The 288,358-nt window shown below is 45.3% G+C and overlaps 2 protein-coding genes across 4 annotated transcripts; one reads left to right on the top strand and one right to left on the bottom strand.

Annotated features, from left to right (window-relative positions):
* The first annotated feature begins 86,021 nt into the window (after window positions 1-86,021).
* On the top strand, window positions 86,022-149,051 carry TPP1 (tripeptidyl peptidase 1). Of its 3 annotated transcripts, XR_003941835.1 has the most exons (14): window positions 86,022-86,114; window positions 90,919-90,999; window positions 102,861-103,000; window positions 104,570-104,720; window positions 110,804-110,925; window positions 111,250-111,428; window positions 112,271-112,469; window positions 114,439-114,627; window positions 117,957-118,029; window positions 120,055-120,175; window positions 128,733-128,891; window positions 135,365-135,502; window positions 138,002-139,418; window positions 149,042-149,051. XR_003941835.1 is itself a non-coding variant. In XM_030199777.1 (13 exons), the coding sequence occupies exons 1-13, from the start codon at window positions 86,104-86,106 to the stop codon at window positions 138,140-138,142; spliced, it is 1,704 nt and encodes a 567-aa protein (XP_030055637.1). In that variant the 5' UTR covers window positions 86,022-86,103; the 3' UTR covers window positions 138,143-140,487. The 3 variants fall into 3 exon arrangements, 2 of the variants coding, with proteins under 2 accessions (XP_030055637.1, XP_030055638.1); XM_030199777.1 differs by lacking the exon at window positions 149,042-149,051 and having other exon boundaries at window positions 138,002-140,487; XM_030199778.1 differs by lacking the exons at window positions 114,439-114,627; window positions 149,042-149,051 and having other exon boundaries at window positions 138,002-140,487.
* A 1,394-nt stretch (window positions 149,052-150,445) lies between these two features.
* LOC115468241 (integrin-linked protein kinase) lies at window positions 150,446-285,199 on the bottom strand. Its single transcript, XM_030199781.1, has 13 exons — window positions 285,146-285,199; window positions 272,760-272,988; window positions 227,827-227,992; window positions 210,266-210,361; window positions 200,113-200,209; window positions 197,768-197,851; window positions 187,054-187,139; window positions 186,674-186,783; window positions 176,255-176,386; window positions 169,163-169,283; window positions 153,151-153,250; window positions 152,923-153,042; window positions 150,446-151,653 (listed from the first exon to the last, which is right to left on the bottom strand). The coding sequence occupies exons 2-13, from the start codon at window positions 272,846-272,848 to the stop codon at window positions 151,493-151,495; spliced, it is 1,362 nt and encodes a 453-aa protein (XP_030055641.1). The 5' UTR covers window positions 272,849-272,988; window positions 285,146-285,199; the 3' UTR covers window positions 150,446-151,492.
* Between the last annotated feature and the right edge of the window lie 3,159 nt (window positions 285,200-288,358).

The following is a 288,358-nucleotide window of genomic DNA, read 5'->3' as shown; positions in this document are numbered from 1 at the left end:
AAACGCCTTTCTTTTTTCCATTATCGGCCGAGCACGCACATCTCTGCCCAGCCGATAACCACGCCTCAGTCCCGCCTTCACCACGCCTCCGACACACCCCCATCAACTTTATTCGTTCCCGCAACGGAGTGCAGTTGGAAACGCCCAAAATCGGCTTTCGATTATACCGATTTGGGCACCCGCGTGAGAAAGACGTCCATGTCCCGATTTAGGTCGGAATATAGGCGTTTTTCTCTTTCGATTATAAGCAGGCTAGTGACTTTCAACCTTTTTCAACTCATGGCACACTGAGAAGGTGCAAAAAGTGTCAAGGCTCGCCATCCATTTTTTAAGGATTTATTTATTTATTTATTTGCACATTTATATCCCACTTTTTTCCCACAGGTAAGCAGATATATATTTTAGCATTTAGCAAAACAAGTTTTAAGATTGTGTTTAAAGTTCAATAATTACATTTTTAATCATTGTATTACCTTTATATTTGAATATTTTTGTTGAAGACACAAGTTGGCAAAAGGCCAACAATACGTTTCAAAGATAACAAAATTAGCCACAAATAACATGCATTCAAAAACAACAATTTTAAAAGCAAAACACACACACACACTGCATCTGATCTGTAGGTCTGTAGGCCTAAATCCCTTTATAGTAGACTCCCACCAGACATATGTTTATAGAACTACCCCCCATAGTGACAAAGTAATGAGATCGTTCCAAATGGACACAATCTGAATGTCATACAAATTTCACTGGTTAAAATTTGTGATGAGAACTAGCAAAAGGAACACACACGTCAAATCCAAGGACTCACTAGAACTGAGCCGGTTAACAATGTACGGCCAAGTTAAAGTAGATTTAGTATGAAGGTTCCATTAACTTCCTCATGGTATCTGGGTACACAAACTGGGGAATTTAGCCAGTTCTTTTCCTGTAGTGGTCAGCGGCTGCGGTTGGTAGCGGTGGCAGTATTGGGCAGCAATTCAGACAACCTGCTCACGCCAACCCAAGCCCTCTTTCTAATGCTTCCCACCTATGCGAAAGCTGGAAGTTATGTCAGAGAGAAGACTCAGGGGTTGGCGCTAGCAGGCAGTCCACTCTCTGCTCCCTCTGCGCCCTCAACCTGGCTATGCCTGACTCCCTCCTGCAGCTCTGTGCCTGAGATGATAGCCTGCCTTGCTCCAGTGCCTGAGATGCTGTCCTGTTCCTGAGATGATATCCTGCCTTGTTCTAGTGCCTGTTCCTGAGATGCTAACCTGCCTTGCTCCAGTGCCTGAGACACAGACCTGTTCCAGAAATGCTAGCCTGCTTTGCTCTAGTGCCTGAGAGTCGCCTACCATAGTTCTGGGTTCTTAGAACCAAGGGCTGACTACTCTGGTCAGAACACCATTCAATTTTTCACTTGAGGTCACACATTACAAGCTTTAAAGCAACGCACTTAACTTGGAATATACTCTGTTATCCACACATGTGATACTTTGAGAATGTCCACTATAATCTTTATTAATAGAATCCACTGTATAATTCCAAAATTCTTCACTATGCTGTTCTAGGCTAGGTGAGGTCACAGAACTTCAACAGCCAGCATAAGCCATTACAAAGTAAAAACTTCACTAGTAGACTCTCAGTTCTTGCAAGTCCTGATGTTTGAAGAAAACTTGGATATTGTTGCTATTATGGAGACATGGTTACATAAGTACATAAGTAGTAACATACTGGGAAAGACCAAAGGTCCATCTAGCCCAGCATCCTGTCACCGACAGTGGCCAATCCAGGTCAAGGGCACCTGGCACGCTCCCCAAACGTAAAAACATTCCAGACAAGTTATACCTAAAAATGCGGAATTTTTCCAAGTCCATTTAATAGCGGTCTATGGACTTGTCCTTTAGGAATCTATCTAACCCCTTTTTAAACTCCGTCAAGCTAACCGCCCGTACCACGTTCTCCGGCAATGAATTCCAGAGTCTAATTACACGTTGGGTGAAGAAAAATTTTCTCCGATTCGTTTTAAATTTACCACACTGTAGCTTCAACTCATGCCCTCTAGTCCTAGTATTAGTTCAACGATTCCCATGAATGGGATGTGACCGTACTGGGCTATAATCTTTTTAGGAAGGATAGAGAGGGCCAAAGAGGTGGAGGAGCGGCTCTGTATGTGAGAGACAATATCAGAGCGGCTGAAATGCGGGGAACCTGGGGAAAGGAAGAAGCTTTATGGATCATCCTGGAAAGAGAAGACAGAACCTATATCCACACTGGGGTTATCTACAGACCTCCTGCGCAAACGGAGAAGTTAGACAAGGATCTGATAGAAGATATTCAAAAGATTGGTATGAAAGGGGGGGTGCTACTGTTGGGAGATTTCAATTTGTCTGACGTGGATTGGAAAGTCCCGTCTGCGGAATCGGAAAGAAGTAGGGAGATTGTGGATGCCTGTCAAAGTGCCTCGCTCAGACAAATGGTGACGGAACCCACGAGGGAAGGGTCGATGCTGGATCTAGTGCTCACTAATGGAGGTAGTGTTTCCGATATCCGGGTGGGTGCCCACCTATGTAATAGTGATCATCACACCGTATGGTTTGATATAAGGAAGAAGGCAGAGTGCGGACGCACAAAACTCAAAGTACTGGATTTCAGACATACTGATTTTGATAAAATGGAAGAATATCTGAAGAAGGAGCTGTTGGGGTGGGAAGGTGTAGGAGATGTGGAAAAACAGTGGTCCAAGCTAAAGGCTGCTATAAATATGGCAACTGATCTTTTTGTGAGGAAAGTAAGCAAAAACAATAGAAGCAGGAAGTCCTTATGGTTCTCCAAACAAGTAGCTGAAAAAATAAGAGCAAAAGAGGCTTTGTTTAAGAAATACAAAAGAACACAATGAGAGGATCATGGAAAAGATTATTGGATTAAACTCAAAGAAGCGAAGAGGGAAATACGGCTAGTGAGAGTGCGAAGAAAAAACAGCTAAAGATGTAAAGAGAGGTGACATTTTGGAGATATTTTGGAGAAAGGAGAAGAGATAGGAATGTAATGGAATTGCGAGACTGAAAGAAGTGTGGTAGCCGTGTTAGTCCACTCTTAAGGTTATCAATAGAAATCAAACAAAATAAAACATGGAAAAGAAAATAAGATGATACCTTTTTTATTGGACATAACTTAATACATTTCTTGATTAGCTTTCGACAGTCGTCCTTCTAGATAATGAGAATGGATATATGGAGAGTGATGAAGCGAACATGCTAAACAATTATTTCTCTTCGGTGTTCATGGAGGGAAATCATGGAGAAGGACCGCAGTTGGCTGCCGAGGGAAAATCTGGGAATGGAATGGATACTGCGCCATTTACAGAAGAAAGAGTTTATAAACAGCTGGAGAATCTGAAGGAGGACAAAGTTATGGGGCCGGATGGGATACATCCCACGATACTGAAGGAGCTCAGAGAGGTCCTGGCGGGACCTCTTTAAGATTTATTTAATAGATCTTTAGCGACGGGAGATGAGCGGATGTGGTCCCTCTTCAAAAAAGTGGAGACAGGGGGGAAACTACAGACTGGTAAGTCTCAAGTCGGTGTTAAGAAAAATAATGGAGTCGCTGCTGAAAGAAAGGATAGTTAACTTTCTAGAAGCTGACGGGTTACAGGACCCGAGGCAACATGGCTTTACCAAAGGAAAATCCTGCCAAACGAATCTTATTGACTTTTTTGACTGGGTGACCATAGAGCTAGATGAGGGACGTGTGCTAGATGTAATCTACTTGGACTTCAACAAAGCCTTTGATATGGTCCCCCACAGAAGACTCATGAATAAGCTGAAAGGGTTGAACTTAGGACCGAAAGTAGTGAACTGGATAAGAAACTGGTTGACCGACAGGTGGCAGAGGGTGGTGGTAAATGGAATCCGCTCAGAGGAAAGGAAGGTGAGCAGTCGAGTTCCTCAGGGGTCGGTGCTGGGGCCTATTCTGTTTAATATATTTGTGGGAGATATTGCTGAAGGGTTAGAAGGAAAGGTGTGCCTTTTTGCGGATGACACGAAAATAGCCAATAGAGTGGATACCCTGGAGGGAGTAGAAACAATGAGAAGGGATCTCCGAACGTTAGAAGAATGGTCGAGGGTCTGGCAGTTACATTTTAATATACTAATTAAATCACTGGGTATTCTGCAAAATCAGTTTCCTTGTATGTCAATAGATACAAATTATCAGAAACCAAGGCAATGTTTGTCCATTGTGATAAGTATGAGGCTGTCCTAGCCGGGGTAGGCCACTAGAGGGCACTAGTACAATAGATGGAGGTCGCTAGGACCGAGGAGAGCCCTGGGATGTCCACAGGTGTAGGGGGTATGGGCTGGGTCCTGTGTAGCTAATTAACCACTTTATACCCCACCTGAGTTGTGAAAGGAAGAGAAGTGAGCTGGCAGCAGAAGAAGAGAGATTCCCCTGGAAGATACTGGCTAACCCTATGGACTTGTGGTGGACTGTGTGTCCAAAGGAGAGAAGCAGGCTGAAAATCCTGGGGTAAGAAGTCCCTAAAGCATTAGTGTTGGACTGTGTGTCAGTACTTATAGGAACTGTGTGTCCAAAGAAGGAAGGACTGTGTGTCCCAGTACTGAGAGAAGCAGACTGCAAAGCCTGGGGTTAAAAGTCCCCAAAGTATTGAAGTTAGTACTGAGCCCATGTATCTGTGTGGGGAGGCTCAGTGTGAAGACCTATGAAAGTATAAAGTATTAAGCTAGAAGAAGTGTGCCCAGGGGCTGGAATAAAGAGTTGCCTGAGAAATATGCAGTTGGTAAGACCTGTTTAATTTGCTTAGTGGGAACCAGGTCACCCTGAGCGAGAAGGGGTAGCACACTAATCTGCATATGATCTGCATATTGAGAACCAGGTCACCCTGAGTGAGAAGGGGGGTATCACACCATATAAATCAAAACAAAAAATTAAAAATTAAAAAATATTTAAATAATGACAATGTGTGCTCAGTTTTTTTGGTGTACATACAAAGACTCAAGGAATTGAGATGTAAATCAACACCTTTTTAGCATCATTGCACACCCTGCCTCCTCCTGATGATAACACTGTTCAAATAATTTTCTGAAGAAAATAAAGGAGTAAAACGTAACCGCTACTTAGCTTGAGCAGTGTGGAGTTCTGTCCATCTGCTTGACGTGCATATATAGGTCGTTGTAGATTCCTGGTCAGTGTAATACTTTTTCAGTGCAAAATCAGTGAATACCTCAGTTCAAATATCAAATATTATTAATTTTCGTTTGATATTTGAACTGAGATATTCACAGATTTTGCACTGAAAAAGTATTACACTGACCAGGAATCTACAACGACCTATATATGCACGTCAAGCAGATGGACAGAACTCCACACTGCTCAAGCTAAGTAGCGGTTACGTTTTACTCCTTTATTTTCTTAAGAAAATTATTGAAGCAGCTACCAGCACACCCAGCTATTAAAGTCTACCTCTATACTATCCTGCCTAACACCCTCCTTCTCGCTACCCTTTCTTAATCTTTGTACATTACGAATTGTATCTGACATCCTGTAATGACTATGTCATAACAAAACTCTGTAAGCCACATTGAGCCTGCAAATAGGTAGGAAAATGTGGGATACAAATGCAATAAATAAATAAGACTCAGGAGAGAGACCTTGGGGTGTTGGTGTCTGAGAATCTAAAGGTGAAAAAACAATGTGACAAGGCGATGGTCGTAGCCAGAAGGATGGTAGGCTGCGTAGAGAGGGGCATAACCAGCAGAAGAAAGGAGGTGTTGATGTCCCTCTACAAGTCGTTGGTGAGGCCCCACTTGAAGCATTGTGTTCAGTTTTGGAGGCCGTATCTTGATTAAAAGACTGGAAGCGGTTTCAAAGAAAAGCTACAAAAATGGTATGGGATTTGCGTTACAAGACGCATGAGGAGAGACTTGCTGACCTGAACATGTATACCCTGAAGGAAAGGAGAAACAGGGGTGACATGATACAGACGTTCAAATATTTGAAAGGTATTAATCCACAAATGAACCTTTTTTGGAGATGGGAAGGCGGTAGAACTAGAAGACATGAATTGAGGTTGAAGGGGGGCAGACTCAGGAGTAATGTCAGGAAGTATTTTTTCATGGAGAGGGTAGTGGATATGTGGAATGCCCTCCCACGGGAGGTGGTGATGAAAACAGTAATGGAATTCAAAAATGCGTGGGATAAACACAAAGAAATCCAGTTTAGAAGGAATGGTTCCGAATCTTAGCAGAGACTGGGTGGCGGCGCCAGTAATTGGGGAAACAAAAGGGGAGCTGAGCGGACTTCTTCGGTCTACGCCCTGATCGTGACTGAATAGATAGGGATGGACTAGAGTATAAATTTTAAGGGGCTTCGACGTTTGCTTCAGAACTTAGTACTGGGCAGACTTCTACGGTCTGTGCCCTGAGAAAGGCAAGGACAAATCAAACTCAGGTATACATATAAAGTAACACATACCATGCAAAATGAGTTTATCTTGTTGGGCAGACTGGATGGACTGTAGAGGTCTTTGCCATCATTCACTATTTTACTATTTTATTATGTTAACTCTTCTTTAATGTAGCATTCATAGCAAATAAAGAAAATCAACTTACAGTTCAGTTGCTTGGAAATAATTGTTGTCTTCTGCAACAAACAGAGTCTATATCCAGCCACCTCAGAAGCAAGGAGATGGCCAGAACCTCAGCCCAGCTGAGAAGAAAAGCTGTAATACTCAAAGGGGAAAGTGTGGGAATATTGACCTGGAAAAATGACTTGGGAAACTGGTGAAAATTTTGACAAAATCACAGTAGATTAAGGAGGGATCAGCCCCTAGAAAAGCTGCTGATCACAAAGGTATGCTAGGAAGCCTGGGACTCCCTCACACAGTCCAGGGGCAGAGAGGGAAGGCTGGCCCTAGTTCAGAGTTAAGAGCCAACAGGGAAAGCTGACAAGGAGTCAATCATAGGATACTTCAAAGTATAGGGATAGTAGCCTAGTATACAGTGTTATCGCTGGTCTCCCACTTAGCCATCTATCCCCCCTTCAGTTCGTTCAGAACTCTGCTGCACGTCTTATCTTCCGCCTGGACCGATATGCTCATATCACCCCTCTCCTCAAGTCACTTCACTGGCTTCCGATCAGGTACCACATACAGTTCAAGCTTCTCCTACTAACCTACAAATGCACTCGATCTGCAGCCCCTCCTTACCTCTCTACCCTCATCTCCCCTTACGCTCCTACCCGTAACCTCCGCTCTCAAGACAAATCCCTCCTCTCTGTACCCTTCTCCACCACCGCCAATTCCAGGCTCCGCCCTTTCTGCCTCACCTCACCCTATGCTTGGAATAAACTCCCTGAGCCCATACGCCAAGCCCCCTCCCTGCCCATCTTCAAATCCTTGCTCAAAGCCCACCTCTTCAATGTCGCCTTCGGCACCTAACCATTATACCTCTATTCAGGAAATCTAGAATTTGTTTGACTGCACATTTTGTCCATTAGATTGTAAGCTCCTTTGAGCAGGGACTGGCCTTCTTTGTTAAACTGTACAGCGCTGCGTAACCCTTGTAGTGCTTTAGAAGTGTTAAGTAGTAAGTAGTAGTTATCTATACACAGACAATGTAATTGAATACAAATAATACTCATACTAAATATATTTAACAATGCACTCTCTTACCATGAACATGGGGGCAGAACAACATAAATTAAGAGGCATTTGGACTCAAAACAGCTTACTAGGGAGGCATAGTTTTAAATAGCAGAGTGCTAACAAAATTCATTATCTTCATGGTTTCTATCCTACCACATAGATGGTGAATTACTGGTAATTCTACAGGAGTCTAGAGTTGCCAGTGGAAGAGACGGTTACAGTCAAGAGTAACCTACCTGAAGAACAAAGTTCCCGGGGAGGAGTGTAGGGAAGATAAGAGACGAGAGATACTGAGGATCTGCAGAATTTAAGTTAATACGAAGAGTTTGAACTGTACACAGAAACAGAGAGGAAGCCAGTGAAGTGACCTGAAGAGAGGGGTTATGCGAGTGTAGCAACATTGCAACAAGATAAGTCAAGCAGCAGAATTTGAACAGATTGAGGGTGAGAGAAATGGTTTTGTGGGAGACGTGTGATGAGCGAGTTACAGTAATCTGAGCAGAAGTAGATTTAGATTTTGGTTGTATCTTCAGAAAGGAAGGGATAAATTTTGGCGATGTTATAAAGAAAGAACAAACAGGGAATACCTCTACGCCAGAGAGTCCAAACAGGAAAAAGCAGAGGCTGATCAAGGGCGAATCCAACACTGGAGATGTTATGAAGAAATACTTTATTGGTTCAGATATTGAGGGACCTGACAATATAGTTTCGTTCCATATTCATTAGATGTTCATACATATGCAATGCATGTCCTTTAAATAGACAAGGCTTTTGTCACTTCCTCTTTTCTACACTTGAGCAGACCCCACAGAGTTTGTTTTAACAATATCATTTTTTGACAGCCCCTTTTTTATTATGGCAATCAATCATTTTTTATTTCTTAACTAGGCACAGCATCTTTTCTTTCCACCTAATGGAGGTCGGCATCTTTTTACATCATAGTTTGGTGCGTTTTTTTTCCGGATCTCAGTATTTGGTCATTATACTAATATTTTCCATATGTTTGTTGCTGTTTTTTTAAATATCTGAAGTACCATTTGATGCAATTCCCTCTTTAAAAAAGTATTTCTTAAAAAAAAAAAAAAAAGCATAGTTTATACATGCCGGACTCCTTTCTTTTCCTTTTTTAAGAAAAGGCAGAGTCATGGAATCGGAGGTAGGGTATTATTATGGATTAAGAACTGGTTGAAAGATAGGAAGCAGAGAGTAGGATTGCGTGGCCAGTATTCTCAGTGGAGGAGGGTAGTTAGTGGGGTCCCGCAGGGGTCTGTGCTGGGTCCGTTGCTTTTTAATGTATTTATAAATGACCTAGAGATGGGAATAACTAGTGAGGTAATTAAATTCGCCGATGACACAAAATTATTCAGGGTCGTCAAGTCGCAGGAGGAATGTGAACGATTACAGGAGGACCTTGCGAGACTGGGAGAATGGGCGTGCAAGTGGCAGATGAAGTTCAATGTTGACAAGTGCAAAGTGATGCATGTGGGTAAGAGGAACCCGAATTATAGCTACGTCTTGCAAGGTTCCGCGTTAGGAGTTACGGATCAAGAAAGGGATCTGGGTGTCGTCGTCGATGATACGCTGAAACCTTCTGCTCAGTGTGCTGCTGCGGCTAGGAAAGCAAATAGAATGTTGGGTGTTATTAGGAAGGGTATGGAGTCCAGGTGTGCGGATGTTATAATGCCGTTGTATCGCTCCATGGTGCGACCGCACCTGGAGTATTGTGTTCAGTACTGGTCTCCGTATCTCAAAAAAGATATAGTAGAATTGGAAAAGGTACAGCGAAGGGCGACGAAAATGATAGTGGGGATGGGACGACTTTCCTATGAAGAGAGGCTGAGAAGGCTAGGGCTTTTCAGCTTGGAGAAGAGACGGCTGAGGGGAGATATGATAGAAGTGTATAAAATAATGAGTGGAATGGATCGGGTGGATGTGAAGCGACTGTTCACGCTATCCAAAAATACTAGGACTAGAGGGCATGAGTTGAAGCTACAGTGTGGTAAATTTAAAACGAATCGGAGAAAATTTTCTTCACCCAACGTGTAATTAGACTCTGGAATTCGTTGCCGGAGAACGTGGTACGGGCGGTTAGCTTGACGGAGTTTAAAAAGGGGTTAGATAGATTCCTAAAGGACAAGTCCATAGACCGCTATTAAATGGACTTGGAAAAATTCCGCATTTTTAGGTATAACTTGTCTGGAATGTTTTTACGTTTGGGGAGCGTGCCAGGTGCCCTTGACCTGGATTGGCCACTGTCGGTGACAGGATGCTGGGCTAGATGGACCTTTGGTCTTTCCCAGTATGGCACTACTTATGTACTTATGTACTTATGTACTTATATATGCCGGACTCATAGGCGGTCGGTGGCCCAACTGTTTGGGGAGGCTAAAGGGGGTGGGGTTAGGGGGTGGAGCCAGGGGCGGAGCTTATATCCATAATTGTCTGATAACACACAGAAAAAATAAATAAATAAAAATAAAATAATCACAATTAATACCACCCGAAGTGGTGAACTGGATTAGGAACTGGTTGACGGGCAGACGCCAGAGGGTGGTAGTGAATGGAGTTTGCTCGGAGGAGGGAAAGGTGAGTAGTGGAGTGCCTCAGGGATCGGTGCTGGGGCCCATTCTGTTCAATATATTTGTGAGTGACATTGCCGAAGGGTTACAAGGTAAAGTTTGCCTTTTTGCGGATGACACCAAGATTTGCAACAGAGTGGACACCCCGGAGGGAGTGGAAACCATGAAAAAAGATCTGAAGAAGCTGGAAAAATGGTCTAACGTTTGGCAATTAAAATTCAATGCGAAGAAATGCAAAGTGATGCACTTAGGGAGTAGAAATCCAAGGGAGGCGTATGTGTTAGGTGGGGAGAGCCTGATAGACACGGACGGGGAGAGGGATCTTGGGGTGATAGTATCTGAGGACCTAAAGGCGATGAAACAGTGCGACAAGGCGGTGGCCGTAGCGAGAAGGTTGCTAGGCTGTATAGAGAGAGGTGTGACCAGCAGAAAAAAGGAGGTTTTAATGCCCCTGTATAAGACGTTGGTGAGGCCCCACCTGGAGTATTGTGTTCAGTTTTGGAGGCCGTACCTTGCGAAGAATGTTAAAAAAATGGAAGCGGTGCAAAGAAAAGCTACAAGGATGGTATGGGAGTTGCGTTCCAAGACGTATGAAGAGAGACTTGCTGACCTGAACATGTATACTCTGGAGGAAAGGAGGAACAGGGGTGATATGATACAGACGTTCAAATATTTGAAAGGTATTAATCCGCAAACAAATCTTTTCCGGAGATGGGAAGGAGGTAGAACGAGAGGACATGAAATGAGATTGAAGGGGGGCAGACTCAGGAAAGATGTCAGGAAGTATTTCTTCACGGAGAGGGTGGTGAACGCTTGGAATGCCCTCCCGCGGGAGGTGGTGGAGATGAAAACAGTAACGGAATTCAAGCATGCGTGGGACAGGCATAAAGGAATCCTGTGCAGAAGGAATGGATCCACAGAAGCTTAGCTGAAATTGGGTGGCGGGGGGAAGAGGGGTTGGTGGTTGAGAGGCTAGGATGGGGGAAGGCAGACTTATACGGGGTCTGTGCCAGAGCCGGTGATGGGAGGCGGGAAATACTGCTGTACAGACTTATACGGTCTGTGCCCTGAAAAAGACAGGTACAAATCAAGGTAAGGTATACACATATGAGTTTATCGTGGGCAGACTAGATGGACCGTGCAGGTCTTTTTCTGCCGTCATCTACTATGTTACTATGTTACTATGTTTTATTAAATTTAGATATTAGATATGTATCATATGTCAAGGAATAAAGTGGTTGCTCAAAGTATATTCATAGTAACATAGTAGATGACGGCAGAAAAAGACCTGCACGGTCCATCCAGTCTGCCCAAGAAGATAAATTCATATGTCCTACTTTTTTATTTGTACTGTCCTCTTCAGTGCACAGACCGTATAAGTCTGGCCAGCCCTATCCCTGCCACCCACCACCGGCTCTGGTTATTCTCTGTAATAATTGTGGAGCTTTAGTTTCAAGGCCAATCATCTGGAAACTTAAGGCTTGTCCTATCTGTAATCAGCTCGCTAGTTTAAAACAAGAGGTCAGTAAATTAAAGCAGGAATTAGATGCACTTAAAGCAACTTCTAAGACTGCACAAAATCAAACCAAATTCACACCACTGCCTCAAAGGATAAAACCTCCTAAGAATAGATAGTTCACAGTAGGCTCAGGCAGACTTCGTCATGTGACACAGAGGCATACACCTTCACAAGTGTTACCCCTACAGAATTCTTTTGCTCCATTAGAGCTCTGTGAGGTTCCTAAAAATAGAACTGAGCCAGAAGAAACAGCAAAAGCAAAAGAAATTAAGGTGGAACAAAAAGATATGGAGGGACCCAAAGATAGAAAACACACCAAAATATCAAATGTTAAAACACATACCAGGAAATGGAAAGTGATGACCACAAATGCTCACAGTCTTGGCAACAAAGTTCATGACCTTCAAGCCCTGATGTTAGAGGCAGACTTGGACGTTGTTGCAATCACAGAGACATGGCTGAATGGTTCCCATGAATGGGATGCAAACATACCAGGCTATAATCTATTTAGGAAGGATAGAGAGGGTCGTAAAGGTAGAGGAGTAGCTCTATATGTGAGAAATGATATTGTTGCAGGAATTGAGATAGGAATTTGTGATACTTCAGGAGTCAGACAGCACACACCAGTATGAGAGAGTAATCTTCTTTATTTGCCAGCAAACAAAGCAAGACATCAGTTCTAGCTCTCTTCTCTTTCTCTCAGCTCTTTTGTGTCATGTGGCTTCTGTCTCAGCTGCTTCTCTTCTGCTGTCTCTCCTGTTGTCTTCCAGCTTTCTTCCTTTCTTCTGACGTAAACTGCTTCTGCTCTTACTTAAATACAGTTTCTATCCCCCTCCTAGCCTAGCCCCCCCTTACTCTCCAATTGGTTAAGGAATAGATTGGTCACTTTGCCTCAACCAATCATTACTTTTGAAATATCAGTTACATAGGTTTGGTATTCCTCAAACTGACCTCTAACCTGGGGCCCCTCAAGCCAGACAATATGGCACTAGAACTCTTATATTCTCATCATGATTGATTTCTCAGCTATAGCTTAAATTGCTTACTGGACCAGGGGCGTATCTGAACTGCGGCGGTAGGGGGGGCCAGGGCCAGAGAGGGGGGGCACATTATAGCCCCCCCCCCCCCCCGCCGCCGCCGCCGCCGCCGCCATTGCCGATCCCCCTCCCCCCAGCCGCTGCCATTGCTAACCCTCCCCCTCCGTTGCTCGCCTACCTTCGCTGGCGGGGGACCCCAACCCCCGCCAGCCGAGGTCCGCGTCCTCCTGCCGCTGCCGGCTGCCTTTGGTCCTTTCATTCTTCCATTGAAGCTGGCGCCGACGAAAAAGTTTCTTTTGAATCTGACGTCGCTGCACGTTGCACGTTGTACGTGCAGGACGTCAGACTCAGAAACAATTTCTGAGTCTGACGTCCTGCACGTACAACGTGCAGCGACGTCAGACTCAAAAGAAACTTTCGTCGGCGCCAGCTTCAATGGAAGAATTAAAGGACCAAAGGCAGCCGGCAGCGGCAGGACTCAGGAGGACGCGGACCTCGGCTGGCGGGGGTTGGGGTCCCCCGCCAGCGAAGGTAGGCGAGCAACGGAGGGGGAGGGTTGGCAGCGGTAGGGGGGTCCAGGGCGAAATCTGCGGGGGCCCAGGCCCCTGAGGCCCCACGCAGATACGCCCCTGTACTGGACTCTGGCATTCATTAAAGAGGTCAAAAGTCAGTCTTACTTAATAGCATACAGATATACTTTCAGGACTATTCCTACAGTTACCTATAATTAATCAAGGAGAAGAGAGCTGACTAGTTCTGACCTCTTTCACCTATCAGCTTATACATTGAACCAGCCAGAACTGCAGATAACTTAAAACACATGTTGGCCTCTTCACTGCAGTCCTTGCTTAGAAAGTCAGACAAAGAATTGAACAAATATTCCACACAGAATTATTAATTTACACAGAACACAGCATATTCTAAAGTAAGCATCCTCATAAGACATATTCTAAATATCAAAAACTTGTAAATACTAATCTATTGCCTCTCTCTCTAAATAGTATTTTCTATCTTGTAAACTACAATATATCTGGCTCATGCCAGAGCTTACAAAGGCTGCTCAGCATGCCTAATAATATACAGATGTTGAGCTAGCTTTCATCATTCACCAGGGTGAAAGAAATTCCTGTCTCTGACCTTTCTAACCCAGCCCGGCAGCTAGAGTTCTAGTAATTAACTCCAGCCTGCATTCCTTCATCACTTTAATTGCAAGATAAAACGTTAGAATTTGACCAAGCTTTTAACAGAATTAACCCTTCATATGATTTCTCAGAATTAATCTTTGCCCATGGCTGCCTCATTCCCCCCTTTGAGACTAAAATCAGCTTATGCAGAGATAAGTCTCACAACTCAAACTCTGGAGATTATAGTGATCCTAACTGGGAATAGACTTATGAACCACCATTACCCTACTTGTTAAGGTTCGACGGCATACTGCCGAAGCACATGAGGCCAAGAAACAAAACAACAACCCTGCTAAAACTAAGACTATTAGGGAAATGAACAAGGGACGTATCCAGGAGGTCAATGACCACCACCAGGAGGTAAGGTCTAATCCTCCTCGGTAATCCTCCACATTAAGGCTAGCCAACTGTAGGACTTTATCCATGGCATGCCTAACTACATGCGTCCTATTTATGACAATAGTACAGCACTCTGAAGAATTTAGCACTGTGCAGAGACCACCCTGGGCTGCAAAGAGATAGTCGAGACCCATACGGTTATACCGAGAAACTATACTTAATTCATTAATTTGATCCTGCAATGCATTAACTACCACGTTCAACTCATGAACTAAAACATGGAGTAGGGATTGAAGTCTCCGGGTAGCCATACCTAGTTCAGTAATACCCGCTACCGGGCCCCCAATTGGAATCCAGGCCGTGGCAGAAAGGGCTACAAGTCTCTTTTTAGTCAGAGGATAAGTAGAATTAATATACTGGAGGGCTAATTCAATCGCCTCATCCTCTGTGGCAACGGAGGAGGGTAAGGACAAGGCCTCTCGCTTAGAGCGGTGCGGGGATAGTGGCTTAAGAGGAATAACTTTAGGAAAATAATTCAAGGTTACCAATACACAAAAATCATATGTGGGGGGAAGAATCATGTGGAGGACATTATCACAGAGCCAGTAATGACCAAGGAGAGGGTGAGGAAAGTTCCCAATAAATGTTGGCTCAGGCTGGACAGGGTACTTAGGGTGCCCATAATGCGAGCCCCTATCCCAGGGGGAACGAAGACGAAATGGAGACTTTGCACACCATAGGCGCCAATCCCCAATTGTGACAGGCTGCTCATTTGTTAGTAACTCTTCATACCCCGGGGACTTATGAAAGTAGAAAATAAGCTTGGACACTATAGTCTTCTCAGTGGTACGCTTAGGAGCCAGATAATCACCTGGGTCATAATCTACAGGTATGGTAGCAGGGCACATAGGAGTACCTGGAGAAACTACCCACACAGATTCTCCTTTTTCTGGGAGAACATTAGTATAGTTACAGGGAATGGGAAGAACAGTTGAGATGCTTCTTGTTAAACAAAACACTCCAGAAGCTGGATAGGGAGACGTAAAAACTGGCCTTAGAGAAGATTCAGAGGGGGAAGTAGCATTATAAAAGGACCACCAAGTATAATCCTGGCTCCAAGGACCTGAACTCGAAAAATAGGGAGGTATAAGAGCTGAGAGTTGCACAGGAACAGGAACAGCTGGGACATCTGTGGTATAAGGAGAAAATCGGGAACACACAATACAAGGGGAAGTAATCTTTGCCTGGCTAATTAGTTCCTGGACAGAGTGTAACCAAAGGTTGGAGCGAGTTGGGGTTTTAGGAACAAGGAGGCAAGGAGTAGAAAACAACAAAAGCATCCAAACTACTAACATTTTCTTTCTTCCTAATCTAAAACAAATACAGCAAACTAATTAAGCAATAATATTTCAACAGTCTGTGCTAATCACAGATTACTCTCATATAATGTTCTCAGTCTTTGAGTTCTTATACCAGTTGGGATAGACCCTCAACTGACAAGGATCAAGCTCTCAAATTCCAAGAAAGCCAGAATCTAGGCAAGAAAGAGTCTCAGTGTGAAGCCGAAGTTCAGCCGCTCCTGCAGTATGCAGTTGACCCTTCTTTTCAGCTAGTAGATTCTTTGGTTCGGGTCAGGCGCAACTTCAATGGCTCCGCTGGATCACTTTCTGCTCTCCACTGTCTAGGCTCCGTCTGATCCGTGCTGGGCTCAGTCTGATCAGCAGACTTAATTCGAGACCAATGGACCCATGGAGTAATCCCTGCGACCTTCACAGCTGCAGGGGTAGAAAGCAAAACAGTAAAAGGTCCTTTCCACCGGGGCCCCAAAGGCTGGAGCTTCCAGTCTTTCACCCAAACTCTATCCCCTGGCAGGAAGGAATGTACCTGAGCCTGGAAGGGGACAGGGTTTATTTCTCTCACATAAGACTGAAGCTCAGAAATTATCTTACCCAGGAGGGCTACCTGCTCCTGCACCTGGGCAGACCCTAAAGTCCCTATGTCTCCCTTAATTCCCTGTAAAATGGCTGGGGGCTTCCCATACACAATTTCAAAGGGAGAGAGGGCTGTTCCTTTAGTTGGGGTGCATCGGAGGCGGAAGAGGGCTAGTGGCAATGCCTGTGGCCATTTCAATTGGGTTTCCTGACAAATCTTTGCTAGGCTATTTTTCAAGGTTCTGTTTGCCCGCTCAACCTGCCCTGAACTCTGGGGACGATAGGCACAATGCAATTTCCAGGTAATGCGCAATGCGCGGGACAGGGCCTGAAGTGTAGCTTCAACAAAGGCGGGACCATTATCTGAACCTATGGCAAGGGGCAGTCCATACCTGGGGATGACATCCCTAAGGAGAGCTCGAGCTACTTCTGTGGCTTTCTCAGTGACTGTAGGATATGCTTCCACCCATCCAGAAAAGGTACAAACCATAACTAAGAGGTATCGGAGCCTACCGCTCCTGGGCATTTCTGTGAAGTCTATAACTAGGGACTCAAAGGGTGTTAGTCCTCTAGACTGAACTCCTGGTGGAATACGGGGTCCCTGACGAGCATTATTCTGGGCACAGAGAGTACATCGGGCAGAGGCAGTGGCAACCAGACTATCCAATCCTTCCAGCACCACTACTCGATTGAGTAGGCGGGCTAGTGCTGTTTTCCCTAAGTGTGATAGGTCATGAGCTTGAGACACTACAGGCCAAGCTAGATGGCGTGGCACCAGAACTCTGGTATCAGGGAGATGTAACCAGCCATCAGGTCTCCTTACTGCACCTTCTTCTTGAGCCCATTTCTCTTCCATTTGGGTATACATAGGTGTCCATTCTTGCAGTCGGATTTGGAACAGGGGAGTCACAGTACTTGCTGGGGGTCCTCGAGCAGCTTCTTTGGCCACCCGATCAGCATGGCGGTTCCCTCGGGCCACTGGAGTATCTACCCTTTGGTGTCCCCTGCAGTGAATAACAGCTACCTTCTTAGGGGCCCAAACAGCCTCTAGCAGCTGAAGTATTTTGGGTCCATACGTAACAGGTTGGCCTGCAGCATTTATGAGTCCCTTTTCCTTATACAAAGCTCCATGAGCATGTAGGGTTGTGAAGGCATACTTAGAATCAGTATAAATATTGGTTACCAGTCCTGCTGCTAGCTCCAGAGCTCGTATGAGGGCCACAAGTTCTGCTTTCTGGGCTGAAGTTCCTTGGGGCAGGGCTCTCGCTTCTATCACCTTGTCCTCTGTCACCACAGCATAGCCTGCCAATCGCTTGGAGTTCTCCACATAACTGCTTCCATCTGTAAAATAAATTACATCTGGGTCCCTCCACGGAACATCTTTAAGATCTGGTCGACTGGAGTACACTTCATCCATAGTTTGGATACAGTCATGATCCGGTGGTCCCTCAGATGCTGGCAAAAGAGTAGCAGGATTGAATGTAGCCACTTTTTCCAGGTGTATCCGTGGATTCTCACACAAGCTAGCTTGGTACTTAACCATGCGGTTATTTGTAAACCAGTGGTTGCCCTTATACTCCATGAGGGTGAGAACTGCATGGGGGACTTTAACAACCAGTTCTTGCCCCAAGGTCAACTTATCAGCTTCCTGGACCAGTAAGGCTGTTGCTGCAATGGCCCTCATGCAGGCTGGCCATCCTTTAGCCACTCCATCCAGCTGTTTAGACAGGTATGCAACAGGCCTCTGCCAGGATCCCATCATCTGGGTCAGCACACCCAGAGCAACCCCCTGTCGCTCATGGACATACAGTGAGAAAGGTTTCTCCACATCAGGAAGGCCTAACGCAGGGGCTTGGAGTAGGGCTTTCTTTATGGCAATGAAGGATTGTTGAGCAGTAGGTCCCCATTCAAATGGTTCCTTTTCACCCCCCTTTGTGGCCTGGTAAAGGGGTTTCGCCATCAGTGCAAAATTTGGAATCCAAATTCTGCAGAATCCAGCTGCTCCCAGGAATTCCCTAACTTCTCTTCTGGACTTGGGTTGGGGAATTGCAGCAACTGCTTGCTTCCTACAAGCATCCAGTCTCCGACTTCCCTGGGAAATACAAAAGCCCAGATACTTCACTTCTGACTGACAAAGTTGGGCCTTTGAGCGTGAGACCTTATAGCCTGCATCCAAGAGTAGCTCCAGCAATTCTCTGGTAGCCTCAAAACACTCTTCCTGGGTCACTGCTGCAATCAGGAGGTCATCTACATACTGGAGTAAAACTCGCCTGGAAGGCTCAGATTTAAAAGTCTTAAGGTCTTGCCCTAGGGCAGTCCCAAAAATGGTGGGGGAGTTCTTGAACCCCTGTGGCAGGCGAGTCCATGTATACTGAAGCTTCCTTCCTGTTACTGGGTTTTCCCATTGAAAGGCAAAAAGCAATTGACTGGCGGGGGCCACCCGAATACAAAAGAAGGCATCTTTTAAATCTAGTGTTGTGAAATGGGTAGCTCCAGAAGGTATCAATCCTAACAAGACATATGGATTAGGCACTACAGGGTGTAATGAGATAGTGGATTTGTTGACCACTCGTAAGTCTTGGACTGGCCGGTAGTCCTCAGTCCCTGGCTTCTGAACTGGCAATAGTGGCGTATTCCATGGAGACTGACAAGGACAAATAATTCCATGGGATAACAAACGATTCAGGTGTGCTTGGATCCCTTCCAGAGCCTTTCGGGGAATTGGGTATTGGCGAAGATGGATTGGCCGGGCATTTGGAAGTAAGTCTACATGGACAGGAGGAATATTTCGGGCCAACCCTGGGGGATTATCTTCTGCCCATACCCCACTAACCTGAAAGCTGTCTGCCAGGGGTAGGTCAACTTGGCCCTGCGACTGATGCAGCCGCCATTCTTCCTCAAGGGGGCAGCAGAAACTCAATATACCCTTAGGGCTGGATGCTGGGGGCCGAAAGGAGACTGAAGTCTGGCCATCAGAGTCAAAAGAAATTTGGGCCCTAAGCTTGGACAGCAGGTCTCGACCTAACAAAGGGATTGGACAGTCTGGCATATACAGGAATTCATGAGTGACTATGTGTGAGCCTAATTGGCATCTACGGGTTGTCAGGAAGGGCCTCCGGTTCTGCACCCCCGTGGCACCCACCACTCGGACTGTTTTTCCAGACACAGGCGCTAATCGCTCCGTCACAACAGAATGTTCAGCTCCTGTATCAATCATGAATGGAATTGAGCGGCTCCCTATAGTTAACTTGACCATAGGTTCCTGGGAGCCCAGTTTGTAGGAACCCGGTCTGTCCTATTCGTCCCATTCTGCCATCTCGGCTATCCCGATGATGTCAGATTCAGGAGGCTCATATCTTCCCTCTCGAACTCGGCCTCGGCTTCCTCGATCTCCTGGTCCCCTTCTCAGTCCCTGGCGCCTCTGGGGGCATTCATCTTTCCAGTGCCCTCTTTCCTTACAATAGGCACACTGATCCCTCTCCAATCTTGGTCTGGGATTCTCCCCCCTTGGCCGGGATTGATTGAAGGAATCTCGGGGCCTGGCTGGTGGTCCGGGGTCCCACTTTGGCTTCCCATTAGCTAGAGGTCAACCTCGATTAAGGGTGGAATTAGTAATGGCTGCCGCTAAAAGGTCGGCCTTCTTCTGCATCTTCCGGTCAGCCTCTCGGCGCACCTCCTGATCTCTATTAATGAAAACCTTGGTTGCGATCTCAATTAGCTGGGTGGCATTCATCCCTGCGAATCCCTCCTGACGCTGCAACTTCTTCCGGATATCTGGCATACTCTGGGCCACCAATGCACTATTCACCATTCTCTGGTTTTCTTGGGCTTCAGGGTCAAATGGGGTGTATGTTCTGTAGGCTTCAATTAGTCGCTCTAGAAAGGCCCCAGGGGATTCAGTTGCCCCTTGGAGAATTTCAGAGACCTTTGCCAGATTAATGGGCCTCTTTATGCCTTTCCTCATACCTTCCAGTAAGTCCCGGCGATAGCCAGACAACAGTTCATAGTGCTGCCCATCATTTGGATCCCAAACTGGAGCTGCGCGAGGAAACCGAGCTCTAACCCACCCCTCTGGGTCCTGTGTCCCCCCGGGGACACGCTCTCGCGTGATGGCCTCAGCATTTTGCAAAATCTTCCGCCTCTCCTCAGTTGTGAAGAGGGTCAGGAGAAGTTGTTGACAATCAGTCCAGGTTGGGTTATGGGTGGCCATAATGCTAGTCACTAGGTCCACCACTGCCTGAGGCTTTTCAGTATAAGAGGGGTAATGCGTCTTCCAATTCAGGAGATCGGTGGTTGTGAAGGGTACATACTGGTAGGCCTGTGCCTGTATAACTTGACCCTGATTATTAGGATCCGGTCGAGTGGTAGTTACCTGACGTAGTGGCAGAACTCTCGAGGAGGTGGGAATGGAACCTGAGGTAGAGCTAGGAGCTACCCTCCTATCATGCTCAAAAGTAATTGCAGCGGGTCTAACCCATTCAGTGGAGGTAGGTTGAAATCCTGAGGGATGGGGAGGGGTACTCATAGACTGAGAGGTAGTCACAGGTGATTCAGTCCATTGAAAGGGATGCCGGGCCCCTGATGAGTGGGTAGGGGTACTAGAGGGAGAGGCTGGGCTGTCAGGAGTTGAGGAGTCAGGGAGTGGAGCCCAAAGCGGGTCTTCAGAGGTTAACAGGGAAGGATGTGGCAGAGGAGGGTAGAGACTGGGTGAAAAGTCCAACCTAGGGTGTGGCAGGTTTTGCACAGGAGGGGAAGAACTATCCGGAGAAGCCTGTGCTGGAGAGGCTTGGGCTGGGCGGCGTGGATCTCTAGGGGTGGCACGGAACCCCAACAATGGGCCATAAGGTGGTGGCTCAAGGTCTGAGGGGTCATCAGAGAGTATGGGTTTCTCGGACAGGGTAGGGGCGGAAGCCACCGATTGGGTGGTAGGCTTCCTGGGGCTCTTTCCCTCTTCTAGTTTAGATTTTCTAATCTTTCTTTGAACTTGGCCTAACATGAATTTTACTGGGGATCCCATATAAGTTTTCAACCACGAGGGAGGGTCAGTCACAAGGCTGTCCCAGGAATCTATATAAGGGAGTTGTTCAGAATATTCTGGTTCTCCTACAACTATGCTGTAGACCTTCCGGATTACTTCAATATCTAAGCTGCCACTAGGGGGCCACCCCACTCCCATAGATGGCCACTCAACTTCACACAAGGTTCTTAGAGTACTTGAGCTTAAAGTCTGTCCATAGTCATTAATTAAAAATCCTTTTTTAAAATTCTTAAGCATACAATCTAGGGGGGTATCAATTTGTCTAGATGATGTCCCACCCATAATGCTTACAGTTACAACACACAAAAGGGAGGGAGTTTTTGGATTTGCGGTAAGGGGTCCGCAGATCCGGAAACAAAAGGGTAGAACAAACAACAATCGCTTCCTTCCGTTGCTGGCCAATTGAACTCGCGTTAATTGGAAACGCAGCTATAAGAAGTCCGCACTCAGTTAATCATTCACGCATCACACATTCATTCAGTACAAAAAATCCCACCCAACAATTTCAAATTTCTCAGATACAGATAAGCTCAAGCGTTTTCGCTTCTAGTCCCCACGACTAGAAGGTACTAGGGCCTTCGCTGAGAGTTGATCAGGCTCTCCTTCCTCAATTTGTTTGAGGGGCTGGTTTACAATTTCCTAGCTAGGATTACAATACAGAATACAGAATACATACCCGGCGAATGTTCTCCAGTCAGTTGGGTACTGGGATTAATGCAGGATTCATCCCACCGCTGCCACCAAGAATTGTTGCAGGAATTGAGATAGGAATTTGTGATACTTCAGGAGTCAGACAGCACACACCAGTATGAGAGAGTAATCTTCTTTATTTGCCAGCAAACAAAGCAGGACATCAGTTCTAGCTCTCTTCTCTTTCTCTCAGCTCTTTTGTGTCATGTGGCTTCTGTCTCAGCTGCTTCTCTTCTGCTGTCTCTCCTGTTGTCTTCCAGCTTTCTTCCTTTCTTCTGACGTAAACTGCTTCTGTTCTTACTTAAATACAGTTTCTATCCCCCTCCTAGCCTAGCCCCCCCTTACTCTCCAATTGGTTAAGGAATAGATTGGTCACTTTGCCTCAACCAATCATTACTTTTGAAATATCAGTTACATAGGTTTGGTATTCCTCAAACTGACCTCTAACCTGGGGCCCCTCAAGCCAGACAATATGGCACTAGAACTCTTATATTCTCATCATGATTGATTTCTCAGCTATAGCTTAAATTGCTTACTGGACTCTGGCATTCATTAAAGAGGTCAAAAGTCAGTCTTACTTAATAGCATACAGATATACTTTCAGGACTATTCCTACAGTTACCTATAATTAATCAAGGAGAAGAGAGCTGACTAGTTCTGACCTCTTTCACCTATCAGCTTATACATTGAACCAGCCAGAACTGCAGATAACTTAAAACACATGTTGGCCTCTTCACTGCAGTCCTTGCTTAGAAAGTCAGACAAAGAATTGAACAAATATTCCACACAGAATTATTAATTTACACAGAACACAGCATATTCTAAAGTAAGCATCCTCATAAGACATATTCTAAATATCAAAAACTTGTAAATACTAATCTATTGCCTCTCTCTCTAAATAGTATTTTCTATCTTGTAAACTACAATATATCTGGCTCATGCCAGAGCTTACAAAGGCTGCTCAGCATGCCTAATAATATACAGATGTTGAGCTAGCTTTCATCATTCACCAGGGTGAAAGAAATTCCTGTCTCTGACCTTTCTAACCCAGCCCGGCAGCTAGAGTTCTAGTAATTAACTCCAGCCTGCATTCCTTCATCACTTTAATTGCAAGGTAAAACGTTAGAATTTGACCAAGCTTTTAACAGAATTAACCCTTCATATGATTTCTCAGAATTAATCTTTGCCCATGGCTGCCTCAATATCACAGCAACCGAAATGACAGGGACCTGGGGTAAGGAAGAAGCAATATGGATCACCTTAAAAAGAGATGATAGAACCTCTGTCCACTTGGGTGTTGTCTACAGACCTCCAACACAATTGGAAGAATTAGATAAAGACCTGATCGCAGATATTCAAAAGTTGGGAAAGAAGAGAGAGGTGCTGTTGCTGGGAGATTTCAATCTGCCAGATGTAGATTGGAAGGTTCCGTCTGCGGAATCGGAAAGAAGTAGAGAGATTGTGGATGCTTTCCAAAGTGCTCTGCTCAGACAAATGGTCATGGAGCCCACGAGGGAGGGAGCGACGCTGGATCTGGTGCTCACAAATGCGGATAGCGTGTCAAATGTCCGAGTGGGTGCCCACCTGGGCGGCAGTGACCATCAAACGGTTTGATTTGATATGACGGTTGAAGAGGAGGGTTGCCACTCAAAACTCAAAGTCCTGGATTTCAAGCGTGCTGACTTTAGTAAAATGGGGGAATACCTAAGGAGGGAGCTGATGGGCTGGGAGGACATACGAGAAGTGGAAGGACAGTGGTCCAGGCTGAAAGAAGCTATAAATAGGGCCACAAACCTTTATGTAAGGAAAGTAAATAAAAGCAAGAGAAAAAGGAAACCGCTATGGTTCTCCAAGCAAGTGGCTGAGAAAATAAAGGCTAAAGAGTTCGCATTCCAGAAATACAAAAAAACTCAAGACGAGGAACACGGGGAGGAATACCGGAGGAAACTGAAAGAAGCCAAGAGAGAGGTACGTCTGGCGAAAGCGCAAGCGGAAGAACAAATGGCTAGAAAGGTAAGGAGGGGTGACAAAAATTTCTTCAGGTATATTAGTGAAAGGAGAGTGACTAAAAAGGGAATTGTGAGACTAAAAGATACTGCAAACCGCTATGTAGATAATGATGAAGAAAAGGCAAATTTGCTAAATAGATACTTTTGTTCTGTTTTTACTGAAGAAAATCCGGGAGAAGGACCACGATGGACTGGCAAAAGTTCATTTGAGAATGGAGTGGATATAGCACCGTTCACGGAAGAGAGTGTGTATCAACAACTAGAAAAACTAAAGGTGGACAAAGCCATGGGACCGGATGGGATCCACCCCAGGATATTGAGGGAGCTCAGAGAGGTTCTGGCGGGTCCTCTTAAAGATTTGTTTAATAAATCCTTAGAAATGGGAGAGGTTCCGAGGGATTGGAGAACGGCGGAGGTGGTCCCTCTTCACAAAAGTGGTGATAGGGAAGAAGCTGGAAACTACAGGCCGGTAAGCCTCACTTCGATTATTGGAAAAGTAATGGAAGCGATGCTGAAGGAAAGGATAGTGAATTTCCTGGAAGAAAATGAGTTGCAAGATCCGAGACAACATGGTTTTACCAAAGGGAAATCGTGCCAAACGATTCTAACCACAATTGCTCAACTGCAAAACACTATGCACAACTTTGTGCAAAAACACACTCAGAACCTTACTGTACCATAAATATTACACTGGGCAGAACCTAATACACCAATATACCACCCATATGGAAAATGCAGACTGTCAACAATATGAAACAAGGGATCATAATATCACAATTCTCATGTACAGCCACAAAACACCCTAATTCATGTTTAATGTGGGATAAAATGCCATAAATAAGTATATAAATATAAACTTTTAATGTTGAGCACCTGATTCTCAAAGTGAACATATTCCAAACACTATAATGAAAATAAAATGATCTTTTCTACCTTTGTTGTCTGGTGACTTCTGATCATGCTGGCCCAGTATGATTCTGCTGCTATCTGTCCTCAGTGCAGGTCAGGAAGTCATCCTCGTTAAATATCTCCCTGGCACCCCAGGACACCTCCAGCCAACCCCCCCTGCTTTCCCAGCAGTAAGGTAAACAAACCATAAACCAATTTCTACAACTGATTCACAAGGCTAGAGGGCTTTCACTGCAGCTCCTGCTGTGAGGATGGAGGTAAATCAACAATTTAAACTCCTCAGAGCACAGCAGGGGAGGCTTAGCCTGTCCAAGCCTCTTATACCGGGCGGCGCCTATGGCCGGATTGTGTGTCATTTGTCATATTACAATGCATGTCCTTTGATCATTTTGAATGAATCACAGCTCTTCGATTTGACTTATGCAGAGTTGAATATAAGTTCTTTTGGATGGTAAGTATATTCTTTGCCTGTTCTCATGAATTATAATGTATGACTTTGTTCTCTTATCTTAAGAGGCACCTGTTATGTATTTTCACATATTTTTATGGCTTACGTCTCCTAATGGCTTTTTAGGCTCTCATAGTTTAAACGATCGTGCCACATTTTGGAACCCTGTACATTGATATCTTTTTTTATTACTTTTGATACTGGAGCGTTTCCTTAAAAGCTTGATATTTTCAGCAAGCACTTTTTTACATACATTCCATAAAATCAGTCTTGTTTTGTTTGCTATGACAATCATCCATATATTATAGTCGGTCATAACAATAAAATCTCCTTTTGTGTTTTGGTTCATTTTATGATTTGATTGGTCTCTGCATTATTACCTATTGCATTTCAAATATGCAGGTGCTTGTTTTATAGTCATTTATCATTTTTAAACTCTCTGTTTGACCATTCTAAATGAAAATACCAGTGCCATATTACCAACATATTATTAATAATATTACTATTCATGTATTTTCATTGTGTGTGATCTCTGTCTATATTTTTATATATATATATATATTTATATTTTTCATATATATATAATTTTTAATGTATTCCAGTGGTTACCATTGATATTACTATGTACGTCTTTATGATATTTAAGTGTGTGTGGTTTTATGTATTTTTACAAACATCTATGTGATAATGTCAGTTTAAACCATCGTATACTTATGTATTTACGTGAATATGTTTATTATTCATATATATATATATATTTTTTTTAATTTTTATTTTTCTTATTTTCATTTGAATATTGTTTTTAAATATTTGTGTTTTTAGACCCCTGAGGAAGGCTTTTTGCCGAAACACGGACCGTGTTGGGTCCCAATAAACTTTGTTTGGGGCTCGCACCACTGTGTCCTGCTGGTCACTTGGATTTGTGTTTTTTCTTCCACTCTGTGTTGACTTCTGCTTGCAAGATTGTGGAAGGAGTGGACCCCCTTTTCTTGTACTTTCCTCTGTAGTAGTATTCTTTTTACTCCTTGCAACATCAGCATTTACCATATATTTATTCCTTTTGTTAAATCACCTAGCTATGATTATTATAACCACATGTCTTCAGGTATATTATTATTTTGTATTTGTTCATTATTTATTTGTTTAGTTGGTACTATTGGTATCATATGTATTGCAGATATTTTAGCTGTTCTATTTGTTTTGCTTTTAGAGTTATTTATTTGACCTCTGATGTAGGCGGTGTGATATGCCGAAACATAAAGAAAGAAACATCAGATTTTAGCAGTTTAGGTTAGGAACTGACAAGACAGGGAGGATGAGAGTATTTTCCACAGAGACAGAGAATGGGGGAAGAGGAGAGGTGGGTTTAGGGGGAAATGTAAGAAGCTCAGTCTTGGCTATTTTCAGTTTCAGATGGTGAACATTTTGTTATTGGCTCTAATTAAGGGTAAGGAATCTGGGATTTACTAAAGGTTTTTCACCTAGTTCGTCTATAGAATTAACCAGAGGTTGCAATAAAACCATTAGGCCACAGGGTGTCGTTGTCATTCCTGTATTGCTTTGACTCTTACAGTTTATTTCAATTTTTTTTTTTTTTTACTTTACTAATTTATACTGTAAATAATCAGGTTAAATGAATACCAAAATACTGCGGTAAGAATGATATTTTCAATTAGAAAGTTTGACCTAGTGACTCCATACCTCATTCACTTGCACTGGCTACCTTCGGAGGCCAGGATTTAATTTATGTATTTATTATATTTATATCCCACATTAACCCAAGTAATCTTGAGTTCAATGTGGCTTACGTTAGATAATCAAAATAACAATGGGAGGAATATGACAGTATTGGTGTAGTTGGTTAATTGTGGGTTGAAAAATTATAATGTAAGGATGGTATTTTTAAGTACAATATCATGAAAGTAATCGAAAGGTTTATTGATGTGCTCACTGTATCTTTTATGCTTTGTATGACGTTTGGAAAATAAATAATAAAACAAAATTATGCGTGATGGATTTAAGATTATCTATGGGGTGGCTCCGCAATAGATGATAGATCTGGTATGTCCTTTTTTTAGGGATACTACAAAGTCTTGATCTGCTTTTGGTTTATTGAACGAACTAATGTATGTTGTAATTTTCAGGACTGATTTAGCCCTAGTTCTTCTTAGGAGGTCTATTACCAAGGTGCGCTAATGTTTATAGCTCGCAGTAAAAATCAGCTGGTGCTAAACCCTGAGGTATCTGGAGGGGTATTTTTGAAAGAAACGTCCAAGTTGCGATTTGGACGTCTTTGCAAAATGTCGAAATCCAGGGTCGGGGAAACCCCTATTTTTGAAAAAAGCTGGATGTCCATCTTTCGTTTCGAAAATACCGTCAGAGACGTCCAAATCCTTAAATTTGGACATCCCTAGATTTGGATGTCCTTGGATCAGGACGTTTCTGACTTTCGGCGATTTTCGAAACCAAAGACGTCCATGTCAAAAACGTCCAAATGCAAGCTATTTGGACGTGGGAGGAGCCAGCATTTATTTATTTTATTTGTTGCATTTGTATCCCACATTTTCCCACCTATTTGCAGGCTCAATGTGGCTTACATAGTACCGGAGAGGCGTTTGCAGACTCCGGTGGTCATCTGGTCATTTCGGGCACCTTTTTGTGCCTTATTCGTAAAAAAATCACGTCCGGGTGAAAACGTCCAATTGTTCGTCAGGGACGTCCTTGCTTTTTCGATTATGGGTCAAAGACAACCAAGTGGTAGGCACGCCCAAGTCCCGCCTTCACTATACGTCTCCGACACGCCTCCTTGAAATTTGGACATCCTTGCTACGGACTGCAGTTGGAGACATCCAAAATCGGGTTTCGATTATACCGATTTGGATGTCTCTGTGAGAAGGGCGTCCATCTTCTGATTTACGTCGAAAGATGGATGACCTTCTCTTTCTAAAATGAGCCTGCTAGTATAGTCGTCTCAGCGTTTAGCACCAGCTGATTTTTAGCAGGAGCTAAAAACGCTAACGCACCTTAGTAAAAGACCTCCTTCGTTTATTATTTCTGATGAGCTGAATAGGTATTCTGTGGGGCTATAAGGACTAAGAAAGATAAGATATTTACTCTCTGTCCCCATTCTTCTCTGTTGTCCTATTTTTTCCCAGTCACATTCTTTCCTCAGTAACACCTCACCACATGGAATAAACTCCCTGAGCCCATACGCCAAGCCCCCTCCCTGCCCATCTTCAAATCCTTGCTCAAAGCCCACCTCTTCAATGTCGCTTTCGGCACCTAACCATTATTCATCTATTCAGGAAATCTAGACTGCCCCAATTTGATTGACTGCACTTTTTTGTCCTTTAGATTGTAAGCTCCTTGGAGCAGGGACTGTCCTCTGTGTTAAATTGTACAGCGCTGCGTAACCCTGGTAGCGCTTTATAAATGTTAAGTAGTAGTAGTATGCTGAGTTAGCTTCAGAGGGTTTGTTTGAAGCAGTTCCCTTAGAATCAAAACTATATAGAGAGGAAGGATCCCACTTAACTTTCTCTCTGAGAAGTTCTGAGAGGACATTTCTCTGGTAAGAGAACATTATTTTGCTCTGTGCTTGGTAACTTAAAAACTGGGGTTTAAAGGAGGAATTGTAGATAATTGATAGGCAGAATTAAAAAAAAAAAGAAAAGAAAAAGCTAACTTTGAGGCATATTTTCAAAGCACTTTGGGAGGCTAAGTTCCATATGTTTCTATGGAACTTTGGGAGGCTAAGTGCTTTGAAAATAAGCCTCTTTATCAACTAGTCTCTATACCCTTTTCCCCCTTGTTTTAAAACTTGAACTTTGTGCCACAGCATTAACATATAACCTCTAACAGGCACAGCAGGACTTAGTTCCATCTTCATTCCCACCCCCTTCTCCAGCTCCCACCCATCCCTAGCACAACTCTTCATTTATAGTCATTATTCTAATTAGGGCAACAAGAGGAGTATTTTCATTAGAGTTTTAATGGCATCTCTATTAGTTTTAATTACAATTAGTTTCAGGAACGCAAACACTAAATAAATTACACATTATGCCATATAATCTTAAGGCTCTTTATAGTCCTCTAAAATCCCTAGTACCTGAAGACGTTTTAATTAAACAACTTTATAATACTAAGATGGAGTCAGCAGTCCAGCAACAAGAGGGGTGCTATCCCTTTTGCACTGAGTGTCACATGTATGATTATCTCCCAGTTGGTGAGAGGTTATATGTGTGTGCTCGATGCAAAGAGCCCCTAGCTCTCAGAGAACAAGTCCGTTCTCTTGAGGCTAAAGTAGCAGACTTGGAGGAGCTGAGGGAGACAGAGAGGTACATAGAGGAGGCCTACAGGGATGTTGTAGAGAAGTCCCACCTACAGTCTGGCAGCCCCTGTGCTCCCTTGGAGAAGGCAGGACTCCTAAATGGAGAGCATCACCCTAGTAAAGTTGGAAATAATCCTGTAGTGAGCTTAAGCCCAGGAGGGAAAGGTTACAATGGCTGTTGTAGTTGGTGATTTGATTATTAGGCATGTAGATAGCTGCGTGGCTGGTAGACATGAGGATCGCCTGGTCACTTGCCTGCTTGGTGCAAAAGTGGTGGACCTCACGAGTCACCTAGATAGGATTTTAGATAGTGCTGGGCAGGAGCCGGCTGTCTTGGTACATGTAGGTACCAATGACTTAGGAAAATGTGGGAGGGAGGTTCTGGAAGCCAAATTTAGACTCCTAGGTAGAAAGTTGAAATTCAGATCCTCCAGGGTAGTATTTTCAGAAATGCACATGGAGGGGCATAATCGAACGGGGCGCCCAAGTTTTCATGAGGGCGTCCTCGCAGGACAGCCCCGCGAACGGTCGGGGAAACCTGTATTATCGAAACAAGATGCTGCTTCAGGAAATCGGGCGTCAGGCAGCAGGGCTGGGTGACCTGCTCTGGTATGCGCTGTCATCTGCTGTCATAAAAACTGCTGCTGCAATGATGGTAGCTCTAGCCTGCTCCGCTCTCACACCTCCATGATGAGACTGCAATTCTGGTCCCCGGATCTCAGAAAGAAGTATAGTGGGATAAACATAAAGGAATCCTGCTCAGAAGGAATGGATCCTAAAGAGCTTAGCCGAGATTGGGTGGCAGAGCCGGTGGCGGGAGACGGAGATGGTGCTGGGCAGACTTATACGGTCTGTGCCAGAGCCGGTGGTGGGAGGCGGGACTGGTGGTTTGGAGGCGGGGATAGTGCTGGGCAGACTTATACGGTCTGTGCCAGAGCCGGTGGCGGGAGACGGAGATGGTGCTGGGCAGACTTATACGGTCTGTGCCAGAGCCGGTGGTGGGAGGCGGGACTGGTGGTTTGGAGGCGGGGATAGTGCTGGGCAGACTTATACGGTCTGTGCCAGAGCCGGTGGCGGGAGACGGAGATGGTGCTGGGCAGACTTATACGGTCTGTGCCAGAGCCGGTGGTGGGAGGCGGGACTGGTGGTTTGGAGGCGGGGATAGTGCTGGGCAGACTTATACGGTCTGTGCCAGAGCCGGTGGTGGGAGGCGGGGATAGTGCTGGGCAGACTTATAAGGTCTGTGCCCTGAAGAAGACAGGTACAAATCAGGGTAAGGTATACACAAAAACTAGCACATATGAGTTTATCTTGTTGGGCAGACTGGATGGACCATGCAGGTCTTTTTCTGCCGTCATCTACTATGTTACTATGTTACAAAGATTGCAGCTTCCTCACTTACTTGTTGACCCATCTGCCACCACCATTATTCCAAAGCAAAAACATCTTTCGACATTGCTGTGACATTTATTAAGGGAAACTGCAATCTTGCCAAGGAATTGGGTGGTGTTAGTACACAATGTTCAAAAATACCAGTGGCTTCAGTTTGAATCTACTGACCTTATCCACAGAGCACAACACCCACATTAAACCTGCTCTTATTTAAATAGGTGGCCAATTATAATTAATTATCTGACTGTAACATATTTCTGATGTTTTTCTTGAACGTAAGCCACATGGATCAAATGTAGTAAATAAATAAAGACTGAGAACAGAGTGTAACAGTGGAGGAGTGGCCTAGTGGTTAGGGTGGTGGACTTTGGTCCTGGGGAACTGAGGAACTGAGTTGGATTCCCACTTCAGGCACAGGCAGCTCCTTGTGACTCTGGGCAAGTCACTTAATCCTCCATTGCCCCATATAAGCTGCATAGAGCCTTCCATGAGTGGGAAAGCGCGGGGTACAAATGTAACAAAAATAAAAGAGATACTATTGGAGATTCTACATGGAATGTTGCTACTATTGGAGATTCTACATGGAATGTTGCTACTATTGGAGATTCTACATGGAATGTTGCTATTCCACTAGCAACATTCCATGTAGAAGGCTGCGCAGGCTTCTGTTTCTGTGAGTCTGACGTCCTGCACGTACGTGCAAGACGTCAGACTCACAGAAGCAGAAGTCTGCGCGGCCACATTGGTGATCTGCAAGGGCCGACTTCTACATGGAATGTTGCTAGTGGAATAGCAACATTCTATATAGAATCTCAAATAGTAGCAACAGTGGAGGAGTGGCCTAGTGGTTAGGTTGGTGGACTTTGGTCCTGAGTTCGATTCCCACTTCAGGCACAGGCAGCTCCTTGTGACTCTGGGCGAGTCACTTAACCCTCCATTGCCCCATGTAAGCCGCATTGAGCCTGCCATGAGTGGGAAAGCGCAGGGTACAAATGTAACAAAAATAAAATAGATACTATTGGAGATTCTACATGGAATGTTGCTACTATTGGAGATTCTACATGGAATGTTGCATAGCAACATTCCATGTAGAAGGCTGCGCAGGCTTCTGTTTCTGTGAGTCTGACGTCCTGCACATACGTAACAAAAATAAAATAGATACTATTGGAGATTCTACATGAAATGTTGCTACTATTGGAGATTCTACATGGAATGTTGCTATTCCACTAGCAACATTCCATGTAGAAGGCTGCGCAGGCTTCTGTTTCTGTGAGTCTGACGTCCTGCACGTACGTGCAAGACGTCAGACTCACAGAAGCAGAAGTCTGCGCGGCCACATTGGTGATCTGCAAGGGCCGACTTCTACATGGAATGTTGCTAGTGGAATAGCAACATTCTATATAGAATCTCAAATAGTAGCAACAGTGGAGGAGTGGCCTAGTGGTTAGGTTGGTGGACTTTGGTCCTGAGTTCGATTCCCACTTCAGGCACAGGCAGCTCCTTGTGACTCTGGGCGAGTCACTTAACCCTCCATTGCCCCATGTAAGCCGCATTGAGCCTGCCATGAGTGGGAAAGCGCAGGGTACAAATGTAACAAAAATAAAATAGATACTATTGGAGATTCTACATGGAATGTTGCTACTATTGGAGATTCTACATGGAATGTTGCATAGCAACATTCCATGTAGAAGGCTGCGCAGGCTTCTGTTTCTGTGAGTCTGACGTCCTGCACGTACGTAACAAAAATAAAATAGATACTATTGGAGATTCTACATGAAATGTTGCTACTATTGGAGATTCTACATGGAATGTTGCTATTCCACTAGCAACATTCCATGTAGAAGGCTGCGCAGGCTTCTGTTTCTGTGAGTCTGACGTCCTGCACGTACGTGCAAGACGTCAGACTCACAGAAGCAGAAGTCTGCGCGGCCACATTGGTGATCTGCAAGGGCCGACTTCTACATGGAATGTTGCTAGTGGAATAGCAACATTCTATATAGAATCTCAAATAGTAGCAACAGTGGAGGAGTGGCCTAGTGGTTAGGTTGGTGGACTTTGGTCCTGAGTTCGATTCCCACTTCAGGCACAGGCAGCTCCTTGTGACTCTGGGCGAGTCACTTAACCCTCCATTGCCCCATGTAAGCCGCATTGAGCCTTCCATGAGTGGGAAAGCGCAGGGTACAAATGTAACAAAAATAAAATAGATACTATTGGAGATTCTACATGGAATGTTGCTACTATTGGAGATTCTACATGGAATGTTGCTATTCCACTAGCAACATTTCATGTAGAAGGCTGTGCAGGCTTCTGTTTCTGTGAGTCTGACGTCCTGCACGTACGTAACAAAAATAAAAGAGATACTATTGGAGATTCTACATGGAATGTTGCTACTATTGGAGATTCTACATGGAATGTTGCTACTATTGGAGATTCTACATGGAATGTTGCTATTCCACTAGCAACATTCCATGTAGAAGGCTGCGCAGGCTTCTGTTTCTGTGAGTCTGACGTCCTGCACGTACGTGCAAGACGTCAGACTCACAGAAGCAGAAGTCTGCGCGGCCACATTGGTGATCTGCAAGGGCCGACTTCTACATGGAATGTTGCTAGTGGAATAGCAACATTCTATATAGAATCTCAAATAGTAGCAACAGTGGAGGAGTGGCCTAGTGGTTAGGTTGGTGGACTTTGGTCCTGAGTTCGATTCCCACTTCAGGCACAGGCAGCTCCTTGTGACTCTGGGCGAGTCACTTAACCCTCCATTGCCCCATGTAAGCCGCATTGAGCCTGCCATGAGTGGGAAAGCGCAGGGTACAAATGTAACAAAAATAAAATAGATACTATTGGAGATTCTACATGGAATGTTGCTACTATTGGAGATTCTACATGGAATGTTGCTATTCTACTAGCAACATTTCATGTAGAAGGCTGTGCAGGCTTCTGTTTCTGTGAGTCTGACGTCCTGCACGTACGTAACAAAAATAAAATAGATACTATTGGAGATTCTACATGGAATGTTGCTACTATTGGAGATTCTACATGGAATGTTGCTATTCTACTAGCAACATTTCATGTAGAAGGCTGTGCAGGCTTCTGTTTCTGTGAGTCTGACGTCCTGCACGTACGTAACAAAAATAAAATAGATACTATTGGAGATTCTACATGGAATGTTGCTACTATTGGAGATTCTACATGAAATGTTGCTATTCCACTAGCAACATTCCATGTAGAAGGCTGCGCAGGCTTCTGTTTCTGTGAGTCTGACGTCCTGCACGTACGTAACAAAAATAAAATAGATACTATTGGAGATTCTACATGGAATGTTGCTACTATTGGAGATTCTACATGGAATGTTGCTATTCCACTAGCAACATTTCATGTAGAAGGCTGCGCAGGCTTCTGTTTCTGTGGAGACGTCAGACTCATATAAGCAGAAGCCTGTGCGGCCACATTGGTGATCTGCAAGGGCCGACTTCTACATGGAATGTTGCTAGTGGAATAGCAACATTCTATGTAGAATCTCAAATAGTAGCAACAGTGGAGGAGTGGCCTAGTAGTTAGGGTGGTGGACTTTGGTCCTGAGGAACTGAGTTTGATTCCCACTTCAGGCACAGGCAGCTCCTTGTGACTCTGGGCAAGTCACTTAACCCTCCATTGCCCCATGTAAGCCGCATTGAGCCTGCCATGAGTGGGAAAGCACAGGGTACAAATGTAACAAAAATAAAATAGATACTATTGGAGATTCTACATGGAATGTTGCATAGCAACATTCCATGTAGAAGGCTGCGCAGGCTTCTGTTTCTGTGAGTCTGACGTCCTGCACGTACGTAACAAAAATAAAATAGATACTATTGGAGATTCTACATGAAATGTTGCTACTATTGGAGATTCTACATGGAATGTTGCTATTCCACTAGCAACATTCCATGTAGAAGGCTGCGCAGGCTTCTGTTTCTGTGAGTCTGACGTCCTGCACGTACGTGCAAGACGTCAGACTCACAGAAGCAGAAGTCTGCGCGGCCACATTGGTGATCTGCAAGGGCCGACTTCTACATGGAATGTTGCTAGTGGAATAGCAACATTCCATGTAGAATCTCAAATAGTAGCAACAGTGGAGGAGTGGCCTAGTGGTTAGGGTGGTGGACTTTGGTCCTGAGGAACTGAGTTTGATTCCCACTTCAGGCACAGGCAGCTCCTTGTGACTCTGGGCAAGTCACTTAACCCTCCATTGCCCCATGTAAGCCGAATTGAGCCTGCCATGAGTGGGAAAGCGCAGGGTACAAATGTAACAAAAATAAAATAGATACTATTGGAGATTCTACATGAAATGTTGCTACTATTGGAGATTCTACATGGAATGTTGCTATTCCACTAGCAACATTCCATGTAGAAGGCTGTGCAGGCTTCTGTTTCTGCGCGGCCACATTGGTGATCTGCAAGGGCCGACTTCTACATGGAATGTTGCTAGTGGAATAGCAACATTCTATGTAGAATCTCAAATAGTAGCAACAGTGGAGGAGTGGCCTAGTGGTTAGGGTGGTGGACTTTGGTCCTGAGGAACTGAGTTTGATTCCCACTTCAGGCACAGGCAGCTCCTTGTGACTCTGGGCAAGTCACTTAACCCTCCATTGCCCCATGTAAGCCGAATTGAGCCTGCCATGAGTGGGAAAGCGCAGGGTACAAATGTAACAAAAATAAAATAGATACTATTGGAGATTCTACATGAAATGTTGCTACTATTGGAGATTCTACATGGAATGTTGCTATTCCACTAGCAACATTCCATGTAGAAGGCTGTGCAGGCTTCTGTTTCTGCGCGGCCACATTGGTGATCTGCAAGGGCCGACTTCTACATGGAATGTTGCTAGTGGAATAGCAACATTCTATGTAGAATCTCAAATAGTAGCAACAGTGGAGGAGTGGCCTAGTGGTTAGGTTGGTGGACTTTGGTCCTGAGGAACTGAGTTCGATTCCCACTTCAGGCACAGGCAGCTCCTTGTGACTCTGGGCAAGTCACTTAACCCTCCATTGCCCCATGTAAGCCGCATTGAGCCTGCCATGAGTGGGAAAGCACAGGGTACAAATGTAACAAAAATATGAGATTCTTTTCTTAGTATTTAAAGTGATATCTAACAAAATTTCTTCTGTGGTTGCAGCAAGTTTACTTGTACATCAGGCTTCCCCGGTCTAATATGTTCGATATTCCATCTTTTCAGACTGTTTATTTGGAGGAACATAGAAACCCGATCTTTCATATTGCAGGCCCAAAGCTGTGGAATTCTTTTGCCTAATCAGATTAGAATCTTAAGAAGTATGAATGCATTTAAAAAAGCTTTAAAGTTGGTTATGTTTCTGCGAGCATTTAATATCTCTTCCTAATGGCATTTTCTCTTGAACTGATTGTTATCAGTAATTGCTAGTTCTGTAATGCTTTAGTAGATAGTTGTATGGATTTTGTGATATGTGAATTTATGATTATGAGGGGGGGGGGTTTAATTATTTATTTTAAAGTTTTACAATAATTTCAAGATACATCTTGATTCAGAAAAGATGATTTCCAAAAATTGGGAAATGATTATGAGTTTTAAATTGCCCCCCCCCCCCCCCTCAGAATGGTAGATGTGCAGGCTGCAACTTTTTTAAATAAATAAGTAAAAACAAGAGGATGTGTCATCAGAAAATACAGCATCAGCAAAAAGTCTGTGAAAATAGAGAACGCAAGCGTTATGATCTTAATGCGCAGTTCGTCTCTCTGAAGGCTGATCTGGCAAAGTTTCTTGAGATGGTCCTTTTAAGAGGTGCATTACCTGCCTTGCACTGTATATTTTGGTGCTTCCACCTTTTTACAAGGGGACGTTCTTCCTTCCACATTTATTGCAGAATATCCAGCGATGAGCACTTGGTAAGATCCTTTTACACCTGGGCTCCAAACAGGTCTTTCGCTGGCTGCCTTCTTCTCACTGCTTGGGTGGACCTACAGCAGTTGCAGCTTTGAAGCAATAGGAGGCAAAAGAATCATTCATTAACTTACAGTACTACATTGTAGAGACTGACATGGGGATGGAGACCCTTGATAATCCATGCTAACAAAAATTGTTTTTACCGCATTTACCTCGGGTGTGGGAGCAAAACATTTTACTGCCCTGCAGAAGCGGTAAAAAAAATAAACTGTGATTACTGCAGGTCCGGTATCTCTGCTGTCTTCCTTCCTCCCTCCCCTTCCCTGCCGTGTCTCTCAATCTTATGCAGACGCAAGGAGGATCCTCACAGGCAGGGGTGTGCTGGTAAATTTTTAACAACGGGCTCTCCGGGCATAGCCAGCCCTGAATTTTTTTTTTTTTTTTTGGGGGGGGGGAATACATGCCTCTCTGTCCCCTCCCTTGTGCAGGCACGCTGGGCATACCTTTGCCAAGCCCCACCAGCCAATAAATGGACTGCCACCATTCTCTGCTGCTTGTTTCTGGCTCTGAGCAGCATGATGGAACCTTCTTGCGCTTGCATGAAAAGTCCCAGCCTGATGCTCAGAGTCAGAAACAAGGAGCAGGGAGCAGCAGCAGTCTATTTACTTGGCTGGTGGGGCCAGCATCACTGCCAGCAAAGTAAAAGAGAATTCAGGAGGGGGCCCAAGCCCACATTTTGGGAGTCAGTTGTTAAAGTAGCCATGGGGAGGCCTACTTTAACAACCAGCTCCCAAAATTCTTAAAACTTAACAAACGGCTCTCACAAGCCTGTGAGAGCCCGCTCCAGCACACCACTGCTCATAGGCCACTTCAGAATCTTCCCTCTACCGGCTCCCACCTTCTGATGTATCTTCCTCCTGATTTGTGAAACAGGAAGTTACATCAGAAGGCGGGAACTGACAGAGGGAAGACCCATGGAAGGAGGCAAGGGAAAGAGGTGTTGGACCCATGTTGGGGGAGAGGGGCTGCTACAGGGAAGGGAGAGAGGAGGGCAGAGAAGATAGTGGTCCATGAAATAATGAGTAGAGAGGAACAGGTAGACAAGAATCACTTGTTTACTCTTTCCAAAATACTAGGACTAGGGGGCAGGCAATGAAGCTACAAAGTAGTAAATGTAAAACAAATCAGAGAAAATATTTTGTCACTCAACATGTAATGAAATTCTGGAATTCTTTGCCAGAGAATGTAGTAAAAGCAGTTAGCTTAGCAGGGTTTTAAAAAAGGTTTGGCTAGCTTCCTAAAAGAAAAGTCTATAAGCCATTATTAATATGGACTTGAAAAGGTACAGAGAAGGACAATGAAAATGATAAAGGGGATGGAACGACTTCCCTATGAGGAAAGGCTAAAGCGGCTAGGGCTCTTCAGCTTGGAGAAGAGACGGCTGAGGGGAGACATGATAGAGGTATATAAAATAATGAGTGGAGTGGAACAGGTGGATGTGAAGCGTCTGTTCACGCTTTCCAAAAATACTAGGACTAGGGGGCATGCGATGAAACTAAAGTGTAGTAAATTTAAAACAAATCAGAGAAAATATTTCTTCACCCAACGCATAATTAAACTCTGGAATTCGTTGCCGGAGAACGTGGTGAAGGCGGTTAGATTGACAGAGTTTAAAAAGGGGTTAAACGGTTTCCTAAAGGACAAGTCCATAAACCACTACTAAATGGACTTGGGAAAAATCCACAATTCCAGGAATAACATGTATAGAATGTTTGTACGTTTGGGAAGCTTGCCAGGTGCCGCTGTCGTGGACAGGATGCTGGGCTCGATGGACCCTTGGTCTTTTCCCAGTGTGGCATTACTTATGTACTTATTATTATTATTATTATTATTTATTTATTGCATTTGTATCCCACATTTTCCCACCTATTTGCAGGCTCAATGTGGCTTACAGACTTTGTTATAACAAAGTCATTTCATGATATCAGATACACGTTAGTATTGTATAGAGAGTAAGTAAGGGAAGAGAGAAGGAAGGTGTTAGGCAGGATTGTGTGGAAGGTGGACTTTAATAATTGGAAGGATTGGTGAGTAGGTTTTGTGAGGCTATGGGTTCTCTTTGTAGGCCTTGTTGAAGAGATGTGTCTTCGAAGATTTGCGGAAGTTGGTTATTTCGTCAGTAGTTTTCAGGGCTGTAGGTAATGCATTCCACAAATGCGTGCTCATGTAATAGAAGGTGGTGCTGTGTATCAGCTTGTATTTTAGTCCTTTACAGCTGGGGAAGTGGAGATTGAGATATTTGCGGGATGATCTTATGGCGTTCCTTGGAGGCAAGTCCACGAGGTTTAGCATGTAGATTGGGGCGTCTGCGTGAATGATTTTGTGAACAATCATGCAGATCTTGAACGCAATGCATTCCTTGAGTTGGAGCCAGTGCAGTTTCTCTCTTAAGGGTTTTGCACTTTCGTATTTGGTTTTTCCAAATATGAGTCTGGCGGCAGTATTCTGGGCTGTTTGGAGTTTTTTGATAGTCTGTTCTTTGCAGCCAGCGTACAGTGCGTTGCAGTAGTCCAAATGACTTATTACCATTGACTGTATTAGGGTACGGAATATGTATCTCGGGAAGAAATGTTTTACTCTTTTGAGTACTTATTTCTAGGATACGCAGCATAAAATGCATTATACTGTTTTGGGATCTTGACAGAGTCACTAGCGGGAAGAAAATTGGTTGGCAATGGAAGTAGGTGAAGCCCAGCCCCAAGGGGAGTGTTTGTTGGAAAGTAAATGCTGAGGGAAATGTTCCTGGCTGTCAAATGACAATAGGGGAGGAGTTTAGAGCTAATAAATGTTGTGGCTGGGGAAAGCACAATGTCTTTGGTTGCTTCTACCCCCGCTGGGACCCTTGAGGAAAGGGGGAGTCCTGTCCCAGGTGGATTCAAGAAGCTAAGTCTCACCAGAGGAGAGATTTCTGCCAGACAAAGCAGTAACCGTGAGGAGCTGGAGGGCTCCAGGTGAGAAGCAGGGGATCTAGCCTAGGCGCAGGAGCAGAACAGAGTTGGTCAAAGCTCAAGGTAGTAGCCCAGAGAGCGACACCGTGGGGGAAGAAGTGGACGGACAAGGGAGTCTGGTCCATGGAGATCACGTGTTGCATCACTGCTGAAGGGCACAGCCTTAGATTGTTCCATCCAGAAGGGATGGGTAAAGGACAGGAGGAGGTGAATCTAGACTGCCCCAATTTGACTGCCCCTATCGGACCGACCGTTCACTTGTCTATTAGATTGTAAGCTCTTTGAGCAGGGACTGTCTCTCTTTGTTAAATTATACAGCACTGCGTAACCCTAGTAGCGCTCTAGAAATGTTAAGTAGTAGTAGTAGGAGTTGTAAATATGTACATACTGTAGAAATAACAAATTGAATAAGAGAATTTACACCAGATCCCTGAGTTTGGAATTATTGCTACAAGATATCAAGTTGCATTATAAAATAACTGGTCCAGTTGAAAGTTTGCATTGCCTTGCAAAAGTTCAGTAAAGTTTCTGTTGATTGCATAAGATCCACTAAACTCAAACTCTACGGCCTTCCGGGTTTTTATCCGGCCCCGGCCTGCACCCAACTCAGTACATGGAGTGATAGAACGAGCAGAAAGAAACATATAAGTACATAAGTATTGCCAAACTGGGAAAGACCAAAGGTCCATCAAGCCCAGCAGTGGCCAATCCAGGTCACAAATACCTGGCAAGATCCCCAAAAAAGTACAAAACACTTTATACTGCTTATCCCAGAAATAGTGGATTTTCCCCAAGTCCATTTAATAATGGTCTATGGACTTTTCCCTTAGGAAGCCGCCCAAACCTTTTTTAAACTCCGCTAAGCTAACCACCTTTACCACATTCTCTGGCAATGAATTCCAGAGTTTAGTTACACGTTGAGTGAAGAAAATTTTCTCTGCTTCATTTTAAATTTACTACATTGTAGATTCATCACATGCCCCCTAGTCCTAGTATTTTTGGAAAGCGTAAACAGACGCTTCACATTTACCCGTTCAACTCCATTCATTATTTTATAGACCTCTATCATATCTCCCCTCAGCCCCCTTTTCTCCAAGCTGAAGAGCCCTAACCACTTTAGCCTTTCCTCATAGGGAAGTCATCCCATCCCCTTTATCATTTTCGTCGCCCTTCTCTGCACCTTTTCTAATTCCACTATATCTTTTTTGAGATGCAGCGACCAAAATTGAACACAATATTCGAGATGCGGTTGCACCATGGAGCGATACAAAGGCATTATAACATCCTCATTTTTGTTTTCCTTTCCTAATAATACCTAACATTCTATTTGCTCTCTTAGCCACAGCAGCACACTGAGCAGAAGGTTTCATCGTATCATCAACGATGACACCTAGATCCCTTTCTTGATCCGTGACTCCTAAAGTGGAACCTTGCATGACGTAGCTATAATTCGGGTTCCTCTTTCCCACATGCATCACTTTGCACTTGCTCACATTAAACGTCATCTGCCATTTAGATGCCCAGTCTCGTAAGATCCTCTTGTAATTTTTCACAATCCTCCTGCGATGTAAGGGCTTTGAATAACTTTGTGTCATCAGCAAATTTAATTACCTCACTAATTACTCCCATCTCTAGGTCATTTATAAATATGTCCCAGCACATTGGTGCCAGTACAACACCTTCCTGATGACGAACCGGTACATTAATGTTAAGTTGTACATCTATTCAAGTCTCAAACTATTTACAAAACACCTCTAGAGTGTTTCATTTTATGGCTGCACCGATGCATCGTGTCAGCTGGCAGTGCTGAAATGAACCCTATTCTTTCAAATGGGCAGACAGGGAAATCCTCGAATGACTCAACAGTAAGACGGTCAACACCTGTACAGGCATCCGAATAAGGATTTCTCTGTGAGCCCGTTCATAATGCAGGTGATGCTGACAGGGTGGATGAAAGAGTGAACTAAGGGTGAACTGTTGTTTATGTATGGGTGCAACCTACATACGTGACCCTTCAGATCACAGCAAACATAGTAGCATACGTGGAGGGGCATAATTGAACGAAAACGTCTATCTCCATGGGCGTTTATCTCCGAGAACGGGTCCGTGAAGGGGCGGATCGAACCGTATTTTCGAAAAAAATAGACGTCCATGTTTTATTCGACAATTTGTGAGCTGGGCGTTTTTGTTTTTCAGTGATAATGGAAAATGAAAGCGCCCAGCTCAAAAACGAATAAATCCAAGGCATTTGTTCGTGGGAGGGGCCAGGAGTCATAGTGCACTGGTCCCCCTCACATGCCAGGACACCAACCGGGCACCCTAGGGGGCACTTTTACAAAAACAAAAAAAAAAAGGTAAAAGAGCTCCCAGGTGCATAGCACCCTTCCCTTGTGTGTTGAGCCCCCCAAATCCCCCTCAAAACTCACTACCCACAAGTCTACACCATTACTATAGCCCTAAGGGGTGAAGGGGGGCACATACATGTGGGTACAGTGGGTTTGGGGGGGTTGGATGACTAATAAGCATTAAGCAGCACAATTGTAACGGGTAGGGGGGGTGGGCCTGGGTCCACCTGCCTGAAGTCCACTGCACCCCCTAACAACTGCTCCAGGGACCTGCATACTGCTGCCAGGGAGGTGGGTATGACATTTGAGGGTGAAAATAAAAAGTTGTGAAACATCATTTTTTTTGTGGTGGGAGGGGGTTAGTGACCACTGGAGGAGTCAGGGGAGGTCATCCCCAATTCCCTCCGATGGTCATCTGGTCATTTAGAGCACTTTTTTGGGACCTGTTCGTGTGAAAAAAGGGTCCAACAAAAGTGTCCTAAATGTTCGCTAAAAACGCCTTTATTTTTTCGATTATCGCCCTAACACGTACATCTCTCCTCGGCCGATAACCACGCCCCAGTTCCACCTTCGCCACACCTCTGACACGCCCCATCAACTTTGTCCGCATCCGCAACGGAGTGCAGTTGAAAACGTCCAAAATCGGCTTTCGATTATACCGATTTATTCGTTTTTGTGAGATAAACGTCTCTATCCCGATTTGGGTCAAAATCTAGGCATTTTTCTCTTTCAATTATAAGGTGGATAGTAACATAGTAGATGACGGCAGAAAAAGACCTGCACGGTCTATCCAGTCTGCCCAACAAGATAAACTCATATGTGTATACCTTACCTTGATTTGTACCTGCCTTTTTCAGGGCACAGACCGTACAAGTCTGCCCAGCAGTATTTCCCGCCTCCCAACCACCAGTCCCGCCTCCCATCACCGGCTCTGGCACAGACTGTATAAGTCTGCCCTCCACTATCCTCGCCTCCCAACCACCAACCCCTCTTCCCCCACCTGCTCTGCCACCCAATCTCAGCTAAGCTTCTGAGGATCCATTCCTACTGCACAGGATTCCTTTATGCATATCCCACGCATGTTTGAATTCCATTACCGTTTTCATCTCCACCACCTCCCACGGGAGGGCATTCCAAGCATCCACCACCCTCTCCGTGAAAAAATACTTCCTGACATCTTTTTTGAGTCTGCCCCCCTTCAATCTCATTTCATGTCCTCTCGTTCTACCGCCTTCCCATCTCCGGAAAAGATTTTTTTTGCGGATTAATACCTTTCAAGTATTTGAACGTCTGTATCATATCACCCCTGTTCCTCCTTTCCTCCAGAGTATACATGTTCAGGTCAGCAAGTCTCTGCTCATACGTCTTGGAACGCAAATCCCATACCATTCTCGTAGCTTTTCTTTGCACCGCTTCCATTTTTTTAACATCCTTTCCAAGGTACGGCCTCCAAAACTGAACACAATACGGGGCCTCACCAACGACTTGTACAGGGTCATCAACACTTCCTTTCTTCTGCTGATCACACCTCTCTCTATACAGCCTACCAACCTTCTCGCTATGGCCACCGCCTTGTCACACTGTTTCATCGCCTTCAGATCCTCGGATACTATCACCCCAATATCCCTCTCCCCCTCAGTACCTATCAGACTCTCACCGCCTAACACATAAGTCTCTCGTAGGTTTCTACTCCCTAAGTGCATCACTTTGCATTTCTTCGCATTGAATTTTAATTGCCAAACCTTAGACCATTCTTCTAGCTTCCTCAGATCCTTTTTCATGCTTTCCACTCCCTCCCAGGTGTCCACTCTGTTGCAAATCTTAGTATCATCCGCAAATAGGCAAACTTTACCTTTTAACCCTTCGGCAATGTCACTCACAAATATATTGAACAGAATCGGCCCCAGCACAGATCCCTGAGGCACTCCACTACTCACCTTTCCCTCCTCCGAGCGAACTCCATTTACCACCACCCTCTGTCGTCTGTCCGTCAACCAGTTCCTAATCCAGTTCACCACTTCGGGACCTATCTTCAGCCCATCTAGTTTATTTAAGAGCCTTCTGTGGGGAACCGTGTCAAAAGTTTTGCTAAAATCTAAGTAGATTACGTCTATAGCATGTCGATGATTCAATTCTCCAGTTACCCAATCAAAGAATTCAATGAGATTCGTTTGGCACGATTTCCCTCTGGTAAAACCATGTTGTCTCGGATCTTGCAACTTATTGGCTTCCAGGAAATTCACTATCCTTTCCTTCAGCATCGCTTCCATTACTTTTCCAATAATCAAAGTGAGGCTTACCGGCCTGTAGTTTCCAGCTTCTTCCCTATCACCACTTTTGTGAAGAGGGACCACCTCCGCCGTTCTCCAGTCCCTCGGAACCTCTCCAGTCTCCAAGAATTTATTAAACAAATCTTTAAGAGGACCCGCCAGAACCTCTCTGAGCTCCCTCAATATTCTGGGGTGGATCCCGTCCGGTCCCATGGCTTTGTCCACCTTTAGCTTTCCAAGTTGTTGATACACACTCTCAGCAGCAGTGGCCCAGCTGAGCTACATGACTGAGCCTTGGAAGATTTTGTTTAGACCCAAGTGTCACATGCACTGCTTAACAACAACTAAGGTACAAGGGAAGCAACAGACAACACACTGCTTGTCTGACATTAAAAGGACAGAAATCTGAAAAGCCATTCAACAATGTGTTCCCATGTCTGGGCCCCCTGCACGTCTAACTCCTGTCCAGAGGAGAGATGTCCATAAAAGGTTACTAGGGATTTGCAAAAAGGAGGGGGGGGGGGGAACCCATGTGTTCTCTTTTATTAGAACCCAGCGCTGTGCATTTTCATAAAAATGGAATGCGAAGCATGAAAAGGAACATCAAAAATTCTGAAACATGTTGAAACCGATGTATACAATATGACAAACCTTTCTACTACTTAATGCTGACTATATATTTGTGACCTAACTAAACACAAGAAAGAAATCTTTTATTTAGGAAAAACTGTGTAAATATCATAAGTAAAAGCATGTATGTTTAATGAAAAAGAAAAACAGGCGTAAACGCGTTTATGTACCTGACTAAACCTGTTCTGATAATAGGTAGATATGAGAAGTGTAGAAAGGAAACGGGTACCTTGTGTTCTTCTTTGGTATGTACAAACAATATTTAGGATAACAAATCTGAAGTGCAAGCATATCTTCAAAATTGAATTTCATAGGTTGCATCATAGTCTGAAACATTCTATTATTGTGTTTGTAGAGGTTAAGGTATGAATCATAATGAGTCATGACTGCAGGCAAAAAATCATAAAATCGAAGGTGTGATGGCCAGAGACGAAAGCCAAAATTGAACCATGGTTTCTTTCTTTCCTATAGCATATTTTTTTTTTTTATTTTATTTATACAGGTTTTATTTTATACTTCCAAAGCAAAGCTTTGTCAAAAAGCTCCAATTATTAACAGGAAAATCAAATAATGGGATTACTCCCAGGAAATAAAATTCCATAATTACATAGTCCTCAATATAGGAGGAGACTGTGCATATAAACCTAATAAGAGGATAGGTATGTATAAACAACAAAATAAAGAAGAAAAAGGAGGCGTCTAGGTATTTAACATCAAACAATATGAGTCCGTAATAGAAACTCTCATGACGGCTTAGTATTCCTTGCATTTAAGAATGACCGAAGCTGTACCGGATCAAAAAAGTGATATGTTTCTGTGTCAAAAAAAATTACACATTTGCAAGGAAAACGTAACTGGAATTTTGCTCCCAATTGAACAGTCTCTTGTCTCATTGACAGAAATTTCTTTCGTCTTTCTTGTGTGGCCCTCGACACATCTGGAAAGATTTGTATCCTTTCACCGAAAAAGGTGATCATTGAGGTTTGTCTCAAATATAATCTCAAGAAGGATTCTTTATCAGCAAAAAACACAAATGATACCATAAGCGTAGACCTAAATTCTACCTCCTCTTGTGATTGCTCTAATAAAGCTGAAATATCAAGACCCACAGAGGGTTGACCCCTCTGCGGTATAATTTTCGCAGGAAGGAAATAAATCTTTTGCACAGGAGGAAGGTTATTTTCTGAGTATTTAAATACTTCTATCAGAAATTTATGAAACAAATCTCTTGGTGAGGTATATTTGAGAGAAGGAAAGTTTAACAGTCTCAAGTTTAAACACCTACTTCGATTTTCTAGATTCTCAATCTTTCTTTGCATTAAGTCCACATTTTGAAATATTTTAATCTCTTGGTCTTTTATCTCAGATATCGAAAGATCACATTGCTGTAGCTTCTTCTTTTGAGTAGTCAGTTCTGATTGAAGATTTTCAATTTTCAAAGAGTTAATATTCGTATTAGTTACAAAATTCAAGCATACCTTATGCAAGGATTCTATAGCGCACCATAGAGATTCTAGTGTAACACACGATGGTTTCTCCAAAGTTTGCAGAGTCACGGGTGGGTTAGGCTGGTCGGCAATACTTTGTTGATCAGCTGATATTTGCTCCATGGAGTTGTCTGTAATCCTGCTTCCCTTGGGAGTACTTTCAAGATTCGGTATTTCACGGGGAATCCCCGGTATTGGCAGCGCGATTTCTCCAGAGGAGTTCTCCCTCCCGAACTCTACAGCCACATTCTCAGGCCGAAGGGCGGGACTTCCTCCCGGAGCGCTTCCTGCCACTCGAATCTGCAACGGACTTCGAGGGCTTAGCGAAAGTTCGCTATCCAAGCCCGGACTCCTCTCAGTCTCGGGAAGCGGAGCGCCCGATGATGTTACAGGAACAGTGAAGGCTGTTATTGGAGGTTGCCTACTGGTCAGGTCAGTGGAGGGTAGGGAGATTCCCCCTCGCAGTTTCCCTTTCCGTTTAGGCATCGTAATGGAGGAAAAAAAACAGTTTAGGAAACAAAAAACTCTCCAGCTCAGACTTCAGCGTCCTACCCTGACGCCATCTTGAAACAGTCTCCCCCTTTCCTATAGCATATTAACACTGAATTCAGTTTCAAAACCAAAACAGACCTCATGCCAAAATAATTTACAACCCCATACGCCAGGCCCCTTCCCTGCCCATCTTCAAATCCCTGCTAAAAGCCCATCTCTTCAATGTCACCTTTGGAGTGGAGGAGTGGCCTAGTGGTTAGGGTGGTGGACTTTGGTCCTGAGGAACTGAGTTCAATTCCCACTTCAGGCACAGGCAGCTCCTTGTGACTCTGGGCAAGTCATTTAACCCTCCATTGCCCCATGTAAGCCGCATTGAGCCTGCCATGAGTGGGAAAGCGCAGGGTACAAATGTAACAAAAATAAAATAGATACTACTGGAGATTCCACATGGAATGTTGCTACTATTGGAGATTCTACATGGAATGTTGCTATTCTAGCAACATTCCATGTAGAATCTCAAATAGTAGCAACAGTGGAGGAGTGGCCTAGTGGTTAGGGTGGTGGATTTTAGTCCTGAGGAACTGAGTTCAATTCCCATTTCAGGCACAGGCAGCTCCTTGTGACTCTGGGCAAGTCATTTAACCCTCCATTGCCCCATGTAAGCCGCATTGAGCCTGCCACAAGTGGGAAAAGCGTGGGGTACAAATGTAACTAACCACTACTCAAGAAATCTAGACTACCCCAACTTGTCATTTTGTCCTTTAGATTGTAAGCTCCTTTGAGCAGGGACTGTCCCTTTTTTGTTAAATTGTACAGCGCTGCGTAACCCTAGTAGCGCTATAGAAATGTCAAGTAGTAGTAGTAGTGAGCTCAGGAATGCTGCCGTGGCAAAGGCAGATAACGATGCTTTTTACCAAGACAAAGGTGAAAACCAACAAGAATGTTCTGTGGCAGCTCTTCCTTCTGCCTCGGTTTTCACTTTATTAAAATAACTTAATTTGTCATTCATCAGCACAATTGGTTATATGTTAGTAACCAAGTACAACGGGGGGAGTAGGGAGAGTTGGCTCTTCTCAAATACCGAAGGAGACGTGTAGATGGATAAGAGTCTTTATTACAAATCATCAAAAGCGACTCGACACAGCTGCTGTGTTTCGGCACCTAAGCACCTGCCTCAGGAGTCTACAAAAATAAATATACAATTAAACTTATGAAAGTAAAAACTAAAATAACACAATCAAAACTATATTTGAACATATCACATATAAATGAGTTGTATATAAAAATGGTGGAAAACAGTTCATATAAAATGTAAATATATCCGGTAAGTAGCATAAACATGAGAACAGTAAAACATTGAAAATCGAGAAACAAAATTGACATAATGGAAAACTATATTCAAAATAATACATATAAATGAATTATATATAAAAAGTGTGAACATAAAAACAGAACATCTCCACCTTCGTTCAGTAACCAAGTAAAGACAAGGAATTGTTAAGCTTCTCTACATGGACAAAAACATGTGGATATGAGATATAACAAGGACAAAATGATGTTAAGAAAGCATCATGGGAGAACCCCCTCTTTCACCCAGGACTCGAGAAAGCGAACAAAAGGTACATCTTGTTAGTTTTCTTGTGCTGTTTGTTGGTCGGAACTCTCTTCTCTGTTTTTCTGTGAAAAGACAGTACAAGGTTTATTTATTTATTTATTTATTTTATTTTCAAGCATTTCTATCCCACATTTTCCCCACTGGTTGTAGGCTCAATGTGGCTTACATCAGCTATAACAGGACTACAGTACAATAGTATATTAAAACAGTACAAACAGTAACGTAAAGTTTGGCATTATATTAAACAGCAGAATAGTAAAGAAAATAAATGTGTTTCTGGATTATCTGAAACCAAAGAAATTGATCTGACTATGTTGTTTCTGGAGAGTAGACCTTTTTGAATAGGATGGATTTTAATAATTTTCTGAACTTTAGATAGTTCTGGGTTGATTTAACTAATTTAGGTAAGGCATTCCTTTATCTTTCAACTGGGCACTAATGAGATTGCAGAGGGCAGCTACAAAATTAGTAAGCGGTCTTGAACGCAAAAATTATAGGGACAGGCTTATGAACCTCAACATGTATGCGCTGGAAGAGAGGAGGGAGAGAGGAGACATGATAGAAACGTTTAAATATCTCAAGGGCATTTATGTACAGGAAGAGAGCCTTTTCCAAATGAAGGAGAGCTCTGGAATGAGGGGGCATATGACAAAGTTAAGAGGGAATAGGCTTAGGAGTAACCTAAGGACGTATTATTTCACAGAAAGGGTGGTGGAAGCGTGGAATGTCCTCCCGGTGGAGGTGGTGAAGTCGAGGTCTGTTCCAGAGTTTAAAAAGGCATGGGATAAGCATGTGGGATCGCTTAGGAACAGGAAGAATTAGGGGTTACAGAGGATGGGCCATATGGCCTTTATCTGCTGTCATGTTTCTCCTACACAGATGCAGAAATATTTGAACAGACGTTCCAATATTTGAAAGGTATTGCCCAGTCTCGCAAGGCCCTCCTATAATCTTTTACACTCCTCCTGCGACTTGACAACCCTGAATAACTTTGTGTCATCTGCGAATTTAATTACCTCACTAGTTACTCTCATCTCTAGGTCATTTATAAATATGTTAAAAAGCAGCGGTCCCAACACAGACCCCTGAGGGACCCCACTAACTACCCTTCTCCATTGAGAATACTGACCATTCAATCCTACTCTCTGCTTCCTATCCTTCAACCAGCTCTTAATCCATAGTAATACCCTTCCTCTGATCCCATGACTCTCCAGTTTCCTCTGGAGTCTTTCATGAGGCACTTTGTCAAACGCCTTCTGAAAATCCAGATACACAATATCCACCGGCTCCCCATTGTCCACATGTTTGTTCACCCCCTCAAAAAAATGCAGTAGATTGGCGAGGCAAGACTTCCCTTCACTAAATCCGTGCTGACTTTGTCTCATCAGCCCATGTTTTTGTATGTGCTCTGTAATTTTATTCTTAATAATAGCCTCTACCATTTTGCCCGGTACTGACGTCAGACTCACCGGTCTATAATTTCCCGGATCTCCTCTGGAACCCTTTTTAAAAATTGGCGCAACATAGGCTACCCTCCAGTCTTCCGGTACCACACCTGATTTTAGGGATAGATTGCATATTACTAACAGTAGCTCTACAAGTTCATTTTTCAGTTCTATTAATACTCTAGGATGAATACCATCTGGTCCTGGTGATTTACTACTCTTCAGTTTGCAGAACTGACCCATTACATCCTCCAAGGTTACAGAGAATTCGTTTAGTTTCTCCGACTTGTCTGCTTCAAATACCCTTTCCAGTGTAGTTTTTTGCGAAGGGGTTTTGCACTTTAAAATCGCGTTTTTCCGAAGATAAGCCTAGCTGCCGTGTTTTGAGTGGTCTAAAGTTTCTTTAAGGTTTGTTCTTTACATCCCGCAGGAGTAATGTCAGGAAGTATTTTTTCATGGAAAGGGTGGCAGGTACGTGGAATGCCCTCCTGCGGGTGGTGGTGGAGATGAAAATGGTAATGGAATTCAAATGCGTGGGATAAACACAAAGGAATCATGTTTAGAAGGAATGGATCTATGGAATCTTAGCGGAGATTGGGTGGCAACACCGGGGAAGCAAAACCAGATTTCTACGGTCTGTGCCTTGATCATAACTACATAGATATGGATGGGCTAGAGTGTAAATTTTAAGGGGCTTCAATGTTAGCTTCAGAACTTTTAGTACAAGAACAGTGCTGGACAGACTTCTATGGTCTGTGCCCTGAGAATGGCAAGGACAAATCAAACTTGGGTATAAAGTATCACTTACCATGTAAAATGAGTTTATCTTATTGGGCAGACTGGTTGGACCGTTCAGGTCTTTATCTACCATCATTTACTATGTTTCTATGTTGCTACTCATTGGGATTCCGGAATCTTGTAACTCTTTAGGATTCCAGAATCTTCAGAACTTTTAGTACAAGAACAGTGCTGGGCAGACATCTATGGTCTGTGCCCTGAGAATGGCAAGGACAAATCAAACTTGGGTATAAGTATCACATATGATGTAAAATGAGTTTATCTTGTTGGGCAGACTGGATGCACCGTACAGGTCTTTATCTGCCGTCATTTACTATGTTACTCTTTGGGGTTCTACATGGAATGTTGCTACTAATTGGGATTCCGGAATCTTGTAACTCTTTAGGATTCCAGAATCTTCAGAACTTTTAGTACAAGAACAGTGCTGGGCAGACTTCTACGGTCTGTGCCCTGAGAAAGGCAAGGACAAATCAAACTCGGGTATAAAGTATCACATACCATGTAAAATGAGTTTATCTTATTGGGCAGACTGGATGGATCGTTCAGGTCTTTATCTGCCGTCATCTACTATGTTACTATCCTGCTTATTTTTGAAAGAGAAAAACGCATATAGTGCGACCTAAATCGGGAGATAGACGTTTATCTCACAAAAACGATTAAATCAGTATAATGGAAACAAAACTTTCAGTGCGTCCGTTTCGCTCGTACGCTCAGATACAAACGCCCAAATAAGGGGCGTGTCGGGGGCGTGTTAAGGGCAGTGTTACAAGGTGGTCGTCTACAACTTATAACGGAAAGCGAAATGATTTAGGGTGGCCGCGAACATGGACGTCATTGCTTAGACCCGAAATAAAAGCGACCAGAGCAAGGGAGAAATCGTCTTTAGACCCATTAGCGATTGTGTGGAGTTGGAGAGTGGCGCGATCGGTGTTGGGAGAGCTGAATTGTTGGTTGCAGAGAAAGCTGAGTGTGTGGAATACCTGTTACGTTCGTCTGTCTGCCCTAGTCGGAACGTTGTCACCCTCATCTGCCTCTTTTGTGTCTTACCTTTTGACCTTTTCCTACTCCTCCTCCTTGCTCTATCGGTCCCTTCCCCCTATCCCTCTCCTTTCACTGTTCCCACATGTATATTGTATTGCCTGACCTCCGTTTGTCTCTGTGTTCCCTGTACTGTTTGGGGAGTGACTGGCCAGAGGGTGTGTTCGGAGTGAGATTCTGTGTGCTGCTGTTGTTTCAGTACTACTACTAATACTTGCACTGGTGGGGAAATGGATGCACTAAATTCACTGGTGGCTTCCATGTTAGAGGAACAGGCCACACACCGCAGGAGGTATTCACGGCCCCGAGTGTTCAGACCCCGCACCACCTTCCTACAACTCACTGACCAGCAGTGTCTGACAAGGTTCAGGTTTGATAAGGCGACCATTGTGCAGCTTTGTGAGCAGCTGAAACCCCTCCTTCAGCCCCAGACCCATAGGAATAACCCCATCCCTGTCCACCTCAAAATCACTGCCTCTCTCTCTGTCCTGGCCACTGGGAGTTTTCAATCTGTATTAGCTGCTAACACAGGGCTCACCCAGGCTTCTATTTCACACTGTCTCACCCAGTTCCTGGATGCCTTTCTAACTCACACCTCTGACTACATCACTTTCCCCACCCCCCACCCCCCCACCCCAGGCCCTGCACAACAACATGGATCATTGAGCGGACCTTTGGCTTCTTGAAAAACCGGTTCCGCTGTCTGGACCGGTCTGGAGGAGAGCTGCTGTACATTCCAGAAAAGGTGGCCAAGATCTTCGTGGCGTGCTGCATGCTGCACAATTTGGCCCAGCGCAGAGGACAGGCCCTCCCAGAGGAGTCACAACCACCAGAGGAGGCCCCAGATGAGCAGGAAGAGGAGCCCCCTCCACCCCCAGCCCACAGAGCACAGCTCACTGCTTACCAGCTTGGCATCAGAGCCAGACAAAGACTCATAGAAACAAGTTTTGTGTGAAAGTAAGTGCACTTTTATTTGTTATACTCACATAAGTGTTACCATCACATCACACCCACCACCACCACCACCACTCACCAACCCTCACCCTCCAGCACTGAATTTGTCCGAACCAGAAAAGCTAAGATGTGAAGGAGTGACCTAGTGGTTAGGGTGGTGGACTTTGGTCCTGGGGAACTGAGGAACTGAGTTCGATTCCTGGCACAGGCAGCTCCTTGTGACTTTGGGCAAGTCACTTAACCCTCCATTGCCCGCTGCATAGAGCCTGCCATGAGTGGGAAAGCGCGGGGTACAAATGTAAAAAAAAAAAAAAAAGACAGCAGATTTGAGTAAGTTAACCAAACCAGGAAGGAAAGTGAATCAAGTAACTCAGACTGTATCAGTCTGGAAATTAATAGGTCTGCACACAAGCGAGCTTTCAGCTAGGAAAGCAATGTTTGGGACTGTTTAGATGCCAAGAAAAATACAAACGAAATCACCAACTACCGCCCAGTAGCATCTATCCCACTGGTAATCAAATTGATGGAAAGCATGGTAACCAAATAACAACAAAGACGCACCAGGAGCAGATAATCTCGCGAGATACTTCAACGAGAAAATCGTACAACTGCGACTCACGATACCTGTCAGTACCATCGACTATACGGAAATCCTCAACTGTCTAGACCCAGAACCTGGCACTTGCCCAGCAGACAAAACCTGGACCAATTTCGAGACACTATCAGAGGATATTGTCTCCCAAACGCTCAAAAGATTTGCCAAATGTCATTGCAAACTAGACATATGTCCAAACAACCTTATGACATCCACTCCTCAACAATTCATACAGACATAACGAAACACTTGAATTATATGTTACAAAATGGACTTTTCCCGAAGGAGTCAGGAAACATTCTACTCACCCCCATACCCAAAGACGCAAAGAAGAGTGTCAGTGAACTAACCAACTACAGACCAGTAGCATCTATTCCCTTAATAACCAAACTAACGGAAGGATTGGTGACCAAACAACTCACAAACTATTTAAATAAATTCTCAATACTCCATGACTCTCAGTCAGTATTTCGGTCAAACCACAGCACTGAAACAGTACTAGTTACTCTCATGACCAAATTCAAACAAATGATTGCACGACATGGTTGATCATGGAATACTACTAGTAACATAGTAACATAGTAGATGACGGCAGAAAAAGACCTGCACGGTCCATCCAGTCTGCCCAACAAGATAAACTCACATGTGCTACTTTTTGTGTATACCTTACCTTGATTTGTACCTGTCCTTTTCAGGGCACAGACCGTATAAGTCTGCCCAGCACTATCCCCACCTCCCAACCACCAACCCCGCCTCCCACCACCGGTTCTGGCACAGACCGTATAAGTCTGCCCAGCACTATCCCCGCTGCCCAACCACCAGTCCCGCCTCCCACCACCGGCTCTGGCACAGACTGTATAAGTCTGCCCAGCACCATCTCCACCTCCCGCCACCGGTTCTGCTACCCAATCTTGGCTAAGTTCCTTAGGATCCATTCCTTCTGAACAGGATTCCTTTATGTTTATCCCATGCATGTTTGAATTCCGTTACCGTTTTCTTTTCCACCACCGCCCGCGGGAGGGCATTCCAAGCATCCACTACTCTCTCCGTGAAAAAATACTTCCTGACATTTTTCTTGAGTCTGTCCCCCTTCAATCTCATATCATGTCCTCTAGTTCTACTGCCTTCGCATCTCCGGAAAAGGTTCGTTTGCAGATTAATACCTTTCAAATATTTGAACGTCTGTATCATATCACCCCTGTTTCTCCTTTCCTCCAGAGTATACAGTGGGGGAAATAAGTATTTGATCCCTTGCTGATTTTGTAAGTTTGCCCACTGACAAAGACATGAGCAGCCCATAATTGAAGGGTAGGTTATTGGTAACAGTGAGAGATAGCACATCACAAATTAAATCCGGAAAATCACATTGTGGAAAGTATATGAATTTATTTGCATTCTGCAGAGGGAAATAAGTATTTGATCCCCCACCAACCAGTAAGAGATCTGGCCCCTACAGACCAGGTAGATGCTCCAAATCAACTCGTTACCTGCATGACAGACAGCTGTCGGCAATGGTCACCTGTATGAAAGACACCTGTCCACAGACTCAGTGAATCAGTCAGACTCTAACCTCTACAAAATGGCCAAGAGCAAGGAGCTGTCTAAGGATGTCAGGGACAAGATCATACACCTGCACAAGGCTGGAATGGGCTACAAAACCATCAGTAAGATGCTGGGCGAGAAGGAGACAACTGTTGGTGCCATAGTAAGAAAATGGAAGAAGTACAAAATGACTGTCAATCGACAAAGATCTGGGGCTCCACGCAAAATCTCACCTCGTGGGGTATCCTTGATCATGAGGAAGGTTAGAAATCAGCCTACAACTACAAGGGGGGAACTTGTCAATGATCTCAAGGCAGCTGGGACCACTGTCACCATGAAAACCATTGGTAACACATTACGACATAACGGATTGCAATCCTGCAGTGCCCGCAAGGTCCCCCTGCTCCAGAAGGCACATGTGACGGCCCGTCTGAAGTTTGCCAGTGAACACCTGGATGATGCCGAGAGTGATTGGGAGAAGGTGCTGTGGTCAGATGAGACAAAAATTGAGCTCTTTGGCATGAACTCAACTCGCCGTGTTTGGAGGAAGAGAAATGCTGCCTATGACCCAAAGAACACCGTCCCCACTGTCAAGCATGGAGGTGGAAATGTTATGTTTTGGGGGTGTTTCTCTGCTAAGGGCACAGGACTACTTCACCGCATCAATGGGAGAATGGATGGGGCCATGTACCGTACAATTCTGAGTGACAACCTCCTTCCCTCTGCCAGGGCCTTAAAAATGGGTCGTGGCTGGGTCTTCCAGCACGACAATGACCCAAAACATACAGCCAAGGCAACAAAGGAGTGGCTCAGGAAGAAGCACATTAGGGTCATGGAGTGGCCTAGCCAGTCACCAGACCTTAATCCCATTGAAAACTTATGGAGGGAGCTGAAGCTGCGAGTTGCCAAGCGACAGCCCAGAACTCTTAATGATTTAGAGATGATCTGCAAAGAGGAGTGGACCAAAATTCCTCCTGACATGTGTGCCAACCTCATCATCAACTACAGAAGACGTCTGACCGCTGTGCTTGCCAACAAGGGTTTTGCCACCAAGTATTAGGTCTTGTTTGCCAGAGGGATTAAATACTTATTTCCCTCTGCAGAATGCAAATAAATTCATATACTTTCCACAATGTGATTTTCCGGATTTAATTTGTGATGTGCTATCTCTCACTGTTACCAATAACCTACCCTTCAATTATGGGCTGCTCATGTCTTTGTCAGTGGGCAAACTTACAAAATCAGCAAGGGATCAAATACTTATTTCCCCCACTGTACATGTTCAGGTCCGCAAGTCTCTCCTCGTACGTCTTGTAACGCAAATCCCATACCATTCTCGTAGCTTTTCTTTGCACCGCTTTAATTCTTTTTACATCCTTAACAAGATACGGCCTCCAAAACTGAACACAATACTCCAGGTGGGGCCTCACCAACGACTTATACAGGGGCATCAACACCCCCTTTCTTCTGCTGGTCACACCTCTCTCTATACAGCCTAACAACCTTCTAGCTACGGCCACCGCCTTGTCACACTGTTTCGTCGCCTTCAAATCCTCAGATACTATCACCCCAAGATCCCTCTCCCCATCCGTACCTATCAGACTCTCCCCGCCTAACACATACGTCTCCCGTGGATTTCTACTCCCTACGTGTACCACTTTGCATTTCTTCGCATTGAATTTTAATTGCCAAACCTTAGACCATTCTTCTAGCTTCCGTAGGTCCTTTTTCATGTTTTCCACTCCCTCTGTGGTGTCCACTCTGTTACAGATCTTAGTATTATCTGCAAATAGGCAAACTTTACCTTCTAACCCTTCGGCAATGTCACTCACAAATATATTGAACAGAATCAGCCCCAGCACCAATCCTTGAGGCACTCCACTACTCACCTTTCCCTCCTCTGAGCGAATTCCATTCACCACCACCCTATGGCGTCTGTCCGTCAACCAGTTCCTAATCCAGTTCATCACTTCGGGTCCTATCTTCAGCCCATCCAGTTTATTTAAGAGCCTCCTGTGGGGAACCGAGTCAAAAGCTTTGCTGAAATCTAAGTAGATTACGTCCATAGCTCGTCCCTGATTCAATTCTCCTGTCACCCAATCAAAGAACTCAATGAGATTCGTTTGGCACGATTTCCCTTTGGTAAAACCATGTTGTCTCGGATCTTGCAACTTATTGGCTTCCAGGAAATTCACTATCCTTTCCTTCAGCATCGCTTCCATTACTTTTCCAATAAGCGAAGTGAGGCTTACCGGCCTGTAGTTTCCAGCTTCTTCCCTATCACCACTTTTGTGAAGAGGGACCACATCCGCCGTTCTCCAATCCCTCGGAACCTCTCCCGTCTGCAAGGATATATTAAACAGGACCCGCCAGAACCTCTCTGAGCTCCCTCAATATCCTAGGGTGGATCCCATCCGGTCCCATGGCTTTGTCCACCTTTAGCTTTTCAAGTTGTTCATACACAGTCTCTTCCGTGAACGGCGCTCTCTCCACTTCAATCTCATTTGTACTTTTTCCAGTCCATCGCGATCCTTCTCCAGGATTTTCTTCTGTGAAAACAGAACAGAAGTATCTATTTAGCAAATTTGCTTTTTCTTCATCATTATCCACATAGCGGTTCGCAGTATCTTTTAGTCTCACGAATCCCTTTTTAGTCATTCACTAATATACCTGAAGAAAATTTTGCAACCCCTCCTTACATTTCTAGCCATTTGTTCTTCTGTTTCCGCTTTCGCCAGACGTATCTCTCTCTTGGCTTCTTTCAGTTTCATCCTTGATTACTTGATTACATATCCTTGATTACTTTGGGATTAGAGGTAATGTTCTCAACTGGTTTAAGGGATTCCTAACCACATGATCATACCAAGTGACATCTAATTCGACTACCTCGGCCCCATGGATACCAGAATGCGGGGTCCCACAGGGATCTCCCCTCTCGCCGTCTCTATTCAACTTAATGATGATACCCTTGACTAAATTATTATCAAACCAAAACCTCAACCCATACATATACGCAGATGACGTAATGATCTACATACCATTTAAACAAGATCTAAAGGAAATTTCCAATGACATCAACCAAAGTCTCCATATCATGCATTCATGGGCGGATGCATTTCGGCTAAAACTTAACGCAGAAAAAACTCAATGCCTAATACTCACCTCTCAACATAACAAGAACAAATTCACCGCCATTAACACACCAAATCTGAACCTACCAATTTCTGGTACCCTAAAAATTCTCGGAGTTACCATCGACCGACACCTAACACTCGAAAGCCACGCGAAGAACACAACCAAGAAGATGTTTCACTCAATGTGGAAATTAAAAAGAGTAAGACCTTTCTTCCCAAGGACTGTTTTCCTGAAATCTGATACAATCAATGGTGCTCAGTCATCTAGACTACTGCAATGCACTCTACGCCGGTTGTAAAGAGCAAATAATCAAGAAACTTCAGACAGCCCAGAACACTGCAGCCAGGCTCATATTCAGTAAGACAAAATATGAAAGTGCTAAACCCCTACAAGAAAAACTACACTGGCTCCCACTTAAAGAATGCATCACGTTCAAAATATGCTCCCTGGTTCACAAAATCATTCACGGAGATGCGCCAGCCTACATGTCAGATTTGATAGACTTACCACCCAGGAATGCCAAAAGATCTTCCCGCACATTCCTTAATCCGCACTTCCCTAATTGCAAAGGTCTAAAATACAAACTAATGCACGCGTCAAACTTTACATACATGAGCGCACAGTTATGGAACGCATTGCCGCGCAACCTAAAGGCGATCCACGAACTAATGAGCTTCCGCAAACTCCTGAAGACCCATCTCTTTGACAAGGCATACCACAAGGATCAACCAATATGAATACACTCAAGTTCTCCACATATATCCTGTACTATTTTATTATATCTGCTTGTAACACTACTATCATGCTTCATCATTACCATGTTGAACAAGATTTTCTAACATATTTCCACTAATCATGTACTGTAAGCCACATTGAGCCTGCAAAGAGGTGGGAAAATGTGGGATACAAATGCAATAAATAATAAATATTAACTTACTGATTATACAGTATAAACAAATTCATGAATCACAATAAGGATTCCGCCCCTTCCATAGCACTGAGACAGTACTAATTACTCTCCTAGCCAAATTCAAACAGGAAATAGCAACAGGTAAAAGCATACTTCTCCTCCAATTTGACTTGTCTAGTGCATTCGACATGGTAAATCATAATATACTACTAAGACTCCTAGATTACTTCGGGATCAGAGGAAATATACTTAGTTGGATCAAGGGTTTCCTAACCACTAGAACATATCAAGTGAAATCAAATTCAAACATATCATCACCGTGGAAAGCAGACTGCGGAGCAGTGGCGTTCCTAGGGGCGCTGACACCCGGGGTGGATCGCCGATGTGCCCAGCTCTCCCGGGTGCTACACCCCCCACCCCGGCGAAAGAACCCCCTCACCCCCAGGTGCACGCCGCTGGGGGGGTGCCGCGCGCCGGTCAGCGTCGTTCGTTTCCATGCTCCCTCTGCCCCAGAACAGGTTACTTCCTGTTCCGGGGCAGAGGGAGCATGGAAACTAACGACGCTGACCGGCGCAAGGCACCACCCCCAGCGGCGTGCACCTGGGGGTGGAGCGCCCCCACCGCCACCCCCCTTGGTACGCCACTACTGCGGAGTACCTCAAGGATCACCACTATCACCGATCCTTTTCAGCCTAATGATGACCCCATTATCCAACCAAGGCCTTAACAGTTTCATCTATGCGGACGATGTCACAATATACATTCCTTACAAACATGATCTGACAGAGATCACCAACAAAATTAAGCTCAGCTTGAACATCATGAAGTCATGGGCAAATGCATTTCAACTAAAACTCAATACAGAAAAAACACAACGCGAACAACCCCACAAATATAAACACCCCAGATTACACCCTCCCCATCTCAGACAGCCTGAAAATCCTCGGTGTTACAATCGACCACAACCCATGAGAAATCTACAACTAAGAAAATGTTCCACTCAAACGCGTGAAACCATTCTTCCCGAGGGAAACATTTCGGCACCTGATACAATCAATGGTACTAAGTCACCTAGATTACTGCAATGGAATTTATGCGGGATGCAAAGAACAACTCATAAAGAAACTTCAGACCGCTCAAAACATGGCAGCCAGGCTTATATTTGGAAAAATGAGATTCGAAAGCGCCAACCCCCCTCTGAGAAAAATTGCACTGGCTCCCAATCAAAGAACGTATTGCTTTCAAAATCTGCACCCTGGTTCATAAAATTATCTACGGCAAGGCCCCGGGATACACGACAACCTCATCAACCTACCAATCAGAAAAACAAGATCAACATGAACATACCTAAATTTCCACTACCCAAGCTGCAAAGGACTCAAATACAAATCAACTCATGCATCCAGCTTTTCCTACATAAGCACAGAACTATGGAACATGTTACCAAACGCTGTGAAAACAACGTATGACCACCTAAACTTCCGGAAATCACTAAAAGCTTACCTGTTCAAAAGGCATACCCTACCGACCCAACTTAAATGCCTGAACCCTGCAACACTAGGAAACCAAAGCACGTAATGGACATAACGTAACTCTTCTTCTATACGATTCCCTAATATGTCTGTTCCACATGAACCTCATTCTACCACAACATCACTGTGTAACTGTTTATACTGGAATTGGCGAATGCCTTTACGGTACTATGCAAGCCACATTGAGCCTGCAAATACGTGGGAAAATGTGGGATACAAATGTAACAAATTAATTAATTAATTAACTAGAAGAGCGGTTTTGTAAAAAAGCAGAAGATATTGTGGAAGCTTAAAACAAGTGTTCAACTGCTAGCATTCCTTCCTATTGTCCTCCAAGTACCTCTCAAGGATTAAGAGCAACTCCTCCCTCTGGACCGACTTGTCAGTAATCAAAGACAACCAACGAGGTCAGAAGGAGAAACTGTTTTTGTATTGGCATATCTACCGGTATGTACATTTTAACACTTTAAACAAGCTTAAGAATGAAAGAAGTGAATTTAGCTTAAAGTGCCTGTTGCTGATCAGAAACTTTGAAGCAGGACATCAGAGTAAGAAGGAATTTTCTAACTCAAGTTCTTTGTGTCACATGTATGACACCTCCCTGCTAAGTACCTTGAATCAGCTATGAATTTGGAATCTTCAAACCTGAGTTCTCAGTATTGCATGTGGGTCACCTCCTTGCTAATTACCTTGAAAGTACTCAGAAATCCCCCCCTCTACCTCCAGCCAAATCCAGAAGCAAGAGACCTGAAGACCCTCTAGGCTCTGGAAAAGGAGGAGGAGAAGCTATTAGTTGCTAAGAGAAGGAGAGCCCTGACTCAGAACTACCCTCCCCCCTCTCATCTCCTCTACTCATTAACTTATCACTGAAACCTGACCAATACTGATCCTAACTGCTGAAAGGCAAGCTGAAATAATAACACAAGAACAGAACACCAGACTCCACAAAAAAACAAAAGTCCTATCACACACCCAGGAACCAGAACACGGCCTTTTAGTAGCCCACAGTGAACAGAAACCAAAATGAATACCTTCAAACTACTCCTAATAATCTACTCCTTAACACTGATCCACTTAACACAAACCACCCCTCTCGCAGAAAGTAACAGTATACTGTAGGAGTATTTCCCTGTGTGTCTCACCTTGCGGGCCTTGGCCTGTATAATCCTATGACAGCAAAATGGAGGCTGTACACTCTGACCCACACATCTCTGTGTCAGCAAGAAACAGCTTTGCAGCTTGTGGAAAATTACAGCAGAAGCTCAACACCAAGGACATGCTCTTGGCAAAGCAGGCCCCCTTATCTCCCTGAGAGGCTGGCTCCAGCAAGGCGGGTGAGAAACAGAAAATGCATACCAAAATGTAACAACTTGAAGGTCAAGAACAATGGACTGTTCTTGCCAGGCAGTGAGCTGAGGAAGATCCAGTTTGGTTCCTGCAGCCACCGGACCAAGAGGTACGGGGAGAGCGGGAACAAAGAAAGAGTTAGTAGGAAGCCTTGGAAGAAGGTGGAGGTGAAAAGAAGACCAGTGAGACCCAATAAGGTCCACCAACTGATGAACTGTGTATCTGGAGGAAAGTATCGTGGTTCAGCTGTACCTGCCCTGCGTGACCTGTGACCTCCTTATCTGCTGCAGAGTTCCCTTCCAGCTGCGACTGAGACTCGCTGTGAATCCAGCTTGAGTCTGTGAGGTGTCCCGTGCCAGCTCCCAAGAGACACGACCCTGAGGTCTAAGCCTGGTGAGAAACACGGAGATTCATTTCCTACTAGTCGGGGGCTAGTTAGTGGTATTTACCTGAGCAGAAGGCTGGTGCTGTCGTACTTGTGATTAGGAGAAGCTGCTAATAACTGTACTACCTCGTAACATAGTGTGACTGATCAGTGGTGTAATTTTACCTGGTAACCAATAAGAATTAGTGTTTAGTAGTGTGACGTATGAGTGTAATTTTTATCAGCCAGTAATTTTGTAATCAGCCAAAGCTTGCAGAGTTCTATTTTGTATACCTTAGCTCTATTTTCTTACCTGACATACTATAATAAATCTAATATATATATCAGCCTACGGTCTCAGCTACAGTTCTTTCTAACGGAAGTATTTGGCTAGGTTCCAAGGTTCCCACCCCTAGACCTAATTCAGGATTATTTGCTTGCAGATAGTTCTGCTTAGGGGAACCTGGACACAGGTAATTTATTATCTGTGCAATTATCCAACAATACGCATACTATACAATCATCAAAGACTGATCAGATACACCACATCTCACCAAACTGGCAACAACTTAAACAAAGGAAGAACACCATCATGCGGACAACCACCACAAAATCCAAAGAAGGGTCCAAACAAACTCACCTCAACAAAGAAACGATAACTAAAAAAAGTCCATACAACACCAAACGCAGAAGACCCATTCCAAACAATCAAAGTGGGCTACATCAACGCCAGATCCGCAGTAAACAAAACAGCAATACTAACAGACTGGATCATGGCAGAAAACCTTGACCTACTCTCATCACTGAAACCTGGATCCACGACCAAAATGACCCTATAATCCTAGACCTATGCCCTCCAGGATACAAAATCATACACTGGACCATAAAAGAAAAGCGAGGTGGAGACATAGCACTAATCTATCGATCCCACTTTACCACCAAAACTGCTGCCGAGCTCATGACACCTGAACTTGAAATTGCCTCAATTAGAATCCACAACAAAACACTATGCGACCACTTAAATTGTGTCCTGTTTTTCAGACCTCCAGATAATTGGAATGAAGGCCAAAGTAACTTCATGGACTTCATTTCAAACACATGTGTAACCAACCCCAATGTACTAGTACTAGGAGACATCAACCTTCACTTAGAAGACCCAAACTTAATTAGCGCACGGGAATGCAAGGAATTCCTCCACTTATGGGATCTCAAATGGCCGCAAATGCAAGCAACCCACGCTAAAGGGCACACACTTGATCTCATCTCACACAAACTTTCAACAGACCATGACTTACGAATAGCAGATATTAAATGGTCATAAACACCCTGGATGGATCACTACAAACTAAACTTATCCCTACACTGGCAGAAGAAGGGATTACACCAGACACAAGAATACACATCCTACAGCACAAGAGGTCAAGTAGACACGAAAACATTCTGGCAACTGATATACAACAATGAATGGACAGCACAAACAGACGCCATACACTTCCTCATGGACTGGGATAAAAGATGCAAATGCATATTAGATGAAATAGCTCCCTTACGAACAAGAACCTCACGAAAGCATAACTCGATACCATGGTTGAACGATAAACTGAAAAAGCTAAAAACACAATCCAGGAAACTCGAACGAGCATGGAGTAAAACAAAAAACGAACACACACTCAACACATGGAAACAATCACAAAGAAAATATAAATACGCAATAAGACAGACCAAAAGATCATGCTATAAAATTAAAATAGGGACAGATTACAAAGACACGAAGAAATTATACCAACTCATGAACAAACTCCTAGACACCAACTTGGTCACTATAACACACACAGACATCCCATCTGCAGATAAACGTGCCAAGTATTTTAATGAAAAAATTGTAAACCTACGCAACACGCTACCTCAAGACAACACTGACATCGAAAACTTCCTTGATGAGCTGGACCCAACCACTGAAGAATACCCGGCAGACCGAACCTGGTTAAACTTCACCCAACTTACCGTCAATACAGTTACACAAGCGATCAACAGGTTCACTGACACTCACTGCAGACTAGATACCTGTCCCAACTACCTAATGAAATCCGCCCATGACTGCTTTATAGTAGACCTCACATCCCACCCAAATTACATGCTTCAGCAAGGTCTCTTCCCCAAGGAATATGGCAACATCCTGCTCACGCCGATACTGAAAGACTCAAAGAAAAAAACAAACGAAATCACTAACTACCGTCCAGTAGCGTCCATCCCGTTGTTAGTCAAATTGATGGAAAGCATGGTAGCCAAGCAACTCACAGGCTATATAAACAAATTCTCAATATTACACAAATCACAGTCAGGATTTCGCCCCCTCCACAGTACAGAAACAGTACTACTCACTCTTCTAGCCAAATTCAAGCAGGAAATATCAAAAGGCAAAAACATCCTCCTTCTCCAATTCGACATGTCTAGTGCATTCCAACATGGTAAACCATAATATATTAATAAGGCTACTAGATAGGTTCGGGATCGGTGGAAACATACAGTGGGGGAAATAAGTATTTGATCCCTTGCTGATTTTGTAAGTTTGCCCACTGACAAAGACATGAGCAGCCCATAATTGAAGGGTAGGTTATTGGTAACAGTGAGAGATAGCACATCACAAATTAAATCCGGAAAATCACATTGTGGAAAGTATATGAATTTATTTGCATTCTGCAGAGGGAAATAAGTATTTGATCCCCCACCAACCAGTAAGAGATCTGGCCCCTACAGACCAGGTAGATGCTCCAAATCAACTCGTTACCTGCATGACAGACAGCTGTCGGCAATGGTCACCTGTATGAAAGACACCTGTCCACAGACTCAGTGAATCAGTCTAACCTCTACAAAATGGCCAAGAGCAAGGAGCTGTCTAAGGATGTCAGGGACAAGATCATACACCTGCACAAGGCTGGAATGGGCTACAAAACCATCAGTAAGACGCTGGGCGAGAAGGAGACAACTGTTGGTGCCATAGTAAGAAAATGGAAGAAGTACAAAATGACTGTCAATCGACAAAGATCTGGGGCTCCACGCAAAATCTCACCTCGTGGGGTATCCTTGATCATGAGGAAGGTTAGAAATCAGCCTACAACTACAAGGGGGGAACTTGTCAATGATCTCAAGGCAGCTGGGACCACTGTCACCACGAAAACCATTGGTAACACATTACAACATAACGGATTGCAATCCTGCAGTGCCCGCAAGGTCCCCCTGCTCCGGAAGGCACATGTGACGGCCCGTCTGAAGTTTGCCAGTGAACACCTGGATGATGCCGAGAGTGATTGGGAGAAGGTGCTGTGGTCAGATGAGACAAAAATTGAGCTCTTTGGCATGAACTCAACTCGCCGTGTTTGGAGGAAGAGAAATGCTGCCTATGACCCAAAGAACACCATCCCCACTGTCAAGCATGGAGGTGGAAATGTTATGTTTTGGGGGTGTTTCTCTGCTAAGGGCACAGGACTACTTCACCGCATCAATGGGAGAATGGATGGGGCCATGTACCGTACAATTCTGAGTGACAACCTCCTTCCCTCTGCCAGGGCCTTAAAAATGGGTCGTGGCTGGGTCTTCCAGCACGACAATGACCCAAAACATACAGCCAAGGCAACAAAGGAGTGGCTCAGGAAGAAGCACATTAGGGTCATGGAGTGGCCTAGCCAGTCACCAGACCTTAATCCCATTGAAAACTTATGGAGGGAGCTGAAGCTGCGAGTTGCCAAGCGACAGCCCAGAACTCTTAATGATTTAGAGATGATCTGCAAAGAGGAGTGGACCAAAATTCCTCCTGACATGTGTGCAAACCTCATCATCAACTACAGAAGACGTCTGACCGCTGTGCTTGCCAACAAGGGTTTTGCCACCAAGTATTAGGTCTTGTTTGCCAGAGGGATTAAATACTTATTTCCCTCTGCAGAATGCAAATAAATTCATATACTTTCCACAATGTGATTTTCCGGATTTAATTTGTGATGTGCTATCTCTCACTGTTACCAATAACCTACCCTTCAATTATGGGCTGCTCATGTCTTTGTCAGTGGGCAAACTTACAAAATCAGCAAGGGATCAAATACTTATTTCCCCCACTGTATTTAGCTGGATCAAGGGTTTTCTAAACACAAGAACATACCAAGTAAAATCAAACTCAAACATATCATCACCGTGGAAAGCAGACTGCGGAGTACCACAAGGATCACCACTATCACCGATCCTCTTCAACCTAATGATGACCCCACTAGCCAAGTCCTTATCCAACCAAGGCCTCAACCCTTTCATCTATACAGACGATATCACAATATACATTCCTTATAAACACAAACTGACAGAAATCACCAATGAAATCAAGCTCAGCTTGAACATCATGGACTCTTGGGCTAATGCATTTCAACTAAAACTCCACAAGGAAAAAACACACTGTCTCATCCTCTCATCCCAACACAGCACAGACAACCCCACAATCATCAACACCCCAGACTACACCCTCCCTATCTCAGACAGCCTGAAAATCCTCGGCGTTACAATGGACCACAACTTAACGCTAGAGAGCCAATTGACGCCAACGACAAAGAAAATGTTCCACTCAATGTGGAAGCTCAAACATGTGAAGCAATTCTTCCCGAGGAAAACATTTTGCAATCTGGTACAATCAATGGTACTAAGCCACGTAGACTACTGCAATGGAATTTATGCGGGTTGTAAAGAACAAACCTTAAAGAAACTCCAGACCGCTCAAAACACGGCAGCTAGGCTTATCTTCGGAAAAACACGATTTGAAAGCGCAAAACCCCTCTGCGAAAAACTACATTGGCTCCTGATCAAAGGACGCATTGCTTTCAAAATCTGCACCATGGTTCACAAAATCATCTACGGTGAAGCCCCGGGATACATGACAGACTTGATCGACCAACCAACTAAAAACACATCCGAATCAACACGAACGTACCTAAATCTGCACTACCCAAGCTGCAAAGGACTCAAATACAAATCAACCTACGCATCCAGGTTTTCCTACATAAGCACATAACCGTGGAACGCATTACCAAAAGCCTTGAAAACTACGAACGACCACCTAAACTTCCAGAAAACACTAAAAACTAACCTGTTTAAAAAGGCATACCCTACCGATCCAACATAAATGCCTGATCTCTGCAACACAACAAAACTAAAGAGCGTAATGGACATAACACAACTCTTCCGTTGTACGATTCCCTAGTGTGGCTGTGCCACCTGAACTTTATCTTACCACAACATCACTTTGTATTTGTTTACACCGGAGTTAGCAAACGCCTCTCCGGTACTATGTAAGCCACATTGAGCCTACAAATAGGTGGGAAAATGTGGGATACATATGTAACAAATAAATAAATAAATAAAAAGCTGAAGTCCATTCCCGCAGCAGTCACCATCTTGGTATGTCCAAAACAAACTAGCAGTTGCTGCATCCACATTGTCGTTCATTGTTATTTTATCTCAGTTATAGTTGGAAACATGCCGGCTTGTGTTGTATAGGGATGTAACACAAAGGAACTACATATGGGAAGCTTTCAAATAAAGAAATAAGCTGTAAGAGAGCATGTGGAGCAGTGAAAGGCTTCCAGGAGGAAGGCATTCTATGTGCGAGACAGAGTCCTGGAAAGAAAGGAAGACTGAAAGTTGCCGGTCAATATTCAGCCTTGTTTATTTTCTCTGAATCTGCCTTTGCTAATCAGGCAGCGGAAGCAGTGGCCCGTCTCATCTCTCTGGGCAAGGTTACATATGCCCTCCAAATATCTAGCTTTCCCAACCTTGAATCTGCTCATGGCAGTTCGGTACAGGCTCAGCCGTAGCTACTACTACTACTACTACTTAACATTTCTAGAGCGCTACTAGGGTTACGCAGCACTGTACAATTTAACAAAGAGAGACAGTCCCTGCTCAAAGAGCTTACAATCTAATAGACAAGTGAACGGTCGGTCCGATAGGGGCAGTCAAATTGGGGCAGTCTGGATTCACTGAACGGTAAGGGTTAGGTGCCGAACGCAGCATTGAAGAGGTCTTTAAGCAAAGACTTGAAGACGGGCAGGGAGGGGGCTTGGCGTAAGGGTTCAGGAAGGTTGTTCCAAGCATAGGGTGAGGCGAGGCAGAATGAGCAGAGCCTGGAGTTGGCAGTGGTGGAGAAGGGTACTGAGAGGAGGGATTTATTCTGTGAACGGAGGTTACGGGCGGGAACGTAAGGGGAGATGAGGGTAGAAAGATATTGAGGGGCAGCAGACTGAGTGCATTTGTAGGTAAGAAGGAGAAGCTTGAATTGAATGCGGTATCTGATCGGAAGCCAGCTAAGTCTGTAATTAAAGAGGAACCCAGTTTCAGTGGCGTACCAAGGGGGAGGGCGGTGGGGGCAGTCCGCCCCGGGTGCCAGTGGGTGGGGGGTGCTCCGCTCCCGCTGCCTCCCGTGGCCGTTCCCGCGGCGCCGCACATTTAAAAAACCGGCGAAGCAGCGTCGCAGGCAGCGCCTCGTGCCCTGCTTGTAAAAAAAAAAATCAAATCTCCTTCCCCTCCTTCTCCTCCTCCTCTTGACGTCTTGACGTCGACTCGGGCCTTCCAATCAATTTGATTGGAAGGCCCGAGTCGACGTCAAGACGTCAAGACGTGGAGAAGGAAGGAGATTTGATTTTTTTTTTACAAGCAGGGCACGAGGCTTGCCTGCGACGCTGCTTCGCCGGTTCTAACGGGACTGAGGTGGGGAAGGAGAGGGGCGAAAGGGACTCGGGTGGGGGTGTTCAGAGGGGAGAAGGGGACTGGGGTGGGGGTCTCAGACAGGGGAGGGGAGAAGGGGACTGGGGTGGGGATCTCAGAGGGGAGAAGGGGACTGGGGTGGGGGTATTCAGAGGGGGAAGGGGACTGGGGTGGGGGTCTCAGACAGGGGAGGGGAGAAGGGGACTGAGGTGGGGTTCTCAGACAGGAGAAGGGGAGGGGAGAAGGGGACTGGGGTGGGGATCTCAGAGGGGAGAAGGGGAGGGGAGAAGGGGACTGGGGTGGGGGTGTTCAGAGGGGAGAAGGGGACTGGGGTGGGGAGAAGGGGACTGGGGTGGGGATCACAGAGGGGAGGGGGACTTGGGTGGGGATCTCAGAGGGGAGAAGGGAAGGGGAGGGGAGAAGGGGACTGGGGTGGGGGTGTTCAGAAAGGAGAAGGGGACTGGGGTGGGGGTCTCAGAGGGGAAAAGGGGAGGGGAGAAGGGGACTGGGGTGGGGATCTCAGACAGGGGAGGGGGAGGGGAGAAGGGGACTGGGGTGGGGATCTCAGAGGGGAGAAGGGGACGGGTGGGGATCTCAGAGGGGAGAAGGGGAGGGGAGAAGGGGACTGGGATGGGGGTGTTCAGAGGAGAGAAGGGGACTGGGGTGGGGGTCTCAGACAGGGGAGGGGAGAAGGGGACTGGGGTGGGGATCTCAGAGGGGAGAAGGGAAGGGGAGGGGAGAAGGGGACTGGGTGGGGGTGTTCAGAGAGGAGAAGGGGACTGGGGTGGGGGTCTCAGAGGGGAAAAGGGGAGGGGAGAAGGGGACTGGGGTGGGGATCTCAGACAGGGGAGGGAGAGGGGAGAAGGGGACTGGGGTGGGGATCTCAGAGGGGAGAAGGGGACGGGTGGGGATCTCAGAGGGGAGAAGGGGAGGGGAGAAGGGGACTGGGATGGGGGTGTTCAGAGGAGAGAAGGGGACTGGGGTGGGGGTCTCAGACAGGGGAGGGGAGAAGGGGACTGTGATGGGGGTCTCAGACAGGAGAAGGGGAGGGGAAAAGGGGACTGGGGTGGGGGTTAGGGTTAGGGTTAGGGGAGAAGGGGGCTGGAACTGGGGGCTGAAAAAAGGGGCAGAGAGAGAGAGGGGACAGATTCTAGATGGAAGGGGGAGTGAGAGGGAGGGCAGACCCTGGATGGATGGGAGAGGGAGGGCAAATGGTGGATTGAAGGGGCAGAGAGAAAGGGCAGGCAGTGGATGGAAGGGATGGCAGAGAGGGCAGACACTGGATGGCAGAGAGAGAGAGAGAGTGTGAAGACAGATGCTGGATGGAAGGAAGACGGTGAAAAGAAGATGAGGAAAGCAGAAACCAGAGACAACAAACTGTAAATAAGATATATTTTTTTATTTTTTTTGCTTTAGGATAAAGTATTGTAGATGTGTTAAATGTTTATAATAGAACATGTAAATAAGGTAATCTTTTTATTGGACTAATTTTAATACATTTTGACTAACTTTCGGAGAACAAAACCCCCTTCCTCAGGTCAGGATAGGATACTGTAACAGCACTATACTGTACTGACCCGAGGACGGAGGTTTTGGCCTCTGAAAGCTAAATGTATTAGTCCAATAAAATGGTATTATTTTACTTTCTATATTTGTTTTATTTCTATTTGTTAATTTGTAAAGTGGTGATTGGTACTTGTTAGTTTTTTTTTTCAAATTTACATCTGCTGTCTTTATATTTTGCACAGTACTAGGGGACAGTTTCTGTTTCTGTGGTGTTGCATTGTATGCAGAGTCTGGCATTGGGGGTTCAGTTTAATTTTTGTCTAAATAGAAAGTTTATGATTACTTATTCTATAGTGGATTAGGGTATATCTGTGTTTGTGAAAAAGACATGGCTTTCAGTTGGCATTGACTGTGCAGGATCTACGATCTGTACTATTCTGTCTGGTTTCGTTTTACAATAGGTGAATTGATGTTCTAGTGCTCACTGTAGTGTTTAAGATGCTTTCCTTTTCCTTGTGTGACTCGTAGAAATGACTGCTTATGGTATGGTAGAATTGCTCTATAGGTCCTGAGTGTTTTGTATTCTCGGCATGCCTAGTACTGGATTGGGGGGGGGGGGGTGTTAAAAAATGACCGTCCCCGGGTGTCAACTACCCTAGGTACGCCACTGCCCAGTTTTAATTAGTTAAAGAGATATAGTTTATTAGTATTAATTAGCATTGATACATTACCCAATAATGAGGATACCAGCAATTCAGTCAATCATACAGTGGAACAGAATCACACGACACATCAGCTCTCGGTGGTACTCTGTCTCTCTCCTCCATCAGCATCTGCCTCTGTATCTGCGTCTGTCTCTCTCTCTCTGTCTCTCCTTCTGCGTCTTACACTTCTCGGGGTGCTTCCTTTATACTGTCTCAACCCAATGGATTCCAATGGGATCCAGCTTTGTCAGCAGAACTTGCTATCCCTTATCAATTGATAAGGAACCGATAAGGGTGACTTCATTAGGTCCCAGGTTCCAACTATACACAAAAGGGGTGCAAAGCACAGGTGGCGAGATGACTTCATCGGTCATTCTGCTCTTCTCAGCTATTCTCAGCTCCCCCTCCCTCTGAGAACTCTCTAACTACGTACATCTACCCCCTTACCTACTTTCATTAGCCCAAAACATCTTTCATGACTCTTCACTGATGCCAGTCCCAGGCATGTTTATAAGAGCAAAAGACCCCCTCCCGTGCCAGCTCCCTGGGAACTCAGTTCAGCTTGTGCTGCAGAAAAATGTATTTTGTATCAGAGATGACTTTGGATTTTTAAGAGAAGCCCAGCTCTTATTATGAGCCATTTGCTTGTAGAGGCCTAGCTCTTTAGCCTGAGCCATTGACCTGTATTTTACTGAGAGCAAGGGCGGCCATATATATACAGCCTGCACCACAAAAAGCCTTTCCTGCCTAGCAGTGTTGCCAGGTGGGCGGTTTTACCGCCCAATTGGGCGGGTTTTCGCCAGCGGCGGCGGGAAAATTTCGCCGGCCGCGGGATGCGGTTTTTTGGGCGGTTTTCCCGTCGCCGCTGTGCGAGTTCGGCGGTTTTTTCCGGAGCTTCTATTGGTCCAATTCGGTCCAATAGAAGCTTTTCCGGGGCTTCTATTGGTCCAAATTGGACCAATAGAAGCCTTTCAGGGCGGGGTTGACATCAGGGATTATGTAGGGGGCGGGGCTAGTGATGAGGGAGGCGGAGTTCGTGACGTGAGAGGCGGGGTTAGTGACGTGGGAGGCGGGGTTAGTGACACGGGGGGCTGGGTTAGGTGATGCGGGGGGCGGGGTTAGTGACGCGGGGGCGGGGTTCGGTGACGCGGAAGACGGGGATTGGCTACGGGCGGTTTTTGGGCGGGTTTACAGCTGTTTCGGGCTGGGAAAATTTTTCCCAGCTGGCAACCCTGCTGCCTAGTTAAATCGCTTTGCATTGGACGGTTGGAGTCTAATCCTGGGATAGACAGAGGCATCCAGGCCATGAGTTGCTGCTGTCGCTGTCTTTTTGAGATGAGATTTAAACAAAAAAAAAAAAGAAATATAGGCATATAGTGCAGCACTGAAATCCACAATAAAATACTGCAAAAGAAAGGGGGGTTCGCCACAATCGGCTTTTGTGGAGTACAAGAATACAATGGGATAGCAGAAGAGTCCAGGAGAAAGTCCACAAAGTTAAAAACATTTAAAGGTATTTACAAAATAAAAGGGGAATATGTAAAAAGTTTGCATGATTTCAACGTTTTGTGGAACAAAAACGTGAACTTTCAAAGGGAGGATCCGGCGTTTACCTTCCTCTGAAGCAGTGTTGCCAGGTGGGCGGTTTTACCGCCCAATTGGGCGGTTTTCCGCGACCCGCCGCGGGAAATTTTTGCCCGCGGCGGGTTGCGGTTTTTTGGGCTGTTTTTGGGCTTCAGGGCGGTTTTTTCGGCCGCGGGGGGGCGGAGTTAGTGACGTTTTTGGGCGGGGTTAGTGACGTTTTGGGCGGGGTTAGTGACGTGGGAGGCGGGGCCGATGACGTAGGAGGCAGGGCCGATGATGGGGAGGCGGGGCCGATGACGTGGGAGGCGGGGCCGATGACGTGGGAGGCGGGGCCGGTGACGGCGGGGGCGGGGTTGATGACGGCGGGGGCGGGGGGTGATGACGCCGGGGGGGGGGGTGTAGGGGGCGGGGTTTGTGTTTGGGCGGGTTTTGGGCTGTTTTTTTGGGCTGGATTGGGCTGGAAAAAAAATTTCCACCTGGCAACCCTGCTCTGAAGCACTGACAGAAAACATTAACTCTCTCCACAGATCCCTCAAACTCCCTTTACATCCCCCTCCTCGATTCCCTCCTAACAGACAGAATGCAAAACCTAGAAGGTTTAATAAATCAATAGAAGCCACACAAACTTGCTATTGTTTTGGACAAAACAATATGTTGGCAAGCTCTGCCCACTGGCTTCAGCCCAGATAAAGAGCCAGATAGGCTGATGCCCACCCCTGCCATAAAACCCATGAGCTGCTGCATCCACGTTGTCGTTCTTTATTGTTGGTAGCATTTTTATTTAATCTCACTTATATTTTCAAACATGCCAGCTTGTGCGGCATACAGAGGTACCCAGAGGAAGTATAATAGCAGAATAACTTTTCGTAGGTAGAGTAGTAATCAAACATATAAATGAAAAGTGACCGACTCACCCGCAAATGCACAGTAGAGACCGAACGTTGAGAGTGCAGAAGTCCAAGCCCCGCCTCCACCAGCAGTATAGCCCAATAGGGAGCAGGGCTTGGACATGGGCGTAGAAATCAGAGGAGGAGGGAGCAGGGGGGGAAGGGGGGCCGAACTGAGGGAAACGGACGCAGCGATGGAGAAGAACTGACGACACGACAGGAGGAATCACAGGAGGTAACAAAAGCAGCTGAAGGAGGACACGACAACGGCGGAAAGAGGGGAGGGCGACCCCGGGGGGGGGGGGGGGTGAAATGGCAGCAGAGGGGACGGCAGGGTAGAGGAGGTCACAATTGCGGTACACTTAGGAGATGGGTGGACATGGATGGGAGCCCAAGGATGGAGGGTAGGGGAGAGAACAGTTGATGGACACGGGTGGATGGAGCGGATGGGAGGGGGCAGAGGAGGGTCGCTGGACATGGGGGAGGGCAGGGGAGAGAGCAGGGTTGGTGGACGGGGGGAGGCCATAGGAAAACAAAAAACTCGCCCGTTGTTACGGGCTTAATGGCTAGTATGTTATAAATCGTAATCAGTATGTCATTTGGAGGAGCTGGTTCTAGGGACACCCTATATGTGCAGAGATTTTTTTTTCTCCTGCAAAAGGACCACTAAAACAGACATCATTTAATGAGAATCAGGTGCTCAGCATTCAGAGTTTCTATTTATTTATGACTTTTATATCCCACATTAAACATGAATTACGTTGAAACCTAGGAGCATTTAAAATCTTTTTTACCTGTGCCTAGATCAAAAGAGAAAGATGGTTTGTGGGAACTTGCTCCTTTTGTTTTGTGGAATGCAGTGGTATATTATAAAAATGCACATAATATTGTTTATTACTCCTATTTAAAAGAGAGAGATTCAATAATGAGGGCAGAGCTACCTTCATGCAGAAGTCCAGAGTCAGTCTAAATGTGTCAACGTTTTCCAGTTCTGTGATATATATTTGTTTCTTTTTCAAGTCTGTTTTGTTGTAAAAGGTATTTTTTTTGGGGGGGCGGGGGTGAGAAGGGGTTAATCTTTGTCTCTCAGCTGTATATTTGTATATAGATGAGTCCCGGGAATAATGATGGCTAAGGGAAAGCAGCAGTAGAACAGATGGAGCAGAATGACATTTATGTTTTCCAAATGGTGATGCAGAGCTTGATGGGATGTCCTTGTTGTAAAACTAGAGTAAATCATTTCTTAGCTTCTTGTTTAAAATTAACCAAGGAGGAACAAATCTAGTGGCGGGGAAATGAGTCAGCATGATTTCAGCAAACTAAATTTTAACCTTAAAACTATTAGCTGGTTGATATTCAGCAGAAGTTAAGCAAGTCGACATCAAGCTTCCTAATATGAATTGATAACAGAATTTTCTCAGTTATTAATTATCCAAAGGCCAACACAATTATAATGTTAATTAATAAGTTATGGATGTTACTAAATTCTATTATTCTATCTCACTGTATTTCCAGTTTTGGCACAGTATAAGTCTTTACAAGGACAAAATATAAGAAAACCAATGGAATGCATTAAGGGCTTGTAGCCCATTTAGTTATGTTTAAACAAACGAGAGATCTGCAAGAAAGAAAATATTTTTTCTTATTATTTTGACTTATGAAAACCACTTGACCCTGAAACATGATCAAAAAACAGAATAATTCATGTGTACAAAAGAGATGAGATGAAGATGTGATTCCATGGACCATGTGCCCTAATGAAAGAAGAGTTTAATTTTACTTCCAATCTGTATAACACCAGGCTTCCCAAGGCAGATTACAACAGTTGAGATGAACCTATCAGGAAACAGGATATCCTCATTGAAATTTAGCCATCTATTACTGTACTAGCCGTTGAGCCCGTAAAAACGGGCTGGTATTGGGGTTTTCCTTCCCCCTCCCTCCCCGCGAGGTCGCCACCGCTACCGTCCCCCCCACCCCCGGAGTTGCCGCCATCCCTCCACCTGGCCTGGGCCTTCTCTCCGCTACTAAACTTACACATTCATTCGCCGGAACGCAGCATGCACATCAGCTGAGCTGCTGTCGGCCCTTCCTTCTCTGCCTGTGTCCCGCCCTCCTGTGATGTAACGTCAGCGAGGGCGGGACACAGGCAGGAAGGAAGGCGGCAGCTCAGCTGATGTGCATGCTGCGTTCCGGCTAATGGATGTGTTAGTAGCGGAGAGAGGACCCGGGCCGGGTGGGGGGGGGAGGAACGGTAGCGGCGATCTCAGGCGGGCGGGGGGAGCGGTATCAACCTCGGCGGCGGTTTTCCTCTCTGTCCCGCCCTTGTCATCACGTATTGACACGGGGGCGGGACAGAGAGGGAAGTCTCTACTGCGCATTTGCGAGTGAGTCGGTCACTCGCCGTTTATATGTTTCATTGTATAGAACAGTGTAGAAACATGAGCACAAAATTCAGCATTTGCTAGTGCTGTTTCAGAAACTGGCTACAATAATTTCTGAAGCTGTCTTTGTGATCTTCAGTTTGTATTTCATGATATTTATATCTACACTAGTAAAAAAGCCCCGTTTCTGATGCAAATGAAACGGGGGCTAGCAATGTTTTCTTCTGTGTGCATGTGGGAGTGTGTGTGTCCCTGCCCTCTGCCCTCTCTCCCCTCCCCCCTCTGAGTCCTTCAGTAAAAAAGCCCTGTTTCTGATGCAAATGAAACGGGGGCTAGCAATGTTTTCTTCTGTGTGCATGTGGGAGTGTGTGTGTCCCTGCCTCTCTCCCTCCCCCCTCTGAGTCCTTCAGTAAAAAAGCCTGTTTGTGATGCAAATGAAACGGGGGCTAGCAATGTTTTTCTTCTGTGTGCATGTGGGAGTGTGTGTGTCCCTGCCCTCTCTCCCCTCCCCCCCCTCTGAGTCCTTCAGTAAAAAAGCCCTGTTTCTGATGCAAATGAAACGGGGGCTAGCAATGTTTTCTTCTGTGTGCATGTGGGAGTGTGTGTGTCCCTGCCCTCTGCCCTCTCTCCCCTCCCCCCCTCTGAGTCCTTCAGTAAAAAAGCCCTGTTTCTGATGCAAATGAAACGGGGGCTAGCAATGTTTTCTTCTGTGCGCATGTGGGAGTGTGTGTGTCCCTGCCCTCTGGGCCTCTCTCCCCTCCCCCCCATCTGAGTCCTTCAGTAAAAAAGCCCTGTTTGTGATGCAAATGAAACGGGGGCTAGCAATGTTTTCTTCTGTGTGCATGTGGGAGTGTGTGTGTCCCTGCCCTCTGCCCCTCTCCCCTCCCCCCTCTGAGTCCTTCAGTAAAAAAAGCCCTGTTTCTGATGCAAATGAAACGGGGGGCTAGCAAGGTTTTCTTCTGTGTGCATGTGGGAGTGTGTGTGTCCCTGCCCTCTCTCCCCTCCCCCCTCTGAGTCCCTTCAGTAAAAAAGCCCCGTTTCTGATGCAAATGAAACGGGGGCTAGCAATGTTTTCCTTCTGTGTGCATGTGGGAGTGTGTGTGTCCCTGCCCTCTGCCTCTCTCCCCTCCACCCCTGAGTCCTTCAGTAAAAAAAAGCCCCGGTTCTGATGCAAATGAAACGGGGGCTAGCAATGTTTTCTTCTGTGTGCATGTGGGAGTGTGTGTGTCCCTGCCCTCTCTCCCCTCCCCCCTCTGAGTCCTTCAGTAAAAAAAGCCCTGTTTGTGATTGCAAATGAAACGGGGGCTAGCAATGTTTTCTTCTGTGTGCATGTGGGAGTGTGTGTGTCCCTGCCTCTGGCCTCTCTCCCCCTCCCCCCTCTGAGTCCTTCAGTAAAAAGCCCTGTTTCTGATGCAAATGAAACGGGGGCTAGCAATGTTTTCTTCTGTGTGCATGTGGGAGTGTGTGTGTCCCTGCCCTCTGCCCTCTCTCCCCATCCCCCCTCTGAGTCCTTCAGTAAAAAAGCCCTGTTTCTGATGCAAATGAAACGGGGGCTAGCAATGTTTTCTTCTGTGCGCATGTGGGAGTGTGTGTGTCCCTGCCCTCTGGGCCTCTCTCCCCTCCCCCCCTCTGAGTCCTTCAGTAAAAAAGCCCTGTTTCTGATGCAAATGAAACGGGGGCTAGCAATGTTTTCTTCTGTGTGCATGTGGGAGTGTGTGTTGTCCCTGCCCTCTGCCCTCTCTCCCCTCCCCCTCTGAGTCCTTCAGTAAAAAAAGCCCTGTTTCTGATGCAAATGAAACGGGGGCTAGCAATGTTTTCTTCTGTGCGCATGTGGGAGTGTGTGTGTCCCTGCCCTCTGGCCTCTCTCCCCTCCCCCCTCTGAGTCCCTTCAGTAAAAAAGCCCTGTTTCTGATGCAAATGAAACGGGGGCTAGCAATGTTTTTCTTCTGTGTGCATGTGGGAGTGTGTGTGTCCCTGCCCTCTGCCTCTCTCCCCCTCCCCCCTCTGAGTCCTTCAGTAAAAAAGCCCTGTTTTCTGATGCAAATGAAACGGGGGCTAGCAAGTTTTCTTCTGTGTGCATGTGGGAGTGTGTGTGTCCCTGCCCTCTCTCCTCTCCCCTCCCCCCTCTGAGTCCTTCAGTAAAAAAAGCCCGTTTCATGATGCAAATGAAACGGGGGCTAGCAATGTTTTCTTCTGTGTGCATGTGGGAGTGTGTTGTCCCTGCCCTCTGGCCTCTCTCCCCTCCACCCCTGAGTCCTTCAGTAAAAAAAGCCCCGTTTCTGATGCAAATGAAACGGGGGCTAGCAATGTTTTCTTCTGTGCGCATGTGGGAGTGTGTGTGTCCCTGCCCTCTCTCCCCTCCCCCCCTCTGAGTCCTTCAGTAAAAAAGCCCTGTTTGTGATGCAAATGAAACGGGGGCTAGCAATGTTTTCTTCTGTGTGCATGTGGGAGTGTGTGTGTCCCTGCCCTCTGCCCTCTCTCCCCTCCCCCCTCTGAGTCCTTCAGTAAAAAAGCCCTGTTTCTGATGCAAATGAAACGGGGGCTAGCAATGTTTTCTTCTGTGTGCATGTGGGAGTGTGTGTGTCCCTGCCCTCTGCCCTCTCTCCCCTCCCCCCTCTGAGTCCTTCAGTAAAAAAGCCCTGTTTCTGATGCAAATGAAACGGGGGCTAGCAATGTTTTCTTCTGTGCGCATGTGGGAGTGTGTGTGTCCCTGCCCTCTGGGCCTCTCTCCCCTCCCCCCTCTGAGTCCTTCAGTAAAAAAGCCCTGTTTCTGATGCAAATGAAACGGGGGCTAGCAATGTTTTCTCTTCTGTGTGCATGTGGGAGTGTGTGTGTCCCTGCCCTCTGCCCTCTCTCCCCTCCCCCCTCTGAGTCCTTCAGTAAAAAAGCCCTGTTTCTGATGCAAATGAAACGGGGGCTAGCAATGTTTTCTTCTGTGCGCATGTGGGAGTGTGTGTGTCCCTGCCCTCTCTCCCCTCCCCCCTCTGAGTCCTTCAGTAAAAAAAGCCCTGTTTCTGATGCAAATGAAACGGGGGGCTAGCAATGTTTCTTCTGTGTGCATGTGGGAGTGTGTGTGTCCCTGCCCTCTGGCCTCTCTCCCCTCCCCCCTCTGAGTCCTTCACTGTTACAGAGCCAGCGATTTGATTTCGTGCTCTGCTGTTTTCCTTCACTGACTGTGTTACAGAGAGGGCGGGGCAGACACTCATAGGGAAACCGGATATCTCGCCCCCTTCACACTTCCGGCTGGAGGCTTCATAGAACGTTGGTGTTGCCTTTTATATAGAGAGATAGTAAAAAAAGCCCCGTTTCTGATGCAAATGAAACGGGGGCTAGCAATGTTTTCTTCTGTGTGCATGTGGGAGTGTGTGTGTCCCTGCCCTCTGGCCTCTCTCCCCTCCCCCCTCTGAGTCCTTCACTGTTACAGAGCCAGTGATTTGATTTCGTGCTCTGCTGTTTTCCTTCACTGACTGTGTTACAGAGAGGGCGGGGCAGACACTCATAGGGAAACCGGATATCTCGCCCCCTTCACACTTCCGGCTGGAGGCTTCATAGAACGTTGGTGTTGCCTTTTATATAGAGAGATAGTAAAAAAGCCCCGTTTCTGATGCAAATGAAACGGGGGCTAGCAATGTTTTCTTCTGTGTGCATGTGGGAGTGTGTGTGTCCCTGCCCTCTGGCCTCTCTCCCCTCCCCCCTCTGAGTCCTTCACTGTTACAGAGCCAGCGATTTGATTTCGTGCTCTGCTGTTTTCCTTCACTGACTGTGTTACAGAGAGGGCGGGGCAGACACTCATAGGGAAACCGGATATCTCGCCCCCTTCACACTTCCGTCTGGAGGCTTCATAGAACGTTGGTGTTGCCTTTTATATAGAGAGAGAGTAAAAAAAGCCCCGTTTCTGATGCAAATGAAACGGGGGCTAGCATGTTTTCTTCTGTGTGCATGTGGGAGTGTGTGTGTCCCTGCCCTCTGCCCTCTCTCCCCTCCCCCCTCTGAGTCCTTCAGTAAAAAAGCCCTGTTTCTGATGCAAATGAAAGGGGGGGGGGCTAGCAAGGTTTTCTTCTGTGTGCATGTGGGAGTGTGTGTGTCCCTGCCCTCTGGCCTCTCTCCCCTCCCCCCTCTGAGTCCTTCACTGTTACAGAGCCAGCGATTTGATTTCGTGCTCTGCTGTTTTCCTTCACTGACTGTGTTACAGAGAGGGCGGGGCAGACACTCATAGGGAAACCGGATATCTCGCCCCCTTCACACTTCCGTCTGGAGGCTTCATAGAACGTTGGTGTTGCCTTTTATATAGAGAGAGAGTAAAAAAAAGCCCCCGTTTCTGATGCAAATGAAACGGGGGCTAGCAATGTTTTCTTCTGTGTGCATGTGGGAGTGTGTGTGTCCCTGCCCTCTGCCCTCTCTCCCCTCCCCCCTCTGAGTCCTTCACTGTTACAGAGCCAGCGATTTGATTTCCTGCTCTGCTGTTTTCCTTCACTGACTGTGTTACAGAGAGGGCGGGGCAGACACTCATAGGGAAACCGGATATCTCGCCCCCTTCACACTTCCGTCTGGAGGCTTCATAGAACGTTGGTGTTGCCTTTTATATAGAGAGAGAGTAAAAAAAAGCCCCGTTTCTGATGCAAATGAAACGGGGGCTAGCAATGTTTTCTTCTGTGTGCATGTGGGAGTGTGTGTGTCCCTGCCCTCTGCCCTCTCTCCCCTCCCCCCTCTGAGTCCTTCAGTAAAAAAGCCCTGTTTCTGATGCAAATGAAAGGGGGGGGGGGGCTAGCAAGGTTTTCTTCTGTGTGCATGTGGGAGTGTGTGTGTCCCTGCCCTCTGGCCTCTCTCCCCTCCCCCCTCTGAGTCCTTCACTGTTACAGAGCCAGCGATTTGATTTCGTGCTCTGCTGTTTTCCTTCACTGACTGTGTTACAGAGAGGGCGGGGCAGACACTCATAGGGAAACCGGATATCTCGCCCCCTTCACACTTCCGGCTGGAGGCTTCATAGAACGTTGGTGTTGCCTTTTATATAGAGAGATAGTAAAAAAGCCCCGTTTCTGATGCAAATGAAACGGGGGCTAGCAATGTTTTCTTCTGTGTGCATGTGGGAGTGTGTGTGTCCCTGCCCTCTGGCCTCTCTCCCCTCCCCCCTCTGAGTCCTTCACTGTTACAGAGCCAGCGATTTGATTTCGTGCTCTGCTGTTTTCCTTCACTGACTGTGTTACAGAGAGGGCGGGGCAGACACTCATAGGGAAACCGGATATCTCGCCCCCTTCACACTTCCGGCTGGAGGCTTCATAGAACGTTGGTGTTGCCTTTTATATAGAGAGATAGTAAAAAAGCCCCGTTTCTGATGCAAATGAAACGGGGGCTAGCAATGTTTTCTTCTGTGTGCATGTGGGAGTGTGTGTGTCCCTGCCCTCTGGCCTCTCTCCCCTCCCCCCTCTGAGTCCTTCACTGTTACAGAGCCAGTGATTTGATTTCGTGCTCTGCTGTTTTCCTTCACTGACTGTGTTACAGAGAGGGCGGGGCAGACACTCATAGGGAAACCGGATATCTCGCCCCCTTCACACTTCCGGCTGGAGGCTTCATAGAACGTTGGTGTTGCCTTTTATATAGAGAGATATGGGAAGCTATCAAATATTTGTCCTCCGACCAAAAGGAACAGCTTTTGACTTTTTACAGGTGGACCACGCATAGACAGTCCTTTATTTCCAATCATCTTTTTTGCTATATTGTTGTGGGTAAGGCAGGCTCCGCCCACTGGCTTCAGCCCAGTTAATGTCGTTGACGTTCAGTGACATAAAAGCGCGAGCCGGGGCGGAGTCAGGTGAGCGAGCGCTCGCGCGCAGCTGTGGAAGTGGAACCCGTGCCGGTCTGCGCGTGCGCCTTGAAGCTCTTTTACCCGCTCTCGACCTCTTTGCGTGAGGTGGCGTGGGCGGGGCCTCGCAGGGACCGTCTAGAAATTCCGCCCCTGTGAGAAAGGCGACAAGTACCGGGCTGAGCTTGGGGGGGAACTTGTTGCCATGGTAACTGCTGTATTCTATAGGAGACCGCCCGGTCCGGTCCGGAACCAAAATCTTTTCTGTATTAATAAGGTTCCGGTACCAGAGCCGGTTCTTCATAGCGCCGCACAGTGGCGAGAGTATGAAAGTGCCAGATGTTCCCGCCCCGAAGAGCTTCAACGGCTGGACAGGGGCGCGGGGTGGGGGAGGGGGTTCTGGGTCCCTGTCACTTGGAGCTGGTGTTTCATTCTGTCTCTCATCAGGGCTCCTTCTGTTTACAGGGTGTTCTCCTGGGTCCCTGCCACTTGGAGCTGGTGTTTCATTCTGTCTCTCATCAGGGCTTCTTCTGTTTGCAGGGGGTTCTCCTGGGTCCCTGTCACTTGGAGCTGGTGTTTCATTCTGTCTCTCATCAGGGCTCCTTCTGTTTGCAGGGTGTTCTCCTGGGTCCCTGTCACTTGAAGCTGGTGTTTCATTCTGTCTCTCATCAGGGCTTCTTCTGTTTGCAGGGGGTTCTCCTGGGTCCCTGTCACTTGGAGCTGGTGTTTCATTCTGTCTCTCATCAGGGCTCTGTTTGCAGGGGGTTCTCCTGGGTCCCTGTCACTTGGAGCTGGTGTTCATTCTGTCTCTCATCAGGGCTCCTTCTGTTTGTAGGGGGTTCTCCTGGGTCCCTGTCACTTGGAGCTGGTGTTTCATTCTGTCTCTCATCAGGGCTCTGTTTGCAGGGGGTTCTCCTGGGTCCCTGTCACTTGGAGCTGGTGTTTCATTCTGTCTCTCATCAGGGCTCCTTCTGTTTGTAGGGGGTTCTCCTGGGTCCCTGTCACTTGAAGCTGGTGTTTCATTCTGTCTCTCATCAGGGCTTCTTCTGTTTGCAGGGGGTTCTCCTGGGTCCCTGTCACTTGGAGCTGGTGTTTCATTCTGTCTCTCATCAGGGCTCCTTCTGTTTGCAGGGTGTTCTCCTGGGTCCCTGTCACTTGAAGCTGGTGTTTCATTCTGTCTCTCATCAGGGCTTCTTCTGTTTGCAGGGGGTTCTCCTGGGTCCCTGTCACTTGGAGCTGGTGTTTCATTCTGTCTCCCATCAGGGCTCCTTCTGTTTGCAGGGGGTTCTGGGTCCCTGTCACTTGGAGCTGGTGTTTCATTCTGTCTCTCATCAGGGCTCTGTTTGCAGGGGGTTCTCCTGGGTCCCTGTCACTTGGAGCTGGTGTTTCATTCTGTCTCTCATCAGGGCTCCTTCTGTTTGCAGGGGGTTCTCCTGGGTCCCTGTCACTTGGAGCTGGTGTTTCATTCTGTCTCTCATCAGGGCTCCTTCTGTTTGTAGGGGGTTCTCCTGGGTCCCTGTCACTTGGAGCTGGTGTTTCATTCTGTCTCTCATCAGGGCTCTGTTTGCAGGGGGTTCTCCTGGGTCCCTGTCACTTGGAGCTGGTGTTTCATTCTGTCTCTCATCAGGGCTCTGTTTGCAGGGGGTTCTCCTGGGTCCCTGTCACTTGGAGCTGGTGTTTCATTCTGTCTCTCATCAGGGCTCCTTCTGTTTGCAGGGGGTTCTCCTGGGTCCCTGTCACTTGGAGCTGGTGTTTCATTCTGTCTCTCATCAGGGCTCTGTTTGCAGGGGGTTCTCCCGGGTCCCTGTCACTTGGAGCTGGTGTTTCATTCTGTCTCTCATCAGGGCTCTGTTTGCAGGGGGTTCTCCTGGGTCCCTGTCACTTGGAGCTGGTGTTTCATTCTGTCTCTCATCAGGGCTCCTTCTGTTTGCAGGGGGTTCTCCTGGGTCCCTGTCACTTGGAGCTGGTGTTTCATTCTGTCTCTCATCAGGGCTCCTTCTGTTTGCAGGGGGTTCTCCTGGGTCCCTGTCACTTGGAGCTGGTGTTTCATTCTGTCTCTCATCAGGGCTCCTTCTGTTTGCAGGGGGTTCTCCTGGGTCCCTGTCACTTGGAGCTGGTGTTTCATTCTGTCTCTCATCAGGGCTCCTTCTGTTTGTAGGGGGTTCTCCTGGGTCCCTGTCACTTGGAGCTGGTGTTTCATTCTGTCTCTCATCAGGGCTCCTGTTTGTAGGGGGTTCTCCCGGGTCCCTGCCACTTGGAGCTGGTGTTTCATTCTGTCTCTCATCAGGGCTCCTTCTGTTTGCAGGGGGTTCTCCTGGGTCCCTGTCACTTGGAGCTGGTGTTTCATTCTGTCTCTCATCAGGGCTCTGTTTGCAGGGGGTTCTCCCGGGTCCCTGCCACTTGGAGCTGGTGTTTCATTCTGTCTCTCATCAGGGCTCCTTCTGTTTGCAGGGGGTTCTCCTGGGTCCCTGTCACTTGGAGCTGGTGTTTCATTCTGTCTCTCATCAGGGCTCCTTCTGTTTGCAGGGGGTTCTCCTGGGTCCCTGTCACTTGGAGCTGGTGTTTCATTCTGTCTCTCATCAGGGCTCCTTCTGTTTGTAGGGGGTTCTCCTGGGTCCCTGTCACTTGGAGCTGGTGTTTCATTCTGTCTCTCATCAGGGCTCCTGTTTGTAGGGGGTTCTCCCGGGTCCCTGCCACTTGGAGCTGGTGTTTCATTCTGTCTCTCATCAGGGCTCCTTCTGTTTGCAGGGGGTTCTCCTGGGTCCCTGTCACTTGGAGCTGGTGTTTCATTCTGTCTCTCATCAGGGTTCTGTTTGCAGGGGGTTCTCCCGGGTCCCTGCCACTTGGAGCTGGTGTTTCATTCTGTCTCTCATCAGGGCTCCTTCTGTTTGCAGGGTGTTCTCCTGGGTCCCTGTCACTTGAAGCTGGTGTTTCATTCTGTCTCTCATCAGGACTCCTTCTGTTTGCAGGGTGTTCTCCTGGGTCCCTGTCACTTGAAGCTGGTGTTTCATTCTGTCTCTCATCAGGGCTTCTTCTGTTTGCAGGGGGTTCTCCTGGGTCCCTGTCACTTGGAGCTGGTGTTTCATTCTGTCTCTCATCAGGGCTCCTTCTGTTTGCACGGTGTTCTCCTGGGTCCCTGTCACTTGAAGCTGGTGTTTCATTCTGTCTCTCATCAGGGCTTCTTCTGTTTGCAGGGGGTTCTCCTGGGTCCCTGTCACTTGGAGCTGGTGTTTCATTCTGTCTCTCATCAGGGCTCCTTCTGTTTGCAGGGGGTTCTGGGTCCCTGTCACTTGGAGCTGGTGTTTCATTCTGTCTCTCATCAGGGCTCTGTTTGCAGGGGGTTCTCCTGGGTCCCTGTCACTTGGAGCTGGTGTTTCATTCTGTCTCTCATCAGGGCTCCTTCTGTTTGCAGGGGGTTCTCCTGGGTCCCTGTCACTTGGAGCTGGTGTTTCATTCTGTCTCTCATCAGGGCTCCTTCTGTTTGTAGGGGGTTCTCCTGGGTCCCTGTCACTTGGAGCTGGTGTTTCATTCTGTCTCTCATCAGGGCTCTGTTTGCAGGGGGTTCTCCTGGGTCCCTGTCACTTGGAGCTGGTGTTTCAATTCTGTCTCTCATCAGGGCTCCTTCTGTTTGCAGGGGGTTCTCCTGGGTCCCTGTCACTTGGAGCTGGTGTTTCATTCTGTCTCTCATCAGGGCTCTGTTTGCAGGGGGTTCTCCTGGGTCCCTGTCACTTGGAGCTGGTGTTTCATTCTGTTTCTCATCAGGGCTCCTTCTGTTTGCAGGGGGTTCTCCTGGGTCCCTGTCACTTGGAGCTGGTGTTTCATTCTGTTTCTCATCAGGGCTCCTTCTGTTTGCAGGTGGTTCTCCCGGTTCCCATCTGCTTCCTCAGCCTCATGTGATACCTCATGGTTGTCAGCTGACCGGCCTTTGACTCAGTGCCATGGTGAGCAGGAGGAGGAGGGCTCAGAGGGCAGGAAACTTCTAAGAGTGCTGGAGAGACACAGGGTGACAGTGGCAGCGGCTACCCTGCAGGAAGGAACAAGGGAGCATGGCAGCTCGGTAAGAGGAGGGGGAGGGGGATCAGCTATGCAGTGGCTGAGCAGGCTGTAGCCTGTCCTGCTTAAGCCACAACCTGGTTTTCAGTCTGAACACAGCGAAATAGAAATATCCCTGAATTTCATGCATGATGCCACTGGGTACATTTGCCGTTTGAAAGTATTGGGGGTGCAGGTGGGGTAATTCCTCTGCATCTCCCGTCAGCCCTTTCTTCTCCTTTCTCCCCCTTCTCTGTCTCTCCCCACCCCTCACCCCACAGGTTGCACTTATACTCATCCAGCTCTCCTCTCTCTCTCTCCCTTTCCCCTCTTGCTCTCGGGGCACAGATTCCTTCCACCTCCGAAGTTTCTCTCCATGGCCTCTTTCCCTTCAAGCTGCCCCTTCGGATCTGCCTAATTTGGTAAAGTAGTGGCTGGTGTATGTGCTTCTTTGTAGAATCAACTAAATAAATATATTTGGTGGTGTGGAGATGAATACTAATTCTAAATATTAAAGCTTCCACCTGATACAAAATTACAATGATGTATGGGGAAAAGCCTCAAAGAGCTCCCAGATCCAATATCAATCCGTCGGAGCTAAAATAGACCGTCAGGTCTTCTCTTCATCATAGGCAAAAAAACCCCTTTTAGGTGGCCCTTGATGAATTTCTATAGGCAAAAACCCCTCAGGTGGAAGCTTTAATATTTAGAATTTGTGCTTCTTTGTAATCAGGACACCCAGAATGCTGAGGGAGTGCTGTATATTATTTTATTTTATTTGTTGCATTTGTGTCCCACATTTTCCCACCTATTTGCGGGCTCAGTGTGGCTTACAATAAGACTTGAATAATAGAAATACATTTGTTACAACTAAGTTATGGATTACATTGAACAGAGTTGTGCGAGGCATTCGAATATCGTTGGTAGTATAACAATGGGACAAAACATAGAGACATTAGAAAGAGACAATGGGAAAAAAGGGCATTATTAGGCGCCTAGACATATAGTGTACATAGTTCCGTGGACGAATGTATGGTTGACTGGATAAAGGGATGATGGATCAGATGTGGATGTGTATTGCATTGTGGACAGTGAGTGGTCTCTATGTGTATTGGCTCTTTCCATAAGTTTGTTCGAACAGGTGTGTCTTCAGTAGTTTACGGAAGGAGGCTTGTTCGTTGATCATTCTTAGGTTGCGTGGTAATGTATTCCAAGACTTCGTGCTCTTGTAGGAAAAGGTTGACGCGTGTATCGTCTTGTACTTCAAGCCCCTGCAGGTTGGGTAATGAAGGTTGAGGTGAGTTCGGGATGATCTTTTGGCGTTTCTAGGTGGTAGGTTTATTAAATCAGACATGTACGCTGGGGCTTCACCGTAAATGATCTTATGGACTAGTGTGCAAGTTTAAAAGTAACGCGGTCCTTGAGTGGAAGCCAATGTAGTTTCTCTCGTAGTGGTTTTGCCCTTTCATATTTAGGTTTTCCGAAGATGAGCCTGGCTGCTGTGTTCTGGGCTGTTTGAAGTTTCCTTAGTATTTGCTCTTTGCAGCCAGCGTATAATGAGTTGCAGTAATCCAAGTGGCTAAGGACGAGGGATTGCACTAGGCTGCGGAAGACGAATCTTGGGAAGAATGGTCTAATTCTTTTCAATTTCCACATGCTGAAGAACATCTTCTTGGTTATGTTGTTTGCGTGAGTTTCGAGTGTTAGGTGGCGGTCGATAGTCACTCCAAGGATTTTTAGTGTTTCTGAGATTGGAAGTTTTAGGTTTGGTGTGTTTATCACGTTGAATTCTGTTGTGTTGTATTGGGAGGTGAGTATCAGGCATTGGGTTTTTTCTGCGTTCAGTTTCAGGCGGAATGCATCTGCCCATGTGTTCATGATGTGTAGACTTTTATTGATTTCGCTGGAGATTTCTTTGATGTCTTGTTTGAATGGGATGTATATTGTCACATCATCGGCGTATATGTACGGGTTGAGGTTATGGTTTGATAGGAGTTTTGCTAAAGGGATCATCATTAGGTTGAATATAGTTGGAGAGAGAGGTGATCCCTGTGGGACTCCACATTCAGGTATCCATGCCTTGGACGTGGTTGAATTTGATGTGACTTGATACGAGCGCAGGGTTAGGAACCCCTTGAACCAATTCAAGACATTTCCTCCGATGCCAAAGTATTCTGAATTACACCTCTGTGCTACCAGCCTTTCTTATGCCACTTCTTTGTAAGCCACATTGAGCCTGCAAAAAGGTGGTAAAATGTGGGATACAAGTGCAATAAATACAAAATAAAGAGATGTGCTACTGTTTGATATGACTTTTGCCATCAGTGGGCTTTCTGCTCATTAGCAGTGAACAGAGTCCAGGAGGGGAAAGGATTTATGGTCCTAAATTGGCCTCTGAAAATTTACTAGGCTGAGTGCATACATTTTTACTCTTAAATTTAGGAGCATAAAAGGTGGGTTGACAGCAGGAGCAGACTTAGAGTACATGAGAGTAGCCATACTGGGTCAGACCAATGGTCCATCTAGCCCAGTATCCTGTTTTACAAACAGTGACCAAGCCAGGTCACAAGTACCTGGCAGATACCCAAATTGTGGCAACCTTCCATACAAAAAAAAATCCCAGGGCAGGCAGTTGCTTCCCATGTCTGTCTCAAAAGCAAGCTATTTTATTTATTTATTTTTTATTTATTTGTTACATTTGTACCCCACATTTTCCCACCTATTTGCAGGCTCAATGTGGCTTACATACTACCGTATGGCGATCGCCAAATCCGGTATGAACAAATACAAAGTGATGTTATGGTAGAGTAAGGTTCATGTGTAACGGACACATTAGGGAATCGTAGAGAGGAAGGGTTATTATATGTCCATTACATGCTTTGGTTTGGTTGTGTTGCAGGGCACAGACATTTAAGTTGGGTCGGTAGGGTATGCCTTTTTGAACAGGTTAGTTTTTAGTGATTTGCAGAAGTTTAGGTGGTCGTACGTTGTTTTCACGGCTTTTGGTAATGCGTTCCAGAGTTCTGTGCTTTTGTAGGAAAAGCTGGATGCATGAGTTGATTTGTATTTGAGTCCTTTGCAGCTTGGGTAGTGGAGATTTAGATATGTTCGTGTTGATCCTGTTGTGTTTCTGGTAGGTAGGTCTATGAGGCCTGTCATGTTTTCCAGGGCTTCGCTGTAGCTAATTTTATGAACCAGGGTGCAGATTTTGAAAGCAATATGTTCCTTGATTGAGAGCCAGTGCAGTTTTTCTCGGAGGGGTTTGGCGCTTTCGAATCGTGTTTTTCCAAATATAAGCCTGTCTGCCGTGTTTTGTGCAGTTTGAAGTTTCTTTATGATTTGTTCTTTGCAACCCACATAGATTCCAAGTATCAAGTTGCGGAATATTTCTCTCTGGAAGAATGGATTCATGCGTTTGAGTTTCCACATTGAGTGGAACATTTTCTTTGTTGTGGATTTCACTTGGTTCTCTAGTGTGAGGTTACGGTCGATTGTAACGCCGAGAATTTTCAGGCTGTCTGAGATAGGGAGGGTATAATCTGGGGTGTTTATGTTTGTGGGTTTGTTTGTATTGTATTGGGATGAGAGGATGAGACAGTGTGTTCTTTCTGTATTGAGTTTTAGTTGAAATGCATTTGCCCATGAGTTCATGATGTTCCTGCTGAGCTTAATTTCGTTGATGATCTCTGTCAGATCATGTTTGTAAGGAATGTATATTGTGACATCGTCTGCATAGATGAAAGGGTTTAAGCCTTGGTTGGATAAGGATTTGGCTAGTGGGGTCATCATTAGGTTGAAAAGGATCTGTGATAGTGGTGATCCTTGAGGTACTTCGCATTCAGCTTTCCACGGTGGTGATATGTTTGAGCTTGATTTCAGTTGATATGTTCTAGTGGTTAGGAAACCCTTGATCCAACTGAGTATGTTTCCACCGACCCCCAAGTAATCTAGGAGTCTTAGTAGCATTTTATGGTTTACCATGTTGAACGCACTAGACATGTCGAATTGGAGGAGAAGTATGCTATTCCCTTTTGCTATTTTCTGCTTGAATTTGACTAGGAGGGTAATTAGTACTGTTTCAGTGCTATGGAGGTGGCGGAATCCTGATTGTGATTCATGTAGTATTGTGAATTTGTTTATATAATCACTGAGTTGTTTGGTTACCATACTTTCCCTCAGTTTGACTACCAGTGGAATAGAGGCTACTGGGTGGTAGTTAGTGATTTCGTTTGTTATTTTCTTGGGATCTTTTGGTATTGGGGTGAGTAGGATTTGTCCAAAGGTTTTTTAAACCCAGATACACTAACCGCTGTTACCACATCCTCCGACAAAGAGTTCCAGAGCTTAACTATTTGTTGAGTGAAAACAATATTTCCTCCTATTTGTTTTAAAAGTATTTCCATTTATGACCTGTCCCCTTGACCAGTTATTAAGAGGAGTAAAAATGTATTTTCAAAAGAAATATATAAAAGTTTTGAAACTAATTAATACATTTAAAAGGATTTGCCACGTTTTGGACCGATGAAGAACTGGGTGAATAGACCTTAGAGTAAGTATATGAAAGCTTGAGCATCACCGCTGATGGTCCACTGTACAGTTTATTTGAGAAGGTGTTGTTTGCTGTTTTCATTGACCCTTTCGATTGATTGTATTAATTCCCAGCATGTTCATCTACACTACAAAACATACAAGCTTGTACACAGTAGCTGCAAATCATAATTCACCAAAATCTTGCTCTACAGCTGGCTCCCTGCTGCAGTCCCTCAATTTTCTTGTGTCGTGGTCCTTACGCTGCTGACCCCCCCCCCCCTCCCCCTTCTCTCTGACAGGGTCTCTTCACTTGTTGCCCTTCTCATGTACATTGGGATTCCAGTGCAATGTTTGTTTTTGGAACCGGATCAGAGCCTGAGGTGAGTCTCTGGTTTCTTTTTCAGTTTGGGATTTTTATATCTACTGCTGTTCTTTCACTGTATGAAAAATTGTACAGCCGCTTCCTGTCATCCTGTAGAGCTTGATTTACAGGGGGAACCACCAATACAGAGCTGCTGAGTTACCCAGGTCCAGATGGGAGATTTTAGGCCATTCCTAGATTTCTGACAGCCCCTTCCTGATGTCTTATGGGACCCGAAAAACTGATTTTAGTGGGTAGAATCGGGAGCATAAGTACCACACTGATTTGGGATGTAAGTTCAAATCCAGGATTGGCCAAAAGTTTCATTCATTGGACTGGGTAACTTGGCAGCTCTGCCACTGTCTGATGATGGGTATTTCAACCCCCCCCCCCCCCCCCTTCCCTCAAGTAGATTTCATGGTCCTCTTTTCCTCCCCTCTTCCTTTGCAAATCCTGGACACTTCTTCTTCCTTGCTGGCAGGAAGGGAGCGATGTCTCATCACCTTGTTTTCTGGTATCAGCTCTTAAGATGTCCACAGGGCACATTAATGGCCCATCCTGTGTGACTGGAATCAGGATAAGGGAAGGCTGACATTTCTTAATATACTGCTCCTTACTTCTCCAGCAGAGTTGGGGTGGGGGGGGGGGGGGACTGAGCTGCAGAAGAGGGGAAAGGAGGAGGTGGAATTAGGGAAGGTGAGGAGTCATTAGATCAAACGAAGGGGATAAGACAGGAGAGTGAACTGGATCGAGCTGGCAGTGCAAAAGTCTAGGATAAGCACAGCAGTGAGGGGTAAAACCACGAATAGGAACAGAGGCCCCTCAGCTGAAGGGGAACGAGGGGTAAAATCTGGAATAAGCACTGAGAATCTTTTAACTGTGGAGGAATGAGGAATGAAGTAGAGAAGCTGCACAGGAATGGGGATCGTGGGAATCTCATGAAACCTGTTGCCACGGGACTGTAGTCAAAATCTCTGGCAACACCAGAATGAGGCCTGGAATGCCCGGAGTGGTAGCCGAAATGCCAGACTGAGACTTGGAACACTTATTGGTTGAATAGTGAATACCGCCCCCAAAACTACCGGAGGCTGGAAATAGAGGGTTGGAAGTGAGTAAGTAATAGCGTCAGCTCCTGTGGGCATGAGTGGGGATGGAGGAGCTTAATTGTGGGGTTGGGTGAGGATGTGTGAAATTTCTGTCCCTATGCAACTCTCTGCAGTGAAGTCTTGGATAAGCACACAGGAGTCTTAGCTGTGGTGGAGTAAGGGTTAAAGGATAGTGAGAGGATCTCTTTACTGGCGTGTTTTTTGCTGGGAAATTGCTTTTAAACTTAGGGAAAGGTAAATTTAGAGTTAAATAGGTGATCTCAGTGTTTAATTTAGCAAAGGCAGTTTATCGAAATTTTCTTTTGTTTAGCATTTGAAGTCTCTCCATTGCCCCTGGTACAAAATAAGTACCTGAATATATGTAAACCGCTTTGAATGTAGTTGCAAAAACCACAGAAAGGCAGTATATCAAGTCCCATTTCCCTTATGACATCACAATATCAGAAGTGAGCCAAGTATCGGGCAATCAAGCCATTGTGACATCACTGATGAGGTTGGCTCTTATTGGTGGAATGAGTGGAGGAGTAGCCTAGTGGTTAGTGCAGTGGACTTTGATCCTGGGGAACTGAGTTTGATTCCCACTGCAGCTCCTTGTGACTCTGGGCAAGTCACTTAACCCTCCTTTGTTCCTGGTACAAAATAAGTACCTGAATATATGTAAACCGCTTTGAATGGAGTTGCAAAAACCTCAGAAAGGCGGTATATCAAGTCCCATTTCCCTTTCCCTGTATTACAGTTTCATAGGCTAGAGTTTACTTTGGCATCAGTGTAGAGCAGAGCTGATAGTCATGAGAAATCTCAGTTTAGAGTTTAATTTCCTCCCACTCACCCCAGGCCTGATCTCTGATTTATAGGTCCTTGAACAAATTAGGAGGCTGGAAAGTTAATTAGGAATCTCTATCAGCAATTAGCTCTTAGAAATAGTCTACTTAGGTCTATAGAGGGGAACCTGCTAATAACATTACAAATAATAATAATGATAAACCCTAATTGCTCTGAGTACTACTACTACTTCTACTACTTATCATTTCTATAGCGCTACAAGGCGTAAGTAGCAGTGATTAATGTGGCTTCCGTGGCCTTGAGCGATTTTAGTAGTGGTAACATAGTAACATAGAGGGGCATAATCGAACGGGGGCGCCCATCTCTAATGACGGCCCCGTAAAGCGGCGTACCCGACCGTATTATTGAAACAAGATGGGCGGCCATCTTTAGTTTCGATAATACGGTCGGGGCCGGCCAAATCTCAACATTTGGGCCGCCCTTAGAAATGGCCGACATCGGTTTTTGCCGATAATGGAAACTAATGGCGGCCATCTCAAACCCGGCCAAATCCAAGTCAAATGTTGAGATTTGGCTGGTCATGGGAGGAGCCAGCATTTGTAGTGCAGTGGTCCACCTCACATGCCAGGACACCAACCGGGCACCCTAGGGGGCACTGCAGTGGACTTCAGAAATTGCTCCCAGGAACATAGCTCCCTTACCTTGTGTGCTGAGCCCCCCAACCCCCCCCCCAAAAACCCACTACCCACAACTGTACAACACTACCATAGCCCTTAAAGGGTAACGGGGGGGGGGGGGGCACCTAGATGTGGGTACAGTGGGTTTTGGTGGGTTTTGGAGGGCTCCCATTTACCACCACAAATGTACCCACTAAAAACTGCTCCAGGTACCTGCATACTGCTGTGATGGAGCTGGGTATGACATTTGAGGCTGACATAGAGGCTGGCAAAAAAATGTTTTTAAATTTTTTTTTTGGGTGGAGGGGGTTGGTGACCACTGGGGGAGTAAGGGGAGGTGATCCCCGATTCCCTCCGGTGGTCATCTGGTCAGTTTGGGCACCTTTTCATGGCTTGGTCGTGAACAAAAAGGGACCAAGTAAAGTTGTCCATGTGCTCGTCAGAGCTGGCTTTCTTTTTTCCATTATCGGCCGAGGCCGGCCATCTCTTAACCACGCCCTCGTCCCGCCTTCGGTACACTGCCGACATGCCCCCTTGAACTTTGGCTGGCCCTGCGATGGAAACCAGTTGAAGCCGGCCAAAATCGGCTTTCGATTATACCGATTTGGCCAACTTTAGGAGAAGGCCGGCCATCTCCCGATTTGTGTCGGAAGATGGCCGCCCTTCTCCTTCGAAAATAAGCTGATAGTAACATAGTAGATGACGGCAGAGAAATACCTGCATGGTCCATCCAGTCTGCCCAACAAGATAAACTCATATGTGCTACTTTTTGTGTATACCTTACCTTGATTTGTATCTCCCATTTTCAGAGCACAGACCGTAGAAGTCTGCCCGGCACTAGCTCCGCCTCCCAACCACTAGCCCCGCCTCCCAGTGGTGTTTTGCCTGTTGATTAAGTGTAATCCAGTCCCTTACCTGGATGCAGGTTTTGATGACAGATATGCCACTGTGCGTTCTTGTGGGTGTCAGATGTTATATTGTGGTTCCAACACTGTCTCTGCACTTAGCAGATAAGTTTCAAATTTTATTCGCATTTTCTACTCCACCTTACAGACAAGCCAACTAGGCAGCTTACAATGTAGTATCGATTAAAAGGGGAAGCTAGAGTAGGAACAGACAGCGTAACAGCAAAGGATGGCGGAACTCCATTAACCCTAGGAAGAGGGTTACAGGTACAGTTGGGTTTCAGAGTTCAAAGTGGATTAGATCACAATACGTCTAGGATGTAACCTCAATTAAAAATTTGGCATAGATACAAATCTTTTTCTTAATCACATATTCAGAGAACAGTAAATTCTTTAAACCCTTCTTAACCATATTGTAGGTAATTAATGACCATAAATTAGTGGGTAACAATTGTCAAAATTTACCTGGCTGATATGCAAACTAACTTATAAATATTTCTTCATAATATTGCCTTTAGGACTTACTATGAAGAAAATTACGAGTATTATACAGATTTCCACCTAGTGAATAATGCACAATAGATATCAAATAACTTGACACTAGTCCATGTGCAATTTTCCGTAGCAAACAACCTAATTTATAGGTTATCCTGGCTTCAACAGGGAGCCAATGGAGTTTAATGAAATAAGCTGTAATTTTATCCGATTTTCTGGGTGGTTTGTATTTTTCTCAGTAAGTAGACAATATTACAATAGTCCCAACTTGCTAAGAATTAATGACTGGCCTACAAGTCTCAACAAATCGGTTGGGAAGTATTTAGGAATAATCCTTAATCTGCTTGAGTTTATCTGAGATTCCATGGATAATTTATTGTCCAACATAGTTCCCAATATCTTTATATATTGATCCAAAAAAAACCCTTAGGGGTCCTTTTACTAAGCCACGGTAAAAAGTGGACTGTGGTAGCATAGGTGTGTGTATTGGGTGCATGTCGAGCCAGTTTTTACCGCATGTGCAAAAAAGGGCTTTTTTTAAAATGGGACTGAAAAAGAGCCTGTGGTAAAACTGAAACCAGCACGCACCCAAAACCCCAAACTGGCCTGAGCCCTGAACACCACCCATTGATCAGGCGGTAACAGCTCATGCGCGGCAAGTGCCGATTACCGCTGGAAACGACATTCGTGGGAGGAAATAAATAAGTAAATCATACAGGCGGTATGGGCGTGCAGCAAATCTGAAATTGCCACCAGGGCACGGAAGGCTGTCGGTAGTCTCGTTTTGGCACACACACATAGCGCCTAATGTGCCTTTGTAAAAGGGCCCCTTAGCTAGGGAAGGGAAAGGGAAATGGAACTTGATATACCGCCTTTCTGAGGTTTTTGCAACTACATTCAAAGCAGTTTACATATATTCAGGTACTTATTTTGTACCAGGGGCAATGGAGGGTTAAGTGACTTGCCCAGAGTCACAGGGAGCTGCAGTGGGAATCGAACCCAGTTCCCCAGGATTGAAGTCTGCTGCACTTACCACTAGGCTACTCCTCCACTCATTATTCCACCAATAAGAGCCAACCTCATCAGTGATGTCACAATGGCTTGATTGCCCAATACAGTTCCCCAGGATCAAAGTCCACTGCACTAACCACTAGGCTACTCCTCCACTCATTCCACCAATAAGAGCCAACCTCATCAGTGATGTCACAATGGATTAAAGTCCATTGCACTAACCACTAGGCTACTCCTCCACTCATTCCACCAATAAGAGCCAACCTCATCAGTGATGTCACAATGGCTTGATTGCCTGATACTTGGCTCACTTCTGATATTGTGATGTCATAAGGGAAAGGGAAATGGGACTTGATATACCGCCTTTCTGAGGTTTTTGCAACTACATTCAAAGTGGTTTGCATATATTCAGGTACTTATTTTGTACCAGGGGCAATGGAGGGTTAAGTGACTTACCCAGAGTCACAAGGTGCTGCAGTGGGAATGTCTTCACGAGGGAGCCCCCCATGGTGGTCCTCCCACCATGTGGGTGAATGTTAACATAAGTACATAAGTAATGCCATACTGGGAAAAGACCAAGGGTCCATCGAGCCCAGCATCCTGTCCACGACAGCGGCCAATCCAGGCCAAGGGCACCTGGCGAGCTTCCCAAACGTACAAACATTCTATACATGTTGTTCCTGGAATTGTGGATTTTTCCCAAGTCCATTTAGTAGCGGTTTATGGACTTGTCCTTTAGGAAACCGTCCAACCCCTTTTTAAACTCTGCTAAGTTAACCGCCTTCACCACTTTCTCCGGCAACGAATTCCAGAGTTTAATTACACGTTGGGTGAAGAAAAATTTTCTCCGATTTGTTTTAAATTTACTACACTGTAGTTTCATCGCATGCCCCCTAATCCTAGTATTTTTGGAAAGCGTGAACAGACGCTTCACATCCACCTGTTCCACTCCACTCATTATTTTATATACCTCTATCATGTCTCCCCTCAGCCGTCTCTTCTCCAAGCTGTATAGCCCTAGCCTCCTTAGTCTTTCTTCATAGGGAAGTCGTCTCATCCCCACTATCATTTTAGTCGCCCTTCGCTGCACCTTTTCCAATTCTACTATATCTTTCTTGAGATGCGGCGACCAGAATTGAACACAATACTCAAGGTGCGGTCGCACCATGGAGCGATACAACGGCATTATAACATCCTCACACCTGTTTTCCATACCTTTCCTAATGATACCCAACATTCTATTCGCTTTCCTAGCCGCAGCAGCACACTGAGCAGAAGTTTTCAGTGTGTTATCGACGACGACACCCAGATCCCTTTCTTGGTCCGTAACTCCTAACGTGGAACCTTGCATGACGTAGCTATAATTCGGGTTCTTTTTTCCCACATGCATCACCTTGCACTTGCTCACATTAAACGTCATCTGCCATTTAGCCGCCCAGTCTCCCAGTCTCGTAAGGTCCTCTTGTAATTTTTCACAATCCTATCGCGAGTTAACGACTTTGAATAACTTTGTGTCATCAGCAAATTTAATTACCTCGCTAGTTACTCCCATCTCTAAATCATTTATAAATATATTAAAAAGCAGCGGTCCTAGCACAGACCCCTGAGGAACCCCACTACCCTTCTCCATTGTGAATACTGCCCATTTAACCCCACTCTCTGTTTCCTATCCTTCAACCAGTTTTTAATCCACAATAGGACATTTCCTCCTATCCCATGACCCTCCAATTTCCTCTGTAGCCTTTCATGAGGTACCTTGTCAAACGCCTTTTGAAAATCCAGATACACAATATCAACCGGTTCCCCTTTGTCCACATGTTTGTTCACTCCTTCAAAGAATTGAAGTAAATTGGTCAGGCAAGATTTCCCCACACAAAAGCCGTGCTGACTTGGTCTTAGTAATCCATGTCCTCGGATGTGCTCTGTAATTTTGTTTTTAATAATAGCCTCTACCATTTTCCCCGGCACTGACGTCAGACTCACCGGTCTATAATTTCCCGGATCTCCCCTGGAGCCTTTTTAAAAAATCGGCGTTACATTGGCCATCCTCCAATCTTCCGGTACCACGCTCGATTTTAAGGATAAGTTGCATATCACTAGCAGTAGCTCCGCAAGCTCATTTTTCAGTTCTATCAGTACTCTAGGATGACTACCATCCGGTCCAGGAGATTTGCTACTCTTCAGTTTGCTGAACTGCCCCATTACGTCCTCCAGGTTTACCGTGAAGTCAGTAAGTTTCTCCGACTCGTCTGCTTGAAATACCATTTCCGACACTGGTATCCCTCCCAAATCTTCCTCGGTGAAGACCGAAGCAAAGAATTCATTCAGTCTCTCCGCTACGTCTTTGTCTTCCTTGATCGCCCCTTTTACCCCTCAGTCATCCAGCGGCCCAACCGATTCTTTTGCCGGCTTCCTGCTTTTAATATACCGAAAAAAAATTTTACTATGTTTTTTTGCCTCTAATGCTATCTTTTTTTCGTAATCCCTCTTGGCCTTCTTTATCTGCGCCTTGCCTTTGCTTTGACACTCCTTATGCTGCTTCTTGTTATTTTCAGACGGTTCCTTCTTCCATTTTCTGAAGGCGTTTCTTTCAGCCCTAATAGCTTCCTTCACCTCACTTTTCAACCAGGCAATAAGCATCATTGAAAAGGAAAGTCTTGAGGGCAATTTTGAATTGAGGAAGAGATGTCTGAGTTTAGTAAATTTATTTATGAAATTGTGTAAAGCATGTTTTACACATAGAAAATGTCTCTGATATAACTGAATGTTCACCAAAAGTCAATTTTAAATCTGGAGAAAATTCAATAAGCTGATTTATTATTTTCCACCCCAAAACTTATTCTTTATAATATAGAGGCATATTTTCAAAGCATTTAACTTACAAAGTTACATAGAGGGGCACTTTTGATATGATCTTGCTCAAAACATCCAGAATCCGAATAACAAATATAGTGATTTTTGAAACAGCAAAATGTCTGTCTTTTATTTGTTCAAAATGGCCACTTGCTAGATGTGCATGTGCTCTGTGCATTTATCTTTTTGGTCCATTTTCAAAAAAAAAAAAAAAACCCATCCAAGTGAAAAATGCACAAAATCAAGCCATTGGGATGTAGGAGGAGGAGCCATCATGCTTAGAGTGGCCACACAGACACCCCAACAAAGCAGTGGGGTACCCTAGGAGCGCTGCAATGGAGTTCACATTAAAAGCTCCTAGGTACATATCTCACCGTTACACCCTTATATTGTATGGGAAGCCCTCCAAAACCCACCAAAAACCTACTGTACACTACTACAATAGCCTGTATGCCTGCAGGTGTTACCAGGGTTACCATATGGCTCCAGAAAAAGGAGGACGGATTGAGCCAGCCGGGTTTTACTTCCATTGCTTTCCATTGAAAGCAATGGAAGTAAAACCCAGCTGGCGCAATTGCTTTCCATTGAAAGCAATGGAAGTAAAACCCGGCTGGCTCAATCCGTCCTCCTTTTTCTGGAGCCATATGGTAACCCTAGGTGTTACCTATATGTGGGTACGTAGGTTTTTGATGGGTTATGCAGGGCTGACACTTTCCACCACAAGTGTAACAGTTAGAGTGGGATATGGGTCTGGGTCCCTTTCTCTGCAGTGTACTACATTGAACACTAGGCTACTCCAGGGTCCTGCTAATAGGACTGGCCATAACATCTGAAGCTGTCATAGAGACTAGTATGGGGGTAGAGGGGATCATTCATTTATTCCTCCAGTAATCATCTGGTCATTTAGGGCACTTCTTGTGGCTTAGTCGTTATTAAAAGAGGTCTAGCTCAAAACGTTTTAGTCCTGGACATTTTGGTTTTGTTCCATTATGGCAGAAAAATATCCAAGTGTTAGGAATGCCCTAATCCCACCTCCCCAACACCCCCCCCCCCCCCCCCCGCCCTGTCATTTAGATGTACTGCATACAAAATGCATAGATAAATGTCCGCAAAATAGGTTTCAAAAATAGCGATTTGAACATTTTGGCAAGCAAAAGATGCAAATGCTGATTTATGCCACTTTTTAGACCTTTTCTCTTTCAAAAATGAGCCCATGCAACTTTGTAAGTCTAAGTGCTTTGAAAATGAGCCCCATAATCAAGGGTATACCATGCCAAGGATTTCTAAATTTCTCACCAATGTTGCCTTAGAGATAATGTAACTTGAAACTTGATTTTTTGGAAAAATATGATGTGTGCTGAGAACAGTATTACCTTGCCAGTCATCTCACACTTTCCATTCACCTGACCTTAGCTCCAGCTGGTTCTGAGTCTTGGCCTTGTCCTCTTCAGATTTATACTTTATGCTTATGCCATGTATCATGGCGCCACCTTGTGGTGATCTTGTTCTTAGTCCGTGGAGTCCCTGGGATGCTATAGCTGGAACCTTCCTTCTCATAGGTTATGAAAGTTGCATTATGACAGTTTTCCCCCAGCGTTAGGGAATCCCTAAGTTTGTATTCTGTATCCTGATTGGGCACCTGTACAGGTAACAGGACATTCGTTACGGAGATTTTCCCTGGGAGAGGTCTCTCCATTTTTCAAGATGTTCTGAGCTCCACCTGCAGCAGCAATGACAGAACCTAAAGAAAGCATCACTTTTTATACTAACTTCCTACCCGATCATGTCTGTTTATTTAGAAGAAAAACGTGCTTGTTTCAACAAGCTTATCCTGTTTAGGGATGTGAAACCATCCTCTTTTTGGACTCTTGGGGTTATAAAGGGGTAGGATGTTCCTGGCTAGTTTATCACACCGTGGGGGGGGGGGGGGGGGGGGGGGGGGATGTTATCAACGTGGGCTACCATTAAGACGTTATTTTACTGTTAACCCCAGTAACTAGGTCTCTTTGCATAAAATGGGGCCTGTTCTAAAATAACACGTCTTAACAGTAGGCCACATTGATAGCTTCCTCCTCCCTTAGTGTGAAGAGTTTCAGGGCCTGATGCACAAAAGTTCATGTTAAAAACTGCATGTGTTTAGATCTTCGGTAGAACTTACCGATTTGTAAATATACATAGTAACATAGTAGATGACGGCAGAAAAAGACCTGCACGGTCCATCCAGTCTGCCCAACAAGATAAACTCATATGTGCTACTTTTTGTGTATACCTTACCTTGATTTGTATCTGTCATTTTCAGGGCACAGACCGTATAAGTCTGCCCAGCACTATCCCCGCCCCCCAACCACCCGCCCCGTCTCCCACCACCGGCTCTGGCACAAACCGTATAAGTCTGCCCAGCACTATCCCCGCCTCCCAACCACCCGCCCCGCTCCCACCACCGGCTCTGGCACAGACCGTATAAGTCTGCCCAGCACTATCCCCGCCTGCCAACCACTGGCTCTGGCACAGACCGTATAAGTCTGCCCAGCACTATCCCTGCCTCCCAACCACCAGCCCCGCCTCCCACCACCAGCTCTGGCACAGACCGTATAAGTCTGCCCAGCATTATCCCCGCCTCCCAACCACCAGCCCCGGCACAGACCGTATAAGTCTGCCCAGCACTATCCCCGCCTCCCAACCACCAGCCCCGCCTCCCACCACCAGCTCTGCCACCCAATCTCGGCTAAGCTCCTGAGGATCCATTCCTTCTGAATAGCGAGCAGTGCTGAAAGGAAATCGCATGGAAATGAGCTGCACCCAATTTCAGCAAGCAGCTCGGTAGGGAATGTGCAGAACCGTCTCCCGGTAAGTGTCCCTGTTCTGCACATGTGCTAGGGCTGGTGCACTCTCCTTCCCCCTGCAGTAGTTGCTGGCCCCACTGCCCCCCGTCTCCTTCTCTTTGCAGTGCTCTGGTGCTGGTCTTCTCCTTCCTCCCCCAGTTTACTTGCCTTCCCTCTGCTCCCTATAATTTTGCTTGGGAATCTCCTTGCTGAAAGCCCCCCCCCCCCCAGGTGACATCATAGGGGCTTTCCCTAGCCAATTGGCTGTCTGCTTGTTTTGTTTAGCCCAGTTATTAGTAACTAAGGGGGAAGTTACTGTTATGACTTGTTATTTTACTGTTAACCCCAGTTATTAGTAACTAGGTCTCGCTGCATAAAATGGTTACTGGTAACTTGAGTTACTGGTAAAATAACATGTCTTTATGGTACTCCACGTTGATAACGATGCCCCCTGAGTGTTATATTTGTGGCAAGGTTGGGGGGAGACTAATTCTGTATTAGTTTTCTGATGTTTATTTTTATAGTTCATGATTTTCTTTTCTTGTATAGCGGTGATGTAACTATAAATCATTGAAGAAAGAAATATTCAGAGAAGGACTTTTGGAAGCTGTCTGCATGTATGAAGATGAAATGAGAGTTTACCTCTTTGAGTGGTTGTGAGAATAGATGAAGGGAGGTGAGGGGATAGTTATAAGAGACACTCTGGCCCTTTCCCCACAGGAGCCCCCCTTCTATCCTGGGCAGTGGTGTAGCCATGGGTGGGCCCGAGTGGGCACAGGCCCACCCACTTTGGACTCAGGTTCACCCAAAATTCCCAGCTGCATAGGTCCTCTAGAGGCAAGAATAGCTTCCTTTCCTACTTGCTCTAGCCGGTGGCACTGTGTATGTGCTGCTGTCACGCTGGCCTCCCTCTGCCAAACACGCTCAGATTTTGCACAGCTGGAGCAAGAATGAAAGGGAGCTGCTGTTGTCTCTGAAGGACTGCTGGTACAGCTTGAGGATCCCCACCAGCTTAGGTATTAATGTTGGCTCTGAGGGGGATGTAGAGACTACATGTGCCCACCCAGTTTGCCCAGTGGCCCATCTGAGGTCTGGCTACGCCTCTGGGTTAAAGGTGGAATATTGGAGAACCTGCTCACCTTCTCCTCCTTCACTGTTAGAAACGCTACACTACTTTGTGTTTCCTGTATTTGCTCCTGTAACACTTTCCTTCTCTCTCCCTAACCAGCATCCCAGATGGATGGACCTTCATGGGCCGCCTTTCTGCATCAGAAAATGTCACACTTACCTTTGCCTTGAAGCAGCAGCGAGTGGACATTCTGCAGGATCTGGTGGAAAGAATCTCAGACCCAGACAACCCCCTGTATGGTGAGAACAAAAAGCCCCCCCCCCCCATCCCTTGCACAGTATCTGCACATACCCCCTCGGTATGGTGAGAATAAAAACCTTACTCCACCTCTTGCACAATCTCTCCACACTCCTCCCTGTATGGTAAGAAGAACCCCACCCCCCTCTTGCACAGTCTTCCCAACCCCCCCCCCCCAGTATGGTGAGAAAAGAACCTCACCCCACCTCTCGCACAATCTCTCCACACTCCTCCCTGTATGGTAAGAAGAACCCCACCCCCCTCTTGCACAGTCTTCCCAACCCCCCCCCCCCAGTATGGTGAGAAAAGAACCTCACCCCACCTCTCGCACAATCTCTCCACACTCCTCCCTGTATGGTGAGAACCCCAGCCCTCTCTTGCACAATCTCCCCAACCCCCTCCCCCCCCCCAGTATGATGAGAAAAGAACCTCACCCCACCTCTTGCACAGTCTCGCCTCCCCCCCCCCCCAGTATGGTGAGAATAAGAACCTTACCCGACCTCTTGCACAATCTCTCCACACTCCTCCCTGTTTGGTGAGAGGACCCCCTCCCCCCTAGTATGTTGAGAAAGCCCCCCCCCCCCCCCCCCCCCCCCGGTATGGTGAGAACAGAACCTCACCCCACCTCTCACACAATCTCTCCACACTCCTCCCTGTATGGTGAGAACCCCAGCCCCCTCTTCCACAGTCTCCCCAACCACCCTCCCCACCCTGGTAAGATGAGAAAAGAACCTCACTCCACCTCTTGCACAGTCTCCCTGCCTCCCCCCCCCCCCCCCCCCCCCCCCCAATATGGTGAGAATAAGAACCTTACCCAACCTCTTGCATAATCTCTCCACACTCCTCCCTGTTTGGTGAGAAGAACCCCCCCCCCCCCCCAGTATGGTGAGAAAGGCCCCCCCCCCCCCCGGTATGCTGAGAAAAGAACCTCACCCCAACTCTCGAACAATCTCTCCACACTCCTCCCTGTATGGTGAGAACCCCAGCCCTCTCTTCCACAGTCTCCCCAACCACCCTCCCCCCCCTGGTATGATGAGAAAAGAACCTCACTCCACCTCTTGCACAGTCTCCCTGCCTCCCCCCCCCCCCCCCCCCCCCCAATATGGTGAGAATAAGAACCTTACCCAACCTCTTGCATAATCTCTCCACACTCCTCCCTGTTTGGTGAGAAGAACCCCCCCCCCCCCCCCCCCCAGTATGCTGAGAAAAGAACCTCACCCCAACTCTCGAACAATTTCTCCACACTCCTCCCTGTATGGTGAGAACCCCAGCCCTCTCTTGCATAGTCTCCCCAACCCCCACCCCCTTGGTAAGATGAGAAAAGAACCTCACTCCACCTCTTGCACAGTCTCCTCGCCACCCCTAGATCCCCAGGTACAGTGAGAATGAGAGCGTCTATCCTTCCCCCCTTCACGGCAACCTCTGTTTTCTCCCTTACTGATTAGACTTTGTTTCATATCCCTCTACCACCACCACCACCACACTGTTTTCACCCCAGTTTGCCGGTCTAAATGCTGTTCAGCAGCTGGCTTTCCCTCACATGTTCTCTTGATCTGCATTGTCTGTTTCAGGACGGTATCTTACCTTGGAGGGAGTGAGCTCCCTGATCGAACCTGCCAGTGTAACACAAACTACAGTACAGAAATGGCTGCAGAAATTCGGAATAGAGGACTGCCAGACGGTACAGACCTTGGATTTTCTGCAGTGTTCCATGACAGTAGGGTGAGTGCTGGGGGCTTGGAAGTGGGTGATTGCTGTCTGAAACCCCAGTACAGTGTGCACCCAAAATTTAGGCTGGGGTCTTGGACAGAGCACTGTGGAGTCTAGAGGGCAAGTACAGCACAGTATACATGAGGGGTAAGTGCTGGGACCACAGAAGAGAGTGCAGTTTGGCATTCACTCAGGGTGAGTGCTGGGGTCTCGGATGTACTCTGTGAGCACTGGGTTTCAGGACTGCATTTGGGGTGGATATTGCAGTTTTAGGAGAGAACACAGCTCAGCAGACAATCCAGGTGAATATTAATAGCAATTTGAATTTAATTTCAAGTCTTATATTCTGCTGCTTTTTGCCCAGTAGTTTAAAGTGGTGGACTAGCCTAGTGGTTAGTGCAGTGGGCTGAGAATCAGAGGAGCAGCTCCTTGTGACCTTGGGCAAGTCACGAAAGCCTTCATTGCATCAGGTACAGACTTAAATTGTGGCAGGGAAATATCGAATTTACCTGACTGTGACTCACCTTGAGCTACTACCAGAAAAGGTGTGAGCCAAAGATAATTAATGAGTATAACTAAGTTACAGCAACAAAATTATCATGTTACCGAGATCCTTCTGTAATACTAAATGTCTATTCTCTTATATATTTCCACCATTCATGATGTATTGTAAGCCACATTGAGCCTGCAAAGAGGTGGGAAAATGTGGGATACAAATGCAATAATTAAAAAAATAATAATAAGTAAACAAGAGTATCCCAAATGTGTCTAGGGCTCTTCAGCTTGGAGAAAAGACAGCTGAGGGGAGATATGATAGAGGTCTATAAAATAATGAGTGGAGTGGAACGAGTAGATTTGAATTGCTTGTTTACTCTTTACGAAAATACTGGGAGAAAGTAGTAAATTCAAAATGAATTGGAGAAAAGTTTTCTTCACTCAACATGTAATTAAACGCTGGAATTCATTGCCAGAGAATGTGAGCTGTTAGGGTCAGTGAGTTCCAGGCCACCTTGTACTAAGTTTTTCAATAATAGATTGCTTCTTTGAACTCATCTGAAGTTCCTTCCAAGGTAGTGTCAGAATTTCCAACAAACAAACAAATGACTGTAAAGTCCACACTGAGCTAATTTCCATCAACCAGAAGTGGTCACAGTAGATTCATACAATTATTCAAAACAGGAGGAAAAGACCTCGGACGTTGCCAATAATTTTCCACCTACCTGGTTATTAACAAGTCAGGATAATGGTCTTACAATGATTGATGTAATCAGTGGTCAAAAACCTGCTTTCTTCATGTAGGCTATCACAACAGTGTTCATTGACAAGTAAAACTGCATGTCTTATATTCACTCAGAGAAATGCGTTTCAAAAGACAATCAAGCAGCTTAAAGAGTGAGCCCTTATCTGCAGTAGCTGAATCCCAGCAGCTACCCGTTTCACGGTGGCTTCATCAGGGGATTAGAATCAGCAGATCATTTGCAGGCTGGCAGCGAATTTCAGAGAGCGCACTGCAAATGATCTGCTGATTCCAATCCCCTGACCACCGGGCAGGTGAAAAATTTTTGGCAGCGTCTGGGGTCTTTTCCTCCTGTTTTGAATAATTGTATGAATCTTGTAGTTGATAAGAGTTCCATCTTAGCCAGCCATTAGTCCTTTCAACCTTTCTTCTAAACACTCATCCCACAAAAGTCAAAGTGCACTGCACACTTTGGACTATAAGACAGCTTTGGCCTTCTATCTGGAGCGAACTAAAGCCCACCCAGCTTTTTGTTTCTTCTGGGATGGGGCTGCCATCGGCAAACACACACTTTCCAGTTGGCTAGCAGGCTGCATTTCTTTTGCTTATGCCTAGGCTAGGCTGACTAGAGGGTCATGTCATTTGGCAACTTCAGTAGCCCACTTGAATCAGCTTCCGCAGAAGAGGTTTGCAGAGGTGCAACATGGATATCTTTCCTTACATTTGCATCACTTTATTATTGAGAGCAGCACTCCCGAAACAACAGCAGACTTGGCCAGTCAGTCCTCCTGAGTCGATTTGTGGAGGAGTGGCCTAGTGGTTAGGGTGGTGGACTTTGGTCCTGGGGAACTGAGGAACTGAGTTCGATTCCCACTTCAGGCACAGGCAGCTCCTTGTGACTCTGGGCAAGTCACTTAACCCTCCATTGCCCCATGTAAGCCGCATTGAGCCTGCCATGAATGGGAAAGCGCAGGGTACAAATGTAACAAAAATAAAATAGATACTATTGGAGATTCTACATGGAATGTTGCTACTATTAGAGATTCTACATGGAATGTTGCTATTCCACTAACAACATTCCATGTAGAAGACTGCGCAGGCTTCTGTTTCTGTGGAGACGTCAGACTCATAGAAGCAGAAGCCTGCGCGGCCACATTGGTGATCTGCAAGGGCCGACTTCTACATGGAATGTTGCTAGTGGAATAGCAACATTCCATGTAGAATCTCAAATAGTAGCAACAGTGGAGGAGTGGCCTAGTGGTTAGGGTGGTGGACTCTGGGGAACTGAGGAACTGAGTTCAATTCCCACTTCAGGCACAGGCAGCTCCTTGTGACTCTGGGCAAGTCACTTAACCCTCCATTGCCCCATGTAAGCCACATTGAGCCTGCCATGAGTGGGAAAGTGCGGGGTACAAATGTAACAAAAAAAAATCTTGTCCCCTTAGCCCCTTTACTTCAAAAGAGAAGAAAAAAAACATTGTAAAAAGAGCTCATAGCCACCAAAAAATGATTTGATGTCTGCCTGTTGTGGCATCTGTTGTTGATTTTTTTCCCCTTTCTTCTGTTGAAGGCAGCCTGCAGCTAGGAAGTCACATAGGTCTGCTTGTTCTTAGAGAAAACAAAGTTACTTACCTGTAGCAGGTGTTCTCCAAGGACAGTAGGACTTAAATCCTCACAGCTCACCCACCTCCCAAAGGAGTTGTCCCTTTAGCTAGTTATGGACTGAGGAGGTCCCATGTGGGCCTACTCAATGCTCCTAGAGGTTTGCTGGAGTAGAGCTTCCTTTGCTGGGCTCCGTTGGTGACATCAGCCCTAGGTAGGTGAGGATTTATGTCCTGCTGTACTCAAAGAACACTTGATACAGTTGAGTGACTTTGATTTAAGAAATGTGATGGATGCCTGGAATAGCTTCCCACTGGAGTTGAGGTCGATATTTGATTCGAGAAAGCATGGGACAAGCAGAGATGATCTCTGATGGAGAGGAAGGGATTGTAGTGCTCATTAGTTGATATGAAAGAGTAGACTGGATGGGTCATATGGTCTTTGCTCTCATTCTCTATGGGGTTGATATACAGCTTGGTTTACTACTACTACTACTTATCATTTCTATAGCGCTACTACATGTACACAGAGCTGTACACTTGAACATGAAGAGACAGTCCCTGCTTGACAGAGCTTACAATCTAATTAGGACAGACAAACAGGACAAATAAGAGATAAGGGAATATTAAAGTGAGGATGATAAAATAAGGGTTCTGAATAAGTGAATAAGGGTTAGGAGTTAAAAGCAGCATCAAAAAGGTGGGCTTTTAGCTTAGATTTGAAAACGGTCAGAGATGGAGCTTGACGTACCGGCTCAGGAAGTCTATTCCAGGCATGTGGTGCAGCAAGATAAAAGGAACGGAATCTGGAGTTAGCGGTGGAGGAGAAGGGTGCAGATAAGAGAGATTTACCCAGTGAACGGAGTTCCCAGGGCGGAATGTAGGGAGAGATGAGAGTGGAGAGGTACTGAGGAGCTGCAGAGTGAATGCACTTGTAGGTCAATAAGAGGAGTTTGAACTGTATGCAGAAACGGATAGGAAGCCAGTGAAGTGACTTGAGGAGAGGGCTAATATGAGCATAACGACACTGGCGGAATATTAGTCATGCAGCAGAATTTTGAACAGATTGAAGAGGAGAGAGATGGCTAAGTGGGAGACCTGTGAGAAGCAAGTTGCAATAGTCTAAGCGAGAGGTGATAAGAGCGTGGATGAGGGTTCTGGTAGTGTGCTCAGAAAGGAAAGGGCGAATTTTGCTGATATTATAGAGAAAGAAACGACAGGTTTTAGCAGTCTGTTGAATATGTGCAGAGAAGGAGAGGGAGGAGTCGAAGATGACCCCAAGGTTACGAGCTGATGAGACAGGAAGGATGAGAGTGTTATCCACCGAAATAGAGAATGGGGGAGGAGGAGAGGTTGGTTTAGGGGGAAAGATAAGAAGCTCAGTCTTGGTCATGTTTAGTTTCAGATGGCGCTGAGACATCCAGGCAGCAATGTCAGACAGGCAGGCTGATACTTTGGCCTGGATTTCGGCTGAGATTTATGGTTTAAGTTGTCAGGAGAGGCTTCTGCCCTCTCCAAGGGTCGCCAGATTTTCAGAGACACCTATCTGCAAAGTGCTGCTCAAAGTACGACAGTGGTCACACCTTATTTTCTGGTTAGTGCCAGGATGTCCAGGGGGTGAAGCCTGAAGAGTCATGGAAAGCAGCTGTGTCTGTGCCCAGTTAGGTATGTGGGTACTGCTGCTGAATATGGCCAATCTAATTTAACCAGTGCTGGTCAGCAACCAGAATCGGCTGAATATTGACCCATTTGTTTCTATGTGGTACCTTATTCTATATTTGATAGAGGGGCTGGAGCTCCTCTCGTAGATTAGGGCTCTTCAGCTTGGAAAAGAGACGGCTGAGGGGAGATATGATTGAGGTCGACAAAATCCAGCGTGGTGTAGGACGAGCAGAAGTGAGTCGATTTTTTTACTCTTTCAAAAGTACAGAGACCAGGGGACACTCAATGGGACACTCCTGAGGATCCATTCAGAAGGAATGGATCCTCAGGAGCTTAACCGAGATTGGATAGCAGAGCCGGTAGTGGGAGGCGGGGCTGGAGGTTGGGAGGCGGGGATAGTGCTGGGCAGACTTATACGGTCTGTGACAGAGCCAGTGGTGGTAGGCGGGACTGGAGGTTGGGACGCAGGGATAGTGCTGGGCAGACTTATACGGTCTGTGCCAGAGCCGGTGGTGGGAGGCAGGGATAGTGCTGGGCAGACTTATACGGTCTGTGCCAGAGCCAGTGGTGGGAGGCGGGACTGGAGGTTGGGAGGCAGGGATAGTGCTGGGCAGACTTATACGGTCTGTGACAGAGCCAGTGGTGGTAGGCGGGGCTGGTGGTTGGGAGGCGGGGATAGTGCTGGGCAGACTTATACGGTCTGTGCCAGAGCCGGTGGTGGGAGGCAGGGATAGTGCTGGGCAGACTTATACGGTCTGTGCCAGAGCCGGTGGTGGGAGGCGGGGATAGTGCTCGGCAGACTTATACGGTCTGTGCCAGAGCTGGTGGTTGGGAGTTTGTGCAGCGCTGCGTATGCCTTGTAGCGCTATAGAAATGCTAAATAGTAGTAGTAGTAGTAGGCAGGGATAGTGCTGGGCAGACTTATACAGTCTGTGCCCTGAAGAGCACAGGTACAAATCAAAGTAGGGTATACACAAAAGTAGCACACATGAGTTGTCTTGTTGGGCAGACTGGATGGACCGTGCAGGTCTTTTTCTGCCGTCATCTACTATGTTACTATGTTACATGAAAATACTTTTAAAACAAATAGGAGGAAATATTTTTTCATTCAAAGAATAGTTAAGCTCTGGAGCTCTCTTCTGGTGGAATATGGTAGCAGCAGTTAGTGTATCTGGGTTTAAAAAAGATTTGGAAACGTTCATTGAGATGGACATGGGGAAGCCACTGCTTGCCCTGGGATTGGTGTCATGGGATGTTGCTTCTAATTGGGTTTCTGCCAGGTACTTGTGACCTGGATTGACCACTGTTGGAAGCAGGACACTCGGCTGGATGGCCCACTGCTGTGACCCAGTATAGCTATTTTTATTTTTAGGGTTTATACATAGCAGTTAACTTGTTTTGTTTCTCTGTAATTGGTATTTCTGAACCTGGTGTGATAGTTGCAGTGCTGCTTTTTCATGGGGTTGTCCTGGCAGTTAGTGTTATGCTATGGTGGGTGTTGAATGTTTTTGCAGGGCTTCAAATTCTCCTTACTTCACTGCTTTCTACCTCACCTCTAACTACTCTCTCCCTGTCTGTCTTTCTCTCTGTTACAGAACAGCTGAGAAGCTGCTGCCAGGCTCCAAGTTCGGTCGTTATGTGAAGGGGGAGCAGAGTATAGTGAGGTCACCAGTGCCCTACGAAGTGTATGAGGAACTTTCGGATCACATCGACTTTGGTGAGATGTGCATCTGTTGGGTGCGAGTTTAAGAGGGCCTGTGAGAAGTGGAGAGAGCAGAACCTAGTGGCCTTGTCTTTGCCTACCTCAGCAGTGAATGTTAAAGCTTAGAATATGTCCGAGAGGCTCATATGACATGCTGGACACAGGTATCCCCGTAGCTGGCTTGTGTGAGGGGCTGGGGTGGTGGAATGGATCAGTGGCAGAATGTTCTGGCAGGAGCTGTTTAGAGGATTTAGACTGTTTCTGCTGAGAGTCTGTTCTCATTGTGTGTCTACATGATTCATGCACTGAAACTGTTCCTTGTACTCTCTCGGGTGGCAGTGGGTGGCCTTCACCGGTTTCCCATGGAGAGGAAAGTACTGAGCAGAGGTTGGGGGAAGCCTCAGCCACCGAAAGGGACCTTTCATTTGGGAGTGATGCCATCTGTCATCCGAAAGCGATACAACCTGTCTGACAGTGACATCGGATCAGCTTCGAATAACAGTCAAGCGTGTGCTCAGGTAATGCCACAGTCTCTGAGACATTCTAGCATGTAATAATTGACAACTGAGCTAGAATCGTCAGGTCCTGAAGAGTAGATCTGTAGAGTGACCATGTCCCCACATACACGTTCATTGGAATATCTAAAACCCAGCATTTGCTAGATTTGCATAGATCTGACAAGTTTGGCAGTGCTAGGTGTCAGGTATTAACCCTGCAGTCTACATATGACATAGTTTAATCCATTTACTTATCAGAGAATCAGAGATTTAAATTGAAAATTCTTTCTTGAGGTTATGTGTGATCCTGTTCTGTTGCCGTGCTGTGACCCTGTGATCGTGGGCTCTCTTCCCTTGCTGTGACCCTGTGCTCGTGAGCTCTGTTGCCGTGCTGTGACCATTTGCTCGTGGGCTCTGTCCCCGTGCTGTGACCCTGTGCTCATGAGCTCTGTCCCCGTGCTGTAGCCCTGTGCTCATGAGCTTTCTTCCTGTGCTGTGGCCCTGTGCTCGTGAGCTCTGTTGCCGTGCTGTGACCCTGTGCTCATGAGCTCTGACCCTGTGGGCTCTGTTCCCGTGCTGTGACCCTGTGCTTGTGAGCTCTGTCCCCGTGTTGTGACCCTGTGCTCGTGAGCTCTGTCCCCGTGGGCTCTGTTCCCATGCTGTGACCCTGTGCTCGTGAGCTCTGTTCCTGTGCTGTGACCCTGTGCTTGTGAGCTGTTTCCCAGTGCTGTGACAGCTCTGACCCCGTGCTGTGACCCTGTGCTCATGAGCTCTGTTGCTATGCTGTGACCCTGTGCTCGTAAGCTCTGTTCCTGTGCTGTGACTCCTGTGCTTGTGAGCCCATGCTGTGATGTCTTCCACAGTTCCTGGAGCAGTATTTCCATCAGCACGACTTGGCCGATTTCATGCATATCTTCGGAACTGGTTTCAAGCACCGCAGTAATGTTGATCGTGTGGTTGGACCCCAGGAAGGGCCTAAAGCTGGACTGGAGGCGAGTCTGGATGTGGAATACATTATGAGCACTGGAGCCAACATTTCAACCTGGGTCTTCAGTAATCCAGGTACAAACCCCCACCTCCACCTCCACCTCCACCTCCCACCCTAGAAATTTCTCCTCTCTCTCCTCTGCTGCAGGAAGTCCTTTACTGCCCCCTCCCACCTCTCCTCTGCTGCAGGAAGTCCCCTACTGTCGTCCCTCCCACCTCTCCTCTCCTCTATTGTAGTGTCCTCTGCTGCCCCCTCCCACCTCTCCTCTCCTCCACTGTAGTAAGAGTCCTCTACTGTCGTCCCTCCCACCTCTCCTTTCCTCTATTGTAGTGTCCTCTGCTCACCAGATCACCTTCTTCACCATCTGCCTCTCTCTTTCCAGTGCAACATGTGCACCTAAGTCTTTATAAACTTCCTCTGGAAAAGACCCTGCCCACTTGAACCAGGCTGTTGTGAGGCAGATGTAACTTTGCTCGTATGCATGCCAATAAGAGTTGGTACATGTACACATTTTATGTAAAATACATGCCTATATATTGATTTTATTTATTTACAAAGACTTGAGATACCACCAGTCGCACTTTAGTGCTGGTAAGTGGTTTACAGACCTTTGATTCATTCCCTGTCCCCAGGAGCAGTTGTGAGTAGACTGCCAGAAACTAGGGGCTGTTTTTCTGGGCACCTACTTTTGCGTGTTTATACCTGGACTGTTTTATAAAATCTCCCATTTGAGCCTGTCAGATGCTGTTTTGCACTTATATTATTGTCTGGGCCTAAGCCAGCTCACAAGTACCTGGCAGAAACCCAAATCATGGCAACACTCAATACTACAAATCCCAGGGCAAGCAGTTTCTGTCCCATGTCTGTCTCGATAGCAGACTGTGGACTTTTCCGCCAGGAACTTGTCCAAACCCTTTTTTAAACCCAGATACGCTAACCACTATTACCACATTCTCCGGCAAAGAGTTCCAGGGCTTAACTTTTCATTGAATAAAAAAATATGTCCTATTTATTTTAAAAGTATTTCCATGTAACTTCCTCGAGTGTTCCCTAGTCTTTGTACTTTTGGAACGAGTAAAAAATCGATTCACTTCTACTCATTCTACACCACTCAGCATTTTGTAGACCTCAATCATATCACCCCTTATCCATGGCTTTTCCAAGCAGAAGAGCCCTAACCTCTTTAGCCTTTCCTCATACGAGAGGAGTTCTATCCCCTTTATCATTCTGGTCGCTCTTCTTTGAACCTTTTCTAATTCTGCTATATCTTTTTTAAGATAAGGCAACCAGAGCAGAACGCAATATTCAAGGTGCAGTCGCACCATGGAGCGATACAGAGACATTATGGTATTCTCGTTCTTTATTCACCATCTATTTATTTATTTATCCATGTCTCTGGTCACCCAGTCAAAGGAGATAATTAGATTTGTCCGACAAGACCTGCCTCTAGTGAACCCGTGTTGCCTCGAGTCCTGTAATCGCTGTTTTAAAGGCATTTCCATTAATTTACTTAGCACATGGGAGGGACATGGGAGTGTCTCCACATGTACATAAATGGCGTGGCATGGTGCATTTAGGTCCACATTTACACCTGCCATGGCTGTGGCTTAAGCTGGTGTGCCAATGCTGAATTAACTCTTTCTTCTATAACAGTGCCTTGCAACCCAGATAACATTAGAGCGAGCGCTCAGCACGTGGCATCAAGGTACCTGCATTGTGGCACCAGTTTTAGAATTGCTGCCTGTTGCTTTGGCCTCTGTCTTTTTTTTTTTTTTCTTGCCGCAAGTTTCCGTCATGTAAGGCCCTTCTAAGCTGCTCTGCCAGCCTCTCTTTCATCAGCTGGGAGGGATGTGCAGCTCGGCAGTCCTGTGAATTTTTAACACAGGTGTTTGTGACCTGGATTGGCCACTGTTGGAAACGGGATGCTGGGCTTGATGGACCTTCAGTCTGTCCCAGTATGGCAGAACTTATGTACTTATGTCCTTTGAAGAATGTCATTGAGATTTTGCTGACTTCTGAAGGGTTTTGAATCTCTTTCCTCAGGCCGCTACGAGTCCCAGGAACCTTTTATGGACTGGCTCCTGTCCCTCAGCAACATGTCATCTGTGCCTTGGGTTCACACGGTCAGCTACGGAGACGATGAGGATAGTCTGTCAGTGGCCTACATGGAGCGAATCAACGTGGAGTTCATGAAGGCTGCGGCTAGAGGCTTAACTATACTCTTTGCATCAGGTACGCTATCTTCATACCAGTAATATTGGTCACAGCAGCCCACATTCTCTCTCTCTCTCTCTCCTCTACCCCTGAGGGACTCAGTGCTGTTGTACAGGGTCACCTTACTCTCTCCTTCAGTGACAGTGTGATCAGCCCCCATCCTCTCTCTCCTCTGCCCCTGAGGGTCACCTTACTTTCTTCCTCACTGACCAGTGACAGTTTCATCAGCCCCCATCCTCTAATTCCACTACCCCCGAGGGTCCCAGTGCTGCTGGAGGGACTCTCCTTATTCTTCCTCATGTACATTCTCAGTAACAAGTGATAGCATCACCCCTGCCTCTGAGGGCCCCAGCGCTGGTGGAACTCTTCTAGGTATATTGTCAAACATTTCAGGGGACTGAGTTGCTGTCTACTTCTCCATCTCCACACTTGGTAGCAGAATACTACGTTTGGAAGGATTTCAAAGGTGGTGTATTTCTTAAGCTTTCTGCATCTCGGTACTCAAGGGCCCCACTTGCTCTAGAACAAAGGTAGAACTTCCTAAGACAGGAGCAGGAAGGAACCGCAGGTCTGTTTGCTGGGTAGAAGCAGGAAGAGCTGGAAGTGTCAGATGGACATTGTTGATACTGATTTTAGGAGAATCACATCTGTGCCAGATAGGAGAGGCTGTAGGGTATTCATCTTGGAGAGCTTAGGAGAGGGGAAAGATCAGCCTCAGAAGGGAAAGCAGCAAGAGAGAGTCTGTAGACTGACCTAAAAAAGAACCTGAGCAGTGGGTGGGCAGCTTTTCACCCCAAGCCTGATGTTATTTCTATTTTTACATTTTCTGTACAGATAAAAAGTATTTATGGAAATTAATTTCCCTTGTTTAGTTCTTTTTTTAATTAAACTGACTGAGTTAAGCTGATTTTCATCATACCTAGCTGCCTAGACTCTGTTCCTAAACTTAGCCAGTCAGTGCTTGAATTCAGTGGCAACTGCCTAAGTTTTCTCCCCCTGCTGCAATGCAGTTTAAAGGTGGGGTCATTCTCCTCTCCCCTGTGAGCCTCAGGTTAAAAGTTCACCTTCTGCATACTAAGTTCATCACACCCAAATGTGAAAGTGAATTGGAGAAGACAGTCCCCTAGCCAGGATACCCGTCCCTCCCACCAGAATGCAAATTTTATTCAGGTGGAATTGATAAACCCCCTTCTCTCTAATGTATAATCCTGTCCCTGGGGAGGGGAAAACACTTCAGCCCAGACATATAGGCACAACCAGTAAAAATCTTTATTGGTATCTCACTAAGCCAATACAAAATAATTGGAGCAGGTTGTCACCCAGTAGCCAGACGCACAGACTGAATAACAAAACTGCTCAGCAAAAACTTTCTTAGCCATCACATATACAGTGAAACCTCAGTTTTCATCGATAATCCGTTTGAAAACAATCGGTGAAATCCGAAACCGATGAAAACCGAGGCAATTAACGAGGACGCCCAAAATCGGGAGAAGGACGTCCATCTTTCGATACAAATTGGGAGATGGACGTCCTTCTTTTTTGACGAAATCCGAGGCAACCGACGAAAACTGAGACAAATTTCTAGTCGAAAAATCAACGAAATCCAAAACCGATGAAAACCGACGTCAACGAAAACCAAGGTTTCACTGTATACTGTTGTAAGTTTTGTTTATCCTAAATCATGTGATTTCTCCTAAACTAATTTATGGTCATATATGGATCTTCCTGTAATATTCTGTTATTTTTTTATATGTATACATATATGGCAATTTCTTACATTGTATCATCCTCTCCTCTTGTGTGCACATGCACACTTTGTGGCAATTGGCTAATTCCTTATCAGTACAGCGTGCTCATTGCGTGTAAGTAGATATTATAAATCACCTGATGTCATTCTTCTCTGAACACATATTTCCATTGGAACGTCTTGGGGTCAACTAGGTCCTCAGTCTCTCATCACCACCAAGGTTATATCCAATTATATCTGCCATATATGGACTGCATGGCCTCAGTTCCTTCCAAAATGTCACCTTGACAGGTAACATGTACTCCCCATTTCCTGAGAAAGCACTGTAGGTTACATGCAGCTGCAGGAAGAGAGTAAAAATATGCTGAGAACAGCGAGCCTAGGAAAAGTGAGGGCTAACAGGGCCATATTACAGGCCATATTCCTCCTTTCTCTCCCCTGAATTTATAGTGTGGGCTGAGAGAGGGGGTCAAGAGCCTTTCTGCAGTTCTCCCAGTGTCTCACCAATGGTAAAAGAGGGTTGTGGGGAAAAAGGCAGCACCCCACAATTCCCCCCACCCCCCCCCCACCAAATCTCGGGCTGAGTCACAAAGAGGATATTGGCCTAAAATTGACTGACCATATCGCACAGCGCCGTGAGGGAAAAGCAGTAATGGAGAAGATTGGCTCCGTATGGGCAGTAATATGCCCTGTCATGAGGGTTAGGGAATGGGGCAGTCGGAAAATAGTCTGAAGATGGGGCAGCATTTTAGAATGGATGTCCAAGTTTGTACGTCACAAACGGATGTGCATTTCCCATGAATTTACAGCCTGTTCTAAAATATATAAGAAATGGACATCCGTTTTACAAACTGAAATGTCCAGACTAGGAACAGGGCAAAACAAGGGATATGGGTCGCTTTGTGACAGCCAACTGAGAACCAAAGGTTGCAGATTCAGATCCCACTGTCATTGTTTGTTTTGTTTTTTTTTATTTTCAATTGTGACCCCTCCAGGGACAGAAAAATACCTATTATGACTTCCTACTCCCTCCAGTGGAGACCTCGGAGCACCTTCTTGTAACTGGACCTGCCAAGTTGCAAGTCTAATGGACATGGACATCCCTTCTCTTTCTGAAATCGGAGTTTGGTGCCTATATTTTGGCCTCTCCCTAGTCCTGCTGAAAACTCACCCAGACTACGCCCTCTTGCCATAACGATTTACTTCCCTTTTCCATAACCCAACTTTATAAAATTGGGATTTGGGTGTGCAATGCCAGTCTTCAGACATCCCAAATATGAGCACGGCTTCTGAAATAAGGGCCATATGCTTTGAGGTACTGGAGTAAACAAGATTCTAACTCACATGAATGATATTGTTCTTGTGTAGAGGAGGTAGGAAGGATCCAGATGTTTGCTTGTGCAATCATTCATGTCTAAAAAATCTGTGTTCTTCAATGTATTCCTTCACTCTGAAATGTGAAGGTAGGGTTGGAAATGAGCCCGACGCTGTGCAATTAGAATAAAATTGGAAAGCCTCCTGTTGAATGAGGGAGCTGGTGGCATGGGGAGAGGGATTAACATTGTCTGCCTTAATACACTTTGTCCCTTTCCTTTGGCAGGCGATGACGGTGCCGGTTGCAGGGAAGTTAGTAAAGGAATTCACACATTTAGACCCAGCTTCCCTGCATCCAGGTGAGTGGAAATATTTCACAGGTCCTGATGGTTAATTGCATCAGTGTTGCTAGCGATACACCAGTTTGTGTAGTAATGATGATGGAGTGACATTTGTGGTCCCGCCCTCATTTCCTGTTTCTGGAAGGGCGGGACCAGAGGCAGAGCTGAGACAGATGAGAAGGCAGTCTGAAGCGCCGCTCACCTTCACTGCTGATGCCAGACCCTGAGGTAAGAATTTTTAAATTACAGCCAGCACTTAGGAAGGCGAGGGGCTGCTGGAGGACAGGTTGTACTTGCATTCGAAGGGGAGAAAGAGAGAGAGGGAGGGAGGCGCGGGGGCATGGAACTCAGAGGAGAGGGGGGCGTCCTGCAACTCGAAGGGGAGGGGGGGCCTGTAACTCAGAGGGGAGGAGAGGGAGGGAGGTAGGGGGGCATGGAACTCGGAGGAGAGGGGGGAGTGTGGAACTCGGAGGGGGGAGGGAGGGGGGCTGCATCTCAAAGCGGAGGGGGACGTCCTGCAACTCGAAAGGGAGGGGGGCCTGTAACTCGAAGGGGAGGGGGCGTGGAACTCGGAGGGGAGGAGGCTGGAATTCGGAGGAGAGGGGGGCCTGGAACTCGGAGGGGAGGGGGGCCTGGAACTCTGAGGGAGGACGGGGGGGGGAGGGGGCAATTCTCTACTCACCTCCAATGTTCTGTGGCTGGCTGGTGCTGGCTTCCCTTCCCTCTCACTGATCCGCCTTCTGACGTCATCGCCAGGGCAGACCAATGGGAAGTGTGTTACGAACCCAGGCATCCAGATGGCGGTGCAAATTATTATATAGGATAGGATAGGATAAGTAAGCCTTGGCAAAGGATAAAGGAAACTTTCTTCAAATTCTGCTACGTGTAGCTGCTGAGGAGGCCTGGGACGTCCCATTGCTACCTCTTGAATTTGCTGGTCAAACCAGAAATAGTTATGTTTAATTATGAAAGATGCCAAGTCCATCAAAAAAGATGTCGAACTTCTTTGGGGTCCTTTAGCATTTAGTATGTTCATCGTTGTTGTTAATGCTACCCCTTGGAGAATCTGGGTATTTAAAGAAACCGTCTAAAGACACAAATGTACTCGTGAATGTTAGTTGTGCATTTTCACTTTCTATAAATGATATTAAATGGAAAATTTTAGATGTCATTGAGATTGGGTGGGAAGGAAGCAACTTAGACTACTTTCTAAATGAAACAAAGAGCAACGCTGGATATGTATTTTAAATACTATATCACCAGCAGGCCAATCTTGAAATTGATTGGCAGTCGTTATTGTGAAACTAAGCAGTCAAGTGAGAGGGCCACGTAATAGTTTAAACAAACACAGCAGCCATTTTACAAGCACTGAGTGAAGGACGACAGTGGCAAGTAAAAAGTATGCAGGTATATGGGATAAGTTGCCTATTCAAACAGTTAAATGTTTTGGGGGTTTTTCAGGGGACCACAAAACGTGGATATGTCAGTTGCTGGTCCCTTGACAACTAATAGTTGATAAGAGCAACAGATAAGTTATATTTCCCATATATTTTGTAAAAATAGTACAGGTAAATATAAGTAGTTAAATTTTATTTCATAAAGTTATGAATAATAAAAGTACTGTAGCCCGATGAGGAGTGAGGTAAGTCACGAGCTATTGAGAGTCTGCTCAAGTGAAACAAGTCACCACTGAGGGCAGGTATGAGGTGCGTTATGTATGAACAAATCCCATGAGCAGCATGTGTGGTTTTTGATATAATAATCTTTAGTGTTGGGACATTGATGTAATGAAACCAGTGTGATATATTCTCTTGATCTGATTCTGATCAACAAGCTTTCTGGATTGGTGATCATCATCATTACGTCCCAGCCATTGAGTTAATGGGTGATTTTGAATGGAACAATGATGAATGGATGCCGATAGTTTTGTGATTATAATGAAAGCAGTGTTGGTAGGATTATGATAATAATGAGATTGGTAAATTGATGTTATCAACAAGTGTCCAGGTGTCCTCATCTCCTGCAGAACATTTCTTTTTGCAGTCCTTATGTCACTACAGTGGGAGGGACGTCCTTCAAGAACCCATTCCTGGTGACCCATGAAGTAACAGATTATATCAGCGGGGGTGGATTCAGCAATGTCTTTCCTATGCCAGATTATCAGGTCAGTAATAGTGATAGCGTTGCCTTCATTATTGCGATTAATAATTCTTCTCTCTGATGGTCTAGTTTGAGGGGGGAGGGAGACGATGATGAAGCAAACTCTTTGGAGCAATAATAACAACGTGAGGAAAGCATACAGAGCATGACTTCTTTCCAATCCCTCTGAGCCAGCCGCCAACACTGCTGCCTCTCTTCTCCTCTCTCTGGCCCGTTCTGCCCCAAATATTTCAAATCCAGATATCCAGCACCGGACCATACCCAGAGCATCCAGCTATAAAGAGGCTGCGTCATGTCTGCCACGAAAGGTTATTTGGCTGTTATTTTGTTTTCCTTTTGGCTTAGGAAGTTCCTTTAGTTCTGAATGTGTGAGTCAGACTGTCTGATACCTTGGTTTAGTCTCATTAGCGAAAATATAAGATTTTGTCACATACAGAGTAACATAGTAGATGACGGCAGAAAAAGACCTGCACGGTCCACCCAGTCTGCCCAACAAGATAAACTCACATGTGCCATTTTTTGTGTATACCTTACCTTGATTTGTATCTGTCATTTTCAGGGCACAGATTGTATAAGTCTGCCCAGCACTATCCCCGCCTCCCACCACCGGCTCTGGCACAGACCGTATAATTCTGCCCAGCACTATCCCCGCCTCCCAACCACCAGCCCTGCCTCCCACCACCGGCTAAGCTTCTGGGGATCCCTTCCTTCTGAGCAGGATTCCTTTATGTTTATCCCACGCATGTTTGAATTCCGTTACCATTTTCCTCTCCACCACCTCCCGCGGGAGGGCATTCCAAGCATCCACCACCCTCTCACAAAACTGCTGTCAAGAATATATAACTATTTCATGCATTGGTTCGTTCCTTTTGCTGGGCCACAATAAATTGTCGTGTGTACAAAACTTCTGTACATTATGGGGAGGGCAGGGAGAGGGAGTGGTCTGGGCAGATGTGCATTCCCTGTGTGAAACAGAAAATGCACATCCGCATGGAGAATCAAGATGCTGGAATTTATACCTGCTCCAAGTCATAAGTACATAAATATTGCCATACTGGGAAAGACCAAAGGTCCATCAAGCCCAGCATCCTGTTTTCCAACAGTGGCCAATCCAGGTCACAAATACCCTGCAAGATCCCAAAAAAGTACAAAACATTTTATACTGCTTATCCCAGAAATAGTGGATTTTCCCCAAGTCCATTTAATAACGGTCTATGGACTTTTCCTTTAGGAAGCCGTCCAAACCTTTTTAAAACTCTGCTAAGCTAACCGCCTTTACCACATTCTCTGGCAACAGATTCCAGAGTTTAATTACACATTGAGTGAATAAAACTTTTCTCTGATTCGTTTTAAATTTACTACATTGTAGCTTCATCGCATGCCCCCTAGTCCTAGTATTTTTGGAAAGCGTAAACAGACGCTTCACATCTACCTGTTCAACTCCACTCATTATTTTATAGACCTACTACTACTACTACTACTTATCACTTCTATAGCGCTACAAGGCATACGCAGCGCTGTACACCATACATGAAAAGACAGTCCCTGCTCAAAGAGCTTACAATCTAAATAAGACAGGTAAACAGAACAATTAAGAGGTAACTGAATTAAAGAGCTGGGGTACAGGGCAAGTGAGTAGTGACTAGGAGTCAAAAGCAGTGTCAAAGAGGTGGGCTTTTAGCCTGGACTTGAAAACAGCCAAAGACGGGGCTAGACGTACAGGCTCAGGAAGTCTATTCCAGGTGTGAGGTGCAGCAAGATAAAAGGAACGGAGTCTGGAATTAGCAGAAGAGGAGAAGGGGACAGACAAGAGAGATCTATCTGCAGAACAGAGTGCCCGAAGGGGGGCGTAGGGAGCTGCTGCTGGGCTCACCAGAAACCCGGAAACTCTCTGCCCCGCCCCTGCATCGCCCAAGGCCCCAGTCCGCCGGCGCCTGCCCAGTCCAGTCCACAGTCTGTATTCTTGCCCGATTCATATCTCCCCTCAGCCGCCTTTTCTCCAAGCTGAAGAGCCCTAGCTGCTTTAGCCTTTCCTCATAAGGAAGTCATCCCATCCTCTTTATCATTTTCATTGCCCTTCTCTGTACCTTTTCTATTTCCACTATATCTTTTTTTAAATTCGGTGAGCAGAACTGAACACAATATTTGAGGTGCAGTTGCACCATGGATTGATACAAAGGCTTATAACATTTCTAGAATTCTGGTCATGTACATCAAGCCATGAACTGCTGAATATATCTGGATCAAGTTATCGGCTTACCTTCAGACCTATTTGAGCAGTCGAACTTAGCTGGGTAAATTTGTCCAGACTGCGTAGAATATCTGAGCTAACGGGGCACTAAATCCAAAATGTCTTTAGTTCCCCCAGTTGAAGACCTGCAGAAGATTCCTTTCTGTTATCACCTGCTCCCACTGACTCTCATAAGCTATCACCCACACTATCTCTGTCTTGGCAAGAGTTCATTCTACCTTCACTCACATCGTTTACCGAGGTCTTGCAGCCTGCACATCCTAGTATCAGCGCAATAGACATCGTTCCTCTTTCATGGATGAAACTTCTGAGCTTGGGTCTAGCGGTCTTTCCACTGGTGTCTTTCCAGCACAGTGGAAAAGGGTACTATTTTGCCCTCTTTTGAGGATTCCTCTCTTGATCCCACTGTTGCATCCAACTACCGACCAGTATCTGAGCTCTCTTTCGTTTCCAAGATCACTGAAAGTATAGTTTTTGCACAGCTGCTCTGATTTTGCTCCCGCCCGGGACACAGAACTAAGACAGTTGTCACTGCGCTTCTCCGTACCCTCCATTGCACTAGATAATGTTGTTTCACTTCAATTCTCGGCTGCTTTTCATCTGGTAGACTGCGCTCTCCTCCTTTTGGTATTTCTGGAATGGTCTTATCCTGGCTGTCCTCTTTTCCGCATAACAGATCTTTTAAGGTTACTACTGACACTTGTGTCCTTTGCACACACACTCCCCACAAGGTCCTGTACTGGCACCATTTCCTTAACCCTCTGGAAACTTTCATTCAAGATCTTGATGATATATTATTCATTCACAGTACAGATTCACTAGCCCCAGGCATCACTAATTTTCAGACAGCTCTAGATAAAATCTGTTTGTGAATTAGAGAAAACCGGCTGATATTAAACCCTACAAAAACTACAGCCACCTGGATAACCGATGATTGCTTTTTTTTACATACTTGCCTACCCCGATTCTTTCAGGCAGGACCTGCTACTACAGCTCCTCAATTCAATAGTTCCCAAACCTGGTCCTTCAGGCACCCCATCCAGTCAGGTTTTCAGGATATTCATGAGAGAGATTTGTATGCACTGCTCCTTGGTATGCAAATCACTCTCATGAATATTCATTGAGGATATCCTGAAAACCTGACTGGCTGGGGTGTGGTTTGGGAGCCACTGTCTCAATTTAAGTATCTGGGAGTCATTCTCAAAGCTCTGTCCTTTGGATCCCAAATCTCCTCATTGGATATTCATAAAGTATTAGAGGAATACCCCAAGTTTGCTTTCCGTAGGGGAAAAAATTTGGGTAAGCTAGTGTCAAATCCAAACCCTTTGCTGGCAGATCGGGGGCATTTTAAATGTGGTGAATGTAATTATTGTGATTATGTGTTAGAAACAAATGTTATCTTCATTGCACATTTGGATAAACGATTTCAATTATGAACTAGAACAGATTGTAATTTCACAGGGGTAGTTTACTGCATTATGTGCCCCCTGCAGTCTTTACTATATAAGTCAGACAACTAGGAAAATAAAAACGCGGATTGGTGAGCACATCAGCAATATTAGAACCAACAAGAAGGGCGCTCAATTATAGAATTACGAAAGAGCAACCCCATTTCTCGAAACACTACACTGCCTACCAATCAAGGCAAGACTACTTTATTTATTTATTTATTGCATTTGTATCCCACATTTTCCCACCTCTTTGCAGGTTCAATGTGAGAAGAGGGTAAACATTTAGTATTACAGAAAGATTTTGGGTTGAATGGTAAAGGAATAGATGATAATGCTGAAACAGAAGGCATTATTAACATTTCTAGATATATGTGGGAGTTTCACATGTTTTGGTCTTTGTGGTATATCTTGTCGAAGAGATGGGTCTTTAGTAGTTTACGGAAGCTGGTCAGTTCATAGGTCGCTTTTAGGTTACGTGGCAATGCGTTCCAAAATTGCGTGCTCATGTAGGAAAAAGTTGATGTGTGCATTAATTTGTATTTTAGATCTTTACAGTTGGGGAAATGAAGATTAAGGAATGTGCAGGAAGATTTTTTGGCATTCCTGGATGGTAGGTCTATCAGGTCTGACATGTAGGTTGGGGCATCGCCATGGATGATTTTATGTACTAGGGTACATACTTTGAATGTGATGCGTTTTCAAAGCGAGCTCCCTAATGTACAAGATACTATTCAGAATGGCACCCAAATATATGCTTGATTGAACTATCCCCAAGAAATACAAGCCCAGAAAACAGAAACTACCTACTCCTACGTCAACCCAACTGCAAAAACACTATCTACAAAACCATCTACACATCAGGATTTAGCTACCTAGGTTCCAAATAGTGGAACTTGATACCAAAAAACATAAGAAGTATTACAAACCTACAATTCAGGAAAAAAATGAAAACCTACCTCTTCAAAAAATTCTACAGCTAAACACAAAACTATCATCATCGCCTTCCCTCTGCAAATCTACCTCTTCAAAAACTATACGAAGAAACATCCCCAAAACTCTACAAGTAAATACAAAAGCTACCACTATCTCTTCCTCTTCAAAAATCTATGAATAACTACACGAACTACAGAAGCTCTGGCCACATTGCACAACATTATTGTAACTCCACTGAAATGCAAATTGTAAGGTAGATGTAAACTGCAATCGACACAAATATGTGAATTGGGAGAATAAGCAGATAAGTGGTTACCATTTCTATATTTTTTGTAATTGTAATAAAGATATGTATTTTATGCATCTGGTGTAGTAACGGTAAAGTGATAGTGAAGTACAAGTGAGATGGTTGAAATTTGTACCTTAAGGCACAGGTCTGAAATTCCCTATGCTGAGGTACTCGCTCCTTCGATGTTCTTCTGTCTCTTGTCTTCGTGTTTGTTTGTTATACCTTTGGTTTGTGGTTAGCAGGGAGAGATTAATGTTCCTTACTTTCTCTTTGGATATTGATTATTAGTAAGGAGTATATGTAATATTCCCTTTTTTCTGATTGCTTATTGAGTGGAATAAAAATTTAGCTGGAGGCAGGCAGACATTTGCAGATATCGGCTGATAAGAACCCCCAGACCAGGGGCGTAGCTACGGGTGGGCCTGGATGGGCCCAGGCCCACCCAGTTTAGCCTCAGGCCCGCCCAGAAGCAGATGCTTACCGTGACCGTCTCCCACCCCTGCCGCAGCGCTTCATTTAATGTTGTCGGCGCTGCAGTTACAATTTCCCACCCCCGCGGCGGTGCTTTACACTTTACCTGACAGCAACGCTACAGATGCAGCGCTGACGTCCGACGTCCTGCTCCGGGGCCTTCCGCGTCCCGCCTCCGTAACAGGAAGTTACATCAGCGTGGAAGGCCCCGGAGCAGGACGTCGGACGTCAGCGCTGCATCTGTAGCGTTGCTGTAAGGTAAAGTGTAAAGCGCCGCCGCGGGGGTGGGAAATTGTAACTGCAGCGCCGACAACATTAAATGAAGCGCTGCGGCAGGGGTGGGAGAGGGTGAGGAAGTCAGTGGGGTGCTGCGTGCTGGCCCAGAAGTAAGGGAAGGCAGGGAGGGGAGGGAACAGAAGGGTGCTGGACTTGCCAGGGGCAGAGGGTTGGAGGGAAGGGAGAGAGGTTTTGGGATTTGCAGAGGGGAGATTGGAGGGAAGGGAAGAGGTTTTTGATTTGCAGAGGGGAGGTTGGAAGGAAGGAGAGAGGTTTTGGGATTTGCAGAGGGGAGGTTGGAAGGAAGGGGAGAGGTTTGGGATTTGCAGAGGGAATGGAAGAGGTTTTGGATTTGCAGAGGGGAGGTTGGAAGGAAGGAGAGAGGTTTTGGGATTTGCAGAGGGGAGGTTGGAAGGAAGGGGAGAGGTTGGAAGGAAGGGGAGAGGTTTTGGATATATAGTGGGGTGGAAGGAAGGGGAGAGGTGATGGATATGCAGGGGGGGGTGGAGGGAAAGGGGAGAAGTGCTGGATATGTAGAGGGTTGAAGTGAAGGGGAGAGGTGCTGGACATGTATGGGGGCTGGATGAAAGGGAAAGAGGTGCTGAACATGTAGGGGGGGGGGCTGGATGAAAGGGAGACAGATGCTGGACGTGTGTGTGTGGGGGGGGGGGCTGAAGGAGAGGTGCTGGATATGCAGATGATGATATGCAGAGGGAAGGGAGAGAGAAGCAGGGAGAAAGAGCCAGATGCATAAGGGGAAGGAAAGAGAGGAAGATAAGCTGGTTGGGGGGTGGGATCAGAGAGGAGAGGGACACATTGGTGTGTGTGGAGGAGGGAGAAAGGGGACATAGGGAAGTATACAGATACAGAAGGGAGATGATGGGCATTAGGTGGGAGCATGGGGACAGGGACACACATGTGAGATGTGTATGGAGATGGCACATGGGCACAGAGGGGTAATACCTGACCAAGGGGGGGGGGGGGAACGGGGATATGGAATAGAGATAAAATGCTGGGGGTATATGGACACGGGGGGGGGGGGGGGGAGATACCAGACAAGGGAGAGAATAGGAATGCAGAAGGGATATGCTGGGCATGGGGTGCATAGGTGCACAGAGGAATGATGATGGATGAGGGGATATGAACACAGGGGAGATACTGAACAAGGAAATATAGGAAAACAGAGATGGGAGATGGATGATGGACATGAAGAAAGAAGAAATGTCAAATAGGAGACCCTGGCAAGTGAGTTAAGAGAAGACAGAGGGAAGCAGAAACCAGAGACTGGGACCAATATGATTTGAGAAAAAATGACCAGACAACAAAAAGGTATAAAAAAATATTTTATTTTCAATGTTGTGAATATAATATGTTGGATTTGGAATGTACATCTTGCCAAAGTTGATGGTAAACATGGCTGGGGTCCAGGACAGAAATCTAGGAAAGGACCCCAAAGTCCATTACCAGGCTGCTCCTTCAGCTTCCAGCATGCAGGCTTTCTCTGGCCAAGGAACCAAGCACAATTGCCCTAGTTGCATCCCCTAACACCATCCCTGGCATGTGCCATCTTTATATTTTGCACAGGAGCAAGTGCCTTTCTTTCTTGTTTCTCTGGTGTTGTACTACATGCAAGGTCTAGTTTCTTGGGGTTTCCGTTTAATTTATATTTCTAGAGTTTGTGGTCACTTATTCTGTATTTGGCATTTGTGTCTTGTGTGTGTGACTGAGGTATTCTGTTAGCATGAAGTTTCCATGTAGCATTCTGTAGTAATTTGGCTTGTTCAGCTTTCCTGATAAATGTATTTGTATTTTAGGGCCCTACTATGATATTTAAGGCACTTCTTTTTCATAGGTAGGATCTTTGTTTTTGGAAGTTAGTGTTGGCATGGTAGATTTGCTCTAGGTTCTGAGTGACTTTTGTTTTATAGATTTTTTTAAGTTAATTTATAATATGTCTGTAATTGAGATTACACTAGAAAACAAAATTTCTTTATATGATGAGTTTTATGGTGAATTGTCCTTGCTGTGCTCTGTATCCATTGTTGGTGGACGGCCAGGAGGTTCTCTGGATGCAGAATGTGTTTGGCTTCAATACCATATATGTGTTGGAGGACCATGGCTCAGTGGGGCTGAATAGTGCAGTCTATTCCCTTAGCTCTCAATTGGCCTGCAGCCACTGAAACCTGCACTGCAACCCTCATTGAAGTTATGGGGAGTGGGGTAGGGACAGAGCATGGGTGCATCAGGTTTGCTGTTTTTTTCTTTTTCAAAAAAGTTGGCAACTCTAGTGCCCACCCATCCAACCTGTTGGCCCACCCAAAAATTGCCTTCTGGCTACGCCACTGCCCCAGACCCCTTCCCATATAATGTAATAAAAGTATATTATTAATTGGATCTCAGAGCTACGTTAAAGGAGAAGTTCCTCCATGTTTCGGAGCCAGTGCCTGCTTCTGTGTTTGTAAGGACTGGAAGAGTTTGAGAACCAAAGAGGTGGCTTCAGTGGATCTTGATTTATTACTCGAGACAGATAGCCGTCTACACCCAGAGCACTGAAGTGTGTTGATTTTCTTAGTACAAAAGATTTAAAAAAGAAAATATTTATTACAGTTGCTTAATATACCAGCTGTTGCCTTGAAGGCACTGCTGCATACTTTTTAAAATGTAAAAGGTACAAAATAAGCAGAGATATAAGAAGATAGGAAAGGGGGAAATAAGTTAAAAAGGAGGCAAAACTTAAGAAGGGGAAGAAAAAAACTGAACCAGGGAGGGAAGTAATACCAGAGAACTTGTTTAACGTTCTGTGAAGAAGCTCCAGCGTCCTCTTGGCTCTCTTCCCTTGATCTTTACGCTCTTCATTGAAGTGATTCTCCTCCTCTTTTTATATGTCCAGGTTCCTGCTGTGATGCATTACCTGAAGACTGTGTCGAAACTACCTCCCAACAGCTATTATAATGCCAGCGGCCGCGCATATCCTGACGTTGCTGCCCTGTCTGATAATTACTGGGTGGTGAGCAACCAGATTCTTTTCCCATGGGTGTCTGGGACCTCGGTAAGGTGGCATCTGATGTAATGTTAGACCTTGAACCTACCCTCATCCTCTGGTGCTTCCTGATCCTCTTCTGTCATTGCTTCTCCCAGGCTGCCTCCTCTCTCTCTCTCTTACTTACCTTTCTTCTCCCTGAACTTCTGCTCCTCCTTTTCCGCACCACACTCTCTCTCTTTTCTTTGCCCCATGCTCTGTTCTTCCCCCACATTTACCACCTTCTATATTTGCTGTGATTGTAATTGTAGCTTTTTCTGTGCACACATTGTGGTCAATATCTTCTCTTTCTTGTCCCATTCAAGCAGTTGCTGGGATGGGTGAAGACTGCCCTAAAAAGCCAAAACACAGTAATTGTTGAAAAATGTAAATATGAGAAAACTAAAAATAAACCCTGATTTCTCTGAATAAATCCCCATCATGTAAGTCTTGACCAAAACTAATACCGTGTTTTGGCTTAACATACCTCCCATTTGTCAAGATACTGTGTTTTAGAATTTTGCTACGGGCTTGAAAATATTAAATGGCTTCTCTATTAAGAAACACACAGTAACTACAAGACATCTAGTTTGGACAAAAAGTTCAGTTACTGTGTTCTGCTCTTTCAGGGTAGGGTGCACATTAGAATTACACTGCCTGTAAGCTTGGGACAAGATTATCAGACTCTGCACATACAAGACATCCTGATGGGTGTCAGTAACTGCCTTCCAGACAGGGGACCTGGTGTTTTAGATGCCTTGATCCTCAAAGCATTGTGGTTCACACCATCATTGATGGAACAATGGGTAAATATGAAGGGAGCAGTAAAAGAAAGAAAGGTCCAAAGCCTTGCTACCGAATCCCACGCAGCAAATGAGAGCAAGCCCGGGAATCGGTAGCACGACTTTATAAAAGACGCCCTAAGAGCTCTGATGTGACAAAAATTGGATGCCTACAGTATTTAGCTACCGGATTATGTGAGGGATGTAAGTATCGTTTCTTCTTATCTTTTTATCAACACTTTTTCTTTTTGCATTAAAGATCAAGTGAACAAAGAAATATTCACAAATATTCCAAATTATGCCAAGCCACTAGTAAAGAGAAAACAGACCACCACAATAAAAAGCATCATTAACTAATGAACATAGATTATTACAAAGTAATCATTGAACTAGACTAAGTAACACTAGACATTTCAACCAACCTATGAGTGCTCAGTTTTCTGGTGTGGACTTCCTAGCAAATGGACTACCTTTTAACTTAAGAAAAGCAAGTTGTTTTGGGTCTAAAAATAAAAAAGATTTACCCTCAAAAACAACTAAACAAACACAAGGAAATTTTAATGTATACTTTGCTCCAACCGCCAGAGTTCTAAGTCTTAAAGCCAAGAACTCCTGGCGTCTCTTCCTCGTAATTATTGATAAATCAGGAAAAATACAAATTTGTGACCCCAAAAAAACTTCATTCAAATGACCAAAGTAAATATGCAAAATTCAGTCCCGGTCAGTCCGAACCAGGGGGGGGGCAGTGCCTCAGATGGAATCATCAGAATTTCAAGGAAATACTTGCGAACCATATCAGTAGCGGTAATTGACGGAGAACATGGAAAGTTCAATACCCTCAAATTATTCTTCCTTATTTGATTTTCCAAAAATTCAAGCTTACGATGCAAATATTTCTTATCCATCCCTCCTGAGTCTGAGCAGATCTACCCTCTGTGGACTTCAATCTCACAGCATGTTGTTCCACACAAGCAGCCTGTTCCTGCTGAACCTTTTTGAAACCTTTTGTAAAGAGCAATTCACCACCTGAATCAGTTCCCAAAGTCACATCAGTTGGTTTCTTTACCTCCAAACGTCCAGATTGCAGTTCTCCCACTCAGATCTCTCCAGGCACTCCACAGGGAGCAGCAACTCCAATAAAATGATGATACTGTGCCCCCAGCACTGGGAGAGGAAGAAGCCATCAGAAGACCCCCAAGCAAGGACGGCGTCTGCACCAGACCAGCTCTTCAGCCCCGCTCTCCTCCAACGAATAAAGCACTTCCGGGTTGGGAGGGTGCTATCAATAAAGATCTCGTCTGCACTGCGGTCCGACAACACAGACCCAGTCAAAGAAATGGCCAGTGACACTGACTTAGTCCTCACCTGCAAGCTTCCAAAGTTAGCTGCCTAGAAGCTGAAGTAGGTTCAGCCGCTTGGGGAACAGCCTTGACTACTCTTTCCTCTTTCTTCCCATAATGGAGAGCGTTCTGTGGCAGCTTCAGCTCAGGAGGACACGGAGCTCAGGATCGAGTGACTAGGTCCAGCGCCACCTTGACGTAAGCTTCATTTCTAGTCTTGGTTCCTTTTCTTGTAGTCCTGAGTCCACTCCTCAGAGGCTGTGGGGTTGTAGCATAATAAGACAACAAACAGGTCTGGCTTGGAGAAGAGTATTTTGTATAGAAACTAGCCGTTAAGCCCATTAAAACGGGTGAGTATTAGTCTGTTCTATTTTCACGTCTAAGTCCCCCCCTCCCTCCCAGCTCCAAGGCCCCCCTCCCTCCAAGCTCCAAGGTGTCCCTCCGTCCATCCCTCCAAGCTCCAAGGTGTCCCTCCGTCCGTCCCTTCCAGCTCCAAGGCGTCCCTCCGTCCATCCCTCCTAGCTCCAAGGCGTCCCTCCGTCTTACCTTGTCGGGTTACAGCGGCAGGCAGCAGCAGTGAAAAGCATGCGAGCTGTGCGCTTCAGGAGCCTTCCTTTCTCTCTGTCAGCTGTGGTCCCGCCCTCATTTCCTGTTTCCGCAAGGGCGGGAGGACAGGACCACAGCTGAGAGAGGTAAGAGAAGGCGAACATCGCGCTTCTCTCCGGAGGTTAGCCTCACCCAGCTCGCTGAAGCGGCTCCGCCCAGGAACATCGGGCATGATGTGCCGCGCACTCCCGTTTCTGTGAGCCGCTGCTGAGGACTGCTTGGCCTCTTCATGCGGTTATCGTTTTATTTTATTCCTGCCGCGCAACAGCTGTTCCGTGACTGCAACGCATGCGCGGAATGGCGATGGCAGCTGCTCTCTACTGCGCATTTGCGGGTGAGTCGGTCACTTGTCATTTATATAGTTAGAGATAGGCTTATAACCAATGTACAGTACTTCGAACAGAGAGTTGTGTATGTGTGTCCTTCTGTTGGTGGCTGTTGAGGAGGGGGGTGTGTGGAATGGCTATCCAAGCAAGAATATCTGTACGTATGAAGGGCTGTATGTGTATCCTGTGTCTTTATGTTTGTGTATGTCCTCTGTGTGTGTTTATATACCTGAATTCTCTTTTTCCAACACCTTCCTGTGTCATAATTTAGTCTCCTGATTACTAAGGAGGTGTAAATTCTTTTGAAGGCCTAGTTCTTTGAGACCAGCTTTCTGGTTTCTTTTGTTGCTCTTGAGCACTGATCCTAAAATATGCAAACTAAGCCCAAAACGGAGGAGACATCACCAAGGATCAGACTTGTAATATCTCCCAGAGGCCTTTGACTAACACTCTGGGTAGGCCCTGAAGCCTCCATTAGGACAACGTCCAGGTTAGGCCCTGAACATGCTGACAAGATAATTTTCCATTTGTTGTATAGTTATGATTGTTCATTGCTTAATAAGAATTATACAACCTCCTAATGTACCACAGAATAGGACTTTACTTCAGATAAGGTTAACTGCTGACTCATTCCTCAGGACAGAATGTTCCAGGCTAAGGATTTGTTTTCTTAATGGAAGAACAGTTTGCTTTAAAGTGGCTTTAATTCCTGATTTGAATGTTCATGATAAGCTGGTTATTTTTGGTTGTACAGAATCCTGACTTTGTGCTAATGATTCTGTTACCTTAACCATGTTACGTCTACAGGATATTTATGGCCAGTATTCAGAGATGGCGGACAGCGGGGGTTTTTTTTTTTTTTTATGCCGGTGTGAGTGGAACCAGCCGGTGGCACAAAGGACTAGTCCCTTAGTAACAAGTGATGCACACCACGGCAGGTTCAAGTTTCTAGTGGCTGAGATCTGCTGTGCCATGGTGTTCACATTACATCATGCAACAGAAAGCCCACTGAAAAAGTCTCACTTCATTATTCTCTTTTGAAGACAGCCATGTTTCCACCTCAGTACCAGGATCATGGCTCTTATCCTCCAGTAAATAACCCCCCTCTCCAGTAAAAGCAACGATGTACAAAGGAGTGAGGGCTTCTAACTGCAAGACTGAAGGAAGGGCATCAAGAAGGTTCCTTAATTTCAAAACCCATTAAAAAACACACACACACACCCCCTAAAACTGAACATATGTATAGAATAATTATTGATACTTTCATATGACAATAATCTTGGCACAGTGCCCAACTGATGCTTTGATATGCTTCAGGCACAGAGGCAGCTCCCTGGTGCATTTTGTGGCATTAGGAGGGGACAGGCTGCTGCTGGGGTGGGAGATTCAGGGCCAGGTCCGAAGCCACTGTGGTACAGCTTTAAAAAAGTCTGTGGCATCTCAGATGATTTCCCTTCTGACAAAGGAGACATTATACTAGGTTGCATGGTGGTAGACTTAGAAGTAATGTCAGGAAATTCTTTTTCAAGGAGAGGGTGGTCGATACCCGGAATGCCCTCCTGAGGGAGGCGGTAGAGACAAAAATAGTGGCAATTCAAAAAGGTGTGGGAAGAACACAGAGGAACTCTATTTAGAAAAGAAATCTTAAATGGCTGCAGGGGGTGGATGTGTCAGTGACACTGGGATGGTTGTAAAGAATTAAGACCGGTGCCAGGCAGACTTTGTAGGTCTGTGGCTGGATATGGCTGGAACAGAGGACAGTGCTGGGCAGACTTATACAGTCTGTGTCCCAGAAACGCCAAAGAAAGACTCGTGATAAAGTATATAATATCACATTCATTGTTGATTTAATCATGAATTGATAATGAGTGTGTCTGTTGGGCAGACTGGATGGACCATGAAGGTCTTTATCTACCGTCACCAGCCAGACTCATATTTGGAAAACCTAAATATGAAAGTGCAAAACCCTTAAGAGAGAAACTCCACTGGCTCCCACTTAAGGAACGTATTACATTTAAGATCTGCACACTGGTACACAAAATCATCCACGCAGACGCCCCAACTTACATGTTAAACCTTGTGGACCTACCTCCCAGAGACGCCACAAAATCATCCCGCAAATTTCTCAACCTGCACTTCCCCAGCTGCAAAGGACTAAAATACAAGCTGATGCATGATACCACCTTCTCGTACATGGGCACAAAGTTGTGGAACGCATTACCTAGAAACCTGAAAACAATCAACGAAACAACTATCTTTCGCAAATCCCTCAAGACGTATCTCTTCAACAAAGCATACAATGAAAACCCAGAACCTTACTAATCCACTGCTGAAAACCTACCGTCTACTATACCTAATAAATGCCTTCCTTCTACTCCTTACTTCTTCCCTTAACTAATCTCTATACAACAATAATTGTACCTGACATCCAAGTATAATTGTGTTAACAAAACTATGTAAGCCACTTTGAGCCTGCAAATAGGTGGGAAAAAGGTGGGATACAAATGCAATAAATAATAATAATACTATGGTACTATGTAGGACCTGATTGAACTGTCCCTAAGAAATGCAAGTCCAGAAACCAGAGGCTATTTACTACTTAATTTACCCAACTGCAGAAACATAATTTACAAATCCCATCTACACGACTGAATTTAACTATTTGAGGTTCAAATGGTGGAAGTCAATAGCCAAGGTCACAAGAAACATTACAAACTAAATTCAGTTCCGAAAAGAACTGAAGACCTTACTTCTTCAAGAAATTCTATGGTTAACTAAATACGATACCGTTCTTCCACACCACTTTGTAACTTTGCCTAACTGTAAATTGTAAGCCACTTTGAACGGAGACTTGTTTTTGGATAATAGTGGGATACAAGATTGAATGAATGAATAAATAAATAAACTCTTTTAGGATAGTTGTTTACCTGTTCTTGCACTTTGAACAACTTTAAATAAAAAGAAAGAAAGAAATGATCCGACCATATCAATTGATCCCAATGTATATGATGTATACATAAGGAATAAAATCAAGCTTATGACCTTTCTGATGTGTAGGTGAAGAACGGTCTAATATTAAATCTAAAGATTCCAAAATATTAATAAAAAGCATTGTATCCGTATCAGAAGGAGCCTCAAAATGTAAGTTGATCTCTCCCATTATAATTACGTCAGAAAATTGCATTACAGAATGGCTGAGTTTCTGAAAAAGTTGTTCCTGAACAGATTGCCATTTGTTTGGGGCTCTATAAATCAGTATCAGTCCCAGAGTGCCCCTTTTACACAATATTTTGGGGTTAATAAGACTCCAGACCTCATACCCAGCTGAGACTATTGGGTAATACAATCAAATCATTTTAAAAGTAATGTTACTGGAGGGTTGAAACAGAGGGTTTCTCTCTTTCTGCATTTGACTGTGTATCTCTTTGTGTCTGTCTCGCTTTCTCTAGGCTTCAACTCCAGTTTTTGGAGGGATCCTGTCCCTGATTAATGATCAACGGTTGCAGAAAGGTTTGAGTCCCTTGGGTTTCCTGAATCCTGCCCTCTATAAGCTGCAGTCCAGTGAAAACAGCACTGCCCTGTTTGATGTAAGTGATACAGAGAATATGTGTGTATGGTGGGTAATTAAGGCTGTATGTTTCTATTGATTATATTAAGCCTCAGGAGCCCCATTTGAGGGGCAGCTCTGCTTCTCAGCTTCTGCATAGTCTAAAGGCTCCTTTCTTCTCCAAAACCTTAGAGGGGGACAGTGACACATACAGAGCTCCATGACACCCTGCAGAAACCGTATTGTGTAAGGATGGCCATTATTTACTGATTTAAAATCATTTATACTCTGTTAAATCAGAGTTCTTAGCAAATTATAATTGCACACATGAAATATTAAAGGGGTCAACTGTACAAAATCCTGTACGTATTAATATTATTATTAACATTTGTATAGCGCTACCAGACGCACGCAGCGCTGAACACCTGACACAGAGACAGTCCCTGCTCGATAGAGCTTACAATCTAAAAATACAGACAGACAAGACAATTAAGGGCAAGGAAAGTACTAGGGGAATTGAATAGTGGTTAGCAGCCAAAAGCAGTGGTGAAAAGGTGGGTTTTCAGCATAGATTTGAAAACAGGTCGAGATGGAGCTAGGCGTACATGTACATGATGCACAGAAATATTTACAATAGAAGCATATTTGTGCAAATGTGCAAATATTTGACTTAGGCATATTATTTACAGAAGAGCACTTATCTAGCATAGTTGCCTTTCTTTAGCTGGGCAGAGGGCAGGGTGGCATGCGCACATGCACACCTTATAAAGGATAAAATCTTATAAAGTGAAGGGTATCTTGAGCTGGGCACAGGGCGGGTGGCATGCACACATATGTACCTTACAGAATATTACAAAGCGACACGTATCTTCAGCTGGGCAGACTGCGGGGGCATGCTCATGTACGTACTTTATAGAATCTTACGCACATGCGTATCTTATAAAGTGACAGGTAACTTGAGCTGGGCCGAGCATGGGCGGCAGGTGTGTGCACATATGTACCTTATAGAATCTTGTAATGTGACACATATCTCGAGCTGGGCAGAGCAGGGGTGGGGTGCACACGTACGGAGAGCATTATAAAGTGACGCGTATCTTCAGCATTCAGGTGCTTTCAGTTACAGCAGGTCTAGCACTAGCGTACATGCTGACCCCCTAACTTCTAGGAGCGCATATACCCAGTAAAGAGAGTTCCTTTAACGAACAGATTCCTAAATGACCATATGAAAACGCAGAACAAACATTAAAAAAATAAAAATAGTGCATATTACATAATAAATGTCATTATACACAATTCAAATATTACAGCAAAAAGTTAAAAAATAATTACAGCTTTCTTAGTAGTAATAAATAGAAATAAATCAAAATGTAAAAAGAAAATAAGATGATACCTTTTTTATTTGGACTAACTTAATACAACTTTTGATTAGCTTTCGAAGGTAACCTTATTCAGATCGGAAGAACGGTTACCTCCAAAAGCAAAACCAGACTTCTACAGTCTATGCCCTGATCTTGACTAAATAGATATGGATGAGCTGGAGTATAAATTTTAAGGGGCTTCGAAGTTAGCTTCAGAACTTTCAGTATAGGAACAGTGCTGGGTAGACTTCTACGGTCTGTGCCCTGAGAAAGGCAAGGACAAATCAAACTCAGGTATACATATAAAAAGTATCACATACCATGTAAAATGAGTTTATCTTGTTGGGCAGACTGGATGGACCGTACAGGTCTTTATCTGCTGTCATTTACTATGTTACTATACCTCATAATGCCAGGTATTATAATCCCATACATCTTTGCTATATTGGAACACATATAATGCTTGTTTTGCTCCTACACTCCCAACAGTTAACACAGATTTTGTAGTTACTGCACATTAATTTTGTCTGTAAACACAATGTAATATCAAAATCTTGTTGCAGTTTACTAAATATGTACTTTGATGTGTTAGAAGAAAGACCCCTAGGCTAAGTTGCAAAAATAATGGGAGATTTGTGAAATCTTATTGGCAGATGTGGGGGGTGTTACGTTTTCTTCCAGTGTCTCTTGATTGCGCACTCTGGGGCCAGATTCAATATATGGTGCTAATAAAATTGGGACTGAAAAAATGCACTTTGCACTATTTTATAAGCCTCGCCTGAAGTTAAGCCTGGTTTATAGAATACACATAAGGGCAGTCCCATGCCTAAAATTTGGGCGGTCATTTATGCTAACTTAAACCTGGTGTAAATGCCGTGTTGTTTAGGTGTGGAGAGGGCCTATTCTGTAACTGTGTCTAATTTTCAGGCATGCCTGCAAGCCACCCATGCCCACACCCTCTTTTCTGATCTGTGCATTTGAATCTATGCACACCAGTTTACAAAATATGCTTAGAAAGTTGTGCATGTAAATTGGTGCCAATGATTGTTAGTAGCCAATTGTCAGTGCTGATTAGCTTGTTAAACAATTAAGTTGCAGATTTGTGTGTGCTACTTTAGTTGTCGTTTGTAGAACCTGGGGTTCTGTTTCTTCTGCTGATGCATATTCTCTCTCTGTTACAGGTGACTGTGGGTTGCCATCTGTCTTGTCTTGATGAAAAGGTGGAGGGTCAGGGCTTCTGTGCTGCAACACGGTGGGATCCTGTGACAGGCTGGGGCACTCCAAACTTTCCCCAGCTCCTGAAAGCCTTTCTGCCTAAGTGACTCTTCAGCAAGAAACTGTGTGTGCAGTGCAAGATCCAACAAGCTTTAAATGTATCTCTTGTACACTCTTATTACTACTGATGGCACTTCAATCCCCACCCTCCACATCTTATAGCAATGTTTGGTCCATGGCCCAGATCTGTTAAGAGAATCATAGAGCTTGTGAGCTTAGTGGAAAATCCCATCGTAGAGACCTGAGGCTCTAATGCTAGCCCAATATCCTACAGTAACAGAGGCCAGAAGCTCTGGCACTGCCCTCCAAATAAAACACACCAGGTTTTTTTGCAGTCCAACATCTGTCAAACTACATCAGAGATGCCGGCACCAAAATTCCTGCAACCTTGTCCCAAACACATCTCTCCTCCAACTAGTCCCCAGTGCTGTCCCCCCTGCTCACATCCTTTGTGTGTTTCAGCAGTTGATATTCTCTGTTTACCAGAAACTAGATGACTCCGTGAGCTGGGTTCCTGATTCTGTGTCATCTTATTAATTTCAGCAGATCAGCTTGAAACTTACGTCTACTTTAAAAAGGGAGTCTGTGCTCTTAGCTTTCCCTCTGCCATGTCTGTGTCTTGCTCTCTTTCCTGCCAATTTCATGGTTCCCCTTTCTACCCTGTCCATCTTTTATTGCTCCCAAGAGGTGTACGATTACCAGATCTTACCAAAGGTTCTCCTGATATCTTCTGAACACTGCATCACCTTCAGGGTGTTCTGAACTGTACTGGCTGTCATTGGCTGGTAAAAGTGCCTGAAACTTCCAGCTAACTGCAGAATGGCTGGAGCCAGAATCTACAAGACTTTGAGTCAAAATGTTAAGAAGAATAAATGTACAGCAAAAAAACACCTAGTGGAATTACTTATCAGGGGGAGGGGGGGTTCCTCCATTGATAGCAAGGAAATGTAGCCACCAGATAGGGTGATGTCATCATTGGTGGTTATGTACAAGGTGGGGTTTTCCCAGAGCTCAGGAAGTGGTTGAAACCTCCTGCACTCACATTGGGAGCCCCTTACTAGGATTGCCCTGGCTCTCAGGTGGCAGTCCAACAATGGAGTAGTGAAGGATGTTGAGTAGGGGAAGAAGGGCCAGATGACATGGCTGAATTCCCCTACTGTCTACAGTGAAGCTTCCTAAGTGATAAATATCCCTAATGTCTCTGCAAACAAGCAGGGACGAGGAATCCACACAACAGGGTTATTCCTAAGCTGAGCATTGCCTTTATCTGGAATGTGGAGTAACCCATAGATGAGGCTTCTGGGAGTTGGAAAGATGTGATCAGTTGAAGATGTTTTGCAGAATAACTTGGCCAAACATGGCATCAGGGCATACCAGGCAGTAATACTTCATGAAGATATGGGCAGAAGAACCAAGTTGCAGCTTTGCAGATGTCATCGATGGAGGCTGATCTGAGGTTTGTAGTAGATGCCACTTTTGCAGAGATTGGGTACAGTTGATGACTGGTAGCTCTGGCTTGTTTGGATTAAAGGAGACAAATAGCTGGGAGCAGCGTCAGCTATATTTAGTTCCTTCTAAGAAAGAGCACATCTGCAGTCCAATTAGGGAAGAATTTTCTTGGCCAAGTAGCAGTGAGGCTTACAAAAAAACTAATGACAGGACAATAACTTGATTTAGATAGAAGTTTGCTTCTGGTAAAGTAATTATTAAGGATGGAGGAGAGAGGAAAGCCTGCCTGCAGTTTGTGAAGGGCAATGATCCTTTATGGGCAATATCAGCTCTCTGATTCTTTCTTGGAATAGCTTATTGCCGAAGCATGGTGAATCCTGAAGATGACGGTGGAGGTCCTTCCAGAGACTGGATACCCAAAGCCACACGGTCCAGACCCTTTGATGACTTCCATGGTTCCAGGACTCCATTTCATATATGGCAGAGGTAGATCTTATTAAATGGAACAAGTACTCTTTCAGATCACGGAGCAGGTTCCAAGCTGTGCAGCAGAATCTCAAGGAGCATCCTGGCCAATGATATTGTTTAATGGAACAGGGCACACAGAGCATTAGATTGAGCTTAAGACATGCTGCCACTGACTGTCACGTCCCAGCAGCAGACATCCCAGTTTTATACCCTAAAAGCCACTCTCAGCCTGTTTCCCTAATTCTGAGATGCCACAGACTTTTTTAAGCTGTACCATAGTGGCTTCGGACCTGGCCCTGAATCTCCCACCCCAGCAGCAGCCTGTCCACTCTTAATGCCACAGAATGCACCTGGGAGTTGCCTGAAGCATATCAAAACATCAGGTGGGCACTGTGCCAAGGCTGCTGCTGCGGTAAGATTATCATCATATGAAGTATCAAAAATTATTCTGTAGATATGGTCAGTTTGGGGGGGGGGGGGGGGGGGGGGGGTATGTTTTTTTTAATGTTTTGAAATTAAGGAACCTTCTTCTTGATGCCCTTCAGTCTTACTGTTAGAAGCCATCAGTCCTTTGTACATCGTTGCTTTTCCTGGAGGATTTATTTATTTATTTGTTGCATTTGTATCCCACATTTTCGCTCAATGTGGCGTACATTATACCGTAATGGCGATCGCCATTTCCGGATAGAAATTACAAGTATTATTGCAGTAAGGGAGGTGACATACATTGTGGTGTTACACTGAAGTTCCTGAATGATACAGTGAGTAATAACAATAAATTAATTAACTATAGCGAATTCATTTCCAGTATGAGAAATAGAGTAGTGCATGGATTGCGTGCTTTCGCTCGTAGCGATGGTATCAGTTTAGTGTAAGCGTTCAGATTTGTCCAGTTCATGTAAAGTCTAAATGTCTAGTGTTTAGGATGTAGCCTTATGGTATGCCTTATTGAACAAGTTGGTTTTCAGTAGTTTACAGAAGATTGTCAGGTCGTGCATTGTTTTTATGGCCTTTGGTAGTGCATTCCACAATTTGCGTGCTTATGTAGGAGAAGCTTGATGCATACATGGATTTATATTTAAGTCCTCTGCAATTGGGGTAGTGAAGATTCATGTATGTGAGTGCTGATCTTTTTGTGTTCCTGGTTGGCAAGTCTATGAGATCTGACATATAGGTCGGGGCTTCACCATGAACGATTTTTTGGACCAGGATGCACACTTTGAACGCGATTCGTTCTTTTAGTGGGAGCCAGTGTAGTTTTTCCTCTTAGAGGTTTGGCGCTTTCATATTTCGTTTTTCCAAAGATGAGTCTGGCTGCTGTGTTTTGGGCAGTTGGAAGTTTCTTGAAGATGTGTTCCTTGCATCCAGCGTAGATGGCATTGCAGTAATCTAGGTGGCTTAGTACCAGTGATTGTACAAGGCTGCGGAATATTTCCCTTGGGAAGAAGTTTCCACATTAAGTGGTACATTTTCTTTGCCATATTTTTTTGCGTGGCTTTCGAGTGTGAGATTTTGGTCAATTGTAACTCTGAGAATTTTCAGACTGTCTGAAATAGGGAGAGTGTACTCTGGGGTGATTATGGTAGTGGGTTTGTCCGTGTTATATTGTAAGGAGAGAAAGAGACATTGTGTCTTTTCTGCGTTGAGCTTTAGTTGGAATGCATCCGCCCATGAATTCATTATATGGATACTGTGTTTGATTTCGTTCGAGATTTCAGTTAGATCGTTTTTGAACGGGATGTAGATCGTGACATCATCTGCATATATGTATGGGTTAAGTCCTTGGTTGGCTAGCGATTTGGCTAAAGGTGTCATCATTAAGTTGAAAAGGGTTGGTGAGAGCGGTGATCCTTGGGGTAAGAGCCATGACCCTGGCACTGAGTTGGAAACATGGGCTGTCTTGTACCAGTATCATTATCTAACATTTCTGCAAAACAGAATAATGAAGTGGGACTTTTTCAGTGGCCTTTCTGTTGCATGATGTGAACACCATGGCAGTGCACACCTCTGTACCAGTAAGGCACATATTGACAGGCCAATAGCAGCTGTGATGGTCCAGAGGCTAGGAGCTAAAGACCTAAATAGGTTTATCCTACAGAAGAGAGCTAAAATAGAGACATTCAAATAAAGCACTTTCCAAGTTAAAAGAAGCTCCTAGAACGGAGATCATGATGTCAGAAAGAATGTGCTTAGCCACAATAGAAACACAAGACAGCATTACTTAGAGATGGTGGTGGATGTTTGCATCAGCCTTTCAAGGGAAGGGATAGGGCAAAACATAAGTACATAAGCAGTGCCACACTGGGACAGACCAAGGGTGCATCAAGCCCAGCATCCTGTTTCCAACAATGGCCAATCCAGGTCACAAATAGCTGACAAGATCCCAAAAAAGCTCAATACATTTTATGCTGCTTATCCCAAAAATAAGTAGTGGATTTTCCCCAAGTCAGTTTAATAATAGTCTATGGACTTTTCCATTGGGAAGCCATCCACACCCTTTTTAAACTCCGCTAAGCTAACTGCCTTTACCACATTCACTGGCAACGAATTCCAGAGTTTAATTACACATTGACTGAAGAAACATTTTCTCCAATTCATATTAAATTTGCTACTTTGTAGCTTCATCGCATCCCCCCTAGTCCTAATATTTTTGGAAAGAGTAAACAACCGATTCACAGCTACCCGTTCCACTCCACTCATTGTTTTATAGACCTCTATCATATCTCCCCTCAGCCGTCTCTAGTCCAAGCTGGAGAGCCCTAGCCGCTTTAGCCTTTCTTCATCGGGAAGGCGTCCCATCCCCTTTATCATTTTTGTCACCCCTTCTCTGTACCTTTTCTAATTCCACTACATCTTTTTCTATACAGCTAAATTCCCAATAGGGTCCAGAGAGGTTAACAATAAGATAAATATGCAATATCACAAGCAGAATGAGCAATAACTGTCAGGAATGCAAAGAGGCAAATGGAAGAAAGGATAGCCGATACAGTAAAATTGGGGGACAAGACTTTTTCAGATATATAAATGACAGGAGGACATACCTCAATAGCATTGAGAGACCCAAAGCTAAGGGAGAGGAATATAGAGAAGCTGATAAGGATAAAGCTGAACTGCTCAATTATTTCTGTTCTGTTTTCACGGACAAAACACCAGGGGTATGACCGCAGAAAACAAATGCAAATGGGGATGGATGGATGGATGGTAGACCAGGACCAATTTTCAGAAGACTGTTCGGGAGGAGGCAGCTAAACTAAAAGAAGACAGAGTGATGAGGCCTAAAGGGGTACAGTTGAGGGTTCTCAGGGAACTCAGATGTTCTGATCTCTTGAATGCTTCTTTACAGTCTGAAGTGGTCCCGGAAGACTAAAGGGTGGATGTGGTCCTTCTGCACAAAAGCGGAATTACAGACCTGGCAATTTGACCTTGGTGGCGAGTAAAATAGTAAAAATGTTCTAAAGCGGAGAATCGTGAGGTTTCTCAAAGCGAATGGACCGCAGGACCCGAGGCAGCATGGCTTCACTAGAGACAGGTCATGTCAGATGAATCTGATTGATTTCTTTGGGTGATCAAACAGTTGGACATGGAAGGGGCGCTAGACGTTTTGTACTTGGATTTTAGCAAAGCGTTTGCCACAGTTCTGCAAAAGTGACTGATAAACTAGTGCCCTTGGTATGGGACCTAAAGTGACTCCAATGAAAGCAATGTTATTAGTGGTGTTCCGCAGCGATCAGTCCTCAGGCCAGCTCCTTTTAACACCTTTGTAACTGATATTGTGGATGGGTTGTCTGGTAAGGTTTGTCTCTTTGCAGATGATACCAAACTCTGTAATAGGGTAAACAACCCATAGGGTGTGGATGGTATGAAAAAGGATCTAGCGAAGAATGGTCCGATAATTTGCAACTAAGATTTAATGCTAACAAATGCAAAGGTCATGCACTTGGGGTACAAGAATCCAAGCAAGTGGTACATTATAGGGGGTGAAGTGCTTCTGTGTGCAAAAGAAGAGCGGGGCTTGGGGGTGATTGTATCTGATGACCTTAAGGTGGCCAAACAGGTAAAAAAGGCAACAACCAAAGCCAGAAAGATGCTTGGGTGCATAAGGAGAGGGATGACCAGCAGGAAGAAAGAGGTGATGGTGTCCTTGTATAAGTCTCTGGTGAGGCCCCATTAGAGTACTGCATCAATTCTGGAGACTGCACCTATGGAAAGCTCTACACAGGATGGAGTCGGTCCAGAGAGCGGCTACAAAATCTACTACTACTTATCATTTCTATAGCGCTACAAGGCATACGCAGCACTGTACACCATACACAAAAAGACAGTCCCTGCTCAAAGAGCTTACAATCTAGATAAGACAAGCAGACAGACAGAACAATTAAGGGTAAGGGAATAGAGGTGAGGATTCTGTCATAAAACATATAGGGACAGGCTCAGGAACCTCAACATGTATACTACACTGGAAGAGAGGGGATATCAGAGACATTTAAATACCTCAGTGAGGTCAATATTTAGATTTTGCTCTCACCTTTTTCAGTAGTAGCTCAAAGTGAATTACATTCAGGTACACTGGGTATTTTTCTGTCCCTGAATGGCTCACAATCTAATTTTGTACCTGAAGCAATGAAGCAGCAGTGGGATTTGAACTGGGCACCTCTGGATGTCAAGACTGGTGCTCTAACCACTATGTCACTCCTCCACTCCATATACAGGTGAGTCTTTTTCAAATGAAGGAAAACTGGAATGAGGGGGGCATACAATGAAGTTAAGAGGAAATAAAAGGAGGAATCTAAGAAAAAATTTGTGGAATGGCCTCCTGGTGCAGGTTGTGTACATGAGGATTGTGTCAGGCACGTGGAAAAGAAGAGAGTTAGTGGTTACTGAGGATGGGCAGACTGGCTGGGCCATTTTATATGCCGTCATTTTTCTCTCTTTCTAACCGATTACCATGATTAACTAACCATTAGCTGCTTCTTAATCAATCCAATTTAGCAAGTTAAGTACTCAGCAAACAAACAGGTCTTAAGACTTTTGCGAAAAGCCATCTAAGAATTTTCAAGTCTTATATCAATTGGAAAAGATAAGAATAAGATTATGATGATTTCTTTTGGATACAATGTGATGAACTGGAGGAAACAGAAGAGCATTACTATTCTTCACCATTAAAGTTAAATGAGCAGAAGAATGATAAGAGCACATAAGTCAGACCATGCAAGGATTGAAAAACCAAGCAGGATACCTTAAAAACAATCCTGGCAGCCAGTGGAAATCCAGCAGCAACAGAGTAACCTGATCCAAACATTTTGGCAGCCGTGTTCTGTAAAAGTTGCAAACACAAGCAGCTCACTAGAGATCTGCTGAGTTGGGTAAGAGAAGTTGCTAATTTTCACTGAATTTCACCAGCTGAATGTTTTCCTAAACCTAGCCAGCGCAGATGGATCCCCAACAAACGTTAGCTGGTTAGCTCTGAAAATTGTCACTGTAAAGTATTTGGTCATGAGATAAATCCTCATCTCACTTTCCTTCCCTTTCCTTCTACCTTCAACAACAGTATTGATTGAGGGGGGATACAGGCAGTGCAATTTTTCTAGCAAAAAAGGTGCCGGTACTCAAATGCCAGGCCACCCTTCAGGGGTGGGGTGATCACTGAGGGACCCACCCCACAATAGCCAGGCCCCCTGCAACCAGTCACAGACACTATGACAAGGCAGGATTGGTGTCTTGAGCCTGAGCTCTTTCATTAAAACTTGTGGTCCATGGGTCAATTTTAGAAGACACTGGAAAAGGTGCAGGTACTCAGTACCCCCGAGTACCCCCTCAAAAAAAGCCCTGGGGGTACGTAAATGTTTCAAGGGGGCCAAGCAGGAGGTTATTTACTACTTCATTTACCCAACTTTAGAAACACAATTTACAAGTCTATTTATACTGCTGGATTCAGCTATTTGGGTTCCAAATGGTGGAATTCAATTCCCAAGGACACAAGTATTACAAATTACCTTCTTTTCAGAAAAGAATTAAAAACCTACCTTTTCAAGAAATGTTATGGTTAAAATCTGTAACTGATGTTCATTACTGCTATTAACTGTACAACACAATTGTAATTTTTCTTGTTAATTATAAGCCACGTCAGTGCTTTTTTTTGTAGAAAAAAGGTGCCGGTACTCATGGTGGGCGGAGTCACCACATGACTCCACCCCTATTATAGCCACACCCACATTTGCCACACCCCTTATACCAGCCATGGCGCATATAAACAGACATCATTGAAAATATTATACTAGTATAGGAGAAAAAAATGTGATTTTTTTTTTCATTATAAATAATTTCTGTAAGCTGTTACAGCTCCAGTATACCCAGTGCAAATAAGACAGCAGATGTAATTCTCAAATTGGACATATTTCAAACACTAAAATGAAAATAAAATGATTTTTTTCTACCTTTGTTGTCTGGTGACTTTGTTTTTCTGATCATGCTGGCTCAGTATCTGATTCTGCTGCTATCTGTCCTAACTCCGTTTCCAGGGCTTCCTTTCCATATATTTCTTTACTTTCCGCCTCTCTTCTTCATTTCTTGCCCTACATTCATAAGTAAAAGCTGGGTCCTCCGCAGACTTGACTGTCCAGTGGATCCAGCTTTGGCCTATTTTCTACATCCATGTGCAGTTTCTCTCCTCTCTTCCTTTTCCCTCATCTCATTTCCTTCCTCACTCTTCCCTCACCTCCATCCATGTCCAGCATTGTTTCTCTCTCCCTTCCCTCTCATCGATCCACCCATGTCTAGTAGCCCTCCTCTTCTCCCCTGCCCTCCACCCATGTCCAGCGATTCTCTCTTCCCCCTGCCATCCACCCATGTCCAGCAACCCCCCCTGTTCCTGCCATCCACCCATGTCCAGCAACCTCCCCGTCCCCCCTGCCATCCACCCATGTCCAGCGATTCTCTCTTCTCCCTGCCATCCACCCATGTCCAGCAACCCCCCCCCCCCGACATCCATCCGTCCAGCGACCCCCAGTTCCCCCTGCCATCCACCCATGTCCAGCGATTCTCTTCCCCTGCCATCCACCCATGTCCAGCGACCCCTCTGCCATCCACCCATGTCCAGCGATCCCCCCGTCCCCCCTGCCATCCACCCATGTCCAGCAATTCTCTCTTCCCCCTGCCATCCACCCATGTCCAGTGACCCCCACCCCCCATGTCCAGCGATTCTCTCTTCCCCCTGCCATCCACCCATGTCCAGCGACCCCCCGTCCCCCCTGCCAACCACCCATGTCCAGCAACCCCCGTCCCCCCTACCATCCACCCGTCCAGCAACCCTCCTGTCCCCTTGCCCTCCACCCATGTCCAGCGATTCTCTTACCCCTGCCCTCCACCCATGTCCAGCGACCCCCCCGTCCCCCCTGCCATCCACCCGTCCAGCGACCCCCCTATCCCCCCTGCCCTCCACCCATGTCCAGTGACCCTCCTGCCCTCCACCCATGTCCAGCAATCCCCCTGTCCTCCCTGCCCTCCACCCATGTCCAGCGACTCTCCTCGTTTCCCTGCTCCCCCTCCAGCCACCATACCCATCTGAGCTCCCCCCCCCCCCCCGACCCAGTTCCCACCTGCCTACCAGCTCCGTGCCAACGACCCTCTTCTTCTGCCACCCGGCACCGTGACCCAGCCTTTAAAAAAATCTACGAAGCGGCGGAGTGGTGCCTCGCGTCTGCCTCTAAAAGAAGAAAAATTGCCTCATCGGCCGGCCTTCCCTCACTGTGTTCCGCCCTTGCGGAAATAGGAAGTTACGTCAGAGGGCGGGTCACAGTGAGGGAAGGCCGGCCAACGCGATTTTTCTTCTTTTACAGGCAGACCCGAAGCACCGCTCCGCTGCTTTGTAGATTTTTTTAAAGGCTGGGTCACGGTGCCGGGTGGCAGGAGAAGAGGGTCGTCAGCACGGAGCTGGTAGGCAGGTGGGGACTGGGGAGGGCACCTACAAAAAAGGTGCCAGAACGCTGTACTGGTGCGTATCGGCACAAAAAAAGCACTGAGCCACATTGAACCAAAACTCGTTTTTGGATAATTGTGGGATATAAGAATTAATAAATACATATTAATTCATAATAAACATCACAGCTCTTTACAATAAATTAAAAACAAAATCTAACATTTCTCCCTAACACAAAAGAGATCCTATCTTTACATAAATCTGGTGCCAGTCAGGATCCTACAGGGTTACAAAATTGATGTAAGAAGTTTACAATGTATTACTCAGTAGTTTGCCATATACCAATATTTGAGAGTTGGATTCAACTCAACTGGTTTTGGTCAGTTTTAGAACTAGTCACTAGTAATCGAAGAAAAGAGCCTTTAATGCAGAGACGGGGCTTTGATTTCCTCCATAATTGTACGCATGAATATACTCCACTTAGGGGCTGATGCTGAAAAGCTACTGCAGTCTGCAGCACATAGGTAACAAGCAGTTTACTTGCTCATTAATAGCTTCTCTACTAAGTTAACTCCCACAGTTGATATTAAATATTACAATGCACAATAAAGAGCCTATTAATTACCACACAGCAATGCAGAAACCTGTCAGGACTGAGGTGACGTACTAGAGAGTCCCGCAATCTGCATCAGCCCCCATCTCTCCCCCTACTGATCGGACCCACCCATCAAATGTCCCTGGTGTCTACTGCATCTGCCACTGACCCAAATATGACCTCCCCTAGCTAACATAAAGATGTTCCTAGTATTTACTGCACCCCTCCCTCCCCCCCCCCCCCTTGGGAGATACCTAGAAGAGACAGGAGCAGTTCCCACTTCTTCCTGCCTCTGGTGCTGTCATCTGCACCTGACCCCACATGGTGCACCCTGGGATGCAGCGAGTGGAGTTTTTCCTTTATGTGGGCAGAAAGTACCAGATAAGGGAAAAATTCCCTCATTTGCCAGACTTAACTCCACTGAGTGTATCCCAGGATGTACCTTACAAGGTCAGGCATTGCCACAGTCTCTTCCAGGTACATTCCAATGGGAGGTCGGGACACTTTCTTTTAAGTCAGTCAGGGGAAGGGGATCAAGGGTGCACTAGACATCCTCATCCTTCTCAATCTGCTGCTTTTGACACTCCTTGACATGCTGTCCTCATGTGGATTTCGGGGCTCTGTTCTTTCATGGTTTTCTTATCTCTCCAATCACACTTTTATTGTGGTGGATCCTCCTCCACTTGTATCCCACTATCAGTTGGTGAACCTCAGGGCTCTGTCTTGGGACCTCTTCTTTTACTTCTTCCCTTGGGCTCAGATCTCCTCCCATGGTTTTCAGTATCACCTTTATGCTGATAACTTCCAGATCAACCTCTCTACACCAGAAATTTCAGCAGGAATCCAGACCAAAGTATCAGCCTGCCTGTCTGACATTGCTGCCTGGATGTCTCACTGCCATCTGAAACTAAACATGGCCAAAGACTGAGCTTCTTATCTTTCCCCTATTCTCTATCACCTTAAGATGATTTGGTATAAGTTATGCTGCTATTTGGCACTGTTTTTCACAATTAACTACAAATAATTTCTTATCCAGGGTTAATCAGATAAAGATATCCCTGTTCTGGTACCCACTTAAGTATAGCGTACCTATAAAGAGATGTGCCTAGGGATGGTGGGAGGAAAAAAGGATAAAGCAAATGGATTTTAGACCCTTTAGTCACTGAAATATGCTTGTTTTAGGGCTGTAACGAACTAAATAAAACTAGAAGCAGTGGATTTTACACCCTTTAAACATTTTTGCTTTTAATGGAATTAGAATAAATGTATCAATAAACCCAGAATCTCTCTTCTATCCAGCCATAATCTAATGATATTTGTGGCATTCAAGACTTATTTCTCTAGCCCTTGTGAACTTACACTGGCTCCTGATGGCACATAGGCTGAACAAAGATTCTAATTGTTCCCCAGAAGCTAAGTCCAGCCAAGCTCAGGGATAAACTGGAACTATATGTGCCAAAAATAGAGATCTTTAATCCTTTCAGGGAAACGTGTTTAAAATTCTGTTGTTAGATTATGTGAAACTGCCACATACATTAGCAATGACTGTTTCAGGGCTGAAAATGAAAGCACTGCCCAGATTATGGAATCTTTCACCATTTAATTCATTAGTTTGTTAAGGGCTTTCAGGCAGGAGGCGAAGTGGGTAAATAAAAATGACAAACACATCATTCATTTCAAATATGTTGTACACTGCAGAGGGCAACTTGCCTGATTCTAACTGAAAGATTTCAATTAATAAACCTCATTTTACAATTATATTTGTACATTAACCGACAGAGTTGATTCATTATCAGCCTGTGAAAAGTGAAGGAGGAATTTCTCTCCCTGTTCATCACAATGTGCCCATGTTGTGCGGTTTTGGTCCTTCTGCATCACCACTAACAGAAATGCTGATCACAGATCACACAATGAGGACCCGAATGAGCAAGTCACTTACTGTCAAACTTTATTTTTGGCTTTCAGCATAATAGCAGAGGGGAGAGAATGCAAAAAGTGAGGATTAAGTCTATCCCAGGAAAGTCCTAAGGGAGTTAACTTTTGCCTGTTTATATATATAATAGCAGTTTCAGTCCCCTGCAGTGAGTAATACATACATTTATATAGTGATACGAAGTAAAATACAGACACAGCCCAGGCTGCTCAGAACCTATTATTGCATTACAGCATCTGTTATGCACCACTGAACTTTGTAAGTTCTCTTAGTAAACTAGTTCATAAAAAGAACAGGATGCTAAATGTATAAAACCCATGTTATACATAAATAAACCCCTTTATATTCCATAATAAAATCTCATGCCCCATGGACGTGAGAGAGAGAGAGAATGAAACCAGAGCTCTGGAAAGAGGTATACTCGGAGCAGGTGGAGGCAAGGGACCAGCGAGTCCTGGGATCCAGAGAATCCAAGGGAGGCGGGGAAGTGACTGGCTACCGTCCGCACCAAAGGAACGGAATCCAATTCTTCCATTCCTAGATCACTGAACTCCAGGACTCTGTTCTGGATTGGATGCTATGGTTCCAGGACACAGAATTTCACTTGTGTTCAGACAAGTCTTCAACTTGACGCCAAACCTCCATTCACACACAGTATTTCAGAAGCCTCCAGTATTAATTCTGCTCATTTTCACTGCAGTGAAAAGAGATGTTGTTCTCTTATTACTACAAGGGGCTGGTACAGAGGGAGAGGGTGCCAGACAGCTAGAAGAATCATCAGCTTTTTCTACCCCTCTCCCTCCTGAGTAAAAAGGCAGCTGGTAGGGATTGGTAAATAGCTGGAACAGTGCATAAGGCGTGTCGAGAGTCAGGATCCCCTCATGAGTGGTGGACAGCTGGCAGCATTGCCTCATAAATTAGAGTATCTGGTACTGTGCACAGAGGACCCTGTCACTGAGCAGGATCCCAATTATTACCAGATAGGCACTGCCTGTGCCTGTAGGGTATACTGGGTGGTGGAATGGCACACCAGACCATTATTTGTCCTGCATTTTTTCCAGAATTGGCACAATCATGTCAAACTTGGGTCTCTTGGCAGGGTCTTCATTCATACAGATCTTCATGAGTTTGCAGACATGCGGGGAAATGCCAGGGGGGATGGTAGGACGCAGACCTTCCAAAGAAACCTGTAATGCAACCAAGGTTAGGACAGTCATTATATAAGGCAAGGCCCTAAAAGCCTGGTATTACGTACACATGACCAATTCACTTTGCATCAAGCTTCCATAATTTCGCATTTAAATCAACTCAGCTGCCATCTCATACAAACAGCCATACTGTGTCAGACCAATGGTCCATCTAGCCCAGTATCCTGCTTCCAACAGTGGTTAATGCAGGTCACAAGTACCTGGTCAAACTCAATTAGTAGCAACATTCCATGCTACCAGGAGAATCAGTGACTTCCCCATGTCCGTCTGAATAGCAGACTATGGACTTTTCCTCCAGGAACTTGTCCAAACCTTCTAACTGATGTTACCACATCCTCCGGCAGCAAGTTGCACACCTTAACTATTCTTTGAGTGAAAAACTATTTCCATGTCATTTCAATGAGTGTCCCCTAGTCTTGTGCTTTTTGAAAGCATGAAAAACTGATTCACTTCTACCCGTTCTACACCGTTCAGGATTTTATAGACCTCAATCATATCCTCCTCATTCGTGTCTTTTCCAAGCTGAAGAGCCTTAAACTCTTTAGCCGTTCCTCATACGAGAGGAGTTCTATCCCTTTTATCATTTTGGTTGCTCTTCTTTGAACCTTTTCTAATTCCGCTATATCTTTTTTGAGATACGGCGCAATACTCCCTACCCTGCTCCATCTCTGAGACCCCCAACCAACTTACTCACCCTCTTCGATAATCTCTCTGACCACTGCCTCTCACATTTCCTCTCTCTACCACAAAGAGCAGTTGTGTAACCCAGACTCTTGTGCAGCTCAGCTCCTTCACATCACAAATCCCAGCTGCATTCAGCAAACATGCTCCACATAACCTCAAGCCCCTTTCATCCACATCTTCTGCGGCTTCTGATCACTCATACCTACCCATATGTTTTCATCTTCCCATCTTTATGCAGTCATTTTTTCCTACAGCACCTCATTCTCCGAGTTTACACCTGACTCTCTTGCACTAATTTTCTATTACTTGTTCACATTTACAAACATCCACTCCCTTATGACTATCTGCCTCCATCTACCTATGGACTGTATCAGCGTTCCTTCACCCTTATTCCCAACAACCTTCTCAGGCTATTAACATCGTACCCAGACTGAACTGTCCGCTCACATCACCATATCTTTCCAACACTCATGTTATAGTCCTTTTCCCTCTATTCACATCTTTTGCAGTGGTTCTGCCAACTGACTACAGAAATTCTGTTCCCTCTATAGTAGCTCCCCCTCACCTTCATTCAATCTCCATGTTAGACAGGTCAGCAAAGGGCACCTCCCTGGTCACCAGTTCCCACAGCAGAACTGCAAAGCTCCACATGTCTGCGGAGCGTCGATTAATCTCCTCTGATTTCTTCTGCAGTGCTGCATAAAGGAACGAGTGTGAGCAAAAGTGGCAGATGTTGCAGGGCAGAAGACAATGCTTTTCCTAGGCTGGGCTTGGAGCTGAAACAAAGTTTCTTGAACCCTTACCCTCTGGTGCTATCCATGCAGGGGCGTACATCCTACCAGGACACTGGAATGATAACTTCACATCCGCCATGCAGATTCGTGCAGTCATGTCCTCATCAATCTGTAACAAGGATTGAAGAAAGGCAAAAAATGAGATCACACAATTCTCACCACTCATGCTGTACTCTCTAGTTCCCTTCAAAACTCAACTGTCCAGATGTGGGACCCCTGGCATGCTGTAAACTGAGAAAAACACAACTTGCTGTAATTCAAGTGTAAAAAAAAGTGCAATATGTTAATTTCCATTTACAAGATTTTGCACCTAAATTACCTTCCTATATAGTGAAGATACATACCTGTAGCAGGTGTTCTCCGAGGGCAGCAGGCTGATTGTTATCACATGTGGGTCGACGTCTGCTTCGGACCGGGAATCGACAAATTTGCAAGCAAAATATAAAAAAAACGTTTTGCCAGAGTCTTCTGGTGTGCGTGCACCGCGCATGCGCGGCCGTCTTCCAGCCCGTCGTGTGAGCGTTCCCACTCAGTTTAATCAAAAGCAAACAAACAAACAACTCCTCCAAAGGGGAGGTGGGCAGGTTTGTGAGAACAATCAGCCTGCTGTCCTCGGAGAACACCTGTTACAAATCTATGCTGAAAACCCACCTTTTCACTGCTGCTTTAGCTTCTAGCCACAATTGCCCTCCCCTTGTCCCTTCCTCCCTTCTCACCCATTACTTCCCTCACTCGTAACTGTCTTGTCTGTCTGTATTATTTAGATTGTAAGCTCTTTTGAGCAGGGACTGTCTCTTTGTATCAGGTGTTCAGCGCTGCGTGTGTCTGTTAGCGCTATACAAATGCTAATAATAATAATAATACAGGTATGTATCTTCGCTTTTCTCCGCGGACAAGCAGGCTGCTTGTTCTCACATGTGGGTATCCCTAGCAACCAGGCTCACTCAAAATAATGAACATTGGTAAATTTGGCCTCGCAACGACGAGGACATAACATAGATTGACCTGAAACCATAAACAACTAACAGCGTGCAGCCTGGAACAGAACAAAAATGGGTCTAGGGGGGTGGAGTTGGAGTCTAAACCACCGACTGCCCAAAACCGACTGTTGCGTTGGGTATCCTGCTGGAGGCTGTAGTGAGATGTGAATGTGTGGACTGATGACCAAGTTGCAGCCTTGCAAATCTCCTCAATGGAGGCTGACTTTAAGTGAGCCACTGACACAGCCATGGCTCTAACATTGTGAGCCGTGACATGGCCTCCAGAGTCAGCCCAGCTTGGGCGTAAGTGAAGGATATACAATCTGCTAGCCAACTGGAGATTGTGCATTGTCCGATGGCAACTCCCCTCCTGTTGGGATCAAAAGGCAGGAACTAGAGTGCGTGTGGAGGACTACTCTGTTGTGATTAAACTTGATATAAGTGCATGCACTACCAAGGCCTGAAGCTCACTGACTCTACGAGCTGAAGTAACAGCCACCAAGAAACGACCTTCCAGGTCAAGTACTTCAGATGGCAGGAATTCAGTGGCTCAAAAGGAGCTTTCATCAGCCACTTTCTGTGGCAGAGGAACTTGGAATGGGCGACCCATGGTCAAATTGGATCGAATCATCCACCACTGAAGAAAATTCCAAAAGCTGGTGGACAGTTGGACTACATCTTCTAGATCCCCCGTAGCTTGAAACCACTGGGAAGCTAGGGTCCATTGAGCTGATCTCATATATAAACGTGCCATGGAGTTACATGAACTGTGGAGGCCATGTGTCCCAGAAGTCTCAACATCTGCCGAGCCGTTACCTGCTGGGACGCTCAACCATGGACCACCAGGGACAGAAAGTTGTCCGCCCTTGCCTCAGGAAGATAAGCTTGAGCTGGTCTGAGTGTTCAACAGGGCTCCAATGAATTCCAATTTTTGGACTGGGGTGAGATGGGACTTGGAATAATTTATGATGAACCCCAGTAGCTCTAGCACCTGAATAGTCATTCGCATAGACTCTAGAGCACCCTCCTTCGAGGTGCTCTTCACCAGCCAATCGTCGAGATAAGGAAACACATGCACTCTCAGTCTGAGTAGCGACGCTGAGACTACAGCTAGCATTTGGTAAACACACTGGGCGCAGACGCCAGGCCAAAGGGCAGTACAAGGTAATTAAAGTGCTGTGTTCCTAGCTGACATCAAAGATACTTCCTGTGAGCTGGGAGTATCGAGATGGTGGTGTTAAGCATCCTTTGTCCAGACAGCATAGCCAATCGTTTTCCTGAATCATGGGAAGAAGGGTGCCCAGGGAAACCATCCTGACTTTTTTCGGATTAGAAATTTGTTCAGGGCCCTTAGGTCTAGGATGGGACGCCATCCCCCTGTTTTCTTTTGCACAAGGAAGTACCTGGAACAGAATCCCAGCCCTTCTTCCCTGGTGGAACAGGTTCGACCACTTGGGCCTGTAGAAGGGCAGAAAGTTCCTTTGCACGTGCCAGTTTTGTGCTGGGAACTGTAAGAATGAGCTCCTGGTGGACAATTTGGAGGTCTGGATTCCAGATTGAGGGTGTATCCTGATCTGGACAATTTGAGGAACCCACTGATCAGAGGTTGAGAGAGCCACCTTTGGTGAAAAAACATCAACCTCCCCCCGACCGGCAAGTCGTCCGGTACTGACCTTTTTCTGAATCTATGCTGAACTGGAGCCAGTCAAAAGCCCGTCTTGCTTTTGCTGGGGAGCCGCGGAGGCCTTAGGCGCACGCTGTTGACGAGAACCGAGCGCGCTGGGACTGAGCCTGAACAGGCTGCCGAGAAGCAGGAGTGTATCTACGCCTGGCATAGGAATAGGGAGCACTCCTCTTCCCTCCAAAAAACCTCCTAGATGAGGAGGTAGTAGCAGAAGACGCCCGGCGGGAGAGAAAATCCATAGCATCATTGTGCTTTTTGAGCTGGTCACCAAGATCCTCTACTTTCTCACCAAAAAGTTTATCCCCCCGGCAAGAAACATCTGCATCCGCTGCTGGACCGAATGATCCAGGTCAGAGACACGCAGCCATGAGAGTCTGCGCATCACTATACCTTGAGCAGCGATTCTGGATGCTACATCAAAATTGTCGAACGTACCTCTGGCCAGGAATTTTCGACACGCTTCTATTGCCTGACCACCTGGCGAAAAGGCTCGGCCTGCTCCGGAGGGAGCGCATCAACCAAGCTAGACAGTTGCCTCACCGAGTACCGCAAGTGGATGCTCGTGAAGAGCTGGTATGTCTGGATTTTGGCAGCGAGCATAGCGGCCTGATACGCCTTCCTACCAAAAGAGTCCAATGGTTTTAGATTCTCTGCCTGGGGGCGCCGACGCATAGTCCCTAATACTCTTGGCTCTTTGAGAGCGGAGTCCACCACCATGGAACTGTGAGGTAGCTGAGACTTCATCAATCCCCGTGGATCCGATATTGGGATTCAGTTCTCTTCGGAATCACGGGGTTAGACAGAGGAAACGACCAGTTTCGCATAAGGACTTCCTTCAGTACATTATGCAAGGAGCCATTGCAGCCTCTCAAGTGGAGAAGGATAATCCAGGACCTCGAGCATCTCAGCCCTGGGCTCATCCTCAACTTCCATAGGGAAGGAATAGCCGCAGCCATTTCCCAGACAAAGGAGGTAAAGGATAGACTTTCCTGTGGAGACAGTCGCCTTTCTGGTGGAGGGGAAGGTTCAGAAGGAATCCCATAGGACTCGTCAGAAGAAAAGTACCTGGGATCCTCCTCTTCCTCCCGCGAACACTCATCTTCAGTATCAGACAAGACATCTCTCAGAGCAGTCCGCAACTGAGCCTGCCTCGACGCCGAGGTACGACGTCCTCGATGGCGGTGCCGAGAGTCGACGCCCACCTAGACTCCGGTAAAACTTCCTCCACCGACGTCAAGGGAGAATCACTGGGTGGCAGCCGACAATGATGCTGCAAGTGGAACCGAGGTCGGGGACCTCACCAAAGGCAACGGGCCAGACACCGCTGTAGCCGACGGTACGGAAGGCGCAAGCACTCCCGACACTGAAGCAGACTGGCACAGTAACCCTTCCAGAAGTTCTGGAAGCAGGGCCCTGATGCGCTCGTCGTGAGCTGCCGTCAGACAAGGCTGCGGGGGTCAGCATAGGAGCTGGTGGCAGAATATGTCGAGGCTCGGGAGCAGGTACTGGGCTGCTAGACCGATGCATCGGCACCTCCTGAATAGAGGGAGAGGGATCCTCTCGGCGCCAACGCATCTCGGGTGCCGAATCCCTCGACTCCCCCCGGAGCTCCTGACACAGTGTGTTGAAGGAGAACGATAACGGTGCTTCTTCGCCTTCGCTCGACACCCGCCACTGAGACTCCTCGGTACCGATGAAGAAGACGTGGAATCCTCACGTCTCCTCGGGGCCGGGTCCGATGAAGGTCGGTCCCAGGGGGCCTGCATAACAGGAGGCCTCGAGACAGGAGGAGACCCACTCGACACCTCACTGCTCCCAGCACGAGTTGGTCGTTCCGCAGCCATTACCTTTGCTCCTGACGTCAATGCGTCCCCCTCGATGTTGACACTGCTGACCTCAGTACCGATGTTGAAGGACTGGACTGAGCCCCTAAAAGCTTCTCTTGTTGGGGCCTCTCGAGATGCTTGGGTCCGTTTCTTCATGTGAAGACACAGACTACAAGTGGCTGGGCTGTGGTCGGGCCCAAGGCACTGGATACACCAAGCGTGGGTATCGGTACCCGAGACAGTCCGGTTGCACCGAGTACTATAGGTGTTTTCGATGACATGGAAGAAAAAACAGCTTCGTGTGAAATCAAAAGACGCGATCGTGCCTATTAAAAGAAAAAGGGCACTAAAAGAAGGGAACAACCTGACCACGGGGCCTATGCCGGCCGCGTCGAAAAAGAAAGGAAACTTAAAAAAGGGCAAAAAAGTAAAACTATGGGAGTTTTTTTTTTAACCTGAAATTTCTACTACAAAAAAGAAGAAAGAAAGAAGGTTGAAACACAACAGAAAACTCATTCCTGGGCCTGCGAGGAGCAGGGGAAAACTTGACCGCACCTCACTGCGGAGAAAAAATAACTGAGCAGGAACACTCGTGACGGGCGGAAAAGACGGCTGCGCATGCGCGGTGCATGTGCGCCACAAGACTCTGGCAAAACTTTATATTTGCTTGCAAAATTGCCGATTCCCGGGCCGACACGGACGTCGACCCCACATGTGAGAACAAGCAGCCTGCTTGTCCTCGGAGAACAGGGATTCCACACATTTGATACAAATGTTAAATGATATCTTTGCCCCGCGAGTCATCTGTTTCATTGGTTTCCCTAGATGTAAATGCATTACACAAGAACATTCTGCTCGAAGGTGCTAAGTCTGTTTTAACACATTACTTAAATCTAACCCAGTTGACTGTTGAGCATAAGCAACTGATAAATGATGTGGCGACTCCAGTTATAGATCATAATTATTTCGTGTATGGTACAACGTATTATCAACAAATGAAGGTTGTTGCGATGGGGGCCACACTGGCCCCTACTATTGCTTGTTTGTACATGCACAATTATTCATCAAATTATGCTCAGAATATTGTTGTATGGGAAACGATTTATAGATGATATGCTATTAATATAGACAGAAGAAGTACAACAATTAGAGGATTTTTTTTCCAATATTTAAATTCAAGTGATAGAAATATCACATTTAGTATGGATTATAATTCTACACAGAAATTTCTTGGATATAACTATCTATATTAAAGGAGGTCAATTTCATACCTCATTGTATAGGAAGGAGACTGATCACAGACTCATTGTTGCATTATTCAAATTATCACCACAAGAGTCTCAGAGACTGTATTCCTACAGGACTTCCTGAAGTGAAGCGGGTATGTTCAGATATGCAGGGCATTTAAAATCATGCTCAAATAATGACTAAAAGGTTTCAGCAGAGAGAAATACCCTAGGAAAGTAATTAAAAGGGCTTATCAGAGAGCTAACTATGCCCACCATGAACGGCTGCTTCAAGATACTAATAGATCTGGAGGAGTGGCCTATGGTAGTGGTGGACTTTGGTCCTGGGGAACTGAGGAACTGAGTTTGATTCCCACTTCAGGCACAGGCAGCTCCTTGTGACTCTGGGAAAGTCACTTAACCCTCCATTGCCCCATGTAAGGCCGCATTGAGCCTGCCATGAGTGGGAAAGCGCAGGGTACAAATGTTAACAAAAATAAAATAGATACTATTGGAGATCTACATGGAATGTTGCTACTATTGGAGATTCTACATGGAATGTTGCTATTCCACTAGCAACATTCCATGTAGAAGGCTGCGCAGGCTTCTGTTTCTGTGAGTCTGACATCCTGCAGAAGCCTGCGCGGCACATTGGTGATCTGCAAGGGCCGACTTCTACATGGAATGTTGCTAGTGAATAGCAACATTCCATGTAGAATCTCAAATAGTAGAAACAGTGGAGGAGTGGCGGACTTTGGTCCTGGGGAACTGAGTTTGATTCCCACTTCAGGCACAGGCAATCCTTGTGACTCTGGGCAATCACTTAACCCGCCATTGCCCCATTTACAACTAAGTACCTAAGCCGCATTGAGCTCCACTGAGTGGGAAACGCGCAGGGTACAAATGTAACAAAAATAAAATAGATCCTATTGGAGATTCTACGTGGAATGTTGCTATTCCATAGCAACATTCCATGTAGAAGGCTGCGCAGGCTTCTGTTTCTGTGAGTCTGACGTCCTGCAGAAGCCTGCGCGGCCTCACTGGTGATCTGCAAGGGCCGACTTCTACATGGAATGTTGCTAGTGGAATAGCACATTCCATGTAGAATCTCCAATAGTAGCAACATTCATGTAGAATCTCAATAGTAGCAACATTCCATGTAGCATCTCCAATAGTACTCTATTTTATTTTTGTTACATTTGTCCCTGCGCTTTCCCACTCATGGCCTAGTAGTTAGGGTGGTTGACTTTGTCCTGGGAACTGAGGAACGGAGTTCGATTCCCCACTTCAGGCAACAGGCAGCTCCTTGTGACTCTGGGCAAGTCACTTAACCCCTCCATTGCACCCATGTAAGCCGCATTGAGCCTGCATGAGTGGGAAGCACGGTGGTACAAATGTAACAAAAAAAAAAATTTCACAAATAATTTGGTAAGTCTACTGCCATTTTCATCACAGGCCATGCTTCTCACAAAGTAATCTTTAAAATATAGGGATATTTTAAAAATACATCCAGTTTTTCAAGAGATTGCTAAGTTTGTCTTTTAGAGAGAGTTGGTATCTATTACTAATATTAGGCAGAATGAGCAGTATACTCAAGTTGGTTTCACAGCTATTGCAAATATGCTCTGCAATGATAAAAGATCTGCCCGTACTTTTCTTAAGCTACACTTCCCCGGCTGCAAAGGACTAAAATACAAACTAGCACATGCATCTAGCTTTTCCTACATGAGCATCGCAACTGTGGAACGCTATACCAAATCACTTGAAAACAATCAACGAAATCATTAACTTTCGCAAATGACTGAAACTTTCTCTCTTCAACAAGCCTATCACGAGAATCCATAACTAAATACAACAAATCCCACTCATCCCTTATTATGACTTCTTTTATAACTCCTTGTTTACACTGATTACTTTCCTGTTATCCTCAATATTTCTGTAACACCAAATGTATTTTTTTGTACCCTGATATGGTGATGCCATAACAGGGTCACTGTAAGCCACTTTTGAGTCTGCAAATAGGTGGAAAATGTAGGATACAAGTGCAATAATAATAATAATAGCATATTTAATTTTCATATGCAAAAATCTTTTGATCTGAGGTGTGGATATAATTATAATTCAGAGGGGGTGATATACGTGGTAATATGCCCCTGTCAAAAGTGGTATGTGGGATAGACCATTAATAAATATAATATAGAATTGCAGAACACCTCAGCGATATTGAAATACAGCGTTTTAGAAGCACCCTTGGTTGCTCATTGGCTTGAACTGCAGCATTCGGTACAAGATCTAAGGTTTTCAATGTTAGTACAGGTGAAGACCAATAGTGGGGGGCAACATATCGCAAATGTTGATGACGTTAGAACAAAAATCATTTTCTCTTGGCAGACGGTCCAACAGTTTGGACTTAAGGAAGAGTAGAATGGGAGAATTGATAGAATTATATTGAGAGTAAATGTGTGCAGGAGAAGTTGGGTTATGTCATGCATAGCAATTGTCCAATCTATAGCGCAGTGCTAGCGTTTTGGAGGATTCACTGGAGAAGCTTTGTTAATCAGTGGTAGTAAGTAATAAAATAATTATAATTGTAATTCTGAATTCTCACTCTGTGCCTTCCAGTTATTCTATGCACAGTCATCGTTTGTGGCAGCTTTGTTCTAAGGCTCTTGTGACACCAGTTGGCAAAACATAGTCTTGTGAAGAGCTGTTTGGTATGAACAATTCTTCTGGAACTGGTTATATGTCTTTTGGAACGTACTATGGAACCATCGAGTTTTGGGAGTAATTTAAATAATTGTGACTGCTCTATTTGATTAAAAATAATTGGGAAAAGGACTTAAAGAGCCACGGTGTGGCAAGCGCAGACATTACATTTTAATAGCAGGAGTGACTGTGATGTAACTCTGATGATACTTCTGCACTAATGGATTGAACTGTATAGTCTCCCTGTAGATATTATGATGTTAGTGATTAAATACTTTTAGATTGTACACAGGCAGGGTGAGATATGTGGTGTATTTAATACCTCCGCCTCCAGAGGGTTCTATTGTTGTTAAAGTTCGCAATAAATTATTCGTGAAGAGAGATTAGTGTATAGTATGTATGTCATTTATGCTTTAAGTAGTAATTGTAAAAAAAAATGCAACACACACCCTTGAGGTCACAATATATTTCCATTTGAATAACACAAATAACACTGTTTCTCACCTGAAACATGCATTTTCTGTTGACGCAGGGATTTAATTAGGAACACAAGCAGGATGACATCAGGACAGAACAGCTCTATCAAAGCTCAGAACTCAGTGTACAGTTCTGAGTGTATGTGGCTCTTCCAAGCCCACAGCACTCTCCTCATTACCTCAGTTCCATGGATCAAGCAGCGATGCACCTCTCAGGGAGGAGGCAAGGATTGTGTGCCTGATCAATCTTGCCGTCTATGGCAAATATCAGTTACAGGTGAGTAGAAAGCAAAACTAAGGGCTGCTGATCTTGCTATGAATTATCCATTGTTCATGAGGTGGCATGGTTATTAAGTTACAACGTAAGACTAGCAATGTGAGGTTGGCCAACACGCTCAACAAAATGCACCGTCTCTACAGTATGACGGAAAGGTATGTAGCAGGGACCCAAGCTGTTGCTTTGTATATGGCATCCACTGAAGCAGACTTCAGCAGACCTGATTGATGAAGTTTTGTTTTGCTAGTTAGAAAATGCTATTATGTTTGTAACAGAACTAAATGCAGGAAGCTAGCCAATTTGACAAGGTTTACTTGCCTATTGGAATGGCATCTACTACCCCTTCCTCTCCTTTAGAAATCCTATGTACTTACCTCAGGCTTGCTTGAATTCAGATACAGTCTTCACCTAAACCAGGAGGCTGTTCCACAAATTCTTCACCCACTTCATGAAGCATTTATTCAGCTTACTTCTGAGTCTGTCCCTTTTCAGCTTCAATCTATGCCCCTCATTCCAGAAGGTATTTAAACATCTCTATCTTATCTTCCTTAAATGAAGCTGTTGATATCTGGAATGGTTCTTTAGGTTTGGCCCTGGATGTAGTAGCCACTATGAAAGAAGTTAAATTGAGAAGTGGATATAAATCATGTCCTTGGAGGACAGAACCACTGTTGCAGTTAAGGTGAGAACTGAGAGGAAATGGCGAAAATCTGATGATATTTATAATTATGAAAGCTATAGGATAACAGCTTTGTGAGGAAAAGAATAAATGTTGTAAACAGGGATAATTGAGGGTGCTTTAAACAGACCCAAGGAATTGTAACATACTGTGAAGTTTTTTTTATAGATGGTTACAAGATTTGGATGAGGGCCTGGACCTGATGTCACTTTATATGCTGACTTTTGGTGCATAAGATGGAGGATTTGAGGAGAACATTGTTATGGTGGACAGTGAGGAAGTTGATAATTCCGCATGGACGTTTGTCTGTATTAGGTGAAATTGGTTCAATTGTACGCAGTGTTGCGCTTACTCGATCCCTTTAAGATCTATGTTCTTCAAGAGTGATACATCAATTAGCTGATGAAGTTGCACCTAGCTTGGCCTGGATAGTTGGTAAGTTCTGGAGTTGTGTAAACAGGCAGTTCTCAACCTATTTTTGAAACAACAAGTCTTGATCCCCTAAATTTAGATAATTATGGGACCGATTTCTTTAATTCCTTGTTTGGGTAAAGTAATTGAAAGACTGTTTTTCAAACAATTGAAAGAACTTATTGAAAACAGTGGATGTCTTGATTCCTTTAATTCGGATCAGGGCCGTGCTAACCCGGTAAGAGAGGTAAGCATGGCAGGGGGGCGCTTCCCTCTGGGGGGCGCCGCCGCACCATGCTCACCTCGCTCGCCCTCCCCCAACATCCCTTTTCTTTTTTTTTTTCTTTTAAATTTACCTCCGTGGCGGCGGTTCCGGCAGCGCAGCGTCAGGGAAGGAGGCGGCGCTCCCGACGTCTCTAGCCTTCCCTTCGCTGTGTCCGTCTTCTTCTGACGTCAAGGATGACGTCAGAAGAAGGCGGAACACAGCGAAGGGAAGGCTAGACGTCGGGAGCGCCGCTTCTTTCCCTGGCGCTGCACTGCCGGAACCGCCGCCACGGAGGTAAATTTAAAAAGAAAAAAAAAAAGAAAAGGGATGTTGGGGGAAAGAAGAGGGTGGCAGTTGAACAATGGGAGCGGAGGGCAGGGGAGAAACGACAGCAAGGATGCGAAGGGGGGGGGGCATGGATGCGAAGGGGGGGGGAGAAGAGGGCGGGCCAGGCTGGGACATGGGAGAGAGAGGAGCATGGATGCGAGGGGGGGTCAGGGAAGGGAGAGAGGGGAATTGCTGGAAAAGGATGAATGGAGGGGGCAGGGGACAGAGGAGCATGGATGGGCATGGATTGGGAGGGCAGGGCTCAGGGAGAGAGGGGAATTGCTGGAAAGGGATGATGGAGGGGGCAGGGGACAGAGGAGCATGATGGACATGGATTGGGAGGGCAGGGCTCAGGGAGGGCAGGGGAATCACTGGACATAGGAGAGGGGAGGGAAGAGAGATGAAGGAGATGAAATGAGGGAAAAGGAAGAGAGGAGAAAAAAACTGCACATGGATGAAGAAAATAGGCAGAAGCTGAGGACCAGAAATGAAGGAGGAAAGGAAAGAAATAAATGGAAAGGAAGCCCTGGAAACGGAGTTAAGAGGACAGATAGCAGCAGAATCAGATACTGGGCCAGCATGATCAGAAAAAGAAAGTCACCAGACAACAAAGGTAGAAAAAAAAATCATTTTATTTTAATTTTAGTGTTTGGAATATGTCCCCTTTGAGAATTTACATCTGCTATCTTATTTTGCAATGTATAGCAATTTGTTTCTAAGAATATTGCTGACAATTCCTGTCAGTGTGGCATGTGGTGAGCGATCATTTTCACGGGAGGGGGGGGGGGGGGGCGCCGTCGCCGCCAACTGATAGTCTGCAGGGGGGGGCGCCAACTGATAGGCTGCAGGGGGGCGCCAGAGACCCTAGGCACGGCCCTGATTCGGATTCAGGCAAGCACATGGGGGTTGAGACTCTCAATTTTTGAAAGCAGATATAACTAGAAAGGGTAAAGATGAGAATTTATGTTTTTGTCTCGTATCTTTGGATGTTTCTGGAGCTTTTGACTCGGTGGATATAAATTTTTCATTAGGTATGGATGGACAAGTTTATAAATAGTTTGTGTCATCTCTTTGGAAGGTCACTGTGTGTGCAAAGTGGAAGGCAAGTATCTCAAAAAGTTAATTTAGCTAGAGGGCTCAAATAAAAATCAGACAAGATTGAAATTAATACTGTCAAGTACAAAGCATGATGTAAATAGGAACAACAAACATAGTTTGAAATGTCTATATGCGAATGCCAGGAGCCTAAGAAATAAGATGGGAGAGTTAGAATATATTGCACTAAATTAAAAATTAGATATAATAGGAATCGCTGAGACTTGGTGGGAGGAGGATAACCAGTGGACACTGTCATAGTGGGGTACAAATTATATCGTAGTGATAGGGTGGATCGAATTGGTGGAGGGGTAGGATTGTATATTAACGAGAGCCTTGAATCAAAAAGATTGAAAATTCTGCAGGAACAAAACACATCTTGGAATCCCTATGATTGAAATTCCATGAGTAAAGGGGAAAAGGATAGTGATAGGAGTGTACTACCGTCCGCCTGGCCAGGATGAACAGACGGATGCAGACAATGTTAAAGGAAATTAGGGATGCAAACAAACTGGGCAACGCATAATAATGGGTGATTTAAATTACCCAGATATTGACTGGGTAAATGTAAAGGGCAGCTTTATGGAGCAGCTGGTACAGGAACCGACGAGAGAAGGAAAAATTCTAGACCTAGTCTTTAGGGAGGAATCGCATGATATGGTGCGGGAGGTAATGGTGATGGGGCCGCTTGATAAGAGTGATCATAATATGATCAGATTTGATATTAGCTCTGGAGTAAGTTACACAGGAAATCCAACACTTAGCGTTTAACTTTCAAAAGGAGACTATGATAAACTATGAAACTCAACACAGAGAAAACACAATGTCTAGTACTAACCTCACAACACAACAAAAACCCTACTCCAAATAACCACACCATACTGTTCTCTTCCCGTTGGCGGCAAAACCTAAAACTTCTTGGAGTGACTATCGACCGATAACCTCACACTTGATACTCATGTGAAGAATACAACAAAGAGAATGTTCAATCAATGTGGAAACTCAAAGAGTAAAACCTTTCTTCCCGAGACTATCTTCCGCACCCTGGTATAGTCAATGGTAATAAGTCACCTGGACTACTGCAATGCACTATACGCCGGCTGCACAGAACAAACTATTAAAAAACTCCAAACAGCCCAGAATACAGCTGCCCGACTCATATTTGGAAAAAATAAATATGAAAGTGCTAAACCCTTAAGAGAGAAACTCCATTGGTTCCCACTCAAAGAACGTGTTGAGTTCAAGATCTGCACGATAGTACACAAAATTATACACGCAGACGCCCCAATCTACATGCTAAACCTTGTGGACCTGCCTCCCAGAAACGCTGTAAGATCATCCCGCAAATATCTCAATTTGCACTTCCAAAGCTGCAAAGGACTGAAATAGAAACTGACACATGCCACCACCTTCTCCTACTTGAGCACGCAGCTGTGGAATGATCTACCTACAGACTGAAAGCTATTGACAAATGAACTAACTTCCGCAAATCTCTGAAAACTCATCTCTTCCAAAAGGCCTACAAGGAAAATATATAGCCTACAAACTACTTCAACAATCACACAATTACCACAGTTCACCTCTAACTTACCTAAACACTTCCGTCTATCCTCCCCTACCCAATCTTGAATAGCAAGAATGGTACCTGTCATCATGAAACGACTATGCTTATCTTCTCTTACCAACATTCAAACTATAAGAAATGTACCTGTTAACACGAACTGATTATGTCATAAGCACACTCTGTAAGCCACTTTGAGCCTACAAATAGGTGGGAAAAAGGTGGGATACAAATGCAATAAATAAATAAAATGAGAGGAACAGTGAAAAAAAAAAAACTTAGAGGAGCAGCGGCAAGTGTCAAAACTTTACATCAGGCCGTGGATGGCTGTTCAAAAATACCATCCTGGAAAGCCCAGGCAAATTATTTCCATGTATTAAAAAATGAGGAAGGAAGCCAAAAGAAAGGCTACATGGTTAAAAAGTGAGGTGAAGGAAGCTATTAGGGCTAAAAGAAACATCCTTCAGAAAATGGAAGAAGAAACCAACTGAAAAATAATAAGAAACAGCATAAGGAATGTCAAGTCAAATGCAAAGCGCTGATAAGGGAAGGATAACGAGGGCTGCGAAAAAAGATTGCATTGTAGACAAAGCCAACATGGATTTAGTGAAGGGAAATCTTGCCTCACCAATCTACTACATTTCTTTGAAACATGTGGATAAAGGTGAGCCGGTTGATATTGTGTATCTGGATTTTCAGAAGGCGTTTTGACAAAGTACCTCATTAAAGACTCCAGAGGAAATTAGAGAGTCATGGATAGGAGGTAGTGTTCTATTGTGGATTAAAAACTGATTAAAAGTTAGAAAACAGAGAGTAGGGTTAAGTGGTCAGTATTCTCAATGGAGAAGGGTAGTTAGTGGGGTTCCCCAGGGGTCTGTGCTGGGACCACTGCTTTTTAACATATTTATAAATGACCTAGAGATGGGAGTAACTAGTGAGGTAATTAAATTTGCTGATGACACAAAGTTATTCAAAGTTGTTAAATCGCAAGATGATTGTGAGAAATTACAAGAGGACCTTACGAAACTGGGAGACTGGGTATCTAAATGGCAGATGACGTTTAATGTGAGCAAGTGCAAAGTGATGCATGTGGGAAAGAGGAACCCGAATTATAGGTACGTCATGCAAGGTTCCACGTTAGGAGTCACTGACCAAGAAACGGATCTAGGAGTCGTCATTGATGATACATTGAAACTCTCTGCTCAGTGTGCTGTGGCGGCTAAGAAAGCAAATAGATGTTAGATATATTAGGAAAGGAATGGAAAACAAAATGAGGACGTATAATACCTCAAATATTATGTTCAATTCAGGTCACCACATCTCAAAAAAGACAAAGTGGAATTAGAAAAGGTACAGAGAAGGGCGACCAAATGATAAGGGGATGGGACGACTTCCCTATGAGGAAAGGCCGAAGCGGATAGGGGCTCTTCAGCTTGGAGAAAAGACAGCTGAGGGGAGATATGACAGAGGTATGTAAAATAATAAGTGGAGTGGAACAGGTAGACGTGAATCATTGTTTATGCTTTCCAAAAATACTAGGACTAGGGAGCATGTAGTGAAGCTAGAAAGTAGTACATTTAAAACGAATTGGAGAAACATTTTCTTCATTCAACCTGTAATTACTCTGGAATTCGTTGCAGAGAAAGTGGTGAAGGCAGTTAGCTTAGCGGGGTTTAAAAAAGGTTTGGACAGCTTCCTAAAGGAAAAGTGCATAGACCATTATTAAAATGGACTTGGGGAAAATCCGGTTTATTTCTGGGATAAGCAGCATAAAATGTATTGAGTTTTTGGGGATCTTGCCAGGTATTTGTGACCTGGATTGGCCACTGTTGGAAACAGGATGATGGGCTTGATGGACCTTTTTGGTCTGTCCCAGTGTGGCAATACTTATGTACTTATGACTTATTTTAAATCTATCTAAAAACCTTTCTATTCACAGATGCATACAATTAGAATCATCTCCCACCTCTCCACGTTCAGTTGGATTGGCAGCGTCCTGGACATCACAATTTTCCCCTCCCCCCCCCCCAACTTTCCTATTACCATTTAGTTCTTTCCCTCCTCCCTCAGTCAGTTGCTATCGCACTCTCTATCCTTTCTTAGTTTCTATTGTAAGCCACTCAGATATTACTTGATGGGCGGAGTATAGTATAAGTCTTTAATAATTAAACTTGGAAATTTAAGGTTATTCTCTTTTTCACAACTTCACCTTTTGCACAAGTTAAAACCTATGTTATCAATGTTTGACGTACACAGCAGTGTATCCATTGCCTCAGGTACAAAAACTTATTGTGAGTCCTCTAGGGCAATGGAGGGTTGACTTGCCCAAGGTCACAAGAAGCTTGCCGTGGGAATCGAACCCAGGTTGCCAGGATCAAAGCCCACTGTACTAACCATTAGGCTACGCCTCCACTCCTTATGTTCAATGTCACGTGAAGACTGAACACACCTGAAAAGTTTTCCATGAAATATAGATCAAGAAGCACTGTGCTAGATTTTGAGTCTCACCATGACGCTTCTGCTGTTCAGATAATGCCGTGGGATGAGAGGCTCCAAGGTGTGCAGGAAAGCCATCCCCCGAGCAATGTCCAGTGCAAACTTCACTGCTTGCATTTGATCAACCACAAATCTAAAAGGTGGGAGATTAAAAGATAAACCATTCAGTCTATTTGACACAGTTAACATAAAATACATTACTTACATTGTTTCTGTTCTTTAAAAGCATACAATCTGACTTGAGGAGTTTTACTTATGCACTGGTTGCTGATAGAAAACTGAATTCTTTTCAGACTCATAATGCGTGTATTAGCTAGAAAGGAACATGATATATGAACTTTACAGATGATACAGACATCTAAAAAGAGAAAGGCACACATTCATCTTTAAGAACTCCTGGGGGAATTCAGCGCTACTGCGCATTGCAGAATATCCTGCGCCCAGCTAGTTTTAATACTAGTATAATCTTTACCCGGTGACCTCCTAATCAGCGATCTATGAATTCCTGAAACTGTAAGCTATGCTTATGTTCTTACTTAATAAAAAAAAAAAACTAGCTTCCACTAAGGATGATGACATTCACAGAAAACATGTCCCAACGCCTAAGACCTAGCTGATCATTTCGCCAATAAGATCCACCAAATTAGGTCTGAACTATCTAAAGCTACTCTAACAGAGGAAAAAATAGTCCAACCCATAGTTCAGCCTCAATTGCTGGAGATCCTACAATCCAAGGACTCAAAACTGGGAATCTTTTCAACCACTAACAGTGGAAGATGTACGATCACTGCTGTTGAAATGCTCCTGAGCCAACTGCTCCCTGAATCAATGCCCAAAATTCCTACTCAAATCCATCCCCTATGGAAGCAGTCAACTGGTTACTCGATCTGAAGACTGAATTGCTGCAATGCATTACACTACGGTCTGACTACAAGGGCCTGTACCAGCTCCAATTGATTCAGAATGGTGCAGCAAGACTCATAGAAGGTTGCAAGCAATGTGACCACATCACACCATTTTCGCAAAAGAAAGTACAATACAGGGCTAAATTTAAAACTCTCTGTCTGACCTTCAAGGCCCTTAAAGGAAATGGCCTCGAGTACCTGAAGAATAGGATGATCCCTACACACTTCCAAGGACACTAAGGTCCTCTCAAGGACTATCACTAACTACACCCTCTACAAAAGACATTACACGATGTGATACCTGCAAGAAAGCCTTCTCCGAGTAGTCCCCACAATTTTGGAATGCACTGCCTGAAAGGCTTCGCTTAACACAAGACTATCTCTATTTCAGGAAGCAGGTTGGAAGCTTGGCTCATCACCAGGCCTTGGAAACGGGATGCTGGCTTGATGGACCTTTGGTCTTTCCCAGTATGTACTTACCTATTTATTGTAGAGTCTATGAGGAGGCTATAGGGCCATGGTATTATAGTTTGGGGCAGGTGAGGCAATAAGGTTTCTACTGATCTGAAAATAGTTAATTACTTTCATCTTGTATATTCTCCGCCTGTTTACACAGACTGAGTATAAACGCCGTCAACAATTAGGACGACACACTGGGATACAAGAAGATAGTTTATTAGCATCTCACCAAAGGAAGTACAGGCAATTAGGCATTCATATCTGGAACATGGTGGAGCAGCGCTTCGCGACACTCAGCAGGTGCAGTCTGTCTTCTCTCTTCTGCTTCTGCTCTGATACCCTAGCAGACCGCCTCTTTTATACCTTTCTTGTACATTCATTCCTATGGACCCTAACTTTCTCACCAGCAGTCTTTGGCCATTATCGGTTGATAACAATGACTTCATATGTTCCCAAGCTCTAAGTACCAACAAATGATGTTGATGTCAACATCTGTGATTTAATGACTTCACATGTCATTTCGTTCCCTTCAGCCCCCCCTACTTGCACCTGACCCACTACTATCTTCCACTAGCCAAAACATCCTTGCCTGTGACTTTCTTGCTAGCGCCAATCCAGCTGTTATTTACAGAGCAGATTCCCCCTCCTGTCTGCTCTCAGTTGCTGCAGTGAAATGTATCTGTGTCAGAAGTGATCTTTGATTCTTAGAGGCCTAGCTCTTAGCCTGAGCCCTTGGCCTGTATTTCACTGAGAGCAAGTGAAGCATATTTCTACACTTCATACTCTAACTCACACACTAGGAGTGACACGACTTGCACATACTGCAGCAGGACATGTTTATCCACTCCTATCCTAGCTGAGATAACATTTAATCATCTCTCTGACCTCATGTGCACCTTTCTTTAAATTAGTCACCTTATTTTCTAACGTCTCTTACTCTCTTACCTACATTTGAATCACAAAGAACATACTTAAACCTTCACTTCCCGAGATGTAACGACCTGAAGTACAAATCAACATAACCGGCTAGCTTTTCCTACATAAGCACACAACTATGGAACGCATTACCAAAAGACCTGAAAACCACGAAGAACCATCTAAACTTAAAAACTCACCTTTTTAGAAAGGCATACCCCACAGAACCAATACAGATGCCCAACCACAGAAACACATGAAAAAGGCTATAACACAAAACCTTCCGTTACTTGATCCCTTAGTGTGGGTGAACCACACTAGCTCCATTCAAACAAACTATTCACCTTGTATTTGTTAACAACGGAGTTTGTAATCACGTCTCCGGAGCCATTGTAAGCCACACTGAGCCTACAAACAGGTGGGAAAATGTGGGATACAAATGTAACAAATAAATAAAAATGTTCTATTACATAATTATGCTGACATTATACCCTACACTTTCAATTAAAATATTCTATTACGTATTGTGTTGACATTGTAAGTAGTGTACTATGCCATACTTTGCATTGTTATTTGAATATTTTTACTGCTGTAATTGCCTATTGCTCATGTTTGATTTACTCTTACTATACACCACCTTGAGTGAATTCCTTCAAAAAGGCGGTAAATAAATCCAAATAAATAAATAAATAGATCCATCCCTGGAGATGAGAAAGTGTCTATCGGATTGGCAACAAGTGTTTGTTTCCTACTTCACAAAAGTGGGGACAGGGAAGAAGTGGGAAACTACAAGTCGGTAAGCCTCACTTTGGTGGTTTTACTAATGGAGATGCTGCTGAAGGAAAGGATAGTAAACTTCTTAGAATCCAAGGGTTGCAAGATCCAAGGCAGCATGTTTTTACCAAAGGAAAATAAATCTGATTACTCTGACTGGGCGACATGTGCTAGATGTAAGGTACTTGGATTTCAGCAAAGCAATCGATACAGTTCTTCACAGAAGGCTCATGAATAAGCTGAGCAAGATGGTTAAGACTGGAATGGAAACTGGCTGACTTTTAGACAACAGAGTGTGGTGGTAAATGGAACCTGGTAAATGCATGCTTATTAGATGTATCATTAGTATTTTCCTAACCTTGTATTATATCTCTGGTATTTGACATTCCAGTGCTGTTAAATGTGTGTATTTTTGATACTGTTTCACAGTAGTTCTATTATTAGGTTTCAATTTACTGTTTTCAAGTTTACCTCACTTATTGTATTTATATTTATGCTGTTAACAAAATTGTACGTTTTATAGCAAACTGTACCTACTCTACACCACCTTGTGTGAATCTTCATAAAGGTGGTTAATAAATCCAAATAAATAAGTAAATAAAGGAAAAGTGTGTCTCTGGGATTGGTACCAAGGCCGATTCTATTTAATATATTTGTGAGTGCCATTGCCGACGGATTAGAAGGAAAAGGTTTGTTTTTTTTGCAGGATGACATGAAGATTACCAACTGGAAGGAGTAGAAAACAAGAGAAGAGATCTCCAAAAATTAGAAGAATGGTCTAAGGTCTGGCGGTTAAAATTCAGTGTGAAGAAATGTAGAGTGATACACTCACATTGCAGAAATCCTAAGGAAATGTATGAGAATATAAGTCAGAGACAGATGAGACTGAGGGACTTGGGGTAACAGTGTCCGAGAATCTCAATAATGTAGCAAGGTGGTAGCTAGACTGCATAGAGAGAGATATAACTAGAAGAAAGGAGATGTTAATACCCTTCTACAAGTCATTGGTGAGGCTCCAGAGTAGTGTTTGGTTTTGGAGACTGCATTTTGCTAAGGACATAAAAAGACAAAGCAGCTCAGAGAAAAGCAACAAAAATGATATGGGGTTTGCACAAAAAGACACATGAGAAGAGTCTTGAGGACCTGAAAATGTAAACCTACAGGAAAGGAGGGAACAGGGTGATATGACACAGTAGTAACATCAGGAGAGGGTGGTGGATGCCTGGAATGCCTTCTGCAGGCGGTGTTGGAGACAAAACCAGTCACGGAATTCAAAAATGTGTGGGATAAACACAAAGGATTCCTATATGGAATCAAGATAAAACTTAGCAGTGCTTAGATGGCAAATCCAATAGTGGAAAAGAAAGGATAGGGACGAGCAGACTTGTACGGTCTGTGTCCCGATTATGGCTAGGCAGATCTGGTTGGGCTGGCGTGGGCTTCAATGAAAATTAAACCAGTGCCAGGCAGACTTCTATGGTCTCTGTCTTGAAAATGGCAGGGACAGTTCAAGATCAAGTACGCATACAAATCATATATCACTAGTAAAAGAGGCCCATTTCCAACAGAAAGGAAACGGGCACTAGCAAGGTTCCAGAGCCCCCTCCGTCCTACCCCTGTCCAGGCGGTGTCATTGGGGAACACGGAGCCTGGGCTGCCGTAGCCACGCGGCGCGCACCTCCGGCACACGCAGGCTGGGCTGTTTTGCTATTTGGTGGTCTGCGTCACAGCTCGCCTCACACTGGCTCGGCCATGACTCGTCCGGATTCGCCGCTCCTGTCATCGCGGCTCCTCCCCTCTTCCCTCTGCTAGCCAATCTGGTGTCTCCTTTCCCTTGTCTCCTCCCTCCGGCCCTGATGCATCCGAATTCGCCACTCCTGTCTTCGCAGCTCCTCCCCTCTCCTGGCCAATCTGGTGTCTCTTTTCCTTCATAGCCTCCCTCTGATCCTTTTCTATTGGCCCAGATGATTTCCTCTCCTTCCTCGCGCCCTATGGCTGTTCTTCCTTCAGCACTTTATCTACAGATCTCTCCTCCTGCACTCTGCTTCTACCTCGGTAGGTGTTTGTTTTGCCCTGTTAATGGCTTTCTATCTGCTTGATTCCTCGTTGCTGAACTCTGCCTGGGTCTCTGACTACTCTTTGTGCCTGCCTGTTGACCCAGCATGTACTCTGAGTACTGTGAACCCGTAGGCCCGTGCTTGAGATGCGTCGCAGTTTCCCAGGCAACACAGTGACGTCACCATAAAAGCTTCAGACATTACGAACCAGGCTTCAACTTCAGAACATTGGAGGTGCAAATTATTATAGTAGATATGCTCTGAGTTTATCTTGGTACGCAGACTGTATGGACCGTGCTTGTCTTTACCTGCTGTCATCTCCAACATTACTGGTGAACTACATCACATTCATTGTTAATTTAATCATAAATTGATAATAGGTGTGATAGTTGGGCAGACTGGATGGACCATTCAGATCTTTATCTGCTGTCATGTCCTATGTGACTATGTTGTGCAGAATTCTGCACAGCAAGCAAGGATGCAGTATTTTTGTTTCTCTCCATGCACATTCCCAAACTTAGCTCCTCTTTCCTTATGCTCTATGGCACAACCCTATTCCTGCGGGACCACTACCACAGGACAAACTATTTCAAATATTTTTCTTTACCCCAGAGCATAATCTGTAAACAGCAGAGGAGGAGCAAAGCAGCTGCAATCAGGCCATGCACTCCTCCTCCTCCACGCAAGCCTATAGTGTCCAGTGCAGATCTCCTACGTCAGTCAGGTTTGCATGCAGGAGAGGGGCACAGCCTTATGGGCAGCTGTTTTTCTCCTCCTCAGCAGAGGAGCAAGAGGGAATAGTCAACATCTGCACCCCACCTGGAACCTGACCTGTTGTGAAAATAGAGCCAACTACTATGTTTCAAAAAGAGTCAAAGTGGACAATGTAAGTGAAGAGCAGCAGATGTGCTTGGCTCTCCCAGTACTAGAAATGTTTTGATTTCTGATCATGCAACCTACTGGTTTCATTTGTCGAGTGGATACAAAATTTGTGGCCCTATATTTAGCCAGCGATGCTCAGCATTTGCTGATCGTCGCTGGCATTATGTCTGGGTTTCTGCACTGCATTTCCAGGTTTGCAAAGCTGGTTAAGTGCGGGCTGTGGGGCAACACAAAGGACGGACCGACTTTTATGCGATCCTATTTAAGCACTTATCTTGGCCAGTTAAGTGCTGACTCCACCCCCCGGAACATCTCCAAAATAGCCTGTTTTGAGATAGGTGCTAACCAATTAATGACTAGTTAACCATGAAGAAACAATTTAACCGTTTCTGGCCAGTTAAATCACTATGAATAGCGACCTGTTGGTTTTCAAGCTTTGCTTTTCTTGTAAGAAACGTCATTTGTAGAATTAAGGATGCAAGTATTTCCTGACGTTTTCCACACAACTCAATCTTTTCTGCCTTTTAAACCGGATGTTCTGGCATTGGGAGCCACTTTTTTCTTGAAATATCCTTGCAAATGTTTAATGTCTTTTCTGATGTGTTGCAATTGGAAAAAATGTTTGGCAGACAGCAAAGCGGATGTGGGTGAAGATACCTAAATAGTATATGAGAGGCTGAAACACACTTAAAGAGAGGGAGAGATCTCCACAACCCACCTAATCTCACTGATAAAGAGAGATGGGGTGTCACATCACCAATACCCTCTTTACTTCCTCTGCTTTGTACTCCAACCTCCCATGGGTGGTGGTGGAGATGAAAACAGTAACAGAATTCAAACATGCGTGGGATAAACATAAAGGAATCCTGTCTAGAAGGAATGGATCCTCAGAAGCTTAGCCGAGATTGGGTGGCAGAGCCGTTGGGGGAAGGCGGGGCTAGTGTGGGCAAGACTTCTATGGTCTGTGCCCTGAAAATGGCAGATACAAATCAAGGTAAGGTATACACAAAAAGCAGCACACATGAGTTTATCCTGTTGGGCAGACTGGATGGACCGTGTAGGTCTTTTTCTGTCATCATCTACTATGTTACTATGTAAGTTCCTGGAAGCACTCACTTGTTCCCTCATGAAGTACATTATACAGAGATCCATAAGGCATCCAGTGGGTAATGATGATAGGATGAGGAGCAGGGGGCGATTGGCAAGCCCCCAAAACTGGCAGCACATTAGGGTGAGAGAAAATCCTGAAATAAAACCAGCAAGAAAGCATATGAAGTGCAGGAGTCAAGATGTACACATTCTCCTCCCCCCACTGTCACTTTAAGACACACCCCTTTCCACCTACCCCAGTCTCATCCTCTTCTCCCATCCTACCCCAGTCTCATTTTCAGAGACACCTTACGCCAATGCCACTCATGGACAAAGGATTTAAAAAGGCATGGGATAAGCATGTGGGATCGCTTAGGAAGAGTTAGGGGTTACAGAGAATGAGCAGACTGGATGGGCCATTTGGCCTTTATCTGCCATCATGTTTCTGTAACTGTCTTATCCATGGAAAGACAACCCATCATACCCCAGCGTCACTCAAGAGACAGAAACATAAGGTAAAATTATGTATCATACCTGATAATTTTCTTTCCATTAATCATAGCTGATCAATCCATAGACTGGTGGGTTGTGTCCATCTACCAGCAGGTGGAGATAGAGAGCAATCCTTTTGCCTCCCTATATGTGGTCATGTGCTGCCGGAAACTCCTCAGTATGTCGATATCAAAGCTCCATCCGCAGGACTCAGCACTTAGAGAATTACACCCACAAAGGGACACTCTGCCCAGCTCACCACCGCCGAAACGGGGAGGGGAATTAACCCAGCTCATCCCCACACAAGTGGGGGAGGGGAATCCGTCCAGCTCATCCCCGCGGAGCGGGGGAGGGACACCACCCCGCCGATGCGGGGGGATCTGGCTTATCCTGCAACCGCAACCGCGGGAGGAGCTGACTGACCCTAACACCGCCGAAGCGGGAGGGGTACAAAGCTGCCCTACAGCTGCACGAAGCGGGAGGGAGCGCCGGCAGAATTTAGGTCTCAATCCAGCCCCGTAAAACGGAGGGGAGAGGAATGCAGCAGCTCACTGTAACACAAAATCGTTTCAACTCCAGAAGAATTCAATCGAAAAAGCTTGAACACGAAGATCCTCCTGAAGAGGAACTGAAGACTAAACTTGAACCTGAAATGCAACCAGAATATAAACAGTACAGATATCTGGGAGGGGCTATGGATTGATCAGCTATGATTAATGGAAAGAAAATTATCAGGTATGATACATAATTTTACCTTCCATATCATCATGCTGATCAATCCATAGACTGGTGGGATGTACCGAAGCAGTACTCACCCAGGGCGGGACATAGAAATCCATGACCGCAACACTGAAGCTCCAAACCGGGCCTCCGCCCAAGCAGCCAGGAGTCAAGCGATAATGACGAGAGAAGGTATGAGCCGATGACCAAGTTGCCGCCTTACAAATCTCTTCCAAGGAGACGGACCCGGCCTCTGCCATCGAGGCCGCCTGTGCCCTAGTGGAGTGAGCCTTCAGCTGGATAGGCGGCATCTTCCCCGCGGCCACATAAGCCGCTGCAATGGCTTCCTTGACCCATCGTGCCACTGTAGGCTTGGATGCCTGCAGACCCTTACGAGGACCTGCGAACAGCACAAACAGATGATCCGACTTACGGAAATCATTGGCCACTTCCAAGTATCTGATGATGACTCGTCTCACATCTAGATATTTGAGAGCAGAGTACTCCTCTGGGTAGTCCTCCCTACGAAAGGAGGGTAGGCAGAGCTGCTGATTCACATGGAAACAAGAAACAATCTTGGGCAGGAAGGAAGGCACCATGCGAATAGACACTCCTGCCTCAGTGAACTGCAGGAAGGGTTCCCGACATGATAGCGCCTGGAGCTCGGAAACTCGTCTGGCTGAAGTGATAGCCACCAAAAAGACTGCTTTCAACGTCAGGTCTTTCAGAGATGCCCTCGACAAGGGTTCAAAAGGCGGCTTCTGCAAGGCTCTTAGCACTAGATTGAGATTCCACGCAGGCACCACCGAGTGCAGAGGAGGGCGTAGGTGATTAACTCCCTTGAGAAAGCGCACCACATCTGGCTGCGAGGCCAGGGAAGTACCCTTCAGGCGACCCCTGAAGCAAGCCAGAGCCGCTACCTGGACTTTAAGGGAACTGAGCGACAGGCCTTTCTCCAGACCTGCTTGCAGGAACGCCAACACTGAAGAAATTGGAGCAGTGAAGGGAGAAAGAGAGCCTGCCTCACACCACGATGCAAAGGTACGCCAAACCCTGGCGTAAGCAGTAGAAGTAGAGCGCTTCCTCGCTCTCAGCATAGTGGCGATGACCTTGTCTGAGAAGCCCTTCTTCCTCAGACGCTGCCGCTCAATAGCCAGGCTGTAAGACCAAAGGGGGAGGGATCCTCCATCACCACGGGACCCTGGTGCAACAGGCCCCGCACCGCTGGCAGCTGCAGAGGGCCGTCCACCGAGAGCCTGATCAAGTCCGCATACCAGGGACGTCTGGGCCAGTCCGGACCCACCAGGATTATCCGACCCGGATGCTTTGCCACCCGGTCTAGCACCCTGCCCAACATGGGCCAGGGCGGGAACACATAGAGAAGCTCCTGTTGGCCACCGTTGGAGAAGAGCATCTACTCCCAGAGAGCGAGGGTCCCGTCCTCTGCTGAAAAAGCGCGGCACTTGGCAATTGGCCGATGACGCCATCAGATCTAAGCTCGGCTGGCCCCAGCGTTTCATGATGTCCAAGAACGCCTGAGCCGATAGCTGCCACTCTCCGGGATCCAAGGTATGGCGACAGAGAAAGTCCACCTTGACATTCATGACTCCCGCAATGTGGGCCGCCAACAGCTGTTCCAGGTTCGCTTCCGCCCACTGGCATAGCTTCATGGCTTCCTTGGCTAAAGGGGCGCTCTTGGTACCTCCCTGGCGACTGACATAGGCCACAGCCTTGACATTGTCTGACAGGACCCGTACTGGCTTCACTGCCAGTACCGGGAGAAACTCCAAAAGCGCTAACCGAATGGCTCTGAGTTCCAGGAGGTTGATAGACTACTTTGCCTCTGCAGGAGACCAGAGCCCCTGCGCTGTCCTTCCCAAGCAGTGGGCTCCCCAGCCCGTCAAAGAGGCGTCCGTTGTGACGACAACCCATTCCGGGGTCAAAAGAGGCATTCCTGTGGACAGCTTGTCTTTCCTCAGCCACCAGCTCAGCGCCTTGCGCACCGCTGGATCCAAGGGAAGGCGCACAGCGTAATCCTCCGACACTGGAGTCCATCGCTGCAGCAGAGAGAGCTGTAGAGGTCTCATATGGGCCCTGGCCCAGGGCACTACTTCCATCGTGGCCGTCATAGAGCCCAACAGCTGCACATAGTCCCAAGCCCGAAGAGGAGAGTCTACTAGGAACTGGTCCACCTGAGCCTGAAGCTTGACAATCCGATTGTCTGGCAGGAACACTCTGCTCACTTGGGTGTCGAAACGAACTCCCAGATACTCCAGGGACTGAGTCGGGTGCAGCTGGCTTTTCTCCCAGTTGATGATCCACCCCAGGGAGCTCAAAAGAGCAATCACCTGGTCTACAGCTCTGCCGCACTCTGCATAAGAGGGGGCTCAGATCAACCAGTCGTCCAGATAAGGATGGACTTGTACTCCTTCCTTTCGTAGGAAGGCCGCGATGACCACCATTACTTTGGAGAAGGTCCGCGGAGCAGTAGCCAACCCAAACGGGAGGGCTCTGAACTGGAAGTGTAGGCCCAGGACTGCAAAACGCAGAAAGCGTTGATGAGGAGGCCAGATGGGAATATGCAAGTAAGCTTCCTTGATGTCCAAGGATGCCAGGAACTCCCCTGCCTTCACTGCCGCTATAACAGAGCGCAGAGTCTCCATTCGGAAGTGTCGAACTTTCAAGGCCCGATTGACCCCTTTGAGGTCGAGGATAGGCCGCACAGAACCTCCTTTCTTTGGTACCACAAAGTAAATGAAGTAACGTCCCTTGCCAAGCTGATCTTCTGGCACCGGAACGACCGCACCCAGGCGGATCAGTACTACTACTACTACTATTTAGCATTTCTATAGCGCTACAAGGCGTACGCAGCGCTGCACAAACATAGAAGAAAGACAGTCCCTGCTCAAAGCGCTTACAATGTAATAGACAAAAAATAAATAAAGTAAGCATAAGTACATAAGTACATAAGTAGTGCCATACTGGGAAAGACCAAAGGTCCATCTAGCCCAGCATCCTGTCACCGACAGTGGCCAATCCAGGTCAAGGGCACCTGGCACGCTCCCCAAATGTAAAAACATTCCAGACAAGTTATACCTAAAAATGCGGAATTTTTCCAAGTCCATTTAATAGCGGTCTATGGACTTGTCCTTTAGGAATCTATCTAACCCCTTTTTAAACTCCGTCAAGCTAACCGCCCGTACCACGTTCTCCGGCAACGAATTCCAGAGTCTAATTACACGTTGGGTTAAGAAAAATTTTCTCCGATTCGTTTTAAATTTACCACACTGTAGCTTCAACTCATGCCCTCTAGTCCTAGTATTTTTGGATAGCGTGAACAGTCGCTTCACATCCACCCGATCCATTCCACTCATTATTTTATACACTTCTATCATATCTCCCCTCAGCCGTCTCTTCTCCAAGCTGAAAAGCCCTAGCCTTCTCAGCCTCTCTTCATAGGAAAGTCGTCCCATCCCCACTATCATTTTCGTCGCCCTTCGCTGTACCTTTTCCAATTCTACTATATCTTTTTTGAGATACGGAGACCAGTACTGAACACAATACTCCAGGTGCGGTCGCACCATGGAGCGATACAACGGCATTATAACATCCGCACACCTGGACTCCATACCCTTCCTAATAACACCCAACATTCTATTCGCTTTCCTAGCCGCAGCAGCACACTGAGCAGAAGGTTTCAGCGTATCATCGACGACGACACCCAGATCCCTTTCTTGATCCGTAACTCCTAACGCGGAACCTTGCAAGACGTAGCTATAATTCGGGTTCCTCTTACCCACATGCATCACTTTGCACTTGTCAACATTGAACTTCATCTGCCACTTGCACGCCCATTCTCCCAGTCTCGCAAGGTCCTCCTGTAATCGTTCACATTCCTCCTGCGACTTGACGACCCTGAATAATTTTGTGTCATCGGCGAATTTAATTACCTCACTAGTTATTCCCATCTCTAGGTCATTTATAAATACATTAAAAAGCAACGGACCCAGCACAGACCCCTGCGGGACCCCACTAACTACCCTCCTCCACTGAGAATACTGGCCACGCAATCCTACTCTCTGCTTCCTATCTTTCAACCAGTTCTTAATCCATAATAATACCCTACCTCCGATTCCATGACTCTGCAATTTCTTCAGGAGTCTTTCGTGCGGCACTTTGTCAAACGCCTTCTGAAAATCCAGATATACAATATCAACCGGCTCCCCATTGTCCACATGTTTGCTTACCCCCTCAAAAAAATGCATTAGATTGGTGAGGCAAGACTTCCCTTCACTAAATCCGTGCTGACTTTGTCTCATCAGTCCATGTTTTTGTATATGCTCTGCAATTTTATTCTTAATAATAGCCTCCACCATCTTGCCCGGCACCGACGTCAGACTCACCGGTCTATAATTTCCCGGATCTCCTCTGGAACCCTTCTTAAAAATCGGAGTAACATTGGCTACCCTCCAGTCTTCCGGTACTACACTCGATTTTAGGGACAGATTGCATATTTCTAACAGTAGCTCCGCAAGTTCATTTTTAGTTCTATTAATACTCTGGGATGAATACCATCAGGTCCCGGTGATTTACTACTCTTCAGCTTGCTGAACTGACCCATTACATCCTCCAAGGTTACAGAGAATTTGTTTAGTTTCTCCGACTCCCCCGCTTCAAATATTCTTTCCGGCACCGGTGTCCCCCCCAAATCCTCCTCGGTGAAGACCGAAGCAAAGAATTCATTTAATTTCTCCGCTACGGCTTTGTCCTCCTTGATCGCCCCTTTAACACTATTTTCGTCCAGCGGCCCAACCGACTCTTTGGCCGGTTTCCTGCTTTTAATGTATCTAAAAAAATTTTTACTATGTATTTTTGCTTCCAACGCTAATTTCTTCTCAAAGTCCTTTTTTGCCCTCCTTATCTCCGCTTTGCATTTGGCTTGGCATTCCTTATGATCTATCCTGTTACTTTCAGTTGGTTCTCTTCTCCACTTTCTGAAGGATTGTTTTTTGGCTCTAATGATTTCCTTTATCTTACTGTTTAGCCACGCTGGCTGACGTTTAGTCTTTTTTCCCTTTTTCTAATACGTGGAATATATTTGTCCTGAACCTCCAGGATGGTGTTTTTAAACAGCATCCACGCCTGATGCAAGTTTTTTACTCTGTGAGCTGCTCCTTTCAGTCTTTTTTTCACCATTTTTCTCATTTTGTCGTAATCACCTTTTCTATAGTTAAACGCTAGCGTACTTGATTTCCTAGTTTCACTTCCTTCAATGCCAATATCAAAACCGATCATATTATGATCACTGTTATCAAGCGGCCCTCGTATCGTTACCCCCTGCACTAGATCATGAGCACCACTAAGGACTAAGTCTAGTATTTTTCCTTCTCTAGTCGGCTCCTGAACTAGCTGTTCCATGAAGCTGTCCTTGATTTCATCAAGAAATCCTATGTCCCTTGCGTGTACAGATGTTACATTAACCCAGTCTATATGCGGGTAATTGAAATCCCCCATTATTATTGTGTTGCCCAGTTTGTTTGCGTCCCTGATTTCCTTTAACATTTCCGCATCCGTCTGTTCGTCCTGGCCAGGCGGACGGTAGTACACTCCTATCACAATCCTTTTCCCCTTTGCACAAGGAATTTCAATCCACAGTGATTCCAAGGAGTGTTTTGTTTCCTGCAGAATTTTCAATCTATTTGATTCAAGGCTCTCGTTAATATACAATGCTACCCCTCCACCAATCCGATTCACCCTATCACTACGATATAATTTGTACCCCGGTATGACAGTGTCCCACTGGTTATCCTCCTTCCACCAGGTCTCAGAGATGCCTATTATATCTAATTTTTCATTTAGTGCAATATATTCCAACTCCCCCATCAATTAATGTGAACGGGAAGGAAGAGAGGAGGGTAGGTGGAGGCGAGTGGTTACAAGTGGTTACGAGTCAAAAGCAATGTTAAAGAGGTGGGCTGTCTAGATTTAAAGGTGGCCAAGGATGGGGCAAGACGTAGGGGCTCAGGAAGTTTATTCCAAAGTCTGCTGCACTGCCACAGCTTTGACCGGAGACTTGCAGGGAGAGTGCACAAACCCGTCTCTTAAGGGTCGGGGGTCGGCAGAACTCTAGCTTGTAGCCGTCTCTGATGACTTCCAGCAACAAGCGTCTGAAGTTACCCTGGTCCACTCGCCCAGAAACGAGGATAGGCGTCCTCCAATCTGCTCTGGGCCATGGACCAGGGCCCCGTCATTGGGTATGAGACCCTGGGGGAGGACCGGAGGACGCACCTCCGGGACGGCGGTCTCTGCGAAAGGAATGCTGCTTGGGGGAGAAGTTCCTCTTGAAGGAAGAGGGGGCAGAGGAGCCCGACTTGCCCGGGCGATACCGACGGGCTTCCTGAAACCGTCCTTTGGAGGAACCGGGGCGGGCACCACTGGCCCGAGCCCTGACCTCCGGTAACCTCTTGCCCTTGGACGTGCCGAGATCGGTCACAATCTTGTCCAGCTCGACCCCAAAAAGCAGCTTGCCTTTAAAAGGCAACTTAGCCAGGCGAGACTTAGAGGCGTGGTCAGCCGACCAATGCTTCAGCCAAAGCCAGCGCCGAGCACAGACTGTCTTAGCCATACCTTTAGCCGAGGCTCTCAAGACATCATACAGCAAGTCTGCCAAGTAGGCCAAGCCTGATTCCAGGGCTGGCAAATCAGCCCTCAAGGAAGGATCCGAGGGGGAAGCCCGCTGCACAATCATCAGGCACGCCCTGGCCACTTAGGAGCCGCAAACTGAGGCCTGCAAACTTAAAGCAGCCGCCTCGGACGACTTTAAAGCCGCCTCCAATCTTCTGTCTTGGGCGTCCTTTAGGGCCGTGCCACCTTCCACCGGCAACGCCGTTTTCTTAGTCACCGCAGTGATTAAGGAATCCACGGTAGGCCAAAGAAAGGCCTCCCGTTCGCCTTCCGGCAGAGGATAGAGGCAGGACATAGCCCTAGCCACTTTAAGGCTCGCTTCTGGGAAATCCCATTGAGCCGAAATCAAGGTGTGCATGGCTTCATGCACGTGGAAGGTTCTAGGCGGGCGCTTCGTCCCTAGCATAATGGCAGAGCCAGCAGAGGCTGAGGGAGAGACGTCCTCCGGAGAGGAAATCTTCAAAATGCTCATGGCCTGCACTAACAGGTTGGGTAAATCCTCTGAGCGAAAGATCCGCGCTGCAGAGGGGTCATCCGCTCCATCCGAGCGGGAATCTGTCTCCTCCAAGGAATCCCCAAAGGACCGTTGGGAGAACTCAGATACGCTGCCCTCATCTACATCAGAGGAGACAGAGTCCTCTAGGGCCTGGAAATCCACCCGAGGGCGTTTGCTTCTAGAGGCCTCAACCCCTTTATCAGACAGGGGAGCAAGGGCATCGTTTTGCATAAGAAAAGCCCGATGCAGCAGCAAAATGAACTCAGGGGAGAAACCCCCCCAGACTGTGCACTTCTGCAGCCTGGGCCATGGCCCTAGACGCACCGTCAACCGGCGCTCGCAAGAGCGGGGGAGAAACATGCTGCGCATCCAAAATGGTGTCCGGCGCGAAACTCCGAGAAGGAGCCGCGCGGGAAGAACGGCGCTTAACTTTGGCCGCTTTCTTGCCGTCGCCCGAATCAAGGGCGACCATAGCATTAACGTCTCCCACCTCGAGGGCGGCCCAAGAAGAAGCCGTCCGAGCAGAGTGGCCGGCCAAAATGGAAGGGGCGAGCAGCGGGGGATGGGCACTTATGGCAGGAAAAACCGCCGCACCGGAGGAAGAACCGGGACACTGACCGGACTCCAAACTGACGCCCAAAAAGGGCGATTCAGGCTTTGAAACCCCCGCATCCCCGCTAGACGCGCACACGCGGTCCGGGGAGCGATTCTTCGCGCCCTCGCCCTCCGACGCCATAAGCCACGTGGAAACTGATCGGGGAATCCCCTGCCCGCTACAAAAGGTAAAAATTACCTGCTCCTTCCTCCAACGAACCGGTGTCCCAGTGAGCAGCTGCAATAAATGCTGATATAAACGTTGAAATAAACGCCCTTAAAGTACGTCCAAAAAAAATTTTTTTTTTCAACAGAGCCAGCGGGAGGGGGGAGAAAAGGAGGGACCTGGCACCACCAGGTTTGCACTTGCTCAAGAAGAGCCCTCAACCCCAGGTACTCAACAAAACCTAAGAATTAGGCCTGGAGACCTAGCCAGAGCTGCTGCTGTGTGTGACCACCACCTGCTGAGATAGAGAACATACTGAGGAGTTTCTGGCAGCACATGACCACATATAGGGAGGGAAAAGGATTGCTCTCTATCTCCACCTGCTGGTAGATGGACACAACCCACCAGTCTATGGATTGATCAGCTTGATGATATGGAAGATTGGGATAAACACCTCAACTCCCCAACATAACTCAAGGACAAAGCACTGGCCTTAAGGAAGGGCACAACAGGGGCGACTACAGATGGCCCCCATGAGTGTAGGGAGGGGGGCAAAAAGGGTATTTACCACCTCTGGATTTCTTAGCCGCTGCTGCTATTCTCCTCCTCTTCCCGAGGCATCTCTCTCTCATCCACTCCTGCACCCATCCCACCTGCATGGTTTGCCATCTCCCCCTCTCTCTCAATTCCCCATCTACCTTAAAATTTGTGTCTCTCCATCGTTAGATGTCACCAACAGCAGTAGTGATTGACATACACTGCCTGCAACCTGCTCCGAAGCCTTCTCTCCGAACTGTCCTGCCCCCTCTGACCCAAATGGACCAAAAGAAAGGCTACAGAGCAGGACACAGGCAGCCTATGTCAATTTCTGCCACTGCTAGCAATATCTAAAGACGGAGAGAGACAAATTTTAAGGTAGACTGGGGATTGAGGGGGGCGATGCTAAACCGTGTAGGCAGTAGGTAGGGGCCGTAAAACTGGTCTGCACAGGGCCCCACAGGCCAACACTGCAGGGACAGACATTGGTCCATATTCGAAGTAATACCCAGCTGAAGAAAAACTCACAGCAGAGGCAGCCAAAGAGAGCCAAGATAAAAATATAGACTCTCTTTCCCCTTCACCCAGCTTGTTTTCTAATACTACCACAGACACGTAGCTGTTTTACCTTAATATCTGCTAGGAGGAAGCAGCAGAAACAGGACTGCAACAAAACCAACTCCCTCCTCCAGCTGTGACAGAGAAATGAAATCTGGTTCAACCAATCTACACTGCCACAGGCCAGTCACCTACCTGAGTTTGGGGTATTCCTCATTGAAATCTCTGCTTTTCCGTGTGGTCCAATCACGAATCTTCAGAACTTTTATGACAATGTCATTACCTTGCCATCGTCCTTTCCAGAGCTGCCAGAAACCAAGAAATAAGTGAGTGGGAAAGTAAAAAAATATATAGCAGAAGACACAGAGCAAAAAAAAAACAAAAAAAACCAGGGGAATGGGGAAGAGGATGAGTTGGAGCAGGACAAGATGATGTCGCTCAAAGCACATTAAGGTTATGGATTCACATGAACAGTTGGGAGGGGACCCAATAGGTCTGCATCCTCACCTCTCCCACTGATCAGGAGTTTGGGATATAAGGAATAGGAGTTGATGGATTTAAAGAGCCATCCTCACCTCTCCTGAGTGGTTCTCATTGATTTTATGGTTCAATGTTAGCTGTTTGAAGTCAATTCCTGCATGCTTGTTGAGAGTCCCGTTCCCTGGGAAAAAGCCAATATGAAATAACACTGATGAGACTTTTTTTCTTCTTTAAACTTTAGCTCACACCTTTTCAATGGTAGCTCCAGGTGAGCTACATTCGGGTAAAGTATGTCTGTACCTGAGGGCAATGGAGGGTGAAGTGATTCACCCAAGGTGGAATCAGTGGGAGAAGCAGGGATTTGAATCCTGGTCTTCCAGGTTCTTGGCCCGCTGGTCTAACCACTAGGATGCTACTCTACTCCTTCATTCATACGAGACAGACAAACATAAAGAAGGGAAACAAGCAACATAATTCAAGCAATTATCCTAAATGTGAACAAAGTCTGGGATCATCCACCTAATACTATACAGAATTCTTGGTTCCATCAAAGTCTACACCTCATCAGGCTGAGTGCAAGGAGCACATGAACAAGCTGAAGTCAACTGTCTGTTGTGTGCAGAACTCTATACATCTTACATGGAATGGAAAAAGTATGTACAGCTAAGAGCTCATATAATGGTAGTCAGATTTGTCTATGTGAAAAGTGCTCAATTATTTAGTTTGATCTCCAAGATAACTAATCCATCACCCTCCTTTGGTCTAATGTTTTTGTCAGTTATTTTTCTGACAAAACTGATGGGGTAAGGAAAAACATTACCAATACCTTGGAAACCTACGCTGGAGATCACCTATCAAAGCTCCTGAGTCTCATGAGACAGGTTGCTCAGTTCTTCCTCATAACCACTTGGCTTAAATTCAATTTGCTCTCTGATGTCCATCTTGCTAGTTTTAACCTCAATAAACCCTACTGCTTCTCCAAGGAACCCAGTACCTGCATGTATAGTTAAGAACCAACTCTTGGTGCCACTCATCCTGGTACTGATCATTTCTAGCCTCTCTCAGAGCTATGCACCGAGTTGGAAGGAAGCTCATATCCAGCCTCTGTTAAAAAAAAAAGGCAATTTTCAACTCTATCACTGCTCATTACTACACAGTTTCAAAACCTCCATTCACCTCCAAGTTGTTGAAGGCAGTAGAGTATGAAAAGTTATCAGTTTTTCTGCAAAGAAAACAATATACTCCATCCTAGAATATCTGGCTTCCGTGCTGGTCACAGGCCAGAGTACACTGACAAGACTAACTGGGTGATCATTGCATACCGTGACTGGCACCAGCTATCAAAACAGAGAAGCGCACGTCCTGTAACTAAACTTTAATTATCCCGAGAACGCTAGAGCCTGTTAAACCACGCCCCTGTGACATAACGCTACCTTCACAAGATGGAGACTTTGCAACTCTTGAGGACAAGATTGCTACGTAAATATGAGGGTCTGGGAGAATAACCCCCAACGCTGAATACAGCAACAATCTTCTTCTAAATACTACTGAAATGATACCATGATACCATAATGAACACCACCAAACTGCTCCTTACAATCTACACTCCTTATCCATGATCCACCTAACAATGACCACCCCTATCGCAGAAATCAACAATATACCCAGACTAATCAATAACCGAATACTGACCAGAAACACCACATCACACCAAACCGACATAAACCAAAACAAAGGAAAAGAACAAGCGTACAACCTCAACAAAATGATAAGAAAGATCATAAAAAACCCACACAAACCAAGAAACGACAACTAACAAAAGTCCACATAACACCGAACCCTGCTCGACCACCTAAATTGCATCCTATTCTACAGACCACCATGTAACTGGAACGAAAGCCAGGCGGACTTCATGGACTTCGTTTCAAATACATGTGTATCTAACTCCAATACACTAGTATTAGGAGACATTAACCTTCACCTTGAAGACCCAAACTCTACCAACGCACAAGATTGCAAGGACTTCCTTCAACTATGTGACCTTACATGGCCAAACATGCAAACAACCCACGTGAAGGGTCACACCCTCGACCTCATCTCATACAAATTGTCCACTGATCAGAACCTAACCATAACACAAACTAGTAGGACAGAAACACCATGGACTGACCATTACAAACTAAACCTAGCCCTAAAATGGCAAAAAAGGGGTTCTCCCCACACACACGAGAACATACAACTTATACCACGAGAGGACAAATAGACACGGATACGTTCGGGCAACAAATATACAACAACAATTGCACAGCACAAACAGAATCCATATATTACCTCTCAGAATAGGACAAAAGATGCAGACACATACTAGATGAAATAGCACCTTTACAAATAAGAACCTCACGTAGACACAAACTAGGAAACTGGAACATGCATGGAAAAAAATAAAAGACGAACACTCAACGCATGGAAACAACTACAAAGGAAATATAAATACACAATAAAACAGACCAAAAGGTCGTACTACAAAACTAAAATTGGGCCGGACTACAAAAACACGAAGAAACTATACCATCTCGTGAACAAACTACTAAACACAACACCGGTTACCACAACCAACACTGACATCCCATCCGCAGACAGCCTTGCTAAATATTTCAATGAAAAATCATAAACCTAAGCAAAACCCTACCTCAGAACAACATGGACACAGAAAACTTCATTAATGGTCTAGACCCAATCCCTGGTGAATACCCTACTGACCGAATATGGTCCAATTTCGCTCTACTCAACGCTGACACAGTTACCCAGGCAATTAAACAATACTCAAACAGCCACTGTCAATGGACACCTGTCCCCCACCGCTTCATAATAGATTTCACATCCCACTTAAACTTCATGCTACAACAGGGTATATACCCTCAAGAAAAAGGCAACATCCTGCTCACCCCAATACCAAAAGACACTAAGAAAAAAACCCAAATGATATTACCAACTACCGCCCAGTAGCTTCTATCCCATTAGTAGTTAAACTCATGGAAGGACTGGTGACCAAACAACTCAATGACTACATAAACAAATTCACTATACTATACGAGTCACAATCAGGATTTCGACCCCTACACAGCACCGAAACAGTACTACTCACTCTCCTAATCAAATTCAAACAGGAGACAGCAATAGGGAACAGCATTCTCCTCCTCCAATTTGACATGTCAAGTGCATTCGACATGGTTAACCATAACATACTGCTAAGAATCCTAGAATACTTCAGAATCAGTGGTGGAACTCTGAATTGGATTAAGGGCTTTCTAACCACAAGAACATATCAAAAACAAACTTATTGTCAACGTGGAAACCAGGCTGCGGAGTACTGCAAGGATCACCACTATCACCGATCCTCTTCAACCTCATGATGACTCCACTAGCCAAGACCCTATCCACTCAAGGCCTCAACCCATTTATCTACGCTGACGATGTTACATTATACATCCCATACAAACATGATCGGGCGAAAATCACCAACAAAATCAAACTAAGCTTAAACATCATGAACTCATGGGCAAATGCATTCCAACTAAAATTCAATACAGAAAAAACACACTGTCTCATCATCTCATCCCAATAAAATACATACAAACCCACAAACATCAACACCCCAGGATATACCCTCCCTGTCTCAGACAGCCTGAAGATTCTCGGAGTAACAATCGACCATAACCTATCACTAGAGACCCAAGCGAAATCCACCATAAAGAAAATGTTTTTCTCAATGTGGAAACTCAAACACGTAAAACCATTCTTCCCGAGGGAAATATTTCGTAACCTGGTACAGTCCATGGTATTAAGCCACGCAGATTACTGTAATGGAATCTATGCGGGATGCAAGGATCAAATCATAAAGAAACTTCAGACCGCCCAAAATACAGCAGCCAGGCTTATATTTGGAAAAACACTTTTGACAGCGCCAAACCACTCAGAGAAAAATTGCACTGGCTACCAATCAAAGAACGCATCACTTTCAAAATCTGCACAACTGTTCACAAAATTATTAACGGCAAGGCTCCGGGATACACAGACATCGACCTGCCAACCAGAAACACCACAAAATCTGCACGAACATATCTAAACCTCCACTACCCAAGCAGCAAAGGACTCAAAATACAAATCCACCTATGCAACCAGCTTTTCCTACCTAAGTGCACAACTATGGAACGCATTGCCAAAAGCAGTAAAAACTACGCTCGACCACCTAAATTTTCAGAAAGTACTAAAAACAGACCTATTCAGAAGAGCACACCCCACTGACCCAACATAAAAATACCGGTCACTTGCGATACAACATAACCAAAGACTGCAACAGACATTACCTGACTCTTCTTCCCCCTTTCCCTCTCTAAGTTCCCCCCAACTGTTTCCTACCATACATATACCTCATTATACCACAATATCACTTCACGTTCACTCATACTATGTATTTGTTCAAACCGTAATCGGCTAACACCGTTAACGGTTATATGTAAGCCACATTGAGCCTGCAAAAGGTGGAAAAATGTGGGATACAAATGTAACAAATAATAAAATAATAATAATAACCATTCCCTACACTCCATCTGAATGTCTTTGATCATTGAACGATCACAGGCTGGTTCTACCTAAGCCCAAGCAGGTATATTGGGAATCCACATGAAAAGGTGCCTTTTATTTTCTTGCCCCATTTTTATGGAACAGCCTACTGTTATATATTCGCTTGGAGCATACATTAAAGAATTTTAAAATTAGCTTAAAAACGTATTTTTGATAAACCTTTTCTCGATTATAATTTGCTGCCCGTTGAACAGTAGTTTACAGTTACAAGTCAGAGTTTAATGTTTATTATTGTATAACTGCTTCTTGAGTATTCTTTCCTGTCATTAAATTGAGTTATTTTCTTATTGCTTTGATTTTAGTTATTGACCATCCTCTAGATTTCTTTTTGTAAAAAAAAAAGTGGTTTTAGTAAATTTTTATTAAACATAAACAAACACTATGGGGCTAATTTTCAAAGCACTTAGCCTCCCAAAGTTCCATAGAAACCTATGGAACTTAGCCTCCCAAAGTGCTTTGAAAATATGCCTCCATGGTTGCTCCAACTGATATTTGTATCCACTTGGACGTTAGGGAATTGGTCTTGCTTGTTCTTTTAGATCTTAGCTGAGCCTGATTTGGTCAACTACTCACTTTTATTGCCATGTCTTCGATAAATCAGTTTGAGGGTATTGTCCTCAAATGGTTTACTTCTTTTTTTGAGTTGGGGTAAACTGGAAGATCTTCTTTTTCTTCAATTCATTCCCTTACCTCTGATGCACCTCCACAGGGGTCCAAACTGGCACCAACCTTTTCAAATCTGTTTATTTCTCCTCTCACTAGTCTTGTTCACAATCTTTGAGTGTCAGGTTACTAACTAAAGAGAAGATGTTCTTTAAAGACGTAGCGGAGAGACTGAATGAATTCTTTGCTTTGGTCTTCACCGAGGAAGATTTGGGTGGGATACCGGTGTCAGAAGTGGTATTTCAAGCAGACGAGTCGGAGAAACTTACTGACTTCACGGTAAACCTGGAGGACGTAATGGGGCAGTTCGGCAAACTGAAGAGTAGCAAATCTCCTGGACCGGATGGTATTCATCCTAGAGTACTGATAGAACTGAAAAACGAGCTTGCGGAGCTACTGCTAGTGATATGCAACTTATCCTTAAAATCGAGCGTGGTACCGGAAGATTGGAGGGTGGCCATGTAACGCCCATTTTTAAAAAAGGCTCCAGGGGAGATCCGGGAAATTATAGACCGGTGAGTCTGACGTCGGTGCCGGGGAAAATGGTAGAGGCTATTATTAAAAACAAAATTACAGAGCACATCCGAGGACATGGATTACTGAGACCAAGTCAGCATGGCTTTTGTGTGGGGAAATCTTGCCTGACCAATTTACTTCAATTCTTTGAAGGAGTGAACAAACATGTGGACAAAGGGGAGTCGGTTGATATTGTGTATCTGGATTTTCAAAAGGCGTTTGACAAGGTACCTCATGAAAGGCTACAGAGGAAATTGGAGGGTCATGGGATAGGAGGAAATGTCCTATTGTGGATTAAAAACTGGTTGAAGGATAGGAAACAGAGAGTGGGGTTAAATGGGCAGTATTCACAATGGAGAAGGGTAGTTAGTGGGGTTCCTCAGGGGTCCGTGCTAGGACCGCTGCTTTTTAATATATTTATAAACTAGTAAAAAAGGCCCGTTTCTGACACAAATGAAACGGGCGCTAGCAAGGTTTTCCTCGGAGTGTGTATGTTTGGGAGAGTGTATGTGAGAGTGACTGTGTGAGAGACAGAGTGAAAGTGTGAGTGTGTGAGAGAGAGAGTGAGTCTGGGTGTGAGTGTGTTTGTGAGAGTGTGTGTGTGTGAGAATGAGAGTGTGTGCAAGTGTGTATGTGAGACACAGTGTGAGAGAGTGTGTGTGTGTGTGCGAGAGAGAGAGTGTGTGTGAGACACAGATTCTCTGTGAGAGTGAGTGTATGAGACTAAGCGAGTGTGTGAGTGACTGTGTGGCACATAGAGAGTGAATGTGATACATTGTGAGACAAAGTGTGTGAGAGTGAGAGTCAGAAAGACATTGTATATGAGAGAGTGTGAGCCTTGCCCTCCCAATCCATGGCCATCTGTCCCCTGCCCCCTCCATTCATCCTTTTCCAGCAATTCCCCTCTCTCCCTGAGCCCTGCCCTCCCAATCCATGCCCATCCATGCTCCTCTGTCACCTGCCCCCTCCATTCATCCCTATACAGCAATTCCCCTCTCTCTCTGAGCCCTGCCCTGCAATCCATATCCATCCATGCCCATCTGTCCCCTCCATTCATCCCTATCCAGCAATTCCCCTCTCTCCCTGAGCCCTGCCCTCCCAATCCATGCCCATCCATGCTCCTGTCACCTGCCCCCTCCATTCATCCCTATCCAGCAATTCCCCTCTCTCCCTGAGGCCTGTCCTGCAATCCATATCCATCCATGCCCATCTGTCCCCTCCATTCATCCCTATCCAGCAATTCCCCTCTCTCCCTGAGGCCTGTCCTGCAATCCATATCCATCCATGCCCATCTGTCCCCTCCATTCATCCCTATCCAGCAATTCCCCTCTCTCCCTGAGCCCTGCCCTCCCAATCCATGCCCATCCATGCTCCTCTGTTCCCTGCCCCCTCCATTCATCCATTTCCAGCAATTCCCCTCTCTCCCTGAGCCCTGCCATCTCAATCCATGCCCATCCATGCTTCTCTGTCCCCTGCCCCCTCCATTCATCCTTTTCCAGCAATTCCCCTCTCTCCCTTCCATGATCCCCCCTCGCATCCATGCTCTTCTGTCTCCCATGTCCCAGCCTGTCCCGTCCTCTTCTTCCCCCCCCCCTCGCATCCTTGCTGTCGTTTCTCCTCTGCTCTCCCGCTCCTATTGTTCAACTGCCCACCCTCTTCTCTCCCCCCAACATCCTTTTTTTTTTTTTTTTAAATTTACCTCCGTGGCGGCGGTTCCGGCAGCGCAGCGTTAGGGAAGGAGGCGACGCTCCCGACGTCTAGCCTTCCCTTCGCTGTGTTCCGCCTTCTTCTGACGTCATCCTTGACGTCAGAAGAAGGCGGAACACAGCGAAGGGAAGGCTAGAGACGTCGGGAGCGCCGCCTCCTTCCCTGACGCTGCGCTTTGTTTGTTTTTTTTTCCGCCCTCGACGTCATGACGTTTGACGCGAGGGCAGGGCAGAGACGGCTGGCAGCCTGGCTGGCTTCACACCACGAATCCACGAACCCTTCAAGTAATGTTTGAGTGACTTCATAACGTTGTCTTCAGAACGTTCACGGTGCGTTTTATTATATTAGATGATTTAGAGATGGGAGTAACTAGCGAGGTAATTAAATTTGCTGATGACACAAAGTTATTCAAAGTCGTTAACTCGCGACAGGATTGTGAAAATTACAAGAGGACCTTACGAGACTGGGAGACTGGGCGGCTAAATGGCAGATGATGTTTAATGTGAGCAAGTGCAAGGTGATGCATGTGGGAAAAAAGAACCCGAATTATAGCTACGTCATGCAAGGTTCCACGTTAGGAGTTACGGATCAAGAAAGGGATCTGGGTGTCGTCGTCGATAACACACTGAAACCTTCTGCTCAGTGTGCTGCTGCGGCTAAGAAAGCGAATAGAATGTTGGGTATTATTAGGAAAGGTATGGAAAACAGGTGTGAGGATGTTATAATGCCGTTGTATCGCTCCATGGTGCGACCGCACCTTGAGTATTGTGTTCAATTCTGGTCGCCGCATCTCAAGAAAGATATAGTAGAATTGGAAAAGGTGCAGCGAAGGGCGACTAAAATGATAGCGGGGATGGGACGACTTCCCTATGAAGAAAGACTAAGGAGGCTAGGGCTATACAGCTTGGAGAAGAGACGGCTGAGGGGAGACATGATAGAGGTATATAAAATAATGAGTGGAGTGGAATAGGTGGATGTGAAGCGTCTGTTCACGCTTTCCAAAAATACTAGGACTAGGGGGCATGCGATGAAACTACAGTGTAGTAAATTTAAAACAAATCGGAGAAAATTTTTCTTCACCCAACGTGTAATAAAACTCTGGAATTCGTTGCCGGAGAAAGTGGTGAAGGCGGTTAGCTTAGCAGAGTTTAAAAAGGGGTTGGACGGTTTCCTAAAGGACAAGTCCATAAACCGCTACTAAACGGACTTGGAAAAATCCAAAATTCCAGGAATAACATGTATAGAATGTTTATACGTTTGGGAAGCTTGCCAGGTGCCCTTGGCCTGAATTGGCCGCTGTCGTGGATAGGATGCTGGGCTCGATGGACCCTTGGTCTTTTCCCAGTATGGCATTACTTATGTACTTATGCTCAGTTCATCACCTACTTTGATACTGACCCTATTGGCTACTCCTCTACCTTCTAAAATACATCAAGACCATACACATTATGTCTTTTTCTTATTTAGCACCATTCTTTACGGAACGCTCCTCTTCAACCTCAAAACAGAAACTTCTTATTCAAAATTAATTTTTTTTGTTAATCTACTGATATGTTAGGTTTGCTTTATTGTTTTTACTTTAGTTTTTTTAAATGTTTGGCAACTTATTGGTTGTATTATATGGTGCTTGCTCACTTCTTGTAAACATATATGCTGGTTTTGTATTATTCTGAAAACTTATAAAGATTAAAAAAAAAATTTTAAAACAAGCTCAAAACCTAGTCTTTACAGTAAGCCTATAATTTAGCTCAACTATTATTTGATAACTTTGCCAGTTGGAGGAGCTGGGCTAGGTACCTTTGAGACTAATCTGCACTTTACAAGTGTCAGATTAAAGAAGAGAATTTTTTTTAATTGTTATTTTGGGCATCCCTTTGCTGTGCACTGATTAAAAAGCAATTAATCAAGTTTAAGAAACAAACATAATGAACAGAAGCTCTAATAGCCTGCAACTCCAAGCTCAGTAATGTACACTCCCTTAACAATGGAGCCTGCTGAGCTCAGATCACCTTGGTTGAATCATAGTAGTTTCCCTGTACAAACAGGGTCAACTACGTTTTACTCTGCTACCTTCCATTAATAAAATAGATAATGGGGAAAGGGACTTCATATACCGCCATTTAAAGCTGTTTACACAGTATATTCAGGTACTTAATTGTACCAGGGACAATGGAGGGTTAAGTGACTTGCCCAGAGTCACAAGGAGCTGCAATGAGAATCGAACCCACTGCACTAACCGCTAGGCTACTCCTCCACTGCAATAAGGAAAGGTGAGACCTTAGTTCCACTACACAATGCATGACTCAGAATAACTTTCCACTAAAGGAAAAGGGTCTTTGATAAAGAGCACAAGAAGGGTGGCAGAGGACCTTAAACAAGATGGAAAAGATCTTCTGTTGGAGGATCTGCTGCCAAATGAATGGACCAGGAACAGGTAGGGACGGTAACAGGGGTAGTGAAATGTCTACCAGGTTCCACGGTGACGAGAAGTTGAAAGCATATTATTAGTACTGCAGAGGATGCAAAAAAAGAATGGCGAATTAGATGCTAAAAAAAGAGCATATACTTACATTAAATGTCACTACCTACATGGTGACAAATTAACTGACTAGAAAGAAAGCTAAGATAGTGCAAGACAGAGTTGGAGATGAATCTTAAGCAGTTGGAAGAAGTATACAAGCAGTTAGCATATCTGGGTTTAAAAAAAAAAAGTTTGGACAAGTTCCTGGAGGAAAAGTCCATAAGATAGACTGCCTATCAATGGGATTGGTAGTATGGAACCTTGTTACTATTTTGGATTCTCCCAGGTACTTGCGACTTGGATTGGCCACTGCTGGAAACAGGATACTGGTCTACATGGACCATCGGTCTGACCCAGTATTGCAAATCTTATGCGCTTATATACAGTGTTGTCTACAGATAGGCAAGGGACTGGACACACTGTACCAGGAGTTTAAGGCAGGGATGAAAGACAAGTGGAATAAACAGAACTCAGCATTTGTGTTTTCAGGGCACAACCTGAAAGGATACAAGATTTCACAGGAGCAATGGCTTCTATTCATCTCAGAGTGTACAACCAGCATTTCCTCAGTGAATGAAAACCTTACACAGATAAGAATTTGAACTTGTCAAGCATGCTCAGAATCCTGGCCCTGACCTGGCAAGCAGCAGAGAAGTGTATAAGAAGCAGGGTAGCTCATCACACCTTCTAAATTCCAGGACAAAAGAGATGAGAGAGGCTACTAGGGAAAGGCATGAAATGCTTAGCTTGTGACTTACTTGGTCTGGTCCGGGTTGTTCCCTTCCAGAAGGTGTCCTTATATGGGATCTTATTTAGACTCTGCCCCATCTTCTCTGCACGGTCTATTAAAAACAAGAACTCCAAAAATTAATGTTAAATACAGCCTGCACACCGTAACCCTCGGACCCTCCCTTTGCACCATCAGACTAAGGCACTAAGCAAAGCCCAGCCCCCTCTCTCACTACCAACCCTCCCCAGCCATCACAATAAAACTCCCCAAGCCTCCCTCCCCAAAAGGTTAACCGTTACTCCATTCTCACTACACTACTTACTCCAAACGCAGTACAACTCCTAGACTCTACTCCCATCTACTAAATCTCTATGACCCTCCCCCAGTCCATAGTCTGGCACACTGCAACCATACAAGTGGTAAAGAATCAGGGTTCAAAATCTCACTTCTACTACTGATAGGCCTTGTGAGCTCAGCCTGAAGTATAAACCAAGTGTAAGCTCTCTAAGGGTCCAATGCACAAAGGCAGCCATAAAATACGTCTGCCTCGATAAAATTTAGCGACTTGCACACAGCAAGCAACGCACAAAGGGAATCGCAAGCAAATGTGCTGAAGGGTCCCCCTTTGTGTATCACTCGCTGTTTGCGAGTCCGAGATATCAAATGCATTTGAGAGCTCTGATGCATCAAGCCCACACTTTTATTTTTAACACTTCCCCTGGTGGTCCCTGCCCCCCCCCCCCCCCCCCCCCCCCCACACACACACAATTTTTTTTTTATTTCCCTGGTAGTCCAATGGACCCCGACATCCCCACCACCCACACACACACACATAAGAATCAAACCCATTCCAGTCTCCGACTCACCCAGCCCCTGCTGCATCGCAATCACCTTGCTCTCCACCCCCCTCCCCCAAGAAAGATCTGCATGAAATTTTTATTATTTTGACTTATGAAAATCACTTGTCCCTGAAACACACTCAAAACAAAATAACCTATTTGTACAAAAGAGATGAGGTACTTCCAAACAAGGCTTCCCAAAGCAGATTACAACAGTTGAGATGAACCTATCAGGAAACAGGATATCCTCACTGAAATTTGGTCATGTATTACTGTGTAGTAGTAGTAGTATTACTACTGTATTGTATAGAACAGTGTAGAAAAATGAGCACAAAATACAGCCTTTATTATTGCTGTTTCTACCAGCTACAATAATTTCTGAAGCTGTTTTAGTGATATTTAGTTTTTATTTCATGATAATTATATCTACATATGGGAAGCTTTCAAGTAAATTAAAAGGCTGTCAGATAAGTAAAAAAATAAATAATGTTTGCCCTCCACTTTTTAAGGCACGATGTACCGTCTCCTTGCCCCTTATCAATCTTTTTTTTCTCTCCTCCCTGCACCCACATGCACCCTTTTTACAGTCCCCTCCCTCCCATCCACCCACCAACATACGGACAAACAAATCAATCTTAGTGAGGCAGGAGGGGGTATTCAGCAGCACTCACCCGGGGACGGAGTCTGGCCAGAGCAGGGAGTACTGTGGACATCAATATTCAGTGTCAGTCTCCGCATTGCTAACCAGACAAGCAGAACTGCCTGGTTAGCTATGTGGTTATGGCACAGAGTATCGGCCATACCTGCATAACCTCTGGACACTACCGAAGACCTGGACATGCCATGTCAGTTCTCAGAAAGGGCCCAGCACGGTCTACCCTGGTCTATTTAAGACAGTGGTGGTCAGCATTTAAAAAACTGTCGACCGCCGCTAACTGAATACCATCTTGTAGCATCAGATAGGAAAAGCGACTGAGGGGCTGATGCAGTGGCTTCATGCGGGAATAGGTCAGGATAAGCGTGGCTTTAGTGTACAGTTTTCTAGATGCAAATAAAGGGCAGATACAGAGACATGTGCAATGCTGGGGCTTTAATGCCAAGTCTGAGGAGGTGTAGAAGGGTTAGCTGTGAGCATACAGGAACACTTCATGGGAAGAAAGAAAGGCTGTTAAGAGTTATGCACAGATGTGAGCAGAGAGTTCACTAACAGCACACATCTGTGCATTTCCTGGAATGCTTCTCTGCTATGCACAAAATAGCACACTGCAGCATAGGTGCAGATATGTGCCAATACGTTTTTCTGCTCCGACCTGTGCGTAGCTCCTGAACTGTGCATGTATCCTCTATGCTCTTCCAGGTCAGCGCACGAGTTCTGAATACATCCTGTTTACATATAATTTGTTTAGCGTATCAGCAAGCAAAAATGTGACATTTGGCTTGTGTTAGGAAGCCATCAGTACACAGCTCTAATGCAAGCTTACTGTACTGCACAAGAACAATGATCAGAGGAAAATCAGTCGCAGGAAGTTGGTACCTTTTAATATTTCTCGTAAATGCACTTTTGCTTTGTCCACAGGCATCTCCCCATATTTATTACAAATAGTGACCAGGGCACCACTGGTCACTAAATCCTGAGGAGGAAAAGAAGATAATTACAGTCATTACCTCTGAAATACAATAGAAACATACAAAATGAAGACAAAAGAAGACCATATCACCTATCCAGTCTGCCCATCCATGCCATCTACTCTCCCTTTCACTCCTTTAGAGATTCTATGCTTTCTTGAATTCAGATACTGTTTTCCTCTCCACCACCTCCACTAGGAGGCCATTCCATTAATTCACCACCCTTTCTGTGAAGAAGTATTTCCGTCCATCCTATGCCCCCTTCCATTCTAGAGCATTGCAAAAAGGGTTGGCACAAAAGATGATGCCTTGGTCTAGACAGGTAAACAGAGTTTACTCAGAGCTCCTAATCAACATTATAGGCAGATCTTTCTCAATGAGAACATGTGAATGGCGAAAAGCCTTAGAGTGCTACTGGGATAAAAACTTCATAAAAAAGGGAGCCACAGCATACATTCATCTCAAAAGAAAAAAAAATACACGAGCTAAATAACTAAGTATGGAATACACCTGGAGACCCTTGGGACCCTGCCTCTAGCAGAGAAGACACACACCAAAGAGAAGGAGCAAAATGAAAACAGCTGTTAACAGTGCGAAGACTTCCCCACTCTGTGACCAGCCACCGCTGTTGAAACAGAATGGAAAATGCCACAAAGAGCGTCCTGGTCTGAAAGAACAAACAACATAGTAACATAGTAGATGACGGCAGAAAAAGACCTGCACAGTCCATCCAGTCTGCCCAACAAGATACTCATATGTGCTACTTTTTGTGTATACCCTACTTTGATTTGTACCTGTGCTCTTCAGGGCACAGACCGTATAAGTCTGCCCAGCACTATCCCCGCCTCCCAACCACCGGCTCTGGCACAGACCGTGTAAGTCTGCCCAGCACTATCCCCGCCTCCCAACCACCGGCTCTGGCACAGACCGTATAAGTCTGCCCAGCACTATCCTCACCTCCCAACCACCAGCCCTGCCTCCCACCACCGGCTCTGGCACAGACCGTAAAATGAAACCTACCAGCCTAGATCTTATCGGACTGAGTTCTTGGCTTGCAACATGAGTTCTACTGAGCACAAAGAGAAAGAATAGAGAAACAGAGGCTTTAGTGGATAGTACCAGAGAAATCAAAATCATCCCAGAGCCACAAACTAGAGAAGGGGTGCTCAAGGTCAGTCCTCAAGAACTACAACCAAGTCGGATTTCCCCAATGAATATGCATGAGATCTATTTGCATGCACTACCTCCATTGTATGCAAATAGATCTCAAGCATATATATACATTGTGGAAATCCTGAAAACCCAACTGAGTTGCAACCCTCGAGGATTGGCATTGAGTGAGCAGTGTGAATTCCAAGTTCTTCAGAACCACAGAAAGCTATGATGAATAGCAGAGCATGTACAAAGGTCTGCCAGAGAATGCACAGATTGCCTCACAGATAGATAAGCCCCAATGTAGAGGAGGCAGCCAGAAACCCAAGCTTCCCTCGGTCCGTGCCAGAATAGCACAAGTTATTTGCCATTGAGAAACGATGCTCTAACCACAGCTTGTGATGGTAGCCAAGTTGCTCCTCCTTCCCAGAAAAAGTGGAATCTAGCAACAGAGACCATATCCCTGATAATAAAGGTCACATTCTATACTCTATACTGTCTTCATGTGAAATTTGAAGAAGAGAAGTCTAGTAGGCAGAACCATGGATTCATAACTTCTCTCTACATAAACCCTATGAAACTGCAAGTGCAAGGTGATGCATGTGGGGAAAAAGAACCCGAATTATAGCTACGTCATGCAAGGTTCCACGTTAGGAGTTACGGACCAAGAAAGGGATCTGGGTGTCCATCAATAATACACTGAAACCTTCTGCTCAGTATGCTGCTGCGGCTAGGAAAGCGAATAGAATGTTGGGTATTATTAGGAAAGGTATGGAAAACAGGTGTGAGGATGTCAATAATGCCGTTATATCGCTCCATGGTGCGACCGCACCTTGAGTATAGTGTTCAATTCTGGTCGCCGCATCTCAAAAAAGATATAGTAGAATTGGAAAAGGTGCAGCGAAGGGCGACTAAAATGATAGCGGGGATGGGACGACTTCCCTATGAAGAAAGACTAAGGAGGCTAGGGCTATTCAGCTTGGAGAAGAGACGGCTGAGGGGAGACATGATAGAGGTATATAAAATAATGAGTGGAGTGGAACAGGTGGATGTGAAGCGTCTGTTCACGCTTTCCAAAATACTAGAACTAGGGGGCATGCGATGAAACTACAGTGTAGTAAATTTAAAACAAATTGGAGAAAATATTTCTTCACCCAACGTGTAATTAAACTCTGGAATTCGTTGCCGGAAAACGTGGTGAAGGTGGTTAGCTTGACAGAGTTTAAAAAGGGGTTAGACGGTTTCCTAAAGGACAAGTCCATAAACCACTACTAAATGGACTTGGGCAGGATGCTGGGCTCGATGGACCCTTCGTCTTTTCCCAGTATGGCATTACTTATGTACTCTTTTCAATGACCTAATGAAAGGGCACCGCTCTTAGAGAAAAAAAAAACACCTGTTTCTACATAAGCCACATGCTCAGATAGCTCCTCTGCTCAAGAAACCTCATCCACCCCTCAAAGATCTCTAACCTTCTATTTTTTCCCCCCAAATCCTTGAGAAACTTGTGCATTTCCTCATTCTTGACAATCTGACTTCAGAATTGGTCACAGAACTGAATCAATTCTGACTGCTTTTCATAATGAAATCAGGAACTCTCTAGATAAGCAGTCCTCAGTCATTGTGGTGTCCCTGGATCTTTCTTCCATATTTGAATTATTTAATCATTCTCTTCTACACTGTCTTCAGACCCGAGTACTACTGGCACAGCCCATGCTTGGTTCACATTCTACCTTACAGGGTGGAGGCGTGGAATGGCCTCCTGGTGGAGGTGGTGGAGTCTAGGACTGTTCCAGAATTTAAAAAGACATGGGATAAGCATGTGGGATCACTTAGGAACAGGTAGAATTGGGGGTTACAGAGGATGGGCAGACTGGATGGGTCATTTGGCCTTTACTGCCGTCATGTTTCTATATATATCAAATCACTCACCCTCAAAAAAGTCTTCCTCTATCCTCAGTTATGACTGTGAAGTGCCTCAGGGCTCCATCATAGCATCGACTCTAATATCTTCCTAGCACCTCTCCTGACCATCATCCAATCTCAAGGTTGTAGCCCCTACTATAATACTGACATTCAGATTGGATGGAGGAAGAAGTGGGAGGCACAGCATGGACAATCAATGACTGCCTTTACTTAGTCTCCTCCCAGCTCAATACTAACGTATTATTTCTCAATATCTCAAAATGTGTCATCTATTCTCTTCCCCAACCCTTCTCTCTCTACATCACTCCCTCCTGTTAATTCTCGACCGATTCCTTATGCTGATCAAATAAAATTCTGGAGGTCACTTTTGACAACAGTCTTACCTTCAGATCCCATATGGACTCTGATTAAATCTTCTTTCTTTGCTCTTCACAGAATTTGCTCTCTTTGATCCATTTTACCTCTTCCATTCATACATTCCCTGGTCTTACCTCTGAATTTCTGTAATGCTCTCTACGCCAGTCTCCCACTTTTATTATCATTAACACATCTCTCACATACACAATCGATAAAGTCCAACATGTGTCTTTTCCATATGCAAAATCCCAAAGTCAACTGCAATACTCTCAGCTGACCTGATTAAAGATTTGATGACAGGTGGTAGATTGTTTGATACAAGTCAACCATTAGACATAGATTGGTTAGAAGCGCTTAAATTGCATAAATACATAATATGCACAGAATTTCATGCCTTAACATTGGTAGAGTATTGTCATGCTCAAAGGATTCCAAGAGGTTTGCGTTTAAAGAGCCACGGTTTCTTGATGATTCAGATTATGTTTCTAAGTGGAATGAATTAATCTCACGTTGCTCATAAGACCTAATGCTCTTAACAATTGACAAACTAAATAATTTATTGGTTGAAACTTGGTTGGAGTTAGATAATAAATTAAAGGAGTTTAAGCAAAGTTCCTCCTCAGGAAGTTTTGATTGTCAATATAAGGCACATATCAGTCTAATTGAGAAATATAAACATGAAAAACGATCTTCGGAAGCTAGAAGAATGGTCTAACGTTTGGCAATTAAAATTCAATGCAAAGAAATGCAAAGTGATGCATTTAGAGAGTAGAAATCCAAGGGAGACATATGTGTTAGGCGGGGAGAATCTGATATGTACGGACGGGGAGAGGGATCTTGGGGTGATAGTATCTGAGGACCTGAAGGCGACGAAACAGTGTGACAAAGCGGTGGCCGTAGGTAGAAGATTGCTATGCTGTATAGAGAGGTGTGACCAGCAGAAGAAAAGAGGTTTTAATACCCCTGTATAAGATGTTGGTGAGGCCCCACCTGGAGTATTGTGTTCAGTTTTGGAGGCCATATCTTGCGAAGGATGTTAAAAAAATGGAAGCGGTGCAAAGAAAAGCTACGAGAATGGTATGGGATTTGCGTTACAAGACGTATGAGGAGAGACTTGTTGACCTGAACATGTATGCCCTGGAGGAAAGGAGAAACAGGGGTGATATGATACAGACGTTCAAATATTTGAAAGGTATTAATCCGCAAACAAACCTTTTCTGGAGAGGGGAAGGCGGTAGAACTAGAGGACATGAAATGAAATTGAAGGGGGGCAGACTCAAGAAAAATGTCAGGAAGTATTTCTTCACGGAGAGAGTAGTGGATGCTTGGAATGCCCTTCCGCGGGAGGTGGTGGAAATGAAAACAGTAACGGAATTCAAACTTGCGCGGGATAAACAAAGGAATCCTGTTCAGAAGGAATGGATCCTCAGGAGCTTAGCCGAGATTGGGTGGCAGAGCCGGTGGTGGGAGGCGGGGCTGGTGGCTGGGAGACGGGGATAGTGCTGGGCAGACTTATACGGTCTGTACCAGAGCCGGTGGTGGGAGACGGGACTGGTGGTTGGGAGGCGGGGATAGTGCTGGGCAGGCTTATACGGTCTGTGCCAGAGCCGGTGGTGGGAGGCGGGGCTGGTGGTTGGGAGGCTGGGATAATGCTGGGCAGACTTATACGATCTGTGCCAGAGCCAGTGGTGGGAGGCGGGGCTGGTGGCTGGGAGGCGGAGATAGTGCTGGGCAGACTTATACAGTCTGTGCCCTGAAAAGGACATGTACAAATCAAGGTAGGGTATACACAAAAAGTAGCACATATGAGTTTATCATGTTGGGCAGACTGGATGGACCATGCAGGTCTTTTTCTGCCGTCATCTACTATGTTACTATGTTATAAGACAGCAAAAAATTAAAAAATATAAACGCGAGGAGGCAGATTATACGAAGGGTTATCTATATCCCTGGATGGATAACTCTAGAAAATCTCGTAGAAACAGGAAACATAAGAAAGTAACATTCTTAAACTCTTCGAGCGATTCATCCAGGGATGACATTATTAACCCTGTTTGCAAAGAGGATGATCATGGGGGTGATACTATGACTTCTAATAAGGCTAGTAGTACAACACAAGCATCATCTGAGGTCCCTTTGGCGGCTCAAACTCACATGGGCAAAAAGATGTAAGCACAGTTATTAACATATCAGCTAAGGCATTAACACAGGATCATATCTCCATATTATCGATGGGTTTATCCTTTGTTCCAACAGCGTCTTATGATGCTTTTGAAGAACGTTTCCATTTGCAAAAATTTTTCCGTAAACTGCATAGTTATTTTGGGGTGCAAGATATTGAACCATATAATAGTCAAAACACAATATCTGAGCAGTCAGGGACAGTGGTTCCTTTCTCTACTCAGGTAAAGTACCATCTGTCTCGGTTCCTCCAGGGTTTAGTGACCCAGTAGTAGAAACGTTTCAAAAATTAGTATTGAAAGATTTAGAACGTTTAGAACAGCAGTGCATATTCACCAGACAAAATTTGACTAAGGTTCAAAGAAAGGCATTACAGGAATTAAAAACTGATACGATTGTAATTTCCCACGCAGACAAAGGAGGAACGGTGGTAGTGCAAAATTATGAATATGTAGGAGAAGCGCATCGCCAATTATTAGATACATTTTATAAAAAATTAATGGTGGATTCAACTGAAGAATATCTGATAGATGTGTCGAATATGTAAAAATCAGCAAGCAAACATATCATTACAGCTAAAGAACACAGGTACTTAATGCGAAAAAAACCTGAGTATTCCATGCATTTATTTTACACCAAAAATGCACAAATCGTTAGTGAACCCCACTGGTCGCCCCATAGTCTCAGGCATAGGTTCTCTATTTGAGCCTTTATCGCAATTTTTGGACTATCATTTACAATCGGAAGTGTTGAATACTCAGTCATATGTTACGGATTCCAATGATATGCTAGAGTTTTTAAACTCAGTACAAATGTCCTCAGAACAATCAATTATCTCAGTGATACTAGACGTCACTGCATTGTACACAAAAGCTTTCCGCAAAAAGCATGTCTTCGAATTATTGAGCAGGTGTTAATAGGTCAGGAGTTGTCATTTGCTAAGATTCAGTTGTTGTTACAAATGGCTTCTTTGGTAATTGAAAATAGATTGAAAATTCTGCAGGAAACAAAACACTTCTTGGAATCACTGTGGATTGAAATTCCATGTGTAAAGGGGAAAAGGATAGTGATAGGAGTGTACTACCTTCCGCCTGGCCAAGATGAACAGACGGATACAGAAATGTTAAAGGAAATTAGGGATACAAACAAACTGGGCAACACAATAATAATGGGTGATTTCAATTACCCTGATATTGACTGGGTAAATGTAACATAGGGGCACGCTAAGGAGGTAAAAAAAGAGGGACTTCGAAAAAAAAGATTGCGTTGGAGGCAAAAAAACACATATTAAAAATTTTTTTAGGCATATTAAAAGCAGGAAGCTGGCAAAAGAATCAGTTGGACAGCTAGATAACCGAGGAGTAAAAGGGGCGATCAGGGAAGACAAAGCCGTAGTGGAGAGATTAAATGAATTCTTTGCTTTGGTCTTCACCAAGGAAGATTTGGGTGGGATACCGGTGCAAAATGCTGACAAGTCGGAGAAACTTAATGAATTCTCTGTAAACCTGGAGGATGTAATGGGGCAGTTCTACAAACTGAGGAGTAGCAAATCTTCTGGACCGGATAGTATTCATCCCAGAGTACTGATAGAACTGAAAAATGAGCTAGCGGAGCTATTATTAGTAATATGTAATTTATCCTTACAATCGAGCATGGTACCTGAAGATTGGAGGGTGGCCAAAGTAACGCCGATTTTTTAAAAAGATTCCAGAGGAGATCCGAGAAATTATAGACCAGTGAGTCTGACGTCGGTGCCGGGCAAAATGGTACAGAACAAAATTACAGAGCATATTCAAAAGCATGGATTAATGAGACAAAGTCAACATGGATTTAGTGAAGGGAAATCTTGCCTCACCAATCTACTACATTTCTTTGAAGGGGTGAACAAACATGTGGATAAAGGTGAGCCAATTGATATTGTGTTATCTGGATTTTCCAAAGGCGTTTGACAAAGTACCTCATGAAAGACTCCAGAGGAAATTGGAGAGTCATGGGATAGGAGGTAGTGTTCTATTGAGGATTAAAAACTGGTTAAAAGATTGAAAACAGGGAGTAGGGTTAAATGGTCAGTATTCTCAATGGAGAAGGGTAGTTAGTGGGGTTCCCCAGGGGTCTGTGCTGGGACCGCTGCTTTTTAACATGTTTATAAATGACCTAGAGATGGGAGTAACTAGTGAGATAATTAAATTTGCTGATGACACAAAGTTATTCAAAGTCGTTAAATTGCGGGAGGAATGTGAAAAATTACAAGAGGACCTTACGAGACTGGTAGACTGCGCATCTAAATGGCAGATGACTTTAATGTGAGCAAGTGCAAAATGATGCATGTGGGGAAGAGGAACCCGAATTATAGCTACGTCATGCAAGGTTCCACGATAGGAATCACGGACCAAGAAAGAGATCTAGGTGTCGTCGTTGATGATACGCTGAAACCTTCTGCTCAGTGTGCTGCTGCGGCTAAGAAAGCAAATAGAATGTTAGGTATTATTAGGAAAGGAATGGAAAACAAAAATGAGGATGTTACAATGCCTTTGTATTGCTCCATGGTGCGACCGCACTTCGAATATTGTGTTCAATTCTGGTCGCCGCATCTCAAAAAAGATATAGTGGAATTAGAAAAGGTGCAGAGAAGGGTGACGAAAACGATAAAGGGGATAGGACGACTTCCCTATGAGGAAAGGCTAAAGCAGCTAGGGCTCTTCAGCTTGGAGAAAAGGCGGCTGAGGGGAGATATGATAGAGGTCTATAAAATAATGAGTGGTGGAATGGCTAGATGTGAAGTGTCTGTTTACGCTTTCCAAAAATACTAGGACTAGGGGGCAAGCGATGAAGCTACAATGTAGTAAATTTAAAACAAATCGGAGAAAAGTTTTCTTCACTCAACGTGTAATTAAACTCTGGAATTTATTGCCGGAGAATGTGGTAAAGGCGGTTAGCTTAGCGGAGTTTAAAAAAGGTTTGGACAGTTTCCTAAAGGAAAACTCCATAGATCGTTATTAAATGGACTTGGGGAAAATCCACTATTTTTGGGATAAGCAGTATAAAATGTTTTGTACTTTTTTGGGATCTTGCCAGGTATTTGTGACCTGGATTGGCCACTGTTGGAAACAGGATGCTGGGCTTGATGGACCTTTGGTCTTTCCCAGTATGGCAATACTTATGTAATTATGTAAGTGAGGCTGCTTAAGATATTTTGTTTAAAAAATAAAAAATATAATTTCATTATGTTGTTTGTATAAGATCTCCTGATGAAGTAGTAAGAAACAGGGCCTGTGTTGAGACCGAAGAAAGATATTGAGTGGTTTGTTGGTACATGAGAAAACATCTAGATGAAGTTTGACTAGAGACTTTTCTATTGGTGGACTTTGTTTCAACTGCTTGGATACAACATTGGGTAATTTGGGCATGCCAAGTGTGTCAGGATTACAAGTCAATCATCTATTGTATATGTAAGATTTACCACTGCCGCCTGGACATATGATTGGGCAGTATGAGTTGAGCACGTTAGATGTGTCAAGATTAATAGACTACCCTGTAGCGAATACACAACGTTGGATATATAAAAGTATTGCAGTTGACTTTGGGATTTTGCATATGGAAAAGACACATGTTGGACTTTATCGACTGTGTATGTGAGAAATGTGTTAATAATAATAAAAGTTACAAATACTGCATTAGACATCATTGAAGATAAATGTGTATTTTTTACGTTGAACAAATATTAGTCAAATAATATGGAGAGATAAGATATTGTGACTAAATATTGTTCATGTAACCCATTTGTTAGTAGTAAGGAATATTGGTTAAGCATCTCTGCTCGTTTCAAATTCAAATTGCTCATCATGGTATTCAAAGGCTCATCACCTTCCACTCCTGACTACACCTCTAAGCTACTTATTCCCGATACACCGTTGTGCTCCCTCCATTCTTCTCAACAGGTACTACCTCTAGCTACCCCTCCCCCATCCGTCTTTCAACTTGACCCTACTCCAAACACTACCTTCTGTTATGCGGGCCCACGGCTTTAGAACTCCCTCCCCCTGAAATTAAACTTGAGTCATCCTTCTCCAAATTTAAAAAAATCTGTCAAAACTTGTCTATTCATGCAAACATTCAGCTTCCTCCCCCAAGGTTCTCTCTCCTTCTGCCTCAAGATCTTAACCCCTTGCCCCTTCCTTCTTATCCCTTTACTTTTAACCTGCTTTTGATTGTAAGCCGCTTAGTGATAAACTTAGTAGCGACTGGGTGGTAGATCAAGCTTTGGAAATAACTAAACAAACAAATTGTGGAACTTTCAGCTTGGGCAGTTACAGTAGGTGGCAGTATAAATCCCCCCAAATACTGTACTTACTTTTGGAGAAATGGAGTCTAATACATGGTTAGTCCCTTTCCACTGATAACCTAAATTTTAACACTTGAGACTGAAGAAGAACTGAAGCTCTCACCTCTGCAACATCATCCTGACCCCAGAAGCAGGCATAATGGAGGGGAGTGTTTCCATGTTCATTCACTGCATTGATATCAGACTTGTACTGGATTAGCTGCAAACGAGAAACGAGGAAGTTAGGAGTGGAAGTTGGTTCTACTGGTGCTGAAAATGGGAAGAGTAAAGATGCACATTCCTTAGAATGAATTCAGTTCATCAGCATGCCTTAAAAATTTACCCCCATTTACTGAGCTGCACAGCAATACCGACACAAATGGGCTGTGTCAGCATTACCACATGGAAGCCACTAGCGCGGCCTAGTAAACCGGGGGGGAGGGGGGGGTTTAGTGTTCACAAAATAAATTTCATATGCATTAAAAATTTTGTTAACATGAATGAATGAAATGAATCAAAAAATATCTGGAAATGAGTTTAAAAAAAAAAAAAAAAGACCTCAAAGTGAACTGAAAAATTTTCAACGCACATCCCAGTGGTATAGCCAGAAAACCATTTTGGGTGAAGACGGGGTATCAGAAGTTGTTTAAAGGAGCCACAAATTCTCCCCCTCCTACTCTGCACCACCTCCTGCATTAAACCATACTTTTGCTGACAGGGTTGCCAGTTAGAGAGATCACCTGCGCAAATCCCTGTACATGCAGCCAAAGTAGTGCTCAAGTCAGCAGCATGTTTCAGCCACCGATGTTGGCACTCCTGTGAAAGCTCAGTTCGGTGTTAGTCATTGAACTGAGCATGTGTGAGAGTGCCGGCATTAGCAACTGATGTACAAGTCTTAAGCGCTGCTCGGACAGCATGGATGGGGACTCGTGCACTACTACTACTACTACTATTTAACATTTTTATAGCGCTACAAAGCGTACGCAGCGCTGCACAAACACAGAAGAAAGACAGTCCCTGCTCAAAGAGCTTACAATCTAACAGACAAAAAATAAAGCAACCAAATCAATTAATGTGTAGAGGAAAGAGGAGAGGAGGGTAGGTGGAAGCGAGTGGTTACAAGTCAAAAGCAATGTTAAAGAGGTGGGCTTTCAATCTAGATTTAAAGATGGTCAAGGATGGGGCAAGGCGTAGGGGCTCAGGAAGTTTATTCCAGGCATAGGGTGCAGCGAGACAGTCCAATTTGCAGTCCCATTAAAATGCTCATTTTCAAAGTATACAGACATACAAAGTTACGTGAGGTGTATTTTCAAAGCACTTAGACTTACAAAGTTTCATAGTAATCACTTATTTTCAGAACCAATTTTTAAGACCTTTTTCTATGCAGTTCGTCTGTAGTGCATCCAAATCACAAGAGGGCACGTTGGGGGCGAGATCTGGGCGTTCTCAAAACTTTGACTTTTTCAGCCATAGTACAAAGGCATCTCCGGTACTATGAAAGCCACATTGAGCTTCTTATGTTAATGTCGAGGGGGTTTAGACTCGCAGCATGGACTTTAATGATAACTTCGTTTGGATAATGGATGATAGGAAACACATCATAGGAAGCACATCATTAGGACCATACTGGTTGATCACCCAGCCTGGCATAACCGTGCTCCTCTGAGAAGAGGTCCTAATCTCTCGTTGAAGGCACTGCCTCCTTTTCAGCTGGTGGCCCCTCCAGAATAAAGTTACGCGTGCACCTCCATCGCAAAACGAGCCCCCTAAAAGAAAGAGCTTTCTTCTAAGCGCGCCCAGCATGTCTGAATATCCACTGCAATTTACACAGATAGTTTTATGAGGATCAGATCGCTGTCCAAAACACTGCTAACCTTTCTTTGCAGTTATTCTTCAAAAGACCGCACCATGTCAAAAAGATCCAGTATGTTCCCTTAGAAACAAATACAACAGAAATAGTGTTCAGATCCGGGAGGGGGGGGGGGGGGGGGAATCCCTGTGACTCAGGTCAGGGTTCAGGGGTACACAGACTAAAGTGAAGAAATGGCTCTAAATTGCAAGCAAAGTCACGCAGGGTAAGGTTGAACGATACCCAAACCTAGGGAGACGAGGGTCAGGCAGCAGCAGTGCTCCACTTCCACAATGTCTGACGGCTCCTTGACAGTTTGGAGATGGTTCAGCCGGTCCTAATCTTTACCAACCCTGCAAACAGCAGTAAGAGACAAGAAGGATCTATTATATCACACCTGTTTTTAGTTATTATTCGTTTTCTGTAGTTTTCAACTGTCATCTGCAGCCCTTCCACGACCAGGACACTACCAGACTGTCCTCCTCCTCACGAACTTGTGCAAAAAACCTTTTTAGCTGGTGGCCATTAAAGCAGCACCCCTAACAGAAGGAAGATGAAATTTGGTCATATCTGTGAATTTCATTTCCTTTAGTCCTTCTGCACCAGTCTGTACGATTGGGTCACATCCCCTTCCTACAAGCAGATGGAGGTAAAGAAACTGACTTTTTCCAGGGATAGTGCTCTGCAGAAAATGTCAGGAGAATAAAGCTAGTTACTACTACTACTTATCATTTCTATAGCGCTACCGGACGTACGCAGCGCTTTACACTAGAACATGGAGAGACAAAACCCACGCCTGAGAGTCAGGCCCGGGGGGAGGGGAGCGGCAGAAGCCCAGCGAGTCCCAGGCTGCAGTTAGCTTCAGGCATTTGGCATGCCAGCAAGTCAGTATTGCATTGCCTGTAGGAGCCAGCAACTGGGGAGAGAAGGTCGAAGGGGCTTCCCTAAGAGGGACCCAAGGTCCTGATACCTTAGGTGGGAAGCCATGTTAGTTCCTGCTGCTGTATAAATCGTTGGTGAGGCCCCACCTACAGTACTGTGTTCAGTTTTGGAGGTCGTATCTTGCTAAGAATGTAAAAAGAATTGAAGCGGTGCAAAGAAAAGCTACGAGAATGGTAAGAGATTTGCGTTACAAGATGTATGAGGAGAGACTTGCTAACTTGAACATGTATACTCTGGAGGAAAGGAGAAACAGGGGTGATATGATACAGCCGTTCAAATATTTGAAAGGTATTAATCCGCAAACGAACCTTTTCCGGAGATGCGAAGGCGGTAGAACGAGAGGACAAAAAATGAGATTGAACGGAGGCAGACTCAAGAAAAATGTCAGGAAGTATTTTTTCACAGAGAGAGTAGTGGATGCTTGGAATGCCCTCCCGCGGGAGGTGGTGGAAATGAAAACGGTAACGGAATTCAAACATGCGTGGGATGAACATAAAGGAATCCTGTTCAGAAGGAATGGATCCTAAGGAGCTTAGCCAAGATTGGGTGGCAGAGCTGGTGGTGGGAGGCGGGGATGGTGCTGGGCAGACTTATACGGTCTGTGCCCTGAAAAGGACAGGTACAAATCAAGGTAAGGTATACACAAAAAGTAGCACATATGAGTTTATCTTGTTGGGCAGACTGGATGGACCGTGCAGGTCTTTTTCTGCCGTCATCCACTATGTTACTATGTTATGTTACTGCACAGCAGGAACAGTCTCAGCCTCCATTAGGGCTGGGGGAATAGAGAGCCAGTGGTCCTTCATTCTATCCTGGCCAGGTCATGACTCATGAGCTCAAATTGGATGCAGCAAGTGGTCCTATTAGTTAAGCAGGTGCTGGAAGCTGATACTAGTTCCTTGGTGCTGGAAGGGTCTCCTCCAGCACTAGGGTGATCACACTGGGAGGCCTGCTCCTTGGGCCAAAAAGTACATAAGAGAGACCACATCCTAGGGGAAGATTCTTTACTCCCAAGGGGTGGCTGTGATGAGGTACAGTACCTCTCAGAGTCACAGTATCACGATAAATCTGGGTTGGATGCAGTCACTCCACCTCCCCCTCCCCTTCCTCCCTCTGGAGGACACTCACTGGTCATACACCTGTTTTGGCAGGAAGAATTTCCCTGTCTGAAGCCGTGGGTCTTTCCTTGGTCTTCTTTGGAGCCCACAGAGGCGGATTCTATTCTGCAGGGTCTTTTAGAGCTTCCCAAGCACTTTCACCGCCACAAGGAGCTCTCCCATATGATGTTGGCAGTATGGGAGGCACTGAATGGAAAGTCCAGATTCTGGAGGTTACTCAGCTTCCAGAACAGGGGTCTGACCAGGGACTGGCCCTGAACTCCCTCAAGGCTCAGTTAGCAGCTCATTTTTGTAACAGGGGAAAGGTTCTGGGGGTCTCCCTGGCAGCTCAAGCTAGCACTGCACAGTTTCTGAACGGAGTTATTCATTTGTGGCCCCCTGTTAATCCTTCTCTTTCTTCCTGGGATTTGAATTTGGTGCTTAATGTGCTTGCGAAAACTTCCTTTGAGCCCTTGATGGCTGCATCCCTCAAGGATCTGACAATGAAGATGGTCATCCTGGTGGCCACTGCATCGATCAGAGGACTTTCGGAGTTTCAGGCACCCTTTTGCCAGTACCCATTCCTTTCCACGTCAGAGGACTCAGTGTCGATCTGTGTGGTTCCCTCCCTTCCTCTCAAAGGTAATATCACTTGTCCCATGTTAATCAGGAGATCTGTCTGCCGTCCTTTCTGGCTCATGCTGCTTACTCAAGTAAAACAAAAATGTAGGCAGATAAAGACCACATGGCCTATCCAGTTTGCCCATCCATGCCATCTACTCTCCCTATCACACAGAGATACTATGTACTTGTCTCAAGCCCTCTTAAATTCAGATACTGTTTTGTCTCCACCACTTCCATCTGGAGGCCCGTTCCAAAATTCACTACCCTTTTCGTGAAGAAATATTTCCTCAAGTTACTTCTGAGTCGATCCCCTTTCACCTTCTTCCTATGAACTCTCGTTCGAGAGCTAGCTTTCAACTGAAAGACTCGCCTCCTGTGCATTTATGCCGCATAGGAATTTAAATGTCTCTATCCTATCTCCCCTCTCCCACCTTTCTTCCAGAGTTTAACAAAGGTTTGGACAGCTTCCTAATGGAAAAGTCCATAGACCATTATTAAATTGGACTTGGAGAAAATCCACTATTTCTGGGATAAGCAGTATGGTAAAATTATTTATCATACCTGATAATTTTCTTTCCATTAATCATAGCTGATCAATCCATAGACTGGTGGGTTGTGTCCATCTACCAGCAGGTGGAGATAGAGAGCAATCCTTTTGCCTCCCTATATGTGGTCATGTGCTGCCGGAAACTCCTCAGTATGTCGATATCCAAGCTCCATCCGCAGGACTCAGCACTTAGAGAATTACACCCACAAAGGGACACTCTGCCCAGCTCACCACCGCAGAAACGGGGGAGGGGATTAACCCAGCTCATCCCCACACAAGTTGGGGAGGGGAATCCGTCCAGCTCATCCCCGCGGAGCGGGGAAGGGACACCACCCCGCCGATGCGGGGGGATCTGGCTTATCCTGCAACCGCAACCGCGGGAGGAGCTGACTGACCCTAACACCGCCGAAGCGGGAGGGGTACAAAGCTGCCCTACAGCCGCACGAAGCGGGAGGGAGCGCCGGCAGAATTTAGGTCTCAATCCAGCCCCGAAAAACGGAGGGGAGAGGAATGCAGCAGCTCACTGTAACACAAACTCTTGAAGAATCCAATTGAAAAAACTTGAGCACGAAGTCCTCCTGAACAGAAACTGAAGACTAAACTTGAACCTGAAATGCAACCAGAATATAACCAGTACAGATATCTGGGAGGGGCTATGGATTGATCAGCTATGATTAATGGAAAGAAAATTATCAGGTATGATACATAATTTTACCTTCCATATCATCATGCTGATCAATCCATAGACTGGTGGGATGTACCGAAGCAGTACTCACCCAGGGTGGGACATTGAAATCCCTGACCGCAACACTGAAGCTCCAAACCGGGCCTCTGCCCGAGCAGCCACAGTCAAGCGGTAATGCCTGGAGAAGGTATGGGCCAATGCCCAACTTGCCGCCTTGCATATCTCTTCCAAGGAGACGGACCCGGCCTCTGCCATCGAGGTCGCCTGAGCTCTAGTGGAGTGAGCCTTCAGCTGAATAGGCGGCACCTTCCCCGCGGCCACATAAGCCGCTGCAATGGCTTCCTTGACCCATCTTGCCACTGTAGGCTTAGCAGCCTGCAGACCCTTACGAGGACCTGCAAACAGGACAAACAGATGATCCGATTTCCGGAAATCATTGGTCACTTCCAAGTATCTGATGATGACTCGTCTCACATCCAGATATTTGAGGGCAGAGTATTCCTCTGGGTAGTCCTCCCTAAGAAAAAATGGGAGACAGAGCTGCTGATTCACATGGAAGCGAGAAACAATCTTGGGCAGGAAGGAAGGCACTGTGCGAATAGTCACTCCTGCCTCAGTGAACTGCAGAAAAGGCTCTCGACATGAGAGTGCCTGGAGCTCGGAAACTCTTCTGGCTGAAGTGATAGCCACCAAAAAGACTGCTTTCAACGTCAGGTCTTTCAGAGATGCCCTCGACAAGGGTTCAAAAGGCGGCTTCTGCAAGGCTCTTAGCACCAGGTTGAGATTCCACGCAGGCACCACTGAGTGCAGAGGAGGGCGCAGGTGATTAACTCCCTTGAGAAAACGTACCACATCTGGCTGCGAAGCCAGGGAAGCACCCTTCAGGCGGCCCCTGAAGCAAGCCAGAGCCGCTACCTGGACTATAAGGGAACTGAGCGACAGGCCTTTCTCCAGACCTTCTTGCAGGAACGCCAGAAATTGGAGCAGTGAAGGGAGAAAGTGAGCCTGCTTCACACCACGCTGCAAAGGTACGCCAAACCCTGGCGTAAGCAGTAGAAGTAGAGCGCTTCCTCGCTCTCAGCATAGTGGCGATGACCTTGTCTGAGAAGCCCTTCTTCCTCAGACGCTGCCGCTCAATAGCCAGGCCGTAAGACCAAAGGGGGAGGGATCCTCCATCACCACGGGACCCTGATGCAACAGGCCCTGCTCCACTGGCAGCCGCAGAGGGTCGTCCACTGAGAGCCTGATCAAGTCCGCATACCAGGGACGTTTGGGCCAGTCCGGACCCACCAGGATTATTCGGCCCAGATGCTTTGCCACCCGGTCTAGTACCCTGCCCAACATGGGCCAGGGCGGGAACACATAGAGAAGCTCCTGTGTCGGCCACTGTTGGAGAAGAGCATCTACGCCCAGAGATCGAGGGTCCCGTCCTCTGCTGAAAAAGCGCGGCACAGGGCAATTGGCCGATGACGCCATCAGATCTAGGCTCAGCTGGCCCCAGCGCTTTGTGATGTCCAAGAACGCCTGAGCCGATAACTGCCACTCTCCGGGATCCAAGGTATGGCGACTGAGAAAGTCCGCCTTGACATTCATGACTCCGGCAATGTGGGCCGCTGACAGCTGTTCCAGGTTTGCTTCCGCCCACTGGCATAGATTCATGGCTTTCTTGGCTAAAGGGGCGCTCTTGGTACCTCCCTGGCGGTTGACATAGGCCACAGCCGTGGCATTGTCCGACAGGACCCGTACTGGCTTCAACGCCAGTACCGGGAGGAACTCCAAAAGCGCCAACCGAATGGCTCTGAGTTCCAGGAGGTTGATAGACCACTTTGCCTCTGCAGGAGACCAGAGCCCCTGCGCTGTCCTTCCCAAGCAGTGGGCTCCCCAGCCCGTCAAAGAGGCGTCCGTCGTGACGACAATCCACTCCGGGGTCACAAGAGGCATCCCTGCAGACAACTTATCTGTCTTCAGCCACCAGCTCAGCGCCTTGCGCACTGCTGGGTCCAAGGGAAGGCGCTCAGCATAATCCTCCGACACCGGAGTCCAGCGCTGCAGCAGAGAGTGTTGTAGTGGTCTCATATGAGCCCTGGCCCAGGGCACTACTTCCATCGTGGCCGTCATAGAGCCCAACAGCTGCACATAGTCCCAAGCCCGAAGCGGAGAGGCTAATAGGAACTGGTCCACCTGAGCCTGAAGTTTGACAATCCGATTGTCCGGCAGGAGCACTCTGCCCACTTGGGTGTCGAATCGAACTCCCAGATACTCCAGGGACTGAGTCGGGCACAGCTGGCTTCTCCCAGTTGATGATCCACCCCAGGGAGCTCAAAAGGGCAATCACCCGGTCCACAGCTTTGCTGCACTCTGCATAAGAGGGGGCTCGGATCAACCAGTCGTCCAAATAAGGATGGACTTGTACTCCTTCCTTTCGCAGGAAGGCCGTGATGACCACCATTACTTTGGAGAAGGTCCGCGGAGCAGTAGCCAACTCGAACGGGAGGGCTCTGAACTGGAAGTGTCGGCCCAGGACTGCAAAACGCAGAAAGCGTTGATGAGGAGGCCAGATGGGAATATGCAAGTACGCTTCCTTGATGTCCAAGGATGCCAGGAACTCCCCTGCCTTCACTGCCGCTATAATAGAGCGGAGAGTCTCCATGCGAAAGTGCCGAACTTTCAAGGCCCGATTGACCCCTTTGAGGTCGAGCATAGGCCGTACAGAACCTCCTTTCTTTGGTACCACAAAGTAAATGGAGTAACGTCCCTTGCCAAGCTGATTTTCTGGTACCGGACCGACCGCACCCAGGCGGATCAGATTGTCCAAGGTCTGCTGCACTGCCACAGCTTTGACCGGAGACTTGCAGGGAGAGAGTACAAACCCGTCACTTAAGGGTCGGCAGAACTCTAGCTTGTAGCCGTCTCTGATGACTTCCAGCACCCAAGCGTCTGAAGTTACCCTGGTCCACTCGCCCAGAAACGAGGACAGGCGTCCTCCAATCTGCACTGGGCCATGGACCAGGACCCCGTCATTGGGTACGAGACCCTGGGGGAGGACCGGAGGACGCACCTCCGGGACGGCGGTCTCTGCGAAAGGAATGCTGCTTGGGGGAGAAGTTCCTCTTGAAGGAAGAGGGGGCAGAGGAGCCCGACTTGCCCGGGCGGTACCGACGGGCTTCCTGAAACCGTCCTCTGGAGATACCGGGGCGAGCACTGGCCCGAGCCCTGACCTCTGGTAACCTCTTGCCCTTAGACATGCCGAGATCGGTCACAATTTTGTCCAGCTCGACCCCAAAGAGCAGCTTGCCTTTAAAAGGCAACTTAGCCAGGCGGGACTTAGAGGCGTGGTCCGCAGACCAATGTTTCAGCCAAAGCCACCGCCGCGCAGAGATTGTCTGAGCCATGCCTTTAGCTGAGGCTCTCAAGACATCATACAGTAAGTCTGCCAAATAAGCCAAGCCCGATTCCAGGGCTGGCCAATCAGCCCTCAAGGAAGGATCCGAGGGGGAAGCCCGCTGCACAATCGTCAGGCACGCCCTGGCCACATAGGAGCCGCAAACTGAGGCCTGCAAACTTAAGGCAGCCGCCTCGAAGGACGACCTTAAGGCCGCCTCCAATTTTCTGTCTTGGGCGTCCTTTAGGGCCGTGCCACCTTCCACCGGCAACGCCGTTTTCTTAGTCACCGCAGTGATTAAAGAATCCACGGTAGGCCAAAGAAAGGCCTCCCATTCACTTTCAGGCAAAGGATAGAGGCGGGACATAGCCCTAGCCAGCTTGAGGCTTGCTTCCGGGACATCCCATTGAGCCGAAATTAAGGTGTGCATGGCATCATGCACATGGAAGGTTCTAGGCGGGCGCTTCGTCCCCAGCATAATGGCGGAGCCAACAGGGCCTGAAGGAGAGACGTCCTATGGAGAGGAAATCTTCAAAATGCTCATGGCCTGCACTAACAGGTTGGGCAAATCCTCTGAGCGAAAGATCCGCGCTGCAGAGGGGTCATCCGCTCCATCCGAGCGGGAATCAGTCTCCTCCAAGGAATCCCCAAAGGACCGTTGGGAGAACTCAGATACGCTGCCCTCATCTACATCCGAGGAGACAAAGTCCTCTAAGGCCTGGGAATCCACCCGAGGGCGTTTACTTCCGGGGGCCTCAGCCCCTTTATCGGACAAGGGAGAAGGGGCAGCATTTTGCATAAGGAAGGCCTGATGCAGCAGCAAAATAAACTCGGGGGAGAAACCCCCCAGACTGTGCACTTCAGCAGCCTGGGCCACAGCCCTAGACGCACCCTCAACCGGCGCTCGCAAGAGTGGGGGAGAAACATGCTGCGTATCCAAGATGGCGTCCGGCGCGACACTCCGCGAAGGAGCCGCGCGGGAAGAACGGCGCTTAACTTTAGCCGCTTTTTTGCCGTCGCCCAAATCAAGGGCGGCCATGGCATTAACGTCTCCCAGCTCAAGGGCGGCCCTAGAAGAAGCCGTCCGAGCAGAGTGGCCGGCAAAGATGGCGGAGGCGAGCAGCGGGGGATGGGCGTTTATGGCGGGAAAAACCGCCGCACCGGAGGAAGACCCGGGACACTGACCGGCCTCCGAACTGACACCCAACAAGGGAGAATCAGACTTTAAGACCCCCGCATCCCCGCTAGAAGCGCACACGCAGTCCGGGGAGCGATTCTTCGCGCCCTCGCCCTCCGACGCCATAGGCCACGTGGAGATCAATCGGGGAACCCCCTGCCCGCTATAAAAAGGTAAAAATTACCTGCTTCTCGCTCCGAGCTGTAACGTCCTGGTGTCCCAGTGAGTAGCTGCAATAAACGTTTAAATAAACGTCGAAATAAACGCCTTTAAGGACGTCCAAAATTTTTTTTTTTTTTTTTAACGGAGCCAGCGGGAGGGGGGGAGAAAAGGAGGGACCTGGCGCCACCAGGTTTGCACTTGCTCAAGAAGAGCCCTCAACCCCAGGTACTCAACAAAACCTAAGAATTAGGCCTGGAGACCTAGCCAGAGCTGCTGCTGTGTGTGACCACCACCTGCTGAGATAGAGAACATACTGAGGAGTTTCCGGCAGCACATGACCACATATAGGGAGGCAAAAGGATTACTCTCTATCTCCACCTGCTGGTAGATGGACACAACCCACCAGTCTATGGATTGATCAGCATGATGATATGGAAAAAATGTTTTGTACTTTTTTGGGATCTTGCCAGGTATTTGTGACCTGGATTGGCCACTGTTGGAGACAAGTTGCTGGGCTTGATGGACCTTTGGTCTGTCCCAGTATGGCAATACCTATGTACATATTGAGATCTTTAAGTCTGTCTCCATAAGCTTTATGACAAAAACCACTGACCATCTTAGTAGCCACCTTCTGAACTGACTCCATCCTGTTTATATCTGTTTGAAGATATGGTCTCCAGAATTGTACACAATATTCTAAATGGAGGTCTCACAGAGTTTTATACAGGGGCATCATCACCTCATTTTTCCTACTGGCTATTCCTCTCCCTATGCACCCCAGCATCCTTCTAGCTTTCATCGACTTTTCTACCTGTTTGGCCACCTTAAGATCATCACATACAATCACACACAAGTCCCACTCCTCTCATTCCAAAAAGTTCCTCATCCCCTAAACTGTACCGTCCCCTCAGGTTTTTGCAGCCCAAATGTATGACCCTTCATTTTTAGCAATAAATCTAAGCTGCCAAATTCCAGACCATTCCTCTAGATTCACCAAGTCCTTTCTCAAGTTATTCAAATCATTAGGGGCGTCTATCCTATTGTAGATTTTGGCATCATCCGCAAAGAGGCAAACCTTACCAGATAGGCCTTCAGTAATATCACTTACAGAATGATAAAAAAGAACAGGCCCAAGAACCAAATCTTGCAGCACATCACTGGTAACATCCTTTTCCTCAGAATAAGCTCCACTTACCACTACCCTCTGTCTCCTTCCATTCAACCAGTTCCTAACCCAGTCAGTCACTTTAGGGCCCTTACTGAGGGCACTCAGTTTATTTATTAATCATCCATGTGGAACCATGTCAAAGGTTTTGCTAAAATCTAAATACACCACAACTAGCGCTCTCCCTTGATCCAACTCTCTGGTCATCCAATCAAAGAAATCAATCCAATGTGTTTGACCAGACCTGCCTCTAGTGAAACCATGTTGCCTCAGGTTCTGTAATCCATTGGATTCCAAAAACTCAACTATTCTTTGTTTGAAAAGTATTTGCATAAATTTACTTACCACAGAAAGACTTAACTGCCTGTAGTTCCCAACCTCTTCCTTATATCCGCTTTTGTGGAGAGGGACCACATCTGCTCTTCTCCAGTCCTCCACTCCTGACTTTAGAGAAGCTAGAAGGGCTAGGAAACTCCATAAGTTGGATGTTCATAGGGTTCTGCTTCCTTATCTGCAGGAGATGAACACCTTCTGGCTCTCTGATCATTTGTTTGTCTTTCGCCATGATGCACACAAGGGCTAGGCAGCTTCAAAGGCTTCCACTGCATACTGGATAAAGGTGGCCATTGAGACTGTCTATATCTGCAGGAACAAGTAGGTGTCTTCCAGCTTATGGGTACCCTCGACTCGTGTTCAGACAGAGTCTTAGGAGAAGGACAGACTGGTCCCACCAGAGGATATCTGCAGACTTGGTCGTCACTCCACTCTTTTGTGAAACACTATAAACTAGATCTGCTGCCTACAGCCCAGTCAAACTTGGGCAGAGGGGTCATTCAGCGGGCCTAGTCCTCCCCTGCTCAGTGAGTTTCTGCTTGCGTACATCCCAATCATACAGACTGATGCAGCTGGACACTAAGGAACTAGTCCGTTCCCCTCTCTCTCCTTCCCCTCATTCCTTTTCCTCCTTTCCTGAAGTTACTATAGAGGAAACTACACTTCTCCTTTCTTCCTCAAAATGTACCACCTGTTCCTCTGATCCCATTCCCAACCACCTTCTTAATGCCATCTCACCTGCTCTTATTCCTTTTATCTGTCACATTCTCAACCTCTCACTTTCCACTGCAACTGTCCCTACTGCCTTTAAACATGCTGTGATCACACCTCTCCTTAAGAAGCCTTCACCCGACCCTACTTGTCCCTCTAATTACCGACCCATCTCCCTCCTCCCTTTTCTCTCCAAATTACTTGAGCGTGCTGTTCACCACCGCTGCCTTGATTTACTCTCCTCACATGCTATTCTTGACCCACTACAATCTGGTTTTCGCCCTCTCCACTCAACCGAAACTGCGCTTACTAAAGTCTCCAATGACCTATTACTGGCTAAATCCAGAGGTCAATATTCCATCCTCATTCTTCTTGAGCTTTCCGCTGCTTTTGACACTGTCAATCACAGCATACTTCTCGATACCCTGTCCTCACTTGGATTCCAGGGCTCTGTCCTTTCCTGATTCTCTTCCTACCTCTCCCTCCGCACCTTTAGTGTTCACTCTGGTGGATCCTCTTCTACTTCTATCCCTCTGCCTGTCGGCGTACCTCAGGATTCTGTTCTTGGTCCCCTCCTCTTTTCTATCTACACTTCTTCCCTTGGTTCATTAATCTCATCCCATGGCTTTTCCTACCATCTCTATGCTGATGACTCCCAAATCTACCTTTCTACCCCTGATATCTCACCTTGCATCCAAACCAAAGTTTCAGCGTGCTTGTCTGACATTGCTGTCTGGATGTCTCAACGCCACCTGAAATTAAACATGACCAAAACTGAGCTTCTCATTTTCCCCCCCAAACCTACCTCCCCACTCCCCCCATTTTCTATTTCTGTTGATGGCTCTCTCATTCTCCCTGTCTCCTCAGCTCTAAACCTTGGGGTCATCTTTGACTCTTCTCTCTCCTTCTCTGATCATATCCAGCAGATCGCCAAGACCTGTTGTTTCTTTCTTTACAACATCCATAAAATCCGCCCCTTTCTTTCCGAGCACTCTACAAAAACCCTCATCCACACCCTTGTCACCTCTCGTTTAGACTACTGCAATCTGCTTCTTGCTGGCCTCCCACTTAGTCACCTCTCCCCTCTCCAATCGGTTCAAAACTCTGCTGCCCGTCTCATCTTCCGCCAGGGTCGCTTTACTCATACTACCCCTCTCCTCAAGTCACTTCACTGGCTCCCTATCCGTTTTCACATCCTGTTCAAACTTTTTCTACTAACCTATAAATGTACTCACTCTGCTGCTCCCCAGTATCTCTCCACACTCGTCCATCCCTACACCCCTTCCCGTGCACTCCGCTCCATGGATAAATCCTTCTTATCTGTTCCCCTCTCCACTACTGCCAACTCCAGACTTCGCGCTTTCTGTCTCGCTGCACCCTACGCCTGGAATAAACTTCCTGAGCCCCTACGTCTTGCCCCATCCTTGGCCACCTTTAAATCTAGACTGAAAGCCCACCTCTTTAACATTGCTTTTGACTCGTAACCACTCGCCTCCACCTACCCTCCTGTACACATTAATTGATTTGATTACTTTATTTTTTGTCTATTAGATTGTAAGCTCTTTGAGCAGGGACTGTCTTTCTTCTATGTTTGTGCAGCGCTGCGTACGCCTTGTAGCGCTATAGAAATGCTAAATAGTAGTAGTAGTAGTAGTTATACCTGTTAATTTCTTTTCCTTTAGTCCTGCTGCACCAGTTTGTGGCCCTCCCTGGAAGATTATGGTACATAAGTACATAAGTACATAAGTAGTGCCATACTGGGAAAGACCAAAGGTCCATCTAGCCCAGCATCCTGTCACCGACAGTGGCCAATCCAGGTCAAGGGCACCTGGCACGCTCCCCAAACGTAAAAACATTCCAGACAAGTTATACCTAAAAATGCGGAATTTTTCCAAGTCCATTTAATAGCGGTCTATGGACTTGTCCTTTAGGAATCTATCTAACCCCTTTTTAAACTCCGTCAAGCTAACCGCCCGTACCACGTTCTCCGGCAACGAATTCCAGAGTCTAATTACACGTTGGGTGAAGAAAAATTTTCTCCGATTCGTTTTAAATTTACCACACTGTAGCTTCAACTCATGCCCTCTAGTCCTAGTATTTTTGGATAGCGTGAACAGTCGCTTCACATCCACCCGATCCATTCCACTCATTATTTTATACACTTCTATCATATCTCCCCTCAGCCGTCTCTTCTCCAAGCTGAAAAGCCCTAGCCTTCTCAGCCTCTCTTCATAGGAAAAGTCGTCCCATCCCCACTATCATTTTCGTCGCCCTTCGCTGTACCTTTTCCAATTCTACTATATCTTTTTTGAGATACGGAGACCAGTACTGAACACAATACTCCAGGTGCGGTCGCACCATGGAGCGATACAACTGGCATTATAACATCCGCACACCTGGACTCCATACCCTTCCTAATAACACCCAACATTCTATTCGCTTTCCCTAGCCGCAGCAGCACAATGAGCAGAAGGTTTCAGCGTATCATCGACGACGACACCCAGATCCCTTTCTTGATCCGTAACTCCTAACGCGGAACCTTGCAAGACGTAGCTATAATTCAGGGTTCCTCTTACCCACATGCATCACTTTGCACTTGTCAACATTGAACTTCATCTGCCACTTGCACGCCCATTCTCCCAGTCTCGCAAGGTCCTCCTGTAATCGTTCACATTCCTCCTGCGACTTGACGACCCTGAATAATTTTGTGTCATCGGCGAATTTAATTACCTCACTAGTTATTCCCATCTCTAGGTCATTTATAAATACATTAAAAAGCAACGGACCCAGCACAGACCCCTGCGGGACCCCACTAACTACCCTCCTCCACTGAGAATACTGGCCACGCAATCCTACTCTCTGCTTCCTATCTTTCAACCAGTTCTTAATCCATAATAATACCCTACCTCCGATTCCATGACTCTGCAATTTCTTCAGGAGTCTTTCGTGCGGCACTTTGTCAAACGCCTTCTGAAAATCCAGATATACAATATCAACCGGCTCCCCATTGTCCACATGTTTGCTTACCCCCCTCAAAAAAATGCATTAGATTGGTGAGGCAAGACTTCCCTTCACTAAATCCGTGCTGACTTTGTCTCATCAGTCCATGTTTTTGTATATGCTCTGCAATTTTATTCTTAATAATAGCCTCCACCATCTTGCCCGGCACCGACGTCAGACTCACCGGTCTATAATTTCCCGGATCTCCTCTGGAACCCTTCTTAAAAATCGGAGTAACATTGGCTACCCTCCAGTCTTCCGGTACTACACTCGATTTTAGGGACAGATTGCATATTTCTAACAGTAGCTCCGCAAGTTCATTTTTTAGTTCTATTAATACTCTGGGATGAATACCATCAGGTCCCGGTGATTTACTACTCTTCAGCTTGCTGAACTGACCCATTACATCCTCCAAGGTTACAGAGAATTTGTTTAGTTTCTCCGACTCCCCCGCTTCAAATATTCTTTCCGGCACCGGTGTCCCCCCCAAATCCTCCTCGGTGAAGACCGAAGCAAAGAATTCATTTAATTTCTCCGCTACGGCTTTGTCCTCCTTGATCGCCCCTTTAACACCATTTTCGTCCAGCGGCCCAACCGACTCTTTGGCCGGTTTCCTGCTTTTAATGTATCTAAAAAAATTTTTACTATGTATTTTTGCTTCCAACGCTAATTTCTTCTCAAAGTCCTTTTTTGCCCTCCTTATCTCCGCTTTGCATTTGGCTTGGCATTCCTTATGATCTATCCTGTTACTTTCAGTTGGTTCTCTTCTCCACTTTCTGAAGGATTGTTTTTTGGCTCTAATGATTTCCTTTATCTTACTGTTTAGCCACGCCGGCTGACGTTTAGTCTTTTTTCCCTTTTTTCTAACACGTGGAATATATTTGTCCTGAACCTCCAGGATGGTGTTTTTAAACAGCATCCACGCCTGATGCAAGTTTTTTACTCTGCGAGCTGCTCCTTTCAGTCTTTTTTTCACCATTTTTCTCATTTTGTCGTAATCACCTTTTCTATAGTTAAACGCTAGCGTACTTGATTTCCTAGTTTCACTTCCTTCAATGCCAATATCAAAACCGATCATATTATGATCACTGTTATCAAGCGGCCCTCGTATCGTTACCCCCTGCACTAGATCATGAGCACCACTAAGGACTAAGTCTAGTATTTTTCCTTCTCTTGTCGGCTCCTGAACTAGCTGTTCCATGAAGCTGTCCTTGATTTCATCAAGAAATCTTATGTCCCTTGCGTGTACAGATGTTACATTAACCCAGTCTATATGCGGGTAATTGAAATCCCCCATTATTATTGTGTTGCCCAGTTTGTTTGCGTCCCTGATTTCCTTTAACATTTCCGCATCCGTCTGTTCGTCCTGGCCAGGCGGACGGTAGTACACTCCTATCACTATCCTTTCACCGAGTTCTCTGCTTTTCCCTCTAGTGGTAGATTTTTTTTTTTTTTAAGACGAAGATAATTCACTGGCTTTAATTATTGCTGCAGTGGTTTGATGGGGCATACTTTGGCAGAGGCATTACTAGAGTTTTCAACAGAGCACTACTACTACTTAACATTTCTAGAGCGCTACTAGGGTTACGCAGTGCTGTACAGTCTAATCGTACAGACTGGTGCAGCTGGACACTAAAGAATGATAACTATGGTTCAACATCAGTACTCCTACAGAATGAGTCAAATATTCTGGAGACTGACCTTGAAAATTTTTATAAATCAAATAGGCCATCTTAAATATAACTCAAGACTGAACTGGCAGCCAATAAAGTTGGCTGCCCATTCCCAATACAACCGAGCAAAGTATATCCAGTTTCAGGCTTTATTCTACCATCTAAGCATCCTTTATTATACCAAACAAATGCTACCACCCCACAACCTCCGCAAAGCCCAGTGTAACAGAAAAAAGGGGCATCATGTAAAAAAAATGGAGAAAGAGGGCAAAAAACAAGAGAGCAGTAGATGCCAAAAAAAAAGAACAAAAACAAGGCTGAGAATGGTCACCCTTTACCTTCTGCACAATGTCTCTGTGTCCATGGCTGGCAGCCAGATGCAGAGGGGTGTCGTCTCCCCTGTTCATCACATTGATTCTAGCTCCTCTCATTATCAGCATGTCCACTACATTTGAGCGGCCTTCTCGACATGCCCAGTGCAATGGACTGAAGCCATGGTCATCTCTGTAACACAGAGGGAAGTATGGTTATAAACTCAAGCTGCATCCGTCAGACACTGACCACAGAAAGTCTAATCTTAAAGGGTTCTTTCCTTGATTTTACTTATAAATGACACTGCACTGAGGCCCATTACACTTGCATTTGTTAATGAGTTTTAGTCTTCAGACGTCTACTGCCCGAGAAAAAGCACTCTGAGGCCCATATAATACCCTGTGCATTAAGAGGGACCCACCATGCCAGTTCTATGTGGTTTACATCAAAAAGAACCAGGCATAACTGGGAAGTAACAATCACACAAAAAAAGACAAAAATCAAATAAATTATAAAAGAGAATTCAAAGTATTAAACTTATTTCAAACATTTCTCAAATATCCAAGAGTTCTTCTAAATAGGAAAACACTATTGAAAGATCTAAAAATATCCAGGATCTCATTCCAGAATTTTATTCCCACAAAAACAAATGAGAACTGGAAAACGGACTTAAATCTGACAAATTTTGAGGCTGGGAGATGTAAACATAGTAGATGACAGCAGAAAAAGACCTGCATGGTAAAAGTAAAGCATTCCAAAGTTTAATGGTGTTACCTTGACAAGGAAAAGTAAATAATGACAGTGTATATTTGGGAGCGAGACCATGCTTTAAGGATGACTTTACAAGCTTCAAGATATATCCTAGCTTTACTAGAAAGGCAGTTGTACCTCACCAAGAGGGGAGATCCCTATCATACTTCTTGGCAGAATACATCAAACGAATAACACTCAACAATATTCTATAATGGGCACTGAAAGATGAGCACCAGTTATAGAATAGCACTGACTGCCGTTTTTGTCACCCAAATTTGGGAGTGAGAACTTATGCCTACTAAAAACCAGGTGTAATTCTGGTGCTCAATTTGGGTGTGTATCCTTCAAATTCTGTAACACTTTGCGCAACTTGTAAGACCTACAAATACTCATCCCATGGCCACGCCCCATTTTTAGTTGTGCGCTATGGCATTTAAGTACAGAAGTATTGCCATACTGGGACAGACCGAAGGTTCATCAAGCCCAGCATCTTGTTTCCAACAGTGGCCAATCCAGGTCACAAGTACCCGGCAAGATCCAAAAACAGTACAGTACATTTTATGCTGCTTATCCCAGAAATAAGCAGTGGATTTCCCAAAGTCCATTTTAATAATGGTCTATGGACTTTTCCTTTAGGAAGCCATCCAAACCTTTTTTAAACCCCGCTAAGCTAACCGCTTTTACCACATTTTCTGGCAACAAATTCCAGAGTTTAATTACACATTGAGTGAAGAAATATTTTCTCCAATTAGTTTTAAATTTACTACTTTCTAGCTTCATTGCGTGCACCCTAGTCCTAGTATTTTTAGAAAGAGTAAACAAGCAAGTCACGTCTACCCGTTCCACTCCACTCATTATTTTATAAACCTCTATCATATCTCCCCCTCAGCCATCTTTTCTCCAAGCTGAACAGATCCAGCCACTTTAGCCTTTCCTCATAGGGAAGTTTTCCCATCCCCTTTTACCCTTGTAACCACCTTTTTAGCAATATGTAAGCCACATTGAACCTGCCATATGGTGGGAAAATGTGGGATACAAATGCAATAAATAAATCATTTTTGTCACCCTTCTCTATCTTTTCTAATTCCACTATATCTTTTTCAAGATGTGGTGACCAGAACTGAACACAGTACTCGAGGTGTGGTCATACCATGGAGCAATATAAAGGCATTATAACATCCTCATTTTTGTTTTCCATTCCTTTCAAAATAATACCCAATATTCTATTTGCTTTCTTAGACACCGCAGCACACTGAGCGGAGGGTTTCAAAGTATCATCAACTATGACACCTAGATCCCTTTTCATGGTTGACGACTCCTAATGCAGAACCTTGCATTACACAGATATAGTTCGACTTCCTCTTTCTCATATGCATCACTTTGCACTTGCTCACATTAAACGTCATCTGCCATTTAGATACCTAGTCTCCCAGTCTCGTAAGGTCATCTTGCAATTTTTCACAATCCTCTTGCGATTTAACAACTTTGAATAACTTTGTGTCATCAGTAAATTTAATTACCTCACTAGTTACTCCCATCTCTAGATCATTTATAAATATATTAAAAAGCAGCGGTCCCAGCACAGACCCCTGGGGAACACCACTATCTACCCTTCTCCATTGAGAATACCGACCATTTAACCCTACTTGCTGTTTTCTAACTTTTAACCAGTTTTTAATCCACAATAGGACACTATCTCCTACCCCATGACTCTCCAATTTCCTCTGGAGTCCTTCATGAGGTACTTTGTCAAACGTCTTTTGAAAATCCAGATACACAATCAAGCTCATTTTCAAAGCACTTAGCCTCCCAAAGTTCCATAGAAACCTATGGAACTTAGCCTCCCAAAGTGCTTTGAAAATATGCCTCAATATCAACCAGCTCACCTTTATCCACATATTTGAGCACACACTGCTACATAACAGCGCGTAGCAAGATGTGTGCACAATTAGCACCCAATTATCAGCACTAATTGGATTATGACCCAATTTAGATCTGGAGCTGTTCTCAACTGGTTCATGGGCTTCCTTTCAAACTAATCAGGCTAACTAAAAACTCCCCATGGCTCTCGAATTATCCAAATTAAAACTGGAATATTGACAATTGGAGAAACAATGGAGAAAGAGCCGCTGGAAAACCGCCATTCCGACTATATAAATCGAAGGTAGCCAAGGCCAAACAACACTACTACAATACCCTAGTAAGTCAAAACTCCCTAAAAAAAACAAATCTCTTCTCTCTAGTACGAAAGCTAACTGCCATTAAGACTGCCAGCATCAAACAAGTCATTCCACCTACACAAGAACTAGCTGACTTCTTCGCCAACAAGATCATTCAAATCCGGTCCGATATTACAAAGACAGAAGGCCACCTATCTCAGAGGTGTCTGCACATTGCCTCACTCAGGAAGCCAAGTCTGATCAACACTGGGCCACATTCCAACCTCTCCTTTCAGAAAAAGTTAAATCCCTGCTGTTGAAATGTGGCTGGTCTCACTGCATCCTCGACTGCTGCCCTGTATCTCTACTCTCATCCATCTTGTTCTATGGCTGTCTGACAGGCTCAATGACCTCTTAGAAGTAGGTTCACTTCCCCCTGACACGGGCAAAAATGTCCTTACACCTTTTCTAAAGGCTCTAAGTCTTGATCTGATCTCAGATGCCAACTATCGCCCAGTCACCAACATCCCTCACCTCACAAAAATCCTGGAAACATATGTTAGTAGACAATTCTCTACATACCTGGAAAGGTTCGTGTTACTACAGCGATCACAATTTGGCTTCTGACCCACACACAGTATGGAATCCCTGCTGCTTACTCTTACCACATTCGTCAAACAACATTTATGCAAAGGCAATCAGTTCGACGTATCAACAGCCTTTGATGCAGTCAATCATACAATCTTTCTCGAGTGACTAGATCAAATTGGCCTATCTGGAGCTGTTCTCAACTGGTTCACGGGACTCCTTTCACACAGAAGTTAAACTGTCAAACAAAATCAACTTCTCTCCCAATTTTGGCTCCCAAAATGTGGGGTTCCATAGGGCTCCCCACTCTTTCCAATCATTTTCAACTTCTTCATGTCAACCCTGGGCACTCTAAACCTAGGCAAACTTCTATTATACTATGCGGACGACAGCCTTCTCCTCCTAACGAATTGCCAACCCAACTGTGACATAACCCAACCAATAACAGCTGGGATGGATGCCATCCAAAAACTGGTCCATCTTAAACTCAAACTGAATCCACACAAGACCAAGATTTTATGGTTCCGAAATTCAGGAGTTCAAGTACCAGCCTCACTAACTGTAGGATTAGGCAAGTCACTTACAGTGGAATCAGATGCCTAAGTGCTTGGCGTTCTTCTTAATTCTTCCCTATCTCCCCACAATGACAAGATTTGGAGGACCACTCTGTTTAAAATGAGACAGCTCTGCCTGATTCACTCTTTTTTTGAGCAGAAAGCATTCACTCTGTTGGTCCAAATGCTCATCTACGAGATTGAGGGACCAGCTGTTCATCTCCTCCCAGCCTTGCAGAGGTATCAAGTACCAGAAAATCTTCAGATTGCTCCTCCCCGTATCGGAATTTCCCTATGGAGTTCTCTACCCATTGATACTAGATCAGAGAACACCTACCTCAGCTTCAGAAAAAAAGCTAAAAACTCATTTGTCCTCAAACTCTGCCACTAAACTATCTTCAGGATTGTCTTCCACATCTATCCACTATTACTGTAACCTAATCCGTGTAGAACGCACTGAACTCTATTTAGGGAATATTAGCGGTATATAAGACCTCACTGTATTGTATAAGAAGTTAATTTTCCCCAAGTCCATCTTAATAATGGCTTATAGACTTCTTTTAGGAAATTATTCAAACTTTTCTTAAAACCTGCTAAGCTGCTTTTACCACATTCTCTGTATAAGAATTCCAGAGTTTGCTTACACATTGAGTGAAGAAATATTTTCTCCGGTTTGTTTTAAAAATTTACTACTTAGAATTTTCAGTGGAAAGGGTAAACAAGCGATTCACACCACTCAGTATTTTAATGACCTCTATCATATCTCATCTCAGCCGTAGCTTCTGCAAGCTGAAGAGCCCTAGCCGCTTCTCATAAGTCGTCCCATTCCATCATTTCCATCACCCTTCTTTGTACCTTTTTTCTAACTCTGATATATCTTTTCTGAGATGACCAGAGCTGCACATAGTATTCGAGGTACGGTCACACCATGGACCATATTCTCATTTTTGTTTTCCATTCCTTTCCTAATAATTCTTAACATTCTACTTGCTTTCTTAGCAGCCGCTGCACACTGGCTTCTCCCCCCAGGCATGAAATACTTCTACCACCACCACAGCAGATTCCCTCCTCAGGTTCCACCTAGCTTGTATCCAATTCCCCTGTTGTTTAGTGCCCTGGCTTTCTCTATCCTTCTCCAGGGTGAATACCTCCAATTTTTCTCTCCCCTCCTATTTTTTGTGGACATGTTCTCTACCCTGTAGCAGAACTCTGCCTTCTAGGGTTCTGTCTCATCATCCCTCATTGCTCTTCCTAACTCCTAGCAGGACCTCTGTTCTGTCCACCCCCAATGTATCTTCCCCTCCCCCATACATCCCCACCTTACTTTTCTCTGCCCCAATCCCCATGGCGCACACACACAATCATTCACATTTCCTCAGCCCCCACCCGTGACGCGCACACACACATAAACACACACCTTCCATCCACTTTTCTACACTCCCCCTATAGAACAGACCACCCCATCCACCTTGCTCCTGCCCTCCCCCATCCCATGGCACACAGCACCCCACCCACCTTGCTGCAGTCCTCCCCCCTCCCAAAGCATACAGCACTCCACCCACCATGCTACAGCCCCCTTCCCACACTCATCCACCTTTTTCCAGCCCCCACCCATGACACACACACACCCATCCACTTTTCTACAGACCCCTCCCCATGGTAGACTACCCCATACAGCTTAAGCCAGCCTACACCCCTCCCCCCCGAATGGCAAACACCCCATTCACCCTACTCCAGTCCCCCCTCCCCGGCACACAGCAGCCCATCCACCATGCTCCAGTCCTCTCCACTCCCATGACACAAAGCACCCTCCCTCACATGGCATACACAACTTCATCCACCATTTTTCCAGAATCCCCCTTCCCTGAATATACACCACTCCAGTGTGAAGAGAAGTTGCCAACCCCACATCGGACTGCTTCTTGCTCCTCTGCTGTCCCAGGCTCAACTGTTCATCTGAGCTGTGTGAACTCCCAAGGTGGCAGATAAGGCAGAAGCTGCTCCTTTTGCCGCGCTGAAGCGGTGTATGTATGTAGGGAGACAGCTGGAAATGGTCTGTGCCACACTGCATTGTAACAGAAGACTGCACAGAATTCTGCATTGTGTAATGGTGCAGAATTCCCCAAGACAGGGCCGGCTCAAGGGACTGTGGCACCCTGAACCAGCTTTTGGTTTGGAGCCCTCTCACTGGCACCTCCCCCCTACCTTTCAAGACAGATTCCCTTCCTGAATACTGACATTTCACCTAACAGAAGGTGTGTGTTTTCCCTCTGCCATGCCCCTGTGGAAACAGGAAGTTATGTCAAAGGAAAGGCCAGGGCTGATGCGGGCAGCATTAGGTGAAATTGCTTGGGAGAAGAAAACCGCCTTTAAAAGGTAGCCAGGGGAAGCTGGCCTGAGACGGGAAGGGGATTGCTGGCTGTTCATTGTTTCCTGCACAAATACCGCAAGGTAAGCTTTGGGCCAGCTTAACCTATAGAGCCAGTGACATCACAGGCTCAGGCATTTGGTGCCCTGGCCCAGAGCCTCACCTGCTCCATAGGTTAAGCCAGCCTTGCCCCCAGGATTACAGCCTCTTCTATGCGGTTTGCGGGCACCTTAAGTCCCATCTTTTTACACTAGCTTGGGTTTCTTGCCTCAGCTTTAGTGTTTCGGTTCTTTATCGGCCATGCTTTCCTATCTAATTGTAGTTCCTTGCTACCTTATTTTTAATTTTAGATTTGAAAAATTGCCTTGATGCCAAAGAGTACAAAGGCGTATATAGAGACTGAATAAAGAAACACAGAGAATGCCTCCCACAGGAAATGGGAAGGTGCATGCTTCAGCCAGGACATAACTCGACCCCTACAAAATGCTCAAGACAAGGTGGCAGAGGCTGAACTGCCCAAAGACAGGAAAATAAGTTAGTGGTGTTTTAGGGATTTGAATATGCCAGCCTTGATAACCTAAACGTGCGGAATTGCTGAGATTTTTCTATTTTCACCGTTACATGAGGAAAAGCATTTATGGTTTATTAATATTGAATATATCGCCTTTCAGAGCAATCTGAAAACAGCAAGACAGTCTACAATAACAGCAAACAATAAAAAGATAAGAAAGAACTCCATCATAATAATGGGATAACAGCAAACCAAACCCCTACTAAACCAATCCAGAGATAAAATAACAGTTTACGGTTTATTAAAAATTCATATACTGCCTTTCCTTTTGGCAAAAACAAGGCGGTTTACAAACATATTAAAATAGAAGCTCAAGAGAAAAGAACGGGACAGAGAAAGCAAACTAATAATACAGAGCACTAAAAGAATAAAAAGATAAAGGAAAGTGCGCACAGAGAGTGAAAAGTTGAGTCTTTAGGACACATATTAAAGGCTGCAACAAGACCTATACTGCGTCAGACCAATGGTCTATCTAACCCAGTAGGTCATAAGTACCTGACAGAAACCCAAATAGTAGCAACATTCCATGCTGCCAATCCCGGGGCAAACATGGATTCCCCCATGTCCTTCTCAATAACAGACTATGGACTTTTCCTCCAAGAACTTGTCCAAATCTCTCTTAAACCCAGATATGCTAACCGTTGTTACCATATCCTCCAGCAACAGGTTCCAGAGCTTAACTATTCTTTGAGTGAAAAAATATTTCCATGTATTTGCTGCAGCTCCTTGTGACACTTAACCCTCCATTGTCCCTGGTACAAAATAAGTACCTGAATATATGTAAACCACTTTGAATGTAGTTGCAAAAATCTCAGAAAGGTGGTATATCAAGTCCCATTTCCCCTTTAAAAGTATTTCAATGTAATTTCAATGAGTGTCCCCTGGTCTTTGTACTTTTTGAAAGAGTAAAAAATCGATTCACTTCTACACCACTCAAGATTTTATAGACCTCAACAATTATATCTCCCTTCTGCTGTCTCTTTTCCAAGCTGAAGAGCCCTAACCTCTTTAGCCTTTCCTCACATGGGAGCAATTCCATCCTCTCTCTCATTTTGGTTGCTCTTCTTTGAAATTTTTCTAACTCTGCTATATCTTTTTTTAGTTACGGTGACCAGAATTAAATGCAATATTAGGGGTGAGGTCGCATCATGGTGTGAGAGCGGCATTATAGTATTCTTGGTTTTATTTACCATCCCTTTCCTAATAATTCCTGTTTGCTTTTTTCGCCACCTCCGCACACTGGGCAGAAGATTTCAGCGTATTGTCTACAAAGACACCTAGATTTTTTCTTGGGTGCTGACCCCCCCAGATGATCCTAGCATCAGGTAACTATGATTTGGATTGTTCTTCCCAATGTACATCACTTTGCATTTGTCCTCCAGGAACTTGTCCAAACCTTTTTTTAAACCCAGATATGCCAGCTGCTGCTATCACTTCCTTTGGCAACAAGTTCCTGAGCGAAAAAATATTTCCTACTGTTCGTTTTAAAAGTAGTACCGTATACCTTCCTTGAGTGTCCCCTAATCTTCGTACTTTTTTGAAAGAGCAAAAATATCGAATCACTTTTACCCATTCTATATCACTCAATATTTTGTACACCTCTATCGTACCCCTTAGCCGTCTGTCTTCCAAGCTGAAGATGGCTGACCCACACCAACCCTGTCAAGTCACAATGACAAATGCTATACAAAGAAAGAGGTTTTTAAAGCAGTTTTAAAACTGGGATAGGAAATCAAAGCAGGACTCCACCCTCTCCTGCTGTGGACACAGGTGCAACACCTAGCATTAGGCATTAGAAACTTGGATATCATGACATGAGGTTCAGAGTGCTGCCTGCTCTCCAATTTTTTTTTGCCAGAGTCATTCTGCAGCAGTTCTCCACACAAAGCCAATCTCATTTAGCAGACTTCCTGCTGGGACTCACTCTCCTCTTTCAAGCCATGTTATTTACCAGCTTCTGGGAATGACTGGCACATATTTCATGTACCTTGCTTATATATAGCTTCTGTATGATTGGCACTGTATGAGGGGTCTGCTGGACGTCTTCAGTGCTGACAGCTATAGGAGACATTTGCTTTATTTCTACAGTGCTGACGATAAGCAGGAGGCGTTAATATAATAAATGACAGCTAAAAAAGAAAACTGGCAACCTGTCAGACTGACCCAGCTACATGACTGCTGGTTCCCTCTCTAGGGCCTCCATGTAAAATTAGACAACTAGCAGCCAGCTCTCCCCTCATGATCTTACTCTTATGTTCTTCTATAGCTCATCAAAGAGACCAGGATGGCTGGTGAACATGAGGATCGCTTGGTCACTTGTCTGCCTGGTTCAAAGCTGAAGGCCCTCAAATTTGCAGATGACACAAAACAATTCAAGGTTGTTAAAACACGTGAAGACTGTGAAATATTGCAGGAAGCCTTTAGGAAATTGGAAGACTGGGCATCCAAATGGCAGATTTAATGTGCACAAATGCAAGGTGATGCACATTGGAAAGAATAATCTGAATCATAGTTACCTGATTCTATGGTCCACTTTGGGGGTCAGCACTCCAGAAAAAGATCTGGGTGTCGTTTGTAGATAATAAGCTGAACTATTCTGCTCAGTGGGCAGCGGCCGCAAAAAAAAGCAAACAGGATGCTAGGAATTATTAGGAAAGGGACAGTGAATAAAACCAAAAATACTATATGCCTTTGTATCGCTCCATGGTGTGTCCGCACCTTGAGTACTGCGTTCAGTTCCGATTGCCATATCTCAAAAAAGATATAGTGTAATTAGAAAAGGTTCAAAAAAGAGCGACCAAAATGATAAAGGGGATGGAACTCCTCTCTTATGAGGAAGGGCTAAAGAGACTAGGGCTCTTCAGCTTGGAAAAGAGACGGATGAGGGAAGATATGATGGAGGTCTACAAAATCCTGAGTGGTGTAGAAGTAATTTTTTTTTACTCGTTCCAAAAGTACAAAGACTAGGGGACACTCGAGGAAATTACATGGAAATACTTTTAAAACAGATAGGAGGAAATATTTTTTTACTCAACGAATAGTTAAGCTCTGGAACTCTTTTCTGGAGAATGTGGTAACAGCAGTTCGCGTACCTGGGTTTAAAAAAGGTTTGGACAAATTCTTTGAGGAAAAGTCCATAGCCTGCTATTGAGGCAGACAAGGGAAGCAACTGCTTGCCCTGGGATTGGTAGTATGGAGTATTGCCGCGATTTGGGTTTCTGCCAGGTACTTGTGACCTGGCTTGGCCACTGTTTGGAAAACATGATACTGGGCTAGCTGGATCATTGGTCTGACCCAGTATGGCTACTCTTATGGTCTCAAATATCTCTATCAAAGAGACCTGGATGGCTGGTGGACATGAGGATCGCTTGGTCACTTGTCTGTCTGGTTCAAAGGTGGAGGATTTTAACTGGCACCTGGATAAAATTTTAGACACTGCTAGAGAGGAGCCTGCTGTCTTGGTACATGTGGGTACCAATGATACAGGAAAATATGGGAGGGAGGTTCTGGAAGCCAAATTTAGGTAGTAAGCTCAAATCCAGAACCTCAAGGGTAGCATTTTCAGAAGTGCTCCCCGTTCAGGTAGAGCTCTGGAGTCTCAATGCGTGGAGGGAGGAGGGTTTAAGATTTGTTAGGAAATGGACAACATTCTAGGGAAGGTGGAGTTGGAAAGATGGGCTCCACCTTAACCAGGGTGGAACCAGGTTGCTGGTATCAATGCGTAAAAAAGGAGATAGTGCAGCTTTTAAACCAGAAACTGGGGGAAGGCCGACAGTCGCTCAAAAGCACATGGTTCGAACAAGGCAATTAAACTCTGGAATTCGTTGCCAGAGAATGTGATAAAAGCAGTTAGCTTAGAAGAGTATTAAAAAACTTTGGATAATTTCCTAAGAGAAAAGTCTAAGCCATTATTAAGATGGACTTGGGAAAATCCACGGCTTATTTCTATGATAAGCAGCATAAAATGTGTTTTACTGTGACCTGGATTTGTCACTGTTGGAAACAAAAGATACTGGGCTTGATGGACCTTCGCTCTGTGCCAGTATGGCAATGCTTATGTTAATATGAGCACCTGTGTTTCCACTAGGACTTCAACTAGTTACACAAGATATAGTCTGCCAGACTGCAACCGCTGTTAGTTGTAATATTTCATATTAACCTCCTGTCATGCATTTTACAAGCTCCAAGCCCCACTGTCAAATCAAGCATGTACGGTGCCATGAACACTCAAACATCTATTACTGGATCATCCTTGCTGTCCTCTCTTCTTTTAGAAAGCAAAGATCCTGTGGGCATCTTCCATTACATCAAACTTATTCAGCTGTTGCCATCACCACCCCACAATGGGGGAGGATATTTTGCAAATCCTAACACCCTTTCTGTGAAAAAATATTCAGTGTGTTAGTCTATCCCCGTCTGGAACCTCATATCATGCCTTCTTACTGTGAATATTCTTCCTCTGAAACAGGTATTGAAGTGCAAGAAAAGCACCTTCCCTGTCTCAATTCTCCTTTAGGGTTAACTAAATTTAAACTCTTCTGCAAAAGCCTATGTTCATGAGGGAAGAGTTATTCACCACTCCCCTCTGCGAAAAACTAAGTTAAATAAGTACTACTCGGAGATCTTTTCTCACTGCCCCAAACCTTGGAACTTGTACACAGTTAAAAAAAAAATGGCAGTTTATGTTTCCCAAGCTAGTTAAGGCTTTTTTTAAGTTCTGCCTTTAATTAAGATATAATAGTTACCCACCTATTATAAGTAACACATTACCTTCTATTAGAACAGCCAACATTATTTATAGAATGGAGACACTCACTGGGTGGTTTTGAGCACTAGTACAGCACACTTTTGGAAGGGCTCAATACTGGCTGAGGCATTTTGCTGGCTTTTGATTCAATAGGTTTGTCTGCTATTTCTGAAGAAATCTGCTAGTAAGTGTTCTACGAACCTTTTAATTTTCACCAGTTTATTTAGCCAATTTAATTCATTTATGATATAGAAACTGTTACAAAATCCACATTCAATGGAAAGTTCTCTTATCAGTCCCCACACTGGAGGAACTCTTTACCTTCATCTTTAGGGCAAATATCTCCATACTTGCCTTTCAGAAAGGCTCTTAAAACCTATATCTTTTCCATGACATATTTGACTTTTTCCGTATCCTTTTTCTAATATCATTTTGGAATTGCATCCTGGGATTGCCCAGTATCTTTTGGACTGTAGACCAGATTGAACTCTTTTTGGGGACCCTGCAGGATAGAAGTATAAACTGTACTGTATTGTAAAGACAATAATGGCAATGGTGAGCTGAAAGTTATTTGAATTTCCAATCAAGGCATTCAATGGTATCTTTTACTATCTATAATGTATTGTAAGCAGAGAAAATGACCTCATCAGTCCAAGCTAGGCGTTACTACGCTTAATGTGCTCGAACGCCAGCAAACTTTGGACTCCGTTATAATCCTCGGTCATGAAAAAACTCTGCTCTCTATCTTTATTTAATATCGAACATTGGAAACAGTATTTAATGTTACTTAGCTTTTTAATCTTGCCCTGCGGGGCTCTCCGTTTCGCTATATATAATAAGCTTCTTCAGGGGGCCAAGCAACTTTTTGGCTAATCACGATATCTCATAACATGGCGTTTCTGCTCTTATGACTCCGGTAGTGATAAGAGCAGAAACACCATGTTATGAGATATCGTGATTAGCCAAAAAGTTGCTTGGCCCCCTGAAGAAGCTTATTATATATAGCGAAACGGAGAGCCCCGCAGGGCAAGATTAAAAAGCTAAGTAACATTAAATACTGTTTCCAATGTTCGATATTAAATAAAGATAGAGAGCAGAGTTTTTTCATGACCGAGGATTATAACGGAGTCAAAACGTTTGCTGGCGTTCGAGCACATTAAGCGTAGTAACGCCTAGCTTGGACTGATGAGGTCATTTTCTCTGCTTACAATACATTATAGATAGTAAAAGATACCATTGAATGCCTTGATTGGAAATTCAAATAACTTTCAGCTCACCATTGCCATTATAGTGAGATTTTTTTTGCTGAAATTGTGTCCAATTAGATTCTTCTGTATTGTAAAGAAACAGAGAAAACGTCAGCAGAAAAGGACCTACATTCTGCCTTACCCAAGCTCACTTGCCAATCTTTTGAAACTTATACCTCTGTTAGCAGCACATTCAGAGCATCCACCACCCTTTGTTGCAGGAATAGTTTTGGGGGTGGGAGCAGTACACAAGGTACTGAGGAAGTTGTACGGGACTATTTTGTTGGATGTGAGAAAGTGGAAGGTAGGACAATTATGGACGCTAGTGTTTGCAGCTTATAGGGTAGGAATGAAGTAGGTGGTAGGTAGTTGTGGGAGGGTAATTTTTGTTGGTGGTGGAGCACTTGCAGGGGGGTATTTTGGGGTGTGGGATAGTTAGTTGGGTGGTGGGGCAGTTACAGGAAGTAGTTTTTTGGAACTGCAGCAGTTTTTGGGGTAGTGGGTAGTTACAGGGGAGTATTTTTTGAGAGCAGATTGCAGGGAGCTGGAGCAGTTGGGAAAGGCAATTCTTGGCTGTACAGGCAGTTTGAGAGAGGTTGGGATAGTTATGGGGAGATAATTAAGGGGATGGGGCAGTTTGTGGGCTGGTTATTGTTTGGAGGTTTGGGAGAGTAGAGAATATGGAAAGGCAGTCTGAAAGAAGGAATTCTGTAACTGCTATGTTTCACTGTATGTTAATTTCTATGCTAAAGAAGCTGAACTCCTCCCATAGAAATACACTGGACCATTTTTTTTGTGTGTGTGGTGGGGGGAGGGTGCTTATTTCTCTGGAACCCTGTCTGATTGGGGCCATTTTCAAATTCAAAATGTGCTTTTACTAGTTTTTCCCACACGCCAAGTTTCAACCCAATCCATTTCATTTTTGGATAGGTTTGGGGGTTTTTTTCAGTCAGATTGACAGAGGGACAGATATTCAACCCCTTTTAAGTAATTCTTTCCAGCTTCTATGGGGCAGTACAGTTTCAGGGAGCCGTTTGCAATATTCTCCCCAGAAAGTTTTGACGGGTGAGGGAAGGGAAGTACTGTTAAGTTAGCCGTGTGCTCAGTAAAATCAGCTGGGTAGCATTCCCATTCAAAAGGTCCTAGGGAGAACAACGGCCAAGTAGGCCTGGGGAAGGCACCTCTTACTGTCAGAGCTGGGAGTGAAAAAATCAGGAAATGAATCTCCTCATCAAGGTTTGCCTGGTACTTTCTAGTGATATGGATTGGGTGCAGACTCAAAGACAGAATGCAAGGCTCAATAGACAACTGATTTCATCCATTATGACACTTCTCTTACTACAACTCTGTCCAAACATTAAAAGAGTTACACAAGTATATTACAGAACATTTTAGATATTTCTTATTTTCGGCTGTTGGTTTAGTCACTTTTGTTGTCGCAAATCGACTACTGTAATGTTATTTACTTAGGGCCTCTTATCAGGCTGCGCTAGTGGTTCCACGCGGCAATGCTGACGAATGTGAATGGGGCTTTGTCGGCATTATCGCATCAGGGACCACTAGTGCAGTTTGATAAAAGAAGCCTTTAAATTGCTCAAGAAATGCTCTCAAAAAGCTTCAAACGATTCAAGATGCGTCAGTGCAACTTATATATTCACTGTCTAGATCTGATTATGTCTGTAGTTTTTACTTGCACCTCCACTGGCTTCCAGTAGAGGCTAGGATATTATTTTAAGGACTCATTGCTCGTTTCTGATGTATTGCTTCTAACTGATTGTGTATATTCACTGGGTAATACCTGGTTAATCTTGTGATCCACATTGAACTAGTTGTCTGGTATATGCGGAATACAAGAACAAATGCAATGCTATTATCTACAAAGTCAGGAGGTCAAGTCCCTCTCAGCTTAGAGCAGCAGGTCTCAACCGCATCCAGGAGGTATGTTGCAGGGCTGGCACATGTAACAATGGTTTTTTTTTTTTTTAGGTTACAGCATTTATTAGATGGAATGTTTGCTTTGGGAAGTATGCATCTGAGATGTCTTTGTATTTTGTCCAGTACAAAATGAAAAATGTTTCTGTTTTTATTTCTCATAGTGGTGTATGCCTACTTTGACTTCTTGGGGTGTCTAGTTCAATTTTTGTTTTCATATTTCTATTTCTGTGATCCCTCCTTCTGCATTGATGATGGTTTGTCTGTGTTTTGCATCCCCCTTTTTCTGTTCTGCCAGTAGTAGGTATATTGGTGTTCTAGGGCCCCACCTAATATTTGCTGTGCTGCCTGTTCTTAGGTAGAATTCATGTAGTTTGAATCATAGGAATTAGTGTTGCTGGTGTATGGTAGGCTTGCTGCATGTAATTTGAGCTCATATTTTTTTTCAGGTTTTGTACTTCACAATATGTGCTATTACTCAGATAACTTAACTTTCTTTTTGTATAGTAACTAACTTACTACTACTATTTAGCATTTCTATAGAATTTCTATAGCGCTACAAGGCTTACACAGCGCTACACAAACATAGAAGACAGTCCCTGCTCAAAGAGCTTACAATCTAATAGACAAAAAATAAACTAAGCAAATCAAATCAATTAATGTGTGGAGGAAAGAGGAGAGGAGGGTAGGTGGAGGCGAGTGGTTACGAGTCAAAAGCAATGTTGAAGAGGTGGGCTTTCAGTCTAGATTTAAAGGTGGCCAAGGATGGGGCAAGACGTAGGGGCTGCCGCTCTGTGCAGGTTACCACCTCTGTGGCTTTGTTTAGGGTGGATGTTATCTCCTCTGTGCCTTTGTTTTGGGTTGTAGCTGCCTCTCTCTGCAGGTTACCTCCTCTGTGGCTTTACTTAGGGTTGTAGCTGCTGCTACTACTACTACTACTACTATTTAGCATTTCTATAGCGCTACAAGGCATACGCAGCGCTGCACAAACATAGAAGAAAGACAGTCCCTGCTCAAAGAGCTTACAATCTAATAGACAAAAAATAAAGTAATCAAATCAATTAATGTGTACAGGAAGGAGGAGAGGAGGGTAGGTGGAGGCGAGTGGTTACAAGTGGTTACGAGTCAAAAGCAATGTTAAAGAGGTGGGCTTTCAGTCTAGATTTAAAGGTGGCCAAGGATGGGGCAAGACGTAGGGCTCAGGAAGTTTATTCCAGGCGTAGGGTGCAGCGAGACAGAAGGCGCGAAAACATGCTAGTTATGATCGGCACCTATAGTTGCAGTGGAGATAGTGTAAATTGTTTACATTTAATTCATACTGTATCACACCAAAGGTCTATGAAGATCATGTATGCAGTGTGTCACACATGTGAGCATCATCTGTCAGGTTTGAGAACCACTGGACTAGAGAGATGTGAGTACTGGTATCCTAGAGCAGTGGTCGGCAAACTCATTAGTCAACAGAGCCAAATATCAACAGTACAACGATTGAAATTTCTTTTGAGAGCCAATTGTTTTAAACTTAAACTATATAGGTAGGTACATTGTTATTAACTTAATTAGGGTACACCTAAGCTGGCCTTTGCTAAAAACTCAGTCCTGGCCAGCATTGTGCAGTAGGACTGAACTCACTCAGTTATCTTGGCTATTTCAAAGTGCAAGGAACTTGTGCAAACAGTATCTACCATTCACTACTTTTAATAGAATTACAGCATTAAAACCAACCATTCAAGGAAACTGTGTAACTCCACCTCCACCCCACACAGCATGAGTTTGAGGTGCACTGCTACCCACCTGCCCACCACCCTCAGCTCCCCAACAGCCCTCCTCTCTCCATTCCTGCCGGCCGTGGCCACCCAGAGATTAAACCTTACCTTTTTATTTTAAGTCACAGTGACCGATGGCTCACTTCCAGGCTCCAGCTTTTCCTTTCCTGCTCAGTGACTCCCGCCCGCCCTCGTGGAAACAGGAAATACCTCATCAGAAGGCGGGGCATTGAGCGGGAAGTGAAAGGCTGGAGGAGGTGAGCCGTCAGCCCGTCGCTGCAACTTAAAATAAAGAAGTTTAAACACTGGGCGGCCACTGGCAGGAACGGAAAAAGGACGGAGGGCTGTCGGGGAGCTGAGGGCGGGCGCCTATGGACTGACTGTGAGCGTCAGACAGTGGCAGGGAGCGGACTCGCGGAAAGAGCCACACTCAAGGGGCCAAAGAGCCACATGTGGCTCGTGAGCCGTGGTTTGCCGACCACTGTCCTAGAGGAATGGAGTTATCTTACACCAAAATGGGTACAAGCTGGGAGTCTCTCTCAGACTAGAGATGTGAGAGTATTGCTGTCCCGAAAGAAAAGAATCCGATATTGAATGGGTAAAGCAAAGAGTAGAGAGCTGTACGGAACGGGGTTCGCGGGAATCCTGCGGGGACGGAAGCAGTTCCTGCGGGGTTCCCTTGGAAGTGTAAGCTGCACCTGCACCAGCCTCTTATCTACCGAGTACCAAGTTCTTTGAGTGCTGTCTCCTCCTCTTCGTCCTTGCTTTAACAGCACAAATGTAGAAAGTCTTCCATTAAGGACGTGGTAGAGACACAAATGATAACTGAATTCAAAAAGGCGTGGGATGAACAGGACAGAGGATCTCTAATTAGAAAATGGAAGTTATAAAAGTCCAAACCTTAAATGGCTGCATGTGTGTGGATGTGTGAAGTGACGCTTAGATGGCAACTCTGGCTGTGATGAACTAGGGCTGATACCGGGCAGACTTGTATGGTCTGTGTCTCATACATGGCAATTTGGTTTAGGATGGGCTGGAAAGGGCTTAGACAGCAACTTCAGTGGCTGGAACATAAGGACAGTGCTGGGCAGATTTTTTACAGTCTGTGTCCCACAAATGAGAAGACGCATAGACTGGAGTGGGCTTCAACGGCAACTCCAGCAGTTGGAACATAAGGATAGGGCCAGATAGACTTTTATGGTCTATGTTCCAGAAACACAAAAGAAAGACCATAATCAAGTACATAATATCACACTCATTGATCATGAATTGATAATGAGTGTGAGTATTGGGCAGACAGGATGACCGTTCAGGTCTTTATTTCCTGTCACTTACTATGTTACAATTAATCCTCTTTGCTCCCAGGCTGATGCCCAGACCTCAGCTCTGACACAGGCATGAGCATCGGATGTCACCTGACCTACTGCCGCAGGCATGTGGTGACCTCTCAGCACACAGTGCCAGTAAATCAGAGACAAATCTTACATGTGCACACCAGAGTGTTCCAAGTTCCAACTTCCATTCCTTCCTTGCGTACAGTGCTGTGGCTCAAATCCAGAGAGGGACTCTGAGGGAGCTGACTGGAATTTTCTTTTATGTACCATTAAATTCTTACGGGAATGGGTTAAATTCTTGCGGGGATGGGGGGGGGGGGGGGGGGGGACAGGTTGGGATGGGTTAAATTCTTGCGGGGATGGGTAAGATTTCTGTCCCCGTGCAACTCTCTAGCAGGGAGTCTCTCTCAGATTTAGAGGGTTGCGAGTGCTGCTGTCTCAGAAGAAGGGAATCATCTTACACTAAATGGGTAAAGCTGGGAGTCCCTCTCAGAATAGGGAGACGCCAGTATTACTGTCCCAGAGGAAAGAATCCTAAATTGAATGGGTAAGGCTGGAAATCCCCCTCTCAGACTAGAGAGATGTGAGTGCTGCTCTCCTAGAGGAAGGAAGGAGTGAAGCAGGGAGTCCCTCTCAGATTAGAGAGAAAGTTATGTCCAATTAAAAAGGTACCATCTTATTTTCTTTTTCATGTTTTATTTCTATTGATTATCTTCATTTAAAGACTGCACTCACAAGGTGCTTTCTGAGCACATTGTCCTGTTTACATTTATCAACATGTTTAATTGGAGACTGGATTGTGGATACAAGTGCTGCTTATATGTGGCTGATGCCAAAATGTCACCTTGGACTTTAAAGGAAACACCAGCACAATTCACATACAATTGGACTGATTTTTATTTCTACAACCTCCTCTTTCCACAATATCTCTAGCTTCCTCCGCGATATATCTGGGGATAGAGTTATTTATTTGAATCTACTTAACACCTTTTGAAGAAATTCACCCATCCTGGACACAGGCAAACAATTAAAATTACATGCTGAGCTTATCCTGCCCTCACTCCCTGGCAGAAGCCATCATAGACATTGGCTCTAAAACACAATCTGCATAATATTTGAGAGATTTGCAAAGCGTCTGGCAGCAGTGAGGGGCTTGATAAACACTACCAGTGATCCTCCATATCTGGCAGCAAAAAATAAAAGACCAGAGCCAGAAAAACTACATTTACACTCTCGTTACCAACTTAGGAAAGACAACAAGCTCCAGGCCATAAAAGGAAAGTACAGCATCTCTTTGACACGTGAGGAGCCAAACCCACAAGCTAAGCCCAGTTCCTAGAGGGAATTCAATGCGAAGAGAACAAGCAAGGCTCCCCCGCATTCTCCAGGGAATTCAATCATCACACTGTGTGCCCAGGATTCTAACAAATGAGTTCTCTTGGGCACTTGCCTAATTCCACCAGTGCCCAGGGCAGAGCAAGGAAACAGTGTTCAGAATAACCCAGAGAGACTAGGGCTAATGACATAAGGCATATGTTGGGGACAGACCAAAGCTCCCATCAAGCCCAGCATCCGGTCTAGACAATACCTACTTCAGGTCATTGGCAGACTGGATGGACCGTACGGGTCTTTTTCTGCCGTCACCTTACTATGTTACCCAGCAGACTCAAAGAATAGATTCATTTCTTGGCCGTCTATGGACTTTTCCTCTAAGAACTTTTCCTAGCCCCTTTAAAATCCAGTTTCTAATATGTGAGGCATTGGAATCATTACAAAAAGTTAAGACATGAGCCAGTGTATCGTTTGCTTACACGTTTACTGAATTTTCAATAAAGATTTAACCTAAACCCAGTAATGCTAGACACCGTGACCATGGACAACTGTTGGTTAACTTGAATGAGAGAGGCATAGCAGGGACAGATTTCGGGAGTTTTTACAGAAAAGATCGACTTTGTCAACTGAGTGGAAAGCTAGATGAGGAGTGCCTGGGGCCCCCCACTATCACCGTCTCTTTTTAATATCTATTTGAGAAAGATGTCAGTACAAAGAGTCTTAGTCTTTTCATATGCAGATATTTTTCTATTATGTTTAGATGAAGATACTTTGTGTTTTTTGAAGGATATTATTAAAACAGAACTTTGGGCTAAAGAAAATTATTGGAAATTAAATAAAGACAAAAATAGTATGGTTAGAAGCATATGAGACAATAACAACAAGATTTCCTGTACTGGACTCGGGAGAAAAATTGCAAAGAAGATTATTCAACTGTTCTTGGAGTAGCAGCATATTCAAAGCTTTCCTCTGAATTGAAGTTGAAAGCTGTGACAAAAAAAAATTTTTTTAGGATGAGACAATTAAGAGTGGTTCGCTCCAGGTTACATCCAAGTAATTTTCGAAATCTGGCAGGCTTTCAGATAAAAGGAGAGTGGAGGAGTGGCCTAGTGGTTAGGGTGGTGGACTTTGGTCCTGAGGAACTGAGTTGGATTCCCACTTCAGGCACAGGCAGCTCCTTGTGACTCTGGGCAAGTCACTTAACCCTCCATTGCCCCATGTAAGCCGCATTGAGCCTGCCATGAGTGGGAAAAAGCTCGGGGTACAAATGTAATAAAATAAATAAAAGGAAATTACAAATTCTTCAGAAAATGGCAACAAGGAAGATTTCAGGTTTTGGTAAATAGGCAAGAGCCATTCCATTGTTACAGGATCTTCAGGATGATATGAATTAGCCTGTTTAATGCATAAATCGTCATGTGGGGAAAGCTCTAAAAGACTGGTTCTCTATCTCCAATTCTCTCCTTCTTTATTAACAGCTTGGAGGGAACAAGAGACAGAAAAAGACATTTTAGAATCCTCTTTTCTGTATCAAGGTTTGGAACTCCCTACCTTTGGAGATGCGTGAAATTGAGAAGGTTTTAAAAACCTCTCTTTTCCATATACAAATTGATTGTTAATAGTTAAAGAATACTTATGTAATTCTCCTGACATACAGGATTTCTTTTAGTGTCAATCCACTTAGAATCTAGATGGAATTGAGAGGATTATTAGAACTCTATAGCACAGCACTCACATCCTTTAACTGTACCCAATGATTTAAATCTGTTACTTCTTAGTGTCCCCTAACGTAATACAATTTCAAAGGTTAAATTTTTATCATATCCCCACTCAGCTCTCCTTTTCAGGATGAATAGCTCTAGCATATTTAGCCTTTTTTCATAAGGGAACCTTTCTATCTTCTATCATTTTTTATTCTCTTCTTTATACCTCTGCAGTATTTCACACCTACACTCAGCAGAAGGGCTGTGATGTGATGTATCAGGATGAAAGCTTTCAGAGTGGATGTTGAAGCAGTCTCAGATAACAAAATGCACTCGTGTACCGCCAGGCCTGGAGACCAAACAGCAGCAGGTCAATTCCAAGCAGCCATGCCTGCTACCACACACTCAGCTTTGCCAATGCAACTCATTCGCTCTCAACCCCCATCGTTCCAGTACTGAAACTCCCACAAGCAACTCACCAATGCATCTCACGCACTCTGCTGCACTCCCTGGTCCATGCCAACACGCTTCCCTTCTATACCCTCCCTTCCCTGCATCTCAAATCCCCTGTCAGCTCAGCAGAGGAATGTACTGGGTCAAAGGAAAAGAAAGGGCCAGGCAGTGGGAAATCTGCAGTCTAAGCCAGTGCAGAAGAGAAAGAGTGTGAAGCCCCTTACAAAGTCTCCCTATCTATGAAAAGTTCCAGCAAAATAGCTATTATCTTGCAAACAAAAGGAAAATATTTTGAAATGTTTCTGCATTTACTGTTACCTTACTGTCTTGCACACAGAGGACAGAAACTAGATTTAGCTGCCAACAAGAGCGATAAGCACATGTGTGAGAGCAAGATACCTTGTTAGTTTCTTAGAAAAGCAAAAACAGCTGTGATCATGCAATTAAGATAAAACAGGAAGGCTCTATTTTTCTTTTCTTTAATTTTCACAGTAATATATCAGTGTTTACTACAAAGACAAGAGTATCATTGCATACAAGTCTCCTCCTTTTTCTGAGTTTATCTAGAAGCATAAAGTAATGATCAGCCTTGTTGCCAGAGGACTTAGTACGAGTCTGTGGGGCAATACAATTAGGTCACAATAATTCTCTGTATTAAAATTAGATTATAAGAACAAAAGAACAGCCATATACTGGGTCAAATCAATGGTCCATCTAGCCCAGCATCCTGTTTCCCAACAGTGGCCAATCCAGGTCACAAGTACCTGGCAAAAACCCAAATAGCATGTACAACTTTCTTTAAATCAATCACCTTACTTTCTAACTCTTCCTACTTTCTTACCCTTCTCTATGTTACATCTTTGCTTTACCCTTCGCTATCACCTATAACGTTCTATTACGTATTGTGCTGACATTGTAAATAGTATACCGTGCCATACTTTGTATTGTTTCTGAATATTTTTACTGCTGTAATTGTCTATTGCTCATGTTTGACCTATTCTTACTTGAGTGAATTCCTTCAAAAAGGTGGTAAATAAATCCTAATAATAAATAAATAATAAAAAGACTTGAGTACAACTCTGCATATATCATAAAAAGGAAACTGTGATCCTTTCGGAATGATTAAAGGACATGCGCAAATGAACCACCGCTGCAAACTCTATGGGGTCTGCTGAAATGTTGAAAAGGACAAATCAAGATCAGGCATACATATGAAGTATCACATCATACCTTATGCTATGAGTTTGTCTTGGGCAGACTTTATCTGCTGTTATCTACTATGTTACTTGTCCGTATGCTTCAAAAATAAGCTCCCTAGTCTTACCATCATGAAACGGATCTCTTAAGTTGCTATTTATGTTTTGAATAAATTGGAGAAGCATTTGCTTCAACATACGTTACAGAATTGTTTGATTCAATTAACCCTCACTTAGTGTTAAATTAACTACAAGGACTAGGGTATGTTGCTATACTGGTCCTTGCATATGGAACATCTTGCAGACTTATCTGTGTAGTATTCCTAGGCACTTATCCTTTTGGAAGGTCTCCAAAACGTTATGGATTGGATGTGCAATGATGATGCCTGAGAGGGTTCCAGGATTGGAGGAGCCATGGTAGAAAGGAAAAAGGAAATGGGACTTGATATACTGCTTTTCTGTGGGGTTTACATAGTGTAGGCACTTATTTGTACCTGGGGCAATGGAGGGTTAAGTGACTTTTCCAGAGTCACAAGGATATGTAATGGGAATCGAACCCAGTTCTGAAGGATCGAAGTCCACTGCACTAACCACTAGGCTACTCCTCCACTAGCAACAGTCCATGTAGAATCTCGAAAAGGGAAATGGGACTTGATATATTGCCTGTGGTTTCTGCAACTACATTCAAAGGAGCTGCAGTGGGAATCGAACCCAGTTCCAAAGGATCAATGTCCGCTGCACTAACCAGTAGGCTACTCCTCCACTAGAAAAGTAGAAAGAGAAGTTAGACACTGTAGGAGCCTATTTTCCAGAATGTGCACCTTTGTATGCTCCATGCATAAGCACGTATTGCCAAAAACCACAAAACATACCCCTGTCAGAGTCCTGATGCTTCCCTGAAATGGCCTGAAAGGTTACAACTATCTTCCGTCAACCAATTTCTAATCCAGTTCACCACACAGGAACACACAGAGTTTTGGAAGAGTTGGCTAAGCAACAAGCTTAGATTGTTTTCCCAGCGTGAACGGAACACGCTGTAACCTACCAATAAAACGGCATTGAGCTACAGCCAGAAAAATACAAAAACAGACCAAAGCAAAATAAAATGAATACTGAAAAAAAAAAAAAAAAGGAAAAACAAGGCAGAAAAAAAACTCCATAATCAGGCAAAACAACAAGGATACAAAGCAGAAAGGCAGCTTTTCCCTGCTCCTAAAAATATTTGGCTGGCTCCCAAATAATCTAAATACTTTCCCAATGAATAAAACCCCCAAAAAGCCAGAACGCATGCAATTCAACACCAGAGAAAGAGTATCAGAAATGTATTTCCTCCCATATTATGAACAAAACCCAAAGAGATTACAGTGGTGGAAATAAGTATTTGATCCCTTGCTGATTTTGTAAGTTTGCCCACTGACAAAGACATGAGCAGCCCATAATTGAAGGGTAGGTTATTGGTAACAGTGAGAGATAGCACATCACAAATTAAATCCGGAAAATCACATTGTGGAAAGTATATGAATTTATTTGCATTCTGCAGAGGGAAATAAGTATTTGATCCCCCACCAACCAGTAAGAGATCTGGCCCCTACAGACCAGGTAGATGCTCCAAATCAACTCGTTACCTGCATGACAGACAGCTGTCGGCAATGGTCACCTGTATGAAAGACACCTGTCCACAGACTCAGTGAATCAGTCAGACTCTAACCTCTACAAAATGGCCAAGAGCAAGGAGCTGTCTAAGGATGTCAGGGACAAGATCATACACCTGCACAAGGCTGGAATGGGCTACAAAACCATCAGTAAGACGCTGGGCGAGAAGGAGACAACTGTTGGTGCCATAGTAAGAAAATGGAAGAAGTACAAAATGACTGTCAATCGACAAAGATCTGGGGCTCCACGCAAAATCTCACCTCGTGGGGTATCCTTGATCATGAGGAAGGTTAGAAATCAGCCTACAACTACAAGGGGGGAACTTGTCAATGATCTCAAGGCAGCTGGGACCACTGTCACCACGAAAACCATTGGTAACACATTACGACATAACGGATTGCAATCCTGCAGTGCCCGCAAGGTCCCCCTGCTCCGGAAGGCACATGTGACGGCCCGTCTGAAGTTTGCCAGTGAACACCTGGATGATGCCGAGAGTGATTGGGAGAAGGTGCTGTGGTCAGATGAGACAAAAATTGAGCTCTTTGGCATGAACTCAACTCGCCGTGTTTGGAGGAAGAGAAATGCTGCCTATGACCCAAAGAACACCGTCCCCACTGTCAAGCATGGAGGTGGAAATGTTATGTTTTGGGGGTGTTTCTCTGCTAAGGGCACAGGACTACTTCACCGCATCAATGGGAGAATGGATGGGGCCATGTACCGTACAATTCTGAGTGACAACCTCCTTCCCTCCGCCAGGGCCTTAAAAATGGGTCGTGGCTGGGTCTTCCAGCACGACAATGACCCAAAACATACAGCCAAGGCAACAAAGGAGTGGCTCAGGAAGAAGCACATTAGGGTCATGGAGTGGCCTAGCCAGTCACCAGACCTTAATCCCATTGAAAACTTATGGAGGGAGCTGAAGCTGCGAGTTGCCAAGCGACAGCCCAGAACTCTTAATGATTTAGAGATGATCTGCAAAGAGGAGTGGACCAAAATTCCTCCTGACATGTGTGCAAACCTCATCATCAACTACAGAAGACGTCTGACCGCTGTGCTTGCCAACAAGGGTTTTGCCACCAAGTATTAGGTCTTGTTTGCCAGAGGGATTAAATACTTATTTCCCTCTGCAGAATGCAAATAAATTCATATACTTTCCACAATGTGATTTTCCGGATTTAATTTGTGATGTGCTATCTCTCACTGTTACCAATAACCTACCCTTCAATTATGGGCTGCTCATGTCTTTGTCAGTGGGCAAACTTACAAAATCAGCAAGGGATCAAATACTTATTTCCACCACTGTACATAGGCAGCCCCCAGTCTCCTGATGCAGCTCAGAGGTAGATTCATGGCAAGAGTGGTATAGTTGTAAATGATGGCAGATAAAGACCTGCACAGACCAACCCAGCTTGCCCATCGAGGCACCCAGAGTTGCATTTGACATTCTTTCATGATGTGCATAACAAACATATACCATTTTTCTCACTTTGTTTTGTATCTGTATAATTTTGTTGGCAATGTTTTTGAGAAAGACTCTCAGGCATCAATGTGGGGATGAGAGGAAGAAATCTGAGTACTGAAGACAAAGAAGGTGCTTCAGGAAAAACAGGGAGAGGAGAACTGGTGATGGGGAAGTAACTGGAACGTGCTTTGGCAAGAGGATTTCCAATCTGAAGGGGGGGGGAAGCTAATCAAAAGATGTATTAAATTAGTCTATTAAAAAGATATAATCTTATTTGCTTTATTTCTATTTATTACCAGCAACAGAATCAGGAATGGAGATCAGAGAGGGAGGTGTCATTCCCCCAGTTCAGTCCTGCTCCCCATTTGCTCTCTTTTTTTCCATGCCTGGTCCTTCACTCTCTCGCACTCCTTTCCTATTTTTACCCTTATTCATATCTCCCTCTCCTAGATGCCCTTTATTACTTCTATTTATAAATGTTCACTTTGAGAACCTCGTGTCCCTGTCTCTCATTCCCCCCATACCAAGAGCCAACTCGAACACCCCAACCCCTTCTTGCTGATCCTCCCAGCACCATCCAAAACGTTCTTCTAAATGGGAAAATTAGGTTCTTACCTTGGTAAGTTTCTTTCCTTTAGTCACAGCAGATGAATCCATTAACTGATGGGTTGTATCCACCTACCAGCAGGTGGCGATAGAGAACACTGAAAAACCATAGTGCCTCTTGAACGCCTTCAGTATTTGAGATTTCCAAAGCAGAGTGAACCATAAAGGTATAATAACAAACTTTCCTCACAGCGAACAATCGCCCCAGAACAGGAGCATCAAAGGAGGGACAATCTCAACCTCCTGTAATAGAACATCAAGTAGAAATTCTGATAACTGTTTTCCAACTTCTCCCAATGAGATCTATACCTGCATGAAAGATCTGAATAAAAAACAAAGCCAGACAGGGAGGGATCATGGATTCATCTGCTGTGACTAAAGGAAAAAAAAATTACCAAGATAAGAACCTAATTTTCCCTTCCTTGTCATCAGCAGCAGATGAATCCATTAACTGATGGGATGTACAAAAGCACTCCCTAAATAGGGTGGGAACAGGCCACATCACGAGCCAATACTTGAGCTCCAAAAACAGTGTCCTGCTTCGCTGCAACATCCAGCCTGTAACGCCGGACAAAAGAGAGCTGAGAAGCCCAAGTAGCCGCACTACAGATATCTTGAAGAGAGAGTGCACCCGTTTCAGCCCACGAGGAGGAAATCGCTCTCGTGGAATGAAACACTTCACGCAGAGACCGACCTGAAAGCAGATATGCAGCAAAAATGACTTCCTTGAACCAACAGGCTATAGTGGCCTTAGACGCCGGGCTTCCATGCCGAGGACCTGACAAGAAGACAAAAAGGTGATCAGAAGTCCTGAAGTCATTTGACACTGTAGATACTGCAACAGCGCTGTGTGGACATCCAGAAGATGTAACTGCCCAAAGGAGTCCGGGAACTCTTCCCTAGAAAAGGAAGGAAGAAAAATGGGCTGGTTCAGGTGAAATGCTGAAACCAACTTAGGCAGGAAGGAAGGCACTGTACGTACCGTTACTCTGGACTCCGAGAATTGCAGAAAAGGGTCCTGACAGGACAGCGCCTGCAGCTCAGACACGCGTCTAGCCGATGTAATGGCCACCAAAAAGACTGTCTTGAGACTCACATCCTTCTCCGAAGCTCGCTTAAGCGGCTCGAAGGGCGAACACTGAAGAGCCTTCAACACCAGCCCCAGATTCCAGACCGGACAGGGCAACCGGATAGGAGGATGGAGCCTAAGCACCTCTCTGAGAAATCGGGCAATGTCCGGATGAGCAGCAAGGGACAAGCCAGCGACCTTCCCTCGATAGCATGATAATGCTGCCACTTACACCCGCAGGGAATTGTAAGCCAGGCCTTTTTGTAAGCCCTCCTGCAAAAAGTCCAGCACTGTCGAGACTGTAGCCCGCGTGGATGTGATCGCCTTTGAAACACCCATGCCTCAAATTTGCGCCAGATCCAAGCATAAGCTGCGGAGGTGGACCGCATGCGGGCGTGCAAGAAAGTGGAGATGACCTTTTTAGAGTAGCCCTTGTCTCTCAATTGCGCCCTCTCAATAGCCAGGCCATAAGACCAAATTGGCAGGGATCCTCCATTGACACCAGACCCTGAACCAGCAGGTTCGGCACCAGGAGAAAATGCACCGGAGCGTCCACAAACATTCGGCGGAGATCCGCATACCACAGATGCCTTTGCCAATCTGCAGCGATGAGAATCACCAGACCTCGGTGCTGTCGAATCCGCAGTAGGACTCACCCTATCAGGGGCCAAGAAGGGAACACATACAGGAGCTCCGAGGGCCAGGGTTGAGTCAGAGCATCCAACCCCGCCGAGTGAGGATCTCTCCTTCTGCTGAAAAAGTGAGGTACCTTGGCATTTGCACTTCACGCCATTAGATCCATTCCGGGAGACCCCCCATTTGGCACAAATCTGAAGAAAAACTTCTTTGATAGTTCCCATTCCGCTGGGTCGATTTGATGCCTGCTGAGAAAATCGGCTTGCACGTTGCTCTGACCTGCTATGTGAGCTGCCGACAGAAGCTGCAGGTGTAGCTCGGCCCAGTGGCAAATCTGGGCGGCCTCCGCGGCCAGGGCCCTGCACTGAGTGCCTCCCTGACGATTTATATATGCCCCCCCCCCTATGTTCCCGCCCGTAACCTCCGCTAACAGGACAAAGCCCTTCTCTCTGTACCCTTCTCCACCACTGCCAACTCCAGGCTCCGCTCATTCTGCCTTGCCTCACCCTATGCCTGGAACAATCTTCCTTTACCCATAACCCATGCCCCCTCCCTACCCATCTTCAAATCTCTGCTTAAAACTCACCTCTTCAATGCTGCCTTCGGCGCCTAACCGCTTGAGAAATATAGAATGCCCCAATCTATCCACCCTATTAGATTAACTGTTCACTTGTCCTCTAGACTATACACTTGTCTTTAGATTGTTCTCTTGTCTTTTACATTGTAAGCTCTTTGAGCAGGGACTGTCCTTCTATGTTTAAATTGTACAGCGCTGCGTAACCCTAGTAGCGCTTCAGAAATGTTAGTAGTAGTAGTAGTAGTGTTGTCTGACAGAACCCGGACAGCAAGCCCCTTCAGAGTCTTTTGAAAGGCCATAAGAGCCTGGAATATCGCTCTCAGTTCCAAGCGATTGATGGACCACCCCGCTTCCACGGGTGTCCACAGACCCTAAGCATAGCTTCCCTGGAAATGCACTCCCCAGCCTAGAAGGCTGGCATCTGTTATCACCAGGCACCAAGAAGGAAGCGCAAGAGAAATTCCTTGGCGCAGCATCCTGTCGGAGAGCCACCACTCCATACTGAGCCGGGCCGCAGGGAGCAAAGATAGTCTGCGTTGATACTCCTGGGACATCAGAGACCATTGTTGAAGCAGGGCAATCTGCAGAGGCCTCATATGCGCTCTCGCCCAAAGCACCACCTCCAAGGTGGTCGTCATCGACCCCAGCAGCTGAACAAAGTCTCAAGCTCGCGGGCGAGGCATCCGCAGGAGCAGACGGACCTGATTCTGAAGCACCGCCTTTGGTCGGGGAGAAAGACAAACTCCGATGCCGTGTCGAACCGGACCCCCAAATACTCGAGAGACAGAGGGGATCAGGTGACTTTTGAGTATATCGACCACCCAGCCTAGCGCCTGCAGAACCGCCACCACTCTCGCTGTGGCAAGATGACTCTTGGTTGCCGAACCACCCCTCTGATGAGCCAGTCGTCGAGATAAGTGTGAACTCTGATACCCTCTCGCCTGAGACACGCAGCTACTACCACCATTACCTTGGAAAAGGTATGGGGAGCTGTAGCTAGGCCGAAAAGCAAGGCCTGAAACTGGAAATGCTTTCCCAACACTGCAAAGCGGAGGAACCGCTGGTGTGGAGGCCAGATAAGAATGTGCAAATAAGCTTCTTTTAGGTCTAGAGACGTGAGAAACTCTCCTGGCTATACCGCCGCAATGACGGAGTGCAGGGTTTCCATGCGAAAATGTCGTACTCTGAGAGTCTCGTTGACTCTTCGTAAGTCGAGGATCGGTCTGAAAGACCCCCCTTTTCGAGGCACAACAAAATTAATGGAATAGCGGCCGCAGCCACGTTCGGTGGGAGGCAGCAAGATCACCGCCCCGAGGTGCAGCAAGACTTGTAAGGTCTCCTCTACCGCCGCCTGTTTTACGGCAGTGCCGCATCGGGACTCCACAAACACGTCTCTCACCGGGGCACCGAATTCCAGTCCGTAACCTTCTCTGACCAGGTCCAGGACCCACTGATCTGAGGTAATCTTGGTCCACTCCTCTAGAAAGAGGGAAAGACGTCCTCCTATTGCAGGCAAGGAGGAGTAGACTGGCGTCCCATCATTGTGGAGGACGCCCCTGAACTCCTGGCCTTGAACCGGCTCCTGCGGAACCTTTGTCCGAGCGAAAGGAGTTCCTCTGCTGAAAATGGTAACATTGAGAAAACCCAGCAGAGCGCCCCGGGCGATACCTGCGAGCTTCACGGAAGCGAGGTCTGGAAGAGGAGGGAAACACAGAACCCTTGGAAGAAGGCCTCGGCCTATCCTCAGGTAACCGCCGGGGTTTTTATTCCCCCAGGTCTTTCACAATCCTCTCCAAATAACAGGAGGCCACGAAAGGGTAGACTCACCAGTCTTTGCTTAGAAGCCATGTCAGCCGCCCAATGCCGCAGCCAAAGAAGGCAGCGGGCGGACACCGCCACAGACATCTGTTTAGCCGAAGCTGTGACCAGATCATAAAGGGCGTCACCCAAAAATGACAGGGCCGACTCCATCCGCGGGGCAACCTCAGAAAGGGCACCATTGGCGGGCTGTTCCACTGCCTGCTGTAGCCAGGAAAGACATGCCCGGGCTGCATAGCAACTGCAAATAGATGCCCTCAAGGCAAGGCCCGCAATTTCAAAGGGCCGCTTCAGCACAGACTCCAGCCGCCGGTCCTGCATGTCTTTCAAAGCGACCCCTCCCTCTACTGGGAGAGTGGTCTTTTTTGTCACCGCCGTGACCAATGCATCCACTTTAGGCATCCCCAAAGGGGCCAAGTGCTCCTCACGCAGAGGGTAAAGCTGACCCTCCGCAACCGCGAGGGTCGAGACATGCAGCACTTCTAAAATGGCGCCCCCTGCCAGCTCCATCGAGCGGGAAGAAACATCGCTCGCCATGCTCATACTAGCGTGAGCTTCTAAGGAGCACGTTTTACACAGCCCCGCTGCTGATCTGCGTTTACCACAACAGGAGCAGTGCTTAACTCCTTCAGCAGCCATCGTCCGACAGGACGGGAATATAGCAATAAAATAGCGGCTTCGCGCCAAAACTTATCCCGATCGGAACGGCGTCCGCGGGACCTCCCCAGTGGAGCTGGGCACCACTCTCACCTCAGAGGACCGAGTCAACGAGCTCCGGTCAAGCTGCACAGGACCAGAATCACTGGAAAAAGCCTCAGAACAGCCATGCAGTAAAGCGCGCTTTTTTTTTTTTTTTTTAAACGCCGTGAGGAAAGTTGGAGGCAGGCAGCAACAGAGGGACTCCGGGAGGCGGGGGGTGGGAATGGGTAAGGCAGGGAATTGGCGAACCTATATGCCTTTAAAGTGGGCACCACCAGCCACAACACCCCTGCTCAACTGGCAAAGCACAGGAGCCACCCCAGGCAGTCTGAAATCCAGGAGCTGATCAAGCTACGTCCACACCTGCTGGGAGGTAGAGAAATACTGAAGGCAGTTGGGGCTAGCCGTCCAAGAGGCACTATGGTTTTTCAGTGTTCTCTATCTCCACCTGCTGGGTAGGCGGATACAACCCATCAGTTAATAGATTCATCTGCTGCTGATGACAAGGAAACATCAATTACTCGGGGGGAATTCTGCACAAACAAAAAATTTAAAAAATTCTATGCAGTTTAAAATTCCACAAAATGTTGCATTTTTATTTGTAATTTTTCTTGCATAGAATTTACCCAGCAAAAATGCCTGGCCCTTCCATACTTCAGGACTGACAGCACCTAAGCTATCTACCAGCTCAAGCTTGATTCCCCCCTTCTCCATCAGTGCCAGTCCATTACTAACTTGAACCCCTCCTTAAGCTTCTCCCTCCATCCATCCCAGTGCACACATATCCCTTACCTCTGCTCCCCAAAGAGACACCCAAAGTTCTCTCTCATACCTTCCCCTAGTGCACACATCCCACCATAACTCTCAATCTTTGCCCCCAACCTAGGCATACACCCCACCATAGTTTTTGGCCAAAGACTACCATGGGGATGCAGGTCACAGACTACACCCTGACGAGTCAGGCCAACCAAAAAAAACATTGTGCTCTATCAGTTCATCTCTACCACCTGCTGGAGACTGAGAAATACTGGCAAGTTCTGCAGCTGAACAACTCCTTTTACTGGTGATGATACTAAAATGTCAGCATTCTGTAACCCCATCTGCTGGTTGAGGGTCATGACCAACTTGCCCAGAGAGATGTAGCAAGATAAGGAACAGGCATTTGTGGTTAGTAAGCTTTTCAAGGTGTGTGTGTGTGCACTTAACGAGTGCTGAGGATCACATTTCAGAGGCTCAGGATCACTGAAGTGTGTGTGTGTGTTTGGCGGGAGCTCCTAAGCTCTACAGCCTCACTCCTTGCAAGGCTTGTGTCCTGTACTTGACTCATAAATGCTTCAGTAATGCAGTCACTTCCTTGCTACTTTCTCTCTCCTCCCCCTGCCAAGCACAGAGCATAATAAAGGATAGAAAAGATCAGCTGTTCCATGAGGTACAAAAAGGAACTTCATTCCAGCACTCACCCAAAAAAATGCAGCGTGTAAACTTCCAGCCTCTGAGGAAAGCATGAGATGAAGACACTGAATACAAGCAAAAGGGGAGCTCCGGATCCCCCCAAGAAACACCACAACTAAGTCCTACAGTAAGTTAAGATCTATAATATGTCAAAAAGCAGCTTCTCTAAAATGCAAGGACACAGAAACATACAAAACATTTTAAACCCAAAAGGGAAGGAACCCGTAAACGATACAAAATAATGCCAGAGTAAGCACTCCTCAGCTTTCTGCACAATTGCAAGGCACAGAAACCCCAGTGTTCTGGAGTTATATCACTGATCATTTATACAGGGTTAAGAGCTATACAGCACTGGACAGATCCAACAGTACCTCAATGTATATGAGAAGGCACAGAGTCGTCCCCCCCCCCCAAAGACCCAGCACCCCAGGCACAAGAGCTTCCATTACCCTGTAGTCTGGGACACCCAACACCCATGGCACAGAGTGCATAAGTACATAAGTATTTCCATACTGGGAAAGACCAAAGGTCCATCAAGCCCAGCATCCTGTTTCCAACAGTGGCCAATCCAGATCACAAATACCTGGCAAGATCCCAAAAAAGTACAAAACACTTTATACTGTTTATCCCAGAAATTGTGGATTTTCCCCAAGTCCATTTAATAACGGTCTATGAACTTTTCCTTTAGGAAGCCGTCCAAACCTTTTTTAAACTCCAGTAAGCTAACCGCCTTTACCACATTCTCTGGCAAAGAATTCCAGAGTTTAATTACACATTGAGTGAAGAAACATTTTCTCCGATTCGTTTTAAATTTATTACATTGTAGCTTCATCGCATGCCTCCTAGTCCTAGTATTTCTGGAAAGCGTGAACAGATGCTTCACATCTACCCGTTCAACTCCACTCATTATTTTATAGACTTCTATCATATCTCCCCTCAGCCGCCTCTTCTCCAAGCTAAAGAGCCCTAGCCGCTTTAGCCTTTCCTCATAGGGAAGTCGTTCCATCCCTTTTATCATTTTCGTCGTCCTTCTTTGCACCTTTTCTAATTCCACTATATCTTTTATGAGATGCGGCGACCAGAATTGAACACAATATTCGAGGTGCGGTCGAACCATAGAGCGATACAAAGGCATTATAACATCCTCATTTTTGTTTTCCATTCCATTCCTAATAATACCTAACATTCTATTTGCTTTCTTAGCCGCAGCAGCACACTGAGCAGAAGGTTTCAACGTATCATCAACGACGACACCTAGATCCCTTTCTTGGCCTGTGACTCCTAACGTGGAACCTTGCATGACATACCTATAATTCGGGTTCCTCTTTCCCACATGCATCACTTTGCTCTTGCTCACATTAAACGTCATCTGCCATTTAGACGCCCATTCTCCCAATCTTGCAAGGTCCACTTGTAATTTTTCACAATCCTCCCGTGATTTAATGACTTTGAATAACTTTGTGTCATCAGCAAATTTAATTACCTCACTAAGTACTCCCATCTCTAGGTCATTTGTAAATATGTTAAAAAGCAGCGGTCCCAGCACAGAGCCCTGGGGAACCCCACTATCTACCCTTCTCCATTGAGAATATTGACCATTTAACCCTACTCTCTGTTTTCGATCTTTTAACCTGTTTTTAATCCACAATAGAACACTACCTCCTATACCATGACTCTCCAATTTCCTCTGGAGTCTTTCATGAGATACTTGGTCAAACGCCTTCTGAAAATCCAGATACACAATATCAACCGGCTCCCCTTTATCCACGTTTGTTCACCCCTTCAAAGAAATGTAGTAGATTGGTGAGGCAAGGTTTCCCTTCACTAAATCCATGTTGGCTTTGTCTCATTAATCCATGCTTTTGAATATGCTCTGTAATTTTGTTCTTAATAATAGTCTCTACCAGTTTGCCCGGCACTGACATCAGACTCACCGGTCTATAATTTCCCGGATCTCCTCTGGAACCCCACACTTCAAGCACAGGAGCTTCCTAAGAACTACAGTCTGGGGGTAGAACTCATTTAATTGCCACTGTAGGCTTCAGTTTTGCTGGTTAAAGTATTCAAGGATACTCACAGTGACAGAAAGAAACCAGCTGTGAGCTATCAGACAATGTCCCCAGACACACTACACAAAGGATCCAATTACAAAGACACCAGAAGCCAGTCCATAAGCAAAGCCAGCTGTGTCACCGTGTCAAAAAGAAACACTGCATTAACACAGACCCTCAAATCTGACACCAAGGTCCAGTCAGTCTTTCAAACTATTCCTGCTGCAGTACTACAGGACCTCTGCCAGGGCCCACTGGTTTGAATTTCAAAAGATTACTGTAGCCTTCAGAACATACAAGATGGGTTACAAAAGTCACAACACACAATACCACTAGTGTAATAAAAGCCTTTGAATCTACAAGCCAAGCAATCTCATGTCTCTTGCACCCCATCCAACCATGTCCCCATTTCAGTTCAAATGTTGGTGGAGAAGGAATTTCCTCCAAGGTCTGCATCAGTTCTTTTAGAAACTGATTAAAAGGCTCTTTTCCTATTCTGTATCTAGGGGAAAAGAAAGTTTAATAAGTCCCTTAAGGTGCCACTGCATGTTACCTGCAAAAGTTAACATGCTTCAGAAAGGGAGACTGTATAAAATGTTTTGTACATTTTTGGGATCTTGCCGGGTATTTGTGACCTGGATTGGCCACTGTTGGTCTTTCCCAGTATGGCAATACTTATGTACTTATGAGACTGCTATCAGCAGCATGATATCACACCCCCTTGACACAGGAAGAAGAGAGGCCCGAGCACCCACCAGCCTTTCATATCTGCACCCTTATCCATACTATTCACAATCATCTTAAGTTCAGGAAATCACTCAAGACCAGCTTATTCGGAAAGGCCTACCCCAAGGATCCAACATACGTCCCTACATCCTGCAACTCAGCAAATTAATGGACCATTTTGGACACTCTTACCCTTCCCTCCTTTTTCCCTGTATACCCTGTTCTTTTGATGCTTCCTGATCACTACACTATATTGTATTTGTATATTTACCAGATTGGCGATTGCCTCTACGGTTTGATGTAAGCCACATTGAGCCTGCAAATAGGTGGGAAAATGTGAGGTACAAATGTGATAGATAAATAAATAAATATACCCCATTTTAGCCTTCACCCAGTCTATCCATGTCTCTCTCTCTCTTACAGGCCGACCAAAACCAGTGGTTTTGGTTCTGGCCGAAACCAAATCCATAGGTGAAATCCACCACTTGGTTTCAGCCGGAACCGAAACAGTGGCCCTGCCCGTCTCCCCCCCCCCCCCCAAAACCGCCCATTAACTGTGCCCTCTCCTCCCCAGGCCTACCTTTTAAATCTCTGGTGGTCTAGTGGCCTCTTTTGGGCAGGAGAATTGCAAGTTGCTCCTGCCCCCACGGATTACATAAGAACATAAGATTAGCTATACTGGGTCAGACCAATGGTCCATCTAGCCCAGTGTCCTTTTTTCCAAACAGTGGCCAAGTCAGGTCACAAGTACTTGGCAGAAACCCAAATCAAGGCAACACTCCATACTACAAATCCCAGGGCAAGCAGTTGCTTCCCCATGTCTGTCTCAATAGCAGGTATGGACTTTTCCTCCAGGAATTTGTCCAAACCTTTTTTTAAACCCAGATACACTAACTGCTCTCACCACCTCCTCCGGCATAGAGTTCCAGAGCTTAACTATTCAATGAGTAAAAAAAATATTTCCTCCTATTGGTTTTAAAATTATTTCCATGTAACTTCCTTGAGTGTCCCCTAGTCTTTGTACTTTTGGAATGAATAAAATATCACTTTACTTCTACTCGTTCTACACCACTCAGGATTTTGTAGACCTCAATCATATTTCCCCTCATCCATCTTTTTTCAGAGCTGAAGAGCCCTAACCTCTTTAGCCTTTCCTCATACGAGAGGAGTTCCATCCCCTTCATCATTTTGGTCGCTCTTCTTTGAACCTTTTCTAATTCCGCTATATCTTTTTTGAGATACGGCGACCAGAACTAAACACAATACTCAAGGTACGGTTGCACCATGGAACAATACACATTATAGTGTTTTTGGTCTTATTCACCATCTCTTTCCTAATAATTCCTAGCATCCTGTTTGCTTTTTTGGCCACCACCACACACTGAGCAGAAGATTTCACCATAGGGTTAAATGGTCAGTATTCTCAATGGAGAAAGGTAGATAGTGGTGTTCCGCAGGGGTCTGTGTTGGACCGCTGCTTTTTCACATATTTATAAATTATCTAGATATAGGAATAACTGGTGAGGTAATTAAATTTGCTGATGACACAAAGTTATTCAAAGTTGTTAAATCGTAAGAGGATTGTGAAAAATTACAAGAGGACCTTACGAGACTGGGAATCTAAAAGGCAGATGTGAGCAAGTGGAAAGTGATGCATGTGGGAAAGAGGAACCCGGACAACAATTCAATGATGCAAGGTTCCACATTAGGAGTCACCGACCACGAAAGGGATCTAGGACTCATTCTTGATGATACTTTGAAACCCTCTGCTCAGTGTGCTGCAGTGGCAAAGAAAGCAAATAGAATGTCAGATATTATTAGGAAAAAAATGGAAAATAAAAACAAGGATGTTATAATGCCTTTGTATCTCTCCATGGTGCAACTGTACCTTGAATACTGTGAGCAATTCTAGTCACCACATCTCAAAAAAAAAAAAAGATATAGTAGAATTAGAAAAAGGTACAGAGAAGGGCAACAAAAATGATAAAGGGGATGGGATGACTTCTCTATGAGGAAAGGCTGAAATGGCTTGGGCTCCAGCTTGGAGAAAAGACGGCTGAGAGGAGAGATGATAGAGGTATATAAAATACTGAGTGGAGTGGAACGGGTAGACGTTAATCGCTTGTTTACTCTTTCCAAAAATACCAAAAGTAGGGGGCATGCAATGAAGCTACACAGTAGTAAATTTAAAACGAATCGGAGAAAATATTTCTTCACTTAATGTGTAATTAAATACTGGAATTCTTTGCCAGAGAATGTGGTAAAAGCAGTTAACTTAGCGGGGTTTAAAAAGGTTTGGATAGCTAATCCATAAGCAATTATTAAAATGGACTTGGGAAAATCCAATGCTTATTTCTAGGATAAGCAGCATAAAAAGTATTGTACTGTTTTGGGATCTTGCCAGGTACTTGACCTGGATTGGCCACTGTTGGTAACTAGGATTTGGATTATTCTTTCCAATATGCATCACCTTGCATTTGTCTACATTAAATTTCATCTGCCATTTGGACGTCCAGTCTTCCAATTTCCTAAGGTCTTCCTGCAATATTTCACAGTCCGCACATGTTTTAACAAACTTGAATAGTTTTGTATCATCTGCAAATTTAATCACCTCACTTATTGTTCTGATTTCCATATCATAGGTCTCATATGTCTAACCCATGGGAAAACAAATGGCTTGGTGTATCTCAGCCTTGCAAAACTGTTCCCCTCACCTTGCTTTCTGCAGCTGATGGCATCACCCTTGAAAAAATCTCTCTCTCTGAATCGTTGAGCCTATTTATCTTAAATATAAATATACAATTAAGATAAAATGAAAATTTAAAACCACTCTACAGCAACTCCCTCATTTCTAAAGCATGAAAACAGCAGTAACTATCGAGGAAAAGGATTTAGGGATCATTGTGGACAATAAGCTGAAATCTTCTGCTCAGTGTGTGGCAGCGGCCAAAAAATTATTAGGAAAGGAAATAGACAATACCCCTGTACCGCTCCATGGTGAGACTGCACCTTGAGAATGGCAAGGACAAATCAAACTCGGGTATACATATAAAGTATCAAATACCATGTAAAATGAGTTTATCTTGTTGGGCAGACTGGATGGACCGTACAGGTCTTTATCTGCAGTCATTTACTAAGTTTCGGGAAAATTAGGTTCTTACCTTGGTAATTTTCTTTCCTTTAGTCATAGCAGATGAATCCATTACAAGTGGGTTGTGTCCATCAACCAGCAGGGGGAGATAGAGAGCACTGAAAAACCATAGTGCCTCATGGCCAGCTAGCTCCATCTGCCTCTTCAGTATTTGAAGCTTCCAAAGCAGTGTGACACCGCCACATATAACATGAACTTTCCTCACAGCAAATGAACGCCCCAGAACAGGAGCAACTATTCAAAGGAGGGACGAACTCAACCTCCTGTAACAGAACAGAAATCCTGAAGACTGTTTTCCAACTTCTCCCAATGAGGGAACTTATCTACAGGAAAAACTGAACATAAAACAACATCAATCATATAATGAACCACTGAGGGAGGGCTCATGGATTCATCTGCTATGACTAAAGGAAAGAAAATTACCAAGGTAATAACCTAATTTTCCCTTCCTTGTCATCAAGCACATGAATCCATTACGAGTGGGATGTAACAAAGCAATCCCTAGATAGGGTGGGAACAAGCCACACCACACGCCAGCACTTGTGCTCCAAAATGCACGTCTCTCCTGGCAGCCACATCCAGCCTGTAATGTCGGGCAAATGAGAGCTTAGAAGCCCATGTCGCTGCACTGCATATCGCTTGAAGAGAGAGTGCTCCAGTTTCAGCCCAAGAAGAGGAAATCGCTCTTGTGGAATGTGCCTTAAAGGCTTCAGGCGGAGGCCGGCCAGACAGCAGATATGCTGAAAAAATAGCTTCTTTGAGCCAACGGGCTATAGTGGCTTTAGACGCTGGAGACCCTCTGCGCGGACCTGATAACAGAATAAAAAGATAGATCAGAGGTCCGCAAGGCATTTGCGTAGATACTGCAACAGAGCCCGTCACACATCTAGCAGGTGCAATTGCCCAAAGGATTCTGGAAACTCCTCTTTAGAAAAGGAGGGCAGGAAAATAGGCTGGTTTAGGTGAAACGCTGAAACCACCTTAGGCATGAAGGACGGCACAGTACGTACCATAACTCCGGACTCTGAGAATTGCAGAAATAGTCTCGACAGGACAGCGCCTGGAGCTCAGATACCCGTCTCGCCGATGCAATGGCCACTAAAAAGAACGTCTCTAGGGTCACATCCTTCTCCGAAGCTCGCCTAAGCGGCTCGAAGGGCGAACACTGAAGGGCCGTTAAAACTAACCCCAGGATCCAGGCCGGGCACGGAGTCCGCACGGGAGGATGGAGCCGAAGCACCCCTCTGAGAAACCGTGCCACATCCGGACAAGCCGCCAGAGAGAGGCCAAGGCCTTTTTGTAAACCATCCTGCAAAAAGTCAAGTATCGGCGAGACAGAAGCCCGCATGGGTGTGATAGCTTTAGAAGCACACCAAGCCTCAAATTGGCGCCAAATCCTGGCATAAGCCACGGAAGTGGAACGCTTGCGGGCCTGTAGGAGAGTGGAAATGACTTTACCGGAATAACCCTTGTCTCTCAATTGCACCCTCTCAATAGCCATGCCGTAAGACCAAAGCGGCAGGCGTCCTCCATGGTTACCGGTCCCTGTGACAACAGATTCGGTACCAGAGGTAACGGCAGGGGAGCCTCTACCAGCATCCGCCAGAGGTCCGCATACCACGGCCTCCTGGGCCAATCCGGGGCGATGAGAACCACCTCTCTTTGATGTAGCCGAATCCGCAGGAGTACTCGCCCTATCAAGGGCCACGGAGGGAACACATATAGGAGGCCCTGAGGCCAGGGTTGAGCCAAGGCATCAACCCCGCCGAGCGAGGGTCTCTCCATCTGCTGTAAAAGCACGGGACTTTGGTATTTGCGCTTGAGGCCATAAGATCCGCTATGGGCATCCCCCATTAGACACAGATCTGCAGGAATACTTCGTCTACAAGTTCCCATTCCGCTGGGTCGATTTGATTCCTGCTTAGATAATTGGCTTGCACGTTGCTCTGACTGCAATGTGAGCTGCTGACAGAAACTGCACATGTAGCTCGGCCCAGTGGCATATCTGAGCGGCCTCTGCGGCCAGTGCTTGACACTGAGTGCCGCCTTTAGGCCACTGCTGTTGTGTTGTCCGACAGAACTCTGACAGCCAATCCTTCCAGGGTCAATTGAAAGGCCAGAAGCGCCTGGAATATCGCTTTTAACTCCAAGCGATTGATGGACCACGCCGACTCCTCGGGTGTCCAGAGACCCTGGGCATGCCTTCCCCGGCAATGAGCACCCCAGCCCTTCAGGCTGTCATCTGTTACCACCAGGTACCAATCGGGGAGCGCTAGCGGCATTCCTTGCCGCAGCATGCTGTCTGAGAGCCACCACTCCATACTGAGCCGGGCCGCAGGGAGCCACGTGAGTCTGCATTGATAATCCTGAGATATTAGAGACCATCGTTGAAGCAGGGAGCACTGCAGAGGTCTCAGGTGCGCTCTCGCCCATGGCACCACTTCTAAGGTGGCCATCATCGACCCCAACAGCTAGACAATGTCCCAAGCTCGCGGGCGAGGCATCCTCAGGAGCAGACGGACCTGGTTCTGAAGCTTGCACTGCCTTTGCTCGGGTAGGTATACATACCCCGAGGCTGTGTCAAACCGGACCCCTAAATATTCTAGAGATTGATAGGTGGGTCAGGTGACTTTTGGCCATATTGATGACCCAGCCCAGAGATTGAAGTATCTGGCTGTTATCTGATGACTGTCCACTGCTGAGTCCGCTCTGATGAGACAGTCTAGGTACGGGTGAACTCGGATACCCTCTCGCCTGAGAAAAGCAGCTACTACCACCATTACCTTCGAAAAGGTTCGGGGAGCTGTGGCAAGGCCAAAAGGCAAGGCCGGAAACTGGAAATGTTTTCCTATCACCGCAAACCGCAGAAACCTCTGGTGCGGGGGCCAAATAGGAATGTGCAAGTAAGCTTCTTTCAGGTCCAGAGACGTGAGAAACTCTCCTGGCTGTACCACCGCAATGACGGAGCGCAAGGTTTCCATGTGAAAATGCCGCACTCTCAGAGACTTGTTGACTTCCTTTAAGTCTAGGATGGGCCGAAAAGACCCTCCTTTTCGCGGCACCACAAAGTAAATGGAGTAACGGCCAAAGCCATGTTCGGCTTGAGGCACCGGGGACACCGCCCCTATGTGAATCAAGCCTTGCAAGGACTCCTCTACCGACGTCCTTTTGGCGGCAGAACTGCATCGGGACTCCACAAACACGTCTTTCACCGGGGCATTGAATTCTATTCTGTAGCCATCTCTGATCAGGTCCAAGACCCACTGATCTGAGGAAATCTTGGCCCACTCCTTGTGAAAGAGGGAAAGACATCCTCCTATAACAGGAAGCGAGGAGAAGGCCGGCGCACCATCATTGAGAGGGTCGCCCTTGAACTGCAGGCCTTGAGCCAGCTGCTGCGGAACGTTTGTCAGAGCGAAAGGAGTTCCTCTGCTGAAAACGGGCACGAGAAGTGAACCCAGCATAACTCCCAGGGCGGTACCTTCGAGCTTCTCTGAAGCAAGGTCTATAAGAGGAGGGAACCGCCTGACCCTTGGAGGAAGGCCACGGCCTGTCCTCGGGTAAGCGCTGGGGTTTAGCATCCCCCAGGCCTTTAACAATGTTCTCCAGCTCCTCACCAAATAGGAGAAGGCCTGGAAAAGGCAACTTCACCAACCTTTGCTTAGAGGCCATGTCAGCCGCCCAATGCCGTAGCCGCCACCGCCATCTGTTTAGCCGAAGCTCTGACCAGATCATAAAGGGCGCCAGCCAAGATAGACAAGGCCGACTCCATCCATGGTGCCACCTCCGCAAGGGGCGCCACTCCATCTCCGGGCTGTTCCACTGCCTGTTGTAACCAAGCAAGGCAGGCTCGGGCAGCGTACCAGCTGCATGCAGACGCACGTAAGGATAGGCCTGAAATCTCAAAGGACCGCTTTATAGCTGATTCAAGGCGTCGGTCCTGCATGTCCTTCAGGGCAAATGCTCCTCACTTAGAGGGTATAATTGCCCCATTGCCCTGGCAACTTTCAAAGGCCCCTCGGGGTCAGCCCATTGAGCTGAAATAAGCTCTTGGATGGAGTCAAGCAAAGGAAAGGCTCGAGCAGGCTTCTTAGTACTTGTCATCCTCGGATTAGTAGAGGAGAGCTCAGCACTCGCAGGATCTTCAATAGAGAGGGCCTGCAGTGCATTAGAAATCAGCGCTGGCAGCTCATCACGGTGGAAAATCCTCACCGCGAAATGATCATCCGGATCCAGTGGCAATCCTGCACCTTCCTCTGGCTCTTCAGACAACGAGGACCTGCCAGACTCCTCACATCCCGACCACGGGGGGGGGGCGAACAGGGGTGCGCCACTCTCTGAAGGGGAATCCACCCTTCTGCACTTGTCCTGCGGCCATCTGTCAGGGGAAAACGCACCTGACAGCAATTCAAGGCCAGGGTCTACTGGAGGGGACACAGGCAGCCGGGCCAATTGAGACACCTGCAGGAGAGCTCTTTTTAACATAAATGCTTTATGCAGCAGCAAAACAAATTCAGGGGAGAATGGCTCACCCTGGCCTCCCGGTTCCCGTCCGGGGGAAATGGCTCTCATATTAGCCTCCATTCGAGGCTCCCCTCCAAGCTCAAACCCCTCCGCCTCAGCGGGGGTTGCGCCATGCTGTTCCAAAATGGCGCCCGCTGCCAGCTCCCCGGAGTGGGAAGAAACCTCGCTCACCATGCCTGGGCCGGCTCTAACGTCAGAAGAGCACGATTTACAGAGCCTGCTGCTGATCTGCGCTTGCCACAACGGGAACAGCGCTTAACAACCTCCGCAGCATCGCCGAAAACGGCGGGAAATTCAAAATGGCGGATTCGCGCCAAAATCGTCCCGAACGTGGGCCCTCCCTGGAGGAGCTACCAAATGCTCTTACCTTCTCAGATCCAGTCCACAGAGCTCCGATCCGCAGCACAATCAGAAGAAAACCTCTTTTCTGAGATTGCAGCGCTTCCAGCGCGACGCTACTTTTTTTTTTTTTTGTTAACACTGTAAGGAAAGTTAGAGGCAACGCAAGAGGCAAAATTTTTGTCCACTCCAGAGGATCAGTAGCGTGGGAAAGGCAGTGAAAGGGCGAACCTATGTGCCTGCATCCACAGCGTGGGCAAAGACAGGGACAGGGCTTGCCTATGTGTCTACATCCACATCAGGGGTCGGGTAAGGCAGGGAAAGGGCGAACCTAAGTGCCTTTAAAGTGGGCACCATCAGCCACAATACCCCTGCTACAACTGGCAACAGCACAGAAGCCACCCCAGGCAGATTTTCTGAAGGAGCTGAATAAGCTGCGACCACCCTGCTGGGGAGACAGAGAATACTGAAGAGGCAGATGGAGACAGCTGGCCATGAGGCACTATGGTTTTTCAGTGCTCTCTATCTCCCCCTGCTGGTTGATGGACACAACCCACTTGTAATGGATTCATCTGCTTGATGACAAGGAAGGATTTAATTATATTTATTTATTTTTAGGCCACAGTGTTGCAGCCCCAAAGTGGCTAAATCTGTTCCTAACTCAAGTTTTACTGGTCTAACATTATATGATGTATTTTACTTTCTGATAATATATTTTTGAACATGTTCATGCTTTTCTAATTGTTATGTAAGGCACAATGAACCAGAGTTCTACTGGGGATAATGCGGGATGTAAATATCATCATAAAATAATAAAAATCAATAAATATGTAAGTGGCAGGTAGTTCTAAACGTGAGCTAATAGAATAACGCCTAGAGGCATATTTTCAAAGCACTTAGAAACCTATGGAACTTTGGAAGGCTAAGTGCTTTGAAAATATGCCTCCTAGTGTACATATTAAGGTGCCTAATGGTACATAATTTTTTCATCAAGAAAAAACATTTTTTAAAATTGTGGTTCTAATGAAATGAACAGTCTAATTCAACCCCCAAAATCTTTATGACTGGAAAAGTATAAAATCTACATTATCAATAGTAATCTTCCGTGGATTTAAATCTGGATTGAAATTAAAGCATAAAATTGTACTTTTCTCCGTATTGAGTTTTAACATCCACTTTTCCAACAAATTCATGCAATACTGTATTCTTGTGACATCAATATTAGACACTGATTGAATAAGAATACTGAAATGTCATCTGCATAAATATAATGTAGAAAGCTGTTTCCAGCTGCAGGACAGTTGCTACTGCTCCTCCTCCACATTAGCTCCATTGGGCAGCACATCTGGACTGCCAGCTGCTTGAAGCTTTTTTTTTTTTAACCACTGCCTATGTGTCGGACCCCAGGATACACAGAAGGAATAGCCCAGCACAGAGCAGCCTGCATATAGACATGGAAGTACTTAAATGTAAATGCAGGTACCAGCACTCACCCTTGGTTCAAGTCATTTTCAGTATTGTCCAGCCATAATCGAACAGCCACAGCATTGCCCTCACGACACTGAGTAAAGATGTCATCCATGTTGCCCAAGGGCACTCAGCACTTCTCGCTATTCAAGGGCAGAAACAAGGAATACAATCAGTTCAGTGGCAAAGATCCAGCACACGAATAAATCCACAACCGAGATGTCAGAGGCACATGCTCTGGTTTGTCTCTTGCACCTAGAGAAAAGAGAGGGAGACAGCCTATGATGTACTCTAATGCACAGACATTGAATAATATATTAACTACTCAAGACACAGCCAGACACTCTTCGGTGAACCATCCTGCTCTGCGGCCAACTGAAAGTTTGGGAACCTTTTACGTCTTAATAACTCTGCCATTAAGTGTTCTACAGATGTGCAACTTGCAACACTTGTTCAGAATTTTGTGTAGATTCAGAAACTGCAATCCATTTTGAGCTGGGACAAACGGTTTCTCAGCTATTAGTTGTCAAATATGGGATTACATTCAATTTCACGTAAAATGCCACTTACAGCACTGGTTAAAATGACCAATATGTGGTAATTTTGAAGAACTAATGCGTAATGATGCTAGTTATTTAGTTCATTTTTAGTTGAATCATTTTTATTGATGAACAACAAAATACAGAAATTAAACAGTTCTATTCAGAATCAGTACGTAACACCAACTTGTCAAACTACACAAAGTGCTTCTTTGCTTTGTCATCATGAATTTAATTTTCCCTCCCCCCCCCCTCCCATTCCCTTATCTTATGATTCAATCTACTCATTAAACCTCCAATTAGGCTATAATGCTTATATATCGCATAAAATCCACTGATACTGCAGTACCCACAAATAACACAATAGAAGAACATGTCAGTAACTATGTACTGCAACCCCTACTGCAAAATAGCCCTCTTTAAAAGCCTTCCCTTGCTCCACCCTCCCCCTCCCAGTTATCCCCTTTATTAAACAACAAATCTGTATCAACACTACAACTAACTCCTAGCTCCCTCTCGCTGAACTTCCCAGGCTACACCGTAGCCTGTTAATCTACTATTAAGCAAGAGGAGCTTACATTGCGGTTGCCTGAAATAAGATTCAGGCAAGGCCCCCCTTGAAACAGACTCCCTAGTTATCAACACAGCGATGTACCTTGGCTCTGATGGCCCACCACCATGACTATGGAACCAATGGGACCTTACGCTACTACCATCCTCCTCTTCCTGTTAACCTATGGTCCCCTTTCACAATAGGGAACCCTCTAGCTTGCAAGAAAAAAAATATAAGAGAAAAAAAAAAGGTTCAGAGCCTATTTAATATTAAACTCCGTGCCCTAGGTGACAGCGACTGTATATATGGTTCCCAAATGTCCAGAAATGCCTTTCGTCTCTTGGGGAAGGATCCCACCCCCCTACGCTCCATAACCATGATCTCATGAAACTTGTTCCTCCAATGCCAGTATTCTGGAGATTTCTCACTCTTCCATGCGCCCATAATAAGTTTTTTACCCATTATGCTGGCCTTGCGTATGAGCTGCTGAGCCCCTCTACCACAAGTTCTGAATACTTCGTATTTGTCCAAAATTATTCCCAGGGGTGAAAACGGAATCTTGTGCATCACCAGGGATTCCAGATATTTGAATATCTGTTTCCAAAAGATCTGAATCATGCTGCACTTCCAAAGAGAATGAAAGAACGTGCCTTCTCCCCGTTTGCACTTGGAACATAACGGGTCTTCGACACCTCCAAATTTAAACACTTGGTTCTTAGCCATATATGCTCTAAAAATTATTCTGTATTGGCATTCCCGCAATCCTGCATTTACAGAAATCTGCGGAATACGAGATATCAATTTCCGAAAATCCAACTGTAGCTGTGGTAGCTCCAAATCCACCGCCCACCTTTGACCAACTTGTCCCATGTCTTTTCCACCCTCTAGCTCTCCCAGAGCTTTCTGTAATCCCGAAACGGACAATCTATCTCCGGGGATATCCCCGAAAAAAGCTCTTAATCTACGCCCGTGACCTCCCTCCAACTTACTGGGCTCCAATGATCTAACATAGTGTGTCAACTGATGGTATGCAAATAGATGTGTCGGACTAATGCCCACCCCCAGTGCTCCCAGAGATAAAATCCTCCCTCCAGAATCCAAAACGTGTTCAAGTCTTGTGATCCCCAGCTCTGCCCATCTGCGAAATGTTGGACTGTCAGAACCTGGTGTAAACTGTAAATTCCCCTGTAGCGGAAGTAAGTCAGAGGTATCTGCTCCCAGTCCCCACAGCCCATTGAGGTCCCTCCACACCTCTCTCAAGGGGCCCAGTAGTACGCTATTGCGCACATGTTCTGGTAGTTCTGTTCTGGCACAATGTAACAAATAATATGGATGAGTTGGCCTAAATAAATCAAATTCCATATTACGTGGTGTGTAATCTTGTCTCCCCAACATCCAATCTCCTAGGTGTCTCAACAAACACGCTTGATTGTATCTCCGCATATTCGGAAGCCCCAAACCCCCCTCCCTCCATGGTCCAAAGAGACATTGCAATGTTACCTTGGGCTTCGCATCTCTCCACACGAACTTCCGCAGGTGTCTATACAACTGGCGGAAATCTTTTTGTCTGAGTCGCAAAGGCAACACCTGAAATGCATACAGCCACTTGGGAAATTCCACCATACGAAACAGGTGAACTCTCCCATGTAAAGTAAGTGGCAACGTCCCCCATTGACCCAACCGGCCCTTCATCTTATCTAATAAATTTGTGTAGTTCAGTTGATATAATTTTGTCGTGCTCATTGCGACTCTCACACCTAAGTACGGGAGGAAATCCGTCGCCCATTTAAGCGGGAACCCAGACTCCCACTTCCTCTTTACACTTGCGTGTGCTGTTAGTGCTAAGGATTTAGAGTAGTTAATCCGGAGACCCGCAAAATCCCCATACTCCTGGAACAGTTCCAATAGGGCTCTCAATGAACGACCCGGTTGTGTAAGATGGACTAATATATCGTCTGCAAATGCAGAAACCTTGAATGAAGAAGCACCCCAGGTCACCCCCTCCACCTCTGGATGTGACTCGATCTCCCTAATCAGAGGGTCCAATGCGAGCACAAAAAGCAGAGGGGACAATGGGCACCCCTGCCTCGTGCCCCTCCTGATTTTGAACAATGAAGATTGCTCCCCATTCACCCATAGAAACGCCCTGGGATTGTAATAAAGCGCCCCCACAGCCCCTCGAAACATACCTTCTATACCAACTCTTTCAATCACCTGGAACAGAAAGTTCCAAACTACGCGATCAAAGGCCTTCTCTGCGTCAAAACTGACCAACAGAGAAGGCCTTTTCCCGGCCTCTACAATTTCAAGAGACGCCAAAAGAGCCCTAACATTCCTCCCCACTGATCTACCCTTCACAAACCCGACTTGTGGGGAAGCGATCAAGTCTGGCAATACTCTAGACAGTCGATTCGCCAGAATCTTAGCATATATCTTAACGTCACAGTTTAGCAATGTTATGGGTCTATATGACCCTACTTCTAATCCATCCTTTCCTGGTTTCTTTAACACTATCACTTTCGCTATGTTCATGGAGTCCGACATCTCTCCTGTATTGGCCATCTCATTATATAAATTTAACAAGGGAAGTGTCACCCGCTCCTGGACTATCTTAAAGTAGGCCACAGTAAAACCATCTGGCCCCGGCGCTTTTTGTATCTTACTTTGTTGGAATGCCAACATCACTTCACCTTCTGTAATTGGGCCATTTAGATATAACTTTTGTGAATCCGATATCCGGGGCAGGGTATGATTAAGTAAATAAAGCATACTATCTGGCACTATATCAGTGGGCTCCCGATATAAACATTCATAATATCTTTTAAAGCGCTCCGTTATATCTTTAGCTGTCCTAAGAAGTCGACCTCCCTCTTCCCTTATTTCCAAAATGCTCTTATTACCCCCTTCCCCTCTTAACAATCTACCCATCAACTCTCCTGCCTTATTCCCATGGATAAATTATTGGTATTTATAATACATATGCGATTTCTTCGCCCTCTGATGGAGCAATTCATTCAAGGCCTGCTGTGTAGCTAGAAGAGCACCTTTCCCTTCCGGTGTCATTTTTACCCCACATCTTACCCTTTGTAAACGGATTTCTTTTTCCAATCTAAGAATCTCCTTATCTCTCATCTTTTTGACCCTGGCCCTATAAGCTATGATCTCACCCCGCATCACTGCTTTGGAGGTTTCCCAATATAAACGAGGTTGGTGTTGATGCTCCTTATTGTGGTCTGCGAATTCCCTCCATTTCCCATCTATATACTCCTTAAACTTAGAGTCCCAAAACAATTCCAATGGGAATCTCCAGCCTCCCCTACTCCCCACTTCCCCTAACCCTTGCATCTGCAGCCAGATAAGCGAATGATCCGATATTTCACACGGACCTATCTCTGCAACTGATACTTTAGAAAAGAGATCTCTGGAAATGAACAAGTAATCAATGCGTGACTGCGTGAGGTGTGCTCTAGACACATGCGTGTAATCCTTCTGGGTGGGATGTAAAACCCTCCACGCATCAATCAAGTCCAGTGTCTTACAGAGAAAAGGCAGGCCCCAAGCAGCATGACCCAAATTCGGCGCTTGCACGCCCGTTTTATCCATCTGAATATCATATACTAAATTAAAGTCTCCACCCAGTATGACATTTTTCCCCTGGTAGGGACTCAGCAGCTCTAGAAGAGTTTTGTAAAATTTGCGATCCCAAACATTAGGTGCATAAACATTGCAAAAAGTGTATGTGACATTCCCCATCTCCACTTCTGCCAGCACAAATCTACCCTCTGGGCTCCGTTTAACCCTTTTGATCTGAAATTGCAGGCCCTTACGGAACATTATAAGTACTCCCCCTTTCTTGCCTACCGCCGGTGCGCCCACTACCTGTTCTATCCAACCTTTCTGAAACTTACTATGTTCCGATGTCGTCAAATGCGTTTCTTGTAAGAACACTATATCCGCCTTATGACGCTTCATGGCTTGTAAGACCTTGGTGCGTTTGATGGGTGATGAAATCCCCCCCACATTCCATGATATTACTTTAACCATACCTCATTAGTTCCCAAGCTTCCCAGTTAAACTTGATTTTTAACACTTTGGTACAGGTCACACCCCCCAGCCCCTGGGCGTGCCCTCCCTCCGATATCAAACTGAGAATGCTCCACAACGCTACAACCCAAGTCTGCTCTGATAAGATTAAAAAAAAAAACCACATACAAATCCCCGCAACCCTCGTCTGCTGTATCCCCCCCCTCCCTCCCATTCCCCCCCCCCCCCCCCCCCCCCCCATTCCAAAAGCGTTACTTGGGTCCTCTTTGAGAACCGGTCACGTTCCCGCCCCTCCCCTCACCCCGCGACATCTTGTACCATACTGATTTATATTACCCCTACATAACACACATCTCCCTCTCTCGGAAATGAATGACACACAGTCTCTCCCTCCTCATTCTAGGACATACATTCAACCTACATTTATATTGTTCAATGTAGCTGCTTGTTTATGTCACAGCCATCTTCTTCTTTTGCACGTGCTTCAGACCAATCTATCTGTCCCTTTTCCCAATCAATGCACTGGACTGCTTCTGGAGTCCACAGCTGCGCTACTCTCCTCTGGGTGAATTGTCAACCGCTTTACAAACTCCTTCGCCTCCTCTGGGGAAGTAAAAACATGTAGCTTGCCATCATTCTGGACTCTCAGCTTGGCGGGAAATAACAGAGCAAAACGTGCTCTTTTCTCATGTAATTGCTTGCAGACCTCTGAAAACCGTCTACGCTGGGCTGTCACCGCTGCCGAAAAGTCCTGGAAACATAGAACAGTTGATTCTTCATATTGAATCCTTCCCCTCTGTCTCCAGGCACGCAAGATTTCCTGCTTATGATCATAATTCAGCACTCTGCAAATCACGATTCGTGGTCTCTCTTCCCCTTGTCTTCGCTGCCCCAGGCGATGCGCCCTTTCAATCTTAAAACAGTTCTCCAATTGATTCAGGGCAAGTACCTGAGGCAGCCATTTTTCCAGGAACCCCCGAAGATCTACCTCTCTCAGGGACTCCAGCAGTCCCACCAGCCTTAGGCTGTTGCGTCTGGACCTATTCTCTAGGTCCTCGATTTTTGCCTCCAGACTTTCCAGCTTTTTTTGCATAGCGCTTTGGGCTGCCACTTGCTGTGTGGATTGATCTTCTACATCTGACAGGCGCTGTTGGAAGCCTGCCATATCTGTTTTTAATCCTTCGAGTTTCCCGTCCATCTTTTCTATTTGGTCAGAGATCCGTTGCAGTTTTCTATTGACTGACGCCTCCAGATGGCTCGAGACTTCTGCTGCGATCTCCGCCGCCCAGACTGATCCAACCGATTCTCCCGAGGAGGCCGCGTCCGCCATTTTACTGTCTCCCACGCGGCTCCTCGTCCCGTCCTTCCTGTTCGCTTTTGTTGTCATCGCGGCTTAAACAGAGATCGCCGCTGATTTACACCGCTGGGAGGTTCACACTGCTCGATCTACGCTTTTTTGAAGGTTTTATCGCTGATTTTGATGTCGCTAAGGGCAGATGTTAGCGAGGGTCCGCGGAGCTCTAACGTGCGGCGTCCTCCCCTTAGCCTAGCATCACGTGACCCATTTAGTTCATTTTTAATAGTTTTGGTGTGGCTTTTCTTACTGGAGCACATATATTCTTTAACGTCTTGCACGTATTTCTGTACGCAAGTACTTTCAGCCATTCATTTACTGGTCTCGGTAGTATCTTCTCTGCAGTATATACCGTCTCTGACATGTTGCACTTATCTTTATATGAAAGTACTTTTCGGTGTTTAACACTGTAGTGGTTGGTTTTTCCTTACTTAGCTTTTCAGAAAAGCATACCCCACCGACCCAACATAACAAACCTGGATACCTGCGACATAACATAACCAAAGACCGTAAAGAACATATCTTAACTCTTCCTCTCCCTCTCTAAGTTCCCCCAACTGTATTTAACATACATGTACCTCATGCTATCGGAATATCACCTTGTATTTGTTCATACCGGAATCGGCTAACGCCGTTTACGGTACTATGTAAGCCACATTGAGCCTGCAAAAAGGTAGGAAAATGTGGGATACAAATATAACAAATAAAATATACATATATATTTTCACTTTTAGGTTCTCTTAGGAGGCTTTTGAAGGCACATGTGATTGTGAATGGAACTTTAAGGTAGGACTATATATTAGCTTACTTACCCTCCTGTTTACTAAGCTGTGCTAGCAGCTCCCGTGTGCTAATGCCGACACAGCGTAATCACTTTGAAAAGGGTGGTGCGGCTTAGTAAACAGGAGGTATATTTTTTTCAGCACTATATTATGCCACTTGGAGGTGTATTTTCAAAGCACTTAGACTTACAAAGTTCCATAGGTTACTATGGAACTTTGGAAGGCTAAGTGCTTTGAAAATATGCCTCTTGGTATGTTATACATATTTACATTTTTAAAGATGAAGCACCTGTTAAAATATATATTACAGAGAGCGCTGATGTCATGTCCGGAGACAGTAGCTAAAGAGATCTGCTCCGGTTCCCTGTGGACCCTCCAGTATTAAATATTAATATAATCCCCAGAAAAAAACCTCGGAAGAGTGGGAAGCTATTCCCTAAACAGACTGGGACCAGATGAAGCGAGCAGTGATGGGTTATGGCCACGAGAAGCGTGCACAAAGATAAAGTTCGTGGCAGGCCTGTGGAAGACAAGATGGTGGCACCTCCAAGCACAGTAGGATGCACAGTGTCATCCACGTGGATTGCGGAGATGTCCTCAGTAATGGAGGACCTGCTTGAGCGCAGATTGGCGCCTCTGGATACAAAATTGGAAAAGGTACATACCCAGCTTAAAGATCTGGCTGAACTATGCAGCTTGTTTGACACGCATGAGTGAAGTGGAGGATAGAGTGGTAGTGGTGGTGGAGACCCAAACCTCACTTAAAAATCAGATATCGGTGTTGGAAGCGAAGGTAGAGGACCTAGAAAACAGGTCCCACCGAAATAATCTTCGTCTAGTGGGGTTTCCAGAATCTATAAATGACAATGAGCTCGTTGGTTGTTTGGAGCGCTGGTTTGCAAAGCTCTTGTCTTCCAGAAGCCGCAGGGCCCTTGAGGATCGAGAGAGCTCATCGGTTGGGGCCTCGGAGAGAGCAGAAGGCAAGACTGAGGGTGGTCATGATTCGCATATTAAACTATGTCCATAAGCAGGCAATTTTGAACGAGTTGAGAATGGGTAAAACCCTACACTTTGTCAGGACTACTCCTCAGGGGTGGCAGCAAAGTGGAAAAGATTTACACCTATATGTCCTGCTGTATCCTACCACCCTGAAGGTTACCTATAATGGCAGTACCAGAACCTTTGAAGCGGTAGAAGCAGCTCAGATGTTTTTGGAGGCATAGAAGAGGAGCGCACGCCAGGGACGGCGAAGGAGGCTAACAAGTGAAGATGGTCTGGTTAAAAGCTTGGTATTCAGATATGAGAAGTACAGAAAGGATTTTGCTGTAAATCTGGAAGTTGAGACATGGCATTTGGCCCTAAGGTATAGTGGAGTCTTCTCACCGTGTGTTGATTTTTAATTCTATCCAATTGTAAAGGGAATGTGTGTGTCTCTTTTGAAACTGTAGCGTTAAATAATCCTTGAAACAAAGTCAAGCAAAAAACATCGGAGCAGCGTCTCATCTCTGTCACAACTGTGTCGAGTCCCTTTCTCCCTGCTATCCTTTGGCTAATAAAGTGTTTTAATTTTTTATAAGTGTCGTCTTTTTCATACTTCTTTACTTTTTTATGTATTTGTATTTTTAAATACAAATTTGATATTTTCTTGTTTTTAATTTTTTGCTTTTGTTAGTCATCTTCGCTGTTTTGCTTTTTTGTTGGTTTTTTTTGCGAAGACTGGTTTCTTCTGTTTTTTGTACTACGAAGGATCCAAAACAGCATCCACTAAAAGTGCGATGGGAGAAAAGAAGAAAACCAAGACAGAACGGAACCCCAAAATCCAAGTGAGGACAGTTATCAAGAAGTAGGTGATGATCAACAGTATGAAAAACAGCAGATAGATCAAGAAGGATGAGGATAGAATAGAGGCCTTTGGATCTGGCCAGAAACAGATCACTGAAGACTTTAGCAAGGGCTGTTTCACTTGTGTGTAGAGGGCATAAACCGGATTGTAGTGGATCAAGAATAGGAAAGTTACTAGCTGGAGACAGACATATAGACATAAACCTCCCTCCCTTCACAATGTAGACTAAAAATATTTGCCAATAAACGATGTATGATTAAAATGCTGTGTTAAGGAATCATAAGTACACTAGTATTAAAGGCCCGTTTCTGAAACAAATGAAATGGGCGCTAGCCAGGTTTTCCTCGTAGTATGTTTGAGAGAGTGCGTATGTGAGAGAGAGAGAGTGACTGTATGATTGTGTGTCAGAGAGAGATTGAGACTGGATGCTTGTGTATGAGTGAGTGCCTATGTTGGACACAGTGAGTGAGAGAGAGAGTGTTCACAGAGATACAGTGTGGTTTTTTCCCCCCGTCTCCATACCCCCCCATCCTACTCTTCCGTTCCCCTTTGCCCCCCTCTTCTTCCTCCCCCTTCCCCCCCATCTGAGTTCCAGAAACCCCTCCCACTTCTTTCCTTCTGAGTTTGTGGACCCCCCCTGCCACCTCTTCCCATCCGTCCTCTCCCCCCGTTTGTGTGGAAGGCTGCGTTTTGATTTTTGTTTTTTTTTTGGGGGGGGGGGGGGGGGGGTTGAAGTGGTATGCGACTTGTTTGAGGTGCCGGAGACGTCGGGACTCTGGGTAGTTTTTTCTTGGAGGGCGTTTTGTAAGGATGCTGCTCATACCGGGAGCTGGAGCATGGGCCTCTAAATTGTAATCTCCTTCCAGCGATATTCGTCGTCTTCGTGCTGTTCAGGAAGTGAGCGCTTGTGCGGCTCATTCTCCTCCCTTGTCCCCATGCAGTTGTTCGTCATTATTCTGTTTCACGAAGCGTTTGACTTCAGGTTACGTTGCGTAGCAGCGGTGCGGCGATCCGTTGTCATCTGCTGGTAGCGATGCGATTCGTTGAGTGTTAGTGCTCCGCCCACGACGTCATCACGTTTGACGTGAGGGCGGGGCAAACACTCATGGGCAAACTTCGATCTACACCACCACAGATTTAGAATGTCAGGTTACGTTGTGTGGCAGCGGTTTGGCGATCCTTTGTCATCTGCTGGTAGCGATGCGATTCGTTGAGTCTTAGTGCTCCGCCCTTGACGTCATCACGTTTGATGCGAGGGCGGGGCAAACACTCACGGGCAAACTTCGATCTACACCACCACAGATTTAGAACGTTGGGACTTTTGGAGGCTTCATTAGAACGTTGGAGGTGCGTTTTATATAGAGAGATAAGTACATTGAACCTGCAAATAGGTGGGAAAATGTGGGATACAAATGTAATAAATAAATAAGTATTGCCATACTGGGACAAACCAAAAGTCAATCAAGCCCAGGATCCTGTTTCCAACAGTGGCCAATCCAGGTTACAAGTACCTGGCAAGATCCCAAAGAAGTACAATACATTTTATGCTGCTTATCATAGAAATAAGCAGTGGTTTCCCCAAGTCCATTTTAATAATGGTCTATGGACTTTTCCTTTAGGAAGCCATCACATTGCCATTTACTTAGGAATTAGTATTCAAATGTACTAGAATAATGGAAAGGTTACACTTGATCATATATTTTTTATGCTGTAAACTGCTTTGGAACTTCTACATGCCAAGAAATGATCTATTAACACCAATATAAAGTGAAAGAAGGTATAAAGTGGTATAAAAATTGTGAATTAACTAGAAATTACCCCAGCATACCGAAGAGCTAAAATCAAGTGCCAACAGAAGCTCACAGCTCTATTCAACTTATCACCTAAATTGGGAGATTCCAAAGTACTGGCTCAAGGAAGAAGGAGAAATTAATGACTTCTTAGTTTAGCAACAAAGCACTGTCGAATGGCGGACTAGTGTAGTCAACAGGTCGCAGGACGACAGAGAACATGATTTCAAAGGGGGGAAAACACTATCACACAAATCTGATTCATTCTTTGAACCATGAGGTATTAGCAGAACACAAGTTATATGGTCAATGTTAAAGTGTTCAGAGTGAACTAAGATGATGCCATTTGCGTTCCCTAAATCCAGACAGACTGCTCCGCACAGAAGACTGGTAAGCATGCCAAAACCAGTCTGGGAATTCCAGTAAAAACTGGGTGAGAAGGTAGCTGAGCAGTCCATGGAGCACCATGGTGAAAGGAAAGTGAGCAAAAGGGTGCCACAATGGTCTTTGCTAGATTCAGTCCCCTTTAACATCTTTATAAGAGACACTGGGGTGAGTTAGAAGAGGAAAATATGCCCATTTGCAAACTTTTATCTCATCTGCCATAGAGTAACAAGATGAAATATTTTAAACATCTGTGCAAAATGATGAAACAACTGTAACTTTTTAATCTTTAGTCTACTAATTCTTCTATTTCACATTTCTAATATAAACTAATCATGTTCATCAAAAATAATAAATACACTTTCCTTAATTTAATAAAAAAAGAAAAATCACCTCTCCCTTAACCCTGAACTTGGCTCTTCCTCCTGTCAAAAAAATATTTCCACTCAACTCTTTCACTAAATCAAGAAAAGTTCTTTTATTTAAATTTAACACTTTCTTGACGAAATTCCCCAAAGGCAATGTACAGCCAGTCTAACCTGGACATAAATAATTACAGCAGTAAAAGAATTCAAATAACAGCACGTATTATGGGTAGGGGTTCTCAATCCATTCCTCAGGACACACCAAACCATGCTGCTTTTCAAAATACCCACAATGAGGATACTTGAGAGAAATCTGAATGCACTGCTTCCACTGTATGGAAATCTAACTCGTGGATATTCTGAAAACCTGACTGGGCAAAGAATTTCTGCTTTAGGGCATAGTAGGCTAAGCTATGCTGTGTGTTGTTGGTGGCCACACAATTATCAGTCCTGAATTTCAGACAACCCTATCCCAGAGCATTAGAGGACCTGCAGTACTGATTTCAATGGCTGAACCAAGCCCTACAAACATCACATGGCTTTAGAGATGTACATTAAAAACCAGGCCTGGCTAAAAAAAAACCTCCCTCCTGGAACAGGGTAACTTTGCAGCTCTAGAAAAATCGGCACAAAACCCGCGAGCTTTTTACTTGTCACACCATGCGTTAAATCCCAAGCATTAGAAAACCAGTCCTTAAGCAATCAGGCCCTGTGCACACGTCTTTGCATCTGGATTTAATAGCTAATTCTTTCGTTACCTTTGAATTTAAATGAGTAGCATGCTGATGTCTTGGTAATTCTTTAGACACAGTTTGCTTGTGAATTAAGGAGCAGATACAGAAAGGTACGGTAAGCAGAAATACACAGTTAATGCAAAATTTATTTATTTATTTATTGCATTTGTATCCAGTGGTGTGCTGGAGCAGGCTCTCACGGGCTCGCGAGAGCCGTTTGTTAAATTTTGAAGAATTTTGGGAGCCGGTTGTTAAAGTAGGCCCTCCATGGCTACTTTAACCACTGGGTCTCAAAATGTGGGCTCGGGCCGCCACCTCAATTCTCTTTTACTTTGCTGGTGGGGATGCTGAGCTTCATCAGCCAAGTGAATAGACTGCTGCTGCTCCCCGCTCCTGATTTCCAGCTCTGAGCAGCAGGCTGGGACTTCTCCTGCATGTGCAAAAAGTCCCAGCTTGCTGCTCAGAGCCAGAAACAAGCAGTGGGGTGTGGTGGCAGTCCATAGTATGCCTACTATATAAGGTGGAGAGAGAGGGGCATGCGTTGTCCCCCCAGTCCACCCATGCCCTGCTGGCTATGCCCAGAGAGAGAGAGCCCGTTCTTAAAAATTTACCAGCACACCCCTGTTTGTATCCCACATTTTCCCCACCTTTTTGCAGGCTCAAAGTGGCTTACAATACATCATGGATAGAGGAAATGAGAGGGGAGTAAACATTTGGTGTTACAGAAGGATTTTGGGTTGCATGGTAATGGAATACATGATAGTAATATAACAGAAGGCGTTATTAGCATTTCTGGATATATGCGGGAGTTTCACATGTTTTGGTCTTTGTGGTATATCTTGTCGAAGAGATGGGTCCTTTGTAGTTTGCGGAAGTTGGTCAGTTCATAGGTCGCTTTTAGGTTACGTGGCAATGCGTTCCAGAATTGCGTGCTCATGTAGGAAAAGGTTAACACATGCATTAATTTGTATTTCAGACCTTTACAGTTGGGGAAATGAAGATTAAGGAATGTACGAGATGATTTTTTGGCATTCCTGGATGGCAGGTCTATCAGGTCTGACATGTAGGTTGGCATCGCCATGGATGATTTTATGTACTAGGGTACATACTTTGAACGTGATGCGTTCTTTGAGTGGGAGCCAGTGCAGCTTCTCTCGTAGGGGTTTTGCACTTTCGTATTTTGATTTTCCAAATATGAGTCTGGCTGCCGTGTTCTGGGCTGTTTGGAGTTTTTTTGAGTATTTGCTCTTTGCAGCCAGCGTAGAGTGAGTTGCAGTAATCTACATGACTGAGGACTAATGATTGTATCAGATTACAGAAGGTGGTCCTTGGGAAGAATGGTCTTATTCTTTTTAATTTCCACATTGAGTGGAACATCTTTTTGGTTGTGTTTTTCGCGTGATTCTCAAGTGTTAGGTGCCGATCAATGGTGACTCCAAGAATTTTCAAGGTTTCCGAAATTGGTAGATTTAGTTTTGGTGTGTTGATAGTGGTAAATTTGCTTGTGTTGTGTTGAGACGTGAGTATTAGGCATTGGGTTTTTTCTGCGTTGAGTTGTAGCTGAAAGGCATCTGCCCAGGAGTGCATGATATGTAGACTTTGGTTGATTTCATTGGAAATTTCTTTTAGGTCTTGTTTGAATGGGATGTAGATCGTTACATCATCAGCGTAAATATACAGGTTGAGGTTTTGGTTGTATAGTAGTTTGGCCAAGGGTGTCATCATTAGGTTGAATATAGTCGGTGAGAGGGGAGATCCCTGTGGAACTCCACATTCAGGTGTCCATGCGGCTGATGTAGTTGAATTTGATGTCACTTGATATGAGCGTGTGGTTAGGAATCCTTTAAAACAATTAAGAACATTGCCTCCAATGCCGAAGTATTCAAGGATGTGTAGTAGGATTCCATGATCAACCATGTCAAAGGCGCTTGACATGTCGAACTGTAGAAGTAATATATTCTTGCCAGTTGCAATCGTTTGTTTGAATTTCGTCATGAGCGTAATTAGTACTGTTTCAGTACTGTAATTAGAGCGAAATCCTGACTGGGAGTCGTGTAGTATTGAGAACTTGTTTAGATAGGTCTGTGAGTTGTTTGGTTACCATCCCTTCTGTTATTTTGGTTATTAAGGAATGGATGCTACTGGTCTATAGTTGGTTAATTCACTCACATTTTTCTTTGTGTCTTTGGGTATGGGGGTAAGTAGAATGCTTCCTTTCTCCTTTGGGAAGAGTCTATTTTGTAGCATAAAATTCACGTGTTTTGTTAGATCTGTTATAAAGTGTTGAGGGGCCGATTTCATAAGGTTATTTGGGCATATATCTAGTTTGCAATGAGATTTGGCGAATCTTTTAAGCGTTTGGGAGATGAGATCTTCCGATAGTATCTCAAATTCAGTCCAGATCCTATCTGCTGGGTATATTCCAGGGTCTGGGTCTAGACAGTCTAGGAGTGCAGCGTATTCGATGGGGCTAATAGGTATTTTAAGTCGTAGTTGTACTATTTTCTCTTTGAAGTACACTAGAGCAGTGGTTCCCAAAACCTGCTCCTGGAGGCACCCCAGCCAGTCAGGTTTTCAAGATACCCACAATGAATATTCATGAGAGAAATTTTCATGCAGTGGTTCATGCAAATCTCTCTCATCAATATTCATTGTGGGTATCCTGAAAACCTGACTGGCTGGAGTGTGACCAGGTTTGGGAACCACTGCACTAGAGGGTAACCAAGACTGAAATTGAATCTGTGACCAAACTTTGCTGCACAGTTTTATCCAAAACTGGTATGGTAGGGAATAGAAAAACACTTCCCACACTTGGGTGGCAAAAAGTCCGAGGGAACAGTACAGTACAGAGGGTGAAGTGCTTCAGTGTGTGAAGGAAGAGCGGGACTTGGGGGTGATTGTGTTTGACGACCTGAAAGCTTTCAAACAGGTAGAAAAAGCAATGGCCATAGCCAGAAGGATGCTTAGGTGCATAAAGAGAGGCATGACCAGCAGGAAAAAGGAGGTGATAGTGCCATTGTATAAGTCTCTGGTGAGGCCTCATTTGGAGTACTGCGTGCAGTTCTGGAGACCGCACCTACGAAAAGAGATAAATAGGATGGAGTCGGTCCAGAGGGTGGCTATGACTTTAGTAAGCAGTCTTGAATGCATAAATTATAGGGACAGGCTTATGAACCTCAACATGTATACGCTGGAAGAGAGGAGGGAGAGAGGAGACATGATAGAAACGTTTAAATA

The sequence above is a fragment of the Microcaecilia unicolor genome, chromosome 4 (assembly GCF_901765095.1).
Source record: "Microcaecilia unicolor chromosome 4, aMicUni1.1, whole genome shotgun sequence".
NCBI classification, from domain to species: domain Eukaryota; kingdom Metazoa; phylum Chordata; class Amphibia; order Gymnophiona; family Siphonopidae; genus Microcaecilia; species Microcaecilia unicolor.
The sequence above is the reverse complement of the archived record's forward strand: the minus strand, read 5'-3'. Positions and strand labels throughout refer to the sequence as shown.

Bases quoted from the DNA above. Each gene is read 5' to 3' on its own strand.
- TPP1 (XM_030199777.1), top strand. The intron at 91,000-102,860 runs GTGAGTCTCTGG...CTCCCTAACCAG, and splicing joins GAACCGGATCAGAGCCTGAG to CATCCCAGATGGATGGACCT. The intron at 111,429-112,270 runs GTAATGCCACAG...TGTCTTCCACAG, and splicing joins ACAGTCAAGCGTGTGCTCAG to TTCCTGGAGCAGTATTTCCA.
- LOC115468241 (XM_030199781.1), bottom strand. From the start codon at position 272,848: ATGGATGACATCTTTACTCAGTGTCGTGAGGGCAATGCTGTGGCTGTT. The intron at 169,284-176,254 runs GTGCTTCCAGGA...CCCACCTTTTAG, and splicing joins CTTCATGAGGGAACAAGTGA to ATTTGTGGTTGATCAAATGC. The intron at 151,654-152,922 runs TTGAATGAAGGT...TCCTAACCTTGG, and splicing joins TGACCTGTCTAACATGGAGA to TTGCATTACAGGTTTCTTTG.